The 243,879-nt window shown below is 42.5% G+C and overlaps 6 protein-coding genes and 4 long non-coding RNA genes across 31 annotated transcripts in view; 6 read left to right on the top strand and 4 right to left on the bottom strand.

Moving 5' to 3' along the window:
- The first annotated feature begins 28,370 nt into the window (after positions 1 to 28,370).
- Positions 28,371 to 47,504, top strand: POLB (DNA polymerase beta). 2 transcript variants are annotated; one of them, XM_082374742.1, is made up of 14 exons: positions 28,371 to 28,569; positions 28,892 to 28,949; positions 31,238 to 31,304; positions 32,577 to 32,651; positions 33,267 to 33,325; positions 34,753 to 34,802; positions 36,664 to 36,715; positions 38,277 to 38,331; positions 38,429 to 38,501; positions 39,646 to 39,716; positions 40,307 to 40,393; positions 45,594 to 45,658; positions 46,146 to 46,285; positions 47,273 to 47,504. In XM_082374742.1, the coding sequence occupies exons 1-14, from the start codon at positions 28,509 to 28,511 to the stop codon at positions 47,365 to 47,367; spliced, it is 1,008 nt and encodes a 335-aa protein (XP_082230868.1). In that variant the 5' UTR covers positions 28,371 to 28,508; the 3' UTR covers positions 47,368 to 47,504. The 2 variants fall into 2 exon arrangements, with proteins under 2 accessions (XP_082230868.1, XP_082230869.1); XM_082374743.1 differs by having other exon boundaries at positions 28,498 to 28,569; positions 28,892 to 28,971.
- A 110-nt stretch (positions 47,505 to 47,614) lies between these two features.
- Positions 47,615 to 62,738, bottom strand: DKK4 (dickkopf WNT signaling pathway inhibitor 4; the record flags this gene model as incomplete). Of its 2 annotated transcripts, none has more annotated exons than XM_082374749.1 (4): positions 47,615 to 48,835; positions 49,698 to 49,850; positions 51,449 to 51,671; positions 60,534 to 62,738. In XM_082374749.1, the coding sequence occupies 4 exons, from the start codon at positions 60,597 to 60,599 to the stop codon at positions 48,585 to 48,587; spliced, it is 693 nt and encodes a 230-aa protein (XP_082230875.1). In that variant the 3' UTR covers positions 47,615 to 48,584. The 2 variants fall into 2 exon arrangements, with proteins under 2 accessions (XP_082230875.1, XP_082230876.1); XM_082374750.1 differs by lacking the exon at positions 60,534 to 62,738 and adding an exon at positions 50,283 to 50,433 and having other exon boundaries at positions 51,449 to 51,559.
- A 177-nt stretch (positions 62,739 to 62,915) lies between these two features.
- On the top strand, positions 62,916 to 75,837 carry VDAC3 (voltage dependent anion channel 3). 3 transcript variants are annotated; one of them, XM_082374745.1, is made up of 10 exons: positions 62,916 to 63,138; positions 65,326 to 65,394; positions 66,200 to 66,249; positions 69,213 to 69,365; positions 70,209 to 70,261; positions 71,354 to 71,581; positions 73,123 to 73,273; positions 74,097 to 74,154; positions 75,151 to 75,180; positions 75,308 to 75,837. In XM_082374745.1, exons 2-10 carry the CDS (start codon positions 65,328 to 65,330, stop codon positions 75,397 to 75,399), a joined length of 882 nt encoding a protein of 293 aa, XP_082230871.1. In that variant the 5' UTR covers positions 62,916 to 63,138; positions 65,326 to 65,327; the 3' UTR covers positions 75,400 to 75,837. The 3 variants fall into 3 exon arrangements, with proteins under 3 accessions (XP_082230871.1, XP_082230873.1, XP_082230872.1); XM_082374746.1 differs by lacking the exon at positions 62,916 to 63,138 and adding an exon at positions 63,254 to 63,734; XM_082374747.1 differs by lacking the exon at positions 75,151 to 75,180 and having other exon boundaries at positions 62,965 to 63,138.
- A 3,285-nt stretch (positions 75,838 to 79,122) lies between these two features.
- LOC309619524 lies at positions 79,123 to 85,543 on the top strand. The gene is made up of 2 exons (XR_014239011.1): positions 79,123 to 84,072; positions 85,109 to 85,543. It is a non-coding gene; the product is annotated as an uncharacterized lncRNA (long non-coding RNA).
- A 65-nt stretch (positions 85,544 to 85,608) lies between these two features.
- SLC20A2 (solute carrier family 20 member 2) lies at positions 85,609 to 191,391 on the bottom strand. 12 transcript variants are annotated; one of them, XM_082374710.1, is made up of 13 exons: positions 186,906 to 189,136; positions 185,634 to 185,732; positions 184,767 to 184,825; positions 134,255 to 134,805; positions 128,528 to 128,668; positions 127,187 to 127,272; positions 124,407 to 124,503; positions 115,385 to 115,501; positions 110,969 to 111,172; positions 109,112 to 109,679; positions 99,299 to 99,484; positions 97,858 to 97,942; positions 85,609 to 87,069 (listed from the first exon to the last, which is right to left on the bottom strand). In XM_082374710.1, exons 4-13 carry the CDS (start codon positions 134,541 to 134,543, stop codon positions 86,905 to 86,907), a joined length of 1,938 nt encoding a protein of 645 aa, XP_082230836.1. In that variant the 5' UTR covers positions 134,544 to 134,805; positions 184,767 to 184,825; positions 185,634 to 185,732; positions 186,906 to 189,136; the 3' UTR covers positions 85,609 to 86,904. The 12 variants fall into 12 exon arrangements, with proteins under 12 accessions (XP_082230836.1, XP_082230845.1, XP_082230844.1 ...); XM_082374719.1 differs by lacking the exons at positions 184,767 to 184,825; positions 185,634 to 185,732; positions 186,906 to 189,136 and adding exons at positions 170,327 to 170,535; positions 171,044 to 171,189; positions 172,042 to 172,211; XM_082374718.1 differs by lacking the exons at positions 184,767 to 184,825; positions 185,634 to 185,732; positions 186,906 to 189,136 and adding exons at positions 170,327 to 170,535; positions 171,044 to 171,189; positions 171,796 to 171,995.
- Positions 187,272 to 190,009, top strand: LOC309619521. Its single transcript, XR_014239006.1, has 2 exons — positions 187,272 to 187,384; positions 189,144 to 190,009. It is a non-coding gene; the product is annotated as an uncharacterized lncRNA (long non-coding RNA).
- Positions 191,278 to 207,143, top strand: SMIM19 (small integral membrane protein 19). Of its 5 annotated transcripts, none has more exons than XM_082374752.1 (6): positions 191,314 to 191,417; positions 193,260 to 193,476; positions 198,513 to 198,650; positions 200,177 to 200,301; positions 203,346 to 203,428; positions 205,656 to 207,143. In XM_082374752.1, exons 2-6 carry the CDS (start codon positions 193,451 to 193,453, stop codon positions 205,746 to 205,748), a joined length of 465 nt encoding a protein of 154 aa, XP_082230878.1. In that variant the 5' UTR covers positions 191,314 to 191,417; positions 193,260 to 193,450; the 3' UTR covers positions 205,749 to 207,143. The 5 variants fall into 5 exon arrangements, with proteins under 5 accessions (XP_082230880.1, XP_082230878.1, XP_082230879.1 ...); XM_082374753.1 differs by lacking the exon at positions 191,314 to 191,417 and adding an exon at positions 191,751 to 193,160; XM_082374754.1 differs by lacking the exon at positions 193,260 to 193,476 and having other exon boundaries at positions 191,278 to 191,417.
- LOC309619516 (protein FAM170A-like) lies at positions 193,745 to 195,356 on the bottom strand. Its single transcript, XM_082374744.1, is given in 2 exon segments — positions 193,745 to 194,062; positions 194,065 to 195,356. Coding segments are annotated over 2 exon segments (969 nt in total). The 5' UTR covers positions 194,903 to 195,356; the 3' UTR covers positions 193,745 to 193,931.
- Positions 207,144 to 208,843: 1,700 nt separating the features above from the next.
- LOC309619523 lies at positions 208,844 to 219,739 on the bottom strand. 3 transcript variants are annotated; one of them, XR_014239008.1, is made up of 4 exons: positions 218,253 to 219,739; positions 217,781 to 217,877; positions 215,223 to 215,333; positions 208,844 to 213,929 (listed from the first exon to the last, which is right to left on the bottom strand). It is a non-coding gene; the product is annotated as an uncharacterized lncRNA (long non-coding RNA). The 3 variants fall into 3 exon arrangements; XR_014239009.1 differs by having other exon boundaries at positions 218,496 to 219,739; XR_014239010.1 differs by lacking the exon at positions 218,253 to 219,739 and having other exon boundaries at positions 217,781 to 218,096.
- Positions 219,740 to 237,926: 18,187 nt separating this feature from the next.
- LOC309619547 overlaps positions 237,927 to 243,879 on the top strand; it is a 16,544-nt gene continuing 10,591 nt past the window's right edge. The window contains exons 1-2 of the long non-coding RNA XR_014239024.1: positions 237,927 to 239,506; positions 240,957 to 241,187. This is a non-coding gene — a long non-coding RNA (uncharacterized lncRNA). The remainder of the gene's footprint in view (positions 239,507 to 240,956; positions 241,188 to 243,879) is intronic.

The raw sequence follows: 243,879 nt of genomic DNA, 5'->3' as shown, positions 1-243,879 counted from the left end.
TAGACATTCCCATTCCAAAGGGGAGAAATTGGAAGGAGTAAAGGAGTCGCTAGCCCGAAGCAAGTTTGAAATCTACCAGGGTACATTCCATTAGGTTTCAAGTCCTGAGAATCATTTTCTGTCACTTGAGGCTCTGTCCACCAAACCCAAGGCAGCTTCATAGGCCTCTGCCTCTGCACACACTGCCTCTGTAACTGCTCTTCCAGTCTCTTCCTTTGCACCCATGGCTCTGCCCTCAGAGTCATTCCTCCTTTGTCTTGACAGCTAGCACATGTTTACAACCAAGTAACTCTGTCAACCATTTCCTGGCTCTTGAGTTTTAGAAGTCCAATAGACTTATTCCATCCTCCCTCTGTCCTTTTCAGACCAAGCTTGTTTCTGCTGATATAACATTCTTAATAATCTTGTGGGTCTCCTGTGTATGTCATGGGAGTCCACACCGTTAACAAAAGATCCACAGGTCTTTCTTTAACTCCACAGAACTCCACTTCTGTTCCTGGCTTCTGCTGAGATGAGTGAGTGGGTCTGTGAGTCACACAAATAATCTCTTCAGCAAAAGGTTGTCCAGCTGCACTCTTGGACTTCTCTCCAACAGTGAGTTTTTTAATTTTAGCATCCTTTGCAATATGGATAGATGGAGAATCTCCTAAATCATCAAATGCTGCTGCTTTTCTTCTTAACAGTTCTTTCTTCAATTTATTTCTTTTGTCTTGCATTTTACTATAAGCAGCAAGGAGAAATCACACTGCACCTTCAACACTTTGCTTGGAAATCTCTGCAGTAAAATACTCAAGTTCATTGCTTACAAGTTCCGCTGTCTACATAATGGTAGAACACAATGGCAGAGCCAAGTAACATTCGCATTTACCAACATTCTGTTCATGACAACGTATGTATTCTCTGAGACACTAGAAACTTTTTCTACCATGCTTCTCACTTTCTGAGCCCTCATCATCAACTTCTTTAACACTCATTTATACCAATAGTCTGTTTAAGGCAACCTAGGCTTTTTCTCTCATGCATCTCAGAATTCTTCTAGCATCTAACCATTATATAATTTGAAAGCCATTTCCACAGTTTTAGAGTTTTTTAACAGTAGCACCTCACTTTCCAGTACCAAACTATAACAAGTTGCCACAAACTGGGTGGCTTAAAACAAGAGAAATGTGTTCTCTCACAATTCTGGAGGCCAGAACTCTGAAATCAGGATGCTGGCAGGACTGTGCTCCCTCCAGAAGTTGTAGGGGAGATATGTTCCTTTCTTTTTCCAGCTTCTGGTGGCTCCAGGTGGTCCTTGGCTTGTGGCTACATCTATTCAGTTTCTGCCAATGTGATCATATTGCTTTCTCTTCTATCCGTCAAATCTCCCCTGTGCATCTCTTATAAGGACACTTGTCATTAGATTTAGAGCCAATCCAGATAACCTAGGGTGAGTTCCTCCTCTCAAAGTCCTTAACTGAATCACATATTTTGCCGTATAAGGTGATGTTCACAGGTTCTGGGAACTAGGACATGGACATGCCTTTAGGGGTGTGCACCCAACTCACTACATCAGGTGAAGGGTCAGGACGGGGCAGCCTCGCAAAACAGGAGAAATGTAAACGATAACCACTCTATGGCAGCCGAACATCACAAAACATACTGCCCCACCTCTGCTTGCAAAGACCAAGGGGGAAACTTAAACTTCCACACATATCAGGCCATAATTAAGTGCCCCACTGGAGGGATGGGGTGAGGAACTGGGACTTTCATTGATGCTGGACAGTAACAAGGCCTCTCCTGCTGGTATCAGAGGAGACCACGTGGGGAATGCCCAGCAGGAACGAGGCGTTCCTGCCCCCGGGTGACAGCAGACCTACTGGGGAGCCGGGACTCCTATTGCCACCCAACAGTGAGGAAGAGCCCTTCCCACTCGGGAAGCCTGGGCTTCCACTCCCACCCTGCTTCCCCCACTGGGTATCAGAGGAGGCCTGCTAAGACAGGAATTAAATGAAAGCCAGAGTCTCATAACCTGAGACTCAGATGTCCAGGTCTTATTCCAAAATCACTCATCATACCAAGAGTTAGGAAACCTCAACTGAGAAAAGGTAACCCAACAGACACAGGCACCCAAGTGGCAGAGATTTGGAATTATCTGAAAAGGATTTCAAAGCAGCCATCATTTAAACATGCTTCAAACAATAATTATGGACTAGCTTGAAACAAACAAACAAAAAATAGAAAGTCTCAGCAAAGAAACAGAAGATGTAAAGAAGAACCAAGTGGAAATTTTAGGACTTAAAAATACATGAAGTAAAATAAATGAAGTAAAAATATCAGTGGATAGGCTCAGCAGCAGAATGGAGGGGAACAAATCAGTGAACTTGAAAATAGACGATAGAAATTTCTCAATTAGAACAACAGAGAGAAAACATTGGGAAAAAACAACAACAGAGCCTCAAAGGCCTGTGGGGCTATAACAAAAGAGCTAATATTTATGTCATCTAAGTCCCAAAAAGGAGAGCAGAAAAGAGGTGTAGCTGAAAAGTATTCAAAGAACGAATACGTGTAAATCCTTCAAATTTGGCAAAAAATATAAACCTGTGTATTCAAGAAGCTGAGCAAACCCCAAACAGGATAAACTCTCACAAAGAAAGAGATGTATATGAAGACACATACAGTCAAACCCCTAAAAACTAAAGATAAAGGGGAAAAAATGTGTAAAACTACAAGAGATACACCTTAGTTATGGGGGGTGGGAAACTATTTGAATGATAGCAGATTTCTCATCAGAAACCATGGAAGTCAGAAAAAGTGGCACATTTTTCAGGTTCTGGTAGAAAAGAACTGTCAACCCAAAATCCTGTGTCCAGCTAAAATATACTAGAGGCATATTCAGGAATGCCTTCTGAATGAAGGGGGAAGTCACGACATTCTCAAATCAAAGAAAATTAAGAGAATTTGTAGCCAGTAGACACACCCTAAAAGAATGGCTAAAGGAAGCTCTCTAAACAGAGTGAAAAGGATAAAAGAAGCATTCTTGGAACTTCAGTAAGTTAGGAAGAATGAAAGACTAAAAATATGGATAAATGTAATAGACTTTCTTTTCTGGAGTTTTCTAAGTTATGTTGGTGGTTGAAGCAGAAATTATAACATGGTTTGATATAGTTGTCAGTGTATGTACAGGAAGTATTTAAGACAATTTTACTATAAATGGGATAGAGTAAAAGATACAAAGAGAGGCAAGGTTCCTATACTTCACTTGAATTCAGAGGGAATTCATAAATTGACACTTTAGGCTCAGGTATCAAACTGTGATAAGATATGCATATATAATAGAACACCTAGAGCAACCTGGAAAAGGTATACAAGTAGATACACTCAAAAACACGATAAATAAATTGAAATGGAATCCTAAAAAATGTTCAAGTAACTTATAGAAAAGGAGAAAAAAGAAAAAGAGAAGCTAGACGCACAGAGAAAAAACAGAAAGCAGCAAAAAATGAAATAGGAGACTTGAGACTTAACACATCAATAATTATATTAAATGTAAATAGACTGAAATGCAGCAATTAAAAGAGATATTGGTAGAGTGGATCTGAAAGAGACCCCAATATATGCTGTCTACAAGAATCTCATTTCAAATATAATGATCAAAGCAGGTTGAAAGTAAAAGGATGGAAGAGATATACCATGCAAACATTAATCAAAAAATGTAGGAGTGACTGTATTAATATCAGATAAATTATACTTCAGAGCTAAGAAAATTACCAGTGACAGGGAAGAACATCATAGTAATAAATTGCAGCAGTCCATGAAAAGACATAGCAATCCTAAATCTATATGCACCAAACAACAGAGATGCAAAATATATGAAGCAAAAACTGATAGAGCTGCAAGGTGGAAAAGACAAGTCCACAAGTATAGTTGGGGATGTTAACAATTCATAGAACAACTGTATAAAATCAGCAATATATAAAGGATACAGAAGAACTCAACAGCACCATCACCCGACAGGATCTCATCAACATTTATAGAGCCTTCCCCCAACAACAACAGAATACATATTCCTTTCAAGCACCCATGGACATATACTAAGATAGACCAAATCCTGGCTCATAAGACAAACCTCAAAAAACTTAAAAAAATTGATAATACAGAGTGTGTTCTCTGACCACAGTGGAATCACGCCAGGAATGAGTAACAGAAATATAGCAGGAAAATCCCAAACATATGCAAACTAAAAAACATGCTTCTAAATAGCTCATGGACCAAAGAGGAAGCCTCACAGGAAATTTTAAGAATACATTGAACTGAATGAAAATAAAAATACAACATATCAAAATTTGTGGGATATGACTAAACCAATTGAAAGAGAAATTTATAACACCAAATGACCTCAAGGACTTAAAAAAAAGAAGAGCAAAATAATCAAAAGCAAGCAGAAGGAACAAAACAAGAAAGATAAGACCAGAAATCAAAGGCATTGACAAAAAGGAAAACAAAATCAATAAAACAATGAGCTGCTTCTCTGTTAAGATCAAAGAGAGAAGACACAAATTATCAATATCAGGAATAAAACAAGATGATATTATCAATGTTGCAGATATCAAAAGAATAGGAAAGGAATACTGTGAACAACTCTATGCAATAAATGTGACAGCTTAGATTAAATGAACCAATTCCTTGAAAAGCACAAGCTACCGCAACTCATCAAATATGAAATAATTTGAATAGCCTCATAGCCATGAAGGAAATTGAATTTGTAATTTAAAAATCCCTGAAAAAGAGATCTCCAGGCCCAGATGGTTACATTGGAAAGTTCTACCAAACAATGAAAGAATTAACACATGCTACGCTATCTCTTGCAGAAAATAGAATAGGAGGAAATACTTCCCAATTCATTTTGTGAAGGCACTGTTAACATGGTACCAAACTAGACAAAAACAGTACAGAAAATGAAAGTTAACACATAAACATCCTCGTGAATATAGATGCAAAAATCCTTAACAGAATATTAATGAAAATTCAGCAGTGTTATAACCCGTGACCAAGTGTGGGTTTTTTTTCCATGGATACAAAGCTGGTTCAATATTTGGAAATCCATCAGTGTAATCACATATTAAGAGGCTAAAGAAGAAAAATCACACGATCATATCAGTTGATGCAGAAAAACTCTGTACAGTATTTAACACCCATTCAAGATAAAAGGCTCAGAAAAATGGAAATAGAAGGAAACTTCCTCAACTGAATAAATAGTCATCTACAAAAACCCAGCAGCAACCACTTTACTTAATGGTGAAAGACTGAGTGCTTTCCCCTTACATTTCAAATAAAGCAGGGATGTCCTCTCTCACCCCTGCTGTTCAACATAGTAGTAGAAGTGTTAGCACAATAAGGCAAGAAAAGGAAAGAAAAGACATAGGGATGGGAAATGAAGAGATAAAACTGTCCCTATTTGCAGATGACATGATGGTTTATGTAGAAATCCCAAAGAATCTACAAAAGCTCTCCTAAAACTAAAAAGTGACTTAAGCAAAGTCACAGAATACAAAGATAAACATTCAAAGTTCTATACTAGATGAGCACATGAAACCCCAAATTAAAAATACACTAGCATTTATAATTACTCAAAACCAAATTAATACTTAGGTGTATTAATATCCAACATATATAAACAGCTCATACAACTCAATATAAAAAAAGCAAACAACCTGATTAAAAAATGGGCAGAAGAACTGAATAGACATTTTTCCAAAGAGGAAATGCAGTTGGCCAACAGGCACATGAAAAGATGCTCGACATCGCTAATCATCAGGGAAATGCAAATCAGAACCACAATGAGATACTACCTCACACCTGTCAGGATGGCTATCATCAAAAAGAACATAAATAACAAATGTTGGCAAGGATGTGGAGAAAAGGGAACCCTTGCACACTGTTGGTGGGAATGTAAATTGGTGCAACCACTGTGGAAAACAGTATAGAGATTCATCAAAAACCTAAAAATAGAATTACCGTATGATCCAGCAGTTCCACTCCTGGGTGTTTATCCGAAGGAAACGAAAAGATACATACACTCCACTATTTGTAGCAGCGTTATTTACAATAGCCAAGATATGGAAGCAACCTAAGTGTCCACCAACAGATGAGTGGATAAAGCAGATGTGGTATATCTATACAATGGAATACTACTCAGCCATAGAAAAAAGAATGAAACTTTGCCATTTGCAGCAACATGGATGAACTTGGAGGGCATTATGCTTAGTGAAATAAGTCAGACAGAGAAAGACAAATACTGTATAATATCACTTATATGTGGAATCTAAAAATACAACAAACTAGTGAATATAACAAAAAAGAAGCAGACTCACAGACGTAGAGAACAAACTGGTGGTTACCAGTGAGGGGGGCAGTGGGGAGGGGCAACATAGAGGAGGGGGAGTGGTAAGTACAAACTACTGGGGGTTAGACAGGCTACAAGGGTGTGTGTGCAACACGGGGAATAGAGCCAATACTTTGTAATAACTGTAGATGTAGTGTAACCTTTAAAATTGTATAAAAAAATGAGAATAATAAGAAATTTGAAAATCATAAAATAAAAATGGATCTGAAGGAAAAAAAAAAAACAAAACAAAACAACTTAGGTGTAAACCTAACAAAACATGTATAGGACCTGTATGCTGAAAACTATAAAATGCAGATGAAAGAATCCAAAGAACTAAATAAATGGAGAGAAATACCATGTTTGTGGATTGGATGACTCAACAACTTAAAGTATCAGTTCTCCCCAAGTTGATAGTCAGGTTTAACACAATTTTTATCAGAATCCAAGCAATACTTTTGGTAGATATAGGCAAAATTATTCTCAAATTTATATGGAGAGACAAAGGAGCTAAATAGCTAAAATAATTCTGAAAGAGAAGAGTGAACTGGATTAATGACTCTACCAGTTTCAAGACATTCTAGTGGTTAGAGAAGTAAACACACAGATCAACTGAACAGAAAAGAGGAACCGGAAATAGACCCACACAAGTACAACCAACAGATTTTTGACAAAGGTGCAAAAGTAATTCAATGGAGGAAGGCTAGTCTTTTCAACAAATGGTTAGATATCCATTAGCAAAAAAAAAAAAAAAAATTTGACCTGTCTCACACTTTATATAAAAAATATCTCAAAATGGATCATAGATTTAAGTGTAAAATGTAAAACTACAAAACTTTTAGGAAAAATACAGAAAATCTTCAGGGTGTAGAGCTTGGTGAAGTTTTCAGACATTATATCAAAATCATGGCCCGTAAAATTTTAAAAATCAATAAAGTAGACGTCATCAAAATTGAAAATTTTGCCCTGTGAAAGATACTTAAGAGAATGAAAAGACAAGCTCTAGATTTGGAGAAAATATTTGCAAACCATATATCTCACAAAGGATTCATCTAGAACATATAAAGCATTCTCAAAACTTAACTTTTTTTTTTTTTTTTTTACTAACAATCTGATTAGAAAATGGACAAAAGCCATGGAGAGATATTTCACGAAAAAAGGATGCACAGGTGGCAATCATGTAAAGAGATGTTCAATAGAAATTCAAATCAAAATAATTAGTGATACAATATCATTATCACTTACAAAGGAAGTAAATTTTAAAATGGTGACAATATCAACTGTTAGTGAACCTGTGGGGAGCTGAATCACTCAGACATTGCTCATGGTGTATAAAGTGGTGCCCTGGAATAGTTTGACAGTTTCTTAAAAAAACTAAATAGATAACCATATGACTCAGCAATCACATTCCTGGCATTTATCCTAGAGAAATGAAATCTTACATCCACACAGAAAGGTGTTCATTGCAGCTTTATTTTTAAGAGCCAAAAACTGGAAGCAACATTTCACACAACCAGTGAACAGTTAAACTGACTGTGATACATCATAGCGTGGAGTACTACTCAGCAATAAAAAGACACAAACTATTGACACATTCAACAATTTGGATAGACCTCAAGGACGTTATGCTGAGTGAAAAAAAAAAGCCAGTCTCAAATGGTCACATACTGTGTAGTTCCATTTATATAATGTTCTCAAAATGACTATGTTATGAGTTGGAGAATAAAGGGAAATTAGTGATTTCCTGGAATTAGTAACGCTGGAGGGGTGGAGGGGGGGTGTTTAAGGGATAACCCGAGGGAGATATTTCTGGTAATAGAATGGTTCTGTATCCTGATTCTGGTGGTGGTTACACAAATCTGCCTGTGATGACACAGAGCTATACGCACACATTGAATCAGTGTCAGTTACCTGGTTTTTACAAGATGTAACCATTGAGAAAAACTAGGTGCAGGGTGTAACCATTGAGAAAAACTAGGTGCAGGGTGTGTGGGACCTCTCTATAGTGTATTTGCAACTTCTTGTAAATCTGTAATTGTTTGGAACTTCCTGTGAATCTATAGTTATTTTAAAATTAAAAGTTTTTTTAAAAAAGAGCAAAAAATCCCTGGAGGTAGAAGCCCAGTTTTGTGGATGGGTGTTGGGCTGGGGCTTGGGGAGAAGAGGAAGGTGTGGGCAGAGAGAAGGTAATGGTAGAAATGGAAAGAATGTGAGTGACATGGACACTTAGAAATATATTCTGTGTATATAAGAAGTGTATGTCTGTTGCAGCAACATGGATGGACCAGGAGGGCATTATGCTTAGTGAAATAAGTCAGACAGAGAAAGACAAATACTCTGTGTTATCACTTATATGTGGAATCTAAAAACAAAACAAATGAATGTACATAACAAAACAGAAACAAACAAACAGAAACAAATGTACAAAACAAAACAGAAACAGAATGTACATAACAAAACAGAAACAGACTCACAGATATAGAGAACAACCCAATGGTTACGGGGAGGGGGGAGGGGAGAGGGACGGTGGTGGGGGGAATGTGATGGGGGTTAGGGGATTAAAAGGTACAAACTATTATGTATAAAATAAATAAGCTACAAGGATCTATTGCACAGCACAGGAAAATATGGCCGTGATTTGTAATTACTTTAAATGGAGTTTAATCTTTAAAAATTGTGAATCACTATGTTGTACACTTGAAACTAATATAATATTGTAAGTCAACTATACTTCAAAAAAAAAGAAGTGCTCAATACAAACTGACAATCTGTTTTCTAGTTAGCAATGCTGGTTTTATCTTATCCTTTTCTTCTATACCCATTCTGATTAATAAATAATAGGTAGCATCCTCTTTACCCTCCTCACCCCGTGTCATCTTGACGCCAATCTCAGTGAGATTAAAAATTGTTAAAAACAAAGATATGCATTTTTGCCTATTCCAAGTTGCTGAAGATATTTTCATAATCTACATTTACTTTTAGAAGCTGTCTATGTTTAGCATTTAATTTAAAATAATATCTGCATATGTTATGAAGAATAAAGTTTCAATTTTATCCCCCCCAAAAAATTATATATATATATGTCCGTATTAATAGAAGTTTCTAGAAAAGTGCTCCTCAATAGAACTTCGTGTGGCAACAAGAGCCATCTAATCTGCACTGTCCAGTTAGGGGGCAGCTGAGACTTGAAATGTGGTGAGTGCAACTGAGGAACTAGATTTTTCTTCTTACTTTTTATTTAATTTCATTTTCAATGTGAATAGCCATGTGTAGCCAGTGACTACTATATTGGACAGTGCATTCTAGAAGGAAAACACTGTCTTTGAAAGATGTATCTGGAGCAGGACCAGCATGTGTAGACTGGTTGAAATATGCCAGGCACTGAACTAACTTTACTTGAAATAACATGTTTCATCAGCAATAAAAAGTGTGTAATTTTTTCAACGTGGGACATGTTTTTGGATCAATGTCATGTCACAATTATGGTTGTTGACTTACAGTTGTCATTTGCGTGTGTGAACTTGGTCATAGCTGTCATTCAGTTGAGCCATGTACACTTGGTACTACCCACGTTGAATCTAATTGCCTTTAAAAATCTCTTCAGAAAGATTACCCTTTTTCTTTTTTTTTCCTTTGGCCTCGCCACATGGCATGAGGGATCTTAGTTCCTCAACCATGGATCGAACCCGCGCCCCCCCGCAGTGGAAGCGTGGAGTCCTAACCACTGGACCGCCAGGGAAGTCCCAGAAAGATTACCCTTTGATTCAACTTGACACAGAAGTGTATTGTGTACGTAGAAACGCATAGGAACAGCAGTGAGCATAAATCTGATATGGGTCAAATAAATATTTCATGTGGAGATATGACCATAATTCTACCAAATTCTAATGGGTCATAAGAACAGAATATACCTACAAAAAGGCAAGACTGTCTGTCACTGAAACACAAACCAAAGGACAAAAGTCTATCTCACATGCCAAGCAATGCAACGGAAGGCAAGAGAAACTGCCAGGTCCCTCAGGGTAGCTGAAAAAACTCAAAGCAACAAGAGGCTGGTGTGACTCATTCATTTGTCATGGCGATTACTGCTAAGACGTGGTGCCAAAGTTTAGTTGATGGCAATTTTTTCTTAGCGGTACATAAAATCATGGTGTTTCTTACAATTCAGTGGGTTTAGGTTGTTAAAATACAGCCCTTGGTAACCCTCACAATTCTGATGAGGTTAAGTGCTATCATTATCCTCATTTTATCCATGAGGAAACTGGGGCTGTAATCAGCTTAAATTAAATGTGATCTTCTTTTGGGGCCCAGGACGTCTCTCAGAAGTGGCTCTCCCTCTCCAGGAAGAGCTGGCTGTGGGGTGAGGGCAGCAGTCAGATTTTTCCCATCACAAACTGTCTCCCAGTTTGTTGGAATGATGCTGGCTCTCACGGGATGTGGCATTCCTGCATGGGTCACCGCACACAACTCACTGAGAAACTGCCTCCGGGCGTGGGCCCCCAGTAGGAGCACATCCGAGCAGCAGGAAGAGCCCCTCCTCCTCCGTGTCCCTCCAGTGTTCCCAGTGACAAAGCTGATAACCGGGCCAGCCGGCAAGGCGGAGATGTTCCAGCATCAAAAACAGGACCATGAAGGGTGGATTTGGGATGAACACGCAATAAGCCGGTGATGCAGAGTCCAGCCCTTTGACCGTCAGCTTCCATATCTGTCCTCCCACATACACTTAAACTTCCTTCCAACAACAAAACAACTCTGTTTCCACCTAACAAGATATGACCATTCTGCACAGAAATGAAAATGTTCTCACCCTTCCCCCCAAATCAAGAGATACAGTCACTGTATCCATCACCAGCTATATGAATGACTCCCCAAATTCAGTCACACTAAATTATAAAGTTTTATTTCCAACAACCTGTATATGAAATGATATTGGGAAGAAGGAGAGAGAAGAAAATGGATTGCATGTACAAATAAGCACACACGTAACAAGCAAAGAGAAAATGCACACAGCCCCTGCGTCCTTGTTTCTGTACTTGATACCTTTGTCTTCCATGAGGCTGGAATTGACCAGATGACTTTCTTTCCCCACTACACGTTCCATATTTCCCCTGCCCTCAGCCAGAGCCTCAGCTGGTCGGGATTCTTTGCCAGGTGCTGTGATCCAAATCTTCATTCCTAAAAAATCCAAATCCAAAATCATACAGCCTTTTTTTTTTTTTTTTTTTTTTGCTGTAATTTTACATTAATCTTAACTATTGCACATAAAAGTGCCAAGAGACGCTCCAGAGAAACCCATGGGTCCCAGACACAGTTCTCACTGCCCCGATTGTATAGCAGCAACTCGATTTCTTCCTGGCAATCAGGATCAATCCTTCTAATCAGTAGAGTAAACACTTTCCTGGCCTGTTGACTCAGTGGCATCAGGAACCCAGAATGGGCAGGTGGCAGTCTCATGCTCCAATGCAATGGAACGCTGCTGGTTGAAGTGTTCCCTCCTTGGGCACTAAGACCTCCAGACCAGCAGAGCTCAAGACTGTCAGTGTGGAAAGCAAAAATTCTGCAAGCCTTTTTTTGGTATATATAGTAAGCAAAGTCTCTCCCTTCACCCTTTCAATCCCAGACCCATGCATTCTCACTATGGCAGAGATAGCATCATATAATGTCCTTTGATTCAATGCATAGACTGCATCCTATAAGGCAGAATCCCATCCTTTCAGGATGTTGTGTCCCAACTGGTACTGAAACTGTGTCTTCATTAAGCCACTCCAATTTCTGTTTTCCCAGCCACTTCTGGACGATAGAGTATGTGGCTGCACTTCCTTTGCTGTGAAATGAGCTCCTTCATCAGAAGCAGCGCTGTAGGGAGCGTGGTTCTATGGGTCTGCAGACGGTGGTGCTGACAGAGGCAGATGGGGAGAGCAAGTCCATATCCCGAATGCGGAGCTGTTCCAGTGGAATGATGCCCAGGTTGAATCTCTGCCTCTTCCACTATAATCAAGCTGCCGTCATTTGGCTGGCTTGTCTCCCTGGGAATAGTGCCACGCTGGGGGCTCGTGGGAGTCTCTGCTGGCCGGTTAACAGCAGCATTATCCAGCTCTGCCTTGGTCAGAGGAAGGTCATACTATTGAGCAAACAGTGTGGTGGCCGGGCAGAGAAACAGACCAGCATCCACTTACCATGTAATTTTGCCTGCCATGTTATTAACAGGCTCCCTGCGGTGGATGTCCTTTGTGGGCGTTTACAGGAGACACAAGTTATCTTCAGTCTCTGCCCATCCTGGGAGGTTCATCCACGTGCCTCTCCTCCAACCTCCCTTGCCCACTCCTTCCATGTCCCTTATCATCCAGCCACCCATGAGTGACAGCCCAGGAATCAGAGTAGATCCATACTTCTGGCCATTTCTTATTCCAGACAAAATGGGCAAGAATTGTAATGCTCAGAATTGTAATGCCCACTGAGAGACTTGGCCTTCGCTTCTGTGCTTCTGAGTTACCCGAGTGGGGCTGTAGTGCTGCAGCTATTTACTTCCAGGTGGTATCAGCATGTCATGCAGAGCCATCCACAAACCAGGCTTCAGTATTTTCTTCTTTAGTCCACTGGCCATAAAGAGCACCCCCAAGAGGCCATAGGCATGGATTGAGAAAGAGGAAGAGGAAGCAACATCGGTTAGTGTTGAACGGGTCTGAGCCACCACTCCTGCAACTTACACCCTCTGGACCTTCCCTCCCAGGCAATTACCCCCCTCACCAAAAAGAACCAGTGTTCTGACCTCTCTCACTGTAGATTAGTTTTGCCTGTTTGCACTTCACATAAATGTGGTCACATAGTATATACATATATATATGTAGTCACATATATATATGGTCACATAGTATATACTCTTTGGTGTCTGACTTCTTTCCCTCAACTTATGGCTGTGAGATTCATCCATGTATTGTATCTGCCCATTTATTCGGGTCTTCCGTAAAGCTTTAAATAACTTAAATATTTTCCCCATGTAGATGTTGTGCATTAAAAAAATTTCTAGACACTTTGTTGTTTTGTTCTATTGTAACTTAGGCCATTTTTTCCAATATATTTTATTTCTACAATTTTTTGAACACTAACCAATAATTTATTCATTTCTGTATCTACTTACATCTTTTAATTTTTAAGACATACATTTATGGTTCTTTCTCGATTATACTGACAAAACATTTTTCTTACTTTCAATCTGGTAGGTCCCTTTTGCTATATGTCTTGTTGTACTTGGACTATAGTCAGTTTCTGGCTTTATCCAAACTCGCTTTTCAGAGTGACTTTTGCGTAGAAGGGTTTTGAAAGATTAAGAAGAGTTTGTATAAGGAATCTCATCTTTTCTAGGAATTATGAAAAGGGTATAACCCTCATTGGGCTTATTCTGTTGTGTTCTAATAAGACTCTACTGTTGAGGCCATAGTGTAAGGCCATCCTCGTCGAGGTAGACATGATCTTCTCTGAAGAAAGTGGGCATCCCTGCATCAATCATCTGGAAGGGGCAGTTCCTCAGACCGATGTCAAGATCTTGGAAGGTGGGTCTTAGACTTGGGTGAGAACTCCTGACTTCCTGTGGGACCACACTCTTGCTGGGCTTTTAGGTGTACTGACTATTTGATGATGCTCCCTGGTGGTATGGAAAAATGGCTTCTCCCAAGGGCTAGGCAGGAAGGCAGTACCCCCCTGTAGGGGAGCCTAAGATGAAGCGATACACTTTCAGATTATCAAGCATTACGTTGCTCTCTGTGTTCATTCCCATCCAGCTATGCCTAAGTCTTTAACAAAGCCTAATAATAGTTTCGCCTGGCTCAGGTGTCAGTTGTACACTAAGGACCTTAGGTGAGAATTTGGAGCTAAAGAAGAGACAGTAACTTGTTAACATAGTTATATGTGGTTATAGTTATTAATAAGGATAGTAACTATCAGGTATCGAGTACCCACTCAGTGCCAGGCACGTTACATATGCTATCGCATCTAATCTTCACAACAGTCCTCAGAGGTAGGTTCTATTTGTATCCTATGTGGACGAGGAAATCGAGACTCAGAGAGATTAGAAATTTGCGCACATCCCATAGCTACTGGGAGGTGGGATTTCAATCTAGGTTTCATCTAACTCCAGAGGCCAAACATACTCTTGTCAAATTACTTAACTTCTCAGAATTTAAGTTTTTCTGTTTGAAAACATCTACCTTCTAGGGTTGCCATAAGAATTCAGTGAAATGATGTATATAAAGGTCCCAGGCCATTCACTAGAAGACAATAGGTATCCCCCAAAATGGTGCTTATCATTATGTTTTCCTTCTGCCTTTCTGGACATTCCTTCTTAATATCTTTCAAGGCTTCCTCTTCTTCTGATGGCCTGCTAAGTCGGTGTTCCCTAATTTGTTTTTTAACTAAGCACTCTCCTTAACCCAGGGCTTCAGCTACCACTTTTATTCTGGTGACTTCTAAGTCTTTATCTTCAACCCTGATCACTGCTGAACTCCAGACCCAGATATCTATTTATCTGACATCTGCACTTGGATGTCTCATAGACACACCAAATTAAATATGTCCCAAACCAAACACATCGTCTTTCTGTTCCAATTCTGGCTTCTCTCTCAGTAAATGGCATCATCAAATTGCCAGATACCTAACCTAGAAGCCTGGGAATCTTTCTCTATTCCTCATTCTCACTCGTCCCTCACACTCAATTAGTCATCAGTTTCTCCCAAGTCTCTTTTTATTATCTCTTGTATCAGTCCCTCCCTCTCTCCCTGTCCTCCCTCAATTTCATTTCTACAGCCACTCTCACTGCCTAAATTCAGACTCTCATCACCTCTATCAGGCACTACTGCAATAGTCTGCTAACTGGTTTCCCTACAATCTACTCAACCCTCCTATGTGTCCTCAACATTACTGATAAAATGTTCTTTCTAAAAAGCAAATTGTATCATCTATTTCCTACTTAAAATCTTTCAAGAGCTTCCCATAGCTTTCAGGACAAAGTTCAAATTCAGCACACAAGGCCCTTCAAGATATAACTTCTTCCTGCTTCTTAAGCTGTATTTCCCACTATTCCTTTATTTTTCATCTTTACCCATTGTATCTACTTTAAAGAATTACTTGGGACTTCCCTGGTGGTGCAGTGGTTAAGAATCCGCCTGCCAATGCAGGGACACGGGTTCGAGCCCTGGTCCAGGCAGATCCCACATGCCACGGAGCAGCTGAGCCTGTGCACCACAACTACTGAACCTGCGCTCTAGAGCCCGTGCTCCGCAACAAGAGAAGCCACTGCAATGAGAAGCCCGCGTACTGCAACAAAGAGTAGCCCCCGCTCGCCGCACCTAGAGATAGCCCACGCGCAGCAACAAAGACCCAACGCAGCCAAAAAAAAAAAAAAAAAAAAAAATCAGTGCTTTTTTTTTTTTTTTTTTAAAAAGAATTACTTGAACTTCTCTAAAGGAAGCTATTTCTAGCCTTGGGCCTTCAGACATGTCCTTTGGAGGCCCATCCTTCCTCCCTCCTCCATCCTCCTCCTCTGCCGCCACCTTGCCCAACTGCCCCCCTTTCAACTCCTTCCTTAAAGCTCAGCTCAAGGGGCACTTCTCTGGAGAGCTTTTCCTTGAGCTTGACTCTGGTGTTTCTTCTTTTTTTCTTTTAATTATTATTTTTTATTGGAGTATAATTGCTTTACCATGTTGTGTTAGTTTCTGCTGTACAATTAAGTGAATCAGCTATAAGTATACCTATATCCCCTCCTCTTGGACCTCCCTCCTACCCCCACCCCATCCCACCCCTCTAGGTCATCACAGAGCACCGAGCTGAGCTTCCTGTGCTTTATAGCAGGTTCCCACTAGCTATCTATTTTATGCATGATAGTGCATATATGTCAATCCTAATCTCCCAATTCGTCCCACCCTCCCCTTCCCACCCTGTGTCCACACGTCCCTTCACTACATCTACGTCTCTATTCCTGCCTTGCAAATAGGTTCATCTGTACCATTTTTCTAGATTCCATATATATGTGTTAATATACAATAATTGTTTTTCTCTTTATGACTTACTTCACTGTGTATGACAGACTCTAGATCCATCCACCTCACTACAAATGACCCAATTTCATTCCTTTTTATGGCTGAGTAATATTCCATTGTATATATGTACCACATCTTCTTTATCCATTCATCTGTCATTGGACATTTAGGTTGTTTCCATGTCCTGGCTATTGTAAATAGTGTTGCAATGAGCATTGAGGTACACATGTCCTTTTAAATTATGGTTTTCTCAGGGTATATGCCCAGTAGTGGGATTGCTGTGTCATATGGTAGTTCTATTTAGTTTTTTAAGGAACCTCAATACTGTTCTCCACAGTAGCTGTATCAATTTACATTCCCACCAACAATGCATGAGGGTTCCCTTTTCTCCACACCCTCTCCAGCGTTTATTGTTCGTAGATTTTTTGATGATGGCCATTCTGACTGGTGTGAGGTGATAACTCATTGTACTTTTGATTTGCATTTCTTTAATAATTAGTGATGTTGAGAAGCTTATCATGCGCCTCTTGGCTGTCTGTATGTCTTCTTTGGTGAAGTGTCTACTTGGGTCTTCCGCCCATTTTTAAATTGGGTTGTTTGGTTTTTTTTGATATTGAGCTACATGAGTTGTTTGTATATTTTGGAGATTAATCCTTTGTCTGTTGCTTCGTTTGCAAATATTTTCTCCCATTCTGTGGGTTGTCTTTTCATCTTGTTTATGGTTTCCTTTGCTGTGCAAAAGCTTCGAAGTTTAATTAGGTTCCATTTGTTTATTTTTGTTTTTATTTTCATTACTCTAGGAGGTGGGTCAAAAAAGATCTTGCTGTGGTTTATGTCAAAGAGTGTTTTTCCTATGTTTTCCTCTAAGAGTTTTATAGTGTCTGGCCTTACATTTAGGTCTTTAATCCATTTTGAGTTTATTTTTGTGTATGGTGTTAGGAAGTGTTCTAATTTCATTCTTTTACATGTAGCTGTCCAGTTTTCCCAGCACCACTTATTGAAGAGGCTGTCTTTTCTCCATTGTATGTTCTTGCCTCCTTTGTCATAAATTAGGTGACCATATGTGCGTGGGTTTATCTCTGGGCTTTCTATCCTGTACCATTGATCTATATTTCTGTTTTTGTGCCAATACCATACTGTCTTGATTACAGTAGCTTTGTAGTATAGTTTGAAGTCGGGGAGCCTTATTCCTCCAGCTCCGTTTTTCTTTCTCAAGATTGCTTTGGCTATTTGGGGTCTTTTCTCTTTCCATACAAATTGTAAAATTTTTTGTTCTAATTCTGTGAAGAATGCCATTGGTTATTTGATAAGGATTGCATTGAATCTGTAGATTGCTTTGGGTAGTATAGTCATTTTCACAATATTGATTCTTCCTGTCCAAGAACATGGTATATTTCTCCATCTGTCTATGTCATCTTTGATTTCTTTCATCAGTGTTTTATAGTTTTCTGAGTATAGGTCTTTTGCCTCCTTAGGTAGGTTTATTCCCAGGTATTTTATTCTTTTTGTTGCGATGGTAAATGAGATTGTTTCCTTAATTTCTCTTTCTGATTTTTCCTTGTTAGTGTATAGGGATGCAAGAGATTTCTGTGCATTAATTTTGTATCCTGCAACTTTACCAAATTCATTGATTAGTTCTAGTAGTTTTCTGGTGGCATTTTTAGGATTTTCTATGTATAGTATCATATCATCGGCAAACAGTGACAGTTTTACGTCTTCTTTTCCAATTTGTATTCCTTTTATTTCTTTTTCTTCTCTGATTGCCATGGCTAGGACTTCCAAAACTATGTTGAGTAAGAGTGGCAAGAGTGGACCTCCTCGTCTTGTTCCTGATCTTAGTGGAAATGCTTTCAGTTTTTCTCCATTGAGAATGATGTTTGCTGTGGATTTTGTCATATATGGCCTTTATTATGTTGAGGCAGGTTCCCTCTATGCCCATTTTCTGGAGAGTTTTTATCATAAATGGGTGTTGAATTTTGTCAAAAGCTTTTTCTGCATCTATCAAGATGATCATATAGTTTTTATTCCTTAATTTGTTAATATGGTGTATCACATTGATTGATTTGCATATATTGAAGAATCCTTGCATTCCTGGGATAAATCCCACTTGATCATGGTGCATGATCCTTTTAATGTGCTGTTGGATTCTGTTTGCTAGTATTTTGTTGAGGATTTTTGTCTGTATATTCATCAGTGATATTGGTCTGTAATTTTCTTTTTTTGTGATATCTTTGTCTAGTTTTGGTATCAGGGTGATGGTGGCCTTGTAGAACAAATTTGGGAGTGTTCCTCCCTCTGCAATTTTTTGGAAGAGTTTGAGAAGGATGGGTGTTAGCCCTTCTGTAAATGTTTGATAGAATTCACCTGTGAAGCCATCTGGTCCTGGACTTTTGTTTGTTAGAAGATTTTTAATTACAGTTTCAATTTCATTACTTGTGATAGGTCTGTTTATATTTTCTAATTCTTCCTGGTTCACTGTTGGAAAATTGTACCTTTCCAATAATTTGTCCATTTCTTCGTGGTTGTCCATTTTATTGGCATATTGTTGTTTGTAGTAGTCTCTTATAATCTTTTGTATTTCTGTGGTGTCAGTTGTGATTTCTCCTTTTTCATTTCTAATTTTGATTTGCATCCTCTCCTTTTTTTTCTTGATGAGTCTGGCTAAAGGTTTATCAGTTTTGTTTATCTTCTCAAAAAACCAACTTTTAGTTTTATTGATCTTTGCTATTGTTTTCTTCATTTCTATTTCATTTATTTCTGCTCTGATCTTTATGAGAGAACCAGTATTCTGACTTCTCTCACTGTAGATTAGTTTTGCCTATTTGCAAATTTATTGCCTATTTTGCTTATTTATTCATATAAATGTAGTCACATAGTATATACTCTTTGGTGTCTGACTTCTTTCCCTCAACATATGGCTGTGAGATTCATCCCTGTATTGTATCTGTCCATTTATTCAGGTCCTCTGTAAAGCTTTTAAATAACTTAAATATTTTCCCCATGTAGATGTTGTGCATTAAAAAAATTTCTAGACAGTTTGTTGTTTTGTTCTATTGTAACTTAGGTCATTTTTTCCAATATATTTTACTTCTACAATTTTTTTTTTTACTGGCTGTTGCTCATGGGGAAGTATTAATTAATGTTTATAAGTCAATTGTGTATCTGAGAACCTTACTGGACTTTTATGAGTTATAATAGTTTATCTTGACTCTATCGTGTTATCTGTATAAAAGTTATTTTTAGCTGCAAATAATTATGGCTTTGTCTTGTCCCTTCTAATTCTGATGCCTTTTATTTCTTTCTCCTTTCTTACTGCATTGGCTAGGATCTCCAGTACTGTTTGTACAGTTGTGATGATAGTGGACATCTTTGCCCTCTTCTGAGACTAAAGTTTCCCTGTCAAAAAGAATGTTTACCCTAGGCTTTTAACAGAGAGTCTTTGTCAAGTGAAGGATATTTTCTACTACTCAGTTTTCTGAGTCCTTTTAAAACCATAAATTGGTTTGAACTTTATCAAATGGTTTTTATTTATATATTGAGATTATCATGTGATGTATTTTTTTCCTTTATCCCATTATAGTGAGAAATTGCATTGTTAGATTTTTCCAGTGTTAAACTGTTCTGGTATTGCTAGGATAAACTCTACTTGCTCAAGATTTTGAAAAATAGACTTTACTTTTTTTCTTTTTTCGTGGTCATTTATTATTTGTCACATTATTTTATATACCTTTTTTGTATGCTTACTATGTTTTATAATTTTATAAAGTGGAAAGACATTATATAAGATAGTAACAACAGAACTTTAAGACAACTGATACCTTGTTAGCTTTGTCTTCCACTGTAGATGAGTTACTCCAAGTAGATAAATGCAAGTATAGACTTTACTTTTTAAAGCAGTTTTGGGCTCACAGCAAAATTGGGCAGAAAGTGCAGAGATGTCCCATAGACCCCCTGCACCCACACATGTGTCACCTCCCCCGCCACCAACATCCCCACCAGACGGTACACTTGTTACAACTGATGATCCTATGCTGACATATCATTATCATCTAGAGGCCATAGGTTACATCAGGGTTCACCCTTGGTGTTGTACATTCTGTAGGTTTGGACAAATGTATAATGACATGTATCCGCCATTATAGTATTATACAGAGTAGTTTCGCCGCCATATAATTTTTTGTTTTGAAAATCAGCTAATATTTTATTTGACATTTTTACATTATTTTAATATCTGAAATGGGCCTATACTTTTTCCATGGGCACTCAAAGTAGAATGTATATTTTATGAAATTGAAGGGAAATTCTGTTTTTTTCTCATGGTTGATGTACATGGACTGTCATCTTTATGTTGATGGCTCATAAATCTACATTTTTATCCCTAAACTTCAAATTTGTATATCTACCTGTGGTGAACATATCCCATTACCTCAGAAACACTGACTTTATTATCTCCCCTCCCCCAAACCTGTTACTTGTATATTTTTTATTTCAAGTATTAGCATTGCCTTCCACTAAGTCCTATAAACTGGAGGTTAGTGATCGTGCTGGACCCCTGCATCTTCTTCACTCCCTCCCTATTTTCTACATTTTAATTTAAAAAAATTTTTTCTCCCTCATGTTCTCTTGCCTTAGTTTTTAAAATCGTCTCCCTGCTTTCAGCCCATTTTCTAACACCTCACACAAAACAAAAATTCGTTCTCTACAGTGCTGCTAGAGTGATTTTACTAAAGGAAAATTGAAAAATGTCACTTGGCTATGTGAAATCTTCCAGTGACCCTACAGCACCCAAAGATTAAAGTCTAGTCTCCACAGTCTGGCATACGTGATCCCATCTTGGTTTCTTTTTTCAATCTTCTAATTAGAATTTTTTAATTGAAGTATAGTGTTTCAGGTGTACAGCAAAGTGACTCAATTTCATATATATATATATATATATATATATATATATATATATATTCTTTTTCAGATTCTTTTCCATTGTGGGTTTTTACAAGACATTGAGTATAGTTCCCTGTGCTTTACAGTAGGTCCTTGTTTATCTATTTTTCATATAGCAGTGTGTATCTGTTAATCCCATACTCCTAATTTATCTCTCCCCCCCTTTCCCTTCAATAACCATAAGTTTGTTTTCTATGTCTGTGAGTCTCTTTCTGTTTTGTAAATAAGTTCATTTGCACTCATCTTGGTTCCTGACTTCACATTCCTCTGTATACACCAATTCTTTCTCTTTATGGAAGGTTTTTCACATGCATCACCTAATTTAATCCTTTTCATCCTCATTGGTGGCTCTTCCTGTTTTCTTGGTTGATTCCATGACCTCTCCCTGACCTCTAAACTAGTTGCCCTCCCCACATTCCGCCAGGAGTTCTCTTCTGTAATCTATCTTTACTCCCAAGGTGATTTAATCCTGCCCCATGGCTTTAAATACCACACTATGCTGATTCTTTCACCTCAACCCTGAACTCCAGAATAATGTACCCAACTGCCCCCCTTCAGCATTGCTGACCGGATGTGCAACAGGCATGTCACATTCCAAAGTCAGCTCCCGATTTCTCCCTTCCAGTGTGCGCTCCGTGGTCTCCCATCTCCTTACATGGCAGCTTTACTCTTCCAGTGGCTCAGTCACGGAACCATGGAGTCATCCCTGACCTCTCTCTCTCTCGCTCACATCCCACCTCCCATCCATCAGTGAATCCTGTTGGCTCAACCGTCAGCCTAGAGCCGGAATATGAGTACTTCTTACCATCTCCTTCAGCCTCACCTGGCCCAAGGCATCATCACTTCTTACCTGCATTACTGCATTATCCTCCTGACTTGTCTCCCCACTCCTGTTATGTCCTCGCTCCCCTACATCAGCCAGAATAAGTCTTTTAAAACCAAGTCAGATCCAGTCACTCCTCTGCTCACAACCCTGAAAGGGTTCCCACCCTACTCTTAGTAAAGCCAGAAGTTCTCACAGTGGCCCTGTAGGATCTGGCCCTGCTCTTCTCTGACCTCACCTCCTACCCTCCCTCTGAGGCTGTGCTCTGGCCACCTCCCTGGCCTTGGGCTGGCTGCATCCTCCTCTGAACACACCTCTGACCTCGCCATCTGTTCCCCTCATCCTCGCTCACTCTGCACCACCCACAGTATCCTCCTTGCTGGTCCTCGAATAAAAGAAAAAGATTTCGTTCCAAATTTGGTCTCATTAGTATCACCATTTGTTAAGTGCCTGGATCACTTTCTCCCCAGATATCCTCCTGGGTCCCTTCCTCTTCACCTACATCTCTGTTCATCCGTGGCCTCATTAGAGAGGCCTCTCCTGGTCATCCTCTGTATCCTGGTACCCATCCCCTTCCCCACCTCCCAGGCACTGCCCTGTAACTCTGTTGTCTTGACTTCTTTGTTTTGTTTTTTTTTAAGATTTATTTACTTATTTATTTTATTTTTTGGCTGTGTTGGGTCTTCGTTGCTGCACGCAGGCTTTCTCTAGTTGCGGCGAGCGGGAGCTACTCTTCGTTGTGGTGCGCGGGCTTCTCATTGCGGTGGCTTCTCTTGTTGCACAGCACGGGCTCTAGGCGCGCGGGCTTCAGTAGTTGTGGCTCGTGGGCTCAGTCGTTGTGCCTCATGGGCTCTAGAGCGCAGGCTCAGTAGTTGTGGCGCACGGGCTTAGTTGCTCCGTGACATGTGGGGTCTTCCCAGACCAGGGCTCGAACCCGTGTCCCCTGCATTGGCAGGAGGATTCTTAACCACTGCACCACCAGGGAAGTCCTACTTCTTTGTTTTTATGCCACTTATCACCATCTGATATATTTATTTGTCCCTCCACACTCCCACTAAAAAGCTCCACAAAGCATGGGATTAACAGATACACACTACCATATACAAAATAGATAAACAACAAGGATTTACTGTATAGCACAGGGAACTATATTCAATATCTTGTAATAACCTATAATGGAAAAGATTTCAAAAAGAATGTATATATATCTTAAATGTATATATATTTTAAAAGAATGTATATATACTTGGTTATATATATATATTTTAAAAGAATATATATATTTAGAAAGAATGTATATATATTTGGTCAAAAATATGTATATATATATAACCAAATCACTTTGCTGTACACCTGAAACTAACACAATATTGTAAATAAACTATACTTCAATTTAAAAAAAAAAACCTCCACAAGATGGGACTCGGTCTGTTCATTGCTGTATACCCAGACTCCAGAGCAGTGCCTGCCTCTTAGTAGGTATTCAATAAGTGTTTGTTGATTGAATGAGCACTTTTTACCCTAGAGAAACTCCCTCAATCACATTTATCTCAGAAGTACCGAGCACGCTCTCTTTAAAGGGTTCAGGCTTTGGGAATCCTAAAACGAGAGACAGGGGCTTTTTGCTGTTACTTTTTTCTCCTGAGCAAATGAAACAACTACAATTATTGTCTTGGGATGGGTGGAAGGGAGGAGAAAATTGACAGATGAAATTTCAAAAATATTATCCCTTACAGCAGTTCTTATGTCCCATTTTCCCAAGAGAGTCCACAGACTTGTAGGTTCTAAAGTAGAGAATGGTTTTTTGGCCAGAGCCAAATGCTATTTCCATGTGGGGCCCTGAGGCACTGCTCACCACTTGATTTCCTCTCCGTCCCGGCCACCTCTGGCTCTCTCCTTTGTACTGTGTGTGAACCTTTCCAGTTCTCCCAATGAGTACTGTGGCTTCTATAGCTCTCAATCCCTCTTCCTCCTTTTCCCCTCCTATGATCAATTTTATAGACATTCAATAAATATTTATTTTTAAAATTGCTCCACTTAGGAGCCCTGAAAGAGTGCTCAGTGTTATATTCCAAATTAGGCTTTGTTAGTGTCACGATTTGTTAAAATGGTGACAAAACTTAGGATGACCCACTTGTCTCGGTTTGCCCAGAATTTTCCTGGTTTTAGCCTTGAAAGTTGTACCTTAGTAAACCTCTTGTTTAGTAAACCACTTGTATCTTAGTAAACCTCTCAGTCCCTGCCAACCTGGGATGATCAGCCATCCCACATCATAATCAGTCAGTATCCTGTGTAATTTGAAATATCTGACACTTCACTTCAGCAAGATTACAATTTAGGATATTCATCCAAGTTTCCTTGAGCACCTCTACGTGGCGAACAAAGACGAAGCCCCTTCTCCCGTGGAGCTTACAATCCATGTTGGCGGGAGGGAGGGTCGGGCAGGGAGCAGGTAATAGGCAACTAACATGTTTCAAATAGTGTTCATACTAAGAAGAAAATAAAAGGCGGTAATGGAACAGAGAGTGCCTGAAGGTTGTTCAGGACTGTGGCCCAAACGATGAGCAGAAAGCAGCCAGGCAGTGGCCGGAACGATGAGCCCTGAGCCCTGAAGCAGGTACCTGTATGCACACCTGTGTCCTAGACAAAAGGGAAAGTGGCAGGAAGTGAAGCAGGGGAGTTGGTAGCAGGCGGACACATGAGGCCTTGAAGGCCATGGAAAGGAGCTTGGATTTTATTCTAAGTGCAATGAGAGGGTATTTTTTTAAAATTAATTAATTTATCGATTTATTTTTATTTTTGGCTGTGGTGGGTCTTCGTTTCTGTGTGAGGGCTTTCTCTAGTTGCGGCAAGCGGGGGCCACTCTTCAACACGGTGCACGGGCCTCTTACTGTCGCGGCCTCTCTTGTTGCGGAGCACAGGCTCCAGACGCGCAGGCTCAGTAGCTGTGGCTCACGGGCCCAGTTGCTCCGCGGCACGTGGGATCTTCCCAGACCAGGGCTCGAACCCGTGTCCCCTGCGTTGGCAGGCAGATTCTCAACCACTGCGCCACCAGGGAAGCCACAATGAGAGGGTATTTAAGCAAATGAATGACATATGCTGATAACACGTTTTCAAAAACTCACTCTTGTCCTATTTGGAGAGTGGCCTTTAGGGTAGAGGTCCCCAACCCCCAGGCCACGGACTGGTACCTGTTAGGAACCCGGCCGCACAGCAGGAGGTGAGCAGGGGGTGAGTGAGCGAAGCTCCATCTGTATTTACAGCCGCTCCCCACCACTCGCATTACCGCCTGAGCTCCACCTCCTGTCAGATCTGCGGCGGCATTAGATTCTCGTAGGAGCGCGAACCCTACTGTGAACTGCGCATGCGAGGGATCTAGGCTGCGCGGTCCTTATGAGAATCTAATGCCTGATGATCTGAGGTGGAGCTGAGGCGGTGATGCTAGCGCTGGGGAGCGGCTGCAAATACAGATCATCATCAGCAGAGAGGTTTGACTGCACAGAGACCATAATCAATCAACTGCTTGCAGACTCGTATCAAAACCCTATCAGTGAGTGGCAAGTGAAAACAAGCTCAGGGCTCCCACTGATTCTACATTCTGGTGAGTTGTATAATTATTTCATTATATACTACAATGTAATAATAATAGAAATAAAGTGCACAATAAATGTAAAGCGCTTGAATCATCCCACAACCATCCCCCCCCCCCGCACCCGAACCCAGTCCATGGAAAAATTGTCTTCCACGAAACCGGTCCCTGGTGCCAAAAAGGTTGGGGACCACTGCTTTAGGGGACAAGAGCAGAAGTGGGGAGGCCACTAGGAGGCTATGGTAGTAATTGGGAAGCAAAATCATGGTAGACTGGACTAGGGTGGTGGCAGCAGAAGCGGTGAGAGGTGATCCAATTCAGAATAAATATTCTGGAGACAGACCAGACAAGACTTGCTGACAGATTGGATGTGGGGTGTGAAAAGAGCAATTAAGAATGACTCCTAGGATTTGGGCCTGATGGCAGGGTGGATTAAATGTCATTAATGGAGATGGGGAAAAGTTAAGGAGAAGCTAGTGGGGCAAGAAGCAAGAGTTTGTAGGACATTTTGTCTTTGAGATGATATATGAGACTAGAGCTCAAGGGAGATCAGGGCTAGAAATATAAAAGGAGTCTTCAAGCTTCACTTCACGTTTAAAAGGGTGAAACTGGACAGAGTGGAAAAGCTGGTTAAAGGACCAAGGCCTGAGGCACTTTCCCACAAGGCTGGAGAGTGGAGGAGGAGCTGGGAACCAGCACACACACAAACAAACCAACACTTGAGAAGGGGTGGCTAGTAAGGAAGAGTGAGGAAGAAGGAAAACCCAGAGCACGGGCTAACTTAGAAGCCAAGTGAAAGCAAATTGTTTCCAGAAGAGAGTGAATGAGTGAATCAAATGTTACTGGTTTATCCAAGAAGATGAGGACAGAGAATTGATCATTTTCCTTGGATTTTCTGGCACTGATCTTTTAAAAGTTGACATAACTCATACAGGGATCCCACAATTCCCTAAAATTGTAACTTTCATTATCGAGAGGTGAATAAAAACTTTTTTTTTTTAATGAGAAATGATCATTCTTCAGAACAAAATAATATGAACATAACCTGGAATAGAGATTGCATAGGAAAAAAGGAGAACAGAGAACATCTAAATGAAGGTGGGAATCAAGGTGTTAAGAAGCTTTAGAATAAAGTTAAAAGGCAAGGGACAAGAGGATAGTGCAAATATTTACAAAAAATTTACAAGTAAAATATACAAAAAAGTGTTAGTAGTAATATTTTAAAAATCTAACAAGTTCATAACAGATAACTACCCCATTAGAAAAGTGAACAGGACTTCCCTGGTGGCGCAGTGGTTAAGAATCCACCTGCCAATGCAGGGGACATGGGTTCAATCCCTGGTCCAGGAAGACCCCACATGCTGTGGAGCAACTAAGTCCATGCACCACAACTACTGAGCCTGTGTGCCACAACTACTGAAGCCCATGCGCCAAGAGCGCAGCAACGAAGACCCAATGCAGCCAAAAATAAATAAATAAATAAATAAGAAAAATGAACAAAGGATATAAATAGGAAATTCAGAAAAGAAGAAATACACATGTCCAAGAAGCATAACTTAAGATGTACACTGACAGTGTAAATAAAAAAAAAAAAAAAACAACCAAAAAAACCCCCACACAGCCTAATCACAGAGACTTATTATATCTAAATAATTATTCTATTATTGAAAAGGATTTAGAAAGGACTGGATTAGAAGACTGGAAGTATATGTCCCAAAATATTAATAGTGGTTAAACTGGATGGTGAGATAATCATTTATGTTACTTTTCTATTCTCCTTTTATATATTTCTTAGATTTTCCTACAGCAACCATGTATCATTTTGTCAAGCTTTTAATTTATTTATACACAAAGCAATTGCCTGGAATTGGCAGTTGAGTATGAACCCCAGGAGTTACTCTTGTAAATAAAATATTGCTGATGTCACAGTTCCATTTCTTAAGCAGAACTGTAAATTTCTCAGATATAGGTCATCATGTTGTAATGACAGTTGCATTGCTCATTATCTAGGTTAAGGGCTTCTTAGTGGTTTTTTCACTTTGGCCCCTGCCGCAAAAGGAGGGGAATAAAACATAAAATATCTTTTGACACTGGTTGGCATATCTGTTAAAAAGTTTAGTATGGGAGGCATTCCTGTGATCGGCAGATTTCATTCTAGGCTCCTGCCGCAGCCTTACAGGACTCCTCTGCAGCGTGGACTGCATTGCGGTCTACGTACTCTACTCGCACCCCATCATCTTACATACCCCACCATCTGAAGTTTTGACTTCAGAGTCAAAACCAGACTTCCCTTCTAGGGAGACGACTGCAGAAAACGTTATGCCTGGGAAAACAGGTACAACGCCTTAGGAGTCCAGGTTTTCCCATAGGGACCCAACGGGTTGTAATCCTGAGGCTCCCATTTCCCGTCCGCCAAATCTAAGCTTGGGTCCACCATCCTTCTCCCGGTCCTGCGCGCTCCAGGCTCCTTTTTCTCTCTCGCCATTGAGGCCCCGCCCCGGCCCCGCCCCCTTGCCCCTGGGGTTCCGGCCCCGCCCCCTTGCCCCTGGGGTTCCGGCCCCGCCCCGCCCCGAGCGCGTGACGTCACTCGCGCGCCGCGCGCTGCCCCACCCCTTCAGACGCCCTCATTGTTCAGCCAGTCGCTCTGGTTTCGCCGCTTTGGGTTGGTCCTGCGTCCTCTTCAGGTCCCAGCCCCTCCCGAAAGCTGGGCGAGGGGACCGTGCCTGGCTGTGAGCTCTCTGCGGTCCTCGGGTGCAGGCCACCATGAGCAAACGGAAGGCGCCGCAGGAGACGCTCAACGGGGGCATCACCGACATGCTCACAGGTTAGCCCGGCCCGGCGCTGCTGCCTTTCTCCTCTCCTCCCTCCCCGCTGCTTTCCCTTCCTTCTCTCGCGTCCCGACAGCCCAAGGATGGGGTTGGCCCCTCGCAGCCCGGAGTCCTCCGTGCGGATCTTCCTCCGGCGCCGGTGGCAGATTGTCAGTCCTGCTGGGGACCCTTGAGTCACGCTTGGACTGCCCTTGGCCTGGCCGATGTACAAGCGGGGGTCCCTGTCCCTTAAGAGGTCGTTACGCCCCCTTCCAGGAAACTCAGTTCTCGTTTGTTTACTCGGTTCTTGTTCACCCGAGCCTCTTGTTGCCTTTTCAGAACTCGCAAACTTTGAGAAGAACGTGAACCAGGCTATCCACAAGTACAATGCCTACAGGTGGGACGGGGCGGCATTCTCTGTTAGTATGCGTTCTCGGATGTGTGGCAATTAACGGGGCTGAGGGTCCAGTGGATATTAGGACCGTGTGTAGGAGGAGAAAAAAAGCAAGAACTGAGGGTATTGACTCTGGTGGCACTTTACTGCGATATTTCTGGGAGAATTTGGGCAGAGTTCTGTAGGATTAGTTTTGATTAGTTGCCAATTCTGATTGAAAATAGGCTAATACGTATTTTTCCCATCATCGAACGTGAATTACTGACAATGCAGTTTGATTTTAAGTCATAATGAAAGATAGTGGGTGAGGTCTGTGCTGTGAGATAGATGTGGTTCAGGGGACTCTTTCCATCTGGTTGGTGTGCGGCTGATCTGTCACCTTTTGGATCTCATCCTTGTCCATTTCACCAGGGCCGTTATCCTAGCCGTTAATGCCACATCTGCTTGCTTCCGCCCCTTTAATCTGTAAACATGTCCAAGTCCCTCAGCTCTTAAGAGCAAAAACAAAGCAGTCTTCTTCACCTCCCTCTGCCCTCTAGCTAGCACCTTTCTCTTTCCTCCACTTTACAGTTAACCTTGAATAATCTGTATTCCTTGCCTGGATTTCCTCATCCCCAGTCATTCTTTATCTCATTGCAGTGTAATTTCCATCCTGCCATTCCTCTGAAAAGGTTCTCACCCATATCTCATCTTACTGGGCTCTCAGTGGCATTCATCTTGACTCCCATGATGGCACAACCTTCTGTCCTTTCTCCTCTTCTATCTTACCTTTTAATGTTGGTAGTTCCCAGAGGTCTGCCCTTAGCCCTCTTTTCTCACTTTTATACTTTCCTTGGCAAGCTTACCATTCTTGGCTTTGAATACCAGTCAGTGACTCCAGATCTGTGTTCACTGCGCTTTTCTCCAGATTTTCAAGCCTATGTTACCTTTGTCTCTACCCTTTCAAAACTAAACTCAACTCCCATCTTTCCTTCTCATTCACCATAACTAAAAACTGATTACACTCCCTTTCTTTACCTCCTGTGACTTCCTCTGTAAAATATTTGTACTGTTGTCCACACATTTGATGATCTCAAAATCAGAGAGAGATTCAACCCCGTATTCTACTTGAGTCTTAGGAGGCTTCAGAGAGGAGGTGTTTAGTCTTCAAGGAGATAAGGGAGAGGAGGAACAATCTAGAGAAAGGAAACAAAATGAGCCAAGGCACTGAGACATGAAGGGGTATTGCATTTTCTAGGAAGTCAGTAATTCAGTTTGCATAAGGGGTATAGTCTGAGTGGGCCGTAAGTCTGGAAAAGCAGGTGATGCCCTACCACCCCTGCAGGCTCCTCCCCACCCCCCAGTCCCCATATACGTTTCTCTTGATGTGACCAAAGTATTCTCTTGAATTAAATACTTCCTCTTTACCTTGATAAAACCCCAAAGCATCTGCATACAAAAGGCCTTTCCTGATTTAATTCTTCTTCCCTTTCAGGCTTTGTGCCATAGTGCCAATTATGTGGAACTGCTTGTCTTTGCTGAAACAGTTTCCTCCACAAATTGCCCTCAACCTGCCTTTCCAGACTCATCATCAGTAACATGCTAATACAGAAGTCGAAATCCAAATCTGAAGGTTATATGTGCTAGAACAGAGTGAAAAACTAAGGCTTCAAAGGCTATCCAAAAACTACATTTAGCATTGAAATTATAGACAGGATACCATCAGTGAGCTCCCAGGGTGGACCCAATCTGTCACCAGACTACTGAGCTAGGTATGTGTGGAGATGGCAAGGATACAGGTCACTGCTTTATGTGGAACCGAAATGAGAGCAATGAAAAAAAAGAACTGGTACAAGGACATAGGGGAATACAGTTTTAAGCCATGAATTTAAAAATAACCATCCATAAGCCAGTTTGGTATGTAGTGGTTTGAATACTTCTAGGTGGCACATTTTTTATGAAAGAGAGTTATGAACAATTTCTAAAAACTAGCTATTAAAAAAAGGCTCAATGATATTTTCCACTTAATCCCAGAAAGGAAAGGCTACTGGTTTCCTGAATCTCCCTAGTTTTACATATACGGTTAAAACTGTGTTATTCTCAAATGCGAGGGTTTTCAGGATACTTTTACAAGTTAGAGATGCAGGTGGTCTGTCAGCTCATTGAGTTTTAAATTTTTACACGGATGTGGAAAATAAGTTATCTTGGTGAAAGTTTAAGCTGCATATTTGTTTGTATGTATATTCCAGTTTAAGAGAAACTAATACTTTTCTGGCTTTCTAATTGGTTTTCCTTTTTTTTGTTACTTGTAGAAAAGCAGCATCTGTGATAGCAAAGTACCCACACAAAATAAAGAGTGGAGCAGAAGCTAAGAAACTGGTAAGTTTAGGGAGCAAGTTGATCGAAGAGCTCACACATGTACGGATCTGATGGGTTCCCACAAAATGAAATTTGCCTCCGAAGCTGCCTTGGCCCACACGGGCAGATTTCACTGCTTTCTTGGAATAATATTAATGCTATTTCAAGCATACTTTTTCAAGCTTGGAGTGTTTTTATTGGGGGAGGGGGTGGATTTAAACATGTTTTTAACCTACGTAATTACAATTTTCTTTCTCTACTTTGCCATATATATATGTACTCATTCTCACACTGCATTTCAGCTTGAGTGTTAGTCCTCAAGGAGAGTGTGGTAACAGAGTGGTACTAGCATGTCTGCTCGCTAGCTGTTCCTTCTGGTCCCCAGGTATAGGAACTTATGTGACTCATTGTTCCCAAGGAGATCTTACCTACTAATAAGCACATGATTAAGCCCCTTTGCATATTATGGCATTTAGCCCTGTTCTCTGGAATTTCCATGAAGCCCTGTATGCTATAGTGTCACTCAAAGGTGGGACTTGGCATTCTCTGTTCTAACACATCCCTCAGGTGATGCAGGTGTATGTAAAAGCCTGAGAACTTCTGTTCTAGAGGAAGTCCACGACAGCATTGTTGTAATTTCAAAAATTGGAAAACATCTAAATGTTCTCCTGTAGGGTATTTTTAAAGTAAATTATGATACATTCATACAATAATACACTATGCGGTCATTAAAGATGTTGTAGTTTATTTATCGATATAGAAATTTGTTCATGATGCATTTTTAAGTTAAAGCACTTTACAAAGCAGTATGATTCTATTTTTGTAAGAAAAAAGTAGGCGTATGTATACACACACACACACACACACACACACACATATACACGCACGTAACTTTGCATATATATATGAGCAAAAAAAGAAGTCAGTATATAGCAGATGTTAAGTGGCAAGGTTACAGGTTATTTTAATTTTCAGGGTGATGAAATTAACAAGTGATTCTAATATTTTCTTTATGCAACTTTATATTTTCTAATTTTTCTACAACAGAAGTTAATTTTGAAAAAGCAAGGTCACTTAGAATTGTCTTATTAGGGCTCCTCTTTTGCCAATCATTTAAACATTTTGTCTTTGCGAGAATATATTTTTACTAGTGCTCAATTTTCTGTGTCCTTTGTTTGAAAACTGGTCATGTGATGATCATTGTGTTTTCATTTCTCATTTTTTCCTTTATCTTTTAGTGATTTGGTAAGCATAATATTTATGTGACTTCTATATTTTTTATTTTCTATGTAGCCTGGAGTAGGAACAAAAATTGCTGAAAAGATTGATGAGTTTTTAGCTACTGGAAAATTGCGTAAACTGGAAAAGGTAAAATGCTAACTTATTTGTTTGCTTATAGTGTCTGCCTTTATGGCCGCTATCACGTAGCACCATTGCAGGGTGGGTGACGTCATCCGCCCTCTGCTAGATTCAGTGAGAAAAGGAAGGAGCAGTTTATGGCTTTGTAAGTGTCCTGTATTTTAAATTTTGAATATTGTTCTTATAAACTGTTCACTTATTTTATGTTGCATTTAAGAGACTATTAGCATCTGTGATAGAATTACTTCTTTATTTTCAGTACCATTTAGAAGGGAGATTATAAACTTTGACTAAATGATTGTTATCTTTTAGAATTTCTATGCTAAACACTCGCAAGCATTTTTATGGTTTTATTTCACCCTGATGATAGTCATTATATCACTTCTGGTCTTTTTATGAATAAGCCTTTTAAAAGTATTGGATAAATTAGAGAAGAGCCATCTTCATCTGCTTTCTTACTCACCTGTAACCACTGGGGTTTTACATGAATCCTTCTGCATGGGTTATCCGGGCAGTGTTAATGGCTCTTCAAGTCTCTTAGCAGCCTAGTGTATTTCTAATAAGATCATCTGAGTCCTCAAAGCATTCCTAAATCATTGTAAGACTTTTTTTTTTTCCTTAAAGATTCGGCAGGATGATACGAGTTCATCCATCAATTTCCTGACTCGAGTTAGTGGCATTGGGTAAGAATTATTTTTTAAGCAGACACAGTAGTAGGGTTGTTTAATTTTTTTATCTCAGCCAAACTAAAGTACATGCTGTTTCTCTTCAAAGCCTGTACCTTTCCACCTCTGCGCCTTTGCCCATGCAGTTCACTCACCCATATTTTACATGTTTCAGGCTGGTTCTTCAGAGGCTGCTGCGACTTTAAAAGCCCCATTCAAGGCACATGAATCCAGTTTGAGTCCCCAGCCAGAAATAATCTCTCCTTCCTCTAAGCTCCATTAGCACTTGCTCTGTGGACTTATTATCACTCCCTCCAAATTGTGGCTCTTTTGCCTCTCTGAGCGTGGTATTTATCTTAAACATTTAAGCTTTTTCTGTAGTACCTGGCATATGAGCTTGGAACAAGCACTCAAGTATTTCCTAATGAAGGCATCTCTTAAATTTGAGCTAGCAGAGGCTTCTTTGACACTGGAGAGAGTAAAGGTTAACACTGAAATATTAGGGCTGCAGTGCATTACTTAACTCTCATCTTGATGGAATGAGGCCATTCTTTTAGGTATATGATGATTGTTCCTTAATGGCAACCATTTGATGAATGTTATTTTAAAATATATTAAATTCCTAAACCTAGTATACTGAAAAGGAGCATGACTCCTTGGGGACCCAAGACAATTATAAAATGTTAATATTTGTTTAGAGAGCGTCTGTTACATTATTCTCATTTTCCAGGCAAGAAAACTGAATGCAGAAAGTGAGATAGCTGTGGCAGGGCCAGAATCAGAACCTAGGTCTCCCGGCTCCCAGTTCAGATCTGTTATTTCTATGCCACATTGCCTTCCTGATATGAATATCAGTTTCTGTACTACACAGTTTCTGTACCAAGGCTCTTTGTCATTAAAATCTCAGTTTAGATATCATCTGAGAGGCCTTTCCTCACCACCCAATCTAAAGAAGACCCAGCCACTCTGTCATATTACCCTATTTTAATTCATCTACCAGATATTTTTCTTTGTTTATATATCTGTTTATTGTCTCTCTCTAACCACTGGAATGTAAACAGGTAAGACCAGGGCCCTTATTTGTCTTATTCCTGCTGTATTTTCAGCACTTAGAAGAATATCTGACACATAATAGGCCCTCCTTAAATCTCATTTGAATGAATGGTTTTCAAGTGCCTGTATGTCTGGTGTATGAATAATGTACATGGGCATTATGCCACCTAGCTGCTTGGATGTCTTTTTCATATCTAAATTTATGACTGTCTTCCTAGATTAAGGCTTCAGTAATTTGAACATTACCAAAGTAACCACACAATAGTTTAGCAGGTGTTTTCTTTAGCTCAACAGTAGCTTTTATGTTTGACGAGAGGAGACATAACTGGTTATTTGTTACAAGGATCCTGAGTTTCACCTGATACTGAGATAATGCTCTTCTTTCTTTGTAGTCCATCTGCTGCAAGGAAGTTTGTAGATGAAGGAATTAAGACATTAGAAGGTGAGTCTGTACAGTAGGTCACTAATTTCAGGTCAGATATAGTCCTGAAGGACCATGCTCTAACAAACTGGAATTTGAAAAACCCTTTCTCAATTAGTAGAAACAAATGGTAAGATTTTCTTTTTAACTCTACAGTAGAGAACAGATATAAAGTATAGTTTATATTCCCATTTTAAACATGTTTTGGTCTATAATTTAGAAAAAAATCAAAAAGAACAAGAAGTGGTTTCTTGGTTTAAAGGCAATGATTCACTTGTAGATTTTTAGACAATTTTTAAATTGCTTTTGTTTCCATAAAGTCCTATGCATTCAGCCTAAAAGCCAAGTTATGTATATTGAGAAAAATTCTGTCAAGAGGCTTGCAATGCTTATTGAAGGGATTTTTGCTTTCAAAGAAGTGATAAAAATAAAAGTCAAGTAATTATAAAACATTTTCCTTAAACCTAATATAGCAATCTTTTAAATATAATTTATCTCTTCATGCTTTCAAGGGTGTATACTATATGGATTCATTACAGCACATCTGTGGCACTTGGGGATTAATATTTGTGGGCTCAACTATTTATAAGCAACCCAGATGGTTAGGTGGACAGATTTTGGAGACTGACCTGGGTTTGAATCCAGTCTCCACCCCTTTATTAAAATAGATGACGGTGATGCGTCAGTCTCTCAGCTACAAAATGGTATCATAATATCTCTCTCATATGATTTAATGCAATAATGTATGTAAAAGACTTAGCAGAGTGCTTGGTACCTAGTAAGTACTTAAAAATAGTAACTGACTCTTAAAAGGCATGATTAATTAGTAATATTATTAACTTAAGAATTTGTGTGAGTCACATAGCTAGAGAATGAATTGTTCTATATATGCATCTCAGAGAGGGTTTGTGCTTTTCTGCTTGTGGCATATATAATTTACCTAAGTGAAATATTGGTTAAAGAGGTCAAGAGTTTGTTTCTCAAAGGTATTCCGTTGCATCCCTTGGGAGTGTCAAGGATCTACTGTGGTGGTTTTACATTATTTCACCATTCACAGATATGTAATGTAATAGCTGTCGATATCCCTCTCTCCGTATATAACAAACTCAATATTTCTGTGGCATTTTCGTTCATATACCTTAGTGTTTTCTGTGTGCACACAATTATGAGAAATATTACTTGCTTATTTTTAATAATAAAGGTGCTTATTTTTCTCCATTTTATGTCTCCAGAGAGAATTTATGCTTGTGAATATAAGGGTGACCATAGGAATTGCTTTTGAAGCATACTTATCTTGCCGTTTCTTTAACAAGGCTCACTCCTGTGCCTGTACCCACTAAAGGACCACCCAGATGGAACTCGGTCACTTTCAATTTAAGATATTACAGTTTTCTTGATTAAAAAAATGATACTACTACCTCTCCTTTCAATGGGATTTTTAGCATAGTGCCCGCACAAATCGGTGCTCAATAAATATTAATCCAGTGAAGGAGTGAATGAACAAATGGACAGTATGAATGAACTTCTCCTGCTGCTATTAACTGTAAATTAAGCAATATAGGTTCTTAGAAGGCTGCTTTTTGCTATACTCAGTGAAGTTTGGTATGATCCTGGTATGTTTTATCTACTGTTCTATGTAACTATAATTGAAATTTTGATTCAGTAAATAAAAATGATTATGCAGTCAGTGTTGGGTTTTACTATTGACTTGAAGAATCACTTTTATCTAGTTCTTAATATCTGAAAGTTTTTTTCATTTTCTTTTCAAAGTCATTTCAGTGTGTTTTCCAGGTTGTTCTTTGAAAAAAAGGATCACTGAATTTAGCATTTTTTTTCAAAAATGTTTAAATCAGCATCTCAACTTTATTTATCTTCTATACAGATCTCAGAAAAAATGAAGATAAATTGAACCATCATCAGCGAATTGGGCTAAAGTAAGATAGCAAATTTTCTTTTGACACTTGAAATGTAAAAGTAAAATTTTTTATAGCCATTCTTCCATACACCGTAAGTCTTCAGACTTAGCTAAACACAGCCATTTTACTATTCAGAAATGCTAAGATTTGTTGCAGACTCCTGTAGAGAATAAGCTTGTATTCACACGTGTTTTTTTTACTGCCCTCTAGTTTGTTTGCTTGTTTTGAGTATATCCCACATTCCCTTGACTTTAGCTGGGAACTTCCCCTTAAAATACATAGAACTGAGGGCCTCAGTCAGTCAGGGTGTTTATTTCATGCTTACATTGTAGAAAGCACTGCCTCTGAGGTTAGGATATAAACAGGTTCAGTGTAGCTCTTAAGAAGTTTAGAGTCTACCTGAGAAGACGGGACATGACCATGAAACACTAAATTTTTTTAAAAAGGGAAAGGAAAAAAACCCATACACCTAAATACCAGAATAGGAATAACTAGTAGACTTGTCGTCTGTCAGCATGGGTAATTACTTTGTCAAGTGCAAGATACAGACCCCCCCCTTCTGACTGATTATTTACAGCACGTAGTGTACACGCATAAGCATGTATCTCCTCTGGTCTTAGGTTGTCTTTTTGGCCATTCAGTCCTAATAACCTTCTGAACTTCCCTGTTGATGCCTTACCACAATATTTTAAAACTTACACTGCCTTTCCAAAACTCTGAACCAGTAAAAGATCAGGATGGTGTAGTTCTCACTCTCCTTGCATTTGCGTAGTAAATGGAGATCTTCTGAAGAACTTGCTTGTTGTGAGAATTGGTTTTGAATAGGCACTTTATCATTCTTAGATGTTATTTAATAGCCTTATTGAAATATCATTTCATATACCGTGTAATTCACCCACTTAAAAGTGTGCAATTCAGTGGTTTTTTATATTCACAGAGTTGTGCAACCATGACTGTAGTCAATTTTAGAACATTTTTGTTATCCCCAAAAAAGCCCAAACCCATTAGCCATCACTCCTCATTTCTTCCCAACTGCCCTTCCCTCCCCCAGCCCCTGGCAACCACTGTTCTACTTTCTGTCTCTATAGATTTGTCTATTCTGGATATTTCATGTAAATGAAATCATAATATACAGTCTTTTGTGACTGACTTCTTTCACTTAGCATAATGTTGTCTCGGTTCATCCATATTGTAGGATAATATTTTAAAATACAAGTATTTTTCAGGATTTAAGAGCAATAAACTGTAATCCCTGGATTTGCCAGTAGGGAGCAGTCTAACTTGGAACCATATTAACTTAAATATATTTATTTACTCTTGGTATGTGAATGTGAAGTTTATTTAAAATAAGTTTGGATGGAATATCTGGAATATCACAAAGCATGACACTTAAGGATTTTGATCCAAGTTAAGGAATAAACCTCTCCGCACCCCCCCAATTTTACTCTTGTCGTAATGAATTTTAGTCTTGATTTTTGAAAGATCTGCTTGTGTAAGGACACTTGATAAGGTAGGCAGTTTAATTTCTAAGATTCAAATTTCACAAAAAATCTTTTGTCTACTTATTCTGTCTTTATAGGTATTTTGAGGACTTTGAGAAAAGAATTCCTCGTGAAGAGATGTTACAAATGCAAGTAAGAGTGTGCTGAATTGTATTCTTTGATTAGGATTGAGAATGTCAATTGGTGAAAAGCCATTTTTAGAATACTGACTTAATTTTTCTTCTATTAGGATATTGTACTAAGTGAAGTTGAAAAAGTGGATTCTGAATACATTGCTACAGTCTGTGGCAGTTTCAGAAGAGGTAACATACTTCCTAAGCTTAGGTTATTCATGCCTTGCTGTTAAAATTGCCCAGTGTATATGAAAAACATGGATTAAAAAGATGTAATTTATGTTACTTTATAGATTTACTAAGATCTAGTAGTATTAGCTAAATTTATTTGTTTATAAATGGGAATATAAATTAGAGGAAATTCATCCTGATTTTATTATAGGATGGGTTTTTTTGATGACTAGTTCTAATAAAATTATTATAAAATAATTTTAGGTATATTAAATATTAATTGTGGTTATCTGGCTAGATGCTAGTGAAGCCATGAGTAGTTTTTTTGTTTGTTGTTTTACTTTATTTAATTTTCTAAGTTTTCTGTAATGGATCTAAGTTTAATGTCTCAGAGACATCAGTTCAGAACCAATTCTCAAAACAACCAGGTTCTTCAGAAGATCTTGATTTACTATGTGAATGTGAACAAAGTGAGAACCACACAATCCTGGTCTCTTACTGGCTCAAAATTTTGGAAGGGTAACCTAAATTTTAAAATATTATCTTAAAAAATTGAAATAGAACTTTATTTAAAACCTTGAAATAGATGTCTGACTGAATCTCTGGCCACCTCTGGAGTTTTGCTTAGGAAGTGGTAATAGGCTATCAGAAATTCTCTGGGTAGCTGCTATAAGAATCTAGCATTCTTATCTATGATGCCATAATAGTCATTGTTACCAGTACTCATTAAGTGAATTCATTCAGAAGAATTGAAATGAATTTTCTGATTAACCTTTGCAGAGTTAGAGCATATTGTTTAATTTGAGATTTTTAAATATTTAGTGTTCATAGATATATTTTAAAGGTATATTTAAATGTTATTTTTATTCATTATTGAGTAGTTACTTAGGTACATTTTTAATAATATTTAACCAATTGTATGCAACATATATCTAACATCAATTACTGTTGTTATCCCAGATTCTGCTGTTTACATCAGTATACCTGAATAGTTGGACAGAAAATTGAACTCTTTTAACTAATTCTGAATATGAAGCACAGTGAAATAGAAAGTTAGGCTGTGAGAAGTAAGACTCTTCTATGTGTGTCATCACCTTGGTTTTGTGTTTGCCTAGTTGATAAATTTACAAGGAGAATTCCATACACATTTTTGCTGTCATAGGTGCAGAGTCCAGCGGCGACATGGATGTTCTTCTGACCCATCCAAGCTTTACCTCTGAGTCAACCAAACAGGTGCCTCAGAATTTATAAGCAAGTGTGGTCGGTCTTACACAGCAGTGAATATCATTTTCTAAATGGTAGTTGGATATTTTCAGAATGAGTTTTTGTTCTAATCTTTCTGAAAGTCAGTTGAAGTGTTTTGTACTGACTGAATCCGTTGAGAGGCAAAGTAAGTTGTTGGAAGGAATATGCGTTGTTTGTCCACAAAGAATTGGCAGGACAGTCTAACATGTGAAAGAGATGAAATTTAGTAAAATACTTCCAGCATTTTTTATTGTCTATCAAGAAACTTAACCTCTGTTAGAAGACCCATGAAGGCAAAATGCTTTTGATTTTGGAATATATACCTTTTAAAGATGAAGCAGGTAACTTTTTGTTTAATGAAACAGATAAAGACAAATGATGTCTATTTGGGGGTATCATGATATTGGTGAAGAGTGGTGGTTTCATTTGATAAGATGAATTTCTGTTAGAAAAAGTACTCAGAACATAGGAAAACTAGGCATTTCTGCATAGAGCATCAGAAAACTCATTTTAAAAATGCTCTCTTGCTGTAACAGAGTAATTGCTTTTTTTCTTATTCCCTAATTATGGTTCTATAGCCAAAGCTGTTACATCGTGTTGTGGAGCAGTTACAAAAGGTCCGTTTTATTACAGACACTCTGTCAAAAGGGGAAACAAAGTTCATGGTAAGTACTCGCTTGAGTTAACACATTTAAAAAAAAAAACTGTGGAGACTGTCCAGTAACCATTCTGAGTGTGACCTCACTGTACCTTAGTGTCGTAAGTAAATAGGACATCCTAGACCTTAGAGGAGATATATTCTCTAATCTGAGAATATTTTAGTAAAGAGGTTTTTTTTTTTGTTTTTGTTTTTGTTTAATTTATTTTGTTGCATCAGGTCTTAGTTGCTGCAGGCGGGCTCCTTAGTTGCAGCTCAAGGGATCCTTAGTTGTGGCATGTGAACTCTTTGTTGCAGCATGCATGTGGGATCTAGTTCCCGGACCAGGGATCGAACCCTGCATTGGGAGCGTGGAGTCTTAACCACTGTGCTGCTAGGGAAGTCCCAGTAAAGAGTTTTGTTCTAAATTCCCCACTTGTAAATAATCTGTGCCATTGGAATAGGTAATTGGCATAATCTGCTATTTTTAAAATATCCATAATGACTTTGATACATTATATTTTTTCCCTAAAATAGCAAATACTCTTTGACTCAGAATATATTAATAAGTGAGATTAGAATTGTCTGAAGAGTATTAATCTATTACAAGACCAAAGAAAGAAGGCATCAGGGTATGTGATAGAACGTCCAGGGGAAGAACCATGCTGTGTGAAATGATAAGTAGGGGGCTCGTAGAGGGGGCACCTGTGGAGTCGTCCCAGTGAAACCCATTGTGATGGACCATCAAAGTCCTGTGTTCTTCCTAGGGGATTAAGACTTGAGGATTCAAGACAAATAGCAAATGGATTAAAAACATTAATAAATGGTCCTGTATAAAAACCGAAGGCAAACAGAAATCTAGGGCTAATGTAATAAAGGCTTACATTTATCTGCTGCTCACTTAAATACAGCATTTGGGCGCTCTTTTCTCCATGCCCCCCTTTTCCTAAGTCATGTGACTGAAAGGAAAGAGACTATGCTTTTGGAGCATGGACATGCTAAAATTAGCAGGGGTCTCACTGTGCAGATTCGACAGTCTTAGCCAAAAGTAGAAGAAGATGGTTGAGATAGGTAATTGAATTACCTTGTCATTCAAAAAATGGAACGGTGGTTGCCAGGGCATGGGCGGGGCAGCGGGGAGATGGGGAGTGAGTGTTTATGGGGACAGAATGTCAGTTGGGGAAGATGAAGAAGTTCTGAAGATGGATGGTGGTGATGGTTGCACGACAATGTGAATGTACTTAATGCCACTGAACTGCACACTTAAAAAGGGTTAAAGTGGTATATTTTATGTTATGTGTATTTAATCATACATGCAAAAAAACATGTCATTTGATTCAGCATGGTGATTTTAATGGGCTATGAAAGTATATTGCCTAAGTTGTCACACTTTATCAATATTTTCAAAAGAACTTCGGGAAAGGTAAAAATAAAAATTCTAGTCAGTTTTTGGGAATCACATTTATGATCTGTTCTCCCTTGTCTGTCAGGTTTTGAGCTCTTACTCTATGCCCAAAAATATATGCACACATGAGATATTAATAAAAATAGGATTTGTACATCCATATGAACATCCTTTTAAATTTAGATTGACTTTAAATCACTCAAAAGGAATGTGCATAAATCTTACATTTAAAGAACATTCAATCAATCAGATAAAATTCTAAAAATCATGTGCTAGACAAGTTGGGTTGTTTTTTTCAAATAGTAGGAAAGTGTCCTGGTACTCCACTGGGGACCCCTTCTGGCCTGACTCTCTTCCTTCAATAGTCATCTCTGTGAAAGCACTGGACTCTCTCCGGGGGAAGTGCAGCAGCTGTTTTCAGAGTTAGCCACCGGGAAGGTGTTTACACAATAAAAAAGCAGAAGCATTTTTTTACAGTCTGAACAGTATTCTTCTGTGGCCAAAGAGATCCCGAGGAAAGACCTACAGAGGCTGTAGTAACCCAGCTAGCAAGAATACAAGGAAAAATTACAAGCTGGTGGGCTGGGTGTAACCTGCAAAGGAAGGTGGGTGGCCAAGTATATGAGCGTAAAGGGTTGCTGACATAGTAGAATTGGGTTGTCCTAGTAGCTGCTCACAGAAGAGAAGTCCTTTGTGTAGGAAGGTCAGAGGCAGCCAAATCCCAGGGACGCTGCAGAGTTGGCCGGTTCAGACCTCACAGTACATGTGGTATGTGAAAGACTAGGACCACTCACCCATCCTAGGGTACGGGCTGGAGTTGTGGGAGTCTTGGCTCTATCTTGCCTTCCGTTCTCTCGGTCATACCTGGCAGCACATGTACAAGTATTGCCAGAAAGGGAATCCTCCAAACCTATTTCCAGAAGAAAACAGGTTAAAAAGTAAGAAAGCAGGCTTTTTGTTTGTTTTTAAAGTATAGAAAACTTAGACCACAGTAAGAGACTAAGGCCTTTATGTTGTGACATAGGAATCCATCTTAGTGGATGGTCTGTATATAAAGTTTGTATACTGCACATGTAGTTCATGTATTTACTGAAGCTTAGAAAATGCAATGTTTGAGCCTGCTGTTTTGACATTTATAATTAGTATTTGTTAGGATGAGAAGCACTCCAGGTCAACTTTCAAATCATTTTATTTTGGAGGCAATAAGAAGTGATTTGTATCTTGTTGCAAAGACGGTGGGTGTTGGTATGTTGCATGGTAGGAAAGTAGATTTGGATACAGAGGCTTTAAGATCTTTTGGCTCCATTACCAATTTGTTGTGTGACATTGACAAGTTGCTTTACTTCTCTAAGGCCTTCATTTTCTTATTTATTAAATGATATCCTTGCCCTCTGTCAAAGGACTGTTATGCAGATCAGATTAAGTAATATATGTGGAAACATTGAAGGGTTTGTACAAATATCTTTTGAAGATACTGAATCTTCAAAGAGTTGTGCAGTGTTATACTAGTATAACACATAATAATAATATAAAAAAAAATATATTTCTATTTGGAAATAGATCAGTTGGAGAAAGGTAGTAACCTGGAAAGAATTAAATTGGGGAACAGAAAAAGGGATAGAAAGAGAGAAGATGGTGCTATGAAAGAACAAAGTGGGGAGAATGAGTGTCAGTAGGAAAGAGAAGGTGTGTTCAGTCAATGCACCAAATACATACTTAGCATCTACTACATTCTAGGCTCTGCTCTGGGAGCGTGGGATAGATCAGTGAATTTAAGTAGAACTTTTATTTGAGGGTATGGGAAGGGACTGCTACTTAACAATGAACATATTAAGTAGGTAAAACGTTAGGTTAAGATAATAAGTATTATCTTTTGAAAAGAAAGGGAGTGCAGAAGACGGTATTAAAGGGGACGGCCTTATTGAGAAGATGAGACCTGGGGAAAGACTTGAAGTAAGGAAGTTGGGCAGGCAGGTCTCTGCGGGGAGAGAGAGGCAGGCAGGAGTCAGGGCAGTGACCCTGAGCGCGTGAACATGAGCAGAGATCACCAGAGGAGTTAAGATCTCTAGGTTTCTGAAAGGAAATTGGCTGCAAAATGACTTCAGCTTATGAAGTGGAATAAACTCCACTCCATATCGATCCACTTGATTTCAGAACATCTTGTTGCACTGACTAAATAGTTTTAAAGATATGACCATCTGTGTGTTTTTTAAGTTATCTTCAAAACATCAATTCTCTTAAACTAATAGTAATCAAAGCTTAGGAAAGCCAGGTTATTCCAGATCTTCTTGTAAACTCAGGGCCTTTAGTTAATTGAGCTATTCTTCCTGTGCATATAGTAACATTTGGAAGAAAAACCAATTTCCTCTGCATTTAGATGCCTTTTTACTTTATATATGGTGAGTACCACTCAAATTTTAGCATCTCGTGCAGGTTTGACCTCGGAGGATGATTTTCTGTGAAATATCTACAGCGAGGATTCACAGGACAGTAGAAGATACCTTGGCTACACTGGGGAAATGAAAGAGGTTCTATTTCAGACAGTCAGCATGAAGCTACCTAACTGAAATGCCAGACAAAACTAATCCACTCAATCGAATAAAGAATTTACAGTAATACAGAGAAATTCTTTAACATTAGCACTTCAGAAAAAGTGTAGGAAATAAAATTAGCCTTGAGGAAAGGAACAAAGCCATTAGATGAAATCCTATTACTGATGTGACAAACAGAAAGATCATTGCCTGTGGGTTCAGACATCCAGATCAGCAGGGTAATGCCTCATGGTAATTCCATTTGAAGGTTGAGTTGGAACTTGTTAGTGCCTAAGAAGGTAGGTTTCATATTTGAAGATAAACAGGTTTCATTAATCTCTCAGGAATAGGAGTTGCTAAAGAAAATACCCATTTTAGATTTTAGATTTTGATTTTTCTGTGTTGCTGAGTGAAAAGTATGTCTTTTAGTGACGTGTGTACCAACTCGACTGCTCTTTAGGACCAGAAGCCTGTCACTTGTGTAGTTTTCTTAGAATGTGGCATTTGAAACGTTAGATTTGAAATTCGGTGATGTTTGTATTTCTTTCTACATATTTATGCGTTGCCGCCCAGTCCGTAAACTTTCCCCATTTTCCTGGAAGAGGAAAAGATAACAAAACAGACCTTGATAATTGTTGTTTTAAAACTGCAGAAGTATTAAAAAAGAAAACTGCAGAAGCATAATGAAAACTCACCTGTAGAGAAGGAAGAAAACGATCCTCTAATTTTCTTATCTTTTAAATTTTTCTTAATTTTCCTCTCTCTGTCTTTTCTAACTTCTGGGAGATTTCCTCACTTTAAGTTCTTCTACTTCTGTCATATTTTAAATTTTGATTTAAATCTTTTCCTTGAGTTTTCTTTTTCTGTAGAATTCTGTCCTTATTTCATGGATAAAAATCTGTGATCTGAGACTATCACTGATAGCTTTTGTGTCTGTTTTCTTCTCCCTGAGTAATCATTGTTTCTTCCAAGTTGCTTTTTTCTGTTTGTTTTGGTCTCTGTCTTTCACACTTTCCTTGATTATCTTCTTGTTTAGAGTCACACAAAAGCCAGACCCTCATAACCGGAACCCTTGCCTGCTGTTTCATGTGGTTTTTTAGTTATCATGAAGCACAATAGGAAGGCAGGGATAATATATAGTGCATAGAAAAGCTACTAAGTTACAAGCGCTCACAATTCTAAAACTGCCTCCATTTAAAGCAAAAATAACTTCACAGTTAACAATATTTGATTAGAATTAAGCCTTAAGTTTAAAAAAATCTTTAAACATTATTTTTAAATATACGTTTTAGGGTGTTTGCCAGCTTCCCAGTAAAAATGATGAAAAGGAATATCCACACAGGAGAATTGATATCAGGTATTACTCAAAATTTGTTGCCAACCTATTAACTTTTCCCTTCTTTTCCCCTTTTCCCCCTCCCTCTGTATGTCTTGGAATTTGCATAAATGTCTAAGACCCCTTTTCATTCCAAAGTGCCATATGTCCCTGCAATAGACAGTGTTTAGCCTGAAAGTATGTAAAGAATAATGACTGTCTACAGAATCTACTTTTTTATCTCTGGGTTCACCATGGTGCCTTCTGCAGCTCAAAGTAGATCCTGCCTGGGGAGAGTTGGTTGTAACAAGTGATACTGCTTTGCATTTGTCCACACCTCTTGCAGAGCATAGTTTACTGAAACCTCAGCTAACTGCAAGGTTGAGGTCATTTGAATGAATGGTCTACCTAATGATGGTGTCCTCTTCAGTTATTGGACCACACAGACTTGTTTTGTGCCTTAATGATTTTATTTTTGCTAAATTGGAAATACGTAGTAAAAGATTGGTGAATTGTTTATTGTTTGTAGGTTGATACCCAAGGACCAGTATTACTGTGGTGTCCTCTATTTCACTGGGAGTGATATTTTCAATAAGAATATGAGAGCTCATGCTGTAGAAAAAGGCTTCACAATCAATGAATACACAATCCGTCCCTTGGGAGTCACTGGTGAGTATTTTTGTCTGCATTAGAGATATTCCCAGTCATCTGGATATTTTGGTTTAGCAATTTTGGTTTTTCTAAAAAGCCTTTAAGTAACCATGCCAGTTAATTGCAGTTTCTTTGGTATTGTTAGTCCCTCAGGCAACAAAAAAAGCTTTAATCCATAGGTGCTCCCAGGCCCTCAGTTGAAGGCCCATGATGACAAGATTCATTTATTTCCAGCTCTATTAGAATGGATTAAATTCTTTCTACCTCTGATGGTCAGTAAATAATCTTATTGATCTAAAGTGTTTTTGTTTTCTTAAATGTATCTCCAAGACTTCCAAAGAACCCAGGTATTATTGCTTTTAGTGCCAGGCCAAACTTGGTAGCTTTGGCCCCAAGCTTTTAAAGTTTAAAGAGTAAGAATTGCTTAATCCCTGTTTTATAGATGTTGCTAACATTTCACAATATACTATGTGGTTTACTATTCTCTACTAGGAAAATGAAGATTTTGTCTTTTTGTCCTAAAAGTGTTTTTCATCCCTGGTAGAAGAGGGCTGGTTTGTTCTCACATGTCAATGTGTATACAAACCATGTGAGGACCTCGTTAAGTGCAGATTTTAATTCAGTGGCTTCTGCGTTGCCGGTAAGCTGCCAGGTGGTGTCAGTACTGCTAGTCCGGGGACCGAATTTTCAGTTGCAAAGGAACTCACTAGAGTATTTTCTCTAATACAATGGAGATCCAGCAGACAGAAAAATCATGGATTAGGGCCGCTTCAGATGGCCAGAGTTGGGATACTGAGGTTCTTTGTGTAGCGCCGGTAATACGTGTGGCAAAGCACAGACACAAGCTCATGCAGGAGGGGGAGGGCAGTCAATATCTTTTTTTTTGAATGGCTTGGGGACTATTTTCTTTTTCCTCTGAAAGTGAGTCCTGTATAGCTCTCAGTCCTGAATCCTCTAAACTCCAGAACTGGTTCATGAGGAAGGTTCTGTTCTCCCTCCTTGCAGGAGTTGCTGGAGAGCCGCTGCCCGTGGATAGTGAGAAGGACATCTTTGACTACATCCAGTGGAAATACCGAGAACCCAAGGATCGAAGTGAATGAGGCCCATCCTCCCCGGCACAGCCCAATAGGTCTTAATTTATTTCTTAACCTTTGCTACGTAAGGGTCTGTGGTGTTTTTAAATAATTGTTTCTTCATGCTGTAGCTTGCATTAGTCAATAAAACCTCTTGTACTATTGTCAGATGATCTTGTGCTTATTTTATTAGCAAATATGTTTAAATTTATATATTCTGTTCGTGATCACACTTTACTAAGGGTCAGTGGAGAGGATTAAGAGATGAGATGATAACAAATCTTAAATGGGAATTTTTGTTTTCTCATTTTCTGCCCTTATGCTATAAACCACATTACCTCATTACCTTTCCTCCTATTTACTGATTGTAAATTAGTCAGTTAGGCAAGACTTTGGAAGAGGGTTCAATCTTTTTTAGAGACTTTTTTCTTTGCTTGGCCCATATGCGATTTTGTAACATATACTTATAACCTAATTCCAAGAACAGGTGTGTGGTTTATCTCTTAAATGAAATCTGTAGCAGTTGATTATAATCCATCAGAAAGAGCTTTCCTAATTAAAACCACTTTTAATATGTACCCATATGTATAAAATATGGTCTCTTAAACTTCGAGCAAAGATTTTACTTTTTTTGCCCTAGTTTTCCTCCAATGTAACTTTTAAGTTCAGATGGTCAAAATGTATAAGTAAAAGCACTCCTTGAAAGCCCTATCTTTGAAATATAGAAATTATGTAAATACAAAATATAGGAAGTTCTCAAATGGTAAGTAAAGCTATTGAAAACAAAATAATGTAAAAATGCTTTGTAACTTGCAGTGGGCTATACAAACATAAGATACTACCTTTTGAATCTTACTTCTTTATTAACCAAGTTATTTTGTAGCAAAACGGTATTTTCCTTCCAAGAAATACATGATTATAAACAATGGGGGTTTTCAGAAAAAATAAAGTATTTGCTGTGATAATTTTCCCTGTTAACTACTGTCAGGTACCATAACTTCACCAGAAATTACGTAAAGATTTATTTGAACTAACTGAATCACTAGATCAGTTAAATTTGTTATAGAATCACATCACTTTTCTGCAGAAATAGACAACAAGCCCAAACTAGTTTCCATTCATCACAAGGCAGCTTCTCCAGCTCAGTCTATTTCACTTACTACAAGATTTGATTTTAAGAGTTATTTGTATGGGAAGATTTTTAAGTTCTTGTCTGAGACTTCTGCTGGAAGACGTGCAGCCGTTTAGATTTTCTGGCACACTCTTAACCGTGAGTGTTGTTGATTTCCAGTCACCTGACTTCGACATGATAGTCCAGGACCACAGTCACAGCGCTGGAAGATTTCTGGAGCTTGCGCGGTATCTTTGTGTCCTCTCCTAGAGCAGACCTGTCCCTCCAATGGGACCGGTTTACAAATTTTAGTCCAAAAATGACGAGCACAGCAAAGTCCAGGTCCACAGTCGAAAGTTCTAAGACAGCTTTCTCCCTCTTGTCCTGTAACAAGATTGATATGCGCTTTAGTAATAAGCAGGGGGAATGGTGGCTTGTGAGGGCGCGACTGGGTTAGGGCGTGGGTGTAGGATAAGGTCGCAAAGTAAAGATAGAACAGCATGCCTGGCTCCTGGGCTGAAAGCAACAATGGCGTGGACATCTCAGTCTTCCCGAACAGAATTTACTGCTTTATAAAGTCAAAACATTTATTAAAGAAAGATGGGATTTCCAGTCTTGAGACGTGAAATAAGTATCACTCATCAGTGTTTTACTAAATGGGATTTGTACTGACCCAAAGAGAGACCACTACTTACACAGGGGGCAGTTAGCCATCTTCAACAAACAAGAATGGCCAATTCACCTCAAAATCCTAGCTGCTTTATGTCAAAGATTGGAATTTGAGACTACAATTTTGTAAAAAGCATCTTACTGAAGTTTTTATTTTGTCTGAGAATGAAGAGTTACTGCATCTATGTTCATCTCTCTTTTATTTTGTATTCTGAGGATCTAGAAAGGGAAATTTCTATTTGTTAAATTATAGGCTGTAAAAAGATGTGCATATAAAATTTAATTAAACAATTAAGGGCTTTCTTGCTAATCAGCCCATTATTATAGCTATTCCCCGTCCTCTTGGCCTGCCAGCTACCTTGTGCTCCTCCCCCCATGATCTCCATAGCTGTTTACGGAAAGAGATTAGAAATAGGACATGCTCCCTAGGTGTTTCTGGGGTGGAGAGGCACAAGTCAGTTTCAGCCTATCCTTAAGAGCCTAGGAGGAGAAAATTTCTTAAAAAAAAAAAAAAAAAAAGTATATATATATATATATATATATATATATATATATATGCTTAGAATGCTGCTCTCACCCCTACTGCCTTGTGATTTTTTAATGTTTGGCTTCCTCTTGGGTTTGTTTTCCTGAATTGGGTGCTCAGTTGTTCCTTGTGTATCTGTGTCGTCTTGGTCATCGATCTGCCTCTCCAGTACTAGGGTTGCATCTTCCATCGCAGTGCAAACATCTGAGAGACAAGCAGGTGGAGTTAGAGGATGAGAACCACGGACAGGCTCATTATCAGACTGTCACAGGCTTTGGCAGTACTTCCGCCTTCAGTTTCTGTATAACTTTCTAGATTTCCGGGACACAGGCACTAAATATTTACATCTCACATACGGCAAAGCAGGTGCTTAAGTAATTAATGGAATCTAAGTGAAAACAGAAGAACTTGAAAGATTCCAACTTGAACCCTTGCTTTAAAATCATCTCCAAGTTGCTGGCAAGAGTTGCTGCCGGGAAAGAAACTATTTTGCTGCATCGGGAAGAGGCGGCTGCGGAGAACCACTGTGGAGCCTGTAGAGAGTGCCTGTCGTGGAATGCCCTAGTCTAAGAGACCCGGGTGCTGTGTCTGCTCTTTGGGAGCGCTGCAGCCCTGCAAGTCTCCGTGCTGACTCGCCATTCACGCAGAGCGTCCCCGGGCAGCACACGGCAGCCCGCTGGCACCACCTCCGTAATCCACGACAGGTAGCGCAGGATGGCTTCTCATCCTGGGGTTTGAGGCAGAATTTTCTAGTGTTGCAGTCCTTGTCAGACATGCACTGTGAACCCTGTAAAGAGAAGCTGCTGTCACAGGGCTAGGGAATCCAGCGAGATGTGAAGAGTTTTTATTCCAGGCAGGAGATGGAGAAAGCCAAAAAGAGAGGCACTTTAAACGCTGAGGCAAACCTCAAGCAGCATCTTGACTTTTCACTAGAATTGGTTTTCTTTCACAAAGGGGAGAGCAAATCACCAATGAAGAGACCTATGTGCTGCAAAGGTTATTTGTGTCTGAAAAATTGTCCTACTTTTAAACATGGAATTTCATCTTTTATGCTCTCTGTGAAAATGGAAGAAAATGTTTTCCCACGTGTGTCTTAGAGACGGTTATGAGATTTTTGATATGTATCTAGAAGCCCTAGATGCTGTGTGATAGTTTAATGAAATGTTGGTGTTTGTGGCATCCCTATTTGACCTTTTACTCCAGTGAATCACATCAGTCACCATTTGCCAAGTAGGCCCCTCAGTGGGCCCGCTCAACCATCCTTTGATTTCTAGTGATGCCTCATTTGCAGAGAAACAGATACCGAAGACTGATTTTTCTCATCTACGGTTGATGCCTTTTCATATATATATGAAACATTTCCTATAAAACAATTCTGTGAAGTGAGAGGGTTGGCACGCAGCATGTAACTTCTGACTCCCATATTCCCTGGCTGTGTGGCCTTGGTTAAATTCCTCAGCGTCTCTGAGCCCATTTCCGCCATCTGTCATTAGGAGGTGTGATAGCTGTCTCAAGCTCTGAGGAAGAGGAAATGAGATAGTATGTTTAAAAGGCCTGGCACGTGGTGTATAGCTTTCTAAATATTAGCTTACTCCCTGATTTATAGGTGAATTGATAGCTCAATGCCCTGAAAAGCCACTTGGCTCATCTGGTGAGTTAATGCTAAAGCGACTGGATTCTTTCAGGGTGCCTTCCACAGCCTCAATCCAGCCCGCCGTCTAGATGAGCTATGTCAGATGCTCATCTGCGTGATGGCTTCACTCGAGCCCAGCGCCCAGCCCTCCTCCTCCACCGAGCGTTACCTTCCGGGCCCCTTGCGCATCCGCAGAGCTCTTGATGTTGTTGACATCCAGAACCAGGGCTCCCAGGGGGGCACACAGCCAGCCGAGCCGCAGCAGGACCACCACCACCATCCTGGACCTTCTCAGCCCTCCCTGCGTCCTCCTCGAAGCTGGGCTGCTCTGAACCCACGATGGAGCTTTTGCCAAAATGGGAACTCTGGCAAGTCGCCTGGAATTGCTTTTTCTGAAAGAGAAGCAAATCCTCATTGGAGGAAGGTGTGTGAAATCGGACGAGCGAGGTCTGACCGGCGGGTTCCCTCTGAAACTGTTTATAGACGTGCCCCCTCCTTTCTCTCCTCCTCCTTCCTCCTTCATTTCCTTCCTTCTTACCCCACACGGGCTTCAACACATCCCCTCAAATCTGTTTGATCAATAGTTCAAAACAAGGACTCAGTAGAGGCGGAGCAGAGCCAGGGCTGCAGCCGCTGCTTCTGCAGGGGTTGAATCCCTGTTAATTAGTGCATATCAGAGTCAGTCCAAAGGGTCGGCAGAAGAGCAGGAGGTCTGCATCAGAAGCAGACTCTGATAATCACCTGCATTTCCTACCTTCAGTCATCCTGTGAGGGTGGAGGGAGTGTGCTCTAACATCTGTTTTCACAGCTAGTTGTGATCCAAGAAAGAACGAATCCTGTTGGCCAGTACGCTCTGCGGGATGCCAAAAACTAATGAGTTACAAAAACTATACTGAGAAACTTTACACTGTGCTCAGATAGTGAAGACAGATAGAAAAGAGACAAAATGCCCCCTGAGTGTCTCTGGTATTCAGATGTAAAAATCCCAGTAGCTTTAAGAGCTGTGAGTGTAACGGCACCTGTCCCGACTAAATGTCAATTGGAAAATAATTCTCCTTAAAATGAAAATGGAACTGTTTGAAGTTAGGATTATTTAATGAGGAAGATAATGATTTATAAAAATTGCCTTTTTTTAATGATAGGGACAACCCCAGAAAGCCCATTTTATATACAGATTTATACAATTTAATAGGAAGTTTAGGTGTATTTTATGAGCAATGGATTTAATTTGTGTTGTATGATGTTGAAGTGACTTAAGCAGAACAGGCTCCAAGACTCTAGCTCATTTCAGATGGGATTTCAAGTTTCCTAATTTGAATTTTTTAAAAATGCTTCATCCCTTTTTCTCTGATTTTTTTTTTTTTTTTCCAGCCAGACTGTTAGCAAAGTCGAGTGATTTAGACATGCGCTTATCACTGCCTAAGTCCTTTAAGGGTAGATCTGGGTCCCAAAATCCCTTCATTGTTTGCTTTGTTCTCAGGGTAAATTCATCCCCGTACTTGGGGTGTAAGGTGCCATTTAAAATCTACCAGTGCCCCTTATCTATGCCATCAATGGTGACCTAAGTGTTACTGGGTCTTCCTCCAGAAACACCTGACATCAGTCCGTCAAGAGGTACCTGGACATTCTGTGCCAGGGGACCATTCCCAGCCTCGAGGGACGCCTGGTGCCCAGTGGCTGGGGCAGGTGACCTGAGGCTCTGTTACCTGGCTCTCTTCCTGGGGTTGGATGCCTGTCCCCATCGTGTGGCACAACGGAGCTATTTCTTCTGCAAGTACTACTTGTTTTCATGTAAACTGACAACATCAAACAGCCTTTGATAGTAGGATACTCCTGGTGACTAGGTGTGTTAGAGAATTTATTTTGAAGTTGGACAATTATGGCCAAACATAAAGGAGAGAGCCCCAGGGTTCGCTCTTTGCTGGGTTTCCCTGCTTCCTGTTACCTAACAGAAGAGAGAATACCAGGGCACCAGAGGCCTCTGGCAAAACACACAGACAAAAAGGACTGGAACCAAACGTTCATTGCGTACTTTGTACTTAACAGAACCTATGTGTAGGTGTTGGGAATAAAAGATAAAACACAGTCCTTGCCCCTGAGGGGTTAGTGTCCAAGAAGATCTACATGTAGAGATGATTTTGATATAACAAGCACTAAGATAAAGGTAGAAATGTGGGGCTGAAGGATCACAGAGGAGGGTGTGAGTAGACCTTCTGGAGGAATGAAGGAATGCCTCTACACAGGTGGGGTCATTTGAGCTGGGTTTTGTGGGATGAGTAGGAGTTTCCTAGGTTGAGAAGCAGGGGATGGTCTTACCCCAGGCTCAAGGTGAAGATCCTCTGAAGGATCACAGAGGAGGGTGTGATTAGACCTTCTGGAGGAATGAAGGAATGCCTCTACACAGGTGGGGTCATTTGAGCTGGCTTTTGTGGGATGAGTAGGAGTTTCCTAGGTTGAGAAGCAGGGGATGGTCTTAAGGGTGAAGTGTGTGCACGGGCAGGGAGGTGCATTTTGGTTCTAGAGAATCTGTGTGGCTGGGGCAGATGGTGGAGAGACAAGAGGAGGCTAGACTGTGAGGAACCTGATAACAGGCAAAGGACACCGGATATTATTTCATATGCAGTAGAAAGTCATCGGGGGATATTTGAACTTGAAAATGGCAGGATCTAATTTGTTTTTTAGGAAAGCAGTGCTGGTGGTGGTGTGGCGCTAGGGTTGCAGTGGGTTGAAAGCGGATGCTGGGCCAATGAAGAGGAGGAGGAGGAGGAGGCAGAGGAGGGCCAGTGTAAGGCAGTGACACGGTGACAGTGAGAACCAGCCAAGGATGGGATTTTGCACTTGAGTCCCTATCATTTGATGTGAGGGGTGGGGAGTGAGTGAGACAGAGGAGCTGAGGTTACCCTGACGTTTCTAATTCCGCGCACAGGTGGATGGCTATGGCACTGAAGACGGAATTCAGGATGGAAAGCAGATTGGGGGGGAAGGGTGCCAGAGGCCAGGAGAAACGTGATCCAAATCATCAAGGCTTTGCTGGGTATCTTAACATGGAAGATGGAAGATTAACCCCCATGTCTTCCAGGAGCGATGCTCCCACAGACCGAGAGGGGTGAGGATGCAGACACCCCAGATGCAGGAGGCTACAGACAGGGCAACAAAACCGAAAAGCGGGCTCCTCTCTGTCTCTGTCTCCGCCTGACTTTCTCTCGGCCTTGTAAGAGTGCCGGCTTCGGAGTCAGGCCGACCTGATCTGAGCACCAGTCTGGCCTGCCCTGTAGCCCCCGATGCCCCCACTCTCCCAGGCATCCAGCTGCCCGCCATGGTGTTTATAAAACTCTATTGTGATTGGGTACTTCTTTGTCCTACTTCGAGGTGATAAGCTCTGGGTGGGCAGGGCTGTAGCTGTTCATCCTTGTATCCTCATGCTTTGACGGCCTGGCATATGATAGAAGCTCCATAGGTTGTTTTATGTGATGGATGGCTGCAGAGATAAATGGATTATAGTGACTTTGTGACCTTGAACAAGGTGCTTCACCTTTCTAGGCTGTATCTACACATCTGTAAAGCGGGCACGACCTCCCCATAATGACTATATTCTGAGGGTTTAATGTGTGAATACGTGTAGAGGGCCTGGTACCGTAACTGGTGCTCATAAAACTCTATAAACAAACGTCTCTCACTCATTTCCAAGCCTGGACTTTCCATCCTCACGTAAACTTCAGGACCTAGCATGACGCATGGCCCTCCCATGGAGGCTCTCAGTAGAAGTATGTGCAACCCAACGCACCGAAGAAAGATCTCCCCTAAATAGTCTATTACTTCTAGGTCTCCCAAAAGCCAGAGCAGTTTTGAGGAACTAAGTACGAGAAGTGTCCCTGGAAGATGACTTTCGGTGTATTTTCAGATCGGCCGAGGCTGCTTGCGTGCTAATGATCAGTGTTGCTCAGACAGGATGCCCTGTGGCCACACTTACGCCCTAAGGCTGAGCTCAGTGACTGGGGATTGGAGATGATGGAACAGGGCTTTGTTAGTGTTTCTGCTTAAAAGGCGTTTTTTTCTGGTCTTAGGTCAGGGCCCGGAGTTCCCAGACGCAGACAGCAGAGCACGTGCAGAGCCACTCCCCCCACGGGGAGCCGTGGCCCGCCAGCCCCACAACGAAGGAAGCCCTCCCGTGCACTTCTGGCCAGGATACTGCCACGGGGCGCCCCCTGGCAAGGACTGCGGGCCAACGGGCAACCCCGCGCCGGTCCTCCTCGTGCCTCCGAGGGCTTCTGGGCAGTACTGACTGAGCTCAGAGGAAATGAAAATTCTGGAGAAGAAATTCCCCGGAGCTCCTGGTTCAGCACGGCGTGGGATGCCAGCCCCCCGGGTGACTCTTGGCCAGGGCGGAGGTGCGGCGTGGGCCGGTGTGTGAGTGTGACACCTGCATCCTCCGGGGACAGCTGCTGTAGCTCCCGGAGCTCACGGCAGATGCGGCGCCGTGAGTTACGTTCACTCCGGAACGGAAAGTTTTATTTATTACGTCTCCTGTGTCGGCACCAGTGTGATTTCCATACACTTTGCTTTTCTTAAAAGCAAATCAAAGGCGCCGAAACAAGCGGGTCTTTGGCAGGCTCTCACGGGAAATGGTCAGTAAATGAAAGATGAGGGGGCGGGTTGATGAGGGCAGACAAAGATCGCAGGATCTGTATAATCACAGCGCTGGTGTAAGCGCTGCCCCTGAGGTACCTGAGGTCAGGAGGTACGTAGCTGCCGGCCCAGGAAGCGGGTTTATCAGATGTCTTGCCCCTCCGGGCGGGCCCGCTTCCAGAAACGGCCTGGGAGACTGGGTCCAGCCCATCACCGATTGTGTGGCCTTGGCTAGCTCACGTACCTCTCAGCCTGGGCTCCTCACGGCCTGCAGGGCTCCTCCAGACCAGTTTTCCGGGAACGTGTGATGCCGGGGGGGCGGGGGGAAGGGGAGGGTTTGGGGGGTCGGCCACCACGAGGCTCACCCCAGGGGCACCACGCAGACCGGTGTCTGTGTGAGCGGCCCCCTTTGGAGTTGGCCAGCCAACCACGTGGCGCTGGGACCTGCCTTTCCCGTAAGGCAGCCTCCGTTCTCCTGACCCCAACCTGGCGTCCAGCTGGAAACAGCACCAGGGGCCCCGAGCTTCCTTCGTCAAGGTTGTGCTCGGCCTTCTTTTTGCTTAAAAAAATTAGATGATGTTGTGTGTGACTCGTCAATCCTAAATGCCTTGTCCACCCTACCCCATTCCTGGGCACTCTCCGTACGTCTCTGTAACAAAAATCCCGCGGACTAGGTGCTTCTATCCAAGCTGAAGTCTGAGGTCAGGGTGCCCGTGTGGTCACGTTTATGTCAGGTGAAGGCCTGCTTCCTGGCTCGTAAACGGCCACCTTCTCGCTGTGTCCGCACGTGGAGGGGGAGAGGGGGCTCTGCGGGGCCTCTTTCACAAGGGCACGAATCCCATTCATGAGGGCCTCACCTCATGACCTAAGCACGTCCGGAGGCCCCCCCTCCTAACACCATCACACTGGGGGTTAGGATTGCAACGCGTGAATCTGGGGACACGAGCGTTCAGGCCACAGCAGTGCTTTTCCTCCTCTGTGTCCTGCAGTCCCTGACACACTCATGTTACACAAGACACAGAGGTGGGGGTAGTGACAGCAGATGCTGCGATGAAAAGGCAAGAAAAGGTTTGTAAAAAGCTGACGGTATCTCAATACACATTCGCTGGGAACAGTGTCTCTCGTCTTAGGTCACAGCAGGAGTCAGCCTGTTGGGACAGTGTCGGCACCACTCTGACTCGGGGACCAGACGTCCTTTCACCGATGCCACTGAGGGTCCCAGCAGCGTGCACTCCCCATGTGTGGGCGATATTGGGTGGTTTCTTTTTCAGCTGGATTACATATATGTTTCTAGAGGAGATCACGAGGCCCTTTCAGCCCCTTGGTTCTATGAAACTCTCATATGGAGCACCGACTTGGAAAGCAAGGTATTTTCATAGAGTCCAGTTTGTTTTATTCTCTTTACTGACTGTAATTTAATAGTAAATACACTGCAGGGAGGAGGGAAGAAACCTATAAAATTGAGTGGAATTCAACCTCCATTCTTCTTTTCATTTCATCGTTTTCCTTCTACACCTTTGTCCCCCGCATTCTTTTTCATTTGAGTCTTTCTCTTTTGCCTCATTTTTTTTCATTCTCTTATTGTCTCCTCCCTCTGCATCCCCATAACTAACCCTGCTTATTCCTCTTTTCCCTTGTGTCCCGTCCTAGGCAATGGTGTTCTGGTGGCCTTCAGAGCCTGGGGGCATGGTGACCTGAGGATCACCCCGTGGCAGCCGTCTAGGCCAGGGTGGGTGGGGGGGGTGTGATCTGTAAGCAGGCGTGGTGTCTCTAAGTGGGAGGCTGGAGGATTGTAGAGGGAGAGCAAGGAACGAAGGCCCCCCTGCAACACTGCGACACTGCATATGACTTTGAGGGACAGAGAGTGGACCCCTGCAGCGGTCCGCACATCCCAGGACGCCTGTTTCAGGGAAGGAGCGTGCAAAGGGGAATCCTCCAGCCTGCAGACAAGATGGGTTCTGCTGTCTTTGGGTTTGGACCCTACCTGGGGTCTGATTCTTTTTCCTCAAAGGTAGGGGGTGAATCGCATAGCGTTAGGAGACCCCAGACCTGCCTGGAGTCCCAATTCTGAAGATGCAAATTTTTCTAAATGAATGGCTCTGGCAACTATAGTTAACAATTCTGTACCATGAACTTCAAAGTTCCTGTGAGAGCAGAGCTTTAATGTTCCCACCGTAATAAACAACAAAAAAATGGTAATTATATGAGGTAAAGGACACCCTTAACCAGCCTTACTGTGGTAAATATATTTTGCAATATATATGTGTATCAAATCATCACACTGTACACCTGAAACTTACACTGTGGTTCATGTCAATTACATCTCCATAGAGGGGGTGAGGTGGGGTGGTGAATGTCTGCCCTGAGCTCTGCACACACGGGCTCCTGAGTCCCCACTGGAGGGGCGGGGGCTACAGGCCTCGCCCCTCCCTGGGGTGTTCTCCAGGGGCCCCTAGCTGTAGACTCCCTCTCCGCAGCCCCTCCACACCCCTTCAGGGTGAGTCTGTGTCTGGCTCCTCCATCGCCCTAGGGCTTGTGATGTGTGTGACTCACTGGTGTGATCTGGCTCCGGCCCAGGGTGAACCCTGGTGTGGGGTCCAAGCCTCCTCAGAACTTTGGCCACAGAAAGCCGTCTGGTAGAAACCCCTGGGTAGGCCCCATCTGGACGACCGGTGTACTCCTGGGGATCTCCATTTTAAAGATGAAGACACCAAGGCTCAGAGAGGTCAAGTAACTTGCCCAAGGTCACACAGCCGGTGAGTTGCAGACCTCGGATTTAACAGAAGTTTTCTGGTTCCAAAGTTGATTCTTTCCTCTACACCACACTATACAGCTCACTAACCTAAGGCCATTCCCCAAAACATCAAGTTGCCTGAAACACAGCTATATATTCACTAAGGGGACACTGCCTATTACTATTTTTAGGTTCCGTAGGTGTATGCCACCCTCTTTTTTCTTAATTTATGGTGCACGTGTAAGTGATCATAGTGCTTCACTAGCAAGTGATTAAGGTGAGCTAATTTGCAGGTTGTGTCAGCCAGGCTGTACCCTAATCCACATGTGGAACGTTGACAAAATTGGTTTCCTCATAAAAACAATTTGTAAATATTTACAATTTTTTTTTTTTTGCCATTTTGACACTCAACTTGGACTCTGACTTGGGTAGGAAAGCCCCCATAACTGTGTTCACGACCGTATGGAGAGCTTGGATGAGGCTCTGGGGGCAAGGGGAGGACAGGGGTCATCACCCTGACTCGAGTCCCAAGCCCCCTGCCCACCAGAAGGGTTAGCTATTCTTTACCTTGGTTCCTTGCGCTCCCTTGTGGCCAAGAGTGAAGGGAGCTCCCAGAGGCCCAAAGTAAACTCCAGGGACTGATCCCAGAGGCATTTCCCAATTTTGGGTGGAAATTGCCCACGGAACAGCATGCCCTTCTCATGAACCTAGGTACTTCCCCACCTTATGAAAGTGAGTTTAACTTTTCTGATTATAACAGAAACACGTTTCCAAATTTTGAAATTTTGGAAAATACAGAGAAGTGTGAAGAAAATAAAAATCACATATACTCTGACCCAGCAGAGATAGTCACTGTCAGATTTTGGAAACATTTTCCCGATTTTTTTTTATGTACGTACATATACACACACATATACAGCATCTGTTTATTATATTTATATATATATATATATATATATATAAATAAAATATATGTATTATTAATCTATAACCAGTCCAGAATTAGCCATTACTAAAGCCCACATCTACCCATGTGGGCCTCCTCTACCCAGTCTCTCTGTCTGCCCTGCTTCTTCTTAAAGTAAAACTGTAACACACACGCACACACACACACACACACACGCACGGAATTACACTGTACTTAAACTTTTGTTTCCTCCCCCCTTTTTTTAACTGAGCCTTTCCCCCAGATCATCAAATATTATCAGAACACACTGCTGTATCATATCCCAGAAGATGGGTGTATTATACTTTAATGAATCCTCTAAATGTTGGCCATTAAGTTGTTTTTAATTTCTTACTACTGTAATTCATTCAAGCTATTCAAGATGAACCTTTGCACGAGTCTGACTGTTTCCTTGAGAAGAGTCCTCAGACATGGAATTTCAGGGTATGATATACACCCTGAATATACAATAACGCAGTCTTGGATCTCTGTCCCTCTGCACTGCAAGCCATGCCCCTCTTGTCCACCTGACCCATCCCTGGCACAGCGAGGCGCTTTCACCTCTGGGTCCCTGTGCTCTGCTGCCCCCTTGAGGAGGCCCAGGGATGGGGCTGGTCCCTCCTCTTCTTCAGAGATGCCAAGGGGATCCTCACCCTTCATCAGAATTCTGAAGTCCTTGAAAACAAACAAGTTTCTTTTTCTTTAAAGAAACAGGGAATTAAATAACACCGCTGGCTTCAGAATCTTAATTTTCCTCACACTTAGGGCAATCGAGCTACTAAATCTTCATAGTGGGGCTTCTGTTCTTAGGGGGTTTTTTTTGTTTTTTCTCATTTTTGAGGGTAAAACTATACTAACCTTCTGAGATTTCCTCTCACAAAGGTAACGCAGGCAGACGATCAGGTTACCTTGACTACAGCAGGTGACCTGTTTTGGGAGTCTGCTCACCAGGGCCTCTGGACGCACACAACACGGATGTGTCTGGACGTGTGCTCCTCCATCAGCTCCGAGCATGGTGTCCTGTACGCAGTAAGCACGTAGCAAATGTCTCACAAATGAAGCAGTCTAAAGCCCCTTCCCTGCTCTAAAATTCTGGTTCTAGACATTTTATAGGAGAAGAATGCCAGGTGATTAGAAGTTGGACTGAGAAAGTCCTTTCTATGCTTCCCAAGAGCTTAGAGCCCACTGTGGGTCGGGGGTGAGCAATGGCTGTAGTTTGGAGGCGGCAGAGGCCAGAGGCTTGATATGGACGTTGAGGGTTAACATGGATCCTGCTAAGCCGACGGGGCCAGAGAGATGGGAAGCAAAGGAATGGTTCCCTCTGCAGCTGCCGTTTTCCTTAACAATTTCTTTTACCACCTTCCTGCATCAGGTGTTGGGAGAAAGAGGAGGTCTCTTGGTGCATTACCTGGGACTGGTGTTATCAGGTCCCTTCAGAAGAAAGGTCTTTGGATAAAGAAGCCCAAGGAAGGAATGTTGCCAAATTCCCATTCAAAGTGCTCTTTACAGCCTTCAATGGCCTGTTGTACCCAACAAAGGCCAGGTCTGTGCCAAAGTACAGGCTGAAGTTGTGGCTCTAATATGCGTATGTATGTGAATATCGTAGTTTTGCCTGTACAGCTTTTAATCACTTATAGCATATTAATTTTCATCTGTGTTATTAACTAATGAACATTTTCCATATGCCAGGTAGATTGTTACGTGCTCTGGATACATTATTTTCTTTACTATCCACTACAATCCTCTGAGGTAGAGCTTATTTAGTTCTGTTTCACAGATGTAGAAACGGAGGCATAGAGAAGTTAAGTTGCTCGCCAAACACCACGGAGTTGGCAGATGTGAGATACAAACCCGGCCTCTTTTAACTCCAAAGCTCATTTTGTTTAGCCTACTAAGTTCTATTGCTTTGCTGATGACATTTATCATCTTCTGCCTCATTCGGCAGGTATTTGTCCAAGTCTTACATTATGAGTCCTTTGGGAACATTTATCTTATCTCTTATTAGCCTGAAATGCCTTACACACAGCAGGGAAATAATCTTTGCCTCTTGATTCAAGCAGCAACCTGGTACCAGGAACTGAAGATCAAAGACTTTGTGGGGTTTTTTTCTTCCCAACTTTTTATTTTGAAAAATTTTAAACTTATCGGAAAGTTTCAAGAATAATGCAATGAACGTCCATATATGCTCTACCTAGTTACACCAACTGTTAACATTTTGCACGTTTTCCCCTTGACCATTTGAGAGTTAGTTGCAGACACATGCTATTTCACTCCTAAATACTTCAGCACGTGTCTCCTAAACACCAGGCCATTTCTGCATAATCAAGGTATAATCATCACTCAGAAAATTTTACATGTTACAATACTAATATAGTCGACATTCAGGTTTTCTCAGTTGACCCAAGAATGATCCTCAATAGATGCTTTTTGTTTTTTGATCCTGGGTGCAATTTAGGATCACATTGCTCTTGGAGTCATATCTTTGTCTCCTTTAATCTAGAACAGTTCACTAGCCTTTTTCTTAATATTTCATGAAATTTACATTTTCGAAGAGACCAGGTGGTTGTTTTGCAGAATGTCCCTCAATTTGGATTTGTCTGGTTGTTTCCTTGTGAATAGAGAGAAGTCACTTTTTTGGCAAGAATGAGCATGTGATGTCAGCCTGTACCATCCCTGGTGATCACTCGGTTGAGGGTGACTTCTTTGATGTGAAGGTACCCTTTTCTCTTCACTAAGTAACCTGTGGGATGACACTTTGGAACTGTATGAATATCCTCAACCGTCCAGCATCTATTGATGAATTTTGCTTGAATCAGTTATTGGTGGCTCCAAAGTGGTGATTTCCTATTTCTATAATTTCTTCTACACTTATGAGCTGCAGTTCGTCTCTGAAGGAGAGCTTTCCCGCCTCCATCTCCTCTCTGCCTTTGAATTATCATTTACCCTGTGTCACCTTGAATAAGTCACGTCACTTACCCCCTCGGGACCTATTTTTCTCATCCTTAAGATGAGATGACCTAAGGGCCACATTCTTGAATTTTAGTCACCCTGAGACGAAATCCCCACACAGATCGGCCAGGCATCCGCCAGAGAAGGAGACGCCGGGGTCGGCTGTGCCAGCATCCACTGCGGAGTGGCTGGTACCGCCGCATCCACCGCCTCGGCCCCTCCCCTGGCAAAGGTAACTAGTAGCCTTCGCGCCTTCTCGCGAGAGCGGGCCCCTTGCGGACAAAGGTGCGGTCCGCCGGCCTGCGCGCCCCACGTCCACCTCCGCCCTTCCCTGCGCGCCGGGCCCTGCCGCGCACGCGCGCACTCGGACGGTTGGAGGTGTTGGTCCGCCTCGGGCCTGCCGCGCGCGACCCCGGCGCGACACTCCGGCGCAGCCGCGACGCGGGGCTCGGGGCGCGCAGGCGCCGACGGCGGTGCTCTGAAGAAGACCGCGGGCGTGGGGCCGCGCAGGCGCGGACGGCGTTGCTCTGAAGAAGACCTTCTTCGGTGCCCTGGCGGAGCGGGCGGGCCTTCCTGGCTGAGCGGACAGGTCCTCCCGTCGGAGGTGAGGCGAGCCGGGGCCGCGGGCCGGCGGCCGGGCGGGGGCGGGGGCGGGGGCGGGGCGGCGACCGGCAGGGCCTCGCGGGAGGCAGGGCCGCCTAACGGGGCGCGGGCCCGCTGGCGGGGGCGGCGGGGACCGGCCCCTCGGGTGATGGACCGCCGCGCCGCCACCTGCTCGCGCCCGGCCGGCCCCCAGGACTCTCCGGGCGTCAGGCCGGACGGGAGGTTGGTTTCGAGGGAAGTAGGGTCCTGGAACCCCGAACCCACCCCCGCCCCCGGCTTCCTCCCCGGCATTGGAGTCCAGCATCAGGGGGGCTCTTCCACTCCCTGCCGCCGAGGGGAGGATGCTGAACGTGCACCTTCAAGGGACGAGGCGAGCTGACGGTCGCGTTAGTAATCGTGTGAAGCTGCGTTATAACTAACCCGCCACCCCCCATCCCCCGACTGCGGCTCCTGCAACCCCGGGGCGCTGTGCGTGCCCACGGACAAGTGCATTTGTAGTCATGGAAATGTGCGAAACGTGACGTCTCTGGGGCTTCTCGAGTTTTTGCTTGATCATACCAGCAGTGCACTTCCCATCAGGATCCTGGGCCTGAAAAAGTAAGCTTGAACTAGGCAAAACTGAGGTCCAACCCCGTACATGACTTTTGCAAAGTGTCTGGCAAGTGGTTTTGAAAAAGAAGCAAAATGCTAAAAGACTGTAATGGGTCCCTGGATGGATGTTTCTAAACATTTAAGTGTTTTTTTTCTCTTGTCGGTAGATAAAAAACCAGACTGTAAAGCCTTAACATTTCTATTTGAATACGTAGTGCCTGCTTTTTAGACTGAACTTCGGGAAACATTTCAACAGATACCGGCATCGGTTGTGATCATAAAGAGTAATATCAGATTGCAGTTGGCAATGTGTAAAAAGCCTAAAATTGATCCTTTGAACACAAAGGACTGAATTGTAAATCACTTGCTCTGGGAGTGAACTATGAAACCTTGTGGCTTAGAACAAAGCTTTACGATGCTATGAGTCAGTACATTTATCTCCTTTCACCTTTACTCTTTATTCTTAACTTTATATATATTTTAATACTCCGTTCTCTTAACATATCCTAATATCTGTCATATTTGACAGGTTTAGGTTAAGGGACAAATTTTAAGTGAATTCACAATTACGAAGTGCACCATAAAGTGTGTGTTGTGTTCAGGTGTGGTGGGATAGGCAGAAACTTAGCAGAAGGGCAGACTAAGAGCTCAGCCATATAGAAATAAATAGCTTCGGTTGTGTAGGTGATTCAGGCATAGTAATTGCAAGGGCTAGCTGGTGCTCTGGATGTTTCTGGTGTAGTAATGGGGCCAGAGGGGTTGCTTGCGGGGGTTCTACGACTGGTTGGATGTGGCTTTTGAGGCTGCTGCAGGAAGAGGTTTCCCGTCGTGCAGAGGGCAAAGGAATGGTATGTTCAGCAGTGTCGATAGGCCTGAGATTTTGATGTGAGGGTCATCTTGGCAGTAGAAAGGCTGGCCGAATACTAAGTAGGCAAGATGAAAAGTCAAGCCTCTTGGGTTTTGAAGGCTGTAACTTTAGAGTGTATACCGATTTGGGGGAGCAGACTGCTGCAGGTAGACCCTGTCCTGTATCTGGTTACTAGGTAAGATTATAGCACTTTATTTTAAGAAGAGTTTTGAGAGAGGGCATACTCTGGGTGAATACATTTCAATTAGTGTGGTAATTCTTAAGAACTGAATGTCAGAGTGGCAAAAACGGTAACCCTGAAGATGTTTAATTGCATCTGTTTTACAGATCCTCAGAAAATTTACCTTGACATCTTACACAGCTCTTTGGCTTTATAACAGCCCAAGAAATGTTTTTCTAATGTACATTTTTGCATTTTTTTAAAAAGTAAAAGTCCAGTTTAACAGAGCATCTCCTTCAGCCTGGGAGAAATTTCTTTTCTTTGCAATGCAATCAGAAAGATGACCTTTGTGTATCTCATGAAAAACCCTTTTATTCTCTAGCGTTCTGGAAAGCTCTTTTTAAAGGAGCAGCATGCTTTCTCTTAACTTGGCTTGCATTAGGGCATAAGCATTAATGACGCAAAGGAAGAAAAAACTGTATACCTCTTCTCACAGAACTAACCAGTTGAACAGTGAAAAAATACTAAATAGTTACTTCTACTCCCTTGTCCTCATTTTTCTTTATAAGATATGTGTAACACACCGACTTACTGTGACCTAGGAAAGGCTGCCAAGGATGTCTTCAACAAAGGATATGGTAAGTATGCTATTGTGAACTGCCAATTTGGGGGTAAGCATTAGTACTGAATGCCTACTATATGGGAGAAACTGTGCTTAGTAAAATGAGGTTAAGTCAGCATTAATCTATTTTACAAGATTTAAGGGGATCACCATTAGCAGGTTACTAGACTTCTGTTTTTAGAGGTAGAGTCCCACAAGCATTAAAAGCTGTTGTGTACATTAACACATACATAGCATTTGCGTATTTAATATTATCTGTTGGGTGAAATCATTTAAATCTGTAATATGTGTGCCTCCTTTGGTTAGCCCTGGGGACAGCTAACGTAGGGGGTGTAGTTTTCCTCCTCCAAATAATGGCAGTGTTTTCAGCTTTTGACTTCTTTGGAGGAACATACAGTGTTTGAAAGCAAGTGGACATTTATTTTTAGTTTTAAAAATTTAGTCTTTACATTTTTAATTTTTTGTGGTGTACACATTTGATGTTTTATTAACTAGTAATGTTAATTATATATTTTAAGCTTGTATATATATATCAGCATAATTTCTGATAATTTTGGTTCTTAAAATAGTACACATTCCTTTCATCCATTTGTTTTTTTAACTTATATTTTCAAAATATGTCTTTATTATTTTGAGGGACTTAAAAATTAAACTTAAATTATTTTGTTATAATTCAATTCCTTGTGGAACTCTCACCTAACAAGAATACTGAGTATTTTCCATATGGAATGTACTATGGACTATTTTCGTAATTTCTAAGTTGCAGACACTGGAATGCATGTCACATTTTGTACATTAATTTTTTGTGTGTGTGTGTGTAGGATTTGGCATGGTCAAAATAGATCTGAGAACCAAGTCATGTAGTGGAGTGGTAAGTACTTAATATATATACATTTTTAAATTAATTAATTAATTAATTTTATTTTTGGCTGCGTTGGGTCTTCGTTGTTGCGCGCGGGCTTTCTCTAGTTGCAGCGAGCGGGGGCTACTCTTCGTTGTGGTGCGCGGGCTTATCCTCGCGGTGGCTTCTCTTGTTGCGGAGCACGGGCTCTAGGTGCGTGGGCTTCAGTAGTTATGGCACGCGGGCTCAGTAGTCGTGGCTCGTGGGCTCTAGAGCGCAGGCTCAGTAGTTGTGGCGCACGGGCTTAGCTGCTCCGTGGCATGTGGGATCTTCCTGGACCAGGGCTCGAACCCGTGTCCCCTGCATTGGCAGGCGGATTCTCAACCACTGCGCCACCAGGGAAGGCCCTTAATATATTTTTAATAGATGTAGCATAATTAACTTAAAGGAACCTGTTTAAAAATCATTGTGTAGTCAAGTTACTTGAACTGGCATACTTTTGGTGCTATGCTGTCTTCCCTACAGCTTTGTCCTGCTCTCAGATTTCAGTGAGCCGCTCAGCCACTGAGCCCAAGGACAGTCAGGTTGAATTTAGGGGAAGACCCTTTGTGTTTGTCATAATAAGAGTATTCTGAGTCTTATTCTCAGAAGATACAGAATATATGTATACATATGTATGTATATATATGTATTTTTTTTTTGACCCATGCCATATCTTTATACTTTCATGAATATGTATATGGACACTAAAATCTTTGCTTCCCTTGTATTGGGTTCATGCAAATTTTGTTGCCCTTTTACAAAAACAAGTTAATTTTAGTCTCTGTCCCTTCGTGATTAGTTGAAACAAATGTAGAAATGCATGTAGAAGATTAGTCTACAGTTTTTATTAATGTTCATAAAGTCTTTTTTACTGGAAGTTAAGAATATGGTAAAGGACATATCAGTGTATTATCAGAGCGTCACTAACCAGAGCTTTCTTTAAGTAAGTCTCAGCAAATAGATCAACTCTACCTTCACCTTATTCTCTGATTTCTCTTTATTGGCTGCATCTTTTTTGTTTGGTATTTACCTATTCAAACCAGCGTAAATTTTATTTCTGGATATAATGATTTAATTAGAAGGGCAAGAAGCATGTGGAGTATTTATGGTACTTTGTCTTAGGCTTCATATAGTCCTGGTTTGTCACTATTATTCTTTCCCTGGGTTTTCTAGTAGTAAATAAATATGTATGCAGCTACCCTACTAGGATGGGATTTTGTTATATCGTCTATTAAAATAGAAAAATTATACTCATTTTGATTAGTACCTCAGAATTTGCTCAAGGTAGGTTTGTGTTGCAAAAATCAACAACTAAAATTTTATCTCCCTTTCATGCTGCTGTTGTGTGTGAATATTCATTCAGATGGTAAGAAAAACAGTATATTTGTGTGCTTGTTTTTATGGCTGCTTTTGTTCTCTGGTACTGATTTAGGGTAAATTTCATCCACTGCTCCAAATTTTCTCGATCGTATCTTGGTATTTTTATGATATGCCATCTATAACAGTAACATTTTCATGATTGTTTTGTTGCATACCAGCATTTAATGCAGAACCATAGATGTTATGTGCATGTTATAAATATATTTTGCACTGTTTGAGCTAATTATGAAATTAGACAAAAACTGAAGCAATTGTGAGCCTGGAACTCAACTTAGGAAAATTCTAGCCTTTTCTTTGAGATTTGTACCTCTGGCATTTTAGGTTTTTGACAGAGCTTCAGACTAAGAAATGATGATAAGAAAGAAATATAGACTAAATACTCTTTTACCTTTATTTTTTGCACCAAAATTAAGGTTTATATTTGCTATACTTGCAAGTTTATGAAAGGTAAATGTGAAAAATAAAACACTAGGTAGCTGGATCTACTAAAAGAAAGTGATGTGAACTATTAAACATGACTAGCATTTTATCGTGTTTTACCAAGGCCTTGCCCCTAGTGTGCAGTGTGATATTCTCTTTGAAAACTTTCTGCGTGGTGTAGATAAACAGATCACAGTTTCCCAGTTGTTTCATCAGCCTGTAGAACGAGCGTTAGGGGGCAGGGTTGGCGGGGTTTCATTACTGTTGGCAATATTTCAGAAATGTTCTTTAAAAACAGGGCCAATCAGAAATGTTTTTTCTTGACAGTTCATAGATTGACAGTGACAGGTGTTGAGTGCTTCCCCCAGAAGGAGATCTATTTCTAATTGCTTATTGTCATCTGACTGAGGGACACCTAACTGGGAGGAGGATATATTTTAAGGCATTCATAGTAACTATTTGACAGGGAAGAGGGATAAGTTACAGCATTCCATTTTCTTGTGAAAAATGGGTATTTTCAATTATTGAAATTGTTTATGCTGATAGTCTTACGGATAGTTTTGTGGACAAAAGCAATAAAGTTTTTATAACAGTGTGAATGTACTTAATGCCAGTGAACTGTACACATAAAAATGGTTAAAATGGTAAATTTTATGTTAAGTGTATTTCACCACAATAAAAATAAGGCTTTTTAATGCAATAAAGTTCTGGCCCTATTAAAAGGGGGCAATCTAGGGCTTCTAGTGTTTGGGGATTTTTAAGGACTTTAAAGTTAACTAATAGTTCAAAAGGTATGATAGAGAACTGATAGTCTTTTTCATGTCATGAAAGTACATATTTAAGATTCAATATTTTTGTCTTTTTAGAAAAGGCATTTATTTTCAGTAAAGATATTTTTCTTTTAAAAGAGAGATTCCCATTTAGTAAGAGAGTATATGGCACAGAAATATCAGTAAGAGAGGTGGAGTAATGGGAAGATGCAAGACTGGTTAAAATATTTAGAGATTGGAAAGAAGGAAATAAGTTGCTGCAGAGTAGGGCTGTGGTAAAAAGTAAGTTGTGTTGGTTTCTGCTACATTGAACATTACTTTCTGGAATGAATATTTTCTATCTGATGAGCTGATTTTAAAGTAATTATTTTTTCTTACCAGGAATTTTCTACTTCTGGTCATGCTTACACTGATACAGGGAAAGCATCAGGCAACCTAGAGACCAAATACAAGATTTGTAACTATGGACTGACCTTCACCCAAAAGTGGAACACAGACAATACTCTTGGGACAGAAATCTCTTTGGAGAATAAGGTAAGAGAGCGTTGAAAGTTATCTGTAGGGTAAAGTTATCTTGGGGATAAAATGATGAACAAATCCCAAATATAATCTGAATGAGATCTTGCACCCTGTCTAGTTTTCGTATTTTTTCTCTGCATGTGGCCTTCTGTGGTATGTTTTATGTTTTTAGAAAGTAAGGTTTTGTTGCTGCATACATAATTATGATATCTTTTGTTCTGACCAGTTCTATAATACTTACTGTTATACAGCTGAGCCTCTCCTGAGTAGACCAAGCTATTTGTAGTGATGTAATTTAATTTTGTTTTTTAATCATTGCAAAATTGACTCCACAGAAAAATGTTTCTAAAATTCTTTAATGTTTTCAAAGAGAAAATCTTTCAGCAGTTATTTGTCAAGTGCCTGCTACATTCAGGGCACTATTTTTTGAAGTATGTTTATTTGCACATCACCATATATAGATAATGCATATGTATGTATAGCTAAATAAATTACTTAGGTTGGCTTGTTAAATGTCCAGTTATAATAATTTCAAGAGGATATCACAGTTATTTTGCTGTATTGGGATTTTGTGGTTTTGTACTCTGATTTACATTATTGGCTGTAACAGGATTTGACCTATATGTTTTAGCCTTTTTTTGGGTGAGAGAATCATGATGAAGCCTGGGGGTGAGGGGAGTGGGATAGGGGGCAGGGAAGGAAGAAGAGGCAATTTATTAAATCATTTAATATTTGGCTTTCTTTAATGACTTTCTTGTTTGTTAGAGAGGAAGTTAGAGAAAACTTTAGAATTGGTTTTTCAAGTCAAGAAAAGAATTAAAAATAGCTGATTGTTAATTTGAAATCTTTATTTTTCAGTTGGCTGAAGGGTTGAAACTGACTCTTGATACCATATTTGTACCGAACACAGGGTAATTATCCCAACCCCATTTTCTGAAATGGTCTTGTGGCTTGAAGGGATAGAGAGGTCTAGGGCAGGGAACTGCAGGAGGAGCTCTGGAGGTGAGGGGCACAGAGACCTGTGTGTGCAGGAGAGAGGGAGGGACACTCCCTGAGGACACTCCCTATGTGACACTCAAAGAGGCACATAGTAGAAAAAATTTAGGAGCTAGAGGGGTCTGAGACGAGATATTTTTTAAGCTGTCCTGAAGATTCATGGATGTTATGTCTTGCTGAGAAGTTAACATCTTAAGAGAAGAGTGTAGTCTCCTGGCACCAGAACACTGCAAAGAATAGTTCTGCTTACTTGATTTCTTAGCCTTTATAAATCCCCCAACTTCTCTGACTCAGTTTTTTCATCTGAAAAATGGGGATTATGTTGTTTCCTACCTGCCTCTCTCTAAAGGACAGGTGCTTGATGGGGGCCACGTGGCATTTCTCCTCCAATGTAACAGCAGGCGTGTCCTTCCTGCTACACACCTGTGTTGTCTTCAGGACAAGCGCAGGACTATTAAGAACTGATTTCGTGTTTTCAGTATTGTCCTTCAAAAATGTACACTTCTGTTCCATCCATCTAACATTGTCCAGGGAGAAAACACTGGCCTAAGGAAAATAAATATGCTTATTAAAAAAAATAGTACACTTCTCTCTATGACAGGTTAATAGTTTAGAAGTTTGTTGGGCGTTACCTTTTGTAGCATTTGGAAACATTTAAAGAAATTTGGTTTCTTGTGTGTCTGTATACATACACATTCAGATTATTAATTTGGTACTGAAATATCTTACACCTTTTTATACTTATGCTTTCATGAAATTAATCATGAAATATCCTATTCATTTGAACTTACAGTGAGGAATAAGTAAAAAGTAGTACATGTATTTCTAATCCTAACAAAATTACATTTGTAGAGCTGTCATTTGAAACATTTTTACTGTATATGTGCCACCTGCCAAAACAGTATTTACATTGTGGGAGAGGAGGGATCTTACTCTAAAGATTTCTGGACAGCAGTGAAAACTTGTGCTGTTTTCATTGTGTTGTTTTTGTTTGTTGTTTTTTACAGAAAGAAGAGTGGGAAATTGAAGGCCTCCTATAAACGGGATTGTTTCAGTCTTGGCAGTAATGTTGATATAGATTTTTCTGGACCAACCATCTATGGCTGGGCTGTGTTGGCCATTGAAGGTTGGCTTGCTGGCTATCAGATGAGTTTTGACACAGCCAAATCCAAACTGTCACAGAATAATTTCGCCCTGGGTTACAAGGCTGCAGACTTCCAGCTGCACACTCACGTGTGAGTGTTCATAGTTGAGAGTTCCTCCTTTAGCGCCGGCATGGTCGCGCAGAAGGGTGGTAGCCATTAGCATGTTGAGAAGGTTGGGAGGGGTGGCGCGTGCGTGCAGTCATGCCTTGGTGGACTCCAGCCTGACTGTGCTGCTTACGGTCGGCAAAGCGCTGCAGAGCTTAGTGCACTTGGCGCTAGTGCTGTGCTGCTGGCGGCTGCTGGCCTCTGAGCCTGTACCCCAGCCACTGGGATGGAGGGAGCCCGGGGCAGGGGTCACCTCCTGATAGAAGGGATCCTTTGGAGGCGTTCCTGCTTCCTCTGGTTCCCTGTTCATCTTGGCAGTTTCTAGAAGCAGGTCTGTTAGGATCATGAACAGCCCCCTAGTTGATCTGAGCGTCCTGGAACATCCCCGGTGTAATTCTGTGGAGGTTTTCAGGTACCCTGGTCAGAACCCAGTTAACCTGGGTTGTATTCAGAAGTAGCGGAAGTCCTCAGAGCAGTCCTGGGTTCAAGTCTGTAGGCTGCAGCCTGTTGGTTACATGAATTTGAACTTTTTTTTTTTTTTTCTAAATGACGACTGCTCCTTTGGCTGTGTTGGGTCTTCGTTTCTGTGCAAGGGCTTTCTCCAGTTGCGGCAAGCGGGGGCCACTCTTCATCGCGGTGCGCGGGTCTCTCACTATCGCGGCCTCTCTTGTTGCGGAGCACAGGCTCCAGACGCGCAGGCTCAGTAATTGTGGCTCACGGGCCTAGTTGCTCCGCGGCATGTGGGATCTTCCCAGACCAGGGCTCGAACCCGTGCCCCCTGCGTTGGCAGGCGGATTCTCAACCACTGCGCCACCTGGGAAGCCCTGAATTTGAACTTTTAAACTGTATTTTATGTCTTGGCCTACTGGGCACTGCTGCTGTCCCAGGTAGAAAAGCAGAGGATCAGCTCTGTGTTTCTGAAGTGTTGCAGATTGCTTTCCACTAGACACTCTATTCCACTTATGGTGACTAAAATAAAGTCACTAGTGGTGTAGAAAGAGGCATTGAAATTGATGAAACAGTATTATGAAAACTCAGGGACTGACTTCTGGGGTGGTCTGAAGGAGTACGTTGCGTGCTTCCCTGGGGCCATGCACTGTAGCTATTGTATGGGGGCGCTTCTAATGCGAAGACTGTGTTTTCAGTGAAATCCAGAATTGGCTTGTACCACTATATATTTTTTTTCATAGAATCTTTATGTAACTCTACTTTGAAGTTTCTAAATACTGTGAACATCTCAGAGACATACAGATCATATTTACTTGAGGTGTCTGCCTTTGTGCATAATTGAATTGTGTCTAAGAAATTCATATCACGTGGAAGAGCCAAGTAAATGAATCAGATGTTACTATGCTTTAATTAGGTGGTTATAAATTACATAACTGTTTTGTTTGGAAGTCAGTTATGCTAGAAGTTTGCTGAAGTCTGTAGCTGTAAAATAAGACCCTGATTTAGATAGTCTTAGAATTTGTTTCCATATTGTAACAAACTAGATATTTATGACTTTTCTTATGCTGTGAAAACAGGAACGATGGCACTGAATTTGGAGGGTCGATCTACCAGAAGGTGAACGAGAAGATCGAAACATCAATAAACCTCGCGTGGACAGCTGGCAGTAACAACACCCGTTTCGGCATCGCCGCTAAGTACAAGCTGGATTGTAGAACTTCTCTATGTGTAAGAATGTGCTGCAGATTGGGTCTGCTCTTAGGGTTTCGTCTAAGTCGTAAATGGATGCTGTGATGTGGTTGTAGTTTGCATGTTCTTTATTAACTTTGAGCTAGTCACTGTGTAGTGAAAAGAGCATACACCTGAAGTCAGGAACTGTGGGTTCTAATCTTAGTTCCTCCTGTATTTGTTGTCTGACCTTCTCAAGTCATTTTATCTCTTTGGCCTCAAAATTTTCTTATCTATAAGTTCCTGGGTTTCGATTACTATTCCTGTTGCCATTGGTAATTCTTGCTAATAACACTAATTGAGCTCTTAAATTTCAGGTCCCGTGCTAAGACTTTATGTGTATTATCTCATTTAACCCTCACAACTACTCTATTTGGTGAGTAGTATTACCCTCATCCCCATTTTATAGATGAGGGAGCTGAGACTTAGAGAGGTCAGGTAACTTGCCCAAGGTCACACAATAAGAGACAGTGCCAAGATTTGATCCCAGATCTGTCTGTCACCAGAGTTCATGCTCTTACCACTGTCAGAGGTTGTAAAACTGGTAACTCAAAAGAATTCAGTTCACAGGAGGGATGTTTGGCTGCACAGTGTTTTAAAATTTTGCTCGAGGCCTTTAAGCATGCATTTTCAAGGTCCCCTCTGTCCCCTACTGACTTCTTAAAACATTTATCTTTTATTAATTAAGTTTTCAGTTTTACTAATTCTGGATTGGTCCTAAGATGTTTCAGCTTTGGAAATCTGATGCATGGAGTGGTTGTGTTGGACTTATATATGAAATTGATTGTTTTCTAACTGTTTCTATTTCATCTCCTAATCTTAGGCTAAAGTGAATAATGCCAGCCTGATTGGACTGGGTTATACTCAGACCCTTCGACCAGGTGAGTAAAGGAGTGAATAACTATGGGCTTGGGGTAGAAGGTGATTGAGGAATAATGAAAATAACCTACAGACAACCTGCAATCACTTTAGGTTGATTCAGACCGTTTTGTAACATTTGGTTGTTCGAAGTAAAACAGATTAAGCACTTTTGTTTAAAAAAATGTTTTTGTACAGTAAGTTCCCTACATATGAACGAGTTCCATTCCAAGAGCGCGTTTGTAAGTCCAATTTGTTCGTAGGTCCAACAGAGTTAGCCTAGGTACCCAGCTAACACAATTGGCTATATAGTACTGTACTGTAATAGGTTTATAATACTTTTCACACAAATAATACATAAAAAAACAAGCACAACAAATAAAACATTTTTAATCTTACAGTGCACTACCTTAAAAAGTACAGTAGTACAGTACAACAGCTGGTACACAGGGGCTGGCATCGAGTGGACAGGCAAGAAGAGGTACTGACTGGAGGAGGGAGAGGAGGTGGGAGATGGTAGAGCTGAAGGATCGTCAGCAATAGGAGACGGAAGGCAAGCTGCAACTTCACTCATGGCTGATGTTGATGGCACAGGTTCTGGCTCCTTGCTGGATTCAATTCTGTCTACCCTCTTGAAGAAATGATCCAGTGATGTCTGGGTAGTACTGTACCAGCTACATCACCGCTGCTTTTATGCTTGCTTCTGGACATCCTGGGCTTGAAATAGAGATACCGTACTACTGTACTCTATACAGTACAGTAAAGTACACAAAAGCACAACCACTTGTAAAGGATGCACACATGTGACAGTGTATGCCAGACACATGAACTAACTTACATGACTGGACATGTGAACACACGTTCGCATCTTTGAAAGTTCACAACTTGGAGGTTTGTATGTAGGGGACTTACTGTATTCCTAATAATAACTTGGTTACTGTGGCTTGTGAGTTTGGTTGATCACTCATCATTCTTAACCCTGAACGCCAAATAAAGTGTGCCGTGACTGTGCTTTACAGATCGGGTGGCTGTGGATAACCTGGCGTCGCGTGAGTAACAGATGTGATCCCATAGCCAGCTGTAACCCATGCCACTGACTCCACCCGTTGCTTCTAGGAAATGCAGATCTGATGGTAACGCTTGTTACAAGTGACTGTGGTGTTTGCTTCTTCCTAGGAGTGAAACTGACCCTGTCAGCTCTAATCGATGGAAAGAACTTCAATGCAGGAGGGCACAAGGTCGGGCTGGGATTTGAACTAGAAGCTTAATGTGGTTTTGAATAAGCATCAGCTTTGTCCCTGGAGGTGAAGAGAAATGAACCCACTATGTTTTGGCCTTAAAATTCTTCTGTGAAATTTCAAAAGTGTGAACTTTTTATTTTTCCAAAGAATTGTAATCCTCCTCACACTGAAGCCTAGATATCGAGTCCAGCCTAAGGGAGGTGTGCTTGAAGGCATGCCCAGAAGTTGTCACATTTGTGCCACATTTCAGTTCAGTTCCGCAGTGTTATTTTCAGTGTGTTGCTCAGCGACAGTGTAGTGTCATGTTACAGAGGAGATGACCCGACCCTCCAGTTGTCCATCACGTCCTGCATGTCCCACACCACTTTTCCATGACCTTGTAATATATTGGCCTCTGTGCGGCAGTGGAATCTTTCGTTTTGCATCAGAGTAAAATAAAATAAACCCATCACATTTGGAACATAATTGCTCATCTCACTTGCCAGTTTCTTGTATTTGGTGTGATTGATTTTGTTGTGGAAAACACTCATCTGTGGGATTTGTGTCTGAATCATCTGTGCTGCCGCCCGTCCCCGCCACTCTTGTTTACCGCCCTCCTGCTGCTCTTCTGCGGTCAGGCCGAGTTGTCAAACAGTGCATTTTGTTCTGGGGGGTTAGAAGCACATCTGCTGAGGTCCTTGCTACCTGTTGCAGTATGAGAGACTATATCCTGTTGGTAGTTTTGTAAAGCTGCTGAGGGAGAGTGAGCGTGTGAGTGGATGAAAAGAGGGCAAAGGAAAGAGTACAACTGGGGGAAACGCTGCCAGGGAGAGGCTGGTGGAGGGGTCACAGCTGGACGGGGTGCATCCGTGGCCCCCCCGGGCCTCAGGACAATGCCTTTGATGACTAGATCTAGAAGAATGATGGCCAGAGGATGGAAATAGCAGTTTAGAAAAGAAATGAGTAGACTGTGATGTCTTCAGGGCTTACTGGTAAATCATCTTTCTCAGAGTAGAGCTCCTTTTGAAAATCTTTTTTTTTTTTAACAAAATATGTGCTGGTTGCTACAGATTCAGTCAGTGTAGACATAAATAAAAGTGAAAATTCCCATTCCTCTCTCCAGTCCCTCTTTCTTCCACTGCCACTAATAGCTTGGCATATATCCTTGCGATATTTTTCAGTGTCTTTAGAGATCACATAAATATCTATCTATATATATAAAATGTTAAAATGCGTATCTTGTCTTGCAACATACTTATAAAGTTAACAGCAGAGTCCTCTTTCTGTTTGTATAAATATGCCTCATATTTTTTATTTTTATACTTTTGTATAAATGTGGCATTTATTTATTCCCCTTTTTCCTGTATCCAGTCTGCTTTACAAAGAGTGCTGCATTGAATATCTTTGTCCGTGTATCTTTGTCCACTTCCGTGAGTATTCCCATGGCAGCACGGCCCAGTAGAACTTTCTGTGATGATGAAAACGAGGTATGTCTGCACTGCCCCACACGGCAGCCACTAGCCATGCGAAGCTGTCGAGCACTTGAAATGTAAGTAGGTCAGTGGAAGAACTCAGTTTTTCGTTCTATTTCATTTAAATTACTTTTAAAATTGAATAGCCACATGTACAGTAGGGGCTGTTGTATGAGAGGTGCAGGTCTACGGGATCGGTTTCTGCAAGTGAGATTGCTGAGTCATAGGTTGTGCACATTAGGTAAGTAGTACAAAATCGCCCTTCAGAAATTTTGTACCAATCTGTGTTTCTACCAGTGGTGGTGAAGAGTACCCATTTCCCCATATCCGCAAAAACGCTGAATGTTACCAGACTTCAAGATTTTTACCAGTTTTAGAGGTGAAAAATGATATCTTGCTTTAATTACATCTCCCTAATGGCCAGTGAGATGGAGCTGTTTTCGTGTGTTTACTAATCATTTGTAATTCCCTGATTTGCCTGTTCAAGTTCCTTGCTCAGCTTCCAAATGAGTCATCTTAAAAACAACTGGACACGATTGCTTTTGGAAAATTTCAGTGTTGCAAGGTATTTCCCTACCACCACCAAAGATTATCTTTAGTAGAATCCAAATTCCAACCACCACTTCTTATGTCAGAAGATATCTGTGATACCAGCCACATGATACAGTTTTATCTCCTCACTGTCTTTGTGGGTTGAACCACCATTACAGGAGATTAAGTATAACAGAAAAGGAAAAGGGAATGAGGGGCGTAAACGACAAATTCGTTCTGTGTTGTTGACGCCTGTATCTTACAGGGAGAACTCTGTGCAGCCTGAACGGGGATGGGATGCTGAGCTGGGCCGGCGGCTGCACCGGGAGCTCCTTGGGTTAGAGGGGTGCGGCTGTGGCCGTGTCTCTTCAGTCCGGTGGTGTTCAGGGCGGCGGACGGAAATGATGGGGCTGGGGCATGAGGAGGTGCAAGGCAATGCTGCCGAGATGCTCCCCTAGTTAACTGCTTCGTTACTTACCTGATGAGGTTGGTTGTACTTATGGCCTGAGTTAGATGGGAAGGAGATTGCTGTAGGTCGGTGCTTTTTCCTTCCTTGTGCTCTCCCTTTTCAGTGACGTGTTCTTACAGAGCTAAAGAGCCAAACTTTGTGTTGATCCAATAACCCAGACATGAACGTAGGGACATGAAGTTCAGCCTTTATTCCGCAGTTTTACTGACCTGTATTGCTGGCTGGGCTGTGTTCTGAGTACCCTCGTCATTATATTGTAGCAGAAAGGAAAGCACATTTCTTGAGCTTCTGTGCCAGGCCCTGTGCTGGTCACCTACGTGATGTAATCTGCTGGCCGCTCACACAAACAGCTTGGAGTGCAGTCGCCCAGGAGAGGAAGCCATGCCAGGGGTCCTGGGATAGAGGTCTTCCTTATGGTTTCTCATGTGGAAATTCTCAGTACTAGCTCTTCTCTCCTGTAAAATGCACCTGAGCAATTCCCCCCTCCACTGCCGACCCCGTCTCTCCAGTTTAGCCTTGTAACTCCTGTGGCCACTCATTTATTTGATCTTATTTAATTTGAAAAATTATCCATTCAGGACCCTGCTGGGATCCTCATTCTTGAGCCTTACCCTCAGGGTAGCTTATTTGCCCTTCAGTGCAGCCTGGGAGCAGAGAACCAACATTCCGGTTTAGACGCATCTGATGTCAGGTGGTTCTTTGATTCGGTGGCTCCATGCCTGGGAATTTGCCTTAAGGAAATCATCAGAGATGCACACACATTGATGTACAGAGTTTCTCACTGCAGTGTTCTTTATAACAGAGACACATTGATCACTGTTCAGATGGGGATGATGAAATGGATGGGGAATGATGGTGTGTCTGTCCATTAAGTGGAATATTACTCAGCCATCAAAAATCACGTTTTTGAGGCGTAAGAATCACTGAGGTTTGTTCACAACGCTACACAGAAAAAGCGAGGTAAAAAACTAATCTGTTTTATTTAAGAAAAACGTTTATGCAAATACAGGAGAAAATACTCCAGAATATTAATGTTCATTACCTCAGGAAGGTGGAATCATAACTAATTTTTATTTGTTTTATGCTTTACTACAATTTTTCTGGTTTTCTAAAGTGAATTTCTCATTTCTGTAACCAGGGGCAAGCTCTTCTAATCGATGTTATTGTGACAAAGGCAGAGGGCTCCTCGCGGCCCACAGCAGGCAGCGTGTCTGGCAGTGGTGAGTGCGTTCAGGGCTCGGCAGAGGACGTGCCCCCCAGTCGCAGGGTCCGCGAGGCTGGCCGTCAGCCAAGGCAAGAAACACCAGTGGTTCCTGCTTGCTCCCCTGGGGAAAGTCACCCAGACAGGGACACTGAGCAAAGTGTTGACGTTGCTCGTGATGAGAAGCTAATAGGCATGAGGTTTTTATTAGATTTTGTAAGAAGAGATGAAAGTTCACACACCGTATTTTAACTATTAATTCCCTCTGCAAGGGACTGTGCATCGCTAATCCAAAATCACAGTCTGAGCATCACTGCTCGGGGGCAGAGGGCAGTCAGTGTCCTGAAGCTTCATTCAGGTACTAAGTGTCTGTGCTTGCAAGCTCACTGCCAACTGGGCCAGGCTCAGGTTCTAGAACCTGGGACAGAAGGAGCCCTGAGAGAGCCGGGGCTGTCTGTGGGCCACCCCGCCGTGTTCTCTGCACGCACATGCACGTGGAGCCCCCCTTCCCTTTAAGCCCGCAGCTCTGTGTGCTCTTGGGTCAGTTCCCTCCGCCTCTTCCCCTTTAGAAACAGCACCCCTGTTCTTTTTTTTTTTTTTTCCTAACATCTTTATTGGAGTATAATTGCTTTACAATGGTGTGTTAGTTTCTGCTTTATAACAAAGTGAATCAGTTATACATATACGTATATCCCCATATCTCCTCCCTCTTACATCTCCCTCCCTCCCACCCTCCCTATCCCACCCCTCTAGGTGGTCACAGAGCACCGAGCTGATCTCCCTGTGCTATGCGGCTGCTTCCCACTAGCTAGCTATTTTACGTTTGGTAGTGTATATATGTCCATGCCACTCTCTCACTTTGTCACAGCTTACCCTTCCCCCCCATGCCCTCAAGTCCATTCTCTAGTAGGTCTGTGCCTTTATTCCCGTCTTGCCCCTAGGTTCTTCATGACTTTTTTTTTTTTTCCCTTAGATTCCATATATATGTGTTAGCATACGGTATTTGTTTTTCTGACTGACTTCACTCTGTATGACAGACTCTAGGTCCATCCACCTCACTACAAATAACTCAATTTCGTTTCTTTTTATGGCTGAGTAATATTCCATTGTATATATGTGCCACATCTTCTTCATCCATTCACCTGTTGATGGACACTTAGGTTGCTTCCATGTCTGGGCTATTGTAAATAGTGCTGCAATGAACATTTTGGTACATGACTCTTTTTGAATTATGGTTTTCTCAGGGTATATGCCCAGTAGTGGGATTGCTGGGTCGTGTGGTAGTTCTATTTTTAGTTTTTTAAGGAACCTCCATACTGTTCTCCATAGTGGCTGTATCAATTTACATTCCCACCAACAGTGCAAGAGGGTTCCCTTTTCTCCACACCCTCTCCAGCATTTATTGTTTGTAGATTTTTTGATGATGGCCATTCTGACCAGTGTGAGATGATATCTCATTGTAGTTTTGATTTACATTTCTCTAATAATTAATGATGTTGAGCATTCTTTCATGTTTGTTGGCAATCTGTATATCTTCTTTGGAGAAATGTCTATTTAATTTGTATGGAAACACAAAAGACCCCGAATAGCCAAAGCAATCTTGAGAATGAAAAACGGAGCTGGAGGAATCAGGCTCCCTGACTTCAGACTATACTACCAAGCTACAGTAATCAAGACAGTGGTACTGGCACAAAAACAGAAATATAGATCAATGGAATAGGATAGAAAGCCCAGAGATAAACCCAGGCACATATGGTCACCTTATCTTTGATAAAGGAGGCAAGAATATACAGTGGAGAAAAGACAGCCTCTTCAATAAGTGGTGCTGGGAAAACTGGACAGGTACATGTAAAAGTATGAAATTAGAACACTCCCTAATACCATACACAAAAATAAACTCAAAATGGATTAAAGACCTAAATGTAAGGCCAGACACTATCAAACTCTTAGAGGAAAACATAGGCAGAACACTCTATAACAAAAATCACAGCAAGATCCTTTTTGACCCACCTCCTAGAGTAATGGAAATAATAACAAAAATAAACAAATGGGACCTAATGAAACTTCAAAGCTTTTGCACAGCAAAGGAAACCATAAACAAGACCAAAAGACAACCCTCAGAATGGGAGAAAATATTTGCAAATGAAGCAACTGACAAAGGCTTAATCTCCAAAATTTACAAGCAGCTCATGCAGCTCAATATCAAAAAAACAAACAACCGAATCCAAAAATGGGCAGAAGACCACTGTTCTTTTGCCCTCCACTTAAACTTGACGTTCAGGTTCTGCCCTCAGCCTTGGTTATTCTCTAACTCGACACCCTGGGGGTATGTTGGAGTGAAGAGCTTTTTCGAATGCCCCGGCCTGTCCTCCTCAGTGTAAGGGCAACAGCTCCGTCCTCCCTCACTGGGGCTGTGAACAGACTGCGGGTCAGGACAAGGTGGCTTCGTCCTCACCACTGTGAAGGCTACCTGACACTAGCTCGGGGCGACAGTGACAGCGGTGCTGGGCCGAGCTGCCCAGCCTGGGCAGCACGGAGGAGGGGTGCCTGTGCTCCGACGGGGCATTCTCCCCAGTGCAGCAATCAGACGCACTCCCTCCCTCGGGAGTATAAAATGTAAGGGCACAGAGAGGCCCTTATAGTGTGATGCTGACGGTGGCCCATCACACGGAGGAGACGTCCGGCATGTTCACGCCTGCTGTGTGCGCTTTTACCCCCCCCCCCCCCCCCGGAGAGATGGCCAGGCAAGCTCCCGGCTGGCGGTGAGAGGGCCGTGTGCTCCCTTCCTCGCCCTCGAGCTGCTTCTCATCCCTCACCGCCCACCGCGCCCGTCTTCCTTCCTGGACGGCTGAGCCTCTCCGGACCTTTCCTGCGAGCGGCCTGTCAGACGCCTCTTCTCTGCTATTCTGCCAGCATCTAAAAGGCGCCATTTCCCAATGGAACCAGTGCTCTCACTGCCACTCTGCGCTGGGAGTCTTTGCCAAATTTCTGCCTCTTCCATGAAAGCTTTCCTTCCCCAGGCTCCTAGCCTCTAGAAACATTCCCCCCGGCGGCGGCAGTCACATCCTACGGCAGATTTCCTTTCCCGACTCCCCCTGAAGATGAGCTCCCAGAGACCAATCCTTCTGTGCTCTTACCCTCTGTCCTCTTACCCTTCTGTCCTCTTACCCTTCTGTCCTCTTACCCTTCTCTCCTCTTACCCTCTGTCCTCTGTCCTCTTACCGTCTGTCCTCTAACCTCCTGTGGCCAGGCCAGCACTTGGCACATGATGGGCGCACAGTGGTCATTTACTGAATGAAGAAAGTGAGCCGTCAGGCGGGTGGGCCTGGTTTGGAGTTTCTGCATCCGGATTGAGGTCCTCCTTTGGCAGGTACTCATAGTTATCTGTGGCCATCAAAGCAGCACAGATAATTCCTGACATTTCTAGCAACTCTTTGAATTATGACATAATGAACATTCCATGAGGTGACTTCACTGCTGCAATTTAAAAACTTCTGGAAAGAGGGCCATGACTGCAATTACATCTGACCCCACTGGGTGCCGCTGTTGTCGCTGCCCATGGAAGATGGTGGTCCGGGGGTGGGGTCCCTGCCTTCTGCCCTGGAGGTCAGTCTGTCTCCTTCCTTTTGCCCTCCTCCCTCCCTTCCCCAACACCTCCCAACTCAAAGTTTGGAATCTACATTTCGGGTTTGGTTTAACCTCTGAATTTCAGGCCCTGGGGAACAGGCAGCAAATCCATCCTGCTCTGGCTCTGTTCATGGTCTCATTTTGTTCCAGGCATTGGAGATTGAGAGCAGTTGCTCACCCTTATTGAGTCTGAAATTCCCTACTTAAAATCAGATTTAATTCCTCGTGTTTCTTTATAAAAACAGAATAACCCTCTCACCCTTTTCCTGGGCTTCCTTTCCAAGGTCTTAATCGTGTTCCTTCTCTGACCCTTCCTCTCTTGCCCATGGCACCGTCCTTTATCTAGAGACCACATTTGTGGACACGGTCTGACAGCCGCTGAACAGGAGGAGACGGAGATCCAGTCAGGCCTGGGGCTGCTCCGTCCTGTTACCGTTGGGCTGCCTGAACTTTTTCCTCATCCCGTGCCTCAGTTTCCCCAGTGGCTGGCCAGCTCCAGGCTTCAAAGGCCAATGTTTCTAAAGGAATGGCGGTGGGGTGACGGAGTGTAGGTGATTTTTTTCTTAATATGTTTCAGGGGCGTTTCATTGTCTTTTCAGTAATAAAGGATGATGCGCTGTAAAGGTATTTAGGAAGGTGACAGTCCGAGAACAGAGTTACATCCCCTCGTGAGAGTTTAACCACATTCCGCCGGCGTCCCCACGCCTGCAGAGAAGCCATTCTCCCCGTTCTTTAGCCTCTAGTTTTGCCTCGCTCAGCTAACCGCGGTTAATCCACTCCTTTTCTTCATCGCCTAATTCAATGCTGCCCTTCGAGCGCTCCTGTGGGAAATCATCCTTGAAAAGTGGAAGGAGAACAGGCCCCTGTTTACGGAGCCCTACTGTGGGCCAGGCCCGGAGCGGCCCCTCTCCTGCCACTGTCCCAGGGACCCTCACAGCCCGGGTGGTCCCATTGCCCCGTGAGGAACGTGCACCCCGGTGCCCCCGGGGGGAACCTGGAGGCAGTGGGCGGGGCGGCCTGCACACAGCCTCCTGTGAGGCCCCGCAGACCCTGTGTAATCTCCCTCAGGCGCCCTTTTCCTGTCTCCCTCTGTACTTGAATAAGCTCGCTGATGCCACAGATCTTTACACTTTACCATTTTCTGAGGGATGAGATGGTTTTAAATCTCTACTGTGCAGCTTACTCTGAGGAGACAGGGAGATTTATTCTTTAAATTATCTTCTAGAAAATGAACAAATGTGTTTACGTATTTGCTCAGGAGGTCAGTTCGTTTGGAAAAGCAGAGAATGAAGTACAAGAACCTTGTCCCGGAGCTCGAGCTCCTTCTGCAACCTGTGCTGCATGCAGGCTCTGCCCCAAGGGGAGGCCGTGTCCCCAGGCGCTCCTGAGCTGCACGCCGCTGGTGACAGAGTCACAGTAAGGTGCCAGGGATGCGGGAGGGTCCCTTGTCCAGGAGTGTTTGCATTTTTAGAGGAAGCAGCTGATAAACTCAAAAGACTATCGGGCATCCCCTCCCCTCGGGGGTGGGGGTGGGGGTGGGGGTGGGTGGGAATCCCTCCTCTGCCCTCATCCCAGTCATGTAACAGGCAGGGAGGGGCAGTGGGGAAGGCTTGTCTCTGCACACAGCTTAGTCATTGCCTAGTCTCAGTGTTGTGGTCAGAAAAGATGCTTGATATGATCTCAATTTTCTTAAATTTACTGTGAATTGATTTGTGGCCTAGCATGTGCTCTATCCTGGAGATTGTTACATGTGCACTTGAAAATGGTGTGTATTCTGCTTTGGGATAGAATGTTTTATAAATAGCAATGGACTGGCCTGAAGGCCAGTGTTTCTGGACTGATTTTCCATCTGGATGATCTCTCCATTGATGTCAGTTAGGTGTTCAAGTTCCCTGCGAATATTGTGTTACTGTCAGTTCTTCCCTTTATGTTTGTTAATATTTGCACTATGGATTTAGGTGTGCCTATGTTGGGTGCATATATACTTACAATTGTTATATCTTCTTGGATTGACCTTGGATTAATCCCTTGATCATTACGTAAAGTCCTTGTCTTCTGTTACAGTCTTTGTTTCCATTTGTATGGAATATCTTTCTCCATCCTTTCACTTTATGTGTCTAGATCTTAAATGATTCTCTTGTAGGCAGTCACTGAGGGCCCAGTGTGGGTGTGACCTTTGTCCCACTTCATATCCAGGGCCTCTGCCACCCTGGCTGCGGGGCTGAGACAGCAGCCTTTCTCCCAGGACACAGCTTGCAAACTGACACTGTGTCGTGCTGTTATTTTTCTTACAAAGTTTAGGAGGAAAGAGAACTTCTTGAATGCATGGTTTTAACAAAAGCAGGGACATGAAAGGCTTAAAATGCCATTTAAAAATCAGGGTGGGCAGGTTTCTTTGTGGAGAAGAACTGTTTACACCTGGCCAGCTCTCCTCACCTCTTACCTTCCCGGCTCCAGAAGGAGATGGACTCCTGCTGCAGGGACTGGAGGATTTTCCTTCTGAAGCTCCTGATGCTCCACGGAGCTGGGTTCTTGAGCTGCTCGAGCAAGAAGGGAGATAGGACGTGCGTTCCCGCTGGGTCCTCAGCTCTGGACGTGTGAGCTGCGGCCCCAACTCCCCTGAGTCTGGCTGACTTAAGAGCGAAGCGGCAAGACCGAGCAGAGTGTGACGGTCCCTTTAACAAAGGTCCCATGGGGGACCAGCCCTCCTGGCAGACAGCTCATCACCGAAGGCTCAGTGTGTGTGACCGCACAGCAATTTCGGGATGCCGGGCTGTGCGGGCCATTCTTTCCTTTTCTCCCTCACGTGTATTTTCTACACAAACATGTACTAGTAGTAAAATAAGAGAAAAAAAGGTATTTGAAAAATAGAAATAAACAAATTATAGCTTGTATTTTTGTGGAAACTCAATAAGAAACATTATATAGGTATTTAGAAAAAGACTTCAGAGGCAAACTTTTGAGGGGCATGTTTTTATTATAAATTTAATATGGTTGATTAATGAAAAATCACAATGAAGTACCGAGAAAATGTTTGTCAATATAAAAGTTTTAGCAGCATTTCCATAGTTTCAGGCTCTAGCATTAGTCACACTTCCTCCCGCTATCGAAAAAGAAGACGCCGGTGGGGCTCCAGCAGAACATGGCGCTGCTCCACCTAGTGAAGGCCTCAAGGAAACCCTCAAGTCCAGTGTACTAACAGCTCAGCCCTCCCCAGTCCTGAGCTTCCAGGATGTCAAAGCACTTGCCTCCGTGTCTGAGGTTAGAGGTCCATCCTTCAGGCTGCAGGGGAGGAGGGGGCGGAAATTTCAACTGGACTTGATATGTAGTGTCGATCACGCGTCCTCGCCGCCGTACCTTCTCTGCACTGACAACAATGAAGGGCCAAGATCTGGCACGGGGCAGCGGTGGCAGCGTGGTGGCGGGGACGGGGACCAGAAGTGGGACGTGCACGTGCTGGGGGCTGGTGCCTCACCATACACCCTGCCCCAGGGCAGGTCAGAGCATGGCGGTCCTGCCGCATCCCAGGCTAATGGTAGGATTAGTGAGAAGGGGAGACAAACAGTATGAAAATATAATACTGGCAAACTATTCCCCTGCTTCTTTGGTACTTTCCAAACTTCTCTGATCAAAAAAGGATAAGGGAAGCACACCATTAAAAAATTACAGTTTTAAGTATTTACAGAAGCAATTATGATATATTACATAATCAATACACAGTATATGAACAAATTCTTCAGTGAAAGCACTTGTGAACTCCTGTTCCAGTATTCAATAGCACACTGACACACGTACACCTTCCCAAATGGGTATCATCCATCCTGTATCTCACTTACGTTACAGTATATTAAATGGGAAAAAAATACCATTTTCCAATCTACACTTTCCTTTTCAAAGGTTCTTAAAATTTGCCACTGAAATCAGTATGTACAAAGATTTGTTGAATATCAAATTCTAGGCAAGTGTCTCCACTCCCATTTCGAGTATGTCTGAAATAGCACTACCTATTATTCTATGTATATCATATATATTTAATATATAAGTAACCGCACCATGTTATATCACCACGATACCAGTTTAGTGCACATGATTATGTACAGTAGTCAAGTTAGCTCTGGAGGACGACTCTACACCTAGGTGGGCAGTGTGGTTTGGAACATCACAGAGGGTCGTGGAGGCGCTGGCGGGAGACAGCACGCAGCGCCCACACGCAGCCCGGCCCATCCCTTGTTTACCGGCTGGAAGAGGACCGGTCACACGAACGGAAGGATCCCGTACACGAGCAGAGCCATGACAGCAGCACTGAACAGCCCCGCTACGGGCACGGTCACGAACCAGGCCACAAAGATGTTCCGGAAGAGGCGCCAGTCCACGGCCTTCCGCGAGCGAATCCAGCCCACGGCCACCACCGAACCCACCTGGAGGGGCACAGGCGTTTCAGAGTCAAACCAGAGGCGAGACACAGTCTACACACTCGACCGATGTTAAATGGCTAATCTCAGAAATAAACTACATCACAGGATTCCCAATTCTTCCCCCTAAATTGGGTAAAAGCTTTTAAAAATACTTTTTAGATTTTAGGTACGATTATTTTAGGATTATTCCATTCAGAATATGGTTCTGATGCACTTTTCCACCTGTATTCTGCTCTATTTGAGTGGAAGCTTAGCCAACCAAATGTTTTCTATTCCCCCTGCACTTTATCAACTAGCGATGACCGCCCTCATTTTACAGATTCCCCAGGCAGGATACTGCTTATTACAGTATGTGAGCCTGCTATAAGTACACAAGGAAATGGCAATAAAGTATCCTTCTCCTGGAATAACAGCATCATAAAATGTTGGAGCTGGAGACCTCTGCAAATACCTAATCCATCTAATCCCCGTGGCTCAGTTTGCAGAGAATAAAACATTTCCAGAGAGTTTGGGGCATGAGGAGATTTGTAAATCACGGCAGGTTGACAACTAGAACTGAGGCCTCTTGATCTTAAACTGGTTTTCTCCACTATCTCCAACTGCCTTGCAGTCCTTGTACTTTAGCTGATTAAAAAATTAATTAACTAAATGGAGCATAAATATAATTGGATCTAAACTGTCAATCATGCCTCACAAAATGATAGAGATACTTGAAAATCAGAACATTAACCTGGATTAAGATATTCTTCTGCACACTCGCAGTTCATTTTGTGATTTGTTGAAAATGTGCAAGGGAAAGACCCACAACTTTAAGTATCTAAAAATGGAAATCATGAGAAAGTACAAAGCCTGTAGCATCTCACGCCTCACTCAGGCTCTGGTGAAGCTCAGAGACGGGCCCTTGACGGTACCCTTGGCCCCTGAAGATCTCCAGGAAACAGGCTTCGTCTCTACTGACCCACAAATACTTCAGAGTCGGAAGGGGCCAATGAGGTTCAAAGAGCAACTGGGGTCTATTCTGGGGTCGACAGAAAAAATAAAATCCAACACTTTACTTGTTGATGGAAGCAAACTGGAACACCAAAACCAGCAGCATATTTAAAGGCAGTTAATCTGACATTTTGATAACCCAAGCCGTGATTAACCAGCGATTCCATACATGTCCAGGTAGCAACGAACAACCCATCGAAGGGGCATCAAAATGATCATTCTATGTAAGCCCCTTGTCTATAACCAGTGTACTGCACGAACCTGATCATCCTGCTTAGCTGTTCCTAGCACACGCCAGACAATCGAGACTTTTCTACTGCAAAAGGACTAGCTAGGTTCTGCTGGTCCTCGAATATGGTCAGATCCACTAACACTAGTTTCCGAGATTAGACTCTCCTTGTTACCATCCCTCCAGGGCCTGTCCCTCTTCAGCGCACTTCAGCTCGGCTCACACACAGAGAACATGCTCAAGTTTCAAGGTTATCTACGCCCTCTTCTTCTGTTAAAACATTTTTCTTAAAAAAGCATAAAAGTAATATAATCATATTATAGCAAGTTTATGTAATAGGAGTGGACACTTACCCCCTACTAGCGGGTTACCCCAAAACACCACTATTGTCATGTTTATATATCCCTTTCTACTATTGTTTATAAATATACCTTTATTTGTAAACAATAGGGTACACTTCTATTTCCTTTCTTTAAGAAAATAAGCATCTTCCCATAGTGCTCACAGCCTTCATGAGTATCATGTAAAATGGTACACCCTTTAGGTGGATGTACCTTAATTTATTTAAACATTTCCAATTTGCCTCTAATTTTTCCCTATTAGAAATAATTTCATGATTAATATATTCATTCATATAGCTTATATTTAGGCTTTAAAAAATAATATTCCCTGAAATGGATTATTAGTTACAGGGGGCATTTTAAAAATATCTTGAAATAATGTGGAAACTTAGAGAAAATCTGCAAGAACTCTCACACACCCCTTACGCAAATTCACCAATTTTTAATATTTTGCCACAATCATGAAGAAACATTTTAATACCACTGAAATATCCTGTTCCTCACCAACTGCCCGCCCATGCCTCCCCCCAACTTCTGCTAAAGATTTAGCAATCCAATCTTTATTACAGGGGTTGCAAAGTGGTGATTTACCAACTCCTTTCCCATGTTATCAGATGGAATGTTACTTTGAGAAAGAACTCTTTCCTCTCCTAATGCATTTTAGGATCTTGATACCTACTGCCAAATCAGTTGTAAATGTACAAGGGCATCCATAATCTGTGAATTTCAGCACACTATAACAATCCTGTAAATTGTTCTCCTTTTGCTAATCAATCAACAAAACGTGTTACTGTTGCTTTTATTTGTATATCTTTAATTACTACTAAGGCTGAACTTTATTTATATATCCAATTTTACTCCCTCTAGTCTTTAGATATAAAAATTGTCCCTTCCATAAAGATGCAAAACATGACACCAAAATATAAAACATGGGAGATGGGGGAGGAGTAAAAAAACGTAGAGCTCTTAGAATGTGTTGGAACTTCAATGACTATCAGTTTAAAACAAGTAGATATAGGTTGATGTATATGAACTACATGATAACCACAAATCAGAAACTTATACACAAAAAGCAAAGAGAAAGGAAACTCAAGCATAACACTAAGGAAAATCATCAAACTATAAGGGAAGAGGCTAAAAGAGGAAGAAAAGAACAAAAGAACTACAAAAACAACCAGAAAACAAACAAAGTGGCAATAAGTACATACCTATCAATGATCACTTTAAACATAAATGGACTAAATGCTTCAATCAAAGACACAGGATGGCTGAATAGATTAAAAAAACAAGACCCATCTATATGCTGCCTACAAGAGACTCACTTTAGAGCTAAAGACACCCATAGACTGAAACTGAAGGGGTGAAAAAAGGTATTCCATGCAAATGGAAATGAAAAGAAAGCTGGGGTAGCAATACTCATATCAGACAAAATAGACTTTAAAACACAGTCTATAACAAAAGATAACAAAGGGCATTATATAATGATAAGAAGGTCAATCCAAGAAGAGGATATAACATTTAGAGACATATATGCACCTAACATAGGAACACTTAAATATATAAAGCAAATATTAACAGACATAAAGGGAGAAACTGACAATAATACAATAACAGTGGGGGACTTGAATTCCCCACTTACATCAATGGATAGATTGATCATCCAGACAAAATATCAGAAAGGAAACACTGGTCTTAAATGACACATTAGATCAGATGATCATCTATAGAACATTCCATCCAAAACCTGCAGTATATACATTCTTTTCAAGTGCACGTGGAACTTTCTCCAGGATGGATCACACAAAACTAGTCTCAATAAATTTAAGAAGATTAAAATTATATCAAGCATCTTTTTCAACCACAGCAGTATGAAACTAGAAATCAATGACAGGAAAAAAAATGGAAAAAACACTAAACAACAAAAGACTAAACAACCTGCTACTGAAAAACCAATGGGTCAATGAAGAAAGCAAAGAGGAAATAAAAAGATAGATACCTTGACAGATAAATGAAAGTGAAAACACAACTGTCCAAAATCTGTGGAATGCAGTAAAAGTAGTTCTAAGAGGGAAGTTTATAGTGATACAGGCTTACCTCAAGAAACAAGAAAAATCTCAAATAAACAACCTAACTTTCCATCTAAAGGAATTAGAAAAGGAAGAACAAAGCCCAAAGTAGCAGAAAGAAGGAATAATAAAGATCAGAGAGGGAATAAATAGAGACCCAAAAAAAAAAAAAAAAATAGAAAAGATCAGTGAAACCAGAGCTGTTTTTCTTCAAAAAAACAAAAAACAAAAACAAAAAAAACCCCCTGACAAACCTTTATCCAGACTCATGATAAAAAGAGAGAGGGCACAAATAAACAAAATTAGAAATGAAAGAGAAGTTGCAACCAATATCAAACAAGCATAAGAGACAACTACAGACAGTTATATGCCAACAAATTGGACAACTTAGGAGAAATGGATAAATTCCCAGGCACGTACAATCTTCTAAGACTGAGTCAGGAATAAAAGATCTGAACAGACCAATAACTAGTATTGAAACCGAATCCGTAATCAAAAAACTCCCAATAAACAGAAGTCCAGGACCAGATGGCTTGACAGAGGAATTCTACCAAACATTTAAACAATTAATACCTATCCTTCTCAAACTATTCCAAAAATTGAAGAGGAGAGAACACTTCCAAACCTGTTTTATGAGGCCAGTATTACCCTGATATCAAAACCAGACAAAGATGCTACAAAAAAGGAAAATTACAGGACAATATCCTTGATAAATACAGATGCAAAACTCAATAAAACATTAGCAAACTGAATTCAACAATACACAAAAAATATAATACACCATGATCAAGTGGGATTTATTCCTGGGATGCAAGGATAGTTTAATGTCCACAAATCAATCAACAGGATACACCTCATTAACAAAATGAAGGATAAAAATCACATGATCACCTCAATAGATGCAGAAAAAGCATTTAACAAAATTCCACATCCTTTTATGATAAAAAAATCTCAACAAAGTTGGTATGGAGGGAACATATCTCAACATAATAAAGGCCATTTATGATAAACCCACAGCTAACATCATACTCAATGGTGAAAAACTGAAAGCTTTTCCTCTAAGATCAGGAACAAGACAAGGATGTCCACTCTCATTACTTCTATTTAACATCGTATTGGAAATCCCAGCCACAGCAATCAAATAAAAAGAGAGAGAAATAAAAGGCATCCAATTGGAAAGGAAGAAGTAAAACTGTCACTGTTGGCAGATGACATGATCCTATATTTAGAAAACCCTAAGGACTTCACCAAAAAACTGTCAGAACTAATAAATGAGTTCAGTAAAGTTGCAAGATACAAGAGTAATATAAAGAAATCTGTTGGATTTCCATACACTAATAATGAACTATCAGAAAGAGAAACCAAGAAAACAATCCCATTTATAGTCAAACCAAAAAGGATAAAATACCTGTGAGTAAATTTAACCAAGCAGGTGAAAGACCTGTACTCTGAACACTAGAAGACACTGATGAAGGAAACTGGAGACAACACAAATAAATGGAAAGATATCTTGTGTTCATGGACTGGAAGAATAATATTGTTAAAATGTCAACACTACCCAAAGCAATCTACAGATTTAATGCAAAGCCTATCAAAATACCCATGACATTTTTCACAGAACTAGAACAAACAGTCCTAAAATTTGTGTGGAACCACAAAAGACCCTGGATAGCCAAAGCAATCTTGAGAAAAGAGAACGAAGCTGGAGGTATCATGCTCCTTGACTTCAGACTACACCATAAAGCTACAGTAATCAAAACAGTATGTTACTGCACAAGAACAGACAAACAGTTCAATGGAACAGAATAGAGAGCCCAGAAATAAACTCATGCACTTATGGTCAATTAATCTATGACAAAGGAGGCAAGAATATACAATGGGGAAAAAACAATCTCTTCAATAAGTGGTGCTTGGAAAACTGGACAGCTGCATGTAAAATAATGAAATTAGAACATCTTCTCACACCATATACAAAAACTCAAAATGGGTTAAAGACCTAAATGCAAGACCTGATGCCATAAAACTCCTAGAAGAAAACAAAGGCAGTATGGTCTTTGACATTGGTCTTAGCAATATTTTTTTGGATATGTCTCCTCAGGCAAGGGAAACAAAAGCAAAAATAAACAAACAGGACCTAATCAAACTAAAAAGCTTTTGCACAGTGAAGGAAACCATCAACAAAATGAAAAGGCAACCTACTTAATGGGAGAAGATATTTGCAAATGATATGTCCAATAAGGAGGGAATATCCAAATATATAAACAATTCATACAACTCAATATAAAAAAAGAAACAACCCAATTAAAAAATGGGCAGAGGACCTAAATAGGTGTTTTTTCAAAAAGACGTATAGATGGCCAGCAGGCACATGAAAAGCTGCTCGACGTCACTAATTATCAGGGAAATGCAAATCAAAACCACAATGAGACATCACCTCACACCTGTCAGAATGGCTATCATCAAAAAAACCACAAATAACAAATGTTGGCAAGGATGTGGAGAAAAGGGAATCCTGGTACACTGTTGGTGGAAATGTAAACTGATGCAGCCACTATGGAAACCAGTATGGCAGTTCCTTAAAAAATTGGAAATAGAACTACTATATAATCCAGCAATTCCACTCATGGGTATTTCTCTGAAGAAAATGAAAACACTAACTTGAAAAGATACGTGCACCCAATATTCACAGCAACATTATTTACATACAAGAGCCAAGATATGGAAGCAACCTAAGTGTCCATCAACAGATGAATGGATAAAGGAGAAGTACTGTGGCACAAGGGAATATTACTCAGCCATAAAAAGGAATGAAACGCTGCCATGTGCAACAACATGGATGAATCTGGAGGGTGTTATGCTAAGTGACATAAGTCAGAGAGACACAAATACTGTATGTTTTTACTTATATGTGTAATCTAAAAAATAAAACAAATAAATATAACAAAACAGAAAGAGACTCACAGAATCGGAGAACAAACTAGTGGTTACCAGAAGGGACAGGGGTAGGGAGAAGGGTAAGATAGATGAAGGGGATTAAAAGGTACAAACCACTAGGTATAAAATAAATAAGTTATAAGGGTACAATATGCAGCGCAGGGAATATAATCAGTATTTTATAATAACTTTGTATGGAGTATCATCTATAAAAATATCAAATTACTATGTTGTACACCTGGAACTACTATATTGTAAGTCAACTATAATTCAATTTAATAAACACCAGCTAAAATAACATCATGATAACATAAGAAAAGTCTCTTCATGTATTTTGCCCATTTACATATTGGAATCTAAATGTGTCTCTTATTTGTTTATGTGGTGTTTAAATAAATATTAACTCTGATATTTAATGCAAATACTTTCTCAATCCAGTATTTTGCTTTCACTTTTAAGTTTCTAATTTCATGCAATATGCTACGCTTTTCTTCTGTGATTTATCCTTAGCTTGAATATTTAATTCTCATTTATTTTAAATTTTCTAAAATAAAATTCTATTTTATTCTAAATTTTAAAATAGTTTAAAAACATCAAGGCATCAGATATATGTTCAGGTATTTTGAGAACTGTGGGTCTACTTTTATTTTTCTAGGGTGATAGCCAGTTACTCAACTTCACTTATCGGTTAAAATTTTCCTGCCCCAAACTATATGCTCATATATACTAGGTTCTATCTCTGGTCTATCTACTTTTTTATACAAGTATCTAATTTTTTATTATTGTGGTAAAATACATAATGCAAAATTTATCATTTTAACAATTTTTAAGTGTACAATTAAGTGGCATATAGATCCTCATTGTTTGGCAGCCATCACCACCATTTATCTGCAGAACTTTTTTGTCATCCCAAACTGAAACTCTCTGCCCATCAGCCCTCCTTCCCCCCCCACCCTCCTGCCTCCTGTTTCCTTATAACAGACTTCCTATGTGGTGAGGCTACTCCCTCTTCAGCGCTTTTCTTTGTAGATCATTTTGTATTCTTGCTAATTTCACCCACCAAATTAACTTTAGCCTTATTTCGGAAAGTTATGAGAAAAATTTGGTTGGGCTAGTGTTTGAGGACTTTCCCACCCAACGACACAGTGTGTCTCACATTCAGGTTTTCTTTTACCTCTGAGCAAAGCTTTGTGCCTCTTTCATGTACATCATTCACTTTACTAGGGTTTTCAAATGTGTCTTTGGCACGTATTTCAACAGATGACCGTACGTTGTTTTCTAATGGATCGCTGAGCCGTGTGATATTGAAGATGTCTGTAAACACCCATTTGTTGAGCCCTGTGAGGGGCCAGCCCTGCCCTGTTCAGAGTCTGCATTCTGATAATCCAGAAGATCAAAGTGGTCCTGCTGAAATGTTCCTTCATGATATTGTTGATGTCATTTACTAGCATCTTAAAAGTTTTAAAATCAACGTTCATATGTAAACACAGCTTTCATTGTTTGTGATGTTTTTAATCAGGTTTCGGTATTAGGGTCATTCAGTATATGTTTTATAGACCAAACTGGAGAGTCTCCTGTTTTATTTTGTTTTTTTCTCCTATATTATGGAAAGTTCATATAATGTGAGAATTATCTATTCTTTTAAGATGGAAAAGATTAGCCAGTGAATCCATCTACAACTGGAGTCAGCAGTGTCCTCCTTTTTGCCTTTTCAGGTGAGAAGAATTGTTTTTGGAGAACTTCCTTAATTTCTTCCTATTGCTCTGGTCAGGTTTTCCACTTTTTTTCTACTTTTTGTGTCACATCTATTTGTCACGTATATTTTTGCAAAAAATAATTCATTTTACAGAGGTTTTCAAATCCTTAGCATACAGCTATATGGTTTTATATTTACTAATTCTCTCCCAAATCTGTTATGATGACTTTCTCCTTTCTAACTTAATTGCCCTCCCTTCCTTTTCTAAGAATTTGATGTTATTTTATTAGTAAACACTTTCCTCTCCCCTTTTCCTTCACTAGTTGTGTTTTTAAATTTATTTTGCTTTTATATCCTTCTTGCTGTTTCCTGAGAATTTTTGTTGTTCTGAACTTTTTATAAAATACTAATCGGAATGTTTGGTTCTTTTATTTTCCCTTTGCTCCATTAAAGCATGTAAATATATGAATTTTTATCTGAGCATAAGTTTGCTATGTATACACACATGGACACACAATTATTTTTTTTCTCTTTTCCAAGAAAGCTATAATTTTTAAACTCCTTGATTCAACTGTTACTTAAAAAGAGCATTTAAAAATGTCCAAGGGGATACTTCCTTTTTTCAACATATATTTTTTGTTTAATTTATTTGGGATTAGAGATTCTGTAGAATACCTGTTCTTATTTTATAAATTTAGTTGTGATTTTTATCGTGGTCTTCTGAATTTATGACAAATTTTTATAAACGTTTCATGATACTTGACAAGAAGGCATAAAAATTTGATATATATTTATTAATTATACTGCTATAAATCTATTCAAATTCTTTATATTCCTAAGTACTTCTGTCTTCTTCATTTGTCACAGACTTGGACACATTAATTTCTGAGTTCTAACAGCTTTTGCCTTATGTTTTTAGTTGTTATGTTATTTGCATCACAAGGGGCCCAGGGGCCCATGTCTTCACTACTGATGAGGTCTTTTGTTGATATAAGGTGGTATTCTTTGCTGCGTTCCCACTTGCCTCTTAATAAATTGAGTGTGTTTCCAGATTAAGTCCATCACCAGGCAGTAACAGCAACAGGACTACTGAGAAGTAGGGGAACCAGACAGCATCGATATTACAAGTCATCTAAGGTAGCCCTTTCATCTTCCAGATTAGAAACTGAAACCTAGAGGCTAGTGGTCCTATTTGTACTTATTTTTTTAATTGAAGTATAATTGATTTACAATGCTGTATTAGTTTCGGGTATACAGTAAAATTATTCAGCCATATATATATATTTTCAGATTCTTTTCCATTATAGGTTATTACAAGATATTGAGTATAGTTCCCTGTGCTATACAGTAAGTCCTTGTTGTTTATCTATTTTACATATAGCAGTGTGTATCTGTTAATCCCATACCCCTAATTTATCCCTCTTCCTCTGTTACCCCTTTGGTAACCATAAGTTTGTTTTTTATGTCTGTGAGTCTGTACCTGATTTGTAAATGAGATCATTTGTATCATTTTCTAGATTCCACATATAAGTGATATCATATGATATTTGTCTTTCTCTGTCTGACTTACTTCACCGAGTATGATCATTTCTAGGTCCATCCATGTTGCTGCAAACAGCATGATTTCATTCTTCTTTTATAAGCCTTTCACATTTAGCGGTGCTTGTTTATAGACACACTGGTTGGAGTTTTCAGGCTGTGTGTAAATGGAGAGCCCATCGCTGTCTTGGTCACTGCGGTACGCTTGGTGCCCAGAGTGGGAACAAACAAGCTTTTCTTGAATGACAGGAATCTACGAACCTAGGAAAATCTGCAAGTCGCTTTTGCTTTGTTGAAGTTGTTGGTGGGTATATTTGTATACAGGGGGCCCACTGCAGATATTTTAGAATTCTTCCAGGTACTGGGCAGCCCTGGGTTACGAGGCCTGGGTTCCAGCCCCGGCCCACCCTGGGGGTCCTTGGGTAACTCCCTGAAACTCGCGGGGCCTGTTTCCTCTTCCTTCATCTTTAAGGTTCCTTGTGGCTCCAACAGGCCAGGACTAGACAAGGAGTTCCCTCTCCCACTGAGTTCTAGAGCACATGACAGTGGTTAATATCATCCGGAATTGACTTGAAGGCAATTGAATCGCTTCGACCACCTTATAGAAGAAAAAAGAACTGATACAACCGTGTCTTACGATTCCATGGAAACGATTTCTGCCTACGTCTGTCCCCCTGTCAACTCCTGGGCCCCTGGGCCTACAAACATGGTTCGTGGACGTGCAACCTCAATGCAAAACCCACCGTGGAAACAACGAGAGAACCAGGCCATGTGGAAGGAGGGCGAGCTCCCGCCGGGCACGCGTGGAGTGGCCAGGTCTGCGGGACGGGAGGCGACCCGAACCGCTGCCGGCGGGAACGGCCGGCAGGGGCCGTCTGAGAAGGCAAACGCCCCCGGGAGACCCCGCCGTGACTCTTCCACCGACCGCGTGCCGAGCGCTGCCCCAGCTCCCCTCGGCCCCGGGTGACCGGGCAGGACGCGCGGGCGCCGGCCTACCTTGCAGTGCGTGGTGCTGACGGGCAGCCCGACGTTGGAGGCGGTGACCACGGTGAACGCCGAGGCCAGCTCGATGGTGAAGCCGCTGCAGAGGAGACAGGGGACGCGTCACGGGCGCCGCCGGTGGCTCGCCGGCCCCGGGTGCCCAGGCCTCACCAGGACGCTCCTTGGGTGGACCGCGCCCCAGGGCATCAGCAGAACCAGGGACTGCGGCATGGCGGCCACGTGGCACCAACGCTTGGCGTGAGGCTGCTTGTGGCCCTAAGGAGCCTCGTTTTCCCGGTATGTTTTCAAAAACCACACCCTGTAGGAGCTGGGTCAGAAATTCCTGCTGAGCCGAAGTCGGTGAATTGTCACGTCTAAAGTGGCGCAGGGAAAACGCTCTCATTTTTAAAACATGTACGTATCATAAAGGAGTGAATTTTTTCTCAGATCACTAATTTTTCTTCAAATCAATCTTATAAGAGAATCTTTCATTAAAATGACTTTCAAGGGGGAAAAGATCTCTTACAATAGGTAGTTTCAAGTTTTAGTTGTATTTGGAAAGTTCTCCTGTGAATTTGTTATTTAACCAATAGCTCTAAAGCAGTGGTCCCCAACCTTTTTGGCACCAGGGTCCGGTTTGGTGCAAGACAGTTTTTCCACAGGGGGATGGTTCAGGCGGTGATGTGAGCGAGGGGGGGGATGGTTCAGGCGATAATGCGAGCGATGGGGAGGTTGGTTCAGGCGATAATGCGAGCGACGGGGAGGTTGGTTCAGGCGGTAATGCGAGCGAGGGGGGGATGGTTCAGGCGGTATTGCGAGCCAGGGGTAGCGATGGGGAGCGGCATATATGAAGCTTCAGTGGTTGGCTCGCCCTCATCTGCCGCTCACCTCTTGCTGTGTGGCCTGGTCCCTAACAGGCTGCGGACCACTGCCGGTCTGCAGACCAGGGGTTGGGAACCCCTGCTCTAGAGGATACACACTAGAAGGACCATAGGAAACCACGTGGGAGTCTCCAAACCCCATCCCCAGGGCATGGGCACCCCTCCTGCCGGCTTAGCCCAGGAAGCAAAGGATGTAGAGTAAACCCTGAAGGGCAGCAGGGGACAGCTGCTTCCAGCCAGCAGGTGGAGCTGGTGAGTGGAGGATTTTCGGGAAAGGCAGGCCCAAGAACCCTTCTCTCCCTCCCCACCTGCTCTCTGGACCTCAGGCGGGGTAAGGGCAGTGGGAGTGTGGGAGGGGAACGGGGTGTGGGCGTGGCTGCAGGTGGATTCGCTTTTTCTCTTCCCATCCCGCCCACTCCCGCCCTCACCTCCGTGCCACCGTGGACGGGGGCTGAGCAGTGCATGAGGGTGACGGGTGAGGATGGCGCATGGGGACCCCACTGCAGACCCGGCTGTGCAGAGAGCCACGCTGGCACGTCCAGACACACCCACTCCACGCCGCCCCGGCGGCTTACCTGGACGGCGTGATGGGGGTGAGGTCCTTCCCCATGGTCTGTATCACTCTTCTCCCCCAAACCCAGAGGCCTGTACAAATTCCAACCCCTCCGTAAAACAGCAGCCAGACGGGAGTCACTGCTTCTTGTAGGACCGCACCTTGTTCATAAATCAGCCACAGAGCTACCAGGGGACCAATGGCATTACTGGGAGGAAAAAAGAGGTTAATTGTACAAACATCGTACATGCATACAGATAATGCTGTACATGACATGCAGGGACTTCTTGAGAACAGCCCGTCTGTCGCATTTGTGGCTTGCCTATGTAATCTACAGGTGATAAAAATGATTTAGTAACTTTTTTGGTTGTGGTTTAAAAAAACAGAAAGTTTACCATCTTGACCATTTTTAAGTGTACAGTTCAGTAGTGTGAAGGATATTCACACTGTTGTGACACAGGCCTCCAGAACTTTGCATCGTGGAAATCTGAAACTCTGTACTCATTAAATAAGAATTCCCTTTGCCCCTGCCCCACCCCCGGTAACAACCGTTTAACTTCGTCTCTGAGTTGGAGTAGCTCTGCGAGGTTTCTCCCTAAGTGCAAGCATAAGGTATTTGTCTTTTTGTGGCTAGTTTATTTCACTTAGCATAATGCCTTCAAGATTCATCCATGTTGTAGCATATAACAGAATTTCCGTCCTTTTTAAGGTGGAATATTCCACTGTGTGTGTGTGTGTGTGTGTGTGTGTGTGCGCGTATACACACACACACACACACACACACACACCATATCTTGTTTAGCCATTCATCTGTTGATGGACACTGGGGTTGCCTCCATGTCTTGGCTATTGTGAATAGTGCTGCTGTGAACATGGGTGTGAAAATGTCTCTTTGAGACCCTGCTTTCCATTCTTTTGGGTATATGCCCAGTAGTGGGATTGCTGGGTCATATGGTAATTCTATTTTTAATTTTTTGAGGAATCTTCAGACTTTTCCACAGTGGTTACACCATTTTACATTCCCACCAACAGTGCACGAGAGTTCCAATTTCTCACATCCTTGCCAACACTTATTTTGTTTTTAGAGTAGCCATCTTAATGGTTGTGTGATTTGTTAATTTTTGTGTGTGTGTGTGGCTGTGTTGGGTCTTCGTTGCTGTGCACGGGCTTTCCCTAGTTGTGGTGAGCAGGGGCTACTTTTTGTTGCAGTGTGCGGGCTTCTCATTGCAGTGGCTTCCCTTGTTGCGGAGCATGGGCTCTAGGCGCACAGGCTTCAGTAGCTGCGGCATGTGGGCTCTAGGGCGCACGGGCTTTAGTAGTCGTGGCATGCAGGCTCAGTAGTTGTGGCTCGCGGGCTGTAGGGCTCAGGCTCAGTAGTTGTGGTGCACGGGCTTAGTTGCTCCGCGGCATGTGGGATCTTCCCAGACCAGGGCTCGAACCCGTGTCCCCTGCATTGGCAGGTGGATTCTTAACCACTGCGCCACCAGGGAAGTCCCTAATTTTTTTGAAGTACTGAAAAATCACAAGAAGTGGACACAAGTTCTTTTTTTTCTTCCTTTCTTTCTCTATTTCTTTCCATTTTCACTGCCAGCACAGCTACTAACATTAGCTACCAATTTGGGGCAGCTGTGCCAGCCTCCCCACTATGGGATCACAAACATTACTGCTAATCATTAGTTCTCAGGCCCACCCCTTAAACTGGCTATTGTCACTCCCATTTTACTGATGAGAAAACTGATGCCAAAGTCATGTCACTAGCAGGAAGCAGAACTGGGATGTGAGCTTAGGACTCACTCAGGTGCTTACCCCTCCCCCCAGACCCCCTATCATCACTCAGGCTCTTGGCAGGCATGCACTGACTTTTTGGGGGGGATGCCACAGCTTTTTTTCTTTTTTAAATTAAGACTTTATTTCTTTAGAGAAGTTTAAGATTCATAGCAAAACTGAGGGGAAGGTACAGAGATTTCCCATATACCCTCTGGTCCACACATGCATAGCCCCCCCATCATCAACATCCCACCAGAGCTGAACATCTGTTACAACCGATGAACCCATACTGACACATCAGAATCATCTGAAGCCCATAGTTTACAGTAGCGTTCACTCTTGGTGTTGTACATTCTATGGGTTTAGACAAATGTATAATAAATGACATGTATCCCTCATTAGGGTATCATACAGAGAATTTTCACTGCCCTAAAAATCCTCTGTGCTCTACCTATTCATCCCTCCTCCCCACCCCAACCCCTGATCTGTCTCCATAGTTCTGCCTTTTCCAGAAAGTCATATAGTTGGAATCATACAGTATGCAGCTTTTCATATTGGCTTCTTTCATTCAGTAATATGCATTTAAGGTTCCTGCATGTAATTTCATGGCTTGATAGCTCATTTCTTTTTAGTGCTGAATAGCATTTGTGTAAATGTACCAGTTTTTATCAATCCACCTATTGAAGGACATCTTGGTTGCTTCTATGTTTTGGCAATTTTGAGTAAAGCTGCTATAAACATCCATGTACAGGTTTGTGTGTGGATATAAGCTTATTAAGATAAATACCAAGGAGCACGACTACTGGATGGTATAATAAGAGTATGTTTAGTTTTGTAAGAAACTGTCCCACTGTCTTCCAAAGCAGCTGTACCATTTGTATTCTCACCAGAAATGAATGAGAGTTCCTGTTGCTTCCCATCCTTGCCAGCACTTGGTGTTGTCAGATCAGTTGACTGTCATATTTATGTGGGTCTATTTCTGGGCTCTCTATTCTGTTTCATTGATTTATCTGTCTATTCTTTCACCAGTACCATGCTGTCTTGTTACTGCAGCTTTACTAGCAAGCTTGAATTTGGGTAGTATCAGTCCTTCAAGTTTGTTCTCCTTCAATTTTGCGTTGGCTATTCTGGGTTTTTTGCCTCTCCATATAAATTTTAGAATCAGTTTATCAGTATCCATAAAATAACTTTCTGAGGTTTTGACTGGGATTGCATTGAATCTATAGATCAAGATGTGAAGAACTGACATCTTGGCAATATTGAGTCTTCTTATCCTTGAACATGGAAAATCTCTCCATTTATTCCATTCTTTGATTTCATCCATCAGTTTTACAGTTTTCCGCATATAGATCCTGTACACATTTTGTTAGATTTATCCCTAAGTATTTCAAGGTGCCAGTGTACATGGTACTATTGTGTTTTTTAATTTCAAACTCCACCTGTTCTCTGCTAATATGTAGGAAGTGATTGATTTTTGTATATTAACCTTGTATCCTGCATCCTTGTTATAATTGCTTATTAGTTCCAGGAGTTTTTTTTTTTGGTCAGTTCTTTCAGATTTTCTACATAGATGGTCATGTCATCTTCAAACAAAGACAGTTTTATTTCTTCTTTCCTAATCTGTATACGTTTATTTCCCTTTCTTGTCCTAGTGCATTAGCTAGAACTTTCAGTACAGTTTTGAAAAGCAGTGCTGAAAGGGGACATCTATGCCTTGTTCCTGATCTTAGTGGAAAAGCTTTGAGTTTCTCACCATTAAGTATGATATTAGCTGTAGTTTTTTTGTATTTTTTATCAAGTTGAGGAGTTCCCCTCTATTCCTAGTTTACTGACAGTTTTTATCACGAATAGGTATTGGATTTTGTTAAATGCTTTCTTCTGCATCTATTGATATGATCATGTGACTTTTTCTTTTTAGCCTATTGACATGATGGATTACATTAACTAATTTTCGAATGTTGAACCAGTCTTGCATACCTCAGAGAAAGCTCACTTGGTCATGCTGGATAATTCTCTTTATACATTGTTGGATTCAATTTGCTAATAGTTTGTTGAGTTTTTTCTTCAGCGAAGTTCATAAGAAATACAGGTCTATAGTTTTCTTATAGTGTCTTTCACTGGTTTTGGTACTAGGGTAATGCTGGCCTTACAGAAAGAGTTAGGAAGTATTCCTTTTGCTTCTATCCTCTGAAAGAAATGTATAGACAAGTATAATTTCTTCCTTAGATATTTGGTGGAATTCATCAGTGAACCTATCTGGGCCTGGTGCTTTCTGTTTTGAAAGGTTATTAATTATTGATTCAATTTCCTTAATAGATATAGGCCTATCAGATAGTCTATTTCTTCTTGTGTGAGTTTGGGCAGTTCTGTCTTTCAAGGAATTGGTCCATTTCACCTAGGTTATCAAATTAGTTATTCATAGTATTGCTTTTATAGTATTTTGTAGTATTATCCTTTTAATGTCCATAGGATCTATAGTGATGTCCCTCTTCCCTTTCTGATATTAGTAATTTGTGTTCTCTCTTTTTCTCTTAGTTAGCCTGGCTAGAAGCTTATCAACTTCATTAATATTTTCAAAGAACCAGCTTTTTGTTTCATTGATTTTCTCTATTAGCTTCCTGACTTCAATTTCATTTATTTCTGCTCTAATTCTTATTATTTCTTTACTTCTGCTTACTTTGGATTTAATTTGCTCTTCTTTTCCTATTTTTCTAGGCTGGAAACTTAGATTGATTTTATTATTATTTATATTATTATTATTATTTATTATTTACTGATTTTATATCTTTCTTCTTTCCTAATATATGAATTCAATGCTATAAATTTCCTTCTAAGCACTGTTTTTGCTGCTTCCCACAAATTTTGATGTGCTTTCATTTTCATTTAGTTCAAATATTTTAAAATTCCTCTTGATATTCCTTCTTTGATCCAAGTGTTATTTAGAAGTGTGTTGTTTAATCTCCACATATTTTGGGATTTTCCAGTTACCTTTCTGTTATTGATTTCTAGTTTAATTCCATTGTAGTCTGAGAGCACACACTGTATTAGTTCTACTCTTTTAAATGTGTTAAGGTGTTTGTTTTATGGCCCAGAACGTGGCCTATCTTGCTGAATGATCCATGTGAGCTTGAGAAGAATGTAAAGTCTGCTGTTTTTGGATGAAGTAGTCTACAGATACAAGTTATGTGCAGTGGACTGATGGTTTGTTGAGCTCAACTATGTCCTTACTGATTTTTTGCTTGCTGGATCTGTACATGTCTGCTCTGTCTGAAATTAATACAGTTATTCCTACTTTCTTTTTATTAGTGTTAGCATGCTATATTTTCCTCCTTCCATTTACTTTTAACCTATATGCATCTTTATATTTAAAGTGGATTTCTTGTAGACAACATAGAGTTGGGTCTTATTTTTTGATCCACTCTGACAATCTCTGTCTTTTAATTGGTGCATTCAGACCACTGAAATTCAAACTGATTACTGATATAGTTGGATTAATATCTACCAGCTCTGTTAGTATTTTCTATTTGTTGCCCTTGTTCTTTGTTCCTATTTTTGTCAGCCACTTTTTTAAAAATGATTATTTATTTATTTGGCTGCGCCAGGTCTTAGTTGCGGCATGCAGGATCTTTAGTTGCAGCATGTGGGATCTAGTTCCCTGATCAGGGATTGAACCCGGGCCCCCTGTATTGGGAGCATGGAGTCTTAACCACTGGGCCACCAGGGAAGTCCTGCCTTTCGTTGTTTTAATTGAGCATTTTATATGATTCCATTTTCTCTCCTTTCTTAGCATATTGGCTATACTTCTTTTGCAAACGTTTTTTGTGGTTGCCCTAGAGTTTGCAATATACACTTAGAGTTAATCCAAATTCACTTTCACAGAAAACTATACCACTTTACAGGTAGTGCAGTTACCTTAAAATTTAAAAAAAGTCCTAGTTCCTCCCTCCCATCCCTTGTATCATTGCTGTCATTCATTTCATCTAACATAGGCATATATAAGCGCACACACACACACACACACACACAGAGTTTGAATTCAAGTGTGGCCTGAGAGCAGACATTGTATCATTTCTATTTTTAAAAATTTGTTGGGACTTCCCTGGTGGCGCAGTGGTTAAGAATCCGCCTGCCAATGCAGGGCATACAGGTTCGATCCCTGGTCTGGGAAGATCCCACATGCAACGGAGCGACTAAGCCCATGCGCCACAACTCCTGAGCCTGCACTCTAGAGCCCACGAGCCACAACTACTGAAGCCCGTGTGCTGCAACTACTGAAGCCCGCATGCCTAGAGCCCATGCTCCACAACAAGAGAAGCCACCGTAATGAGAAGCCCGTGCACCGCAACGGGAGTAGCCCCCGCTCGCCGCAACTACAGAAAGTCCGCGTGCAGCAACGAAGACCCAAAGCAGCCAAAAAAAAAAAATTTGTTAAGATGTGTTTATATATTAAACTATGTATGTGTATATATGTATATAATATATACATAAACGTATATAATTGAATACATTGTTGGTATTATTGTTCTGAACCAAGTCTTATCTGTTAACTCAGTTAACAGTAAGAAAAATTTAAGGTTTTTTACCATCACTTAATCCTTCTTCAACGCCCTTCCTTATTTTATGTAGATCTGGGTTTCTGACACACATGATTTTCCTTCTCTCTAACGAATTCCTTTTAACATTTCTTGCAAGGCAGGTCAACTTTCAACAAATTCCCTCAATTATTGTTTGTCTGAGAAAGTCTTTATTTCTTCTGAAGTCTTCATTTCACTTTTGAAGGATAACTTCACAGGCTGCACAATTCTAGGTTGGTGGGATTTTCCCTCAACACTTAACTTATTTCACTCCACTCTCTTCTTGATTGCAGGGTTGAGCGGAAGTCAGATATAATTTTTATCTTTGTTCCTCTATATGTAAGGTAGTTTTTTTTCCTATGGCTCCTTTCAGGTTTTTTTTCTTTATCTTTGATTTTCTGAAGTTTGAATATGATGTGCCTAGGTGTACTTTTTTTGGTATTTATCCTGCTTGGTGTTCTCTGAGCTTCCTGGATCTGTGGTTTGGTGTCTGACATTAATTTAGAGAAACTCTCAGTCACTGTTGTGACTCAGTCAAATATCTCATGTGTTCCTTTCTCTCTTTCTTCTCCTTCTGGTCTTCTCTTTATGCATATGCTACACCTTTTGTAGTTGTTCCACTGGATAGTCTGGATATTCTGTTCTGTATTTTTTCAATCTCTGTTCTCTTTGCTTTTTGAGGATTTTATTGACATATCCTCAAGCTCAGAGACTCTTTCCTCAGCCGTGTCCGGTCTACTAATGAGCCCATCAAAGGCATTCTTCACTTCTGTTACAGTGTTTTTGATCTCCAGTATTCTTTTTGGTTCTTTCTTAGGATTTCCTTCTCTCTGCTTACCTTGCTCATCTAATGGATGCCTACTTTATCCATTAGAGACCTCAGCATATGAATCGTAGCTGTTTTAAATTCCTCGTCTGATAATTCCAACATCCCAGCCATGTCTGGTTCTGAATTTTGCTCTGTCTCTTCAAATTGTGTTTCTTGCCTTTTGGTATGCCTTGTAAATTTTTCTTGATAACCAGACATGATGTCCTGGGTAGAAGGAACTGCTGTAAATAGGCCTTTAGTGATGTGGTGGTAGGTCTGGGGATGGAGAAGCCTTCTGTAGTCCTTTGATGAGGTCTCGGTCTCTCAGTGAGCCTGTCCTTCTGGACAGTGAACTTCACAAGTGTTTCTCAGTTTTTGCTTCCTCCTTAAGTGGGACAGGATGGCTGGAGGTGGGTGCTGCCCTTCACCCAAGTGGAAGGTGAGGGAAGTCTGGAGTGTACTTCCCCTCCCCAGGTCAGTTAGGCTGTGGTAATCCCCCTGCAGGCTGGGCTCTGGTGACCTGGTTTCCCCTGGGAGCAGGCCTGGTTAAGCACACAGTTGCTCTCTTCTGTCAAATGCTTTCCCTCCCCCGACAGGAGCAGGAGGGGATTTCTCTTCCCCGATATTCACTGTGAGGACCTGGTACAGCTCTTGGACGTAAAACTCACAATATCATGGGGTCCCCCTACCATGGGTCCCCTGGAGCCTCTAACTCTCTACTTGTCCCCCCTGAGCCTCCAGGGTCCATCATTCCAGTCCAGGTTTCCCTGGTTCCCATGGCAGCTTCCACTCCTGAGTCACTCTTCCAGGGCTCCCTGCATCTGTCTGTCCCTCCAATCTTGGGGGCAGTGGTTTGTCCTGTGTCCTCCTCTCTTTTCTGGATCCAAGAAGAACTGTTGATTTTTCAGTCCATTCAGTTTTCTCCTGTTGTTAGGGTAGAGTGACAACTTCCAGGCTCCCTGTGGGCTTTCAACAGCCTCTGTAGCTCTCAGCCCACCCTCCACTCTGCAGACTGAGTCACAAAGAGCCAGCTCCCAAGTCCGCTTCTCTCCAGCTGTGTGACTCTGGGCAAGAAAGTCACATTGCTGAGTTTCAGATTCCCTGTCTTTGAAGGATACCACTTAGGACTGCAAAGGACCGCTCTGAGGAGGGTTAGGGTAAGTTACAAGTGGTTCAGTTCTAAGCCCTGGTACAGACTTGATAACTTCTTCCTGAATGAACAGAAGCCCGCTCTTCACATCACACTATTATTTCTAAAACCTTGCTTTCATCAGACCATATCCCTGCTCAAAAGCCTCAAAAGCAGCCCCCAAACTGCAAACAGTTGCTCTAAACTCTGGTCACCTATAGCAGCTACCGCCTAGACTCTTCCTCTGGCCTTTAAATGCTGTTTTGGGGTGTACTGTTACTTTTCTATGTGTATGTCTTTCTTGTCTCCTTAACTGGAATTTAAACTCCTAAAGGACAGGGACCCAATTCATAACACTTTGACAGTACCAGGCTTTCAATAAAGAATTTGTGGATAAGGAGGAGTAAGTGGGTTGGTGGGGGAGGGCATTAAGAGGAGACAGAACATGGTGCCCCCAATAAAATAACATGGCGACCCCTAGACGACACTGAGCAGAACGTAAGATGTCCAGGCCTCTTCTCTGGCAGAAAGACTTCTTTTAAAAAGAACAGAAACGCTGTTGCACGTGGGTAGACAGTGTAAAACGGAGTCATATAACTGAGCAAAAAAAAAAAAAAAAAGCAACAATGGCATGTTTTCCTGATTTGGACAGAAACATTAGCCTGTGTGATAACTATAATAATAGTAAGAGTGAAAATGTAGGGATACTGATTATGGGAGAGCACTGTCTTGAGCTTGTTATATAAAGCATCTCACTTCATCTTCACAGAAATCCCATGTGGTTGGTACTAGCTTTACTCCCACTTCACAGATTGGGACACTGAGGCTTTGGGAAATTCAGTGACTGGTCCGGAGCTGCCCAGCCAGTGAGAAGGGTGTAGAGACTACACATTCGGGGCTTCCACAACCCGCCGACCTGAGCGTCTCCATGCTCTTGCTTGTGGCTCTTCCTGGAACACCCCCCCAGGCATGTCCTGCCTCGGGCCCTCGCACCTGCTGTTCCCTCTTCCGGAATGTTCTCCTACAGACAAGCGCACGGCTGCGCCCTCAGCCCCTGCAGGTGTCACTCGGCGAGCCCCCCCTGACCCGAGCAGCCGTCCAACACGGCAGCCCCCCAGGGGTCCCACCCCGCTTTCTACTCTTCTCTTCCCTTTAATGCATGTCACCGTCTGGCACACTACAGGAGCTACTTATTCACAGGTGACCCTTGAACAACTGGGCGGAAATCCGGGTACTGCTCTCTCTGCCCCAAAACCAAAAGGAACTGATGAATGACTCAGGCAGGGCAGGAAGCTGGAACGGCGTGGGCAGAGTCAGGGCTCAAACGCCACGTCTTCTGATTCCCCGTGTTGTGATCTCCGATCCAACACAAACCTTCCCCCACACCTAGTTCATTTAAAGATCCATGCGTCTTCACAGATGCGGGTGCTACACTTGTTGGGGAAAAGCCCATGTCGGTGGACCCGGGCAGTGCAGACCCGCGAGGTTCCAGGGTGGCCGTGTGTCTGCCATGCGCCTCCCCCCCGCCCTGTCCGCCCGCGCGCCCTGGGCACTGACCTCACGTCGTTGCCGCCGTGCGCGAAGGAGCCGAAGCAGGCGGTGAGGACCTGCAGGAAGTGGAAGAGCAGGTGGACCTCGGCCGAGTCCTTCTCCTCCTTCTCGTCGTCCGCCGCGTCGTCGCGCGGCGGATCGGGCTCGGCCAGCGGGGTGGCCAGGCGCACCTCCACGCCGCCCTCCTCGGCCTCGATCTCGGCCTCGGCCACGGCGTTGCAGTAGCTGGAGTAGCTGTCGTAGCGCAGCCGGCGGCGGGAGTAGGCCACGGCGTCGGCCACCAGCTTCTCGCTGTCCTCGGGCGCGGGCGCGTCGCTGCGGCGCGTGGCCAGGCCGGGCAGCCCGCAGATGGCCGCCGTGTAGCACGTGTAGCTGTTGTTGCGCCGCAGCAGCCGCGGGGCCCCGTCCGGCGCCGGCCGCTCATCGCGGATGCGGTGCAGCAGGTCCTTGTAGAGCCCCGAGTCCTTGTGCACCGTGTGGTACACGTGGCTGTCGCTGCGCGCCGAGCCGTCGAAGCCGAAGGTCCCGTTAGACACGGGCGACTTGGCGCCGTGCGTCATGGACAGCGCCCGGCCTGCAGGGGGACAAGGGGACAGACTGAGAGCCGAGGTCATCTGGGGAAGGCGGGGTGGCGGGTGCTTTTGCTTTTTCCCACGTGCTCCATTTTCTAACTTGACTATGAAGGCCCTGCAGTATGGTTCAAATAAAAAGGGAAACTGGGAAACATACAACAAGGGGTAAGTAAAACTAATAATAGGGTAGTTAAAAAATGATGTTATTACGGTCTCTTAAAATGTGTCTTCCAGAAATCGCTGTAGCACTCTCTCCTTTTCTAGGAAGCAGTAAAAGGAGGATTCCCTGTAAGGAGCTCATTTTACAAAAAACTTCGTACAAGAGGGACTCAACCCAGATCCCTTTGAGATACACGCTGTAGGTGCCCCTTAAAAATATGACACAAATGGACTCATCTATGAAACAGAAACAGAATCACAGACACAGAGAACAGACTGGTGGTTGCCAAGGGGGAGGGGCTGGGGGAGGGATGGAGTGGGAGGCTGGGGTTAGCAGATGTAAGCTATTACGTAGAGAATGGATAAACAACAAGGTCCTACTGTACAGCACAGGGAACAATATTCAATATCCTGTGATAAACCATAATGGAAAAGAATATTTTAAAAAAAGAATGTATATATATGTATAACTGAATCACTTTGCTGTAGAGCAGAAATTAACACAACATTGTAAATCAACTATACTTCAATTAAAAAAAAAAAAGGCCAGTCTGGACAGTCAAAGGCAGATCTGTCAGATCAGTGGGCAGAGTTTGTTTGCCTTCTTTGGCCAAGTCCCAAACGCGGCCTGGAAATCGGTGCCAGCGCCCCTGCAGGGCGGCGGGCCAGGCAAACGCTGGTGCCTGCCCATAACTGTCCACAGATGCTGTGGGACAAAGGACGCCCCCCAGGATGGTCCTGATGGTTTCTGTGATTCTCTAGTGGGACCCCCTCCCGTTCCAATGTCAGCTTTCGCTCTGAGTCTTCCCGGAGGAAGGCGTTCGTATTAAGCTGGATAAACCGACCTTCCGATCTCCAGCAGTTAGGCGACTGCACGTGGAAGATGCAGGTGAGGCACTCAGAGGGGTGGTACAGGGGGTCTGGGCGCCGCTGGGAGACTGTAGGTAAATGGCTCTTGGAGGAAAATCACAGGACACGAGTAAGCCTGCTCTGCGACTGCCTGGTCCCTGAGGCCTCTTTAGCGCCTGGGTTTTCTCAAAGCAGAAACCAGGGGACACTTGTGTGCACTAGAGCCTCAGTGCCACACGCAGGCCGGCAGGCCCAGCGCCACGCCAGCCCCCGGGGGTCTTACCGTACGGTACGCGGGGGTGGTGTCCCCCTGTCGTGCTTTCTGAGGTCCCGGACGGCTCCGCGGCCGACCCGGTGAGGGGGACGGTGCTGTCGTCGTGAGCCCTGGCACCCGGTAGCTCTTTAAATACTGGGGACTCCGCTTCCGGAATTTTGTTGAGGCTTTCATCAGAGACTCGCGATAAAGCACTTTCTTTTTGTAATTTGCCTAAAGAAAATAGAGTCATAACTGAAAATTTTGTCAGAGAATTCTTGTTACTGACAAATGAATATAAAAATAAATATTTATCTTGTTACTTACATACTTACTTTGGGAATGAAGAAAAAAGTTAGACAAAATAAAGTGGAGAGTTCAATCATCTGGGAAACACAGGCTAGAAAACTCAGCTATGGAGGGAAAGACGGAGGCTTAGGCCTGAGTTATCTCATCCAAGACCAACAAAAAAGACAGGATTAGACTGATTCCCAAGGTAAACATTCTGTAAATTCTACAACCATCTAGACTGGCCTTCTATTTTCTTAAACTAACCTCAGAATCCCTGAAATGTTTATCCTTTTTGTCTTCAAAGATACTGTTATAGTCTGCTTGGTTTTCTTCTGTTCAATAAATGACTGCTCTCAGATTTCTTCAGGTCACCAAATCTTAGGAAACAAGTAAATCATTTTCCTCAAAAGGAACAGAGAGATTCTACTTACTTTTAAAAATCCTTTACTTTCAAAAGAAACCAGGGATTTTTAAAAAGCAGTTTGAAGCTGGAGAGCATTCTTTTTAATCAAATCTGGTGTGTGGTGCTGGTGATTTATGACCTTGCTTCCTCACCTGAGCGGATGTCTGAGCTCTTACCTACCCAGCTGAAATGGAGACATTCTCGGTTCCTCTGCTGAGCACAACATCACCACTATTTCTATACTTACCTAGATAGTCAGATACAAGATAGATTTTTTAAAAACTAAATTTGTTATGTACTGCAAGGAACAAAAAAGTGTGCATACAGATCTCTGACCTCAAGTTGCTTACAATCTAGATGAGAAAAGATAATGTTTGTAAAGATTATAATAACAATTTTTTAAAAACACCTTTTTTTTTGGCCGCGCTGCGCGGCTTGTGGGATCTCAGTTCCCCAACCAGGGATCGAACCCGTGCCCCCCTGCAATGGAAGCGCGGAGTCCTAACCACTGGACCGCCAGGGAATTCCCAAAAAAACCTGTTAACACATGAAACAGATATTATTATTTTCTCTCCTTTATAAACAGCAAACTGAGGCCCGGAGAGATTAAGTCATTTGCCGAAGGTCACATAGGTAGCAAAATGCAGTCGGTTTACTCTCTGTCCACGCCCTTAACCACAGTCTGTACTTAAATGAATAGAAAAAGACACATATATACTGAAATGTCAAAATACATGGCATTGACCAAAAAATCTCCTGGGAAGCCAGAATGGGTAGTGATGTCAGTTTCCTGCTGTAACATTATAGCCTAAATGTGGAAGAAAAGATTTTATGGTCCATTTCCCATTAAGGTTCAGCTATAAGAAAAAGCCTTTAGACATCAGAGCATTTAAGTATAGTTTATCACTTCCCATGGGGTTAAGTCAGCCAAGCAGGATGTTTAAGGGGGGCTCGTTCTCAGCCTAGAGTGGGAAGGGCCACACAGAAGGGGAAGCAGCAGCTGGTTATCAATCTGTCATCAATGTGGCTTCACTACTTAGTTTCAAGTTGTATGCATTAATGTAGTTTTTTTATTATTAGTTTTAAATTTTGCATGCAGTAAATTGGCTCTGTCTGCGTGTGTAGAATCTTGAGTCTCACAAATGTCTAGATTCCTACAGACAATCCACAATCAGGACAGGGAAGGGTTCCATCAGCCCCTCTGCCCATCCCTAGCCTGTGACAACCACTGATCTGCTCTCTGTCTCTACAGTTTTGTCCTTTCCACATGTCATATAAATGGAACCATAAGACACGAGCTTTTGAGGCTGGCTTCTCTGACCTGGCATGATTAATGCATCTGAGGTTCATCCAAGTTGTTGCAGGTTTCAGTAGCTCACTCTTCTTCACTGCCAAGTAGTGTTCTAATACATGGATGTATTTATTTACATAAATACGTGCTTGTTTATTCGTTCTGTGGATAATCCAAGCTGCTTCTAGTTTTTGGTGATGGCAAATAAAGCTGCCATAAACATTCATATCCAGGCTTTTGTGTGAATTTAAATTTGCATTTCTCTAGGGTAAATACCTAGGAGTGGGTAAGTGTATATTTAACCTTATAAGAAACCACCAAACTGCTTTCCTGAGAGGCTGCACCATTTTGCATTCCCACCAGGAGTACACGAGCATTCCAGCTGCTTCTCAGTCTCATCAGCACTTAGCACTGTCCTTTTTTTTAAAAAAAAAAGCCATTAAAATAGGTGTGTGGTGATATCTCGTGATTTTAATCTGCATTTTTGATGTTGAGCAGCTTTTCATGGACTTATTTGCCATTCATATATCTTCTTTGGTAAAGTGTCTGTTCATACTTTTCCTCATTTTTAACCAGGTTGTCTGCTGAGATTTCTTTATATATTCTGAACACAAGTCTGCAAACACTTTCTCCCGGTCTGTAACTTGTCTTTTTAAATTCTCTTAATAGTGTTTCTCACAGAGCAATAGTTTCTAATTTTGATGAAGAGCAATTTACCAACTTCTTTTATGAACTGTTTTTGGTATCATATCTAAAAACTCTTTGCTTTACCAAAGGTCTCAAAAGTTTTCCCTTTTTTGTCCTAAAAGTTTTATAGTTTTCTATTTTACATTTTTATCTATGATGCATCTTGAGTTAATTTTTACAAGGTGTAAGACTTAGGTCAAGGTTCTCTTTTTGGCATTCAATATCCAACTGTTCCAATACCATTTATTGTAAGGACTATTCTTACTCCATTGAACTGACTTTGTATTTTGTCAAAAATCATTTGGCCATATATATTTGTGGCTCTGTTTCTGGACTCTACTCTGTTCTGTTAATCTAGGTGTCTCTCTTCACCAATTCCACACTTTCCTGTAGCTTTATAGTAGCTCTTAAGGCCAAGCAGTACAGGCCTTTCAACTTTACTCTTTTCCAAAATTGCTTTGGCTATTCCAGTTCCTTTCCCTTTCCATATAAATTTTTAAAGTGACTTGTCTAAATCTACAAAATATCCTGCTGGGATTTTTATTTAAATTGTGTTAAATGTATAGATTTGAGACGAACTGACATCTTTCCGGTATTGAGTCTTTGCGTTCATGAGCATGGTATGTCTCCTCATTTGTTTTGTTCTTCTTTGAAACGTGGGTTTCTCAAATTCAGATATATCCGTATGAACGTGCGATTGTAAGGTACATTCTGAGGCCAAAAGTAAATACTTCTTTTCTTGAGAGCCCTGTAAAAGGCTCTGTGTGGCCTCCAGACTTAGAATTCAATCATGTTGCCACTGATAGGAAAATACCTCCTGCAATTTTCTAAGCCACAGTCTTCTTCTTTTTTTTTTTTTTTTTATTGCTTTCACTGAGGTATAATTTCCATACAGTGAAATTTATACATTTTAAATGTACAGGTAGATGTCCTGTGACAAATGACTACAGCCTGTAACTACTCCCCAGTTAACCGAGTCCTGCAAAGTGCCTCCTGTCCCTCAAGTTCCCTCCTGTCCCTGCAAAGTCCCCTCCTGTCCCTCAAGTTCCCTCTTGTCCCTTGTGCCCCTTGGCAGTCGGTCTCCAGCAAGCAGTGGTTTCTACCGCTGTGGATTACTGTCCCCTGGAATCATGCAGTATGTACTCCTTTGTGTCTGGCTTCTCCCGGTAGTTCTCCTCTTCGTTGCTAATTCGTCTTCTATTGTATGAATAGACCATAATTTGGTTATCCATTCACTTGTTAATGAGCATGTGGGTTGTTTCCATTTTTTGGCTAGTATGGCTGACCAATTTGTGTACAAGTCTTTTTATTTCTCTTGGATAAATACCTAAGAGTGGAATTAATGGGCCACATGGTAAATGTTTGCTTAAACGTATAGGAAACTGCTCAACTAACTTCCCCCATGGCTGTACCAGTTTTTATTTCACCATAAATATATGAGAATTCCAGTTATCACACTTGTAATCTAGTCTTTCTACCTTTAGCCATTCTTGAGGGAGGGAAGTGCTATCTGACTGTGGTGTTGATCTGTATAATCTAATGTTTCTCATCGGGCAGTTACCTTCCATTAGCCATGGCAACTAGGACCTCACTCTCACCTGGGTCCCAAGTTACCAAGGAAAGGTTTGAGCCAGAAAGCCATCAGGAGCCACGAGCCAAGGACTGGCCTGATCTCGGTGTGTGTTCCCTGTGTCAGTCGGTTTCACCGTGGATGACAGCGAGGGCTCAGCAGTCAGAGTCCTCTTGCAGATCAGAAGAACAGCAAAGCCCTTACCTGCTATCTTTCTCCGCATCCACGGACACACAAAGAGCCACACGAAGAGGGCGAACAGCAGCGCGACCCCGAAGGAGATGAGCACGATCGCCCACATGGGAAGGACCAGGCCCAGCACTGGGGATAAAGGGGATACTGCTCAAACGTTGGGCAACACGTCCACATACCTGCCACTCCCCAAACCTGAAACGAACCACCTGGATTCCGTGTTTAATAAAACTCTCAACCAAAAAAGATGTCCTAGGTGTTCCGGGGTACAAAGCTGTGTGTTTAAGACACACAGCTTTGCGAATATGTGGTTAAATCAGTAAGTAACCTAATTATTAAAAATCGACCAACTTGGCACAAACGGCATATTAAGTTGGGAATAAACCCATTTACAGTATTATCTCAATATCTACATTCCTGAGTGGACAAACAGGGGTAACAAAGGGTCCGTCTTCCCTCCTAGTGCCCGAAGACGCGGGCAGCGCGAAGCCCAGGGCTGCAGTGGGCACAGCAAGGCTGGCAGCTGCCTCTTTGGTTTCTCAGTAGTCAGCAGCCCGGCTTTAAATGGACATGACGCTCGGACCACACACACAAACCTTTTTTAACGTCAGCTTAAATTGAGAAACAGCAGACACAGGAAGAGTCTGCTGCGCCCTTCGTAAGTGCCTGAAAGCAGGGCATAAATTCCTTGTGAGAAACGCGCCTTCCTTGTTCCAGGAAGAGCAAAGTGACCCTCACCACTGGAGACAAGGCACCAATACCAAGATAAGTCTGCACAAACAGACCTTGCTAAAATAACCGTTCTGTTCTGTTTCCTCCCTGTATTTCCTCGTCACTTTCCATAATTTATCACCCTTTGTCAAAATGGTATATAAGTCCCAAAGTCTAACTGCTTCTTTGCGTGTTCGTGTCTTTTCTGCGAAGGCCTCCATATGCATAAATCAACCCTTTCTACTGTTAAAAATAAAATAAAATAAAAGCTTAGATAGAAAAGTTTTTTAAAAGGACACTGACTTTCAAACTCAACTCTTCTCTGAAGTGTCAACTCATGGAATTACAACATAGAAAAACTTTTCATTACTATCCAGTCCAGCACACGAAGCGGCCATTCCATCAGCCAGTGAAAGTATGGAGGGTGGAGAAGCATCAGGCCTCCTAGCCCTATGGGGTCCCAGAACCCAGCTCTCCCGGCCGCACAGGCGTGACTCGCACACGCTCACAGGCGCACCCTTGCACAGGCACAAAGATACAGGCACAGGAGCACTCACTACAGCATTATTTGTAATGGGAAGAATTTGCAAGACGACCGATACACGCATCATTCCATGGAAACGTGAAGTCAGTGTGGTGCAGAGCGTAAAAATGAGGTCGATCTAAACGTACTCATGAGGAAAGAGGCCCGCGATCTAGTTAAGTAAGAAAGGCCAGCTGGATCACGGTGTGTGTAGCATGACCCAGTTTATGTTTAGAAGAGAAAACAACCCCACACATACACTCCTACCATATGTGTGAATAGACAGAAAAAGTTCTGGAAAGAATCAGTGGTTACTCCTGTGGAGAGATGAGAAATTGGAGGGGGCTCTCCCTTTTCACTACATATACTTTTGTACTGTTAACTTTGAAAATTTATAAAGGGCACACACTTTTGTAAATTGTTAAATTTTTTTTCGAAGTTTGAAAGGAGTGAACTATTTAAAACTCTGCTCTTAGATTAAACAAATCTCTAATGATACAGGCTTTGTTAGTTACACTGTTAGCCATTCTATACATACAAACCAACTCACAGTTACTCAGGTAAGGTATTATTAGACATTTTGGTAATGGTAAGAGGGAGAACAGGTAGTTAATACTCTAAATGGGGAGTCAGGATTAACATATATAAATATAAAAAACAAAAAACCAAGATCACCCAGCCTTAGTACAGTGGAGGGGTCCCTGGCGGCAGGAGACACTCGGCGGTCAGGCCACTCCACCCTCAAACGCCCGGTTACACCAGAAAGCATGTGGCCCCATGCAGGGCTGTACTGAGGCACCTGGCAGCCCTGCTCCAGCCCCGGCTGTGGCCTCGGAGCCGAGGCTTGGAGCTGCTTGTAGAACCACTCGGGCTGACCTCACTGGCCGCGCTCATGGCCACAGCTTCCTGCTTCTGCTTTTATGTCTTCGTGCCAGTGTCTGGCACATGTGGTAAAAGACCGCTCCAAAGCTGTTTCTTGCTGAACTGAGAGGTAACTGTTAATTACCAACATCAAACTGATGAACGGACATCAACACCAACTACAGCTTAAAAATACTTGGCTTTTGAAGAGGTTTCACGGTTTCCTTGGTGGTTCCTGGTTCCATTGATGATAAAATTGTTACTTGGGCTACTTTTGGCTTCACTGCGTTAACTTGATCTAAGACAGGCGAGCTCTGGTACTCTGGGGAGGGGATGCAGTTTGGGAGCTGGATACAGGACTATTTAAATGAGTGAATACGTTTGCTCCCAGGCCCCGTTTGCTTCCTTCCCTGCCGAGCAGAGCCCACAACAAGGCAGAGCAGGGCTGCTCTACGTGCGCCTTCCAGGCCCGTCTCCACGCTCTCCACGGAGGTCACGTGAGTTCTGGAGGGTGTCAGGACCCACATCCGAAAGGGAGGAACTGAGGCCGGCTACACGACTTCTGATGCTTCTCTTAGACAATAAGCCACAATGTCACCTGACCCTTGAACCTTTACCATCACAACCACCTTCGCCATCGGTTTGGCCTGGGAAGTGGCCAAGAAGGTCCGAAGCCACCCTCTGAGTCACAAGAACTGGACGGGAGGTCAGGGGCTCCACACATCACTGAGAGTGGAAGGGGTAGGAGACAGAGGGAAAAACCAAGGGTGCGAAGAACAGCGAAGGAACCAGGAAAGCGGGGGCAGTCATCAATGGTGAGTAAGAGAGGAGAGAGGAACAGAACGGGGACAGGATTTGGGTCTTACCAAATTATTATACCAATTTAGTAAATTAACAGCATCAGAAGTGCACAGGATTAACGTACATACAAAACAGAAACAGACTCACAGGCACAGAAAACAAACTTATGGTTACAAAGGGGAAAGTGGGGGGATAAATTCAGAGTTTGGGGATTAACATATACACACTATAATATATAAATAAGGATCTACTGTATAGCACAGGGAACTATACTCAATATTTTGAAATAACCTATAAGGTTAACTCTTACAGTAAAAGAACCTGAAAAAAAAATGTGTTTGTGTGTGTATACATACATACATATATATATATAAAACTGACACCTGAAACTGTACACTTGAAAAAAAAAAGCGCACCAGGATTTACTTTTAAAGCCTGCATATAAGAAATGCAGACTGACAGTTATGGGATGCTTCTCTAAACTGTACTAAATATATAAAATCAACTTTCATGGATAAAAAAACAATTAAATGCAAAAATCCAGCACGGAAAAGCCTTTGAATCAACGTACCTCCAGGGGAAAACTTTTTTTCTTCTGAAAATTCAAGGTTTACCTTTTCACAACAAAATTTTTGACAAAAATACTTTGCACTGAGCAGCCTTCCTGCGAAGATCTCAAATTGTTTTCCGGTAACAACGCTCCAGAGGGCACTGAGGCCTGGCGCCGTCACCCCGCGGAAGGCAAAGTAGGGCACGGCTTGAATTGCTCCGGTCTCCGCGGCCAAGAACGGCTGCCAGGAGCCCACACTGGGTGCTCGCAAGCCCAGGCCTCACTCCAGACCCTAAATGGCCTTTCATCTCAAGCTCTTTCATCTTCTGAACAGTGAAGATATGATGAATAGTGATTTAGCTCTAACCACAAGCATCCTTGCAACTCTCTCCCAAATCCCCCGAAGATCAGGATATCCAAGTGACATGGGGAAAAGCAGAGAACTTTTTAGAAACACGGTCTTCTGGAGTCACTATTACTTTGCTACATCTCTTGTTTTTCATATATAACAATCTTTGTTAGAATATAATAAAATAAATTAAGCTTCTATAAAACCAGTAAGGCTTTTTAGCCCATATTAGTTCCCTTATACTACTCATCAGCCTCACCTGCACCCTCTCTTCTCTCTCTCTCGGGGTTAATTTTATAAATAATATACGATTATAAAAATATCAGTCATAGATAATCATCAAGGACCTACTGTATAGCACAGGGAACTCTACTCAATACTCTGTAGTAACATATATGGCAAAAGAATCTGAAAAAGAATAGATATATATATGTATAACTGAATCACTTTGCTGTACACCTGAAACTAGCATAGCATTGTAAATCAACTATACTTCAATATAAAATAAAAATTAAAAAAAATAAAAATATCAGCTGTATAAAACTGTATCACGTTCAAATGTGAAAATTCCTCATTTTCTGTCCTTCTTGAACCCACTTCCCAGAGTAACACTGTTAACTATTTGATGTGTATCTTTTCAGGCATTTTCTAGACATAAACATATGGTGCAGAGTGTTTGTGAGAATTTTTTTTTCTTTTCCTTAAATTTAATAGATGTAAATCACACTGTATATATTCTTCCGTGCCTTCATTTCTCACATAACAATATATTATGGACATCTTTCCACAGTAACACGCACACACACACACACACGTCTGCCTCATTTGTAGAATCACTTTTTACTAGTCCTCCCTTCCCTGATAAATGAAGTTTCTAGTTTTTGTTTTGTTTTAGATCAACACGTTCAAGCATTAGAGGAGCTCCCTGGGTGAAAGGAATCCTGGGGCAACTTTAAGAAAATGAAGCATTGTTTTGAAATTCAAAAATGCTATTTCCTAATTTGTCCTATAGTTGGGATTTTTTTTTTTAATGCAAATGGTACCAGCTTTCTCAAACCAGCGTTCATTTATAATAATTCTGAGAAGGAAGTGAGTTTAAATCACTCTTTTCTGAATCAAGCTCTCAGTGATACTGGAGACTCTTCTCAGCCCAGGCCTTCCCCACCCAGGGCCCAGGGCTGGGGATCACTGCAGCTCCAACGCCCAGCTTCTCTACAGCCCGGAACATTGTCTACAGCTAACATGGAACACAGAGGTCCTCTGGGAACAAAGCTCCTTCTCCTGAGTCAGCGGGGACCTGAGGGGTGGCTGATGCTCTGGTTCCCTTGCGGCTGGACCAGAAGAGCTGCCACTGGAGGAGGAGGAGATGGAGGAGAAGGGGGAGGGGGAGGGAGAGGAGAAGGGGGAGGGGGAGGAGAATGGGGAGGGGGAGGAGGAGGAGATGTAGGGAGGGGGGAGGAGGAGGAAGAGAAGATGGAGGAGGAGGAGGAGGGGGAGGAGAAGAGATGGAGGAGGAGGAGGAGGAGGAGGGGGAGGAAAAGGGGGAGGAGGAGGGAGGGGGGAGGAGATGTAGGGAGGGGGGAGGAGGAGGAAGAGAAGATGGAGGAGGAGGGGGAGGGGGAGGAGAAGAGATGGAGGAGAAGGTGGGGGGGAGGAGATGGAAGAGAAGGGGGAGGGGAGGGAGAAGGGGGAGAGGGGGATGGAAGAGTTGGAGGAGAAGGGGAGGTGGAGAGGGGGGCGGAGGAGGAAGGGAAGATGGAGGAGGAGGGGGAGGCAGCCCCATCTCAGGTGCAGAGCACTCTGGGGAGGCCAGAAACCAGGCCTGGTTAAGTGTGAGAATTCATCTGCTAGTAAGGAGTGAGCAAAGGTCGCTAGCTAGAGATTTTGAGGAGCACCCCTTACATGAGAACCGTGGTAAGACAGCAGCGTTTACGGTAAAAGGTTATGATAAAGAGGTGGTTAGGGCAGGGGTCCTCTAAATGCACACGCATCCGATCACCCAGGATCTCCCTGGTAAATACAGACTGCTGGACTGCATTTCTGGTTCATCGGGTCTAGGGCTGAGCCTGAGAATCTGCATTTTGGCAAGTGTCCACGTGATGCTGACGCTGCCGGTCTAGGGACCACACTTTGACTTAGAAACCTTCGTTAGCTGATCTGCTCTGACGCCTCGAAGCCGTTGTGCCATGAACCTCAGCGTTTGTTCTTTAAATGCTGAACAAAAACCAGGTCCTGTACAGCTGAAGACTTTCCTTAAAAATAAACTTCAGGCTTGTATCTAACCCAACCCAAGTGAGTACTTTATTTTCCTCAAGTTATTTTTGCTTCTTGCAAATTATTTTTTAAAGGACAAAAATGCAAAGACCATCTTTTAAAGTGCAACTCAGTTTCTGAAGGATGACTTTTGAGAAAAGTCATGTCAAACACAAAGTAAAACAAATCAAACTAGGCCCAAGATATAAACAACTTCAAAATAACTTAGAGAGGAGGAACAGAGGAAGTCAAACCAGAACCCTGTAACTCAACAGCCCACGGGTCCCCACTGAATTCACGTCCATCTAGAAAAATGCTACTTATCAGAATCTCTGGAAGTTGAAACGGGGTAAGGTGAACGCTGCCACTCTTTTTTGTTAGCAAACTTTTCATTCTTTCCTTTTATCTCTGGGGCCTATGTGTTGAATGGAAGCGTTCTAAGGAAGAAAAGGACTAGGAAGAATAAATTCCAACAGGCAGAAAGGTAGGCAAATTCTGAAAGGGGCAGAGGACCAAGTCACTGTGGAAGTGATTCTTCCCAGCTCAACCCTATCCCCAAATATGACGCCACAGCTACAGATGACCGTAGGATGGAATTAATGTCTAGTTTTAACCTTAGATGTTTAAATAAAAATAGGATTTAGACTCACCTATTGAATATCCCATAAACACTCCCCAGGAGCCAAGATATTAGCAAAGTCCTTTTCTGACTGAGTGTATTCTGATCATAATTAACAGTGACATTAGGTACCAGGCACTAGATACTGCGTGTCTTACCCCTGCCCCATCGTGTGTCAGAAGAATGTCATATAACTGGGGCTCGGGACCAGGCTGCCCACTTCAAGTCTGCTTCTGCACCTGACTAGTTATATGACCTTGGGCACTCAGTCAGCATCACTGTGCCTGCTGCCCGCCTGTCAGGGGGCGTTAGCAACATTACCAATTTCCCAGTGGAGTTCAGAGGACGCAAAGGATTAATTCATGTAAAACTCAGCTCAATAAAAGCGTTTATTTATTATTTATTTTTCACAACTTCTCTATGAAGTATTTATATTATCCTTGGTTGCCTCATCTGTTATCTAGTTTCATTTTCTCTAGAATAATTTAGTCTCTTAGTAATCTGATTCTTCTAGCAAATTTGCAATAAAACAGCAAAGGATGAGAAAAAGAAAAAGAAGTGATGGAAAAAATAGTTATGTATGGAAAAAGTCAAATTTTAATAAAAATCATACAGTTGTGGTCTTCTGACATTCAGACCGAGAACCAAGGAGCGAGAAGAATAGAGACTAGGAAAAAAAAATGCAGAAACAGAACTAAATGGTCGTCATTTACACCGATTCCCATTTCCAGGACTCGGTCCGACAAAGGCACCCCGGCCTTCATTTGTTTAATCTCTTAAATCACTAGCCCGGGAGGTGTCTGGCTATTGACGGCTGCTAGGCTTTTTGTTCCGTTACCCTGGGCTCTGAGAGCCTGCAGAGAACTAAGAACAAGGGCTCAGGTGGACGAGACATCTCTCTGCTACAGCTGACTTCCCACCTGGCGCTCTGGGGCCCGCCCAGCACCACGTGGAAGCTTCGTGAGATTCACAGACTTGGGGTGGGCTGAACTTCAACTTCATGGTATGCAACTGCTTTTTCTCTGCCTCTGTTTTTTTGTTATGGATCATGAAAACAGTCTGTGACAAACACACTTCATACTCCGTAAATGATCAAGCCCGAAGGGCCGTCAGGCCACTGTCATCTGAGGCTAGGGTTTCATCTCCCTCCAGCTCACCATGACGTTCAGCCTTGTGCTTTTCAGATAACTTAGAGCCGCTGGGGTGCTTCACGCCCCCTCCCTTCACCCAAAGTCTGAAAGCCCGGACCACGAGCATTCAAGCTGTAAGAGCCATGCTTTGAGCGCTGAGAAGATGCCAAAGTAGAAGGTTACACAGCGTTCAGAATCATTCAGAAAGAGTGAAGTACACAAACATAGAATTAGATATGGCTATACAATCCGAGAAAAACTGCCTTGAGAAAACCCGGTTGGAGAAATGAATAAGGATTTACCCCGTTTCGGAAGAGGGCGCTTCCAACTGTAATACGACACACCATTTAGCAGAAGCTTTATCTTTTGAACAGAGAGAGGGAGGTTTTTATCAGATATGGCCCGTAACTGAATCTTAATCCTTAAAGGACGTTAACAAGAAGGAAAGCGACACACACAAACATCTCTGCTGACTCCGGACATCCCACAGCAATGGACCTGTTCAGGATCCGGCTGTAAGAGGCACATCTCACAGAGGGGAATGGGGGACCCTCTCTACCAAGATATGGATGGAAATGGTGAGTGAGAACGCTAACCACCTCCTCAACACGGGAATGTTATGCAAATGACAGTACTGTACGTATGTTCTTCTTTACCCACTGAAAACGTAAAAGAAAGGAACTTTTAACCCTGCTCTACCCCAAACCCCAAACCCTTGAAAAGAAAGAACAAAAGACATCGGAATGGGAAGAAAAGGAGCAATTCTGAAAAGAAAATCATCACTGGTTCCGGTATCTGAAACGTGGAACGGTAGGGCGCTAGTCCCTGGACTCACTGGGCTGGCGAGTTCCGGGGGGTTAGATGTTTGTGCTGTAGACCACGTGACAGCCCCGCCCCGGACTGTCCCGAGGTGGTGACCTACTGCTTACGCGAGCTCCCCCCTGCCTCCGGGGGCCCCCCAGCTCAGGGAGGCTCAGGCCGTCCCATCACGTTCTGCGACTCAGCACCAGGAATCTGAGGCAGAAGGGGGATTTCAATTTTCTTTTTTTAACCTGAAGTCTGTTGCCTGCGTACTTCACATCTCTCTTGAGTATTTAAAACAAGTAAAGGCATCTCCTACTCTTTTCACTGCTCCGTAATGATCGTGAGTAGTGCTTCTGACCGTTGGCCAACAAATCCACCACCGCCGCTGGACTCTGACACCACCTGCTGGCCGTGACCTTCCAAGGGCTCTTACCTGGGGCTCCTGTGTACATGATGGAAAACACATTGATCGCGATGGTAGCGGCATAGAACACGGGAAGCGCCCGGAGGCCGTTGGGAACAGGGTCCTCCTGCGGGGTAAGGAGATAAGGGGGCAGGTCAGGATTCCAGGGGCATCTGCACGCAGCACAGGCAAAATGACACAAGTCATCGTTCCGGGAAAGCCCTGGCCCTGCCGTGGGCTGTGTGCACCTCCAGACCCGGAGCTGGCCTGGGTTGACCCTCCTCCTACACAAGTGCTGTGGCAAAGGGCCCACGAGGTGACCAGCAGACGCGTTAACGTGCTGGGATCACATGAGGTGGCGGCAGATGTGGGGACAGAGAAGGGCTGTTGGTGAGGCCAGCTCCTGGGACTAAAGCCCTGACCCAGAGCGCTCACTGTTCTAGCTACATTCACGTTGGCCCAAAAATCCACTTTCAACAAATATTTTGAGGCCTGACCCTCCGAGGATGCCCTGAGAAAGTCAAATGACTTCAACACCACGGTGTTACTACTAGATTTTATGGTACTCTGTGACATGATCCGGGTTTGCTGTGTTGAAATATATAAAGCAAGGAAATACAGGACCACGTGCTGTGACTTTCAGAATCCTTTCACGAGGTGGAGCATTTCACCTTCAACTATTAAAAGGTGAAAAGAACTGTGGGTTCTTTGTATAAGAAAACAGCTTTTTACAACCTTAGGCTTCTGGTACAACACTTCCGAAATCTAATATTTCAGGGAGAACAGTACTGCACGTGTTTTAGGCAAAGTCACACCTGGGAGAATATCTGAAATTTAGAGTTTACAGAGGAAAAATATAGAGTTTGAGGGTTTAGATCGACAGAGGATTTTGAAGCAAAAATATGAACCGAGAACTCCTCGATGCAGAACTGGCATGTAGGTGTTGCTTAAATAATTCAAACACGGGCTAATTTCTGATGACCATGTAAGACACTCTTGTACATTGGTATGAGTCTATGACCCACCCATGATAAAAGGAAAATTAGGTCTAAGCCTTGATGTGAGCTACAGAAGTCAGGATAAGTACAGACTATCTCACAGGTTCCTAATGTCAAATGCAAACGTGTGCAAATCAAGTATGTTTGCAGAACGTAAACTCATCAAGAACCCGCCTGGAATGTCTCAAGCGGCCACCAGCACTCGTCAGGAGGCCTGAGGTGAATGGAAGTGAGATGTCAGGAAAGGAGGAGCTGGGGTGGAAGGCGATTCAGCCGCACGGGAGTCCCGGCCACAGTCACAGGCAGGGCAGGTACAAAGGGATGGGCAGGAGCCTGGGATGAGGCACATCACCTCCTGATCTGCCGTGGACCTGTGACAGGAACCCAGGCTGAACTGAAAGCGAAACGCTGAGACGCTCACATGCCTACTGCCTCCGCTTCCAAAATGCTGTTTCCTGGGGGACGACGGCTGCTACAGAAAGACTCCCAACCAGTAACTTCTGAAGGCGTAAAGTCTTCAGTTTGCATGTTGTAACTGAATCACCTTATGTTTTCTCAAATAACCTACTCTTAAAACGCAAATGGCAGCTGTCTCATTGAGACCCGTCTCTGTTCCTCCTCCTGTCTCTCTCCCTCCCTCCCTCCTTCCTTTCCTTCCTTCCCTGCACCCATCACCTGCCCCCCATCCAAGCAGCCATCCCTCCCTCTTAACAGATATTCAACCAGCGTCTCTGAAGGGCTACGCAGCGCTGGGTGCCGTCTACGCATGCGAAGAGACAGTCACGGTTTCTACTCTCACAGATCTTCCGGTCAAATAGCAAACAGGGGGCCAAGCAGGAGATAAATCGCTGCACAACGACGCGAGTGCAATGATAAGAAGGCAGTGAGCGTGTGGGGATACACAGAGAGGTACCCAAGCGGAGGCTGGGGCAGGAGCACCTGGGAAGTGACTCCTGGCGGGGGGCAGATGATGGGGGTGCAGGGGGGGCAAGAGAGGGTGGCACCTTCCAAGATGTTACTGGGTCCTAGGACAGCTGGAGCCCCGGAGAAGGGCTGGTAACTTTGTGATCATCCAAGAGACTGAGCCCGCCTAGAAGAAGAGCTACGTCTTCAAGCAAGGAGACGGCTGAAGGTAGGCGTGTCCCAATGTGCTCGGTGTGTGCTGAGCGGCTAAGGGCAAGCAGCAGGGCTTATGAAACGCTGCAACAACCCCTTGACAGGCAAATCAAAATGTAACCAAGGTTTTTTTTGTTTCTTGCCGAGAATACTGATCTCAGTAAGCTTCCGTTTTCATCTCAGTTTGTTTTTGATAAAAATGTACACACACACACCCCGCCCCCGTAGGTGTTATTTCCTTCTTTTTAGCCTATCCTCAAGGATAGGAAGAAAACCAGTGTCTGAAGCTTCCTTTCTCCATTAAAAAACAGAAAACACCTTATATTTGGGTAAAGAAATTCTCCAGCTGTTTTTAGTGCTAGTTAATTTCAAAATCCTAACACTATCTTTCTCTATTCTGTTTACTGTTCACAAAATAATTATCTTTCCTTTTTTGAGGTGTGAGCACAGTGCCCAAGAATGCTGACCAATGAACTAAGTCATATGGCAAGACACCTCATGTTCAGTGCTGGTTCTGGGGGAGCCCCTGGGTACTCTACCCACCTCTTCCCGCCTACTTTAGAATAATGTCTAATTCCAACTTCAGGGGGCTGTGCCTTAACAGTTATTCCTCTGACCCCTCTCACTATTAATTTCTATTGAGTAGAACCAAAATTAGGTCTAAAACGTAATTTAAAAAATAATAGCCTCTCTTACCTTTCTTAAGATGAACATCCTGATCAGTACAAACAGCACGCCAGACATGAAACCAGACAACAGCGGAGATATAAACCAAGAAGCAACTGAATAATTAAAAGAAAATCTAATGAATGTTACAATTCTACATAATTCAGGTCCTATTTATATAATAGCACATACATTAGTAAACATTCCTGGAATTGTTCACCTTGACTCAGAACCCAACAAACCCACTGCCTTGGCAGGCTGACCTCCACACAGGGGTCACCGTCCTCACACACAGACCCCAGGCCACGGCACACACACCACCTCCCAGCTCCGGCCTCCGACGACGGTTCCTCTGATTCCCACTGAGCCCATTCTGCCTGCCCTTCATGCAGCCCCGTCCCTGTGCCAGCTGTAAGGGCCACTGAAAAGGGGACCACCTTCCCTTTCAATTTCCAAGGCCAGCCTGGTACTGTCACCCCGTAGCCTCTGGCTGCACACTGGAAACATCTGCAGAGTTTTCAAAAACTAGTTACGTTCTGGGTCCACCCACAGAATTCTGCTTTAAAAGGTTTGGAATGGGGTCTGGGCACTGATATCTTTAAATTGCTCTCCCAGGTAATTCGAAAGTGCAGCCAGAATCAAGCACCACTGTTCTAGAAGCCTGGGACCTCGGGTGAGTTTCCTGGGAAGTCAGGTGAGTTTCCCGGGAGCTCAGGTGAGTTTCCTGGGGTCAGCAGCGTTCCCTCGCGATCTGTGTCCTGCTTGCAGGTCAGGGATCCTGAGGCCACTATGATTCGTAAAAGGATGGAGATGGGTGAGAGAGAGTGTTTTTCACAGTGGGCGTGTTGGTATTTATGGGGCTGAAAGGACTTTCCTCTTACTGAAAAAGTCAGACCCAGGAAGCAGGTTGTCAAACCTCTCCTAACAGTCCCCACGGGGCAGCCCACGACCCAGAAGGAGCACCAGGCAGACTGGGGGTCTCCTGGATGCAGCGGGGTAAGTGGCACTAGGCTCGCTTCCACGCCTCCCCAGCACCAGGAGCTCTGACTCCTGGACAAGGGTCCAGTTTTTCTCTGCCTACACACTGATTTCAACCAGATAAAGTTCTTAACGCCCTGTGAACAACAGATACTGATTTTCAAAGCTGGATGACAATGTAGCATTTGAAAAGAGCATCTGGAGTTAAAAGACTGCATAACAGTTCACAATCTCTGCTAACAGAAATTTTAAGGGAAAACGTTCATAGACCTATCCATATAGGTCTTCTAAACGTTAACATTTAAAGGAAAAAGTGTAACGGTGGCTTTTAATAACATTTACTCTAGAAAATGTAAACTTTCCTTCTTATAGGTAAAAGAAAATGGCAATTACCAATCTTGACCAGCTCCATCCACTGCACACCTTTTGTACCAATTGCGACGAGGGAGAATCCAATGGTGGCCCCAACAATGCAGTGAGTCCCCGAGATCGGGAGCCTCAGGAAGGATGCAATGAGCTGCCAGACGGCCGAGCCTGCAGGTTGAAGATGAAAAACAAAGACAGAAAAAAGTCAGATATACAGCGGGGTGTCTCAAACAGCCACAGAAGGAAGAAACCCAAATTCCCGCTCTCCTTCCCAATGCCTCCCTGGGGTTAATTGTCTGTGGATTGTTTCTTTCTTTTAACATCTTTATTGGAGTATAATTGCTTTACAATGGTGTGTTAGTTTCTGCTTCATAACAAAGTGAATCAGCTATACATATACATATGTCCCCATATCTCTTCCCTCTTGCATCTCCCACCCTCCCACCCTCCCTATCCCACCCCTCTAGGTGGTCACAAACCACCGAGCTGATCTCCCTGTGCTATGCGGCTGCTTCCCACTAGCTATCTATTTTACGTTTGGTAGTGTATATATGTCCATGCCACTCTCTCACTTTGTCCCAGCTTACCCTTCCCCCTCCCCATATCCTCAAGTCCATTCTCTAGTAGGTCTGTGTCTTTATTCCCGTCTTACCCCTAGGTTCTTCATGACCTTTTTTTTTTTTTTCTTAGATTCCATATATATGTGTTAGCCTACGGTATTTGTTTTTCTCTTTCTGACTTACTTCACTCTGTATGACAGACTCTAGGTCCATCCACCTCACTACAAAAATGGGCAGAAGACCTAAACAGACATTTCTCCAAAGAAGATATACAGATTGCCAACAAACACATGAAAGAATGCTCAACATCATTAATCATTAGAGAAATGCAAATCAAAACTACAATGAGATATCATCTCACACCAGTCAGAATGGCCATCATCAAAAAATCTACAAACAATAAACGCTGGAGAGGGTGTGGAGAAAAGGGAACCCTCTTGCACTGTTGGTGGGAATGTAAATTGATACAGCCACTATGGAGAACAGTATGGAGGTTCCTTGAAAAACTAAAAATAGAGTTACCATATGATCCAGCAATCCCACTACTGGGCATATACCCTGAGAAAACCATAATTCAAAAAGAGTCATGTACCACAATGTTCACTGCAGCTCTATTTACAATAGCCAGGACATGGAAGCAACCTAAGTGTCCATCATCGGATGAATGGATAAAGAAGATGTGGCACATATATACAACGGAATATTACTCAGCCATAAAAAGAAACGAAATTGAGTTATTTGTAGTGAGGTGGATGGACCTAGATGGTTTCTTTACAAAGCCCCGAGAGAAGCCACTCAAATAACTTTAGCCAAAGGAACATTCTTCAACACTGAAGGGATAATGCTGACTTATTCAAAGGAAAGTATTTAAAGAAAAGCCTCGTGACGTCAGTTCCTAGTTGCCTTTGTCATGGTTAAGCGAGGCTGCTGGTGATGAGGTGGGTTCTGATGTGAAGTGTGGCCAGGACCAAGCAGGAGACTGGGGACTAATGAACACGGAGAAACAGGAAAGGCTGCGTATTGGCAAAGATTCTGCTGTAGTTACGCCGTTCGGTCACATCATGAGGAGGCTAGATACTGCCTATGTATATTAGTCGGTACAAGAGAGAGTATAAAATACAAACATCAAATCACGATGCTGTACACCTGAAGCCAATATAATGTCACGTCGAATATACCTCAATAAAAACACAGAGAGTGTGTGTAATCCCACATTACTTTTTGTAGTTTTGCGTCTCCTGTGAGAAGTAACTGTGATATTTAACCCCACGCTGGGCATCTACCCTCAGCCCCTGCCCGGGCGGCTGGGCCTTTTTTGGCCTGCTCCCTCCAGGCCTTCTAATTCTCAGGAGTTAAGAGGATCCCTGGGTTTGGGCTTTGTGTCCTTTTACCTCAATTTCGCCACCCTTTTCTAGGCTTCGTGTTCTTCCAGGCTACAGTTCACTTCGGATATTTTCATAAGCAGATCAAGTTTTGCAGGGAGTATTAAAAGCATGGGCTGGGGAGAGGTCACTTTCGGAAACAGCTGTTGAAAAGCTCACACAGGGCTGCAGGGGACAAAGGGCCTGGCCGATAAGCAGGGCACGGCATTAATCCCAAGGGCTAACTCTGGAAATCTGGCTGCTTGGTAGCAGCATTTTTAAACAGACCCCTGGCATTTTCTCCAAAATCATCTGCGTTCCGGAGGCTCGTGAGAGGTCGTGCAGGTCCCCATTTGCAGAGCGAGGCTGACAGCTGCTCCGGGAGCGCCAGGCAGGCTGACCTTGGCGCCACAGCGGGCCGTGACCCCGGATCTGCCCCTGAAACGTGTGCTGGGAGGAGGAGGGCCAGCCTTGGGCTGCCAGACCAGTGACGGGCTTGATGGCAGCAGCTAAGCTCCCCGGGGGCAGTTCTGCAAGCCCGGACAGCTAAGCCCTGGGCTCCTCCGGGACTTGTTGTTTTAAAAATAAAGCCAGAGTTTGGAGCGTGTTTCACACCACAGAACCAGAACTGAAAAAGCAAATATTCTTACAAAAAGTAAAATACCCTAGTGATGTTAAGAGAATGGGATAAACTCACCCACGTGAATTCAGACCATGAGGTTTTCAATCCTGAAAGCCACTCTCCTCTCTCTGGCTGACTTTATAACAGGAGGGTTTGTAAGGAAAGGTAGGGGGACAGGGCTGCCTGAGAGAGGGAGGAAGGGGGTGGGTGGGCACTGGGGAGCAGGGGACAGAGGGGAGGACGGGGCCTCGCAAGGCGAGAGTGGGCCAGAGGCCCTCCTTGACCTTGGGAATTCCTGGAGGTGAATGGGATTACATTAACGTTAAGAAAAACAGTGGGAGAAAGAGAGAGATTAACCTAAGATAATGATGTCCTGCCATGAAGGAGGGGATTAAGCACAGGATGAGGCTGCCAGACAAAACCTGGGGGAAGTGGAGGTTAAGATGGGTGTCTGAGGCCACAGGCTCCTGGAGGATGAAAGAACGGCAGAGAAGACTCAGCACTTCCTAGGGTGGTTCCAGGAGACGGCTCAGTCGTGCTGTCGTGGGTATTTCCACGAAAAGATGGCGCGTTCTGAATTCTCAGTGGATTCTGGGAACCACTGGCGGTTTCATACTAAGTGGATCGACTGTTGCTTTAGGGCTGAGCTAGAGGCCCCGGAGATGCCTTGTTCAGGAAGTGTGGCTGGCATGAACAATTTCTTCTACCCAATCAACTTAACACTACCACAACTTTACCAGCAAGCACAGAGACCCATGGGCTTGGGGTGAAGATTATAAAGAAAAAAGAGAAAAAAAATAAAGAGACAGGGGGAGAAAAGGGACAAAGAAAGGGATGTTGACTTTAAAAGAGGAAGATTGGGAGAACTCAGACATCTGAACAGAATCATCTTGGTTTGGACCAATCATGATTATACCACCATCTTAAAATTCCCCAGTTCCCATGTGCAAGGAACCCAATTTTAAAAGTCTAGGTAACTCTCACCAATTCCCAGCAAAATAGGCTTTGAGATCCTTCTAACCACACACCAAAAAAAAAAAAAAAAAAAAGACACCAAAGCAAACAAAATCAAGTTACTCAAGCAAACCCCCCAAATGCTTTGGTTGACCTAAATTTTAGTGGAGCTAAGTATCCTTCATTCTTTGAGTGTAGAGGCCAAGGCCAGGGGTGGGAAAACCCAAAAACTGGACAAGTTATGCTGTCTACATGGCAAGTTAGTGGTGACGTGGAGCTCAGCCCGCAGGCCTTCCGTCCACCCAGGGCCCTGGGGCAGCCTCACAAACAAATCTCCTCAATAAGCACCACCACTCCCCAAAGGGCTCATCCAACGCAAGGAGAAACCTCTGTTAAGATTGAACTTCATCACTGTATAGCACAGGGAACTCTACTCAATACTCTGTAATGACCTATATGGGAAAAGAATCTATAAAAAGAGCGGATATATGTATATGTATAACTGACTCACTTTACTGTACACCTGAAGCTAACACAACATTGTAAATCAACTACACTCCAATTATAAAATTAAAAAAAAAAAAGATTGAACTTCATCAGTGTTTTTCTTGATTTCTCCTCTACTTTCAGTATATCTTGTCCGCATCATACTGACTGGCAAAATCTTAACTTCTGCTTGATATGATTACGTCTTAGATATTGATCATGACCATTGAGGGTGAATTTGACAAACAACTGTCAAACTGTCAGGGAAACGTCAATTATACCGGACTGTGCTGAGAAGTACATGTCCAGTGAAGGTGAAAATTCAATCATTACAGTAGCTGTTGTAGTAAATGATTTTTAATTCTTAAAAATAATGATGAATTAAAGTAATCATGAGCCTTACATCTTTCAAACAACATGTGCAGCTGACAAAAAGGAACTCCTCAGCACATATGACCAGCTTACTGCGCTTTAGTAGTATTTCATTCTTTACCGAGGACATCCATCTTCCAATCAAAGGCCTCAACTACTCTACTTCTCAAACTAACCTGCTGTAACGAAAAGACGATGGGCCATCTTAAACCTGGCAAATGACCTGCACGTTCTGGGACTTAAGAAGTGCTGGTGGTGGTAAACCCCTGGGGATCCGTGGGATGTAGCCGTGTTCTTGGTCCACCAGCATCCGGCCTCCCGGTGCAGGGCTCTCCCCACAAAAGCACGTGCCCTGTTGAAAGCAGAAGGTGGCAGGACTCCCTTCTCCCCCCCTCTCCCCCACTACCCGTGTAGACACGCCGTCTGCTGCGCGTCACCTTGACCTAGAGGCAAGCAGAGGAGCTAGCCTGTCGGCTGCACCTAAGGCCCTGCTGCCCGAATCTTCCAGCTCAGCGAGGGCAGCGCCCACGGTGCCGCCAGTGTGGAGTCGCCTCGGGCAGGGGAGGAACCACACGCCCGACGCCACCAATAAAAGGTCCTACTGCAAACAGGTGACATACAAGTGATCTTCCAGTGGAAAACAAAACAAGCGTACTAGATGGAGCTCCCAGGGGTGGAATCAGAAAACCCAAACAAACACTAACAAAAGGAAGACAAATGACAGAGAAGACCAGAATTTCTTGAAAACACAGTCACTTAAGATTCAATTGGCAACTGCTCTAAAACCTCAACGGAGAATACAAAAGTTAAGGTAATGAATACTGTTTTTGGGCAACCAAGTTTTCAAAACATTACTTCCTGACTGATGAAAAATCTCTGAAAAAATAGAAATGAACCTTCAAGGTTTATAAATAAACCTAAGTAAACCTCTCAAACACATTCACTTAGACGTGTTCTTTCTTTAATAACTTTCAAACAGCTTTAAAATGACAAAGAGCTATGCTACAAATATCTTTTTCTGGACTTTATGAAAAGCACTGACTTCGCCAAAATCTATTTGAATAAGCAAGTCTGCCATACATTCAAGGAAAGAAATGGTTGCTTGATATTTGAACACTGACCAAAATCATAACTGAATTAAAACACAGAGAGCACAAATAAGATATAGTAAATGAGAAATCTGAAAAAGTATACATACATATATATATGGCTGAATCACTTTGCTCTACACCTGAAACTAACGCAACATTGTAAATCAACTGGACTTCAATTAAAAAAAAAAAAAGAACCATCAAACCAGTTTTTGAAAAGTTAAAACAAAAATCTCATTTATGGATATGCCAAATGAGAAGTGGGTCAGTGGACACATTCCCGCGGGCGAAAAGACGAGGCTACTTACCGACCATGGCACTGACCTCCCCGGCCATGAGCGTCTGCACGGTGTGGTTGTACAGGTTCACATCAATGATGCCTTTCCGGATGGTCTCTCCAACTTTGGCCCCCAGTAACACCGAGCCGGTGGTTTCAAAGATTGAAGCCAGGATGCAGGCCTGCCTCAAGGTCACCACGCCCGAGCCCACGGCGGTACCGAACGAATTGGCAACATCGTTGGCACCCACGGAAAACGCCAAGATAAAAGCTATGAAAAAACCCAAGATGACCATCCACAGATACTCATCTGTGGCCATTTTGGAAAGGGAGCTCCGGGTACTTTTCTTTTGCAGAAGTATTTGAAAGCCACCGAGCTTGAGGTTCAAACGTCGTCAGGCCGAGAGTTCTCGTAAACAATGAGTCTGCTCTGGAAAGTGCCGGATAATGCTGGAGCTGCACAAACTGCTAGCTGCTGGTTTTCAAACTACTGTCAGGACAGTTCATTGGGTTGTGTTCAGTCAGCGGTAAAACACATTCCATATTTTCCTTCCCAATCTGGGGAAGCTGTGAGGTCTCCCCCTGCAACAGGAAGAAGACAAAAGAGATCAATTACCCTGAGGAACCAGTGACAACAGTTTGTTCTTTCAGAAAGAAATGTTTGGAAACTGCTGATGGGATCTCACGCTGGCATGTGGCAGATCTGACCATAAAGCAACGCCAAGAAAGATTATAATCAGGCTAACTGCCCACCCCACCCCCAGAAAAGCTGACTCTAGAACGTCACAGCGTGAAGCTGCTTTATGATCACAGACTGATAGGAAGTCTTAATACGATACATTTTTATGCAATTTGAAAAATATATGTGGTCTTTATTTTAGAAAGAAAAAATTGCCTTGGATGAGCAAAAGATAAGGAAACGAGAAATTCAGAGTTACAGAGCTTTTCAAATACGTGGACCTTGCCTAATTTCTCGGAGCAGGATGACCCGATGTGGCTCTGTGACACTATGAGGTGTGGCGACTGTCTGCCTGACCATTTGCACACCCTGAGCTCAGTAGGCCCGGGTCAGACACGAAGTGACTCTTTCAAAAGGTGACAGGGTGGGAACTGAAGGGGCTCCCGGGGGACAGGGAAGCTGGAGCGAAGCCACCCTGTCAGAGCAAGAGGCAGATCAGGTCACTACGCCCTGCTTCCCACCTCGCTCGGGGAACAGCCAGAGGCCTGACCACGGCCTGGGAGGCCCTCCCAGATCTCCGTGGGGCTCCCCCAGCAGATGTACTTCGGGCTCCCCCCGATCTCCTCGGGGCTCCTCACCAGGTCTCCTCGGGGCTCCCCCCCCCAGGTCTCCTCGGGGCTCCCCACCAGATCTCCTCGGGGCTCCCCCCCCAGGTCTCCTCGGGGCTCCTCCCAGATCTCCTCAGGGCTCCTCCCAGATCTCCGCGGGGCTCCCCACCAGGTCTCCTCGGGGCTCCCCCTCCCAGGTCTCCTCGGGGCTCCCCACCAGATCTCCTCAGGCCTCCCCGCCCACCCCGCCCAGGCTCACTGACCTCAGCTCCTGCCCACCCCCTCCCCTCACTGGCTCGCTCACCTCAGGGCCTTTGTACCTCCTGGTCCCTCTGCGAGAAACAGCCTCTCTGATGGCTGCACAGCTCACCACCTGCTCCAAGTCCCTCTCTGCCCAGATGTCACCAGAGCAGCCCTCCCTGACCCCCCCATGCCATTATCCCTCCCTCTCACCTGACCGTTTGTCTTTTCCACTGACCACCTCGTTCATTCATTCACTCACTCACTCCTGTCCGGCCCCTCATGGGACGCAAGGACTTTGCTGTGTCTCCAGCACACAGACTAGCGCCTGGCATGGGGTAAGCCCTAATCAAGTTGTTGAAAAAGTGAAGAAAGAAGCTATTAAACCAATGAAATAAGTCTGTCATAGGCTTCCTCCTGGGATGAAGATGTGACATCACAAAATTAATACATATGTGAAGTAAGGATGTCACTAAAAGCCTCAGAACGGTGGTGCTCTATTATTATGTAGTCAAAGCACCACGTCTGTGTAGTTCCTTTGAGTGGTTCTAGGCATCGGGAATGGTGCCCATAAATGCTTACTGAACTGAATAAAACAGGCTCATACACCACGTCATACACAACATAATGATCACTCAACATTAAGGTTATTTAGAGGAAAAAAAGCAGGAAATAAAGTTTAAGTACCTGTGATCGTGGCAATGTTAAAAGGCATATAAAAGACCAAAATGTAATCAATAAAATTGTAACAGTGGTTGAGTTTAAGAAGCAGTGTCAGAGATCATTTTTTCCTTTCCAAAAACTGTATACCATGGTGACGTGCTTTTCAAATTAAAATAATACATAAAAAAACAAATCAATAGGGCTTCCCTGGTGGCGCAGTGGTTGAGAGTCTGCCTGCCAATGCAGGGGACACGGGTTCGAGCCCTGGTCTGGGAGGATCCCACATGCCGCGGAGCAACTGGGCCCGTGAGCCACAACTACTGAGCCTGCGCGTCTGGAGCCTGTGCTCCGCAACAAGAGAGGCCGCGACGGTGAGAGGCCCGCGCACCGCGATGAAGAGTGGCCTCCGCTCGCCGCAACTGGAGAAAGCCCTCGCACAGAAACGAAGACCCAACACAGCCATAAATAAATAAAAATAAATAAAAATTTAAAAAAAAACAAATCAATAAACGTATATTGAGAACCATCTTTTCAAAAAATATAATTCACTAAAATGTGGTGAGTACACGTGCTGGGAAGGCAGGGTAGGCAATGCTAGAAGGCACACGATGAAATAAAAAATGTGCCCTGACCACCTTCTCATTTTCTAAGCTTTGTAGTCCACGCAATCCTGGAGATTCTGGGCCCAATGGAGACACAGGAAAAGACCACTCTAAAGGCAACAGACAACGTTCTATAAATGAAAATACAAAATTAAGCCATTCTGGACCAATATTATCTATCTTAAAATATAAAAGAGTTCTAGATGAAAGCTCATCTGTCAGATTAGGTGGCCCAGAGGGCCAACAAGGACAACACTCAACAGATATCTACTGCACGGCCCCGCGTGCCCGTCACGAGGAAGATGCTGAGCGATGACGGACGGGGTCCTGCACGTGCGGCGCTCCCATCCAGGGAGGGAAACAGATGCTCATCGACAAACACACGTCAGACCATCAGCTGCAGCCGATGCTACGGAGGCAGGAGGCTCTCGCTGCACGTGCAGCATCACGAGCGCACGGATGGCGGCAAGGCCTGCTCTGCGCGGGCAGGAGAGGGTGCCCTGCCATCTAAGGACGGGGGGTCAACCCGCGACTGGGGGAGGCGTTCCAGGCGGTTCCCAGCTGGGAAGGAGCGGGATGAGGGGAGGGGACCGGTGGCAGCTGGGGTGAGGGGCCCATGATGGAAGCTGAGCTGGACCATATTAAAGACTGTGGTCACCGACTAACAACAGGGGGCGCTGAAAGGGTGCTGACATGCTCAAACCCTCCTTCTGGGAGGCCCCCTGGCCACAGGGGGAAGAGGGGACACGATGGAGGCCGGCGTGGACGTGGGGAGACTGCCTACGAGGCCCCTGCATGGCGCAGACGGGGTGTCCTGGGCCCGGGGTAGGGGTGGTGACAGCGGAAGAGAAGTAACGCAGAGAAGCCAACCGTGGCGTTGGCTTGTCAACAGCGGTGGAGGGAGGAGAGCTGGCGCCTACCTGTGGAGCTGGGCTGAAAAGTCACTGAGCAGGGTGTGTTTTCCCTTCTGCACTGTACTTGGTTTTGTTTGTTGGTGGCAGGATGGTGTCTGAGCACAGCTCGTGGCTGGACACGGCACACACAGGGGCGAAGGCAGCTCAGCAGCGATGCCCTCAGCCCAGCTTTGCGTGGAGTGAGGCTTTTCATTGTCTTTATGGTCCCCCTGGCACCATTTCAGAGCAGGGATTCCCTCTCCTACTTAGATGACCTTAGATAACTTATTTCCACAACTGTGTCTATGTTTTCTCCTTCACACTCAAACCCTCAGCCAACCAGCTTAAGTCCAAAAGCAGCTGGTTGAGGAGAAATGCTTGCCCCTTTTCTGAGACCAGATGATTTCTATCTTGCATGATATTTACCCGGCCAGTTTCTTATTGCAAGTACCAACACCCTGACTTTCTCCACTGATTTTTATCAAATGTGAGCAAAATACAGAGCTTAAATAACCACACAATCTGCTCTATGGAAAAAGATAGCAACACTGCTGAAACCGAGCCCTCGGCGGGCCAGAGGACCACTGTGCAGGAGGCCACAGTGGGAGTTTGCCAAGAACAGGGCCCAAATTCAGAGCGGCTGAGGCCCGACCAGGATGCCGTCGGGGAGTGCTGGTGTCTGAAAGTAGGATTTTGAAGGGAGGTGATCACATCAGTGGGGAAATCTGACTTATTCAATAAATGATGCTGGGACAACGTGCTAGCTGCTAACTATTTGGAAGGATGAAAAAAGTGAGATCCCTACCTCACACCAAGTTAAAGGTTTAAATGTAAAAATTGAAACCTGAAGAAAATGAGAACATAGGTAAATATTTACTTAACATTGGGATGGGGAAGCCTAGACATGACATTGAAGGCAGTTAATGGAAAGAATCAACACATGTGAGTTCCCGGGAATCCTGCAGCTGGAGACAGAGGAGTCTGAGGTGTGGAAGCATCACTTGGAAATGCCTCTTCTCGTCCTCAGCAATAGTTCTCAACAAGGGGCAGTGCTGTTTGGAACCTCCAGCAAATGCCTTGTTCCTTCTAACTCTCCTAGGAGGGCTTTTCTGAAAAAGGTCAGGACGAGGTGGGAGGAGGTTGGAACAAGCTTCGTCTTTTCCTCTCCTTCCCCGAGTGTGAAAGCCCCTAAATGGCCGGGATTCACAGGACTGAAGGTTACGAGATAGTCGTCAATTTTCAGATGCCATCAACCTCCTGCACTGGAGGAACAGAGCCCTTCAACTGTTTGACTTACTGCAGGAGGTACTGAGGGTTTCATAAGCTGTGTCCGAAAAGCGTCCTGTTCACAAGATCCTGTCTTTCCTCAGTGCCTTCTGAATAAGCTGCTCAGCTCGGCTCTCCTGCCCTCGTGTCTGGGCCTTCGGCTCTGAATGAGCCCTCCTCAGGGCTCCTGAGTTGAGGCTTATAGATTCTCTTCTTCCATGAGCATCCGCCTCAACTCTCCCTTACACCCTCTTCTCCACCCTAGAAACCGGAATGTTAAAAGGAAGGGTGAAAACAAACGTTCTCAGGATATTTCTAGTCACGTTTGTACGCTGTTTAAAAACAGCAATGTTTCTGAGTTGTAGCACTTAATAGACATTTGAGCACAGAGGAGCTTGGGTGGGAGGGTCCTGCTCCGAAATGCTGCCAAAGGCGACACCCGAGGAGACCCCTGATCCTTCCAGCAAAGGTGCTGCTCCAGCCCCCCTCCCCCCTGCACACCCCTCCCCCCAGCCTGGGGTCTAACCATCTCCCCAGTCGGGCTACCAGCCCCAGACAACCAGGTCGGTGGCAGACTGTGGCCTGTTCAGGAGCTCAGACCCACGCAGAAAAGAATCCCAAAGATGACTGTTGGCTTCTTCCCCAAGCACACACCTCTTCTGATCAATTCATGTGCCAATTTCAAACTCAGCTTTTTAAAGAACACCTCTCATCCTGAAGGATGCTTACTGAGCTGCCCTTACATTTCACCCGATAACTTTGCAGTCCTTCTCCTGTCCCCATGATGCAGAAGGAATTCAATACATCTATAAAATGTCTTATTTCCTGGGTCAGCTAGGAAACCGCGTAAGTAGGGCAAGGTCCTACTTGATGAGGCTTAATCTCATTTACTGACATGAGTTGAGTCATAATTAATAGTTGCTTACATCCTCCAGCTTGATACACTCAAAAGCAGATACGAGGAGAGTATCCACTGAGCTGCTTCTGGGCTGTGAGGATCTCTTCCCTGACACTCACGGGCCACACCCAGGCCAGGCCCTCCCTTTGACAGATGACGGGAGGGAGCCGGGTCCCCCATGCAGAGAACCTGGGGCTCTGAAGTAATTTTCCAACACCTTCCCTGAGGCCCAAGTGCTTCACACACACCCTCTGAAAATGTACCACCTGCTCTCCCGGAAACCGGGGCTGGATCTTGAATTCTGACACTTAAGTCGAAATATCTCTTCAGGGGCACGATGTGAAATCCAGTAACCCTCTGCTACATGTGGGTGAGCCTGACTAGTAAGACAAAGAAACTACCAGCTTTTCCTGGTAACATTTAAATAAAACGGGAGATTCACTTTTGGAATCTTATGACTTGCAGAGAACAGTAAAGCAGAAACATTTTTCTTTCACCATTCAGGATGTAGATCTTGTCATAAGGAGTTTCTATTAACAACATCATTCTTGAGTAGCTCACGAAAACATCGACTGCACACGCTTCAACGTTAAAAAGACAGTTTAAAAAGTAATAGTATATTTAGGGCAGAAAACGCTGAGTTTCACATTTTCACACGAATGATAAAAAAATGGAAACATTACTAGAATGGGTCTGAAACTGGTCTCCGCCCCCTTTAAACGGCATATTCACAGATAAGCGGAGCGGCCCTGGGAGCAGAGGGGCCTGGAGAAAGGCAGGTGGACGCTGTTCCGATGACGGCAGAGGCAGGGGGACGGGCAGAGGGGACGAGGAGGGGAGAAGAGGGAGAAAATGACGTCGGAAGGAAAGGTGACAGCGCAGCCAGAGGTTAGGCACCACCTGGAACAGGGGTTTGGAGGCAGAGGGTGCAGGTAACAGAGGCAGGAGGAGCAAGTGTCCTCGCTGGGGACTGAGCATGGACACAGAGCCTGGAAACGATGACGTACGACGTGCAAAGTGAACGACGCGGGACTTCCCTGGTGGCGCAGTGGCTAAGCCTCTGTGCTCCCAATGCAGGGGGCCCGGGTTCCATCACTGGTCGGGGAACTAGATCCTGCATGCACGCCGCAACTAAGGAGTCCACCTGCCGCAGCTAAGACCTGGTGCAACCAAATAAATTAAAAAAAAAAAAAAAGGGAACGACGCAAACTGGAACAGAAGTGGCCAGGACGTCGGCCAACAGATGCGGCCCCTGCCCAGCCCTGTGTGTCCTTCGCCTCCTCCTTTTCTCTCTGCTCTTAGAAAGGAGCATTTGTTTCTCCTGCCCGGAGAAGGGGAAAGAGCACAGGACCAGTCAGGGCCCCGGGTCCATGCCACTCCAGCCTGCTCCTGGCTCCACAGCCCTGGGCAAGTCATACCAACGCCTCATCTGAAAAGTGGGAATAACGGCACACAGCATGGTGGTGGGTGAAGGCCCCCAGCTCAGCGCCACGGATCCACACGTGGCGACCTGCTGTTACTGGCAGATAAAGCCCTGGGCAGCGGTCAGGAAACCTGAAGCCCAAGCCTGGCTCTGCTACTAACTAGCAACGTGACCATGGGTAAGTCCCATCTCACCATCTGCAAAGGAGAACAGTAATAGCAAATCTAATGCCTGCAAAGTGTTTTGTAAGTTGCGGTTAGCCTCAAGCAGCTTGAAGTTATGGTATCAGTGTAGTCACAGGAATTGGAACAGCGTGAGGTTCCCAAATCCTTCTAGAAGGATCTTTCTCACTTGCATGCCCCCATCTCCCTCCGGTGCTGCTCTTCTTCCTCGATGTGCCGACTCTGGCCTTGTCTTTGCTTGAAGACGGACATACACTGTTAAGGCACAGGAGCTTCTTTGAGGGGTGGAGGGAGGTGAAGCGGTAGAGAAAAAAGAACCCTAAAAGGTACGAAGAGAAAAAATCCACACAAAATGGTAAAGCCACTTTGGAAAACAATTTGGTGGTTTCTTATACAACAAAGCGTACAAGCCAGCAGTCCCATTCTGAGGTGTATTTACCCAGGAGAAATGGAAACACACGTCTACACAGGAAACTTTCTGTTCTCTCTCTCGAGTATGGTGGTGGTTACACTACTATGCATGTGTGTCACAACTCATGGCACTGTACGCTTACAACTGGTGGGCTTGACTGTATATAAATTATGCCTCAATCAAGCTGATTAGAAAATAACACTGGAATATATAAATAGGTGAGGTGATGGATGCATTAATTAACGAGATGGCAAGAATCCTTTCGCAATGTAGATGTACAAATACATATCAAATCATCACGGCGTACACTTTAAATTGTTAACATTTAAATGGTAGTATTTTACCATTTTATTTGTCAATTATATCTCAACAGAGCTGAGGAAAAAAAGAAGGAAAACAACAGGGTCTTCTTGGATATTTTCCCTTCCTGTACTGCCACACTGTCCCCCCAACCCCCAAGTCCCTTAGGATAAAGTATAAAAGTTAAATAGTTAAAAACAGAAAGAAAGAGCCACTCCCTTACCTGAGGAAAGAAGGAACATTCCACTCAGACACAGTAAAACCGGCCAGTGCAACCAACGGAGCCAGGGGTCAGGGGCAGGCTGTCACCCTTGCTCCAAACAATGGTGTGGAGAAGCAAAGAGCACACCAGATCAGAGAAGGAGGCTGCACTGCACAGGGAAAGCCCACAGAAAGGGACTCAGACGCAGCTGTTCCGAGGCCAGAGACGAGAGAGGAAGGCCTGCTGCTGGGAGAGCCTGCTGACCGCCCTTCAAGACGGGCACTTAGTGCCTCCACAGAGAAAAGAACAGCCGGCCTTCCCGTGGAGATAAGTCTCCATCAGTTCCGCAGGACCCAAAAAGAGGTACCCTTCAAGAGCATTCAAGGTTAGGGCAAATCTAATAAGCATTTCAGCTGAAAATCACTTCTGTGGAGGGCCACAGACTGCAGGTGCTTTAAATCTGAACTTGCAGACATCTCATGTACCAAAGCTTCCAGGAGGTCAGTTACAGTAGATGAGAGCATGAGATAATAAAAGTGTCACAAAAGTGTTTGCAACTCCAATACCAAACTCGAAAATCAGTCCAGTAATGTCATCTCCCAAAAGTACAGTCAGAAATGATTTACACAGTTCCGAGCAACGGTGTTTATTTTCATACGAGGAACGGTGCTTGTACACTTGCCAGGCTGGGCCATCCCAGTCCTCTACCTTGAATGAGGAGGACTCAGGTAGGGAATGGTGTACTTTATGACATCAGTCTCAAAAGTTCAAGAAAACAAGTAAATAATTTAAAATGTGAATAAATACTCATGTACAAAGATGTTTATTAACAGGGTCGTTTATAATGATCATGAAAAAGAGGAAACCACCTAACTGTCCCCAGACAGGAGAATGGCTGAGGAAACACGGGTGACTTCTAAAGACGAAATATTATGTAGTCACTAAAATGGTGTAACTTGAGAGTTTTACATGACATTGGAACATAGTAATAATGCTAAGTGAAAAATCAGTACACAAAATGGCCTGGGCCATATCTCAACCGTGTTTAAGAATGCACCGGGGGCTAAGGGACTAAAGAAACACGCCCAATAAGAGCGACTCTCTCTAGGTGTTCTTTACATTTTTTGATATTATGAAAATTGTCTACAATGAGCCATTACTACTTTTATGAATAAAAAAAAAAAGTTCAAACACTACAAAGAAAAGTACTTTTTTTTAAAAGTTAGGCATGTACAACAAAAACATGCTTAGTTTTTCCTAGTAAAGAAAATGAATTTCACATGAATCTGTCTGTTTTCAGCCTAGGCCTCTCAGACAATTCTTTCTTCCTTACCACCCACAACTTAAGATGCAGAATACGTCTTCTGTTCTCTTCATTTATCTTATCTTTGTTTTTCACTTTCAAGGCTGTCCCTTCTTTGTGGTGTCTGAGCCCTCGGTGGATAGGTCTCTGCATGGTTTGGGGCCTCGATGTGCAGGAGTCTAAAGGTTCCTCCTCGGTCACACTTGCTCTTTCTCTGGATTCTTTCTTCAGCCTTCTCATGCTCCTCTGGAGGCTTTGGCCATCAGGACTGAACTTCACCCAAAGAATAAGAACATTTCCTGCTGGTCCAAGTACTTCACAGTAGTTGAGGTTAATGTTTACAAGAAACAACCTAGGATGAACTCTTTTAGCCTATCTTGGTTCACAGAATTAGAGAATCATAAAACATTCGATCTGGAGGGACTTTTAGAAGTTATCTATTCCAATTTTGGTCCTTCTGAAGATGTGACTGTCCTAACTGAGAGTACAGCTTGTGATTATCCACTTACTACGTAGGCGGCGCTCAAACGAAACCCGTGCGAAGGCAGCGGAAGTGATGCCCCTGGCTGACATGCATCGGGCTTTCTTAATGACCCTACTCCTGACCCCGGGGGTTGGGACACCTTGAGGTCCTGGCCTCAGCCAGGGGTGGGGAGGCAGAGACCATGGGGAAAGAGCAGAGGGTGATAAAGAGAGCGGGTTACCAAGAAGGCTGCAGAGCCTGCACCCTGGAACGTTTTCAGGGTCAGCTGATGTCTCAAGTGCTGTCCAGCTCCGTTATTTTACATCATCCAGAGACCACAGGGCCGGGAAGAGGCGGTTTAGCCTGGAACTATGAACCACAGGATTGTCCTGCGGGGAGAAGGAGTGGAAATTTCTGACCCTCTCCTGAGCAGTGCAGTCGACGGCCTTCATGAATTTATGGAACATGAACAAACTTATTTTGGTCCTCTAGCTACAGTTTCCACTGCAGAGCCTGTGGGCTCAGCCCTTCTGTACCAGGCCCCGTTCCGGATATATTCACTCTCCCTCCTGCATTTTTGTCATTCTGACATTTTAAATTTCTTGTTGGCTCATAAAGCGTGTGAGTTATTCAGATGTTTTCCACACAGCCTTTTGCTCCCTGGGAAGGCACTGTCTAAACCTAGGAAGTAAAAATATTTTTTAAAGGATGAAGAAATAAAAGCAAAATTAATTCAAATGAATTAAAAGTTAAAGGAGTTAGGATGATTTGGCCTGAAGAAGGGAAGATTTAGGAGGTCCTACATGACTTACATGAAAAATATTTCTTAAAAACGGAAAGACGGCCTCAGGAGGCATAAGTTCTAGTTTTCTGGAGGTGTTCAAATGGGATCTGAATGACTGAGTGGTGGGTTAGAGCAACAAAGCCCCTACCTATTGTTTCCATTTTAAACGGATAATTCAGTGATTCCATGAAAAGGTTACCAAAAGGAAATACATTATCAGCCACTCTTTACCCAGTTGGAGATACAGCAAACACTCTTTCCAACGACAGGCGAATGGATAGACAAGATGTGGCACATACATACAATGGAATATTACTCAGCCATAAAAAGGAACGAAATTGGGTCATTTGTAGACACGTGGATGGACCTAGAGTCTGTCATACAGAGTGAAGTAAGCCAGAAAGAGAAAAGCAAGTATCGTATATTAACGCATACGTGTGGAACCTAGAAAAATGGTACAAACGAACCTATTTGCAGGGCAGGAATAGAGGCGTAGATGTAGAGAACGGACATGTGAACACAGAGGGGGAAGGGGAGGGTGGGACGAATTGGGAGATTAGGTTTGACATAAATACACTACCATGTGTAAGTAAAATAGCTAGCTAGTGGGAATCTGCTGTATAGCACAGGGAGCTCAGCTCAGTGCTCTGTGACGACCTAGAGGGGTGGGATGGGGGCTAGCGGGTGGGAGGGAGGTCCAAGAAGGAGAGGATATAGGTATACATAGAGCTGATTCACTTTGCTGTACAGCAGAAACTAACACAATACTGTAAAGCAATTATACTGCAATTTTTTTAAAAAAGTCTTTCATTGTAATAAGAAAAACTACACTCAGGAGGAAAAAACTTTGTAACTGAATGGGTTGCCACACACTGCAATAAGCTCCCACTGGAAATGTGGAACTACTTGCAGTGAAGATTTGAAAAAGATTTGAAAAATAGATTATTACCATCTTGCGGAGTGTTTTAGGTGCAATACTGCTTGAAAGCCAGGGACTAGAACAGCTGAGCTTTACACATTTTCTCCCACTCCAAGACAGAAGTGGCTTCTGAACGTTTTTCCCTTTCTGTAGGCACTATAGACAGATTCCCTCCAAATATTCTAGGTAAATTTTTTTCTTCACTCCTAACCAAAAATAGATGCGTTTTCATGAGCAAATCACTTAACATCACATCCCTTCTATCAACTGGCAAACCTAGGATCACTTGTTCCAGTTCTGTGCCCTGAAGTGTTGGGCTGCTTGGCTAAGTTCCAGGAACTATATTAGGGAAATACTTTCCCTTCAGCCGCAGTTTAAAATGGAACTATGTATATAAATAGATATCTTGGTTCTTACATATTTATTTGCTAATTCTGTTCCAAGTGTAATGGAAGCTCAATAAAAATGTGAATGACACAAAAACATTGATTCCTGATATCACTACATATTATTTCTATTAATGGAACATTAGTATAAATAGAAGAGTTGATAGATGAAGATTATTATCTTAAGTATTTTCCATGCTCAACTTATAGCCCCATATTTCTTGTTCTCATTCCAGAGGTTCTTAAGCAATAGTTCTTAGGCAGCAGAAGCAAGAGAGGACAGATAGCTATTAAAATGATTTAGTTGGACTTTTTGGGATGTAGCAAAGTCTGTTCAAGGCTCTGAAGTGCCTCATCAGAAGGCTGCAAACTTGATTCAGTTCCACCAGTAAGTGCAAAAGAGCAGTGTAAGTAGCCTAAACAAGGCAATAAGTCCATAAATTGTTCATCTGGTTGGTAAATCAGGTGAAAGTTTAGCAGTTCTTCATATCTCTGAGACTATGAAATTAAAGTCTTGTTACCAAATTAAGAAACCATAAGCATTTACTTGATATCACCTTCAAAGGACCACGGAGACAGAAGTTAAAAAATATAAGAGAGATAAGACAGTTTATAAGATTTCTTTGAAAATAATTTCCCGATTCTGAGAGTACTCCTGGCACTTCATTCCTTATGCATGATTAAGATAAACTTTCCTGGGCAAGTCACTAGCTCCCTCTGCCTCAGTTTTTCCTTCAGAAAACTTAGAGCTGGGGAGGATGCTTTGATGTGAACATAAAGGGCTTTCTTATAATAACCAGAAAGCAACCAGATATAAGCTACTCTTTACTGATGTTTTAAATCAGTTAAGAAAAATATGTAACTATACTGTCTTTTATCATTACCTACTTAATTACCTTTACTGGAGTTCCTGTGTGTATTCAAATTGCTGTCTTGTGTCACTTCCTTTCAGCCTAACGAACTTCTTTTAGTATTTCTTGTAAGGCAGATCTGCTAGGAGGGGATTCTCTCAGTTTTCATTTACTTGGGAATGCTTTTATTTCGAAAGACAGCTCTGCAGGATGCAGGACTCTCTCAGCACTTTCACACGTCTTCTCACTGCCTGCGGGCCTCCACTGTTCCTGATGAGACATCAGCTGTAGTCTTGGTGGGCTTCCCTCATACTCCACAAGTCACTTCTCCCTTGCTGCTTTCCGATTTTCTCACTTTCAAAATTTTGACTATAATATGTCTGGGTGTGGATCTCTTTGTGTTTATCCTTGTTGGCGTTTGTTAAGCATTCCGGGTGTGTAGGTTAGTGTTTTTTTTTTTTTAAAGATTTATTTTATTGATTAATTGATTGATTGGTTGATTGATTGCTATGTTGGGTCTTCGTTTCTGTGCGAGGGCTTTCTCTAGTTGCAGCAAGCGGGGGCCACTCTTCATCGCGGTGCGCTGGCCTCTCACTATCGCGGCCTTTCTTGTTGCGGAGCACAGGCTCCAGACGCGCAGGCTCAGTAATTGTGGCTCACGGGCCTAGCCGCTCCGCGGCATGTGGGATCCTCCCAGACCAGGGCTCGAACCCGTGTCCCCCGCATTAGCAGGCAGACTCCCAACCACTGCGCCACCAGGGAAGCCCAGGTTAGTGTTTTTCATCAGCTTGGGGAAGTTGTCAGCCGTGACTTCTTTGAGTGTTTCTTCTGCCCCTTTCTCTCTCTTCTACTTCTGGTATTCCCATTGTGACACTTAACAGTGGCCTATATTTTTCTGAGGTTCTGTTCATTTTTCTTCATTCTTCTCTCTTTCAGTTCTTCAGACCAGATAATCTCTGTCACTCTACAAGTTTGCTGATTCCTTCTTCTGACAACTCAAGTCCACGGTGCAGCCCCCTAATGAGTTTTTCATTTTGGTTACTGTACTTTTCAACTCGAAAATATCCACTTTAAAAAAATGTTTTAATTGTGGTTAAAATAAACATAAAATTTACCATTTAACCATTTTTAAGTGTATAGTTCAGTGACATTAAGTACATTCACATTATTGTGCAAACATCCCAATCATCCATCTACAGAACTTTTCACCTCAAACGGAAACTCTATACCCATTAAACAACAATTTTCCATTCTCCCTGGCAACCACCATTTTACCTTCTGTCTCTATGAGTTTGACTACTCTATCATATGAGTGACATTATACAGTATTTGTCTTTTTGTGACTGTCTTAACTTCACTTAGCATAATGTCTTCAAAGTTCACCCATGTTGTAGTATGTGTCAGAATTTCCTTCGTTTTTTTAGGCTGAGTAATAGTCCATTGTATGTATACACCACATTTTGTTTATCCATTCATCTGCTGATAGACCTCTGGGTTGCTTCTACCTCTTGGCTATTGTGAATAATGGCATTAAAATGGGTGTACAAATACCTCTTCAGGTCCCTGCTTTCAATTCTTTCGGGTATACACACCCAGAAGTGGGATTGCTGGGTCGTATGGTGATTCTGGTTTTAATTTTTTGAGGAACTGCCATACTATTGTGTACCGCAGCTGCACCATTGTACATTCCCACCAGCAGTGCACAAAGGTTCCAATTTCTCCACATGCTCACCAACACATTATTTTCTATTTTATTTTGTTTTTTAATAGTAGCCATCCTAATGGGTGTGAGGTGATATGTCTCACTGTGATTTTGATTTTCATTTCTCTAATGATTAGTGATGGTGAGCATCTTTTCATGTGCTTGCTGGCCATTTGTAAATCTTCTTTGGAGAAATGTCTGTTTAAGTCCTTTGCCCATTTTTGAACCAGGTTGTTTTTTGCTGTTGTTGTAGGAGTTTTTTACACATTTATATTTTGGATAATAACCCTTTATCAGATACATGATTTACAAATGCTTTCTCCCATTCTGTAGGTTGGCTTCTCACTCTACTGATTGTGTCTTTCGATGTGCAGAAGCTTTTAATTTTGAGGTAGTCCAATTTATCTGTCCTTACTTTTGCTGCTTTTGCTTTTGGTGTCGTATCTACATTTGGTTCCTTTTTTTTTATCCTTTCTATCTCTTTAAGGATAGTCTATCTATGCGATGAGTCACTGCTCCCACACCTTCCTTTAACTCTTTAAGAATGGTTTCTTTTAGCTTTCGAACTAAGAAAATAAAATAATAGCTTCTTTGAAGTCTTTGTCTGCTAAGTTCAGTAACTGGGACCCTCCAAAAGCAGTCTCTACTGCCCAGTTTCTCTAACATGTCCCATAATTTTCTGTTGAAAAATGGACATTTTAGATAATATATTGTAGCCACTCTGGTTACTGGTTACTCCCTCCCCACCAGAGGTTTGTTGTTGTTATCTGGTTGTTTGTTTACTTGGCTGGACTAATTCTGTGGAAGTCCACTTTCCCTACAGGGTACAGCTGTTGATGTCCCTGCTCAGATATTTCTCCCTTTTATATACTTCAGTCTGGCTTGCTAGGGATCACCCTTGGGACAGCATAAGACACTTACTGGTCAAAGGTTGGGCTTAAGTCCCCTTAGCTAGTTAGATTTTCACCCTCTACCATGACGTTTGGGGCTTAGAGACTACTTTCACAGTTCAGAGAGCAAGGGGTGGAGGGAAGGTCTGAATATAAAGGAGCTGCACAGAGTTGGAATTATTACGTATCCTGGCTGTGCTGGTGGCCATAAAAACCTGAGTATGTGTAAAACCTCATACCACTGTACACCAGAAAAAGTGAACTTTACTGTATGTAAATTTTTAAGTGACTGGATTTGCCTTTTAAGAAAAGATACCTCTACACCTGTACTGCTCTTACACAGCTGGATCCAATTTGATCACTTGGGTTCTTAAAAGTTCAGTACTTAATATTTAATAGGGGGATAGAAAACAAAATTTTTCTTATTATACTATTGCCTACTGGGGGTCATTTCTTCTCAGAACACAATACAAACTAAACTTAAAAAACCACATCCTTCTAATGCTTAATAGTTAGTATGATAAGGTCAAGCTTTTATACCTGACCAAAGAAGTCTCTTCTGGATTAGGCGTCGTCATTTTTCTTCAAGTAAAAATTCTGGATTTCCTTAATTGTTACTGACAAGGCCCACAGAGCCTGAAGACACTATGACTTAAAGATCAAGGAAAAATCAAACGAATGTAAACAAAAGTAGAGATGGCAAAAATCAGGCCTGACAGACGAGGTGTGAGGCTGGACCCACTGCCTGCCGGGTCCCCAGGGATCCTCAAGTCTGCACAGCAGGCTGAGGCACAGAGTGACAGAACAACTCAGCGAGCCTCTCTTGCCACTCCGGCCGCCACTTTAATTTCAGGTCAAGTTTAAAGCAATCCCTCTTTTTTTTTTTTTTAAACCTTTATGATAGTAGATGAGCTCATTTATAACTCCCAACCACCTCGCTACGTTGAGTACATCCGTACCCTCTCATTTTTGCTTTTAATCTTCAGAGTAAAGGCAAAAACAAACAAAACAAAAAGGGAATGAACAAAGAAAAAAACAAAAAGGAAGAAACTCAGTCCAAATTTTTAAGCCAAGATTCATTCTCCTCTTGCTCTTACAAAAGCCACCCTTTCCCTCGACAGCCACCAGTTTCCTGCCTTTTCTAATGTAGTCTATAGTTTCATGAAATACTTTTATCTGCTTTACCCCTTTTATTTTTTTTTTATTTTTTTATAAATTTATTTATTTATTTTTGGCTGTGTTGGATCTTCGTTGCTGTGCGCGGGCTTTCTCTAGTTGTGGCGAGCGGGGGCTACTCTTCATTGCGGTACGCGGGCTTCTCATTGCGGTGGCTTCTCTTGTAGCAGAGCACGGGCTCTAGGCACACGGGCTTCAGTAGTTGTGGCGCACGGGCTTAGCTGCTCCGCGGCATGTGGGATCTTCCCGGACCAGGGCTCGAACCTGTGTCCCCTGCACTGGCAGATGGATTTTTAACCACTGCGCCTCCAGGGAAGTCCCTGCTTTATCCCTTTTAAAAGGATGCTCTCTTTCTTCCTTCGTGCCCCTCAACTGGCAAAGCCTTCTATCAATCAAACTGTGACCACCTGCTTATTCATCTTGATACACATCTGTGCTCTCACTGTGTGCGGATAGCTCTGTGTCTCACTGAAGTTGGAACCGCTTGGTGGCAAGGATGTGCGGAAGTGGCCTCCACAGTCCTCACTGGGAACAGGGTTCCATCCACTGACTATCTGACTATCTGGGTTAAACCGTTCACCCACTGCTCTTTTCCCCTCCCCTGCCCAGAGAAAATGAAGATAAACCCATGGGGGATGTGTCTTTACTTCCTCGGGGAGGCAAGAGTGTGGAGAAGGATTACGAGATGATTCCTACTGTATAAGTGCAGGAGAAAGAGACAAAGATGATGAAGAAAGGAAAGAGAGGATGAGGAGAAGACCGCTCCTTGTAAGGATGAAAACAGTAGGAAGGAAACTTGAAAAACCAGCTTTCTCAGTTCTCAGGATTCCAGGAAACACTCCTGATGAGTAACAAAGGTTCTGAACCAAAGACTAGGTCAAAACATGGTTGTACAGGATCCTAGATTCCTTCTGGTTTCTCAAGGCTCTTTGGCTTTAAATTAAGCTTAAGGTATCAGTCCTGTTGACAGTGGATTCAACTGAATCTCAGTCCAGACCTCCGTCTTCAAGTGAACCTGGGGCTGGATCCACGCATTTGGTCCGAGGCTTAGGAATAGACGAAATGAGAGACCCTTTACATAACCATCAAAAGGACTTACCCTCTCGACTCACCATACAAAGCGAGTAGAAAGGGAGGTCTCCTGCTTCTGCTCAAGACTTTCCTAAATCAACGGCCACCCGTACCAAAGCAGCTCCCCAAAACAGCCTTCTGATTAAGGCCACAAGGACATCCTGGCAGCGTGTGGCAGAAGTAACTGAGACAGCCGGTGCTCTCCTACAGGGCCATCACTCACCTCAGTAAACGCTGCTGAGACACACGCAGATACCACACAGCTAAGTACTGTGGAAACACTACCCGAGCCCCCAGCACATGGTTCCACCACCCACTACTCTGGATCTACGATCCAGAAGGATGGCCCCTGACAAAACTTAAGTGGGTAATCGTAACACTAGGCATACCATTTTAATGACTTTTTAAAATATGCTGGATTCCCCAGCTCCCTGTCTTCACGCTCCACAAAACACTGAACCTGAGACCCTGGCCAATTTGACATTCATGTGAGAGTTCACGGAACCTCCAGAGCACCCAGTAGTGACGGCAGACCCCTGCTGAATGCCCTTCACGCTGCAGAATTAACAGGATCAACCTTCACTGGTAATTGCTACACATCAGCCTATGTGGGCCTCTTCCCAAGAAACAAGATCTCAAGTCTCTGCCTTACGGTTTTCCATTGTAAAAATAATATGCGTGCATATAAAATTTTTGGTAAATATGGAAAAGGAGAAAGTAAGGCAAGGAACAATGCTCCTAGCCCACCACTGCAAAATGACCATTGTTTTTGTGTACACTTTGGTGCACTAGTTTTATCCACAGGGGTAGGCATTAATTATGTAAGCCACTGGGAGGCCACTGGTGAATTAAATAAAATATAGAAGTCAAAATAAAAATGAGTTACAGGGCTTCCCTGGTGGCGCAGTGGTTAAGAATCCTCCTGCCAATGCAGGGGACACGGGTTCGATCCCTGGTCCGGGAAGATCCCACATGCCGCGGAGCAACTAAGCCCGTGCGCCACAACTACTGAGCCCGTGCTCTAGAGCCCGCGAGCCACAAGTACTGAGCCCACGTGCCACAACTACTGAAGCCCGTGTGCCTAGAGCCCGTGCTCCGCAACGAGAAGCCACCGCAATGAGAAGCCCGTGCACCGCAACGAAGAGTAGCCCCCGCTCGCTGCAACTGGAGAAAGCCCGCGCGCAGCAACGAAGACCCAACGCAGCCAAAAATAAATAAATAAATAAGTTTATTAAAAAGAAATTAATTACAATAGTTCCTTTTTGAAAAGAAAGTTTTTCATTATTACATAAGTAATATATGCTTGTTGAAGAAAAAAAGTCTAAAATACAGGTAACCAAAAAGCCAGGGGAAAAACATCATGCGTGAGCTCATTTCCTACACATAACTATTGTTTATATTTGGTGCACTGCATTCTTTTTTTATGTACATATAAATGCCTTCCTTTTAAAACAGGAATTAAAGCCACTGGCCCATTTAAAAATGCCTTCCATTCAAAAAATGAGGTGATACACGTTTTCTGTAACCTGATAGTTTTACTCCATGTACATCCAACATCATCATTTCAAATGGCTGCAGTGTGTTGCATTATATGGCAACACCATAAATTATTTAACCTGTACCTTACTTGGTTGTCTCTGGGGATCTTTTATTGAATTATTAGGTGAGTAATTCTTGTGTAGTCTAATAACCAGCTAAAGAGTTTTTTTTTCCTGTCCTTTCGAAGACATTAAATTTTTTGACTCAACAACTACCATGAGACAAAGTTAATCCCAAACCATTTAACCACTCTCATTTAAAAAAAATTTTTTTAAATTAATTAATTAATTAATCTTTGGCTGCGCTGGGTCTTTGTTGCTGCGCACAGGCTTTCTCTAGTTGTGGCGAGCTGGGGCTACTCTTCGTTGCGGTGCACGGGCTTCTCATTGCAGTGGCTTCCCTTGTTGCGGAGCACAGGCTCTAGGCGCGCGGGCTTCAGTAGTTGTGGCACGTGGGTTCAGTAGTTGTGGCATGCAGGCTCAGTAGTTGTGGCTCACGGGCTCTAGAGCACAGGCTCAGTAGTTGTGGCGCACGGGCTTAGTTGCTCCGCGGCATGTGGGATCTTCCCGGACCATCGCTCGAACCCGTGTCCCCTGCATTGGCAGGCAGACTCTTAAACCACTGCGCCACCAGGGAAGTCCCATCACTCTCATTTTTAATGACACATCTGTGGACTAGATATGACTGATTTTAGAAACAAAATTACTTTTGCCAGGGCGAAATACCGAAGAACACTATTTTGTCATTTCTCTTTGTACAGAAATGAAAATAGCCTTTTGCCTGCTACCATGAAGAACCAAATCAAGCAGCCATTTGGATTTCCTCTACTGGATATATAGTTATTGAGAGTTCAGAGGTTTTAAAGATAGTATTTTCTATTCAGAGACTGATCCAGGGCGTTAGAAGTCAGTCGTCTCTGCTCTCTGAATCACTAAGACAAACCTGTCTTCTCTGTGTGCAACCACCACAGGGACCAGGTCTCACACACTCTGTGCGTGGACACAGATGTAGAACGTGACAGTACACGCGGCCTCATGTCTGAGAAGTCAGTTTTTTCCAACATAACGAGGTCTGAAGACTCAGTGACAGCCTTGGAATACTCACCTGCCACCTTCACCCTCTGTCTCCCATGACAAGGCAAACGAGTCTATGCCAGACTGCCCTCACTTGAAGGAATGTTGAATACTCTGCAAATGTGTGATAAAGAACAGCTATAAAAGCTAAGGATGCCACTATCCCCGTTCCCAGCGCTGAGCTCTGAGGGCCTCAGAGCCGAGCCAAGGCAGGACGTGGCCTCTCTGGGGACAACAGTGCGATCCTGGTGTGACACTTTCTAGGCAGCACTGGCAAAACATGTCCTCAGAGAACCCTTTCTTCACTCTGATCACAGGAAGCCCTGATTGTCCTAAACGCTATACAAAGTGTAACACACACACTCTCCGTAGTGTGTTTTCAACCCCAGACAACTCCTTCAAGCAAAAGTACAAAGGAAAAATACACAAAAGGGCAAAGACAACTAAATTAAGATGCATTTTTATTATGTGCAAAATGGGGGGCTGCGGGGGGAGGAGAGGGACTCAGGAGTAAGTACCTGGACTGGGGAGGGTCAGAACTGCCAGCTGCCCGATTCGAGATCATTAATTACACGGGCAAGGGCGGAGCACCTGTGGCCTTGGACGGTGCAACGGAATAATTCACTAGGTATTTGTGTTAAGTGCCTACTAGGTGTCCCGTTGGTTGTTTGCTGCGGATACAAAACAACAGGATAAACAGGTCCCTATCCTCCGGCTCTAAGGGAGACCCACTACCACAATATATTTAGGTCCCCCTGTCCCCAGCTTCCAGGTGGCAGGTGGAACTCCCCGTGCAGGCACGAGGGATGGCATCCTGCAGGCGGAAGGGACAGAGTTGGGAAGATGGGGTGGCATCACACTGCCCCTGTCCCCACGCTTCTTCTGAAATGGGGAAGAGCCCCCCTGAAATGGGGACTGTCACAGCAGTCTGCGGCACAGAGGGGTCACGGGCCAACATCAAGGGGCTCCCTATTTTCCCAGCTGCCCAAACCTGCCCTCAGGTGGCTGCTGAGAAGTCACACGGGGAGCAGACAGTCTATTTAATGACACTGTGATAGAGCAGAAGCAGGAGATATAACACAGTGTGACTTCTATCACAATATCTCATCTGCTCCTCATCTGAAATGGGCACTGTCTTAACTACTGAGTTCAGAAAAGTAACTGCAAAATTCTCCTGGGTAATTATTAGTCTTTTCTCAGTGGCAGAGGAAATCGAGAGCAAAGTTAGGGCTAGAGGGGGCTGTGACAGGTCACTTAACTCCTGACTTCAGACAGAATATTGAAAACACTGCAAACAAATATAAACCCATTTTTAGATGACTTCAGGAAAAACGTTTATATTTTCCAGTACCCAAATTCCCCATTTTGTAATACTCTTCTTTGTACCTTATCTACTGGTCCTCCAGCTTCATCTGAATCACTTGGGGGGCTAGCTAAAACACAGATTGCTGGGTCCCACCTGCACAGTTTCTGAATCAACAGGTCTTGGGTGGGGCCTGAGAATGTGCATTTCTCACAAGCTCCCAGGTGGTACTGATGCTGAGGGTACTAGGACCACACATTGAGGACCACGGTTCTAACCTAACCCTTACTGGACCAAACCCTTACATCCTCAATAGAACTGGATACTAATTGGCCATCATCCCCTGGTCCAGAGGCACACAGATACTGGAATAACAATTCAAGAGTCCCCTGGTCATTTTTTTCCCTTCAGCCTAAATAATAGACGTTCCCTAACATCTTATTATAGGCATCATTTTTCAACCCTTTAATCATTTTTGAGGTTCTCTGTTGGGATCTCTCCAAGTCCCTTTTAGTTGTGGAGCCGTGAACGAGACCCGGAACCTTAGTCAGAGATGGGATGAGGTTGACTACAAAGGGAAAATGACTCACAGATTCATACCACATCCTCCTTTTATTAATCTCCTATACCCGAGCTTGCCTTGTTAGCTGCCTCTGATTCCTGTCCTTCTGACACCGTTCTGGGCTGCAGTCACGCTGAGCTGACCTTCGAAACGCCTTTCTTCAGAGAAGCTCAGAGCACTTCTCTAACTGATAACAACTGTTGACTCGACATCCCCAGCCAGATTGGGGATGAAGTAACTTGTTCAATCGTGTATCAGTTTAAGAGGGAGAGAAAATCGGGAACCCAAATGCAGGTTTCTATCCAGACATCACTCTGTGGAGAAAGATGCTCCTTACTTTTATGCGGTATCAAGTTTCCTCCTTTATAGAAAAATAAACAGTCCCTTTCCAGGTGCAGGTGAAACTCCTGATCTCCTTCCCTGTGTGGGGAATCATGCCAGAGACCTGGGGCTGTGGATCAGGCCCTGGGGGCCAACCCCCTCTTACCTCCATCACTTCCCCAGCTGCTGGAAGAGACAGGGAAGCAGGGCCCCGTGGCACTGCCGGCTGCCCGAATCCTACAAGGCGGAAGCCCAGATGGACTGAAAGCAGCCCACGGGTGACCCCCCGACCCTCCCCATTTGTCTTCCTTTCCTTCCTTCTATTCCTTGCTCTGCGGGTTTACTCAGTGTGCAAGTCGCGGCCCAGGCTCTGTCCCGCCTAATTTGAGCATGTGGGCTCTTTGAGAGTAGGAACTATGCTTTCTTTGTGCATTGTATGGCTCTGGGGGTGCTTAATACATGCTAAATAGTAACAGCCGTCCCAGCATTTCCAGAAGCAATCGGCATTCCTGCCGAGGACCAGATCCTATTACCATACACTTGTGCCCAAGACAGGCAGCGCTGAAGACACCCCTCCGCTCACTGCTCCTTTCATCCGGAACTCAACGTATCAAATCCTATTCCTGCAAGAGTTCCTTCTGAAAGAGAACATTCTAGAAGTGTGATCACCGAGCACATGCATTAGGCTCCCAACCGAAAGGCAACCTGTTAGATAATGTAAGTCTAGCCATACAGTTAGCTACTAAAAACCGCATGTGGATGAAGGGGAGCCAGAGAAAAGGTTCCTCTCCACTTCCCTGAAAACCCCGCAAAGCTTCAGAGCAGACGGCTCTTGTCTAGGAATGACGTCACAGTAAAAGAAATCTACCGCGATCAGGAGTCACTCTGTCAGAGCCTCTGGGGCTGTAACTATTTTAAGAGGGAGAGGACTAGGACAGGAGGGCAGGCTGCCAGGGAGAGCAGCTTCAACAGCGCTCGAGGACACACCTGCACCAAGTTAAGTGCAGGAGGGCTACGGGAGGCTCAGGTGTGCCCGGCACGCGGCCGAAACCACCGGTCCCGGGCTCCTTCCACAGCCCACAAAGCTGCCCACGTTTCTCAGCATCTGGACCCCCTGTTGGTGACTCTAGGTTGAGCTCATTGTGATTGGTCACGGCCAAGGTCACAAGTAGTCAACAGAGCCTCTTCTCAGGAGGGCACCGAGACCACTGTCCCTTTACCAGGCACCCGGGGTGAACAGCAGGAGAAGAATCGCGGCTCCAGCAAACAGGACAAATTCCCACCCTGACACTGACATCACCTCCTGGCCTAGGTCACTCTCTCAAAGCGCATAAATCACAAAAACAAACACTCGGAAAGTGTCTACAAGCATTTTAGTAACTCCTCCTAAAAGAACATATGCTTCCTTGTAGTAAAAACACCTTTGGAAACTTCTTTCTGTTAAATTAAAAACATGGATAAATCTTAAACAGTTTTTTCTTTTTCGCAGGACTAAATGACAATTGAGCGGATGAATAATAGCTTGAAAAGGATCTAACACCCAACCACAGTATACCTCTAAAAACACTCCACTGAGACTCTGATGGTGCCTTATTAACAGTCAAAAGTAAGAACAGTTACTCTCTTTGGATAAAAGTATATATTCTGCAGAATATCCTGGAACAAAGTCCCTTTAACTGCTGAAGATGACATTACAGACTTTTCTGTTATAATTACAATGAATCCGGATGGCAAATTTCTCTTCTACTCAATAAAGAGACTTAAGCTGAAAAAAAAAAAAAGTTTATTTCTAAAAATAGCCCAAGAACTCAGTTCTATTTTCCCCATCTTACATTCTTTTCCTACTAAATGTACCGCTGAAACATTTCCTTTCATTGTTGGCACCTTGGGCTGTTCGGATTTAAAATCAGACAATACATACTAACAAAGAAGTCTTTAAATACAGCTTTCCAAATGGAAAATGGCATCTGAGGGCAACCCTTCCTCCGGGCCCACAGATGATGGAGCCCTAACGCCTGGGAGCAGCTACTACCCCCTGTTAGAACTGTTTCATTAAAATCAACATTCCCAGGGGGGAGATAATCCACGTATTAATTGATAAAGAAATTCCTGCCAGGTTCTGTGTTATAAGCAAGTTGTTTGGCATGAAGTCCGAGTCTTCTGAATTAAAACACACTTCAAACTAAGCAAGGTGATTCAGACTTAATTGAAAATATTCTACATTAAAATCTTTAGTCTTCTTCAGTCCAAATTTAAGTTGGCGACTTGTTACATTAAGAGCAGTTAAGATTAGGGAATTCTTCCAGAAGATAATTTCAATTACTTTCCAAAAGCTTCCTTCTAAATTCATTTTATTTTTTAAGGGCTTCTCTTTAGGAGTATATGGATTTAAGCACCAAATCCTCCTTTGACAAAAACTGTCCATCTACACATTTTACAAAATTACATTTGACACTCCCATTATTTCTGCACATAAACTTGTAGCTCACAGTAAGTGTAACAGGAATCCACTTTCAACACTTTTTTTTCCCTTCTAAGAGTTAGGTTACCATTGAAAATAAAGCTCAATGACACACCATTCCATTAATCAAATATTTGAGCAGATAAAGTATGCAACAATCCACAGATTGCTTTTGCAAAGATAAAAATAGTAAGAATCACATACTTTCTCTTGGGAAAATGGAGTAAGGCAGGTTTCTTGCATTAGGATACATTTAAGGAAAGCCCTTTCGCCACCATTCTTAGAAGCCTCTAAAGTGCCCACCCCAGAGCTCCCAGTTTTCCCAAGAGATAAAAAATTACTATGATAGCAACATTAGGAAGATTTAAGGAGAAAAGAACAAAGAGAAATCTGAAAGATTTACCCAGTACTCACAAGTACTTTCAAAGGAAATCGGGGCTGCAATTCTTCAAAGACTGCTCTCTGGGGATCACCAACAACCTGAGTCTAAAATAGACGCCTCTCACATGGGGCGGAGAAGTCACATTTCAGCTTGCTAACTTCTACTTGGGTAAACAGGTTTACAACTCATAGAACAAACCCTGGCTAAAATTAACTGCACGGGCGCAGCGGGCAGGAACTCGCTGATCTGCATCATGCGTGCGGGGATTTCTTCGCTGGGACAACATTGGTGTCCTCTTAATGGGAGATCTGGCCAAGGGGCGTGCCCTGGGGAACAATACGGAGCATCATGATTATGCTAATTATTGAGTTCAGTCCCATGGTGCCATCTCCTTTTACGCTGTTTTCCTGTTTTCACAAGTACTGACAGAGGGAGAGAGAGTAAGCTCTTTTTCACAGCAGGCGTTCACTTGATTTTTAAGCACTTTCAAATCAGACAAAACTTTGGCAACAAGGTGGCAGTGCTGTATGCTTTTCACAAGGAAAAACCAAGTCAAGGGATATTCTGTCAGATTATTTACACAGCATGACTAGACGTGGTACTACGTGAAATTAAACAGGCATCAAAGACACATACCAGTAAGTCTACCAACAAAGAGCGGTAAATGAAAGCTCTTTTCTTGATATATAATGCACGAATTTTGTTTGCTTTCTGGCTTTGTCTTCTGCACCTCCCAAGGAGTCGCTATGAGGATACAGGTTCACTAATAAATTACAACTGAGAACAAATATCTCAAATATTTGCAAAAGGCATCGTCCTTAGCAAGAAGCATGTTGAAGTGTATTTAACTGCCTTGCCTGGCTGTCTGGAACTGGTAAGTTGTCCTTTATAGGTGACAGACCATCTATCAATCGTGTTGAAGCTCAAGTTGACAGTTAAAGACCCCAAGTACATAGCTGATATTCAAAAGAAAATTAGAAGTAACACGGAACTTTCTTTGAAAAACACAAATTGCCTTAATAAGTACAACTTGGATCAAAGACACAGAACTGCTTATCTACTCAAGATGGTTCAGACTAGTTTGTGTAGATATTTAAGTTCTTATGACATATTTTGCTCTTACTGGACACTTTATGAGAGCTATCCAGGCACACTACAAACATCAATCAAATCTCCAAACATCTCCGGGAGATGTCATTTTCCCATTTTGTTTTTTAAACAGATGGGTAAACAGGGAAATTCAATGCCTTGTCCAGCGCTTCTCACTGAATCAACACGGGATTATTCCACCCCTGCTCCTAACCTCTCTATGACATGTCTTCCATGTTAACTATTCAGCTATAATCCTGCAAATCTTTTCAGAGCTGTTTGTTTTCCCAATTTTAAAATGTCGTATGTCAGTTTAGATTTCAAGAGATTTATTCTGCTCAGCTCCCAAATCCCAGGTCTGAGCTCTGAGGCTCACACCCCAACTCCCTGGTACAGGCAGGTGACATGGACCCCTAAGGCCTGGCTGTGTCCTTATGAAGCACTGGCCACCTGTGGCACGCCACCCAAAGCGGCGAACGGGTTGGTTTTCACTGGCCTGAGCTGGCAGCCACCAGCACAATCCCCCTCCCGGCTGTTTACAAAAACTGCTGGCTGCCAGTCTGGGCGTCCACCCCCAGGCCCAGCCTTCGGCGGCCACAGCCAGCACGAGCTCACCCCCGTGAGATGGTAGCTGCCCTGCACTCACCGTCCCAACCCCAGTCGCTGGAGTGGGCCCCCCACTCTGCGCCCAAAGGAAAGAACTTATCGGAGATGGCTGACCTCTGATTAACATGGTCAGTTCTCAGTGATCCACAGCGAACTGACTCCGGAATTCTTCATGCCAAAGGAGGACATCAAGAGGCTATTTTTGACACAATTATCCTTATCCTATTATGTCATAGTTCAGTCAAAGAGTTTCTAAGCCAAAACATTATTTCTAGCCTAAACTGAATAAAAGAAAAAAGCCAATACACCATAAATACTTATGCATAGGATCTGGCATCGGAGAGGGCCAAGATGATGGACCCACACCCCTTACGCTGAAGGCAGGGGACGCCGAGCAGTTTTCCAGTTCCTCACGTGTCAAATATGCTGAGTATGACCCCACTGTTGCTTTCAACAGAGGCCACACCTGTTCCAAAATGCAAGAACGAAAACATTCCAAAGAAAATAGTGTATCCTCCAATGTACGAGTCACCCTGCTGTTTCCTTTTCATTAGTGAAAAGAATGTGAGAGTCAAGTGTACTCTTGTTCCAGGCATACCTGTGACAGTAGAGAAAAATCTCTGTGCCTCATTTTAAAGCAAGGTAAAGCCTCCCGTTCGCTGTCATGAACTGTGGGTGGCAGGGATGAGACAGAGCTATGCGCATGGGGGCCGGTGCCTAGGGGCTCTTCAGTCCGACAGACCCATGAAATCCAGACAAAGACAACTGTTCTGACGAACTCACGTTCCTGGACTGGCCTGGATAACGACCCTCCGGAGCAGCTACCTCTATAATTTAAAATTTCCTAGTCACATTAAAAAAGTAAAAATAAACAGGTGAAAGTAATTTTAATAATATTTTTACTTAACTCAGTACATCCAAGATGCTGTCACTTCAACATGTAATGAATATAAAGATCGCCAGTGAGAGGGTGGGAGAAATGGAAAGCTGAGGAACTCAAGACAAACAGGAAGAAAATGACTCAGAAAAGAGAAAGGACTAAAAGGAGGACAAACAGACCAGAAGGAGGAGAGATGAAAAGAAGAAAAGCGTTTCTCCCTGGGCATGGAATCGAGTTATAGAATCCTGTAGCAAATACTGTTCCCGGAATACTGGAATGTTGCCGTTCCGGGACGTGCTTCTGAGGATACAGAAAGGAAAGACAAGGTCTCGATGTCAAGGAGCTCACGGCTGAGTGAGAGGGACGGATCCCCCAGCCCCAACCTGGCAAATACACGGTTCTGGTAAATAGGGCGATGCAGTTATGTGCCGTGGGCCATGGGAGCACAGGGAGGGGGGCAGCTTCATTTTTAAATCAAGGTTATTTCTAATGAAATTTTTTTATTGAAGTATAGTTGACTTTCAATTTTGTGTTAGTTTCAAGTGTATCGCAAAGTGATTCAGTTATATACATATAGATATTTCTTTTTCAGATTCTTTTCCCATATAGGTTTTTACAAAATATTGAGTAGAGTTCCCTGTGCTCTACAGTAGGTCCTTGTTGTTTATCGACTTTATATATTGCAGTGTGTGCATGTTACTCCCAAATTCCTAATTTATCCACCCCCACTGAAATTTTAAATATATGTCCTAGAATATTTCAGGATTCTGAATTTTATTTTGGAATCTAGAAGAGTCATAGATAGATTATTCCAAAATATTTAAAAATGACATCTGGAACCAGCAGTAAAGTTTCCCCTCTGAGTTATTTATCATCTTCAAATTACACCTGGTTATTTGGCCTAACTAGTGAAGGTACAGGGCAGGGAAAAAGTAGGAAGGGGGAAAAATTCACATCTCACCACGGTCCCCAGTTTTTCAGAGGATGAAATAAAGTACTCAAAGGCTTCGTGCTGAAAAAAACATCCCCAGCCCACTGGGGAGAAAGTCTTCTTTGGACGATAACTGGGGAGTCAGTAAGACCTGGTTCAAAAGGCAGCCCCACCCCCCAGCTGTATGACCCCAGGCAGCTCAGTGGGCCTGTGAGTCTGCTTCCTCGCCACCCATAAAACAAGGGCGATGGTGCGACATCAAGGGGCAGCGTGAGGACTCCGGGCCGGCCAGGCACCCGGTCAGGCACGGCCACGCACGCGCTCTCAATAAACCACTGTGCCTTTAGGGTCGCACCCTTCCCACCTTCAGTGCAGTCCTCGCTGAAGATCGGTTTGGGATGTCACTGAGTGAGGATGAAAGCCTCCCTACTTTCATACTTCAAAGCTTCAAAAAAGACAAAGTTGAAAGGGGCTTCAAACAATTGTTAAGTATTTCAGGGAAGCCAGGGTCTGCAAACTGTCTCTGAAAACCCTGTAGCCTGGACAGCCTGCTCAGTTCTCCTCTATTAGAGCAGCTCAGGCTGCAAGCCTAAGGCTGGATCAGAAGTTAGGGACCCTGACCAACAGTATGCACACATTTCATATCTGCTAGGTGGTGCAGTAATAGCCCCCTATCTGTTCCTGCCTCCCTGTAGCCACACCCTGGGGGAGCCCCTGCCCACACTGACCCTGCGCTTGGCCTGCAGACATCACCCAAACACTTAAGTGCGGGCCCAGGGGAGCCTGCCCCGTCCTGCTGCACTTCGGAGCCCTGAGACCACCACCTGGAGACTCCCGGCTAGCCTTCTGAGGATGAGACCACGTGGAGCACAGACTTGCCCTCTGCCACTGAAGCCCCACCCCGGGCACCCCGACGGGCCAGGAGGCCATCCCAGGCCATGCGGCCCCAGCCAAGCCACCAGCTAACTGCAAAGACCAGCCGGGCTAGCTCCCACCAGAAGAGCCACCCGGGTGACCTCCCGAACTGTGAGACGGAAGGTTTCCTTTTCCCAGCTGCTAGAATTAGGTGGCTTGTTATATAGCAAAAGCTCACAAATATACAATCTTCAAAAGGTCTGTAATAGTCCATCCCTTTACTTCCAAACGAAATCCTCTAAGACTAATCTACGTCTATCTTACTCTTAAAAATTCACAATTCTAGCTTTAAAAAAATCCACAATTCTGATTACTACATTTACTTTGTCATCTCCACTATCACGTTAATCAAACTAAAATGAAATAGTGATATGGTCTGATGATAAAATTGCTAAAATGTAAGTGCTCTATTTATTTCATCCTATAATTGGAAACAAATATAAGTGGCCTTCGATGCTACAACTCTCTGTGCTAAAGTAATGACTTCTCCATCCTGGCCTTCAGAGTGATTACATGGGCAGAGTTCATAGCCTTTCAGTCTGTCTTAATACTTCAGAAATGGATTAAGAGTACCATTTACACACACATGAGCAGAGAAATCTGACTGAAAGAATAAACCACTTTTTCTTCAGCATTTTTTGCAAGTTAAAAATATACATACACATAGTAGCAAGTTCAAGACAGTTCTTTTTTAAGCCTTTGATAAACAGCTAATTCTGCATAATTTATAACATAATTATATCAGGACTATGAAAATAAAGGCAGCATTATTACTGCTGTTGTTTGAATACCTATTTTAACAGAGTTAATTTTTTAAGTATCTTAGAAGTCTCTGGGGAAAATTTATCCTCACCAATACATTCCTAATAGTCATCCATTTAACAAACACTTGTTAAACAACTGCTTCCTGCCACTAAGAAACTCCCGAGCATTTGCAAGATTTGAACAAACAGCAGGCTGCCCAAGACTATAGCAGAAAATGGTGTTAGTGACAGTTCTACCTTCAAGAGGCTTATAATCTGATAGGAGACGTGACAGTACATATATATAAACTTTCTACCATATAAGAGGGTAATCAGTAAGCATCCCAAAGGGTAAAAATCCTTTCCAATAGGAATCTAAGAAAAGAAGAGGCTTCTAGGTGGGTTAGTCAAGTAAGGCATCTTGGAGAAAGTGGCATGTGAATTGAGCCTCTGCCTGCTGATAAGCTTTCAACAGTAAAAGGAGTGGAAAGAACATTATACAGAACCAACAACATGAGCAAAGACGGAGAAAAAGGAAGGCTGTGATGCATGTCTGTAGAATGTATGTCTGGGAAATGGATTTCAGCTCTATCAATTAATAGCTGTTTAGACCACTAATAAAGTTCCTTAATTTCTCCAAGTTTATGCTGTAAAGTGTCCAATGATTGTACGGAGTCCAGAGCAAGACTGCCCGGGTTCCTTCTAGTTTCATCACTTAATAGTTGTTGACCCTGGGCAATTACTCTCTCTGTGTCTCAGTTTCATCATCTTTAAAATGGGCATAACAATATACAAGTTTCATAGGGTGATTATGAAGATTAAATGAGTTTATATTTGTAAAGCATGCAGAACAGTGCCTGGTGCTTAATATATAAATATTCTGTTAAATAAACAAACTCATGTTTATGCATACATAGCAAGATAGATAGATAGTTAGATAGCTAGACCAATAGACAGATGTGTATCAATACAGAAATACAGATATAGCTGTATCACCAAGGACAGAACGTGTATGTAGTAGGTGCTAGATATATTTAATTTTTTCCTTCATCTGAAGTTCACAGAGCACTGTACTAGAACACAAGGGTCAGCCATGTTTTCCCGTGCCTCAACATTAGCCTCCACTCAGAAGATCAGAGACTGTCCCTCCTCTTCTCTCTTGGGGCAACGGTTGTGCACATGAGATGCTAGGTTTAAACTGCTAGACAGACACAGCACGGCTTCCAGATTCAAACAAAGCTGTACTAATGTCTCATGTAATAAATGTACCTTCATTGGAAAAATAAGCATAGGCTCATTAAGTACAATCAGAACCTCTATAATTTATTAGTATTCAGGCTAATCTAAAACAAGAAACCTTAAATGTATTGTAATTTGAGATTTCAGGGGGAAAAAAGTAGACTTAAAGCCACATCATTCAAAAGGTAGGTTAATGAAATCTTACTAATTCCAGTCTAATTTGGCTTCAAGTAGTTATGTATCCAAACTGAAAACACTTTTAAATGCAGTTTTATTACTTGAACCTATTAACAAATATTAAACTGAGTTCCCTCTGTTTTTAAGATGAGAATACAGATTATACTAAAAAAAAAAAAAAATTGCTACAAGTACTTGAAAGTATTCTGCTGTGTTGAAATAAGTAAAAACTTCCTGCAATCTTACACTATTTGTCTCGAAACCTCTTTTTCATAGATAATGCAGCAGTAAAAATTTCACCCACCACAGATCAAACTGTATTGTCAATTCTGCACTGGTGAACAGAATGTGAATTAACAAGTTATGCTGAACTGCTAATCGTAAATGCCCACTTCTCAGTTGACTCCATCCAATTATAGGAAAACTATTAAGAATCAGGCAACAAGCTATTAACCTCCAAAACCTTCTGGAACATTAGCACTCAGTATTCATTTCTGTTATTTCAGCCACGCTCTTTCACAAGCAATTAAGCCAACTTCAACAGCTCCTACAATCTCTTTCAGGGTAAGGACTAAAAGAGGGCTGTAGGTGAGCTCTTTAATACAGCCTTGATGCTGGGTTCATTCGAATCCCAACTTCACTGCCTACTAGCTTAGCAACCATAGGCAAGTTAACAGACTGTTGTAAAAATGAGTCAATGGACATACAACACTCAGAACAGTACTTGGCATGGATTTTTTAAAAAAATATTTATTTTACCTATGTAAAATAATGATGAAGGGGAATTCCTGTTTGAACCACCTGTACATAGTAGAGAATCTACTTTGGGGCTCTGGGTTTTTACAGGAAACTTGCAGGGTAAAGCTGAAAGGACCCTCATAATAGCAGCCCAAGGCTGCCAGTTTTACTAATAATAATTTCAAGTAAGTTCTCATGGCGCCTGTGTTCCATTCTCAAGTCGCCGAGCATTCGTAAGATGCCTAAGTGTGTGGGAAAACACGACACTTGGTACCAGTTTACCAAGACAGTTGGGAAATCAAGGATTTGCTTTCTAACTTTTAACAGTTTTGTTGTAAATGGATGTGGTCTGTTCTCAACCAGACACACTGAGAAGTGGTCACTTCGGGGGTAAGCAGTTCAAAATCAACCTCAAATTAGAAGAGCTGAGATATTCATAAGAGATTCTAACTTCACTTGGCTACAAGAATCCGGTAGGTGGCTGGTTTCAATAGGGGGACAGAGCCTAGTCTCTTGAGATAAATGTACATGATTCTATCTCTTGAGCACTGTATATTTCATTTTAAAAAGTGCTCCAATGAGGGCTCATTTTTCAGAATATCAGCAATAAACAAGAAAACAGAAGGATTAACAACTCAGCTCTTAAAACTGTAATAGCCCAGACATTATAATAATCCAAGAGGCCATTCTCAGAAACACAGAGACCAGTTCCTTTACACAGACCCTGGTTCACAAAAAGAAGTGTGGACAAACGGTACCAGGGTATTGTGGTTGATTGTAGACTGTGAAACAGGAGACAATTATCCATTTTAGACCTTAGTGCTCACATTGTAAGACTCGGTTTCTTCTTTTTCTTGACATTCTCTTCCTGTCTCTCTAATTGCCAGGAAAGGGTGCATTTCCCAGTTCTTTGAGTCAGATCTGTTTTTAAAAAAATGCTCCTAAAAAATAACTAAAAATTATTCTCTTTAGTTTCACTAATTAAGATCCTTTCATGTCAACTACATTGAAAGGAGGAGTTCTTGATAAATCCAGATTTCTTTAAGGCTTAACATGGGGAATACAGCCAATATTTTATAATAACTATAAATGAAGCATAACCTTTAAAAATTGTGAATCACTATATTGTAGACCTGTAACTTATAAAACATTGTACAACTATACTTCAATTTTAAAAAGTAAAAAAAAAAAACCCTCTTTTTAAATAAGATGATGGACACATAAAAGAGTAGCATACTAATAAATTCCAACTAACACTTTGATTTTGAATAAGAAAATTCTTGTCATTATTCAACTCTAAGATATGATATTGGATTATAGGATAATAAACAGCCAGTTAGACGAAGGGTATTCTAGTTGTTCATACACAGCCTATCAGAAAAACATGCACATCATGATGTCGGACTAGTACTTAATGTTCTCTGTGTAAAAGTGTTAAATAAGCCATATCTTCTCCTAAGAGTGTAGTGGTAGGCCAGTGTACAGGAAAAATAATTAAGATAAAACCCTGAACAATACCCAAAAGAATCTCTCTGAGATCATTCACTAAAGTAATCTCTTTCAAAATTTAATCCTGGGCACTGAAGAAAAGGAGGAATCAATCACATTTAAGTTATGATTCTTTAGAATGTGTTGGACAATTCTGAGATACACTGAGAAAAAAAGTATTAACAACAGCCAAGAGGAGACGGCAGCTAAAACTTAAGGGTCAGAGATGAGATCAAAATTAGAAACATATAATGTCTGGAGAACCGTCCATATAAGGGTATCTTTAAATCAGTAACTAAGTTAGGATAATCCACTAGGCAAAATAAACAGCTGCCATCATCGGAGTGGCTGATTCTTCATCTCTCATTCAGAAACCTCTGTACCATCTCAGGAGCCAAATATGACATGACTTTACGCTCAACAATGTTTGGAGCTATTGTCAAAGCTGGTCTCGACTTTCCTAGTCCCAGATGAGAAACTCATATACTTTGATCTTTCCTTTTTATAAAAGTACAAAAAAGCAACAGTAGAGGATGAACTTCTGCCGAGCCTTCCTCACCACATCTGGTACAGCACATTTACTTACACTCTCCAACCCCGTGGACTTTCTGATTCCCCAGAGTAGGCTGTTTTCCCCTCTCATTTACTTATTCATCAGACTTTCAGGGAACTTGTTAAGCTGGTGCCAAGCATGAGAAAGGTGAAATAAATAAGGATCTTACCTTCTACGAGTTCAGTGTGGTATGGAAGACAGACACAAATAATTGTAATACAGTGTAAGGCCTATAGCAGAAGTTTGCACAAAAGGAGGGTTGCAACTGTCTTTGGGACTTGGGGAGGGTCTGCGACGGAAATGACCAGGCAGAGAAAGAGCGAAAGGCATTTGAGGCAGAGCAATCAGTCCAGGCAAAAGCTCGGACCATGTTCTGAGAATAGCAAAAACTATGTGCCCAGAGTGGAAGTGACAGGATGTGAATGGGGGAAGAGGCAGAAGATTAGGCTGAAAAAGTCGACTGCTGAGGTCCCTAATGTCCCATGCTAACTCGGTGGTCCACTGTCCTGTAGCCCTGAGGCTCTCAACTCTGGCTACACATTAAAATCTCCTGGGAAGATTTAAAACAGAATATTGATGTCTGGTATTTGTTAGTATCAATTAATTGGTCCAGGCTGGGGACTGGGCATTGGTGTTTTTTAACAGTCTTCCCATGTGACTCTGTTACGTGGCTGGGGTGAGAACAGCCACTACAGGCAACAGGGAGTCAACACAAATGTATGCACAGGATGGGGGTGTAAGAACACTAAAAAAATAAATAAATAACTGGGCAACAGTGTGAAGAGTAGATCAGAGGCACACAGACCAGGGGAGGAATGTCAATGGACAGAGGTTACCGAATACAGTCGAGAGGTAAGAGTCTAAGCCAGTAGTTAGTAGTAACCTTTCCTGGGTCACTAGCCTGTGTGAAAGTCAATGATAAAGGTTAGATGCCTTCTCCTCAAGAAAAATGCACCTATGTCAAAAAATAAACACATAATTTCAGGGGATTATGAACCTCTTTGAGCAGTGGACTCAAGTGAAGAAACCCTGACCTAAAAGCAGTGAATAGAAAGAGGAGAGAGAGACTTTTGAGGTAGAATCAATAGCACTGATGACTCCCAGGTGAGGGGAAGGAAGAGGGATTCAGGCTGACGCCACCACTTCTAGCTTTAGAATTGTTAGTGATAAACACGTATTTGTGCACTTACTTAAGTGTCAGGAACAACACTGAGCACTTAACGTGTACTCCTCTCAGGGAATCTTCCCAGTTCTAGAAGACAGATTGCGATCAGGTTCTTCACTGAAGAAACTGAGATTTAGAGACATTAAGGCGCTTGTCCAAGGTCATGCAGCATTAAGTGGTGGAGCAGGAATTCAATCCTCCAGAGCCTGCGGTGCTAACCTCTCCCCGGCACCTCTGGAGGGTGGAGAGGAGACAGGACAGAGCAGAAGTAGATTTAGGATGAGAGGAGGAAGGGGGAGGGGAGGGAACACACAAATTAGTTTTAGACAGGGTGTGTTCCAGATAGCACAAGACATATCAGTGGCACTATCTACTACATCAGGAAAAAAATAGAAAGGAGCTCAAGAGGGGACAGCAGAAGACATAGCAGTAGAATGTTTAGGGAGTCCTCTCCATGAGCTGGGCACCGTGCTAAGTGCTTCTCTCGGGGTGTAAGTGCTATCGTTACCTTCCCTCTACAAGGAAACAGACTTGGGAGATCAGGTCCCAGAGCCAGCAAGTGGTGGAGCCCATCTCCTTAAGCCCTAACCTAAACCTCTCTGGCGCCATAACAAGGAATGGAACCCATGGTCGGAAGTGGCAGCAGCCCCCAAGCTGTTCTAAGACCACTAGTGTGAGATACAGGGTTTTTTGTTTTTTGTTTTTTTAAAGCTTTATAATTAAAACAAACAAACAAACAAACCTTGACAGTATTTATCCATTTCCACAACTGAAAGGATTTTTATATTGTTTCAATTATTGAGGGGCGATAAGAGATATCCGTGTCTCACCCAAGTGAAATATCAGAGCTACATCTTCACAGGGCAGTATGCAGACTTGGGTGCAGGCCTGTGCAGACAACAAGCAAGACACAAATTCCAGGCAGTGTTATTATCATGAGTCAGGATTCAGAACAATTAGTCTAATGAAGATAGTGTCCTATGTTTCCGGAGGCCACAATGAAGCCAGGAAGTGGTGAAATTTCCTTTTTTACTCTCTTTTTGCAGCATGAAAAGAATGTGGCTTTTCTCCTCTCTAAAGAGACAAAAATAAAGTCTTAAACCACACACTACAGGCCTAGACTAGTTACTTCAGGTTTAACAGTGGAATAACTTATGCGCCGCAAGTTTCAGATAAAAACCTGTTATATTTCAACATTTCAGCACCTTTGAAACACCTGTACTGGCAATCATGTAGCCTTTGAGTTAAAACCATCCCCTCTATAAAAGTACTTTAAAAGAGCCTACGATATTATCCTAGAATTTTCTCCTGTTTTGGAATTCAAGCACCTGGGAGAAGAAACATGACAATCCAATTAAAAGGGTTTTGAAGTCCTATGATACAACCTCTCACTTAGAGCAGGAATTCCTTCTACAGCCCCTGTCCTGGTCCCCCATCATAGGCTTGAAGTCATGACTCTCCAGGGCACCCACCCCATCACTGGGGAACTCTCACCAGAGCTGAGAGCAGGTCACGATCCTTTGCCTTGTGATGTCCACGCCTTCACATATTTACTGCGCACTTGCGCGTCCACACGCACCAGCTCTCCACACCACCTTCCGGTCCTGCCCGTCCCCAATGCATGTCGCTCTTCAACACCCTCTCCTTCTGCTCCGACCACCCAACTCCTCCTCCGGTGCTTCCTCCCGTGACTGCACTTCTCAGCCCACCACCGGTTTCCCTCCCCTGCTAATGTCTCACCTAAGCATGGGTCACAGGAGTAAACACATTCACCAGGTGTGCTCTAACATCTATTTTCAGCAGCTGCATCACAGAGAGGCTCACAGAAGCCTGTGGCCAAATAAACTCATGGCTCGTTTTTGTCTCAGGTGCATGTGGGGCAGTCCTCAACTCCTGCAGATGGTTCATCCTGAGGCTACTTCATCTTGCTGATTTTAGAACATTACCACCACCTATTCTTATTATTCTGAATCCAGTCTGCTACGTGTGGTATTAGTCATCTCTCCTAGGTTGATGTCAGCCTTCCTTGAGGCAACAGCCCTGTTGAAAATCTGATGAAAGCCATAAAATGTACACAGTTTTGCAATCAATATCAAATGATTCCTGGACCCCCATGAAGCCCATCCATTGGCCTGTCTAAGGTGAAACCGAAGGAATCCTAGGACCTATGAAAAACACCTATGGTCACTAGAATTCATTCAGATCCATTTCTAAAATAATTGATTCTCCTATCTAATGCCCAACTTAATACCCAGAAGAAGCCAATTAACTGGAATTCAACTGACCTTAACTCACTAATTCTATCAGAGAAGATATCCAGAAACTAAGAAATCTGCCCAAAACCAAACCACAGGTTTTAAGAATATTTTAGACACAGAAGCACAGGCACCTAAAGTTATACATACAAAGATACGTGTTGCGTCACTGTTTGTAGTGGCAAAAAAAAGTGTGTGGGGAGGAACATCCTGAATATCCATCTGCAGGGAAATGGTTGAATAAATTATGGTATATTGAAAATTTTAATTCATTTTTTGGAAACAAGAGTTAGAGCTGATCTATTGACCTGGAGAAATATCCATGATATATTAAGGAGAAAAAGCAAGCTTCAGAAAAATATATTGAGTATGATCCTCGTTAAAAAGCAAAAAACCCCGACAAACCTTACATCCTTAAACATACTTTTCTGAATACAGGAAAAGGTGTGGAAGAATTCACATCTGTGAACATGGGCGGGGGATGAATTCTTTTTTTCTTTGTTCATCCTTGTATACTTTCACTTGTTACGAGCAAATGCTGCTTTTGCAAAGTAATAAATTTTAAAAAGAAAAGAAACTAAATAAAGCTGACAATAGGATCTATAAATAGACTCAGCTCTCTCATCCCAACACTCCAGGCAGGTTTTCTTTTTCTTTGGCTGCACCCCACGACAGGCAGGATTTTAGTTCCCAGATCAGGGATTGAACCCGTGCCCCGCGCAATGGAAGCGTGGAGTCTTAACCACTGGACCGCCAGGGAAGTCCCAGGCAGGTTTTCTAAATGCCTAATTTCTCCAAAAGGTTCCCACCCACAGTATACCCTGGACGAAATCTAACTTCCTTTTTGACTTTTCAGTGATTCTGAGTTTTTCACTGTTTGGGGTACTTGATTCCATGTCACAGGCACTCTTCTGTAATACAGAGTAAAGCTGTGTTTTGTAGAGTAAATGTGTCCACAATTCACAAGTGTGATTATTTTCCCCCTTAGGAAAATACGCACCTCAGCAGAGCCGTAAATAAAAGAAAGGTATGCGGAACCCACATTAGTCCAATACGCAGGAGATGGATACACGAAGCACAAACACTAGCAAATTCCAAGGTGAAAGACATATGAGCAGAGATGCCATTCCTGTTGGTTCAGGGGTTCTCAACCTTGGCTAAACATCAGAATTACCTGGAAGCATTTTTTAAAAATCCCAGTGCCTGGGAACCACTTCCAGAGATTCTAAGTTAACTGGTCTGGGCGTAGGTACTTGTTTCGTTTTTAAAGCTAACTAGGTAATTCAGACAGAGTTAAGAACCGCTGCTTTTTACAGTTCATCCTCTGCCTTCCTTTCTTCCCATCTTTTACAAAGAGCTTTTTCTTTATCAGTTATTTTAAGGCTACATTTGGGAAAGCCAAAATCGATCAACCAGCTGACCCTGTCCCCCGTCCATAATTCCTATCATCCTTATATGGACTTCTGATGACCAAATTAAATAAAGTTACGTAAATCCATGGCTACCACAATTAAGGACCCTTCACATGTCAAAAGAGTATTTGTAGCGTCACCTGAATAATAACTTATTTATTATAAACTTTGGAGACAACGATTTTATGAAACATCTTAGGATGCCAAACATTATGTTGGAAAGCAAAAGTGCCAGCACTATTCTACCGATTATCTGAAATTTTGCCAGACATTAGTCAATTAATGGACTTCCTGGTTTTTTGCGCTACTCTAAGTATTTTTAAAAATTCAGCTCTACCACGTCGCAGAAGATAGATAAAATGAAAAACCATTGCATGAACTATCTCCTCCATTCAAATTTAGTATCTGAGAACAATTATATGCCCAAGAAAATTTTTAATAAAGTATGAAAGGGGATTCATTAACAAAATGAAATATTTATTTAGTACATATTACATTACAGTACAAAAAAGACAGAATTCTGTACTTTGAACACATGCCGCAATTTATACAGAAAGATAGTTTAAAACAAAGGACAATGTATATTATTTATATTATTTATAATGGCTGGTATTAACAAATAATTGCCTTTATATATATATATCTACAAGTGTGGACGGCATTAGCATGCATTTTCAAAGAAGCTTACAATGGTCCATCAAAGGAGTTTTGATCCAGGAATTGCACTCCTAAGCATTTATCCTAGTGAAATGAAAACTCAGGTCCACACAAAACACCTGTATACAAATGCTCACAACAGCTTTATCTGTAACAGCCCCAAACTGGAAACCACCCAAATGTCCTTCCAAAAGACAAAAGGTTAAACTGTGATACATCCATACCATGCCAGTACTCAGCAATAAAAGGGAACAAACTATTGATACACGCAACAGCATGAAGGGATCTCCGGGGCATTATGCCAAGTTAAAAGAGCCAATTTCAAAAGGTCACATGCTGCATGATTCCATTTATATAATAGTCTCAAAATGACGAAATTATAAAGCTGGAGAACACATTAGTGGTTACCAAGGGTTGGTGGGTAGAGGGAAGGTTATAAAGAGGTAGCAAGAAGCCTTGAGTTGATGGGTCAGTTGTGTATCCTGGTTGTGGTGGTGGTTACACAGATCTACACGTGATGGAACTGCACACACACACACACACACACGCCACATATACATGCACACCCTCACAGTCACACACACACACGACATATACATACACACCCACACACAGTCACACACACACACACACCACATATACATACACATACACACCGTCACACACACACACACCACATATACATACACACCCACACAGTCACACACACACACATATACATACACACCCACACCCAGTCACACACACACACGCCACATATACATACACACCCAGTCACACACACACACCACATATACATACACACCCACACACAGTCACACACACACACACCCAGTCATACACACACACCACATACACACACCCAGTCACACACACACACCACATATACATACACACCCACACAGTCACACACACACACCACATATACATACACACCCACACCCAGTCACACACACACACGCCACATATACATACACACCCAGTCACACACACACACCACATATACATACACACCCACACAGTCACACACACACCCCCACATATACATACACACCCACAGTCACACACACACCACATATACATACACACCCAGTCACACACACACACCCCACATATACATACACACCCACACAGTCACACACACACACACCACATATACACCCACACCCAGTCACACACACCCCACATATACATACACACCCAGTCACACACACACCACATATACATACACACCCAGTCACACACACACCACATATACATACACACCCAGTCACACCCACACACACCATATATACATACACACCCACACATAGTCACACCCACACACACCACATATATATACACACCCACACAGTCACACACACACACCACATATACACACCCAGTCACACACACACACCACATATACATACACACCCACACAGTCACACCCACACACACCACATATATATACACACCCACACAGTCACACACCCAGTTACACACACACACCCACACATGGTCACAGACACACACACACCCCCCACATATACATACACACCCAGTCACACACACCACATATACATACCCACACATAGCCACACACACACACCCACACATAGTCACACACACACACCCATAGTCACACACACACACCATATATACATACACACCCACACACCTCCCCCACATATACATACACACCCACACACCACATATACATACACACCCAGTCACACACACACACCACATAGTCACACACACACACCCAGTCACACACACACACCCCCCCCCACATATACATACACACCCACATAGTCTCACACACACCACATATACATACACACCCACACATAGTCACACACACACACCACATATACATACACACTCAAACATAGTCACACACACACACCACATATACATACACATCCACACATAGTCACACACACACACCACATATACATACACACCCAGTCACACACACACACACCACATATACATACACACCCACAGTCACACACACACATACACACACACCCACATATAGTCACACACACACACCACATATACACACACACACACACACAGTGCATGTAAAACTGGAGAAATCTGAATAAGCTCTGTGGATTGTACCGGGGTCTATTTTCCGCTTTTGTTCTGGTACCAGTTGCCTCTGGGGGAAACTGGGTGAAGAATACACGCGAACTCTGTATTTTTACAACTTCCTGTGAATCTAACCATTTCAAAACAAAAAGTTTAAAACAAGTTTGAGGGAATCATGAAGGTGGTGACTTACTTACAATAAACCGTTTTTCTTCATCTAAGTGAAGGTATAAACAAGTAACGGGAGATATACCAGATGGCTGGAGAGGAAAAGATGACGAATGATATTTACTGAGCGTTTATCGCGCACCAGGCACTACAGCTGATCTCATTCAACTCGACGCTCGGCCCAGTGAGGTGGCGGCTGCTAAACAGCCTCACTTTTCAGATGAGCGAACGGGAAGGCAAGAAATTCAGTCAAGGCCACACAGACGGCAAGGAGCGACGACGTCGAAGTTAAGACCATCTCAAAGCAAAGAGGATGATTATTGTACCAAGAAGGGTTTAAAAAGTAGCTTAATATATAGGTAGAGTAGGTGAAATACTACAGACGTAAAACCTTAAATATGCCCACAGCATACCTGCTGAACAGTGTGTCTTCCAAGAACTTAAATCCACAACACACATCAGCCCTGGATAACTGAATGCACTTGACCACAGATGTATTTGAAACTGTGGTTATTTTTTATTTATCTTTTAAACTTTTTCTTAGAAATGAGAAGAAGAGTAACATTGATTTCTCCTCTTTAAAAGGTGCTTGCTGAATGGAAACAGGTAGATAAGAGGGAGCCAAAATTCGGAAATAATACAAATAAGGCACTCAAGATGGGGGGAAATAAAGCTGATTGACTGTCACAAAGCCTATTCATGAAAGAAAAGGGAAAGCTTGCAATCTCGTCAAATGCCAGGCCCGATAGTCTGAATGAGGTTAGAATAAAACCAGGATCCTCATACAATGAACAACAGGGGCTAGCAAGATGAATATTTATTTGCAATAAAATAGTTTTAAATACAATAATGCAGTTAAGGTTGGCTTCAGTATGGCTTAGAAAAAGCAAAAGGAAACTTTCTGCCCTTTATCACTCCATCCATAAATTCAATGCAAATAATAAGGGGGGGGTGGTTGGGGTGGGTAGTGGGTGGCAGTTTTAAACAAGATTGGCCACAAGCTGACAGATAAAGCTGGGTGATAGGGACACGGAGATTAATTCTCAAAGCAGCTTTTGGGACCACTGGTGCCACCTGCACCACCAGCCCTGATCACATGAAAAAAAGCAAAAAGAAGGGAGGCAAGTACAGTGATAAACACACCACTGTTTTCCCAGGTCAGGTGGAAATGCTCACTCCTCAGAAATCTGCTTAAATATCCTTAAGAAAGAGTCAGGGACACCTAAAATGTAAAATGGGCAGTCCTTTTAACACTGCAACTTTTCCTGAATGATCAAAGAATATTTTCATAAATACAGTTTTTGAAGACTGTTCATCACAGGCTTGTTTACAATGGTGAGAAATCTGATACCTAAATTATCATTAAAGAGGGATTAAATATATTATGGTGTACTCTTACAGTGGAATACCAAGCAGCTATGTAAAAAAAGGAAGACAAGAACCCACAATAACAGAGTATGGCAAAGGGAGACAGGAACCAGCTGAAAGCTCTCCAGATGGCCAAAGCTGGAACAATTTGAGCAATACAGTAGTGTTGTGTCAGATTATAACACAAGTATAAATACCCACTGGTCTACACTGATATAAGTAAACGACTGGATAAATGAATACCTGGGGAGAACAGACAAAGCTCCTGGGCTGCAGAATTCCAAACACTGTAGGTAGGTCCCCTGCCCCGCCCCAAAGAGGTGGAGCATGGCCCCCGACTCCTGACGTGGGTGCTGCCTTCTTCCCAAGAGCACAGATGCGAAGGGGAGAAAGAGAGAGTAACTTTGCAGTACAGACACCTGACAAGCGCCGCCTCAGTCAGGATACCAAGGTCAACGTCACACAGACAGTAGGCACCCTTGAAACGATGGGATGAAAATGGCTCTTGGCCCCAGGGGTCTCTCTCCCCCAAACACACAACCCCAGTCGAACCGTGAGAAGAACATCAGCCAAACCCCGGTTGAGGGGCACTCTACAACAACTGACTAGTATGCCCCCAAACTGTCCAAGTCATAAAAAACAAGAAAAGTCTGTAAGAAACTGTCACAGGCACGGAGAGCCGAAGGAGACCTGAGGACTGAAGTATGGAATCCTGGACGGGATCCTGGAACACAAAAAGACAGGAGGTAAAAAAGCTAAGGAAATCTGAGGAAGCATGGACTTCGGTTAATAACGATGTATCAATGCTGGCTCATTAGTTCTGACAAACACACCACACTAAGGTAAGATGTTAATGATCAGGGAGACAGGGAACTCTTTGCGCCAGCTCTGCGATTTTCCATAAACCCAAAACTGTTCTAAAATAAAAAGATTATTTTTAAAAAATGAAAAAGAAAAATTTTCATGAAGATGTAAACTTACAATGCTGTGGAATGATGGCCAATATATAATAAATGAAAGAAGAATTACTAAACAACATGCATGTTATGAATCTATTGTTGCTTTAAAAATATACATATATGTATTTATACACCAAAAAGTCTGGAAGACCAACCATACACCAAACCACATATCTAGTGATTTTCACCACCTCCTTTATACTTTTCCATAGTATTTGGTTTTGTTTTTCCACTAAGCATTGGTTACTTTTAACACTGAGCCTCATTACTCCCACGGTCAAGAACACAGTTGTTTTATTTTTGGGAAAAAGTAGCTGTACAGCATAGAATTAATAGAGACCACCTTAGCTCAAAATAAGATGCATTTATAAAACAGCTAAACTTTACTTTTTCAAGGGGAAATATTTTAAAGGCAGAACAGAAAAGTGATTGAAAGCATGGGATTTCATCAGACGTGGAGTGCAATCCTGGTTTCACCATTTACTGTCTGTGTGACCTTGGGCAGCTCAATAACCTCCCTCAACATCCTCACTTTCACAGTGGGGAGACGTAACGCTCACCACAAACCTATGCATCTGCAGAACTGCCCTAACGTTTATCTGCCTATTTATTTATCAATATAAACACATATTGCACATAACACATAAATGTATATTACATAAATGTATTTCATAACCTCAAATTTTATTAGAAAATTACCTGACTAGTAGCAAAGAGTTCGATGTATGTCAAGAGCCTGGCCCTACTGAGGCCCCATAATGGTTAATTGTTGTTGTTATCAATAATATACAAAAACCCAAGAAAAATTAGAACACTATCAGAAAAAAATCTCATTTCTCAAAGTATATAATATGGAGCACTGAAAGACAAAACCAACACCTCAGCTCGTTCTACGCCATCTGCTGTGATGTCCCAAAGCCCTCCGCTAACTAGACATTCATTAGGGTGATTAAACGTGTTAACATGCCCACAGGACTGCTGTGGAGAATCTTCCAGAGAATACAAGTGAAAGCCACTTGTCTAATCACAGCCAGCTTAAACTAAACTTTGGAATATTAATGCACCAAGTATCCCTTGCTATCGAAATGAATGTAACATCAATACAAATTAACACCAGCCATAAAACACAAACTAAACTGATTTAAATCCCTTGACTGTAAATAAGGAACTTAAAAGATGCTTTAGACAAGACATATATTTTGATCAAAATTCTGGGCTGGTAGTTCTATCCCAATACTGATATTTAAAAATTACCCCAAATACAACACTTATAATACACAAAATTACGACAGAACAGACAAGTCTAATCATGCTATGAATTAGTGGACTTTTATAACAAGACTCAACAACCCAGAACAGAAGAATCATTTGTTTCAAGTGAAAAGTTTACCTGGCCTGGTTTATCCTATGGTCTAGGACATAGACCCAGATTTTAAAGAAATTAATCAACCATAATATAAGCAAAATAATATTAAATCACTGTGCCAATTTTTTCTACTACACTAGAAAATGCAGACTGTTCAGTTTGGTTCTGCTAAAAGAAGTTAATTTAAACAGCTTTTAAAATAACAAAAACATAGATATAATCCAGGAACTAAATTTAGGTTTGTATATATAACCCAGTGTTGTGATTACAACTCTACAAAGACGGATTTTATAACACACTCCAAAGCGTCTGTATCCAATAAATCTTACTCCAATTTTCCTGAGAGCAGTTGTTACGGAGACCTAGCCCAGTGATGTCATTCTAGCTAAACACTTTAAAACCTGTGGCATATTTCTGTCAAATATACTTAACTGTAGCAAATTTTAAATTTGAGAATGGATGTGACGTATGGGAAGAAATCACCGTCACTGAGAACTACACCTGGCAAGTAGACTAAGCGCAATAAACTTCTTTTGGTTAAAAAAAAGGAGGGGCTTGACTACAAGGTTTTTAGTAAGGTTAAGTTTTCCTAAAAACTATAAAAGCAAATTTGAAGTGGGAATTCCAAGCACGTGGGGCAGCAACATTATCTACATAATAAGAGTATGCTCATCTGCACTGCTCTCTACCGGGTGATTCCTTCTCCAATTTTTAAACAATAACTGAATAATGGACCATACTGGCACCTCGTATATATTACCTCATTTAATCCATGTAACATTACTAGACAATTATCACCATTTCAAAGTGAAGACACTGAGCCTGAGTGCTTGCAGTAAGTTGCCCAGTTCACACAGGTAATAAGGAGAGACCAGCAATTACTTCATAATCGCAATACACACACACGCACATCCCCCGTTACCTACACATTATATCTGACTTTTTGAGGTTTTTGACCTCTACTTTCTGACTCTCCCAATTAATCTCTGCCTATGACAGCAGCTACTTACGTATATTTTTGCATCTGCCCTACTGTATTGCAGTCGTTCACTTATCAACATTGCCTACTCAATGATGAGCTTCCGGAGAGAATGGCTCACACCTTATCTCTGTAATCCCAGAACACAGTCCTGTATTTAGCACATCTGCATGCATTTCTTGTTAGTACTTAACAGTGGTTCTGATGTTGATTCTGCTAGCTGCTCATGGGTGGTGAACATTACAGAACCAGCTTCAAGATACCTGCCAACCACTACCTCAAGGAGGGCAGACGCAGGCAGAAAGGAGATTCAATATGATCAGCCTGAATCTGTAGGGCTGTTCTTAACATAGCATTTAGACACTACATTATGTGGCATATAGGGTTTTTCTTCTTCACGTTGAATAAAGCTGTATCTGCACTCACATTAGTCCACCTCCAGTAGTTCACTGCACAAAACGAAATGACAGGACAGCACGACACTCATAGTGCATGCAAGAATGAAGGAAAAATATACGACAATGTAAACCATCAACAGCAGAACGTTAAGATTTTGCCAAAAAGCTACCTTTTCATTACAACACGACTCCAGAGTCCAGAGGGGCAAGACCACACAATTTATACGCTTTCCCACACAAGAAACTAACAGGGTTGGTTATTCATGACATTTGGAGACTGGTATGGTGTAATTACAAAATGACACAGGTTAATACTTAAGGAGACATCAAGTCTCTCAAAATAAAATGAATATTTACAAGATTAAGTATTTGTTTTGTTATTAAAGTCCTGGAACTTCAAGGAACATATAAAAATACAGATGACTTGGTTCTCAGATTAGTTAACAGAATTACTGATACTTTTTATTCTTTTAGGGGACCTTTTACCTACTAAATCTTAGAGTCTGCGTTTGTGGTTTCCGTTTTCCTTCCAGTGATAGAAACTGACTGCGAGTCCTTTTGTGGTATTTATCTTTCTCTTCTCATCCCCCACCCACCCCTAGCCCCAAACCTGCTTTGGACGTCTGTCTTCTTTAATTTTTCAAGACAAGGCAGTGAAGTGAAATGGCATGAACTCTTGAATAAAGAGTTAAAAATGTTAAAATCATATGTTAAAATCATATGACTCTCCTCTCTTTAAAGTAATATTAGTCTTCTAGAATACCAATCTAATTCTTAGAAGCAGAAAACACAGGAAGTTCAATGTTCCAAGAAAAGTTAATAATAATTGATTCATCCTGGCTACCCAGGAAATACACAGCAAGGACCTGTGTTCCACGCAAATACAGACAACAAATCCGTCTAGAAATACCTGCCACCCAGGGACAAGGAAAATAGAAAAAGAGCTCACGGAGCAAATGCACAAAAGGTACAGGAAGAAAACAGCATAAATGTAGGGCTGAGCAGGAATCAGAGCTCCATGAAAGCCGTGACAGATCAGTGAGCTCTACAGACAGAAGCAGACGGAGGTGGTGGAGGAGAGGTCATCACCGAACGGGAGGTGACAGAAGTGAGCAGAGGCGAGGAGGAACCAGGCAGGGGCGAGAGGACAGGAACTGAATTACAAGAGGGGACAAGAAAGAACGGCGGGGCCGGCGAGGAAGGAGGCGTGCCCAAGGAACAGACGGCATTTTCAATGGGAGACTGAGTCATAGAAAAAGGAAGGAAGGAGGCAAAATGCAAAGACACCAAACACGAAATTCTGGACAAATGAGGAAAAATGTAAAAGTGAGACCAGGTGATAAATAGGTAGGGTAGAAAGGCAAAAAAAAGGATAAAGTAAAAGAAATCTCTGGGAAAGGAAATATTAAAAAAAAGACAAATGGTTTCTGGAATTTCACTATATTAAATTAAATTTTTAAACCTGTTCTTTTGTTTCTGTTTCTCTCTGCTGGGTAAAACTTGATTGAGAACAATGGTTTCCACAATCTCCAGAGGAGAAAAGTATGGATGAGGTCAACTGACTTAGTAGCAAAAGTAAGAAGAGCTGAAAACAATAAAATTTACTTATGTCAGGTAACCATCTTAGCTCTAACCCACAAACTAATTTTCTTTTTTCTTTCTGTCAACTTGTTTCATCCATACCTATTTCCTCCCTCCTGTATTATTATTATTTTTCAACATCTTTATTGGAGTATAATTGCTTTATAATAGTGTGTTAGTTTCTGCTTCATAACAAAGTGAATCAGCTATACATATACATATATCCCCATATCCCCTCCCTTTTGCGTCTCCCTCCCACCCTCCCTATGCCACCCTTCTAGGTGGTCACAAAGCAGGAGCTGATCTCCCTGTGCTATGCGGCTGCTTCCCACTAGCAATCTATTCTACATTTGGTAGTGTATATATGTCCATGCCACTCTCTCACTTTGTCCCAGCTTACCCTTCCCCCTCCCCGTGTCCTCAAGTCCATTGTCTACGTCTGCGTCTTTATTCCTGTCCTGTCCCTAGGTTCTTCATAACCTTCTTTTTTTTTAGATTCCATATATATGTGTTAGCATACGGTATTTGTTTTTCTCTTTCTGACTTACTTCACTCTGTATGACAGACTCTAGGTCCATCCACCTCACTACAAATAACTCAATTTCATTTCTTTTATGGCTGAGTAATATTCCATTGTGTATATGTACCACATCTTCTTTATCCATTCATCTGTTGATGGACACTTAGGTTGCTTCCATGTCCTGACTATTGTAAATAGAGCTGCAATGAACATTGTGGTACATGACTCTTTTTGAATTATGGTTTTCTCAGGGTATATGCCCAGTAGTGAGATTGCTGGGTCATATGGTAGTTCTATTCTTAGTTTTTTAAGGAACCTCCATACTGTTCTCCATAGTGGCTGTATCAATTTACATTCCCACCAACAGTGCAAGAGGGTTCCCTTTTCTCCACACGCTCTCCAGCATTTATTGTTCCACAAACTAATTTTCACACTGACACATACACATCAATGACCTTAGTGACCAACTGCTTCATTTACTAATCACAAAAGCTTTCTCTCTCTCTCTCACTTTTTCTCTCTCTGTGCTTATCAGTATTTGGAGAAATCCCTGCTTCTTACTACTGCCCTAAAAAAGAAAGGGCAGAGTAAGAAGGTGACACTTTCATCAATACTGCTTAAAAAAAAAAAAAAAAAAAAAAAGTCTGATGGAAGCTTAACACAAGGTTAAAACAATAACAGTGAAAAGATGCAAATTTCCTATAAATCTCTACGACCCACCTTATTCTGGACTCCTACATAACTGAAAACAGAACACAGAGATCATCCTTCATTTCCATCTAGAAACAACAGAGAAAACAAAACACTTAACAAGAACATAAAAACAATAAGGAAGAGCCATTCTGAAAAAGAAGGGAAATTATTCTACTCTTAATCCTAGGAAATAACCAAGGGTAGAAAAGCTACCGTACCAAAGGTCTATTTATGAAGCTGTAATTCGTATAACTCTTTATTTTTAAGCTGAAAAAATATAGTCATCAGATTTTCGGTCCAAAAAACTGTGCAAGAAAAAAAGCAGGCACACACAGAGGCTGAGAGGAAGATAAAGGAAGAGGAACCTAAAGCCGCCAAGCTTTGAACAATCACTGAGAAGAAGCAGTTTCTCAACATCCTGTGCCTTGAGGAATTCTTCAGTGAAAGTCAATTTCTGAGGGCCAACATCCTATTATAAGCTCCCATTTCTCCTATTGTATCTACTATTTCTCTATCCACACAGATTGAAACTCTGATCGTACGCAGATTACCAGCTTTAGCAGCAGGGGAAAAATAACTCAAATATTATACACAAAAGCAATGGGTTAACAAAGACAACGTAAGAAACATGTAAAGAAATATGCTAGAGTCTTGTTGCTCATATTTGCAGAACTATCTTCTTTCAGCTGCTCAAAAATCCTAAATGGCATTGGGCCGATTCTTGAAATTTGCCTTTTCTTCAGTTTTGTTTTGTTTTTTTAAACCATTCTTCCATGAATATCGCGACGGGTCACTCGGCCACACAGTCCATTCACAGGCATCTGACATGATTATTTACTTCTGGAAACAGCTGCTGAATTCCAAGGCACTGGGACACTTCTTAAAGGAACAAACCTGGTTCTCTGGTCTCTACTGAGGACACGGTGAAACTAGGATTCTCTGAACTCAACGATGACACGGAAGCCAAGCTGTGCTGTTTCCAAGGTAAGATGCCTTGAAAAAAAAAAAAAGCTAAAAATCAATCAGATTTTAAAAACAAAAAGACTCTAATAAAGTAGTGAAAATTCTCACACAGTGTTACACTTTCGCTAAGACTGAAAAATAAGTAACTCAGATAAAAAATTTCAATCCTTCACTTCAACTTTAAATATATTTTCAAAAAAATTTTATAGGGCATCACAGGTTATACAATAAAAAATACTGCAAATAATTGACTGTTCCTGAAATTAACAAAAAATATCCATTAAAATTGTAAAGAAATTCTGGTGACTGACGTTTTGATGTTTACCATGGCCAGGATAGAAGATGGGCTTTGAGAAAACGCTATTTCTCTGCGTTCATATCTTATTTGGAAATGGTATGAACAAGCATGATTTATACTGAGCTATAAAGTGAGCTACAGAACTGATGACCTGGAAAATTTCTTCTAGCCATAAAATTCTGAAATTGCATACTATCTGGTGATAAAATCTTGACACCACTGAACCAGCTGTAGGCAAGCCATTTGACTTTGCCCTGATTTTCTCATCTATAAAATACAGGGCTGGTTCTTCTTACATGGGGAGATGGGTACTAGGATCACCTGAGGATGGCTTAAAATACAGATGCCTGCCCAGCTCCAGCTCTAAAGAGCTCTAACCTCTGGGATTAGGTTAAGGCATCTGTTCCTGTTACTGTATAACGAACCCTGGGTCATTCTGTCTACACTCATACTTAGAGAACCACCACACTAGGTCATGTTCAGGATGCAGCTCTACAGCCCTAAGAGTCATAAAACAGGGCAGTAGGGATGCCATTACTCCAGCTTGATAGGTTTAAGACAAACGAATCACTGTGTCATTTTCTCCTTCCCTAAAAATCCCCCGTTCAGAGAAGACGCCAAAACTAAGATTAAGGCTAACGTGCCAATTGGTTAAACACTTCAATGGAGATTATTTTTAGCCCAAATTGTCCCAACTATATCCTCGGATATTTAAATAGAACACAACTGCAGGACGATATTCACAGTCATAAGCTGCTGCTCTGACAGGCCATCCCAAAATATGAGCTGATGTTAAAATGATAGCAGCAACATGCCATTTCTTACTCAAATTATAAAGCTGCCCCCAAGACAAAGGTCACACCCCCCGCCCCAGCAGAAGCGACATGTCACGCAGAACACCGTACCTGCAGAGCTGCTAACCGGGGCTGTGGCCCAGGCTTCACCCCAGGGCACCTCCTCCTCTGATTCCTGGACAGCGGGTATGGTGACGTGTGTGCTCCCCTATCGGCCGAGTCATGTGGATTCAATGGGCTCTGTTGGTGCCCAACACCCCCAAAATAATATTGTCAGCTCCCGACTAAAGGGACACAAAACTGGGCTTTCAGAGTATACCACTTTCCTTCATCTTGCTGGATTTTGTTTGCAGGCCCTCATCCAAGTCCACATGGCTTCAAAGTGACCTCACTCCAGGTTTGTCACCAAACCAACAGTGCCGTTGGTTTTTTTCCACCAAAGAAATATTACTTGGTTGGAAGAGGCCTCTGGGCCCCAAGAGTGTGCTCTACTGTCCAAGACAAGATGAAAAAGTGGGTCAAGATTTCACAAAAGGACAAGGCAAACGGACAGATGGGCACTGGAAGCCTTCAGTAATGCTCCCATCCTGGTAAATTGCATTCACTAGGGGTTTAAAAGTGTTGAAAAAAGAAGAGTTCTTCCACATGAGTTATTTGACACTGAATTAGTATCTTAAGCAGTCACTGCCCTTTGTCCTGGTGAATCACTGCCATAGAATTCAACACCTACCAAGGGTCCTAGTCCCCCTCAGCTTTGAGGTTCAAAATTTGGTTTTTCTCCTCTTGCCTTCAGTCATTTCAAAATACAGTCCCCTCAACCATTTCATTATCAACCTCTTCTGCCTGGAAAATCCAGCATTGTTTCTGCAGCTCAGAGTCACTGCCACCATGCCTGCTACTTTGAAATTTTTAAAGAGCTTCCTTTACAGCTGAGAAACTAGGGTCAACTTTTAGCTCTCTTTTCTGTCTTTGATAAAGTAAGACTCCCCAGAGAACCCACACTGATTCAAGAGCCAGGCTGCCTGGGTTCATATCCCACCTCCCTGCTTACTACTCTCATTGTGGTCTCAGGCAGGTGACTTAATTACCTCCCTGTGCCTCAGTTTCCTCATGTGAAAAATGGGATTATAACTGTACCTACGTCAAAGGACTGTTGTGAGAGTCGAATACATTTACATGTAAAAGCACATTTTAAGCACTACATCCATGTTAGCTATCATTATTTGCTTTATGTAACTCCAAATTCTCGTATTGTTCCACGTGTGTACACAACGTTTGCCCAACTGAAATACTACCTACGCGAGGACTGGGACCACATTTTGAATATTTCTGATGTTCCCCCATGGCACCTAATATTCACTCAATAGGTAAAAATAAACCTACTCGGTACAAATTATTATACTGGATGAACAAGGAAGTTCTCAAACACAGACCTGGGTAAACATGTATTCCCTGCCCTCGAGTAGCCTGTATTTTGGGTGGGGAAACAAAACACAGGAAACGCTCATGCAACAATACAAAGCCATAAAAGATTAAATGCCAAAGTATGTGGTTTAGACAGCTACCATTCAAAGGGCTCACCGTGAGCTAGGACTCTGGAGAGGGCAAGCCTGCAGTGGCCCTGCCCCTAGAGGGGACTTGGATTTCCACGACAGGTGGGAACAGAGAGAGGATTCCAGGGTATCTGCTCATTCCACAAATATTTACCGCACACCTTCCGTAGGCCGGCCTCTGTCCTTGGCTCTTGGAATACGGCCATGAGGGACCCAGAAACGGTCCCTGCACCCCGGGACCTAAAAGGGCACTCACTCCACGTGAGAGCCAAGTTCTGAAGTAAGGAAGAAGGGCCTGTCCTCCAACCCGATGAAACACAACATCCCTTAAATGTCTCGTGAACAGGAGCCAATGCTGGCATTACAGTCACCCCGGCTTCCAACAATGGCAAACATACAGAAATTAATAATTTTTCATGTACTGTATTCTAAATATCTTCCATTGTTTATGAAGCACATTAAAGAGATACTCTCCACATTTTGGATACAACTAACATATAAGAGATTTACAGACACACACAGTCAGTATTACTGGAACAGTTTTCGTAATAGAGGCTGTGGCGGCCCAGCTGCTCAATTTTGCCCAAATGAAAGCCTATTCATTAAAGCCCTGTGCTTTGTCTCCTCCCGCCCTTTTCCTTTCTTCTTCTACTAGTGGCTGCCCACAGATATCAAATATCTACTAGAAAAGTGCCTGAAGATGCATGTGTTGGCAGGAATCAGTTAGTCACGATGGGTGGAAGTATGAACACATGCATCTTTTTCTTCCTACATCCGTCCACTCATCTCCTCCCAGAAGAGAATGCCTTCAGGGAAAGGAACCCTCTTATAAATACCGACTGGCAAAGCATTCTCACTCCTTTCTTCTCTGATGACGGACCACTATCTGAAGATGCATTAAGTCCAATACGCTCTAATCACAAACATGACACATTTCCAAGCGCTTCGCTCATCCTCTGCAGGCCTCTCACCCGATCCTACTCTCCCAAGATGCAAACTGCTGGATCCCACCATCATTCTCATCATTGTTACGCCTACACAAATTATTACACTGTACCTTTGGAAACACAGAATCAACTTCTTGATTAAGGAAGTCAAAACTACTCAATTAAATCCAGTCAAAAACTTAACTTCTTCATGCACAAAGTACTGGACTCAAATATGTTTAAGACATGTAAAGGCAAACTGAAAAGTAAAGTAGAACCCCTACAATGTAGATTACTTAACATTCTCAACATTTACATACCCATGAAAGTTAGACTCATCAACAAAGTAATAGCCAACCCAGTTTTTTATTTCCTTGGCTTGGTACTGGAAAATCACGTTCCTGTTTGACTGTCATTCATTAACCCTTAATTAGGAACGTTGCTTAGAAACTATATATGGAAAAAGAGCACCTTTCAGAAGGGACCATTAAGGTTTTCCCAACATTTACTTTTTTCCAACATCCAAGCATAGCCTGTTCATTGGGTGACAATGACATGTAATTGGAACTCTGATAAAGAAGAGACACAGGGCTTTGGAAACTACTGAATACCCCAATAAAGGGATACCCCAATAAAGGGACTAATTGCAGTTCTGTGCAAATGTAAAGCCTTCTTCCAACTTGAAAAACACATTAAATTACTCTATGAGTCATTTTATATTGCCCACACCCTTATTTTACAAAAAACAGAAACAGAAGGAATTAATGTACATATTCTGCATTTGGACACGTTCAAATCAAACTCGTGTACTTGAGTATTTCTAAGCAACCTATGTTTATGCAAAAAGTTATCCGGAAGATTAAATGAGATAAAGCATGTAGACCATTTGGCAAAGGCCTGGCAAGCAATCAGTACTCAACATTGCACATTATTATCGTTCTTTATTTTCCAACTCTGTAATCATACTAAACAGTTATAAAGTTATGCACATGATTATGTATATCTAATATATATAAACTAATACGTGTTACTACTAGAAATAAAGCTTTTATGTTATGTACCAAGCAATGCTCTTCATCCAGACAGAGGTGAGTTTAATTTTAACAGAATGATCCACAAAGAAGCAGAGAAAGCTGGCTAAGGGGTAGGATGTTAAATGTTACCTCGAATCTCTGCTTATCAATTAAGGATACAACCTCTACATGGTCTAGTATTAATTATAATCAGCAGTCAGCTGATCCTAGAGAACTCGCTCAAAATGAATAGTTAAGACCTCAAGCACGTGGACAAGTGGCCATTTATTTGCAAGGCTGCGCCAACCACTGAAATCTGATTACTTCAATACTCATGCTGAAATCCTACATAAATTCATTACCTGTCTCATGCTAGAATTTTACAAGTCCTTACATACAAAAATTTTAAATATCCAAAAGTCACTTAAACTGACAAGACTACAGACAGCATCCTGGGCACATCCAGTTTTTAGAACACTTCAATAGCCTCGGCCACGCATCATTTATTATGACAGGGAAAATGCAAAGCCAGTGAGAGCACGTGCTTTCCTAAGCAAATATTAAAAATAACCCTATGCCCTCATTACGAAAAAGGAAAATCTTCGCGTTTCCAGCTTAATCTCGACCCGGGGCCAATGCACACTCCCACCTCCCACGCCGAGACGGCGCCCGGGCGCGCCGAGGTGGGGCTGGAAGCTGCTCGCGCTCTCGGGAAGACCCGTCCCCTCTCCCCGCGCGCTCGGACGCGGCGCGGCTAAACCCACGTGGACTCCAGGAGGGGGCGGCCCGACCCACCGCCGGGGTCGCTGCCCGGGGTCGCGGGGAGGGGCCGGGGGCGGGGCCAACGCCGCGCCGCGAGGCCGGGGAAGGGAGGCGGGCTGCACTCACGCGCCCGGGGGGCGGCACCGGGGCCGTCGCGGCCTCCCTCCGGTTCCCACACTGAGAGGGGGGCGGGGGGGGGGAAAGACCTGGCTCCTCGTTCCATCCGGAAGCCGCCGGGCCGGCAGGAAATGACGAAGCAGAGGTCGTCCGGTCCGTGCGGTAACCGGCTCCGCGCGTCCGGCCGCGACTGCGGGGGAAAGAGCGCCGAGCGGAGCAGCCGGGCTGCCTGCCGCCTGCAGAGCGAGCGGCGTGAGTGGCCCCGCCCCGCCCCGCCCCTCCATGCGCGGGGAGGGTGAGAGGGAGGGGAGGGAGCCCGAGGGCGCCCCCAGCCCCGCGCCCGGCCGTCCCAGCTCCTCTGCCGCCGCGCCCCAGGCCGGAGGGAACAGTGAGGCCCGCAGCTCCAGAATCGCGGATCGAAAGGCGGAAGCTGCCGCCTGCGCAGCGCAGGGCACCCGGGATGGGAGGATGGGGGGATGGGGGGATGGGGGAGATGGGGGGATGAGGGGGATGGGGGAGATGGGGGGATGAGGGAGATGGGGGGTGGAGCGGGCGCGCTTCAGGATCGCACCGCGCGCAGCCCGCGGAGGCCGAGCCCTGGCGGCTCCGGCCCCCGCCGCTTGCCGGGGTGGGGGTTACATTGTCTGCCCGCTAGACTGCTCCTCTTTCCGGGACTGGCAGGTCTCACAAGTCTGGGCAGGGCCGGAAGCGCCCACGTTTGGGAGTCCAGCGTGCGACTCGCTAGCCTGGGTGGTTTTGGGCCAGTTGTGTACCCAGCCCCCCACCCCGCGTCGTCTGCCAGGTGGAGCTTTCGTGCCTCCCAGCAGGGTGATGGTGACAATTAAATGCATATGTCGACTGCCCAGCACAGGCCCCTCAGGTGTTAATTGCCTTCGTCTTGCTGGTTGAAGGTCTGTGACCTTGTACCCTCCCGCTTCAGCAACCCAAGCCTTTAGCGTTTCAGAAGACTGAGGGAAAACCATATTGATGCGATGGGTTGTGTTGTAAGGAGCTCGTAGACCTGTATGAGTGACTCCAATCTGAACTTGTTTCAAAATAGCAAAGCTCTAAGTGGGAGACGAAATGGATAACATTCAAGACATGATGACAAGTGATCCTCAGAACTGAACCACCTAGACATGGCATCGGGAACCCCAAATACGGAAAAAATTTTAAAACTAAATGATACAGCCGCTTGATCCCAGGAAGAGTACTCGTTCTCTACTTAAAAGTTTGTCAAACTGAAATCAAGCCCCGGTTGTCACATTTTGCCAACTTTATCTCTGGATAGTTACGTTCAGCTCATCCTAGCAACTCCTTACTGAAATAGTTCAAGCACTAATTTACAGGAAAAATATGTGAAAAAGGTGCAGTTTTCTCAGAAAAGCCCTGAATGACAATCCAAGCACATGATGGTCTTGCTGAAACATCCATTAACTTGCCAGGAAGGAACCACTGTAACGCCCCTGGGTGCTTTACACTTAGAGGGAGGCTGTGAGGTGTGCAGTAGCCGCTCAGCAGGTGTGCGTGTGTACACTTGGTTAGACTAGTGAGCTGGGAGGGCACCGGTCATAGTTCAGGCCACATGGGAGCCGTGGTCTGTACTGTGGCTTTGTACAGGACCATTCCTTATTCCTGGCAGTCTTACAAAGGCATGCCATTGGTCATGATGGAGGACCAGGCAGGAAAGGCCTACCCTCGGTACAAGTCTTTCACAACTATACTACTAAAAATAACTCAAGTGCGTGTCCCCAGAACAGTAGTGTCATTGCGTACCAATCAAGTTGTATAATTCGCAGTAAGATTTCACCATTCTTGGTCAGCAGAATTTCAGAGTCCTTCTCTAAGTATAATGAAAAACTGGCATATTTGTAGGAGGAGGAAGACAGCTCTGTAGGAATACACCATTTATTGAGTGGCACATGAACAGAATTTTGTGGAACACAGAAGCAAGAAATTCACCTGGCTCAGATCCAGGCAGGTGTTAGAAGACAGGTAGGAAACACTTTCATAGTGTGTCAGATAAAGGGCACCTGCAAAATGTTTCAGTAGCCATTGTTAAGTCTGCTCCCCTTTTCTTCTCCAATTTGTTAGTAACTCCCAATCCTGAAACCTGCCACCGTCACTGCATGGCCGTGCCGGCCCTTCCGCAGCACCTCAGATCAGACCTCTGAAGTCATCTCTTATGGCCAAAAACAGTCATCGTTATTTTATGTTTTGGCACCAACGAAAATCTAGAAAAAAATTCTAGATTCCATAAATCGTAAAGACAATTATAGTCTCTGATGTTCCAAAAGTTTCCATTCCTAAGGTAGGCTGATTACTTACTATGAATAATGTTACATCCAGAGAAACTCTGGAGTTCAATTTTAAGGAATAAGAATTGAAACTCTGAATAATGCCAAATCCCCCTGTGCCTCCCACTCTCTTAAAAAAAATCCATAGCCAATCTTTAATATCTAGGAATTGGGTATGTTTAATGATTTAATAATATTTAGATCTTGCATCTATAAAGTTTTAAGTTCTGTTTTTATTATTCTCTGGCTAATTTTTAAAAGACCAATCTTTTTTTTTTTTTTTTTTTTGGAAAATGCCCTTTATTGCCTATGATATTTATACTGTCATATGATGTTAGACTGAGTGCTGGGCCCTTCATCCTCCTTCAGACCACTGGCACTCTGTCTGCTACTACTATCCCGAGGGTCCTTTCTTCTCCCTCTTCCAACAGAAGGCCACACCGTCTTCTAGGATCTTGTCCCATGAATCTCAGTTGTTCCTGTCCTTCGGAGAATGAAACACGCAGCCTGGACATTGGCTCCACGGTCTCCTCGGGCTGAGGTCTTCCCCCGTGGGCTGCTCCTCATTCTCCTTTGCTCCTTGCTTCTCCTCCTCCTCTTCTCCTCCTCCACCTCCTCCTCGGTGGTGCTCTCGGATTCCACATTGCCCATCAGCTGGGCCATGGTGAGATGAAAGACATGGCAGCTGAAGCCCTCCTGGACGCCGTACCGCACGTGCTGCCGGAGGATCTCCAAGGTGGGGAACACGCGGCAGCAGGCCATGCACCTGAAGCCGGCCTCCATGGTCACCAGCCAGTCCGGTGTCTTGGCCCTGGCTCTCTCCTGGACTGCAGCTGACCCTGATGGGCTGTATGGCTCTGCCCTTTCCTCACACTCTTTCTCCTCCCCAGTGGGCTCACTGTCAGACAGGAGGTTCCTGGTGGACACATCAGAGCGGGGAGTACCTACCCGCACATCCTCAGGAAGGGTCACTTCTTCTATCCTCAGCCGCTTTTCTAGCAACCCCAAGGGTTTCTCTGTGTCCCAGGAGACAGCTACACCCTTGATCGTTTTCACCCGCATGTAGTATATTTTCATGCCTCTTTCCTCTTTGTTTGTATACAGAGAGGTCTTACTGAATGAAGGGGATGAGAAGGCGACACACTGTGGTGGGGGAGCGGTCTCCCCTTGTTCCTGAACCCGGGCTAGGGGTGCTCTAGGCCGGGGAGTGTCTCGATGTAATCTCCAGATTCCACCGCGGATGAGCTTGCGTGGAGAAGAAGCACAGAAGTATTCAGAGGCAGAGGAGACCTCCCCTGCCCCTGGGCTGCAGCCTTGGGCCACCACAGGGGATCCAAGCTGAGGGGGATCCTCTTGTGACTTCGAGATTCCTCCTCCCTTCTCGGCAGTTTCCTGGGACTCTTCACTTTCCAGATGTTTCCTCTTTTGTCGCCGTCTCATCGTACCAACTGGAAGATTCCCTTAGAAGATGCCTCACGTCCAACTACTCCTCTTCCCCACAGGTTGGCCCTTCTTGGCTTTTGGGAAATCCGTTGAAATGATTCAATACAAATAAAAATAGTCAAGTCTCCTAAATGGCTGAAGAACTTGGACCACTTAGTGAACCAGCAGTACTGCTTAGTGCTCACCAGGGCTGTTAAGTTTCAAAGGTTGCCAGGCCTACAGCAGAATTCTCTAACCTCAGTGATGACATCAGAGCATTCCGTGGACCTAGGTTCAACAGTCTCTGCAACAGCACAGACCCCATTTTCAAGAACAACTCCTTTTTCCCAGCAGAACCTTTCCCATGAATTCAACTCTCACATCTTTCAAATGTGGCAGGATACTTTGAGATGTTAATCTGTTCCTGTTCATTTTTTTCCTTTTCTTCCTTTATTTCACCCTTTCCCTTCTGCGTTCAGCTGGGTAGCAGACGCTTTGTTCACTGGCCAGTGGAAGAGCCCGGCAGGGCATAGCAGAAATAGCATGCTGATCATCTTGGCTTTTACTTCTAAAATCGCAAACTCCATGGAAAAGAGAGGATGCTTGAGCAGAGACATAACAGAAGCAGGTTTTTGAAATTAGGTACTGTCTTGTTTCCCTACTGGAGTGTTGAAATGTGCTAATTAAGTCAGAGAGAGAGGTCTGTAAATCCTGGAGGAGAAAAGGCCTCTCAAGTGTGGCTGGAGGGGTAAATGGAGCAAAAATTCTAACAGGAGATGGCTATAGTGTGCATACAAGCAGAATCATGGCAACCTGTCCCACGCATGGCACAGGAGCCACGAAACCTAAAGGAGGCATGGCCCCCGAGCTGATGGGCATCTACACTTACAACTGTGGGCTCCAGTCAACAATGATCATGCTTCCACCCACTCCCTCAAAACCTTGGCCCTGTATGACTTCCAAATAGGTACGGCGGAAATCCAAACAGGACACCAGCAGGATCAAGGCTTAAAATACAAATTACGTGGAGTCATAAAAAAATTTTTCGTACTATTTCTTGCACACCTCTGCTTGTGGGCTGTAATTTATACCAGCTATAAGTGGCAATGCATCTGGATCCTCCTGATTCCACTCTAGAATTAGAGACACCTCATTTTGAGGTAGTGGCCAGGATCCAGTGGGAGGATTGGTGCATGGGATGAGGTAGACTCCCAGAAGTCACTGCTTTCATTAGAAATACCACATGGACTGAGGCGGGTCCCAATTTGAAAGGGCACTACAGAATGACTTAAGGTTTCAGGCAGCGGGAGAGTGAAGACAGGACAACTTCAGCCTTGTGAGGGTTTGCTGATGAGATTCAATCTTCCTACTTCTTGGAGAATCCCTAAATTTCGCCCGTCTTCTCACACCACGTCCGAAATCCTCTGAGCCAGGTGCAGCAGCTTCCTTTCACAGTGCTAGGACAGGCCACGAAACAGATGATAATTCCTTTGCACTTTTCAAGGAGCAGCACCAAGGGAACAGTACCTGGGAAATGCCACTGACAGCTCAGAATATCCACGGCATTTCTACAGCCTCGGCACTGCTCTCGCTCTGCACAATGGATGAAGCCAAGGTCTCCTCCATGATTTCCCTTCTGACAACCTTATTGTCTCCTCAACCATGAAAGGTGAACTTGAAACTCAGGACCTTGCCTTGTCACCAGAGACATCCAAGCTTGGATCAGTCTTTCTGAGACCAGATATTTGCTCTGTGAACTGGATCTGCTGAAGCAATTTCTGACTGTCCGAGAGCCAGCATGTACCGTTCCTGAACTGCCTCCATTGTGGATCATCAGTAGGGCTGAGGCGTCTCACAACAGGAGGTCCCGACACGGAACACGGTGCTGCCGAGGAAAACTAACCAGCAGGACTCGGGAGGGGCCAGAAGATGGCGGAGACGACCAACCTCGCAGAGCCCTTCGCACTGGAATCCATCTTGGCTGAGAGATCTAAAAGACCAATCTTAATGCTCATCAGACACCAATAGATGTTTCAGAGGAATGACTCTTGCCCTCAGTGTCTAGAATTTAAGTTAAATGGCCATTCACGATACTCACTTTAATACAGTCTGTCCGCAAACGTCTGACAGAAACTTCAGGTGTCAGAACGGGACCAACATGCCACCTGGCCTGGGAGCAGACCCCAAGGAAATTTCATTCATTTTATGCAGAGGCAAACTGTAAGAAAGAAAACAGACTCTGCCCTTAATATACACTGATTAACTTACTGAGCCAAATCTACACTAAAGAACATTTTGGGGACTTCCCTGGTGGCACAGTGGATAAGACTCCGTGCTCCCAGTGCAGGGGGCCTGGGTTCGATCCCCGGTCAGAGAACTAGATCCCACATGCATGCTGCAACTAAGAGTTCGCATGCCACAGCTAAGGAGCCAGCGAGCCGCAACTAAGGAGCCCTGGAGAGGCAACTAAGGAACCCACCTACTGCAAGTAAGACCCAGTGCAACCAAATAAATAAATAAATATTTAACAAAGAGACCATCACTCTCCTTTAAAAAAAAAAAAAAAAAAAGAACATTTTGGAGGCTCACAGGACAGATTGCAAGATATTTCAGTGGATGAATTTCTGCAATGCCATCACTGTTGTAGGATGTCTAGAAAAAATTACAAAACAATTTCATGGACATTCCAGGTACTTTTTTTCTTGGTATTAGAAAATGGCTATCTTAGTAGAAACTACAGTACAGTTATCACCTGTCATTTGTTCAGTTTTTCTCCTTTTGATAGAGTATCAAAACAACACTTCTGAATTTCTTTCACATATTAGGTCATTTTACTTAGACTTCCCTAGTTTAGATTTAACACAAGAGCAGAACTTTCTCTTTAAGGAAAAATTCAATGAACTTCCCAAATGCAAATAAGAAACCAGTACTCTGTCCCTTGCTACTTCATACACTTGCTGTTACCATTCATTTTCTGTGGGAATGTTCAAAGAAATGTCCAAAGAATGCATTTCCTTGAATAGAAGTCACAGCTGTGTAAATAGCAAAAAGTAACTTTTTATCCCATAGCTTCCACAGTGGGCCAGGAGGCCAAAACTAGATAAAGCTCCAGACATTTTCGTTTTCCAGGTGTGTCAGGGGCCTGTGGAAGAGCGTGGTCCTGGCTGGCGCCAGTTGTGTGGACCTCTGTTTTAAGTATTCAGTTGCTTTTGTCTGGGTGATAGTTACAGTTTGGAAACCGTGCAGTGACATTTCAACCCATATCCTTTTAGAAATATGATTTTTTAATCCCGAGTTTGAACCTTTATGTAGGAGCTGTGGTGTTTCAAAGTCAGAAATAGGCGAAAATGTGTTCCATGCCTTAGTGATCTAGACCAGGGTTAGCCAACATTTTCTTAACGGGCCAGATGGTAAACATTTTAGGCTTTGAGGGCTGTGAGGCAAAAATGGAAGATGCTCCGTTTAAAATGTATCCGTTTAGAAATGTAAAACCATTCTTGGCTCCTGGGCCATACAAAGACAGGCAGGGGGCTGGAGCTGGCCAGCAGGCCCTCTGTTTGCCAGCCCTTGTCCAGCCGTCACACCATCACTAACTGAAAGAAACCCTGCCCTCTTTGCTGCCTTACAGTCCCATGCCTGGCGGTTACGGAGTGATGGGTGACGAGGGCTCCATCGATTACAGCGTTCACGAGGCCTGGAATGAAGCCACCAACGTGTACCTGGTAGTGATCCTTGTCAGCTTTGGGCTCTTCATGTATGCCAAGAGGTAAAGGCTTTAGATTCTCAGGGTTGATAAGAACCTGGGCATTTATAAGTTTTGCAGGTTTGTTTGTTTGATCTAAGTTAAATGCACAAAAATAATTTCATCAGCATTTTTGTTCCTGCTATGAAATCACTGTCTAGTCGGATCAGCCCTCACATACTGGACACCAGGATTTGGCTTGGAAAACCCAGTTGCTCTGAGAGATGGGGATTTAAGTGCAGCTCTTGGCACCCAGACCAGCTGCTCTATACTCCTATTCTATCATTTCTGGTACAGCTCAGTTTTCTCATTCAGCCAGCTTCACTGTCACCCTTGGATGAGCATGTATTTTGGGCCAATGTCCCTGAAATGCACAAACTCTTAACTCCTATGTGTTCAGCAATTCTGTCTTCGCAAATTTCAAGCCCTCCCTTCTGTTTCTTGTGCATAATATTGGTATGATCCAATTACTTGTCTGTCCATCCCCCAAAACTCAGTCCCCTGAGAACAAGAACTTTTATTTAACCTTTGTGTCCGTGATGTGCCACATGGTGTAAATCCTCAATAAATATTTCTTGCTGTGATTCCAGATGCTGTAGCATAATTCAGCTGTTCTTTTCCACACTCCCTGGCTCCTTTCCTTCAAGTACAAGTTAAAAAAAATGCACGGTGAGGGGCGTGCTTTGAAGAGGAAAAACAGCAGTAGTTGGATTGAGCTGCTCCTGCCCCTAGCCATGTGCTTCGTGGCGTCCTCTGCCAAGGTCAAAGGCATTAGACAGTTCAGGATAATTAGTCAACCAAGAATAATTGATGCTCGGCCCGGGGAACAGTTCAGACCCACACTTGCCACGGGACCTGCAGGCTCGCCCTTCCCGACCCTGAGACCCCTGAGCCGCTGGCCCACTGGCCACCTGGACCCTCGGGGGAGCGGGTGGGGCGGGGTGGGGGAGGTGAGAGGAGGCCTCCACAGAGCATGGGGGAGCCACCGGCAGGTAACAGCCTTCCCCTAAAAATAGCCACCGTCTCCTCCCCACCCCACTGTTTTAAAGGCAGAGACAGGCTGTTAATTTTAACTAGATGACCCCACTAAGGCCATGCTACTCTATTTAAGAAATCGTTTATTCATTGTTTTTCAAAATTAAGGTCTGCTCACATTCTGTTTATTCTCTGCCCGCAATAACGTAGCTTTATTTGCATGACATGAGAGGGAGGGAAGAAAAAAATCATACTTTTTTTGTCTGAGCATTTTTCCGTACAACAGGGCTCTTTTGCGGGGATTGAGGGGAGACACTTTGTTGTATGAAGTGGGGGTGTTCAGCTACTGCCTTTTCTTTCTTATAACCCTGTGACTGTACACGGACAGCTTCATACTTCTAGTGAAAGAAGGAATACTTGAGCCCAAGAAGCATCTCACGGGGACAAAATAGAAGATGGACTCATGGCCACTTAACGTCCTTTTAATGCAGCTTCTGGTTACTACGATCGTGTGAATGTTACAGTCCTACAGCTATGAATACAAATCTCTTTTCTGCATTGGTTTTGTGTTTTAGAAATAAAAGGAAAATTATGAGGATATTCAGTGTGCCACCTCCAACAGACACTCTGTCAGAGCCCAACTTTTATGACACAATAAGCAAAATTCGTTTAAGACAGCAACTGGAAATGTACTCCATTTGTAAGTATATTCTGTGCTTAATTACATACATAAGCATATTTAAAATAGACTCTTTGGGGTTGAGTCTCATTGGCAAAGGTTATCAGAAATAGCTGATAATGACACAGGGAACTATATTCAATATCCTGTAATAAACCATAATGGAAAAGAATATGAAAAAGAATATATGTATGTATATCTGAATCACTTTGCTGTACACCAGAAACTAACACAACATTGTAAATCAACTATACTTCAATTAAAAAAAATTTTTTTTTTACTTTAAGAAAGAAGTAGCTGGTAATGAAAACATAGGGCCTTTTTAGATGCTCAACACAGTATCAGCAAACCCGGTTTGCATGAAGTTAGTGTTTCAGGACACTTCACTCATTTGGGACCCTTCCAAGACCCTGAGAAGAGCCCTAGCAAGGTGTTTCACGTTTTGAAAATTTGGCAGAAATTAGATGCCTTAACAATCGGTGAGGCTGCTGTCTCATCCTTCTCTGATTTCCCTCCTTTGCACTTCCCTCGTGTGCAGTGGCGTCGAGGTGGCCAAGAGCATTTTGGGGATCTGGCTGAGGGGACGTTGAGTTGAACCTACTTTAGTTTAGGTTTGAAATTTTGTGTTTATAGAGTTTGCAGTCACTTCTATTACAATTAAATTACTATGTGCTGCAGCCATAGCAGTATAGGAACGGCTTCCAGGCCAGAGGTTATTAACATGTCCTGTGGTACTAAACCCTGTGAGGAAGTGGTGGAGAAGAAACAAAGGTTAAAGGGCAAGGAGCCAGGATGAATTGTACATCCAAGCCACAGCCTTTGATGCCACCATTTAAAAAAATGAGGTGTGGTTTCCATGGTGTATCATTAAATGAGAAAAGGCAAGATGTAATTATATATATGCTAGGGTACTGCTCCTTTAAAATCAAATGACCAAAACATCCCTATCTACGTGTAATAAAAATGTTCTATAGAATTTTTTTTTTACTGAAGTATAGATGATTTACAATGTTGTATTAGTTTCAGGTATACAGCACAGTGATTCAGCTATATATATATATATATATATATGTTCTTTTTCAGATTCTTTTCCCTATAGGTCACCACAAAATATTGAGTATGGTTCCCCGTGCTATACAGTAGGTCCTCGTTGGTGATCCACTTTATATACAGTAGTACGCATATGTTAATCCCAACCTCCCAATTCATTCCTCCCCAACTCCTTTCCCCTTTGGCAGCCACAGGTCTGTCCTCTATGTCTGTGGGTCTATTTCTGTTTTGTAAGTAAGTTCATTTGTATCTTTTTTTTTTTTAGATTCCACATGTAAGTGATAACATATGATATTTGTCTTTCTCTTTCTGACTTACTTCACTTAGTACAATGATCTCTAGGTCCATCCATGTTGCTGCAAATGGCATTATTTCATTCTTTCTTATGGCTGAGTAATAGTTCATTGTGTGTATGTATATATATATATATATATACATACACACACCAACAGTGTAGGAGGGTTCCCTTTTCTCCGCACCCTCTCCAGCATTTATTATTTACAGACTTTTTGATGATGGCCATTCTGACCGGTGTGAGGTGATACCTCATTGTAGTTTTGATTTGCATTTCTCTAATAAATAACAATGTTGAGCATCTTTTCACGTGCCTGTATGTCTTCTTTGGAGAAATGTCTATTTAGATCATCTGCCCAGTTTTTGATTGGGTTGTTTCTAAAAATGTTCTGTATAATTACACAAGCCTGGAGGAAGGCTTGGAAAGATACACATCAGATTATTAACATTCATTACCTTGATGGGACCACTGTGGGACTCGAGGGAAAAGACTGGATATTTTTAAAAGAAAGATGTCTGTGTGTTTGCACGCACACATAAAAAGAAGCAAGAAAGAGTGATCAGGGCTTCCCTGGTGCCACAGTGGTTGAGAATCTGCCTGCCAACGCAGGGGACATGGGTTCGAGCCCTGGTCTGGGAAGATCCCACATGCCGTGGAGCAACCGGGCCCGTGAGCCACAATTGCTGAGCCTGCGCGTCTGGAGCCTGTTGTCCGCAACAACAGAGGCCGCGATAGTGAGAGGCCCGCGCACCACGATGAAGAGTGGCCCCCGCTCGCCGCAACTAGAGAAAGCCCTCGCACAGAAACGAAGACCCAACACAGCAAAAATAAATAAATAAATTTAAAAAAAAAAAAAGAAGAGTGATCAGCAAGATGTTACTGGTATATGTCTCGGGTGGAGTGGAATTTCAGGTGAAAAGTAGAGAAACCATATATATATTTTTTACACAAGTAGAACCTCTAGAAACTTCTTCAGCATAAATTTTATCCTGAGAAGTAGTAACAGCAGTTCCTTTGGGGAAAGGAGCTGCAGGACTAATCAGGTGGCAGGAAGGTACACCTTCCCTGTTTCCTCTGTTGTCCCTTTTGCATTCATGTGTTACTAGTTCAGAATAAGAAGTAAAACTGAATGTAACAGAGCAGCAGCATTCACAGTAGCCAAAAGATGGAAACAACCCAAGTGTCCTTGACTGATGGATCCACAGAATGTGGTATATACGTGCATAGGATGTTATGCAGCCTTTAAGAGGAAGGAAATTCTTTTTTTTTTTTTTTTTTGGCTGCACTGAGTCTTCTTTGCTGCACGCGGGCTTTCTCTAGTTGCAGTGAGTGGGGGCTACTCTTCGTTGCGGTGCATGGGCTTCTCATTGCAGTGGCTTCTCTTGTTGTGGAGCACGGGCTCAGTAGTTGCAGCACGTGGGCTCAGTAGTTGTGGCTCACGGGCTCTAGAGCACAGGCTCAGTAGTTGTGGCGCACGGGCTTAGTTGCTCCACGGCATGTGGGATCTTCCCAGACCAGAGCTCGAACCCATGTCCCCTGCATTGGCAGGCGGATTCTTAACCACTGCGCCACCAGGGAAGTCCCAAGAGGAAGGAAATTCTGACACATGCTACAACACAGATGCACCTCGAAGACATTATGCTTCGTAATTATTTTTATTGTGAAGTGAAAGAAGCCAGTCACAAAAGAACAAATATTGTGTGATTTCTCTTCTGTGTAGCAAATTCACAGAGACAGAAAGCAGAATCGTCACCAGCAGTGGGAGAGGAAGGAGTGGGGAGTTACTGTGTAATGAGGACAGAGGTCAGTGTGGGGTGATCAAAAGAAGGGTGCTGGTGGTGGCAGCACAACAGTGTGAATGTAGTTAATGTCCCTGAACTGTACACTTAAAAACGGTTAAAATGGCAAGTTTTATGTTGTTGTATTTCACCTCAAAAAAAAATTTCCTTAAGAAAATTTAAGTATTTAAAAAACAAAAACAGGGAACCAGAAGCTCTGTATAGAAAATTATAAGTAAAGAGTTAGGTTTTCATTGATGCCTAGTCAAAACAGAAGGTTGTGGGAGTTCCCTGGTGGCCTAGTGGTTAGGATTTGGTGTTTTCACTGCAGAGGCCCAGGTTCGATCCCTGGTCAGGGAACTAAGATCCCACATGCCTGGCGGCACAGCCAAACACAAAAAGCAAACAAACAAAAATCAGAAGTTAGATCCTATCAAAAAATATTCAGTAGTATAGCGTATACAATTATAAAGCCAGTGTACAGCTGTTTTTCTTCTTTGATGAGAATGGCATAAAATGAAATTTATCAGAACACGTGTGTTTGTAAGGCATGTTAGTTTCCTGTTGCTGCTGTATTACCACAAATTCAGTGGCTTAACACAGCACAGATCTTACAATTAGAGATTAAAAGTTCTACAGCAGATTCACTGGCTAAAATCAAGGTGTTGGCAGAGTTCTGTTTCTTTCTGGATGCTCTAAAGGAGAAGCTGTTTCTTTGCCTTTTCCAGCTTCTAGAAGCCACCCATGTTGCTTGCTTTGTGGCTTCATTCCCCATCCTCAAAGCCAGTAGCACTGCATCTTTCTGATCATTCTTCCATTTATATAGTTCCTTCTCTCTCTGAACTCTGCCAGGAAAGGTTCTCTGATTTTCAGGGCCCCTGTGATCAGGTTGGGCCAGGTAATCCAGGGTAATCCCCCTTCTCAAGGTCCTTACCTTAAACACATCTTTAAAGTCCCTTCTGCCGCAGAAGGTAACATATTCACAGATTATGGGGATTAGGATGTGGACATCTTTGGAAGCCATTGTTCTTGTAAATAGTGAGTATTTGCACATTTAAAGAGTCCCATCGCAGGGACTTCCCTCGTGACACAGTGATTAAGAATCCGCCTGCCAATGCAGGGGACACGGGTTCGAGCCCTGGTCCAGGAAGATCCCACATACCGTGGAGCAACTAAGCCCATGCGCCACAACTACTGAGCCTGCGCTCTAGAGCCCGTGAGCCACAACTACTGAGCCCACGTGCCACAACTTCTGAAGCTGCGTGCCTAGAGCCCAAGCGCTGCAACAAGAGAAGCCACTGCAGTCAAAAGCCCACGCATCGCAACAAAGAGTAGCCCCCGCTTGCCGCAACTAGAGAAAGCCCGCGCCCAGCAACTAAGACCCAACAACGAAGACCCAATGCAGCCATAAATAAATAAAATAAATTTATTTTAAAAATAAAGATATAAAAATAAAGAGTCCCATCACATTGCATCATTCTTAGTGCTGATGGCATATCTAGTCCTGACTTAGTCTGGAGGTTCAAGAGGAAATAGCAAACAAAATTCTTTTCCTTAAAGAGGACTCCCAAAATTGTAAAGCTTTCGGCCACAATAATCTGGATCCACCCTGCGTATATAAACAAATAGTATTTCTTCCTTGGCTGGTAAAAACTTAATGAAGAGACTGAAAGTTTGAAAGCCAAGCAGTGAATGACATTTGAAAAGACTTTAGCCCTGCACACTCTCTAGTTTCAGGTTAAGACCTTCAATAAATATTTCTCAGAAGCACAAAAAGAACAGAGAATTGCAAGTCTGTTTTTTCTTCTAATTTATATTAATGACAATATTCAGTAAATCTCTTAGGCTTGTCATTTAAAATATAGTCAAATTCCTTATGATGTGGACAAAAGCATTATTATTAACTTACCTTGAGGTGGAGATGAGGAATAAGAAAGAAGGACATTACAAAATGTTAATTTAAGTTTAGTAGCTTAATTAGTGTTTACCCTATATTTCAATGCTCTGAATAATCCTGATGTACAAAACAATAATAATAAACATCCTAAAATGGATATCAGCACTGCTGAGAAATTAGAGGATCATGAAGTATAATAAATTTCCTCTAATGAATAAAAAATTGTTTAATTCTAAGCTAATTCTTTACTGAGAATCATGACTGTGATTTAATGATGTGAGCTCATAATTATTTTGTGATTTTATTAATCGTATCTCCTTTTTTCTTGCTTATTGTTTTGTTTGTTTTTCAATAGCCAGAAAGTATGATTATCAGCAGCCACAGAGCCAAGCTGACAGTGTACAGCTCTCATTGGAATGAAATCTCAGAAAATGAGCAGCAGAAATGATTGTTGTTCAAGAGTGCAGTATCCTCAACGCTGCTAAATCACGAGCAGCATTTTTTTAAAACTTCTGTCTCCATAAAATCATTTTATTTGTGACTTTTCCCTAATTTTTTGGTGTGTTTTGTTTCACTTTTTTAAACCTCATCTCCAAATCATTTGTTCCACAAATTAGAAATTCCTCAAAAAGCCTGAACACAGAGAGTCTGCATGTACCTAGGAAGATAGACTATCACCAGAGACGGTGAGTTTACCTTGTGAAGACTTTGATCCCTTCAGGATACAATCAGGAAATAAAAACACATCTCTGGAAGCAAGAGTCTGGAGCTGATGCCACTTTGGAACTTTTTTGCTAACTTAAAAAATAAAAATCTAATCATTGGAATAACTTCCTCTTCGACTGGGTTCTGGGATAAATATAATATGGATAACGGACTAACGTGTGTTCTTACGGCTGTTGTTACCTCCAACCGAATTAACCGTCTTTGCTACTTCAGAATTTGCACAGTAAACTGTCTTTTCTGCGTTGTGAAATTGTGATGCGTGCCCCCCTGCTAACTGTAGAAGTTTTCTGTGACTGGAGTTTGTTCCCCTTAATTGTATTCCCAGGAGTTTCTTCCACCAGAACAGTCTTCTTTCGGCCGTGCTGGGGCTACACTGTGGCATATATGGGCACCTCTGACCGGTGTCAGCGGCTTGCTTTTGGGTCATGTGACCATCAGTCTTTAATGTAACTGTATGGTTTCTTAGGCTTTTTTTAGCATAATAAGCTTCCCTGCAGACTCTCATATCTTGTACCATTTTTGTACTGTACATTGAAATGTTTTCACCCAATTTTTCATATTTATTTAAATAAAAGCCGGTTGGAGATAGTGGCAGGGAAGTTCAACTGTCCATAAATTCGTTTTTGAATCAAAACTATAATTTTAAGAGTTAGAGTTAATATTTCAAGCATTATTGCTTTTTCCTTTATAATTATGAAGTAAAGAATATAAATCTTAAATGAAAAGGTTTAGACCGAATAAAATCATTTCAGGGAAGTAGCATTTACTTTTAAAATTTAAATCTTTCAAATATATATATATATATATATAGTACAAGGTGAATTGTTAACCAAATGGAATAATTCTTTCTTAACTCACAGATGAGTTTGAACGCACCGCCTGTATGTAGAATGAATACTCGGACTGAAGGATTGTAAACAGTTACAGTTATGGCCTGGGGATGGCAGAGCAGCAAGGGGACAATCTTCTTAAACTTTGCTTTGCTCTCACGTAATCAGGAGCGGGAGCGCTTTACCTGCTGTCCCTGATGTGTGGCACAAATCTGGACGAATTACGAAAACTGGCTATCTCAGCTGATTTGTACAGTGTACCTAAATAAATATCAGTCACAACGAAACGGACTGTGATGGTTTTTTATTTGCATCCACTAGACAGAGACAGTCACGACTAAAACCTGACAGGTCATTTGGTGAGCGTGGAACTCTGGCAAGTGTGAGAGGAAGATTCCTCCTCATTTCCTCTCTAAAGCCCGCTGATGGGAGTCACGCCTCCACCAGCGGGATCAACAGCAAGTCCGCCTTTGAAGTTTCCTCTCTGCTTCCACAGCTGAGCTGGGAAAGCGGGGGATGCCTGCAGCCACACTTCACAGGGACACCGGTTGATTGTCCTGCTTCTGACCCTGAATCCACCAAGGGTTCAGCGGAACTATTTTCTTTGGAAGAAAAAAGGCATGACTAATAAACAGGTCAGGAACACTTGTGTTCTCTGTTTCCTCTTTTCTCTCTTTAACTGCATGAGGCGCTCCGCGGTAAGCACGGACGGGCAGCCTCCCTGGGTGCACAGCTGGGCCCAGCCCGCCGCTCCAAGGGGCACAGACGCTTGCTAACGACCCCACACCGTTTCAGGTGGAGTTCCTGATAGGAATCATCAGAAAACGAGATGCAGAGTTTAGGGTGAAATTGCTGTAACGTTGGAAATATATTTAAGTATTGAGTAAAAATAAGAGAGAAAATGGTAATAAAAATAATTTCAGATATTAAGAATAAATGTATCTTAGTACTATATATAAAATAATCAACAAATTTCATATATCACTTATATGTGGAATCTAAAAAAATGATACAAGTGAACTTATTTACAAAACAAACTTACGGTTACCAAAGGGGAAAGGGGTGGGGGAAGGATAAGTTAGGAGTTTGGAGTTAACATATACACACTACTATATATGAAATAGATAACCAACAAGGACCTAGTGTATCGCACAGGGAACTCTACTCAATATTCTGTAGTAACCTATATGGGAAAAGAATCTGAAAAAGAATGGATATATGTATATGTAAAACTGAACCACTTTGCTGTACTCCTGAAACTAATAGAACATTGTAAATCAACTATACTCCAATATAAAATAAAAACTTTTTAAAAAGAATAAATGTATCTTAGAAAATATAATTAAAGAGAGAAGGGGGCTTCCCCGATGGCACAGTGGTTAAGAATCCACCTGCCAATGCAGGGGACACGGGTTCGAGCCCTGGTCCGGGAAGATCCCACATGCCGCGGAGCAACTAAGCCCATGCGCCACAACTACTGAAGCCCGCGCACCTAGAGCCTGTGCTCCGCAACAAGAGAAGCCACTGCAATGAGAAGCCCGTGCACCACAACGAAGAGTAGCCCCTGCTCGCCACAACTAGAGAAAGCCCGCTCGCAGCAACGAAGACCCAACACAGCCAATAAATAAATAAATAAATACATCTATTTTTTAATAAAAGAGAGAGAGAAGGGACCAAAGCATATTACAGGGAGCCAGGTGATTCATTCAACACACAGGTATGGAGGACAAACTCTGTGCTAGCCATATGTCATCCTCTATAGGCTATTTGATTCTAAAGACAGAATCAGAATAGGAATAGGTGCTGGAGAACTGGAAGTAAAAAGGACACCTGGCTTATATCCAACCTGTATGCAAAATAGTGAGGCTCATAGAAGAGGGACTGGAGCTTAGTCTTAAACTATTTCCCACTTGACACCCTAATAAATCCAGAGCCAGACTCACACAAAACTACAAAGCAAGAAACATTTCCCGCCTGTCTTTTTGTCCCTCTTCAGCCTCCTATCAATCAGTCTCTTTGGGCGAGACAGGTCTTGACAGGATTTAAGAGTGGGGATGAGGAATTAAGCCAAGAACCAAGGAGGTGGAAGAACATGGAAACTTCCAGCAGCAGGTCATCTTTCTTCTATCCTGGACCCCTCGCCCCAAAATAAACGAGTGACCTTTAGCACTGGAGTCTATGCTGACCTTTATTTTATTTAGACATAGTGAAAAGCTAAAGCCATTTATGCAGCATTCCACACCCGAGGTAGGAAGGTGATAAGTCAAAGGGGAAGCCAATCACTGGGGTTATTGGTAGCCATTCAGCACCAAATTTGATACTGAAGGACCACTGTGCTGTTCACGTCTTTTATTTTTGATGTTTCTAGTTCCAAAGTTTCTTTCTTCTCTTCCAAATCAAGAAATGACAGAGGTCTCACTGTTACCAAAGAGTAGCTCCATCCCAGGGAGTGGTATGAAAAAAATATTTTGACAAATTGCAAGCTAGCTGAAGAAAGTTGGGGCTTTTTAACTGCAACCAATATTGATGTTATTAAACTCAACTGCAAATGCCTTTGGCCTCAGAAATCTGAAAAAAAAATGCACCACATAAATGTAAAGTATTTATGACATAACAAGTTAATGTATCTTTATTATATTCATTTTGGGGGGAAGGGATTGCAAGTGTCTCTGAATAACATTTTATCTTGAGGTTTTAAAAAAAGGCCCATTTAAGTTGACTACAAGCTAATATAAATCTTATGTCTGAAATGCTTTCTAGCGCCCAGTACTAGAACGGTAACTAGCCCAAAGTAAATACTTGGTAGGTAGTTGCTGAAATAATTAATTTACTGGCAACAATTTACAGAATTGATGTTTATTTTTTATATTTTTAAAAAGTGTTTGTAGGTTCTGTTTCTGGTAATGGAGGAATAATTGTGTCAGATTAACTCTCTTACAGATAATGAGTTCAGAACAAAACATAAAAACAACTATCTGAAGAAAACCATAAGCAGACAAACCAGGAAGAAGATGACGCTTGAAAGAAGGAACGGCACTGGCTGAGATTTGTGTTTATATGGGTTTTTTGCCTGAAGGTATTTCTTAGTCCATCCGTTGAGAATAGCTAGAACTCAAGGAGAAAGCTACAGTGAAATTGGTTTGAGGAACAGGGCAGTGTTCAGAGCTTCTAGGCTGAAAAGTGAGGGGAACATCACAGAAAGAAGTGAACCCCAGAAGGGGGCACCCCAAAATATACATGTAAATTCTGCCAAGTCCTTGGCTGATCCCTGAATTATGAATCTACATGAGAGACCCTAAGGAGACTGGCAGAAAACAAACAGCTGAAAGGCTGAAAGAACTAAGCAGGGTATTCAGCTGTTGCCTACCATTTGGAGATACAATTTGAATCCTGCCAAAGTGATTACCTGCTAGAACAAAACTCAACACTTTTCAGAGGAAGATAAAAGAATCTAGAGTCTCTAACACTGTATCATCCACAATGCCCAACATACAATCAAAAATTACAGGAATGAGAAGAGCAGGGAAATGTGATCCACAGTCAAGAGAAGAAATGGGACAATGTGGTCCATCAAGAGAAAAAACAGTCAATGTAAACTGACTCCAAGATGACCCAGATGTTGAATTATCAGACAAGGACTTCAAACTAGCTGTTACAAATATGTTTAGATAAATGAAATACTTTCAGGTAAATGATAATTGAAAGGCTTTATCATCAGCAGATCTGCTGTAAAAGAAATACTAAGGAAGTTCTTTGGGGGGAAAAAAAAAGAGAAGTGATAGCAGCTGGAAACTCAAATCTAAGCAAAGTCTAGGCATAATGAATGACCAGTTGGGGAAAGACAATGATGGAGCAAGTAGGGGCTCTTATCAAGTGGAAATAAAGAGTATATAGGACTTTTTGTACTATTTTAACATTTCTATAAGCTTGAAATTCCTTTTTTAAGTTAAAGAAAAAGTATTTGTCAGTCAATTTCTTAGTCAACCAGAATCTATTTTTTGTGTCACACAAATCATTGGCAAAACTGAAAAACAGGCAGTGTGTCTGAAGGTGTCTTGGACAACATTATGCTTCTTTCTTCTCTACTTCTTCACACAGTATCCAATATCCTTCTGTCTATCAAAATCTATTCCAAGAAAGAATCTAAAACACACTTCCACAAAAGTATAAATGACTGATAAAACAGGGTGTTTGTTCTGCATTTTAACAGAGAGAGCCTTCAGCTGGAAAGGAATGAAGTTTTCAGGCATTACAGAGAAGTTTAATTTTTAGGCATAAGAGAGCCTTTAAGGCCTCTGAAATCATTATGTAAGCAATTAACTAAACTCCACCTATTCATTTGGCTACCACATCCAATTCTGCCCTTCTCCATCATCTTAGTTCAAACTCTAGCAATCAGAATGTCACCTCTTCCCCACCAAAATGATTAAATGCATTGGAATCCCTAAATAAAGAGAGTGATTCTACAGTTTTGTATCTGTTAAAACAGTCAACTCTGTCTCATCCCAGTGAGGTAGCAAGAGAGATGAGCTTTTGGTTACCATTTTACAAATGAGGAAAAGAGAACAACGGGATTGACTCTTCCAGTCCTGAACTTCTGCAATACTGAGAAATGTAAAGATTAAATGGGAAGAAATGTCTCCAGGGGCAAACAGAGAGAGGTACGATGGCAGGTATATAAAAAGGCAGTTTCTGACAAACATATAGCTTGCTGTCAAGTTTTTTCTTTATCCACTACAGTGGATACTTTAAAAATTCTAGGTGTTTAACAAATAATCACTTAATTAAATCATCCAAGAAGGCAGCCAGGCCTATGGAATAAAGCTGTCTTAATAGTTTTCTATTTTTTCCCAGTGCAAGATAGTAATAGTGCTTCTACCATCCTTGCAGCCCTTGCTAGAAGTCCTGTATACTTTGTGACAGTGATTAAACTCCAACAACATATAGTAGTTTATTTTATTTTATTTTTTTAGTGGCTTACAATGACAAACATTTATTTTCTCACAGGTGAAGAATTTGAGAACAGGGTCTCTGGGTGGCTCAGGGTCTCTCGAGGTAGCAGTGAGTGTGTCAGCCTTCAGGTGGGGTCACCTTCAGCCGAAGGCTGGAAGGGCTGCTTCCAAGGTGGCTCTCTCACATGCTGATGGCGGGAGACCTCACTTCTTCACCATGTGAGCTGTATAGTGTTAATACCCTCCCAAAAGCAAAAAAATAAAGGATGGATTTATTTTCCTTGAAATATCCCAGAGCACAGTAAGTATACTATATATTTTTAAGGTGTTACAATTTTAAATATATATATAATTATTCTTCAAAAAACATTGGTAGCTAAATCTCAGTTCATCGTACCAATGAAAATGGTCGCGTGGAAAGTCAAAAAAAGCAAACAGTCCCAAAACATTAACCTTTTGTGTGTGTGTGGTTACACATTTGCCTTTCCAAATTCGTTTTGCTACACCAGTATTTTAATTGGTTTGTGATTTCTTAAACTCATTCACCCTAACAGTAAAGGCCAGCAAATACAAAGCTCTTTGAATTCCAAAGGGAACAAAGCTGGCCTGGGGCTGTGAAGGGATTGCAGGTAATCTACAGATTCCCCGGTTGGTTTCAGACAATCTTTAGTGGACCAATTCCATCCTTTGAAAGAGTAGTCATGGTGCAGGTTTTTACAAATTAATTTCTCTGTTGTTACATTCAGGTTTAGTAGATTACCACAGCATCACATTTTGAATTTACTTAAGTCACCATCTCCCACAATTTGTAATTCTTAAGCAAAATCTAATGGATCTAGAGATTATCATACTAAGTGAAGTAAGTCAGACAAAGACAAATATATGATGTCACTTATATGTGGAATCTAAAAAAATGATACAAATGAACGTATTTGCAAAACAGTAACAGAGTCACAAACATTGAAAACAAACTTATGGTTACCAAAGGGGAAAGGAGGGGGGGATAAATTAGTAGGTTGGGATTAACATATACACACAACAGTGCTATGTATGAAATAGATAATCAACAGGGACCTACTGTATAGCACACGGTACTCTACTCAATATTCTGTAATATCCTATATGGGAAAAGAATCTGAAAAAAGAATGGATATATGTATATGTATAACTGAATCACTTTGCTGTACACCTGGAAATAGCACACATTGTAAATCAACTCTACTCCAATATAAAATAAAAATTTTTTAAAAATCTAATGACATTACTGTCTTATATATCAGCAAAATATCAATCAATAAAGCATTGTTGATTGGCAACCAACTAAGGCTGAGGAAATATGTCAACAGTGCAGAACACAGGAAGGGACATAGGCCTGGCTAATTGCAGACAAACTTCAAGCACCTGTTTTGAGCTAGCAAGGCCTTTATCAGCAAATCTTTTTGGGAAAGGGGTCGCTCCCTTTCTTCCTTGAGACTTTTGATCATCCGAGTTAGTTTTCTCTTTTCATCTTCAAGACCCGTGATGTTTTCTGCAGACGACTGGAGATTGGGTTTTAGAAATGCCAGTTCCAAGGGCAGATTTTCATTTATCTACAGATGATGAGTGAATCAAAGTGGTTGGAAAAGTGGTTACTTACTCAAAATTTGCTTATTTAGTTGCATTCTAATTTACTTACGGTTCTGGATGTTTTTGGCTACTTCTTAGGTGCCTTACTTAATAGCCTGTGACCTGTTGCCATGGTGAAATAGAATTAATAACAACTCTTAGTTATGCTAACTTAATATTTGTAAAATATATGCTTTGTTTGTTTATTAAAAGGAAAAAAGACGCCAGAAAATCAAGTATGCTTCAAAAGAGTTACAAAATTTTTAAAAACACTAGTCCTTAATTACTGTTGTGGAGAACTTGGAGCTGAATGTATTAACCATACACTTACTGTTCTGCTAGCTGACAGCTTTGACGCTTGACGTTTGCTTTTTCAAGCTATTTGAGGGTAAATTTAGCTTGAAACAGTTCTCAATAGAGGGAAGCCACTTCATGGTCCAAACAGTCCATTTCCTTTTGAACTCTATTATAACTTGTGATTTTTGGCCAATCAGAAGGATCTAGTTCATCTTTCTCCTAAGAAGTTAAAATGTAATTTGAATTTGATTTAGTTTGTATCAAGCCACATTTAATACAATCAAAGACAATTCTTCATTTCTGTATGTTTCAGGACAATTTTGAAAGCACCAATAGAGATACAAAATGAACTAGGTAATGGTTTATTTAATAGAACACAGAATTTGAAACCTGAGTTCCAGCCTATTTCTATCTGTGTGGTATGTATTTGAATTTGAGCGTAGCTCACTAACCTCACCAGGCCTCAATTTGTTCACCTGTTAAATGGAAATAAGACTGCCTTTACCCCAGGGATGTTCACATCCTAAATGTTATACCACCTGATCCCCTGGGAAGGCAATGGAATGATCCTTGGTGATGTTCAGTATTTTTTTACTGTGTAATCAATGTCTATATTTAAGAGCTCGAAAGAGCAGAATCAGACAAGGATGGAGTTTCTAAAGCCTCCTGGCCACTACAGCATGTATTCTTCAGCTTTCTTTGCAGTCCCAGGAAAAGCAGCCAGCTCATGAAAACGTATTAAGTACAGGAATAAGCATCAAACAAAACTGCCACATGCGAACACACAGCTAGGTATCTCACGACATCTAAAACCCTTTGGTCTCTGTGTCATCTTTCAAGTAATGAAAATACCTCCATTTTTTTCCAGATGGAAATATGGGCACAGAGAGGCCCAACGTTAAAAACCAGAATTATGTTGTCTCCTGAGATCCTTGTCACTCTGTGCTTCTTATGATTCTCATAGAAACAGAATGGTTTGGAGGTTCAAGCATTGTTTCCAGTAGAAAATAATGCAGATGTTACTGCTGGGGAATAAATTAGCACACCTAATTTATCAACCTTATTCAAGTCCCTTGGAGATCAAAGAAAAGTCAAGCAAATTGCAGCAAGTTTTCCTTACAGTATTTTTAGAGTATCATTCCCAAATACTCAAATATAGAGGATTCTTTCTTTTTCTTTGTATTCATTTGATTACCCCATAGTTTATAAATCACACGTCTGTTTTGTACACTTTGTACCAGACAAGTCTGGGCATGCAAAGCTTGTAGCCAGTTCACAAAAGCCACTTAACATATTTGTTTGTCATTTAAGTTATGACTTTGAAAACAAAAGAAGACAAGGGCTTTCACAGTGACAGGCAGGTTTACATAAGCTGCTGCACAAACTGAATTCGAAATAACTCTAGTTCATATTGAAAAAGTTATTCTTTCATTGCCGCTCTGTCATAACACTCTTTGATATTTTTTAAAATATCCGTAGTAATTAATAAGTATGACACAAAGCTTTCCCTACATCTTCTCCTGTGTATCCTTTTTGTAAGTCACAGGAACTGCAGCCACCAAGGCTTTCTACTGACGATTGGATGAAGTCTTGCTTTTCCTCCAAAGCACTTATCCTGACACACTGTAAATCAGGAAAAGAGCCAAGAGACATAGGCTTAGGAGCACATATAGGATGTGGGGTTGGTTCCTTTGCTTCTTTCTAGTATCTCTTTCTGCTCCAGTTTCAGTTCAGTTACTCAAGAATATGCAAGTAAAAAAAGAAGAAGACTCCTTCAGTGCAGGTACCATCAGTGACTCAGTGAGCACAAAGTCAGTAGGTGTGTGTGGTGGACGTGCATCCGAGGGGCTAGCAGTGTGAGCTGTGGCCCGAGAAAGACCTGATTTCCATCCCAGCTCTTTTTCTACTGGCAGCGCTCTGTGTCCTTACCTATAAAATGGAGATAATAACTCCCACCTCAAAGAACTACTTTCAGGGTTAAATGAAATTCCCCATGTTAACTGCTCAGCATAGTGTCTGACAGTATGTGTTCCGTAAGAATTGTTGTGTACTCGCTTTGAGCCAGCCTATTTATTTTATGCTAAAAATAAAGTAAAGCGTTGCTAGGATGAATCAAGAAAAAAGACCATTCTCAGGAGTGAAATATTTGTATGATATAATTTTTAAAATAATGGAGTTTCTTACTTTCAGTAACATACAATAACAGAACATGCATAGATTATGGCAAACCTGTTTAATGAACAAATAAGAACCACTTAGAATTATCATAGCAGGATATTATGGAAAGAGGGTTAGATCTGCTTGATTTCAATTCTACCTTTATTCCTTGAGCAAATTTCTTTATCTTTGATCTTTAGCTTCATTGTTTGTTAAATAAACTCCTGGAAGGGGTGTAGTGAGGATAAGATATTAAAACAAAATATATGTCTGTCCATCGGTCTAGGATAATATGTTAAAGCTATATACATATCTATCCATCTATCTATCTGCCTATCTATCTATAGAGAGAGACCACACAATAAACTATATAGAGTAGTGATTATTCCAATATTATGATAAATTTTTTTTATTGCAAGTAAGATTTTTAAATTAAGTGCTAAAAATTAATATGATATATATAAACATTCTCTCTCTTTGCAAAATTATTTGCATAATTGCCTACCTAATCCTTTTGTCATTTGTATAATTAAAACTTAACCTGAAGGGAGGTGTGACTGTGATGGGCACATGGGGTGGGGGGGAGCGAGTTTCTATTTCTTGACCTGAGTGGTAATAACAAGGGTGTATCTGCCTTATCATTACTAATTAAGCTATACATTTGTTTAGTGTGGGTTTTGGTGTCTGTGTTGTATTATACAATAACATTTTTTTTTAAATAAAAAATTCACTCAGTACAATAGCCAAGACATGTAAACAACCTAAGTGTCCATCAACAGAGGAATAAAGAAGATATATATATGTATATATATATATTTTTTTTCATTCCCCCAATGGAATATTACTCAGCCATAAAAAAGAATGAAATAATGCCATTTGCAGCAACATCAATGGACCTAGAGATGATCATACTAAGAGAAGTATAAAGACAAGTGACAGAGAAAGACAAGTATCATATGATATCGCTTATTTGTGGAATCTAAAAAGATGATCCAAATGAATGTATTTACAAAACAGAAACAGACTCACAGACATAGAAAACAATCTTATGTCACCAAAGTGGGCGGGGGCGAGAGCTAAATTAGGAGTTGGAGATTAACATATACACACTACTATATATAAAATAGATAGACAACAAGGACTGACTGTATAGCACAGGGAACTAAATTCAATACCTTGTAATAACCTATAATGGAAAAGAATATACATATATACATATATATCACTTTGCTGTACACCTGAAACTACAAAACATTGTAAATGGGGCTTCCCTGGTGACGCAGTGGTTAAGAATCTGCCTGCCAGTGCAGGGGGACAGGGGTTCAATCCCTGGTCTGGGAAGATCCCACATGCCGCGGAGCAACAAAGCCCGTGCGCCACAACTACTGAGCCTGCGCTCTAGAGCCCGCGAGCCACAACTGCTGAAGCCCGTGCGCCTGGAGCCCGTGCTCTGCAACAAGAGAAGCCACCGCAATGAGAAACCCGTGCACCGCAACAAAGAGTAGCCCCCGCTCACCGCAACTAGAGAAAGCCCGCACAGCAACAAAGACCCAGTGCAGCCAAAAATAAATAAAATAAAATAAATACATTTATAAAAAACAAAAAACATTGTAAATCAACTATATTTCAATTAAAAATTCTTTTTTAAATTCACTCAACCTGGGAAATCCCTGGCGGTCCAATGGTTAAGACTCTGCGCTTTCACTTCTGAGGGCGTGGGTTCAATCCCGGATTGGGGAGCTAAGACCCCACAAGCCACAAGTCGTGGCCAAAAAAAAAAATTCACCCAACCTAGTTACTGTATGAACTACTACAAACGTGAAATCATAGAAGACTGATTCAGGTTTAATTATGTTTTAAAAACATATAAAATAGAATTAACACACAAATAAATGAGTGATATTGATTCCTACCTTTTTATTGGGTCCTTCCACCAACACACCAAATTGCTATCTGAGTTTTCCACTTTCATGTGAAAAATTTTGGATGCAATAAGCATGGTGTGCCCAACTAAAGAACAAAAAGTGTAGCCAGTTAAAAAGAGATCAGTGGAAGACAAGTTGAATGTGAGTTCACTTTTGTATGGTTATTAAAAGAATAAAAAGATGTCTTACCACTCTCTCACTTCAGGTGGATAGGGAGGGTGGGAGGGAGACGCAAGAGGGAGGAGATACGGGGATACATGTATACGTATAGCTGATTCACTTCATTATACGGCAGAAACTAACAATTGTAAAGCAATTATACTCCAATAAAGATATTGAAAAAAAATGCCTTAGCCATAATATTGAATAAGTTACTATTACCTCTAATGAAAATGTGAAAGTTGCAATTATTCTGTTACTAAGTAGAAAACATGTGACTAGGTATCTTTGGGATACTTACTGGAGCTTTCTCGAGGTAAAGGAATAGAGAGGGACCTTATGACCAAAGCTTCATGAGGGATCAGAAGCAGAAAACCTGGCAAGAACCAAGGAAAACCTGATCTCCCTCCCTTGGCCCCTTGGACTTTTGCTCTCTTCTCCCTGCAGACCACCTCCCCTCCTTGAGGAGCAGCACACATGCCCCGAAGGGCTGCCCTGCTTCAAGATCTCTCGGGGCCAGCATCTGACGCTGTCTTTTACTCACTCTGTCTGAGTTCCAATTCCAAGTAACTGTGGACAAAAGAGACCATGGGAGCGGAAGGTTCTCTGCTAATGCATTGTAGGGGCGAGAGGAAATGACTTACTGGAATTCCACATAGATAACGACACGGCCACTACCATGGGTCATTTATTCATTCCACCAACATGGAACTACCATGAGTCAGAATGCACTGGGGATTCAGAGATGAACAACACTCAGTCCTTACCCTTGAGGAGGTCAGACTTCAGAAAGCAAAACAAAACGTCACAAGAAATTCCTTAAAGCAGATAAAATAAAGGAAGTATAAATAAAGTCTTTCAAGATCCTAGAGGAGGTGATGACTAATTTCATGGAGCAGATTATAGTAGAATAATCTTGAAGAATGAGTATTAATACTCACAAACAGACTCCAGCAAAAGATATGTTAATTTATTTTCATCAAAATTGGGAATATCTCTTCAGTGAAGGACACTATGGATTAAGTCTTGACGGGTCCAAGAGATTTTTTTTTAAAAATTGGAGTATATTTGCTTTACAATGTTAGTTTCTGCTGTACAGCAAAGTGAATCAGCCACACGTATACTATATCCCCTCTTCCTTGGATTTCCTTCGCATTTAAGTCACCACAGAGCATTGAGTAACGTTCCCTGTGCTATACAGTCTATTCTCATTAGTTATCTATTTTATACATAGTGTATATATGTCAATCCCTATCTCCCAATCCATCCCACCCCCTCTTCCCCCACTTGGTATCCATACGTTTGTTCTCTATGTCTGTCTCTATTTCTGCTTTGCAAATAAGTTCATCTATACCATTTTTCTAGATTCCACATATATGCATTAATATATTTGTTTTTCTCTTTCTGACTTACACTTCACTCTGTATAACAGTCTCTAGGTCCATCTATGTGTCTGCAAATGGCACAACTTCATTCTTTTATATGGCTGAGTAATATTCCATTGTATATATGTACCACATCTTCTTTATCCATTCATCCGTCGATGGACATTTAGGTTGCTTCCATGTCCTGGTTATTGTAAGTAGTGCTGCAATGAACATTGGGGTGCATGTACCTTTTTGAATTATGGTTTTCTCTGGGTATATGCCCAGGAGTGGGATTTTTGGGTCACATGGTAGTTCTATTTTTAGTTTTCTAAGGAACCTCCATACTGTTCTCCATAGTGGCTGTATCAATTTACATTCCCACCAACAGTGTGGGTTCCCTTTTCTCCACACCCTCTCCAGCATTTATCTGTAGACTTTTTTTTTTTTTAATTTATTTATTTTGGCTGTGTTGGGTCTTCGTCTCTGCGCGAGGGCTTTCTCTAGTTGCAGCAAGTGGGGGCCACTCTTCATCGCAGTGCGCGGGCCTCTCACTGTCGTGGCCTCTCTTGTTGCAGAGCACAGGCTCCAGACACGCAGGCTCAGCAGTTGTGGCTCACGGGCCCAGTTGCTCCGCGGCATGTGGGACCCTCCCAGACCAGGGCTCGAACCCGTGTCCCCTGCATTGGCAGGCAGATTCTCAACTACTGCGCCACCAGGGAAGCCCTATTTGTAGACTTTTTGATGATGGCCATTCTGACCGGTGTGAGGTGATACCTCACTGTGGTTTTGATTTGCATCTCTCTAATAATTAGTGATGTTGAGCGTTTTTTCATGTGTTTGTTGGCCATCTGTATGTCTTCTTTGTATAAACATCTATTTAGGTCTTCTGCCCATTTTTTGATTGAGTTGTTTGTTTTTTTGAGATTGAGCTGCATGAGCTGTTTGGATATTTTGGAGATTAATCCCTTGAGAAGATTTTTGCAATATCTAAAACTGACAAGGATCTAAGGCAACTCAGGAAGAAAATGATGGGTGCTCCAAGAGAAGATGGTAAAGTCTGTAAGCAAGCAATGACCAGAGGAGGAAACCATAAGTATTAAGCATCACTCATCCCTAAACATTTCATACCAGTTAGACCAGCAAAATCAGCAAGCTGGATAGCGCCAGGTGTGGGCAGGGGCTGAGGGCTGTCAGCTCTGGCGTGGGAGTACTAATCAGGGGATCCATCCTGGAGAGAACTCAGCGGTGCTTATCAAGTCTGCATTAATGCTCTGCATCCAGTGCGGGGGGAGGGGGCCAAAGCAGAGAGGCCAGCTCAGAAGGTGTTCTGTGAGCTTGGCTTTGATTTTAAAGACAATGGAGAACCAAGAGAAGATTCTAAGCAGGTCAGGGACGTGGCCAGAACAAACCTGATGGAGTGTGAAGTTAAAAACGGAGGGGGGTGGGGGAATGGCAGCTTAGAAAATGAGTTAGGGGCATGGATACGTAAAATGACACAGTGAGTGAAGCAGAATGCGAAATAGTACTACATAAGAATGCAGAGTACATTTACTAAAAATCAGGAGTGAATCCGGAATAGAGCGTGTCATATTTAACATTCATAGGTTTCTCTTTTCCCATGCAGCAGCTTGTTTATGATTTTTTTAATTGTACAGAATATTGTTTAGAATTCTGTAGTCTAAATTAAAAGCATTACTTTAAAAAAAGTACACAGGGCTTCCCTGGTGGTGCAGTGGTTAAGAATCTGCCTGCCAATGCAGGGGACACGGGTTCGAGCCCTGGTCTGGGAAGATCCCAAATGCCGCGGAGCAACTAAGCCCGTGAGCCACAACTACTGAGCCTGCGCTCCGCAACAAGAGAGGCTGCGACAGTGAGAGGCCCGCGCACCGTGATGAAGAGTGGCCCCCACTCGCCGCAACTGGAGAAAGCCCTCGCACAGAAACGAAGACCCAACACAGCCAAATATAAATAAATAAATAAATAAATAAATAAATAAATAAATAAATAAATAAAAAAGTACATAGAGATTTAAGAACAGAGTCATTTTCCTCCAATCCTGTCTGGAAGGTGAGGTCTTGGCAGCCTTGGGGCAGTTTCAGACAGTTACTTTTTATGTCTATTATGAAAATTTAGAAACTAGTTATACATAAATTACTCTTTAAAGAACGTAACTATGAATTTACGGGATTGTGAATTTTTTTCAAAATATGTTTTACATTTTTTACGGTTTCTACAATGAGGTTGTACCTCCTTAATCTACTATTTTTCCAAACTAAATTCTGATTTTTAAGGTAGATGAATGTGGGATTAGTTTTATATAGAGGTGCAGTGGAATCGTAAACCTTGACGCTGAACCTAGTTCCTCTTGGGAAATGAGCTGAGTGGTCCAGCTCGTCACTGATGTCACTGTGGCCTCAGCCAGTGGGCGAAGCAGCCCAGGCCCCAGCGCATGTGGGAAGGTCAGGCCTGGCCACCGGCAGGTTCCCTTCAGTGATGAGACCTACAGAGTCCATGCCACTCACCAGGGCAACCTGTAGACAGTCAGGAAGGGCTGGTTAGCTTCTCTTTTGTGTGCGCAGAGAGTTAATTGCCTCTACTCTTAGAAACTGTCCATTTTGGCTTCTGCAACCTGAATATTAATTAACGCCCTTTTCTCTTTCTGTGCACCTAACCATCTCAGGGCAACGCCAATGTCGAGGATACACGAAGTCTTTTTTCTTCTTTGCGTCTAATTTTCTGACTTTGCTTTCTCCCTCTGCCTCTCTCCCTGCTTTCTCTCAGCCCCAATCTGCTGTCTTTCCTTTCGGACCCTGTGTCCTAGACTTGCTGGCTGTTTTCCTCATTAATCCACAAGGAGGCTGCATTGAGGCCTGGACACGATCTAGACCAGTGGACCCTCTGGGTAGAACGTCTGTGTGGTCTTCTGCAACAGGACAGCACAGAGAGCTGGTTGGAGGATTTATGCCCCTTCCGCAGTGATGTATTCTAAGGCCAAAGAGCCATGTAAACATTATGTTACCTGCTGGAATGTTTTTTAAAAGGTAAATACTTAGGATGCAGGCAAGCTCTTCATTTTATTGAAAATAGCATCCAACTACTAGAAATGGTATTCAGTGGCACCAGGGATTATGATATGTCAGGCCCAATTTCCTTACTGGTTTTAACTTAAACACCTTTAAAGAATTGCTTCAGGGCTTCCCTGGTGGCGCAGTGGTAAAGAATCTTCCTGCCAATGCAGGGGACACGGGTTCAGGCCCTGGTCCGGGAAGATCCCACATGCCGCAGAGCAACTAAGCCCGCGCACCACAACTACTGAGCCTGCACTCTAGAGCCTGCGAGCCACAACTACTGAGCCCGTGTTGCACAACTACTGAAGCCTGCGCGCCTAGAGCCTGTGCACAAGAGAAGCCACTGCAATGAGAAGCTCGCGCACCGCAAGGAAGAGTAGCCCCCTCTCACTGCAACTAGAGAAAGCCCGCGCAGAGCAACAAAGACCCAACGCAGCCAAAAATAAATAAATAAATAAATAAATTTATTAAAAAAAAAAGAATTGCTTCATATATTTTGGCCTTTGTGGTATGATTTACTATATTAAAGTAATAAATGAATAATAAATAATTGACATTATTTACTTATTATTATCTACTTAATGCAATAGGCGAGCTCCTGAAAAGTAGTATATAAATAAAATTAAGAATAGAAAGAATAGAATTTGAAATGACTGAGCTCTGTGAAGAAATTCTATTGTTAACTGCCAATAATTAAAGAATCTTCTTGCAAATAAGGTGGCAGCATTAGAGTGTGGGAAAATAATAGAATCTGGAGTAATAAAACCTGGGTTTCAGTTCTGATTCTGCAGAGTATGAGCTGTATGATACCCAAATGCTCTCAGCCACAGTTTTCCTCTGTAGAACAGGTAGGGATTATTTCACAATATTGTTGCACTTTGCAAATTATAAAGGACTATACTGGTGTGAGCTGTTGCTATGATTACCGCAGAGCCTTTTAATATACAGGTTCTCGTGTGATCCTTCTGCATCCGGTGGTGGTGACAGAGCTGATTTTATTATACTTTCCTATACAGATGAGGAAAGTAAGGGTCAGGAAAGTCTAGGGATTGACCCAAGGTAACATCTCACCAAAGGTGGCAGAGGCAAGAACCCAAATCCAACTTTTTTGGCTCCTGAGTCAGTACTTTGCACTATACCACACTGCCTCAGACTTTAGGAGTAGGGAGGGGAAGTGGAGGGAAAGGGGAGATGAATTCTTACACATCGATATGCTTTCCCTGCTACAGTGGAGAGTGGGCGGGTACGGGAACCAGTAGCGGCTGAAATTCTAGGTCTACCTCTTATTAGCTGTGTCAACCTGGATATAATACGTAATCTCACTGAGGCTCCCTTTAGTCAACTATAAAATAAAGATAATAATATTTAATTTGTAAGGTGGCTAATATTAAATAAAATGATGTGCGTCTTACACACGGTACATAAAAAGCATTCATCAAGGCACATATTAGTGTCAAATTCAGGCCCACAAAGGTATGGGAGAAAAGAAACCCAGTATGTCTAAAGTGGCATGTGGAAAGGCAGTAGTTCTGCCTGCCCTGCTCCCCTACAGGGCTGCTTGGGGACCAGGAGAAGGGAAACATTTTCACCTTCCATGAATTTCCTCCATGCAGTCATTCTAGCCATTGACATTGCCTGCAATTCAGAACATCCTTCCCACTTCTTCCTGAGAAGCAACAATGGAATTATTTCTTTCTTTCTTTTTTTGTTTATAGAAGTATAGTTGATTTACAATGTTGTGTTAATTACTGCTGTACAGCAAAGTGATTCAGTTATACACATGTATACATTCTTTTTTTAATATTCTTTTCCATTATGGTTTATCATAGGACATTGAATATAGCTCTCTGTGCTATACAGTAGGACCTTGTTGTTTATCCTTTCTCTCTATTATAGATTACATCTGCTAAGCCCAACATCCCACTCCATCCCTCCCCCAGCCCCCTCCCCCTTGGCAACCACCAGTCTGTTCTCTATGTCTGTGATTCCGTTTCTGTTTCATAGATAGGTTCATTTGTGTCATCTTTTAGATTCCTCATACAAGTGATATCATATGATATTTGCCCTTCTCTTTCTGACTTACTTCTCTTAGTGTGATAATCTCTAGTTGCATCCACGTTGCTGCAAGTGGCATTATTTTGTTCTTTTTTATGGCTGAGTAGTTTTAACAATGGAATTATTTCTTGATTACTAAAGGAAATGGAAGGTTTTCAGTCTCAGATGGCAGACTGAGTACATAAAATTATAAACTCTGCATTAAGATGCTAATAAGTAATATCTTTAAAACTTTAACAATAAAGAGGCTAGGAAGGTGTGTCATCAACAAACAAGGGAGTTTAACAAACTTCTGTAAAACAAAAAGTGTGTAGCGAGCTGAGTGATGAAGCAGACCCTCTGGAGCCCAGATTATGGGACTGCGTTGTAGGCACTGGGGTGAGAGTGGACCTATAGACAGCCCTGAAGAGCCTTCAGATCCCATGGTGGGCACGAAGTGAGGGTGAACACAGGGACTGGTTAGAGACTTACACATGACAATCACTCCTCCCCCATAATTCCCCCTTATTTCTCTATGCACGATGCCTTATAGCCAGGCGTTTAAGCCCCAAGCAAAGAAAAAACATCTTTTCTAAAGACATCAGAAGAATTCTCCAGGGAGAACTAAAGAGGCTAGACTGATGGTGACCCAAGTAAAACTCCCCTCTTCTCGGTTCTCTGCAGAGCACGGCCTCCGCCCGCCTGTCTGCCTAAGTCTAAAGCAAAGTGTGTCCAGAGGAAAACTCCCACCTCTGTACCCAGTACTCGCAGTCAGTCTTTGAATTTCCACATTTCCAAATATAAGCAGATACCCAAAACTAATCAGACATTTGAGTCAGACCTGCAAAGTGTACGAGAAAGAACAAGTACACAAAAAGAAAAACTGTCCCTAGAAGACATAGAACTTATTAATGAAACGGAAGATAACATTTTAAATACTGTAGTTAGTACCAACAGAGATATGAGTAAAATAATATATTTATGAAACAAGGAAAGGAATCCGTGGAAAAGAAACAGAAAATTAGAAAGAGCTCTTAGAAAGAAAAAAAGAAAAAGAGACAGATTTTTGAAATTACAAATTCAATGGAAGGGTCAGAAGACGAAATCAGAGAAATCCCTCAGAAAGTAAACCAAAATGACAAACATACAGAAAACTTAACCAAAATATAAGAGGCATAGAGCCTTAATCTGGGAGGCCTGACTTATAACTAGTAAGTTTTCCAGAAGCAGAGAACAAAGAAAACAGAAGGAATGAGTTTATCCCAAAAACTATCATAAGTTCCAGAAGTTGTAGGGAAAGAGACTACAGGATGTCTAGAAAGATAAGTGAAAAAAGAGCCATACCTAGAAATCTCACTGTGAAGTTTGAGAACTCCAGAGATTTAAAAAATTCGAAAAGCCTCCAAACAGCAAACAGGAAGGAAGAGGTTTATAAGACACTCGTGCCACCAGAGTGATGGCAGGATAATGGCCCTTTCAGATGGGCAAGTCTGTAGAAAATTTACTTCCCACCCACTCCTTTACTGGAAACACTTGGGAAGGTTTTCTGGTAAAACGAGGAGTAGGGTCTAGGCTACGGTGCTTGTGAGCCAGGGGGGTACTGATGGTTGCCGTGTAGTGGGCCCAGAAATCGACCAGGTCCAGATCAGAGCGTGGGGGTACTGGAGGGGAGGACCCAGGGAGAAAGATGGTGCAACCATTTATTTAGACCAAATAGAATGACTCACTCAGAAAATATAAACGAAGATATTGAGTTGGCCAAAAGTTCGTTCGGGTTTTTCTGTAACATCTTACGGAAAACCCGAATGAACTTTTTGGCTAACCCAATATAATAAAAGTATTGTATCCAAGAAAGTAACCAGAGACACCAGGAAAAGCAAAAAGCTGTATGAGAAAACCACAGTCTACACACGAAAAAACTGGAGTTTTAAAAAGAAAAATGGAATAGTTTCCAAGCAATGGATAACATATAGAACCGGGAAGAGTGGGGATCTGGTCAAGAAGACATCTCATGTTAACGCATCTGTTCCTTCTTACAACAACGAAAGAGTAATTAGAAATTCATGAGAAAAAGTATAAGAAAGACATTTTCCAAATACAAGGCAAACTGCAATGTGGCCTGTTTGAATCCCACGTTAGAACCTTCGTACCTGAGGGACACAGGTGCTTGGGAGAAAGCATTGTGTTTAAAGACACTATTTGACAGTCATGATAATGTCAATGCTGCTAATTATCTTTAACATTTAGAATCGATTTATAGACAAACAGCAGAAAAGAGCATTAGGACTGCAATGCAGGTTATGATTGTAACCACCTTTGATATTTTAAAATAAAGGTTCAGCCCCCAAAGTTGAGATGGAGAGGAAGAGCCTGGTCACTAACATTCATAACACAACATGGGGAGTTGGGGGGAAAGAGTCCATCTCGATGGAGCCAGAAATGGAGGTTGAAGTGTCCTGTGAGAGCTGCAGTGGTGTCAGGGCACCAAATCCTTAACTGTTAGAGCAGGAATTGAATAGATAACATTTAAAGCTGATGAATCAATAGCGGTACAGATACACAATGGTGTAGATGTGTAATTTACTGATAGGGAGCAAACTCCTAGAATAAATAACAATAGAACGAGGCTAAAAGTGACAGCTGTGGTAGGAGGAGAGGAACTACAGAGGAGTGAGGGCAGGGGACAGTTTGCTTTCCTTGTAGCCCCTTTACAACGTGATTTTTAGTATTTTTTTTCTTTTTGGCCGCACCGCAGAGCATGTGGGATCTTAGCTCCCCGACCAGGGATCGAACCCGTGCCCTGTGCAGTGGAAGCCCAGAGTCTTAACCACTGGACCGCCAGGGAAGTCCCTACAATATGTTTTTTTAATCTGATAAAAGTTCTAATATTTTTTTCAATTTAATTAAAGTCTAGTACGCATTGCATATTATGTTGACACTTTTTACATACTTCTGTCCCATTCTACAGAAGGGACACTGAGGCTTAGAGATGCTGAATACATCCCTTGATGCACAGCTCCTAAGAGCAGCACCCAAATGCCAGCCCAGGTGACAGGAGCTCTTATCCTCTTTTTTTTTTAAAATTTATTTATTTAATTAATTTATTTTTGGCTGCATTGGGTCTTCGTTGCTGCGCGCGGGCTTTCTCTAGTTGTGGCGAGTGGGGGCTACTCTTCGTTGTGGTGCGCGGGCTTCTCATTGGGGTGGCTTCTCTTGTTGCGGAGCACGGCCTCTAGGCTCCCGGGCTCAGTAGTTGTGGCACGTGGGCTCAGTAGTTGTGGCTCACGGGCTCTAGAACACAGGCTCAGTAGTTGTGGCGCACGGGCTTAGCTGCTCCGTGGCATGTGAGATCTTCCCGGACCAGGGCTCGAACCCGTGTCCCTGCGTTGGCAGGCGGATTCCTAACCACTGCGCCACCAGGGAAGCCTAGGAGCTCCTATTCTTGATGCGATATCATCATTCAGGTGATTCCCAGCCGGATTCTCCAGTGCTCAGATGAAGAGTGCAGACTGACTTAGGAAGAAGCGTGCTACAAGCGTGGAGGCTTTTCCTCCACAGCCCCGCAGGGCACAAGGAGGTTACACATTCCAGCATCAGTAGAGAAGAATCAAGCTGAGTATTTATTTATGGGACTGTTTTAAAGAAGGCAATATCTGTGACAAGATGAATTCCTGAAGACCATTCTCAATGTGTACTTACAGAATTTTAGGGAAATCATCTACACACACCATTGGTTTAGCTCTGAGGTGGTCTCCCCCCAACTCCCAGCACATGCGCCCACGTACACCCAGGCCCACGTAGTAGCTTAAAACCACCAGCTCTTGGGTCTTGGACTTTCCTTTTTGTCACTAAGTCAGTATGGCTTCAGCATAGTTGTCTCGCCCCAACCTCTAATTTTCTTGGAGGAAGCACACAGTATATTGCCCCACTTAATTTTAATAGGGTCTTTTTTATTTGTGAAAAATTTTGATGGATAAAAAAGAGCAAGCCCTAAAAAAAAACACTGCTTTTAAAAAAAAGAGGTATCTCTTGTCTTAATTTCAGTTCTTCTACCATCATCCTGCTCCTGGCAACTTCCTCCTGTTTCAGCAGATGGTTTCTTTGACGCGTCAAAGCGTGGTGTGCATTTCTAAGGCTATCTGAAAGTGCATACCTTTTTTTTTCTGGCCTTGCTGTGTGGCTTGTGGCATCTTAGTTCCCCCGACCAGGGACCGAGCCTGGGCCCACGGCAGTGGAAGTGTGGAGTCCGAGGCAGTGGACCACCAGGGAATTCCCATGAAAGTGAGTATCTTACTATCTCTGATTTATTTATTTATTATAGATTTATTTATTTATTTATTTATTTATTTATTGTGGGCTACGTTGGGTGTTCGTTGCTGTGCGCGGACTTTCTCTAGTTGCGGCGAGCAGGGCCTACTCTTCTTTTGCGGTGCGCGGGCTTCTCATTGCGGTGGCTTCTCTTTGCTGCGGAGCACCGGCTCTAGGTGCGCGGGCTCAGTAGCTGTGGCGCACAGGCTTCGTTGCTCTGCAGCATGTGGGATCTTCCCGGACCAGGGCTCGAACCCGTGTGCCCTGCATTGGCAGGCGGATTCTTAACCACTGCGCCACCAGGGAAGTCCAATTATCTCTGATTTAAATAACTGATTTTTCAAATCATATTTGGGATCCGGGTGGTCCAGGTCCTCACTCCTGATGCTGGCCCTGCAGTCCATTCTTAAATCTGAATGGGTTTGAGTTCTGATGGTCTGAACTGTAAAGCAAGCACACAAAGCATTTTCTTCAACAGACACACAGGCAATTTGACAAAGGAACCTGTGGTTTTTATTTCACTTTCTCCTGAATCCTTCAGATTCTTACTCTTTCCGTTTTTCCCGTTCTCTCCATCCTATTATCCACCGACTTCCTGAATGATTAGTCTTCACTTCCTGTCTCTGCATTCTTACTTTCCTAGTCCTGCTCAACCTCCTGAAATCCGACTTCCTGTCCTTTCCCCAGGAGTCCTGTCCTGCTGGGCAGTGTCCTCGTGGGGTCTCGTCCGGTCATGCACCAGAGCTCAGGATGACGTCTGTTACATCACATGGCAGAAATTTTAAAAATACATGTTGTTGGAAAAACTTACGTAGGCCACGGATAATTAAGAGAAGGTTAGACATGGATTTCCTGATCCTTCCGTCATCTCATAGAGAGATATATTGGGGTTGCATCCCAGGTGAGGCGCTCTCCCTCCATCTGTCTTTCTTTTGAGGACAAGTGAGGGAAAACTGTCTTGCTTAAGGACAGTTTGGGTGCCTGCTGTTTAAGGAGTTATCTGGGAACTCCGGATGCCCAGCCTGGGGAGACTGGGGTTCATAAAATATCCAGGAAGCTACACATCCGGTGAGAAGCTGAGCTTGGGTTCAGGGATTCGAGCTCTCAGTCCTCACCTGTGCCCTCCTCTCTCCCCATCCCAGGTCATTGTTCAGACAACCCAGAATGATTCCCTTTGCCACTTTCAAACAGTTCTGTTCATTTCACAGCAATCACTGGCCCTCTTGAAGCTGTTACAGCTGGAAGTGTAAGTCAACAACTTGATAGCCAAACAGAGTGGACATTACTTGGTCCTCACCTCCTTATCAGCTTTAGGGCCCTTGACCCCATTGAGCCCTCTGGTCCTGAAATCCACACTTCTCTTGGCTTTTCTAATATTACTTTCTGGACTCTCCTTCTACTGGTCTGACCTCCAACTCATTCGCTAGCTCCTTTCATCCCATCTAAATGTGGAAGTGGTGAAAAGATAATGCATAATGTTTAAAACGGAAAACACAATCCAAGATTTTGAATATTTTGTATAATATTTAGAAATATGGGGGCTTCCCTGGTGATGCAGTGGTTAAGAATCTGCCTGCCAATGCAGGGGACACGGGTTCGAGCCCTGGTCTGGGAAGATCCCACATGCCGCGGAGCAACTAAGCCCGTGAGCCACAACTACTGAGCCCGCGCGTCTGGAGCCTGTGCTCCGCAACGGGAGAGGCCGCGACAGTGAGAGGCCCGCGCACCGCGATGAAGAGTGGCCCCCACTTGCCGCAACTGGAGAAAGCTCTCGCACAGAAACGAAGACCCAACACAGCCAAAAATAAATATAAAATAAATAAATAAATTAAAGAAACGTTTAAAAAAATACGTAGAAATATGAGAAATAGATCCATGAAGAAATAACGAAAAGAGTTGAATGTGGTTTCCTCTAGGAAGATTAGGAATTAGTGGCAAGGAGAGCTATTGTATTCTGTAATAACCCCTTTGTGCTATTTGACTTTTTAAATGAAGCGTAACAATTTATTTGATGAAAATTTAAAATCTACTTTAAAAATCTCAGTAGAAAGGCTGAAAGATAAATAAATCTATACATGTACTGATATATGGAAATATCTCTAAGATTTGTTAAGAGACGAAAATCACAAAGGAAAAAAGTGGTTAGTATGTAGCTATGTGTGTGTATAAATATGTGTATACAATGCTCACATATGTATAGAATATCTCTGGAAACACGTAAAATAATTTCACAGGAGTCAGTTCCCTGACTCTGGGAAGGGAAACCAGGTAGTTGGAGGTCTGGGATATGACTAATATGTTTCATGGTATATATACCCTTTTTATTTTTTGAATTTTGTATTATGTGCATTTTTTTTTTGAAAATTCTACTCATCCAAATCTGGTTTAGAATAACATTTGACAAGTAGCTCTTGAAAGCATCACCTCCCAAGCTTTTATTAAAATATCCATAAAGGTAAAAGTTCATACCCTCACCAGAAACTAAGACTGATGGACATCAATGAATAGGATTCTTAGGTGACTTATTCCTAATTAATCATAAGTCAAATGAAGGCGAGTTGAAAACACGTACCCAACTTTCTCACGGCATGCCACTCTTAATTTACAAAGCAGACACTGTCTTAAAATGGTGGGAAATGCTTTAAAACCTACACCCCACTCACAGCTCAGAGGTTTGGGTCCATTTATTGGTTCATTCTTATGACAAACATTACAGACTAAGTGCCTAAGTATCGTGTGAGATGCTGTCCTTGTGCTGGGGCTAAACCCAAAGGCAAGACAGTCACGGGCATGGCCGTGCTGCAGTTGTAACCTGGCCAGAAAACTGGGAAAGCTGTCTCCATCACGCTGGGACTGTTTTTTTTGGGGAGGGTTTGAGACCGCCAGAGCACAGCTGCCATCACCTTGCCCTCCTCCAGCCCACCCACACCCTTTTGTCATCCTTCTAATCACATTAAGAGACAGGAACTCTCAGGTGGCAGCTGGAAGGGGTGCAGAATATTCCTCACAAGTACAGAATTGCTATCAGAGGTAGCTGGGAAGAATCCTGGTAGCTGGGCAGCCCCAGCTGTATTTCTTTTGTTTAGAATATTACAGAAGCAGGCAGAGGGAGACTAAGTACACTGGTGAGTACTGGCCTCAAACTTAGATTTAGACTGAGAGCTGGACTCACCACCTCCTCTCCACAGGTGGATCTGTGATGGGGCTTTTTTGTTTGTTTTGGTTTTTGTGCTCCTACAATTTTTTTATTGGAATATAGTTGATTTACAATGTTGTGTTAGTTTCAGGTGTACAGCAAAGTGATTCAGTTATACATACATATATATCTATTCTTTTTCAGATTCTTCTCCATTATAGGTTATTACAAGATATTGAATATAATTCCCTGTGCCATACAGTAGGTCCTTGTTATTTATCTATGTTATATATAGTTGTGTGTATATGTTAATTCCAAACTCCTGATTTATCCCTACCCCCTTTCCCCTTTGGTAACCATAAGTTTATTTTCTATGTCTGTGTGTCTATTTTTGTTTTGTAAGTAAGTTCATTTGTATCATTTTTTTTTTTAGATTCCACATATAAGTGATATCATGTGATATTTGTCTTTGTCTGTCTGGCTTACTTCATTTAGTATGATCATCTCTAGGTCCATGTGCTGGGATTTTTTTATCATCACTCAAATAGAGTGAGGCCAAAGGCAACCCATATACTCTAAATATTGATAAATGTTGTCTTAGAATTCATTCAAAAGATATCAAATGAGGCCTATAAACATATATCACAACAAAGAGAAGGGAGCAGCATACTGAAAACTTCAAGAATCCAAAAACCAGAAGAAACTTTCAGAAACTGTGCTGTCCTTAACAGAATACAGGAAGATACGGTCAGTATGAAATACAACAGAAATATCATAAAGAATAAATAGAGGAAGATGAAAAGACATCAGAATGAATTAAAAGGGTCAGGGATGAGATAAAAAGGGAAAACATGGAAACTAAAAACAAAATAGCAAAATATAATCTATAGACCAGAATTGATTGTGTAGAAAATTGAATAGGTAATACGAATGAAGCATATGGTAGACTGATCACGTTAATGACCCGAATTTAGAGTCTCCCTCTGCCTATGCCCTTTACCCTATAACTTTGGAGTTCCTTCCACTTTGACTTTGGGCTCAGCCGCGTGACTTGACAAAGAGACAGCAGCAAACTTGACCCATATAGAAGCTAGAAAAGTGCTTGAGCATTCTGTCTCCTCACCCTCTCCTCTGCCTTCGCCCTGAGTGTGTGCCTAGGCTAGCCTTCTGGAGGATGAGTGACCACATGGGGCAGAACCAAGCCATTCCCGCTAAAGATAGCCTCACCCAATGGCTATCATCCCTCCTGCTGACCACAGACACTTGAGCAAACCAAGCTATTAGCTGAGCCCAGCTCAGATGGGCAGAACCACCCAGCTGACCGATAGATTCTTGAGAAATAATAATACATGGTTATTGTTTTAAGCCATTTTGTTTTGAGGTGGTTTGTCATATAGCAGTAAATAACACAAGCTTGAGAAAGTATCCCAGAATTTAGGGGAAATAACAAAGAAACAGAGAATGTGGGTTTAGACAATAGAGGACATCCAATACATGGATAACTGGTATTCCTGCAGAAGACATCTGAATAAATCAAACAGAAGGAATTATCAAAAGCAAAGTAAAAAAAAAAAAAAAAATTTCCTGGGCTGAAGAAATCCTATGTAGTCAGGTTAAAAGTGTTCATGAAGTTTAAGATAAAATTTATTTTTAAAGGCTTATACCAAGACATCATCTAGCACATTCTGAATTACATGAATATTTTCTTCTGTAGTCTATTAATATGATAAATTACATTGATTGATTTTCAAATGTTAAAATACCTTTGCATTCCTGGATAAACCCCATTTGGTTGTCATGTATTACCATTTTTATATATTTCCAGGCTCAATTTGCTAATATTTTGCCCAGAATTTTTGTATTACATGTTCATGAGAGATACGGGTCTGTAGTTTTCTTGTAATATCTTTGCCTAGTTTTGGTATTAGAGTAATGCTGGCCTCATAAAACAAGTTGGGAAGTATTCCTCTTCTGTTTTCTGGAAGAGAATGTGTAGAGTTTGTATTATTTCCTTCTCAGGCATTTGGTAGAATTTGCCAGTGAAATCATTTGGGTCTGAAGTTTTATTTATGAGAAAGTTTTTATTTTATTTTATTTTACTACGAATTCAATGTATTCAATAGATATAGGACTATTTCATGTCATCTATTTTCTTGAGTGATTTTTTGTTTTTATCTTTCAAGGAATTGGTTGATTTTATCTAAATTGTCATATATATGAGCATAGAAGTTTTCATAGTATTTCCTTATTATCCTTTTAATATCTGTAGGTTCTGTAGTGATAATGGTAATTTGTGACTTCTCTTTTTTTTTCCCCCTTGGTCAGTGTGGCTAAAGGTTTTTCAAGTTTTTTCTTTCTCTTTCTTTCTTTCTTTTTTTTTTAAATTGTATCAAAGAACCAGCTTTTGATTTCATTGATTTCTCTATTGTTTTTGTTTCTGATTTTATTGCACTCAGGATTTATCTTTGTTACTCCCGTCTTCCTGATTGCTTTGGGTTTAATTTGATCTTCTTTTTCTAGTTTCATAGGGTGGAAGCTTACATTATTGTGTGCCATGGACTGAACATGTCCCTACACCAAATTCGTGTGTTGAAACCCTAAGCTCCAGTGTGATGGGATTTGCAGTTAGTGAGTAGGGTTAGATGAGATCATGAGGGTGAGGCCCTTATAAAAAGAAAGGGAGACATGGGATCCCTCTCTGAGAGCCATTGCCAAGAACCTGACCACGCTGGCCCCCTGATCTCAGACTTCCTGCCTCCAGAACTGTGAGAAATAAATGTTGTTGAAGCCATCCAGTCTATGGATATTTGTTATAGGCCAACTGACTGAGACTGTGGGAAACCTTTTTTTTTCCCACCCTAATATAAGCATTTAGTGCTATAAATTTCCCCCAAGCTGTTTTAGGTGCATTCTACAGATTTTGGTATGTTAACGTTTTATTTTCATGCAGTTCAAAATATTTTCTAATTACCTTTTAGACTTCTTCTTTGACCCATGGTTTATATATGTGTTGTTTAACATTTTGAGATTTTTCAGGTACCTATTATTGACTTTTGTTTTATTTTGTTATGGTCAAGGAACATGTTTAATATGATTTCAAATTTTAAAAATGTGCTAAAATTTGTTTTATGGCCAGAATATGGCGTATATTGATAAGGTTGCTTAAGAAAGAATAGGTTACAAAAAATATTAAAAACATAAAAAATTTAAAAAAGAAAGAATAGGTTATTACTTGCAGGCAAAAGCAACGTGGCTGAGATACCATTTCACCCTTAACTGATTAGAAGCAAAAACAAGGTGTAAGAAGTGGCCCCAAACAAATTACAACAAGAAATGCATATAGTTTAAGCTGTTATTATATTCTTTCTTATAAGTCAAAGATTTCCAGATTGAACAAAATATAAGGTCAGTCTATATTTTTTAAAATAAAAGACAGCTTAAAACAATGTGACCAAAGAAGTTTTCAGATAAAGGATAGGCAAACATAGCAGGCTAATACAAACAAAAATATAGCAAGGATTACAATAAATTATTTTACAAAATAGAATCCAAGCATTTAATGGGACTGAGAAAATATGCTCATCATAAACTTTTACATGTTGACTAGTAGAGCAGCACAATGTGTAAACTGACGAAAGCTTAATAGAAGTGTGACTGTTTCATAAACCTCTGAATATTTGACAGACCAAAGAGATGAGAAATATGAAGGGTAGGGAGCAGGGGGTGGCAAACTTTTTCTGTAAAGGGCCACATAATAAATATTTTAGGTATTGTGGGCCACATGCTGTCTCTGTCACAGATTCTCTTTTTTTTTTTTTTTTTTTTTACAACCCTTTAAAAATGTAAAAATCCTTCTTAGTTTGTAGGCTATTCAAAAACAAGCCACAGGCTGGATTTAACTTGTAGACCATAGTGGGCCAACCCCTGAAATGGAAAATTCAAATAACATATTTAATAAGGCAATTTATAATGAATTTTTAAAGTATACATCAAACTTTGTACCTTAGAGATGCTTTCTATGCTTGTACAACGAGAGCTGCTTTGGTTGCAAGTTTAGAAACTCTCTCGAATTAGCTTAACGTGGTAAAGGAGCCATGATGAGCATCTAAGGAGCCATAATCCAGCTGGCTTCAAGCTCCAGCCCTAGTCTGAGTGGCCATGACCAAGGGAACAGGTCTCACCCCCATGATGGAAAAAGGCATTATCCGAGAGGGGATTGCGAGTTGAGCAGATACTCAAAACATATCTGTGACACGACAGCCTTCGGAGAACAAGTGTGTGTCACACACACACACACAGGCACGCACGTACACAAATGCTCATTCCTCCAAGGATGGCTCTTCCTAAGGGGATCCTAGTTTCTCAGGTGTTTTTCAAATTGTGGGTTGTCACCTATTAATGGTAGAAGATTAATTTAGTGTGTTGTTTGGCACTTGAAAAAATGAAATAGAATAACAGAAAATATCAGCATATCTTTACCTGTAAGTTTAGGTGTTGTTTTGAGATTTTCAGCTTCTGTTTTATAGAAAAATATATATTTGTCTAAAAAGTTTACAAAACACTAAATTCTTGGTACAACCACAACTGTAGTCAGCCCCCGTCCTGAAGGAGGGAACCAACCCCATGTGGACTAAATTCTCAATTCACCCACCTCCCAGCACACATGCCAAAAAAGGGGGCTGTCTCGAAGTGTGAAACACTCACCCTGGGCTTCATTGTCTAACTGTATGAAGTTGAACATGGTCCCAGTGAATGGGAGATCATTAATCTTTTTCTGTGTTCTCCATGATTTTAAGTAATATTTACGCTATCTACTCCTAGAAAGTTTGAAGAGACTCAGCTGTTGGGCTGGCTGGAATATGTACCTGTTTCACTGACAGCTTTTAAATTTTTACTTGTTTTTTTATTTATTTGGTTGCACTGGGTCTTAGTTGCGGCGTGCACGTGGGATCTAGTTCCCTGACCAGAGGTCGAACCTGGGCCCCCTGCGTTGGGAGCATGGAGTCTTATCCACTGCGCCCCCAGGGAAGTCCCTGTCAGTTTTTTAAATAAATTTATTTATTTTACTTTTGACTGTGTTGGGTCTTTGTTGCTACGCGCGGGCTTTCTCTAGTTGCAGCAAGCGGGGGTTACTCTTCGTTGCGGTGCACGAGCTTCTCATTGTGGTGGCTTCTCTTGCTGCGGAGCACAGGCTCTAGGCGCGCGGGCTTCAGTAGTTGTGGCACACGGGCTCAGTAGTTGTGGCTCGCGGGCTCCAGAGCACAGGCTCAGTAGTTGTGGTGCATGGGCTCTGTTGCTCTGTGGCATGTGGGATCTTCCCGGACCAGGGCTCGAACCCATGTCCCCTGCATTGGCAGGCAGATTCTTAATCCCTGGCAGTTTTTTTAAATGACAGTTTCATCTCTTTCAAAGTTACTGCTCTGTTCAGTTCTACTACTCCTTGTTGCATTAATTTTGGTCATTTATGTAAAAATCATTTATTTTCTTCAACTTTTCAAATATATTAATGTTAATTTGTAGAAGGCCTTCTCTTATACTTATCAAATCTCTTCTACATGTCTCCTTTCTAATATTTAATGTTATATGTTTATTTTTCAGAACTGTACTTGCTAGAGGTATGTCTATTTTATTGTTGTTTGTTGTTGTCAGAGAAATGGCTCTTGAATTTAATTCTATCATTTTTGCATTTTTAAATTCATTATTTTAGCTCTTATCTTTCTCAATTTCTTCCTTCTGCTTTCCTCAGATTTAAAAAATACATATTTTTTTTGCTATTTCTTTACTAATTTCTTGAGGAGAATTCTTGATGTATTTATTTTAACTTTTTCCTAATTAATAACGAAGTCATTTCAAGTAATGAATTTTCTTAAATACCGTTTTGGCCTGATTCCATAATTGGAGTGTTTTAAATGATTTTTGACTGTTTTTCACGGAAGCTTCTATTTTAATTTTTAAAATTATTGTATTGTGACAACAGAAAGTGGCCTATATGATTCTGGCTTTTGAAAATTAATATGTGGAATTTAATTTTTTAAAAAATAATATAAATGAAGGCCTCCCTGGTGGCGCAGTGGTTAAGAATCCGGTGCCAATGGAGGGGCCACAGGTTCGAGCCCTGGTCCGGGAAGATCCCGCATGTGGGGAGCAACTAAGCCCATGCACTGCAGCTACTGAGCCTGCACCCTAGAGCCCACGAGCCACAACTACTGAGCCCGCGTGCTACAACTACTGAAGCCCGCGCACCTAGAGCCCATGCTCCACAGCAAAAGAAGCCGTGGTGATGAGAAGCCCGCGCACCGCAACGAAGAGTAGCCCCTGCTCACTGCAACTAGAGAAAGCCCCCGTGCAGCAATGAAGACCCAACACAGCCAAAAATAAATAAATAAATTTATATTAAAAACATATATATAAATGAACTTATTTACAAAACAGAAACAGACTCACAGATTTCGGAAACAAACTTATGGTTACCAAAGGGAAAATGTGAGGGGGAGGGATAAATTAGGAGTTTGGGATTGACATATACAAACTACTATATGTAAAATAGATAACCGACAAGGACTTACTGTATAGCACAGGGAACCCTACTCCATATTCTGTAACAACCTATATGGGAAGATAATCTGAAAAGGACTGAATATATGTATATGCATAACTGAATCACTTTTCTGTACACCTGAAACTAACACAATATTGAAAATCAACTAGGCTCCAATAAAATTTTCTTTTTAAATTAAATGGAGTTTTTATTTCTTATTAATACATGATAGATTTTTGTAAACATTTCACTAGACTCCTTCTGGAGCTGTCTGGCCAACTTGAACCCCTTCTTTGAGAATTGTCATCTACCCCCCAGGGTGGGTTTTCGTAGTATGTGACTTTGCTTTCCACTCCCATGCCACACCTGCTCCCACCTCCCCAAGAGCTAAATGAACACATCCAAGCTGGGCCAAACAAGTTTTTTCTCCCAGGAACTCGGTATTGAGGCTCAGTGACATATGGAGCTCTGCTCTCCTCTGGTTATTCCAACTGTGGGGAAACCTATATCCTACCTTGTGCATGAAAAAGTAAAGTGGGGAGAAAGAGAGGGAAGGAGGGGGGAGGGAGAGGTATGGGGGAAGGGCAGAAGACTGAATCCTTGGCTCCTGGCAACTCTCCAGCTTCCTGTTTTATTTTCTTCTTGAAGTGTGACTACATTTCAACCTCTGAGTTCCAAGAGATGCTCCTGTACACTAGAGTAAAGTCCTTTTCTTGGCCTAGGGCAGTTTGAGTGGATCTCTGTTCCCTGCGTAAGCAGGTATGAAGGATGTTTGGATGGAGAACTGAACTCAGTGTCTCTGTTCCCTTGGAAACGGTTTGTCCCACGAAGAAGTAAACATTCGCTTCCCTTCCAGGCAAGGGAGACCAGAGAATTATGATATCTCAATGCTGAGTCACTCCTCTTTGTCCACGAGGAAGGAAAACTGCTCAATGCTTCTTGACAATCAGGGCTTTTCCTAATCTAGAATCAAGAGCTCTTATGAAAGAAAAGGAGAGACCAGGCTTTTTTGGTGTGGAAAGGAGCTTGGCCTCAACACTGGAGGAGGCTGGGAAAGAAGTGGATGTGCATTCTGAAGACGAACTGTTTTCCAGGAGGTGCCAGGTGAGTGGGCAAGAGGAGGCCCTCTGTGGAGGCTGGCCTTGGGGTCCCCCAGCTGTGCTGGGCCAGAGTCCTCACTGACCCACTACCTGGCTTTTTAACCATTGACCGCACAAAGCTTTGTTCTTTTTAAAAAAATTTTTTTTAAATATTCATTTTATTTTTTAATTTTCCTTATTCCTTTGGCTGCATCGGGTCTTAGTTGCGGCACGCGGGATCTTCGTGGAGGCGCGTGGCATCTTTTTGTTATAACGCACGGTCTCTGTTGCGGTGCTTGGGCTTCTCTCTAGTTTCGGCCTTCAGGCTTTCTCTCTCTAGTTGTGGCGTACGGGCTCTCTCACTGAGGCGCGTGAGCTCAATAGTTGTGGCGCGCAGGCTTAGTTGCCCTGTGGCATGTGGGGTCTCAATTCCCCAACCGGGGCTGGAACCTGGGTCCCCTGCATTGGCAGGCAGATTCTTTACCACTGGACCACCAGGGAAGCCGCAAGCTTTACTCTTTTATTCACTTTTGCCCCCGTTTTTACTCCCTCTTTCCTAACCTGCATAGGCAAGCATCCTGATGTGTTTGAGATGCTAAGTATTTTTTTTATTTGCTCGTATGAAAACATTTACTGTTGTTTTATGTGCATGTGCATTTTGAGATATAATTCACGTCATATAATTCACCATTTTAGCATGTACAGTTCAGTGATTTTTGGCATAGTCACTGTGTTGTGTAAGCATTAGCACTACTGTGCATGTATAATTAATTTACATAAGGGTATTCTGTATTGTCATTCTGTTTCTTACTATTTTTGTAAGGCATCCACGCTGCTGCATGCACATCTGGTTCATTGCTTCTCACTGCTGCAGAGAACTCCCTAGTGTAATCTACCACATTTTTCTTATCCACTCCCTCTGCTATGGACACCTAGGTTAACTCCAAATCCCCCTCCAACCAATGCTTCAGTGAACATCCTCGTACCTGCCCCCTTGTGGGCGGGCGTGAGAATTGCTCTTCTGGAGGGGACTGGGTACAGGCTGAGCGACCACCTGATTCCACCAAGTACCACCGCATGGTTCTCTAGAATCACTGCAGCAAGCCACACTTCCATTGCTGTTCCCATAACCCCACGGGCTCCCAGCATCGTCAGCTTTCTGCTTTCTGCCCTTCTAGCCAGTATAAAGGGGTATATTCTTGTTTTGCCTCACTTCTCAATACCACTGACATCGTATGTATCTTCATATGCTGGTTAGCCTTCTGGGTTCTTCTTCTTGAATTGCCTGTTTTTTGTTGTTACTGTTGTTTGGATTTGCTTCTCTCTTTTTTCCCAATTGGACTTCCTTTTGTTTTTCTTTCCCTGTATCCTCTAGATAAGAGACCATGTTTGGTTTATATTCTGCAAATATCTTCTCCCAGTCTGATCCTGCTGTTATTTTTTTCCCCGTGGTCTCTCATTTTCCATGTGGTTAGAAAATTCAAGCCGCCTACACCCAGAGCCAGTGCCAGTGAAGTGAAGTCCACACCAGTTCATACCAGTTCACACCAGTGGAAACCTGACTCTGCCACAGACGCCCTCGCCTGCGACCACAGGGGTAGAGGGGCCCGGCCCCTGCCACAGGTGTGACCTGCTGTCCCCTGGTTCCACTGTGACAGCTTCTGGAATATTCCCTTACCCGCCTCCCAGCAACCGTAAAACCAAAGGTGACTTGGGCACCCTGTGAGGCAGTGAGGGTGGGGACCCCTCCCAAGGAGGGCAGGGGAGTGGGATGGGGAAGGGGCAGAGGGCTAAGCCCGAGGGGAATTTTGGGGAGGAACAGTAGGTTTTCTTTTTTTAAGTGCTTTTAAAATTTATTTACATTTATATTTATATTTATATTTATTTTTTGGCCGCACGGCATGCAGGATCTTAGTTCCCCCAACCAGGGATCAAACCTGTGCCCCCTGCAGTGTAAGTTCCGAATCTTAACAACTGGACCACCGGGGATGTCCTGGAACAGTAGGTTTTCAAATACAAAAAGGCTTTATCAGGGTAGAAATTGGTTTGGAGAGTTGGTCTGTAGGTAAAAGACCCTCAGGGAAAATGTGAAGTTGGGGCTCCTGAGTGTTACCCCATCCCAGGCAGGGAAGCTGGTCATCTGCGTAGTCAGGGAAGGAGGTCCTTGGGTCTCAGGCTCCCTGAAGTTAAGGCTTAAATCAGACTCAAAGTCTTGCATAAAATGTACCAGAAAAGTGACAAATTCCAGACCAATGTGGCTTGGCTGGAAACAAAACAAAGAAAGCCAAACATTTGAAAATACTGAAATCCAGTCTAATAATCACGCCGAATTGCAACAACTGAGTTCTGTACTTTACTCTCACCTCTAGTGCTGAGGGTTAAGCCCGTTGAGTTGGAGTCTGGTGATTGCAGTGGGGTGTGTGGGAGGATCCTGAACTGGGAGGAAACCCAAACTCCTGGGCTGCGCTGGGCGCTTCCCTCCAGGCACCGCTGCTGCGCCAGGGCGGACAGGTCTCCCTTCGCAGCCATTCTGGATGACAGGCTTGAAATGCACCATCAGTGGATGCTGATGCCATGGAAACCTCCCCAGTCCATTTTTCCTCTCCATAAGCTGAGACTAAGACGTTTAAAATGAGACAAGAAGGTGTGGTCCAGCTCCAGCTGTTTAGCTGACTGGTAGTTATTCATAGAACTGCCTGGCCCAGCACGACAAGATGCTAACCTCTGTATTGGGTTTTGGCAAGTCAAGCAATTAAAAATAACATTAAAAAAAAAAAAAGGTCATGAAGAACCTAGTGGCAAGATGGGAATACAAACACAGACCTACTAGAGAATGGACTTGAGGATATGGGGCGGGGGAAGGGTAAGATGTGACAAAGTGAGAGAGTGGCATGGACATATATACACTACCAAATGTAAAATAGATAGCTAGTGGGAAGCAGCCGCATAGCACAGGGAGATCAGCTCTGTGCTTTGTGACCACCTAGAGGGGTGGGATGGGGAGGGTGGGAGGGAGGGAGACGCAAGAGGGAAGAGATATGGGGACATATGTATATGTATAACTGATTCACTTTGTTATAAAGCAGAAACTAACACACCATTGTAAAGCTATTATACTCCAATAAAGATGTTAAAATAAATAAATAAATAAATAAAATTAAAAAATAACATTGTCAGGCAGCCTACTAAGGCTCCGTGTAGTTATGTCACCAGGCCAAGAAAAGTGTGTTAAGTGAGGGCCCATGGGTGACTCAGCACCCTGCGCCTGCTCTAGTGCACCCGTCTGAAGATGAGAACCACACAGAAAGAAGAAGAGCGGAGGGCCAGAGAGACAAATTAAGACATCATACGTATCCCCAAATTCAACCATGACGGAAGCAACTTCTGTCCATTCTGGTACTTTCATTTCTTGCTTAAGAAAGTTTCAGGAGGATTTCTCTTGTGCGTCACCAAAACATTCTGACTAATACAGGTGGTGTAAATGTAAGAAAGGAGAGAAAAATTTTCACTCGTTACATTAACTACCTGGAAAACCCCAGAGAATCAGCTGAAAACTTATTCAAGCAAATAAGAGTAAGGATGAATTTTTTAATTCAGTAAGTGGTGTTGGGATGTTAGATCCCTACTTCACACCAAAATACATTTCAGAAAGAAAAAAAAGATGTAATTAACCCATAAAAGAAATAGAAGAAAATATGGATACATTTTTATCTGATTTGGGAATAGGAAAAGCCTTTCTTACCATTCAAACCAAAGCAGAAGACAAAAAGGACAGACTTGTAAAAATTAACTCTTCTGTTTTAATAACAATAAAGCACAGAATGAAAAATCAATTAAGATAGGGAATTTGGCAGGAGGATCAGGGTTAGGGCTTCCAGGGGCCGTCTTTGGGGGAGGGGAAGATGATTGATTTGATTTGGGGAGTGTTGGTATTTGTGGGAACCGCTCTGTCAAAATGAACTAGAAATAGACACACGCGTCTAAAACTGAGGGTGACCCCAAAGTTAGAGACGTGTTTGGGACAATTCAGCATACAGATGATAGTTAAATGTACTAGAGTGGCTGGGATTACCCCAGAGTGAGAAAAGAAGTGGTCCCCAGAACCTGGCAGGACACTGACATTTAAAACCCAGGAGGATTCTTAGGTCCTTCAGGGCAGGAGGTGCTCCAGGTCTGAGTTATCCTTGTGGCCCGGATATTACCTAGCACCGTGCCAGGTACATACTGGATATTCTATACACACCCTTTTTTTTCTTTTTTTTAAACATCTTTATTGGAGTACAATTGCTTTGCAATTCTGTGTTAGTTTCTGTTTTATAACAAAGTGAATCAGCTATACATATACTTATATCCCCATATATATCTCCTCCCTCTTGCGTCTCCCTCCCATCCTCCCTA

Source organism: Balaenoptera borealis (genome assembly GCF_965194805.1).
Source record: "Balaenoptera borealis genome assembly, chromosome: 21".
In the NCBI taxonomy this organism is placed as follows: Eukaryota; Metazoa; Chordata; class Mammalia; order Artiodactyla; family Balaenopteridae; genus Balaenoptera; species Balaenoptera borealis.
The sequence above is the reverse complement of the archived record's forward strand: the minus strand, read 5'-3'. Positions and strand labels throughout refer to the sequence as shown.

Coding starts and splice junctions, on each gene's coding strand:
- POLB (XM_082374742.1), top strand. CDS start 28,509: ATGAGCAAACGGAAGGCGCCGCAGGAGACGCTCAACGGGGGCATCACC. Junction 31,305..32,576: donor GAGCAGAAGCTAAGAAACTG/GTAAGTTTAGGG, acceptor TTTTCTATGTAG/CCTGGAGTAGGAACAAAAAT. Junction 38,332..38,428: donor AAGAGATGTTACAAATGCAA/GTAAGAGTGTGC, acceptor TTCTTCTATTAG/GATATTGTACTAAGTGAAGT.
- VDAC3 (XM_082374745.1), top strand. CDS start 65,328: ATGTGTAACACACCGACTTACTGTGACCTAGGAAAGGCTGCCAAGGAT. Junction 69,366..70,208: donor AAATCTCTTTGGAGAATAAG/GTAAGAGAGCGT, acceptor TTTATTTTTCAG/TTGGCTGAAGGGTTGAAACT. Junction 74,155..75,150: donor TACTCAGACCCTTCGACCAG/GTGAGTAAAGGA, acceptor TGTGCTTTACAG/ATCGGGTGGCTGTGGATAAC.
- SLC20A2 (XM_082374717.1), bottom strand. CDS start 134,543: ATGGCCACAGATGAGTATCTGTGGATGGTCATCTTGGGTTTTTTCATA. Junction 128,669..134,254: donor GGAGGTCAGTGCCATGGTCG/GTAAGTAGCCTC, acceptor TTCAACCTGCAG/GCTCGGCCGTCTGGCAGCTC. Junction 111,173..115,384: donor GATGCGGAGAAAGATAGCAG/GTAAGGGCTTTG, acceptor TATTTTCTTTAG/GCAAATTACAAAAAGAAAGT.
- SMIM19 (XM_082374751.1), top strand. CDS start 197,501: ATGAATTTCTGCAATGCCATCACTGTTGTAGGATGTCTAGAAAAAATT. Junction 197,575..198,512: donor CAATTTCATGGACATTCCAG/GTACTTTTTTTC, acceptor GCTGCCTTACAG/TCCCATGCCTGGCGGTTACG. Junction 203,429..205,655: donor ACTGTGTAATGAGGACAGAG/GTCAGTGTGGGG, acceptor GTTTTTCAATAG/CCAGAAAGTATGATTATCAG.